This window comes from Folsomia candida, unplaced genomic scaffold, assembly GCF_002217175.1.
Source record: "Folsomia candida strain VU population unplaced genomic scaffold, ASM221717v1 Fcan01_Sc002, whole genome shotgun sequence".
In the NCBI taxonomy this organism is placed as follows: Eukaryota; Metazoa; Arthropoda; class Collembola; order Entomobryomorpha; family Isotomidae; genus Folsomia; species Folsomia candida.
This window is the reverse complement of record NW_019091194.1, coordinates 15,549,505-15,763,348: the sequence shown is the minus strand read 5'-3', so window position 1 is coordinate 15,763,348 and position 213,844 is coordinate 15,549,505. Positions and strand designations below refer to the sequence as shown.

General features: G+C 38.1%; 26 protein-coding genes across 56 annotated transcripts; 13 read left to right on the top strand and 13 right to left on the bottom strand.

Moving 5' to 3' along the window:
* Positions 1-2,644: 2,644 nt before the first annotated feature.
* LOC110843508 (tetratricopeptide repeat protein 25) lies at positions 2,645-5,902 on the bottom strand. Its single transcript, XM_035848397.1, has 16 exons — positions 5,724-5,902; positions 5,568-5,658; positions 5,156-5,208; positions 4,905-5,046; positions 4,751-4,825; positions 4,508-4,678; positions 4,287-4,432; positions 4,081-4,139; positions 3,961-4,013; positions 3,728-3,886; positions 3,624-3,672; positions 3,511-3,558; positions 3,380-3,448; positions 3,259-3,308; positions 3,068-3,184; positions 2,645-2,976 (listed from the first exon to the last, which is right to left on the bottom strand). The coding sequence occupies exons 1-16, from the start codon at positions 5,850-5,852 to the stop codon at positions 2,744-2,746; spliced, it is 1,644 nt and encodes a 547-aa protein (XP_035704290.1). The 5' UTR covers positions 5,853-5,902; the 3' UTR covers positions 2,645-2,743.
* A 402-nt stretch (positions 5,903-6,304) lies between these two features.
* Positions 6,305-7,554, bottom strand: LOC110844389 (phosphatidylinositol N-acetylglucosaminyltransferase subunit H). The gene is made up of 4 exons (XM_022090576.2): positions 7,045-7,554; positions 6,833-6,963; positions 6,673-6,750; positions 6,305-6,586 (listed from the first exon to the last, which is right to left on the bottom strand). Exons 1-4 carry the CDS (start codon positions 7,397-7,399, stop codon positions 6,518-6,520), a joined length of 633 nt encoding a protein of 210 aa, XP_021946268.1. The 5' UTR covers positions 7,400-7,554; the 3' UTR covers positions 6,305-6,517.
* A 136-nt stretch (positions 7,555-7,690) lies between these two features.
* Positions 7,691-9,700, bottom strand: LOC110843961 (EEF1A lysine methyltransferase 1). Of its 2 annotated transcripts, none has more exons than XM_022090031.2 (4): positions 9,207-9,700; positions 8,996-9,134; positions 8,466-8,681; positions 7,691-8,373 (listed from the first exon to the last, which is right to left on the bottom strand). In XM_022090031.2, the coding sequence occupies exons 1-4, from the start codon at positions 9,441-9,443 to the stop codon at positions 8,231-8,233; spliced, it is 735 nt and encodes a 244-aa protein (XP_021945723.1). In that variant the 5' UTR covers positions 9,444-9,700; the 3' UTR covers positions 7,691-8,230. The 2 variants fall into 2 exon arrangements, with proteins under 2 accessions (XP_021945723.1, XP_021945722.1); XM_022090030.2 differs by having other exon boundaries at positions 8,466-8,696; positions 9,207-9,606.
* A 28-nt stretch (positions 9,701-9,728) lies between these two features.
* Positions 9,729-10,704, top strand: LOC118434289. Its single transcript, XM_035847385.1, has 3 exons — positions 9,729-9,837; positions 9,958-10,138; positions 10,201-10,704. The coding sequence occupies exons 1-3, from the start codon at positions 9,813-9,815 to the stop codon at positions 10,295-10,297; spliced, it is 303 nt and encodes a 100-aa protein (XP_035703278.1). The 5' UTR covers positions 9,729-9,812; the 3' UTR covers positions 10,298-10,704.
* A 222-nt stretch (positions 10,705-10,926) lies between these two features.
* LOC110843506 (cilia- and flagella-associated protein 36) lies at positions 10,927-13,726 on the top strand. 2 transcript variants are annotated; one of them, XM_022089472.2, is made up of 7 exons: positions 10,927-11,254; positions 11,358-11,557; positions 11,652-11,851; positions 12,083-12,466; positions 12,670-12,994; positions 13,078-13,247; positions 13,329-13,726. In XM_022089472.2, the coding sequence occupies exons 1-7, from the start codon at positions 11,137-11,139 to the stop codon at positions 13,420-13,422; spliced, it is 1,491 nt and encodes a 496-aa protein (XP_021945164.1). In that variant the 5' UTR covers positions 10,927-11,136; the 3' UTR covers positions 13,423-13,726. The 2 variants fall into 2 exon arrangements, with proteins under 2 accessions (XP_021945164.1, XP_035703273.1); XM_035847380.1 differs by lacking the exon at positions 12,083-12,466 and having other exon boundaries at positions 10,938-11,254.
* On the bottom strand, positions 13,590-22,719 carry LOC110844440 (serine/threonine-protein phosphatase 4 regulatory subunit 3A). 7 transcript variants are annotated; one of them, XM_022090642.2, is made up of 22 exons: positions 22,329-22,712; positions 22,021-22,151; positions 21,866-21,954; positions 21,709-21,778; positions 21,564-21,631; positions 21,356-21,490; positions 21,155-21,281; positions 20,866-21,051; positions 20,640-20,802; positions 20,555-20,580; positions 20,302-20,387; positions 20,068-20,197; positions 17,994-18,013; positions 17,513-17,674; positions 17,290-17,413; positions 17,157-17,180; positions 16,997-17,041; positions 16,331-16,701; positions 15,911-16,244; positions 15,655-15,839; positions 15,452-15,499; positions 13,590-15,376 (listed from the first exon to the last, which is right to left on the bottom strand). In XM_022090642.2, the coding sequence occupies exons 2-22, from the start codon at positions 22,052-22,054 to the stop codon at positions 15,248-15,250; spliced, it is 2,556 nt and encodes an 851-aa protein (XP_021946334.1). In that variant the 5' UTR covers positions 22,055-22,151; positions 22,329-22,712; the 3' UTR covers positions 13,590-15,247. The 7 variants fall into 7 exon arrangements, with proteins under 7 accessions (XP_021946334.1, XP_021946336.1, XP_021946332.1 ...); XM_022090644.2 differs by having other exon boundaries at positions 21,564-21,619; XM_022090640.2 differs by having other exon boundaries at positions 13,802-15,376; positions 16,325-16,701; positions 22,329-22,714.
* An 851-nt stretch (positions 22,720-23,570) lies between these two features.
* On the bottom strand, positions 23,571-30,320 carry LOC110844442 (WD repeat-containing protein 20). The gene is made up of 14 exons (XM_022090647.2): positions 30,072-30,320; positions 29,471-29,731; positions 28,958-29,381; positions 28,851-28,875; positions 28,252-28,355; positions 28,079-28,132; positions 27,875-27,908; positions 27,694-27,813; positions 27,490-27,597; positions 27,360-27,408; positions 27,157-27,205; positions 26,961-27,079; positions 26,389-26,867; positions 23,571-26,303 (listed from the first exon to the last, which is right to left on the bottom strand). Exons 2-14 carry the CDS (start codon positions 29,536-29,538, stop codon positions 25,501-25,503), a joined length of 2,436 nt encoding a protein of 811 aa, XP_021946339.1. The 5' UTR covers positions 29,539-29,731; positions 30,072-30,320; the 3' UTR covers positions 23,571-25,500.
* Positions 30,321-30,430: 110 nt separating this feature from the next.
* LOC110844811 (digestive organ expansion factor homolog) lies at positions 30,431-34,342 on the top strand. 2 transcript variants are annotated; one of them, XM_022091104.2, is made up of 12 exons: positions 30,431-30,567; positions 30,702-31,370; positions 31,445-31,801; positions 31,880-32,011; positions 32,138-32,304; positions 32,379-32,583; positions 32,673-32,755; positions 32,847-32,919; positions 32,981-33,244; positions 33,335-33,544; positions 33,647-33,823; positions 33,919-34,342. In XM_022091104.2, the coding sequence occupies exons 2-12, from the start codon at positions 30,702-30,704 to the stop codon at positions 34,084-34,086; spliced, it is 2,505 nt and encodes an 834-aa protein (XP_021946796.2). In that variant the 5' UTR covers positions 30,431-30,567; the 3' UTR covers positions 34,087-34,342. The 2 variants fall into 2 exon arrangements, with proteins under 2 accessions (XP_021946796.2, XP_035703272.1); XM_035847379.1 differs by lacking the exon at positions 30,431-30,567 and having other exon boundaries at positions 31,004-31,208; positions 31,283-31,370.
* On the bottom strand, positions 34,072-35,730 carry LOC110844813 (3'(2'),5'-bisphosphate nucleotidase 1). Its single transcript, XM_022091107.2, has 5 exons — positions 35,295-35,730; positions 34,970-35,206; positions 34,856-34,904; positions 34,361-34,791; positions 34,072-34,238 (listed from the first exon to the last, which is right to left on the bottom strand). Exons 1-5 carry the CDS (start codon positions 35,433-35,435, stop codon positions 34,155-34,157), a joined length of 942 nt encoding a protein of 313 aa, XP_021946799.1. The 5' UTR covers positions 35,436-35,730; the 3' UTR covers positions 34,072-34,154.
* Positions 35,731-35,835: 105 nt separating this feature from the next.
* LOC110844809 (N-terminal kinase-like protein) lies at positions 35,836-39,935 on the top strand. The gene is made up of 15 exons (XM_022091103.2): positions 35,836-36,197; positions 36,315-36,455; positions 36,532-36,648; positions 36,725-36,954; positions 37,022-37,340; positions 37,442-37,735; positions 37,816-37,908; positions 37,982-38,117; positions 38,187-38,301; positions 38,411-38,453; positions 38,509-38,584; positions 38,672-38,937; positions 39,020-39,166; positions 39,239-39,355; positions 39,447-39,935. Exons 1-15 carry the CDS (start codon positions 36,084-36,086, stop codon positions 39,651-39,653), a joined length of 2,415 nt encoding a protein of 804 aa, XP_021946795.1. The 5' UTR covers positions 35,836-36,083; the 3' UTR covers positions 39,654-39,935.
* On the bottom strand, positions 39,782-42,036 carry LOC110844814 (probable glucosamine 6-phosphate N-acetyltransferase). 4 transcript variants are annotated; one of them, XM_035847382.1, is made up of 7 exons: positions 41,952-42,036; positions 41,814-41,873; positions 40,928-41,070; positions 40,607-40,829; positions 40,415-40,545; positions 40,272-40,333; positions 39,782-40,115 (listed from the first exon to the last, which is right to left on the bottom strand). In XM_035847382.1, exons 3-7 carry the CDS (start codon positions 40,937-40,939, stop codon positions 39,968-39,970), a joined length of 576 nt encoding a protein of 191 aa, XP_035703275.1. In that variant the 5' UTR covers positions 40,940-41,070; positions 41,814-41,873; positions 41,952-42,036; the 3' UTR covers positions 39,782-39,967. The 4 variants fall into 4 exon arrangements, with proteins under 4 accessions (XP_035703275.1, XP_035703277.1, XP_035703276.1 ...); XM_035847384.1 differs by having other exon boundaries at positions 40,928-40,982; positions 41,952-42,034; XM_035847383.1 differs by having other exon boundaries at positions 40,928-40,982; positions 41,814-42,003.
* Position 42,037: 1 nt separating this feature from the next.
* Positions 42,038-45,133, top strand: LOC110844812 (cardiolipin synthase (CMP-forming)). Of its 3 annotated transcripts, XM_035847381.1 has the most exons (9): positions 42,038-42,232; positions 42,383-42,508; positions 42,580-42,804; positions 42,931-43,283; positions 43,493-43,622; positions 44,081-44,166; positions 44,420-44,443; positions 44,672-44,814; positions 44,901-45,133. In XM_035847381.1, exons 3-9 carry the CDS (start codon positions 42,633-42,635, stop codon positions 45,001-45,003), a joined length of 1,011 nt encoding a protein of 336 aa, XP_035703274.1. In that variant the 5' UTR covers positions 42,038-42,232; positions 42,383-42,508; positions 42,580-42,632; the 3' UTR covers positions 45,004-45,133. The 3 variants fall into 3 exon arrangements, with proteins under 3 accessions (XP_035703274.1, XP_021946798.1, XP_021946797.1); XM_022091106.2 differs by having other exon boundaries at positions 42,383-42,491; positions 42,580-43,283; XM_022091105.2 differs by having other exon boundaries at positions 42,580-43,283.
* Positions 45,134-45,903: 770 nt separating this feature from the next.
* Positions 45,904-139,128, top strand: LOC110843505. The gene is made up of 13 exons (XM_035847605.1): positions 45,904-47,931; positions 50,769-51,481; positions 84,521-84,635; positions 86,353-86,607; positions 86,851-86,909; positions 112,927-113,065; positions 113,161-113,183; positions 118,597-118,686; positions 118,759-118,803; positions 132,440-132,568; positions 132,697-132,715; positions 132,839-132,901; positions 134,365-139,128. The coding sequence occupies exons 3-13, from the start codon at positions 84,521-84,523 to the stop codon at positions 134,478-134,480; spliced, it is 1,053 nt and encodes a 350-aa protein (XP_035703498.1). The 5' UTR covers positions 45,904-47,931; positions 50,769-51,481; the 3' UTR covers positions 134,481-139,128.
* On the bottom strand, positions 78,206-80,460 carry LOC110844916. The gene is made up of 4 exons (XM_035847604.1): positions 79,578-80,460; positions 79,266-79,495; positions 78,623-79,207; positions 78,206-78,531 (listed from the first exon to the last, which is right to left on the bottom strand). The coding sequence occupies exons 1-3, from the start codon at positions 80,272-80,274 to the stop codon at positions 78,632-78,634; spliced, it is 1,503 nt and encodes a 500-aa protein (XP_035703497.1). The 5' UTR covers positions 80,275-80,460; the 3' UTR covers positions 78,206-78,531; positions 78,623-78,631.
* Positions 139,129-139,839: 711 nt separating the features above from the next.
* On the bottom strand, positions 139,840-141,451 carry LOC110842768 (complex I intermediate-associated protein 30, mitochondrial). The gene is made up of 6 exons (XM_022088569.2): positions 141,163-141,451; positions 140,954-141,080; positions 140,729-140,848; positions 140,556-140,653; positions 140,284-140,469; positions 139,840-140,168 (listed from the first exon to the last, which is right to left on the bottom strand). Exons 1-6 carry the CDS (start codon positions 141,331-141,333, stop codon positions 139,947-139,949), a joined length of 924 nt encoding a protein of 307 aa, XP_021944261.1. The 5' UTR covers positions 141,334-141,451; the 3' UTR covers positions 139,840-139,946.
* Positions 141,450-145,250, top strand: LOC110842766 (splicing factor 3B subunit 2). Its single transcript, XM_022088566.2, has 11 exons — positions 141,450-141,583; positions 141,765-141,883; positions 141,950-142,641; positions 142,743-142,923; positions 143,057-143,263; positions 143,346-143,548; positions 143,630-143,812; positions 143,976-144,147; positions 144,224-144,480; positions 144,558-144,858; positions 144,941-145,250. Exons 2-11 carry the CDS (start codon positions 141,797-141,799, stop codon positions 145,013-145,015), a joined length of 2,358 nt encoding a protein of 785 aa, XP_021944258.1. The 5' UTR covers positions 141,450-141,583; positions 141,765-141,796; the 3' UTR covers positions 145,016-145,250.
* A 4-nt stretch (positions 145,251-145,254) lies between these two features.
* On the bottom strand, positions 145,255-147,850 carry LOC110842767 (eukaryotic initiation factor 4A-III). The gene is made up of 11 exons (XM_022088567.2): positions 147,694-147,850; positions 147,350-147,623; positions 147,078-147,280; positions 146,860-146,992; positions 146,628-146,761; positions 146,423-146,552; positions 146,212-146,309; positions 146,014-146,129; positions 145,816-145,923; positions 145,590-145,717; positions 145,255-145,508 (listed from the first exon to the last, which is right to left on the bottom strand). Exons 2-11 carry the CDS (start codon positions 147,507-147,509, stop codon positions 145,492-145,494), a joined length of 1,227 nt encoding a protein of 408 aa, XP_021944259.1. The 5' UTR covers positions 147,510-147,623; positions 147,694-147,850; the 3' UTR covers positions 145,255-145,491.
* Positions 147,851-147,907: 57 nt separating this feature from the next.
* Positions 147,908-156,039, top strand: LOC110842765 (putative uncharacterized protein DDB_G0277255). Of its 11 annotated transcripts, none has more exons than XM_035847598.1 (10): positions 147,908-147,978; positions 148,044-148,188; positions 148,484-148,590; positions 148,676-148,843; positions 148,904-149,996; positions 150,076-150,426; positions 151,504-152,029; positions 152,102-152,314; positions 152,409-154,541; positions 154,633-156,039. In XM_035847598.1, the coding sequence occupies exons 7-10, from the start codon at positions 151,708-151,710 to the stop codon at positions 154,662-154,664; spliced, it is 2,700 nt and encodes an 899-aa protein (XP_035703491.1). In that variant the 5' UTR covers positions 147,908-147,978; positions 148,044-148,188; positions 148,484-148,590; positions 148,676-148,843; positions 148,904-149,996; positions 150,076-150,426; positions 151,504-151,707; the 3' UTR covers positions 154,665-156,039. The 11 variants fall into 11 exon arrangements, with proteins under 11 accessions (XP_035703491.1, XP_021944257.2, XP_035703492.1 ...); XM_035847599.1 differs by having other exon boundaries at positions 147,934-148,188; positions 148,904-149,175; positions 149,779-149,996; XM_035847595.1 differs by adding an exon at positions 148,370-148,414 and having other exon boundaries at positions 147,934-148,188.
* A 775-nt stretch (positions 156,040-156,814) lies between these two features.
* On the top strand, positions 156,815-169,188 carry LOC110842761 (metastasis-associated protein MTA3). Its single transcript, XM_022088563.2, has 25 exons — positions 156,815-156,976; positions 157,739-158,268; positions 158,354-158,421; positions 159,485-159,578; positions 162,896-163,083; positions 163,165-163,288; positions 163,377-163,497; positions 163,843-163,901; positions 163,982-164,001; positions 164,071-164,193; positions 164,276-164,422; positions 164,585-164,637; positions 165,205-165,299; positions 165,380-165,442; positions 165,519-165,575; positions 165,652-165,723; positions 165,817-165,914; positions 165,987-166,053; positions 166,174-166,332; positions 166,417-166,508; positions 166,660-166,777; positions 166,839-166,955; positions 167,092-167,313; positions 167,403-167,442; positions 167,525-169,188. Exons 2-25 carry the CDS (start codon positions 158,160-158,162, stop codon positions 167,709-167,711), a joined length of 2,493 nt encoding a protein of 830 aa, XP_021944255.1. The 5' UTR covers positions 156,815-156,976; positions 157,739-158,159; the 3' UTR covers positions 167,712-169,188.
* On the bottom strand, positions 169,151-171,686 carry LOC110842762 (protein C15orf41). Its single transcript, XM_022088564.2, has 7 exons — positions 171,514-171,686; positions 171,315-171,425; positions 170,933-171,245; positions 170,118-170,167; positions 169,882-170,015; positions 169,693-169,798; positions 169,151-169,498 (listed from the first exon to the last, which is right to left on the bottom strand). Exons 1-7 carry the CDS (start codon positions 171,672-171,674, stop codon positions 169,312-169,314), a joined length of 1,062 nt encoding a protein of 353 aa, XP_021944256.2. The 5' UTR covers positions 171,675-171,686; the 3' UTR covers positions 169,151-169,311.
* A 54-nt stretch (positions 171,687-171,740) lies between these two features.
* Positions 171,741-174,328, top strand: LOC110843697. Its single transcript, XM_022089720.2, has 7 exons — positions 171,741-171,876; positions 171,986-172,122; positions 172,216-172,470; positions 172,574-172,765; positions 172,876-173,598; positions 173,848-173,934; positions 174,009-174,328. Exons 2-7 carry the CDS (start codon positions 172,059-172,061, stop codon positions 174,149-174,151), a joined length of 1,464 nt encoding a protein of 487 aa, XP_021945412.1. The 5' UTR covers positions 171,741-171,876; positions 171,986-172,058; the 3' UTR covers positions 174,152-174,328.
* Positions 174,198-177,108, bottom strand: LOC110843503 (cilia- and flagella-associated protein 91). Its single transcript, XM_035847593.1, has 9 exons — positions 176,951-177,108; positions 176,678-176,857; positions 176,417-176,569; positions 176,166-176,350; positions 175,935-176,081; positions 175,703-175,856; positions 175,551-175,618; positions 175,318-175,466; positions 174,198-175,248 (listed from the first exon to the last, which is right to left on the bottom strand). The coding sequence occupies exons 1-9, from the start codon at positions 177,030-177,032 to the stop codon at positions 174,459-174,461; spliced, it is 1,908 nt and encodes a 635-aa protein (XP_035703486.1). The 5' UTR covers positions 177,033-177,108; the 3' UTR covers positions 174,198-174,458.
* A 70-nt stretch (positions 177,109-177,178) lies between these two features.
* On the bottom strand, positions 177,179-178,399 carry LOC118434354 (cilia- and flagella-associated protein 91-like). Its single transcript, XM_035847653.1, has 6 exons — positions 178,266-178,399; positions 178,110-178,186; positions 177,914-178,038; positions 177,741-177,833; positions 177,437-177,675; positions 177,179-177,375 (listed from the first exon to the last, which is right to left on the bottom strand). The coding sequence occupies exons 1-6, from the start codon at positions 178,333-178,335 to the stop codon at positions 177,179-177,181; spliced, it is 801 nt and encodes a 266-aa protein (XP_035703546.1). The 5' UTR covers positions 178,336-178,399.
* A 1,495-nt stretch (positions 178,400-179,894) lies between these two features.
* LOC118434213 (neuropathy target esterase sws-like) lies at positions 179,895-182,612 on the top strand. The gene is made up of 12 exons (XM_035847116.1): positions 179,895-180,256; positions 180,333-180,482; positions 180,559-180,696; positions 180,794-180,894; positions 180,963-181,094; positions 181,171-181,190; positions 181,283-181,549; positions 181,612-181,704; positions 181,790-181,852; positions 181,928-182,061; positions 182,152-182,504; positions 182,589-182,612. Exons 1-11 carry the CDS (start codon positions 180,110-180,112, stop codon positions 182,182-182,184), a joined length of 1,278 nt encoding a protein of 425 aa, XP_035703009.1. The 5' UTR covers positions 179,895-180,109; the 3' UTR covers positions 182,185-182,504; positions 182,589-182,612.
* A 3,559-nt stretch (positions 182,613-186,171) lies between these two features.
* Positions 186,172-203,130, top strand: LOC110843502. 7 transcript variants are annotated; one of them, XR_004833971.1, is made up of 19 exons: positions 186,172-186,621; positions 186,716-186,894; positions 186,977-187,097; positions 187,174-187,410; positions 187,501-187,626; positions 187,706-187,788; positions 187,861-187,966; positions 188,042-188,098; positions 188,200-188,363; positions 188,484-188,546; positions 189,047-189,114; positions 189,190-189,303; positions 189,898-189,994; positions 190,760-190,943; positions 191,676-191,801; positions 194,878-195,780; positions 196,028-196,180; positions 196,887-197,294; positions 197,366-197,502. XR_004833971.1 is itself a non-coding variant. In XM_035847720.1 (19 exons), the coding sequence occupies exons 2-19, from the start codon at positions 186,721-186,723 to the stop codon at positions 201,504-201,506; spliced, it is 3,186 nt and encodes a 1,061-aa protein (XP_035703613.1). In that variant the 5' UTR covers positions 186,176-186,621; positions 186,716-186,720; the 3' UTR covers positions 201,507-203,130. The 7 variants fall into 7 exon arrangements, 6 of the variants coding, with proteins under 6 accessions (XP_035703615.1, XP_035703614.1, XP_035703613.1 ...); XM_035847720.1 differs by lacking the exons at positions 196,887-197,294; positions 197,366-197,502 and adding an exon at positions 201,031-203,130 and having other exon boundaries at positions 186,176-186,621; positions 194,878-195,293; positions 195,360-195,780; XM_035847719.1 differs by lacking the exons at positions 196,887-197,294; positions 197,366-197,502 and adding an exon at positions 201,031-203,130 and having other exon boundaries at positions 186,176-186,621; positions 194,878-195,293; positions 195,357-195,780.
* LOC118434378 lies at positions 197,795-200,733 on the top strand. The gene is made up of 6 exons (XM_035847723.1): positions 197,795-198,133; positions 198,917-199,804; positions 199,885-199,941; positions 200,009-200,155; positions 200,229-200,434; positions 200,536-200,733. The coding sequence occupies exons 1-6, from the start codon at positions 197,939-197,941 to the stop codon at positions 200,624-200,626; spliced, it is 1,584 nt and encodes a 527-aa protein (XP_035703616.1). The 5' UTR covers positions 197,795-197,938; the 3' UTR covers positions 200,627-200,733.
* Positions 203,131-213,844: the final 10,714 nt, after the last annotated feature.

The window sequence follows — 213,844 nt, the reverse complement described above, 5'->3', positions numbered from 1 at the left end:
AATTGGATTCCACGACTGGCTCGTAACGATCCATAATATTACTTAAGAAAAACATTGAATAATTAATTAAATGGTCTTGTTCCGTGAAATGGATCCACTCTTCTCTTCTTGATTAGCATTCTGATGGCCATAAATGTGTTTACTTTTATCTTTACTGCCTCCTTGTGTCCTCCTTGTGTCCAGATTGAGCAGTTAGAATAAGTGTTCCAATTCCCATGCGGAAGTGGATCAATTACAGATTCAATATAAACTTGCTCGTCTTCATTCATCCTGACAAAGTTCTATATTGTAAAGTTCTATGCGTATCGGCCAAGCTCACATACCTATGCACCTCGAACCCTTAATCGGTACACATTTTTGGGGATCATAGTAATCGAAAGTACTTCGAGTAGAGGTAGACGACTTCATGTTGAATAATGAAATAAGCGATCAAACCGGAATTAGTTCAATTTTGTTGATCCATTTATTTGTGCTTTCTGTAGAGTATTTATTCCTTGTATGCATCCTGAGCACATTTGTGTACACGAGAGTTCTATAAAATGTCAAATTATTTATTCATTCTTATTTATTTATGTATTACGGTTACACTTCATTTCGGTTGATTTTGGCGTAAGAAACAATAAAGCTAATATTCTGCATGCTCATTAATGAGTTAGCAAAAAAGTAGCCAATAACCAGTACAACGTAAATATTTTATGTCCTGGTTGATTGGAGCATTGAAATGGCCAAGTGGAACAAAAATCTAAATTTAGCGAACCAATATAAACAGTTCATTGCTTGAAATCAATATTTATTCACAAAATTAAAATCCCACACACAAGATCCCTCGAACCAAAGAAGAACGGTTCACTTCAGCTCGCTTGACTGATGGATTGTTTACATTTGGTTTGATCTCTATTTTGTTTGGACTAGGAAAATTAGAAACGTGAAACTGAAAAAGAAATCATCTTTTGACAAATAATATGTGGACACAAATTCTTGGAAGCAATACATTTTTCGTTAGAGTTGACTCAACCAGAACCAATTACAAAATGTGATGAAATGTGATGTGTCTTAATGCAATCCTAAAGGTCATGCTTTCCTTCCTCCTTCAGCGTCTAACGTTCCTGGTCATTTTACTACTCAATGTCATATATCCGTATATCCTGCATATGTAGGTATGTTATAATGCGTGATTCTTTGAAGGGTAACAGCAAGGGCTCTTTTACCGATGTGGAAGAGGGCTTGAGTTGCAGGAACAATAATTGTGTTTGTTTATTTACCTCGAGGGGTACATAAATAAAGAGAAATTCGCAAGATTGAAGTTGAGTTGACAATTTAAAGACGATTAAAGCTTTGACTTCAAGGTCCACTATATGTAACAGTGTGCTCCACATCCTTGACACATGTCGCCAACGATCTTGCGGAGAAAGCACAAGTTTAATTTACACATTAAACTATAAATGAAATCCAATTTTATTGGGACTGACAAGGGAACCTTAAGTACTGTCACCTCTCGATTTCCTTCCAAATAGCCTTAATCGACAGATAATTTAGTGAAACTTAAACTTTGTCATAGAACATGCGGTGCAAAATCGCGTTTTCGCGAAATATTTGGCGAGAGCTGCACCACAACCGGCATTTTCCCAATGCTTTTAACATAGCCACCAGCCTTTCGAATGATGAAATGAACTTCATATAATCTTATTAAATTATATTTGTACCTGTCCGCGTAATTTCAGCCCGATCACCAATATGCATAAAACAATGCAAAGATTCGCAAATTTTTTGCAAATTGCGAAAATCTGAAAACTTGCAAATTTGAATTTCTTCGTTTCTTTAAATTCAACAAACTTTAACAGTTTAACTGTTAGAAAATATATTTTTCTTATTGCAAAAAATTTGCAAAAATTTGCAAAAACTGAACTTCGCAATTTTTCATGAAAATAACTTAAATAACCAAGGCTAGCCTATTTTTACGTATTTTTCGAAATTATTTGCGGTATTTCTTTTGGTAAGTTGCAAAAACTTACAATGTGTGCAATTTTTTAATTCAATATTATTATGTAGAATTTGTTTGCAATGTTTGCATGTTTAATTGTTTAACAAATTATCTTTCCCTTTATTCGCTCATATCTGCATATATGACAATTTTTAAGTTTCTCTAAAATGCGAAATTTAAAAAATGTAAACTTTAATTGTTACAAATTTTTGCAAATTTTTTGCAATAAGAAAAATATATTTTATAACAGTTAAACTGATAAGTTTGTTGAATTTAAAGAAAGAAAGAAATTTAAATTTGCGAAAGTTTTCAGATTTTCGCAATTTGCAAAAAATTTGCCAATCTTTGCATTGTTTTATGCATATTTGTGATCGGGCTGAAATTACGCGGACAGGTACAAATATAATTTAATAAGATTATATGAAGTTCATTTCATCATTCGAAAGGCTGGTGGCTATGTTAAAACCATTGGGCAAATGGCAGGTTTTGGTTCAGCTCTCGCCAAATATTTGGCGAAAACGCGATTTTGCACCGCATGTTCTATGACAAAGATTTAGTTTCACTAAATTATCTGTCGATTAAAGCCATTCCGAAGGAAATCGAAAGGTGACAGTACTTAAGGTTCCCTTGTGAGATACACGGCGTCAACATGCTTTCATTTTTATTAGAATCTCATTGGGTGACATAAATACCTCCATAATTTCCTCCTGTAGTACAATACATAAAATTGGACAAATAAGGAATAACAAAAAGTGTTCGGATTTAGGTTTCGTGAAAAGAGTCCTCAGACTCTTGATGATCCAAATCGGCACTATCGTGGCTGCTGCTACGCTTGTTAGGTGCTGCAGAGTCTGGGTTCTGTTTATCCAGATAGACTTTGATGCATTGTTGTCCTTCACGAAGCAGAGTCACATTTCCCTTGTTTCCACATTTCAGAGCGTAGTCTTCAGCTTTTTCAAAGTGGTCAAGAGCTTTCTCAAATGAGCGAGTTTTGGCTGTGGGCAAAACGAGAGAAAATTGAGATGGCAGGAGTTAGATTATACGCATATGTAGATAGGAGATACATTGAGGCAAATTGGGACATACTGTCGCACTGCCCTAACAAAATACAAGCGTTCATCGCCCAAATGTCGTCGTTGATTTTAACCGCTTCTTCCAAGGACTGGTGTGCATATATTTTTGCAAGGTCCAACTTATTAGTTTCTAATAAGTAAAAAATAAAACAACAAAAAAATCGAGAAAGAACATGTGTTAAATCATATTATAAGATGTTTAACCATAATAGCATCGCCCAATCTCATGGTATAGATAAGCCCTTTCGACCGGCCTGTCCAAAGGGAAACATTGACTTGAACTTGACACGACATATTTAGTTATAAGTTAATAAATAATAAATACGTTTTAGCAATGGCAAGCCGGCTGTCCCAAACTTCGGCTGCTTCTGCATATGAGCCCTTCAGGGCAAAGCTACACAACAATATATCTGTACAAGATGAATTAAGTATACGTTAAAGAATCAACCAACTAACCTTCTCCCCAAGAAATCCAATGCTCGAGACTTAATTTCAGGCATTTTGCTACGTGAATAACACATATTTTAGGATTGAAAAATTTTTAATTTCCTGTCCTTTATAATTCTTACTGTTGAACGGCCACATTGAACTCCTCTTGAAATGTTGCCACTGCTGCGTCTGTAGAAACAAGTAGAACAGAATCGGAACAGCACTTTTAATATCCAGTACTTACCAAAGTTTTTGAGTTTCAAGAGTGCGAGTCCTTTGAAATGCAAAATTTGCGTGGTAAACTCTGGCTTTCGGGGGAGAAGTCGAAGACTTATTTCCTTGATTTGTCTCAAAGCTCGCTCGCATTCAAGTTGACAATCTTGAGCTCGGCCAATTTGTAAAGCTACGCATACATAATATTTCACGTGGACAAATGAAAGTGAACTCAAATACAAATAATAAAACGAAATATAACACCGTGCTCGATTTGCGTCAAATTTTTCAAAACAGCTCCTTGAGCAGCGTCCATTCTGTATTAAAAATAATAAATTAAACACAACACAGCATACATTTTTTTCAGAGTTGAGGATTGCATACTTGATTTTACGACAAGCTTCCATCCTTTCTAGCTCTTGTTTTTCGTATTGTATAACCATCTAAATAACATATAACACATAACATGGAGTATGTATGATTCTTGCTCAAACTAATACTAATATGTATGTAGTTGTAAAAAAACTGCATAAGCGTATCTAAGCACTTAAATGGACATCAAAGCAATGAGATAAAAACAAAATATTTACATCATTGTTGAAATTTAGGCCAACTTTACGAGAGTACATTGGATTTTGCATACGCCAAAATTGTTCTCTGATTTCAAGATATTTGAGGGCTTCTTTTGCCGAAGTTCTTAACGAATCTGAGCCACTCTGATGGTTTCCCTCAATATCTATTTTTGTGTGGGATTGAATTAGTGTGGAAAGGCCATACCAGCTACAACACCGTCAAATGCATTAATAAGTACCTGGCCGTTTCAAAAATTTGGTCAGATAATCCTTGTCTTGTTGCAAGACGCCAAGAACTTCTCGATCCACCCAGCGAGCTCTGGCCTTTGAGGTTACGTTCTTTTTAATACCCTTCTTTCTCAGCTCAATCTCACTCGCTCTGTCCAATACGCAGCAGTGCCCAGCGTTGCCTATGCACGCCATTCACGACCAACAGATTTTAAAGCGAGTTTAAACTTATTATTATTATTTTCGTGCTTGACCTTTCTCCGTGTTGTTAATTTCATCAATTTGGGGGAGAATCACTTCGAGATCTTCAATCTGTGTGGCTTGTCTCTCTGCGTTGTTGTGGGTTGTGCAAACTTTAGTGCTTGAGTCAAGTCTCAATGACGTAATTTTAATTAAAACTCTTTGTACCTCCAATGGCTCGCCGGATGGCTTCTTGACACTTGTTAATCCCAACTCGGAACTCCTCCTTGTCTCTACGAGCACGAAATCCCCGGTGGTACGAAATGGCTGCTTGCTCGAACTGTCCCAAATTGAACAACGCTTCGGCATACTAGAAAACAAATGATAACAACTAAATTATGACAAATATTTTTATTAAATGCGATAAAGACAAAACCTGCGCTACATTCTTCACTCTACTTATTATTGTGATAACATACCTGGTACAGGCCTTGAATATACGTGTCGTCCGACTCAAATGAAGCTTGAGCATCTTTAAAAAATGAAATGTATTACTGTATTAGTAGTGATCATCACCAAAATGTGAAAAGTCCTTTATGATCAGAAATTAGGGAACGTTCATAAAATACGTAACGCAGCGGAGGGGAAGGGAAGTGTCGGACTGTTGCGTTACAGGTCAACTAGCGCCACATATTAAAAATGGGGTGTAACCAGTTAACAGGGGGGAGGGAAGAGTAAAAAATCGCCAAGTTTGTGCTACGTATTTTATGAACATTCCCTTAGCGTTTGTGTTAGGATAAGGTATTTAATATCATATCATTATCGTCCCTCTGACACATTTTTTCGTCACACATCCACCTCAAAAAGAGGTATAAAATAAGGGACGCATACCTTTCAAAGCCGCCTGGGCGTCCCCCAGTTTCAAATGACATTGACTTCTCCAAACGAGAGCAGCTTTACTCGTTGATTGTAGTTCCAATGCCTAATGTTGTGACATTTAGCTTGGTACTATAGGTGAAAAGATTTAAAATATGGATATTGTTTTACCCGATCAAAACAGAAGAGTGCCTTTCTAAAATGTCCAGCTCGGTAGTGCATGCCACCCTCGTCCATAAAAGTGGTGAAAGTAGATTTTGGAATTGGACATTCTGAATACTTTAACTCTTGTTTCGCCATGATTTAATAAAAGGTATACGAAACAGGAAGGATGAAATTACAAAATCTGTGGATTGAATAAAAAATTTGCTCTGCTATTGCATATTGCACTAAAAAGATTTCCCCCAAATAGGTTTTCTAGATGCTTCTATAAGGCCATATTGTTCTTAGCAACGCCAAACAAATCAAGCCAATTGTTCCTAATTTAACGCAATTGAACGTGGACAAGTCGTCACTTGCTGTCATTGCCGTGTGCGCTATATCTTTGCACAATGAGCGATAATTTTATGTGGCGATGCTTAAAATTTCAAGATAAGAATTCGAATAATCTATTTCATATGCTATATCAAATAACAAAAGTAAAAAATGAGCAATTATTTTTTGGGCCGTATATAGTTACAAAATTAACTAATAATGGTCTTAATAGGGAAATGGAAAATATATACATGACGAAAGTACATTTTTCAAGTTAATAAAAAAACACTTATTAACCCAACACGTTTTATTATTTTAAATAGTTATATATATTTGACATTTTCATAAAGTACGAGTAGAACAAATGTCAATGATTCCTAGGTAGAGAGTATAAATATGCAGGCGAAAAACATTGATTACAGATGCATAATTAATTATATTGTCGATTAATAACACGCGAATAAGCAGTTTGGCAATAAAATAGAATCCCATCACGTATTTATAAGGCTATATGATTCACGGTACACCTTCTTCAGGTGGGTAAGTCTTGGCATGGTTTCCTACATAAAGCAATAAAACAGTACCTTAATACACCTTCATACATTTTCTACGATCTAAATATTACTGGAATGAAATACATACGTACATGGAACAAAGGAACGATAATTCCCCCAGACTTATCTGGTGAGTTAAGTATCAACGCTAAATATGTGACGACTCGTTGCTGAAATAATAGAAGTTAGTACGGATTAATAATTTGCAATCGAGTTATAGGCTAGCAGGCTAGTTATTTTACTTATGCATACCCTTCTTATCGTCTCATTGATCACAAACGCCTTAATCTTGGACTTTGGGAAAAATCTCGTGGACGTTGCTAATCCAAAAACATTAAACTGTTTGACTTGCACCCCGGTGGATAGGATAAATATGACGGATTCTAAGAGAAACATTACATATACATATAACTTAGCATCTATATTTTCAAACATTGAATAATGATAATATTAGTTTCTGTTACCCTTAATGACATATCGGTTGAGTGACAAGAGGGTTGCGAAAATGACCAGAACGGATAAAGTGAACATGACCCAAGGGTTTTCCGTAATAAAATGCATAATGTCCACTTGCGACATGGGAACGATGACGGCTGCAAATAGGGCGATGACGAAGCTGAGCACAAGTCCACATTTGGGCTTTGCAACGATAAACTCTTTCACAGATGGCGAAATTCGTTCTTGGAAGAGGAGTTGCGACATCACGGCGGAAGACAGTGGGGTTCGTATTGATGATAACCATGAATAAAGGCCTCGAAAATAAAGGAAACGCCAGAACACATTTGTGGAGACACCAGTAGTCGACAGAAAAACAGTCATCCTCTCGTGATCGTTGAGGTCTGCTTATTTTGGAATACGAAACCTCGTGTTCTTTCTTTATGCGAGTACGTCATTATCAAAGGATAATCATTTTTAGTGATTTAAAGAATAGTCAAACCGGAAAAATGTCTTGTGTCTGTTCCGTTCGCGGCTACGCGAGTATGCAACTATTGGAGTAGTTGCAACTATTGAGATATTGGGGTGTACAACGTGTACCACTTTCATAGTTTGTATAGTTTGTAATAATGAAACTTGCCATTTATCGAGTTATTAATATCATCAAACCAACCATTTAAGAAAAGCATAATGATAATGACTTTATTTGACAGTTAAACACTTAATATAATGACTGATTAATTAATTTAGTTTAATCATGAACTCATGAATACTCAGGATGCATAAAGCATAGCCACGCATTAAAACAAATACTTTATTTCGCCCATTTATCGAGATTTGAAAAGTGGCAGGATAGTAATAGTAGCACAGAAAGATTGTGGATACTAGACACCGTTCCTGTTTCTCAAAAAGGTGAAAGGCCATGATTTTTTAAGCTCACTTTTCACCTCCCACAGTGATTTTTCTCCTAGGTGTGGCTTTATTTTTTGATTGATATTTAGCAAGGACAAAAATCAGTGGGAGTTGAAAATAAGCTTTAAAAAGCATGTCCCTTGAGAAACAGGGTCCACCCACAGTCTTTCTGTGCTACTATCCTGTCAATTTTCAAATTTTTATCTCGAAAAAGTGCGAAATAGAGCATTCTTTAAGTTTGTGCCCACCATGTACATAAATACTTTATAAATAAAGTATAAACCGAAAAACAGTTAAATGGCTTTAACTTGCATTATTATTAAGTTGACAATCGTAATTTGTAAAACAAGCGAATGGATTCTTCAAACAAGTCTTCTTATGAATTGGAACGAATGCGCACGGTTTAAGACCCATTGTTTCAAAAGCTTTCGCTTCCATCACGTTTCCTATAAGACAGAAAAATATAGTATGCTCAGTTATATTTTTGTCTTCATAATTAAAGCGAAAAAATAAAAGTATTTAATTATTAGATATTTACCTGAGCATAGGATGATCTTCCCATTCGCAGCAACAATCTTTTTTACCGTGATTGCAACCTTCTCTAAACATTCCTCACTTAAAAATGGGGGATCCACTATGACGACTTTGTAGGCCTGTAGGCACTCCTCAGGAACATTTTCAGGGTCCTTGTAGTCATAAAAGATGAAGTAGGATCCGAAGGCGTCGAAACGTTTGTCAAATTCGAATAGGTCAACTGTCCTCCCAACAACTACACAATTAGTTTCAAATCTCATAGTCAAACACAAAAACACAAAAAGCGAAAACGAAATAAAAAGCTAAGATTAAAGTAAAAAGCAACAAACCAATTTATAAGTATGATAAGTACTACGGAACATATACTCATGCTAAATGTTACAGATGCTATTCATGCTCAAATGAAACCTAATTTTTACTACATATATACTACGCTATTATATTTTAATAAATGGTGCATTATTAAATTAAAAAGGTAAATTAGATGTCGAACAAATTAAAACAAATTCGTCTTAAAATTTATCAAAATCTCACCGTTCTCCGAAACCTGACACGCTCTGAATATTGAGGGACAGCTAACGCAGGCAACCCTTCCATTAGGACCAGCTTGAGCAAGGACCTCTTCCGCTAATTTTCTTGACGTTGTCTCTTCATACCAAAATTGACTCAATTGCTGTAAAATAAATATTTCCATTTTAAATTATGACATATTCTACATAATTTATTGATGACGTTAATTAAATACCCAATCTTCCGGAAAGAACTTGCCCAAATCTGTTTTGAAAAGGACTGAGTTGTCGTTTCCGTTTTTCTTCGCCTCCTCCAAGGCTTCTTGAATCACACGCTGATCATCATAAAAGTCATGAAGGGCTGCAAGAGCGTGAGCTGATAATTGTGGAACATCGTCGTCTTCGTCGTCCAACACGTCTGTGTTAGGTTTCTTTGGTGTAGAAAGTTGTTCATTTGCGTCCGTGGTGGACATTTGTATTACGGGGACAACCGATGGTGTTTGTCGCAGCCAAATACAATTTTTTGAGCACTATCCTTCGTGGTAAAAGGTAAAATGCAAACCAATTTAGAGATTCTTTGGATTGACTATGTATGCGGCGTTTAATATTACTCACTCCCGCAATCCAAAATCTCGAGGATCTTCTTACATGCTTTTCATGTACAAGCCAAGCATTGTCCAAGTCATGAGTTATTTTCCATGGCTTTCACCAGAATGAAAAGAATGATCGTAGCTTTTAAATACTTCTGAGATGAGAGTGGATGAAATATGAGCCTATTATAATCTTTCCTAATAAATGTTTTTAGACTGGATCACACTGTAATTGTAAAGTAGAAAGGAACAATGGAGAGTAAGACATCGCCACCAGGTTCGACAGCGACCTAGCTAAAATTATTATAATCTAACATAAGATGCAATGCCAATTCCTTCGTTAGATACAATTTGCTGCGTATATTATTAATTGGTTTGATTATCATGTGAGGTTTAGAACAACCGAAACCTTCGTCTGCAGAGAGAGAGGACGACAATGTCCAGAGAGTGGCGACCCCACCATCCGCAAATGCAGGTGGACTCAGCTGCACTCGGTGCTTCAAATCCGTCACCCCCATGACTGACACCTACCCCACGACCAAAACTCACGTTCTTGCTGTTATATTATTCTTCCTTGGGTATGCAAAAGTAAAAGTACACCTTTTCCTTACATAGTAAGAAACGTGTCTTTTCTTTTCAGACTGCCCTTCTTGGTCTGCTTGCCATACATGTTCGACCTGTTTGGAACAAAAATCAGACGGTGTCCCAACTGCGGATGTATCATTCCTAATCCTTAATTCTTGAATGTGCTCAAAGTAGAGTTAGAAAAAGCCATACAGTCATCGATCGATATTATCCACAAATCCACATGAATAAATTATAGCCTTCTTTTTTGGTTTTATCTACATTACTTAAATACATACATATGTATGTATGTACATGCCAAACCCATTTTGTGATGATAATGCGGTGTGTTTACGATATATCTGATATGGTTTGAAAACAAAGCTATTAAAATATTTGCGTATTTTTTTTAGGAAAAAAGCCATACTACTTGCATGCGTGGGTTTCTAATTGTATGCAATTTACCAATTTCACGTAGTAGTACAGAAATAATCAAAACAAAGAATTGGAAGTGAGACACTTCAACGGCAAACCGCAGGCACACACGCCCGTTTGTTTGGCATATCGGTTGCCGGGAGAAAGCACTTGGCCAAGCTCAGCACCTGTCCTCCGCCACTCCACTTTCACCACCACCAACACCAATAATTTGATGCCATTCATGGATATGTATGTTTTTACTGTGTTGAAACCAACCCACCCCACTGCTCAATTCCCTTCCCCTTAATTACAATAATACATCTCCTCCTTATATTGAAATACTTACTTATTGAACGAACTACCATCCACTACTGATGGAATGCTTGGCCAAATTTACAATAGCGTGTACCGAGGTAGATAGCTGCACCTCTCACTTTCTGCGTCTGGACACATAATCCTGATACGCCAAAAGACCAGCATTTCTCACTTGGTCAATTACTAATAAATTCCGAGTCATCAAGATTTCAGCGTCACTTTCACCATACATACACTTACTACGAATATATAGCTGATATTATTATTGGTTTTTGACATAATGTCGAACGTGGACGAGAGTGATGGAGATAATTGGATTTTCGACAGCTTGGTAAACTTCTTGCATGGAAATATTTGGAAAATGCCAGTACTTGGATTTGTGGAAGAGAAATCTGTGGGTGAGTTAAATTAATGTGCAATTTCTTTTGTACAAATAATAGATATAAATATATGCGTGTCAAAATAAGCATGCCTGTAAATTTATATTTATACATATTTCAGTGTTTGATCCGGATAGTTATGTCAACCTTTCGGATGAGAAGGAAGAAGAGTTTAGAAAAATCCATGAAGCCTACAAATCTCTTGTTGACTTTATGCTGTCCAGCTTTATGGATGATTTGCAGGTAACACCGGAACAAGTTGAGGAAGCATGTCAACAACGAGAGAAACAAAGCACTGTTGCAGATTCCCACATTACTAAGGTATCTTTGAATACTCGATTTTTAAGTTGGGACTTGAAGGAATATAATGTGAAACGAAATTTTGTAAAATGCACTTACTCATATATGTCTGAAGGTTGCTTTGGAACAACTGCAAGCGGCCGAGGACTTTAATATCTTCCGGAGAATTATGACCCGTAAGAACATTGACCTGCAACTGCAGTCACTGGAATTGCTCGTGTCCAAGTATGGCGTCCTTTCACCATCCCTCCGATCGGAAGGGTATGACCCAGGCGACACCACTGGAGAAGACGACTTTCTCCAAGTTGTGATCAGGTAGTTATGCTTCCATATATGTATTTATATGCTTAAAATAAACCAAGTAAACGCATATATACATTGCATAAATACATTATTCCATGCTCACGAAATCCTTTTCGTCCTGCGGGGAAGAACTATTAAACACAATCTACATATTGCAAATTTATCTGCACATAGATCAAGCATTCTTACAAGAAAATAAGTGAAATTAATTTTAATCTTATTCGTAAAAATGGTGGGATTCAGGTATTGTGGTGAATGTGGATTATTTGATGAACCCAACAACGACACTCACGCCAAAAGTACTTCCCTTCCTCCTGTCATAAGCTGCACCCTGCACAACCAACCTCTCACCTCCTCCTCCAGTGGAGTTAACGACAAAGAATACAGCTTTTCAAAACCTCTGCATGGTGATGATGACGTTGTTCAAATAGCGGCTGGAGACCAGAATCGACCAGAAAAGAGCACACAATCTCACACCCCACAGCCTCGACATGATATTTCTACATCCGTAAATTCACAAACTCCTACACAACTGGAGAAAGTGAACCAAGTAGAACCACTTCCCATTATGCACACCACACCCACCACCACCACCGCTACTTGCCAAAATGCAAAAAATGATTCCAGGTAAAATGATGATCGAAAATGCGATTTTTGTTGTAGATATTTCGTAGACACCAATAAACACTTAAATCAGTGATGCACGCTTGAGGATTAGACTTAAATATAAAATATAGGTTTTAGAGCAATAATAGAATCTTGGGAATGTTTTAGTATAGTTGTATTTGAAAATGTTTGAAATGAATGATAACTATTTTGTTTATGAAAAGTCAGCTAATTCAGCAAGATTTGGCGGATACTGGAGGTCCTGTGACAACTGCAGATATGGGAATAGAATCAATCCAGCCTGCAAGACTGCATCATGAATTCACGTCCTCAGTCCAGCCCACGCCATCACGACCATTGCCGGCTAAACAAGGACTCCAAGGGATTAACAAGGGTCGAAAGAAGGACACAAAAAAATCAGTCAAATTTGATGAGACCACGGTGGCCGAAATTGCTACGGTGGCTCCAGAGCAACATCGAATGTTGACGTCTGTACGGAAAGCCCTGGAGGATGTGGATTTAGAGAATGACCTGGAGACTGGAGCAATGGTAATGGATCTCCATTTAGATAATACGTATTTACTGTTCGTTACTACCTCAGCTGAAGTCTTGACATTGATCGTATTGATTAGAATCTCGACATGACTGGGTCAGAAGAGGACATTGAGAAGCGGAGAATATACCTTCGAGCACAAAGGGATAAATTGGTGGCGTTGAAAAAAAGAGAACGTGAACGCCAACTGGAAGAAGCAGCAGGACAGCAGTCACGACCAAAGTCAGCCAGAGCAGCACAAATGGCAATGTATATGCAGAACTTTACTTACATCATGATAATTATTGCGTGCTTGTGCTCTAAATATTTAAATTGTATGCCATTCAATAGGAGATCATCCCCTTCAGCGACGACGGGTGAGAAATCACTTGCTGCTAGGAGAGCATTAGCCGCAGTTCTAAAACAGGAACTGCTGGACAAATAATTTACGCAAATTTAATGAGTAACCACCGCTGTCTATGTACCATGCTTATCTATGCATACAAACTATTAATACTAGTAATACTATTGTTGCTTTTTTCGAGATATCAATTATTGCAGAGATAATCAAAATGCGGATCTGTTTTTAGATTTTTTTTTGCATTTGAGTAATTTTATTTTGGTTTTTTGGTTGTTGTAATAAATCTGTACCAATAAATAAACAATTTAAATTATAACTAGACTGTCATTCAATGGTAAAATAAACCTTTCGCATTGTTGTCACAATAACTTTTTGCTGGAAAATTGTTCCTCCACAACCATACACAATAGCAGTAGTACATTGAATTCAATCTATCCATTGGCTGTATATATATACAAGTGTATATATATTAGGACTTTTATCAATAGAGTCGTTTTATACTCGTACATATTCCCTCTTTATTATCGAAGTATCAGAGTGTTGTGTGTATCGTAATATAATGTCACAAATTCGAATGGGAAGATACCCAATAACGATTGGCATCGTGTATAAAGTTATGAAACATTTGTAAATTTAGACCTTCCAAGAAGGACATCGCTAATATACTTAGGATTTAGGATTAGTACAACAAAGTAGAAGAAAAAATGAGGCAAAACTAATTACCCGCACATTACATTACACAGAGTACAACAAACGTGACATGCATGCAACTAATTGTAACCCTCTCTCCTGATTGCTACCACTTTCGTATGACCTTTCGACTTGCATAAGATTTGCGTGGTCTGCGCTCATTTCATTTATGTTCGTACAACTACGGTAGCCCAATATTAAGTATTTATGTACAATATGCTGTTCTCATCCACCCTAGAGGATGAAGACATTAATTTATATAACATTCATCTCATTTTGACACATCCATCACCCTGATATAAATGCTACCGCTATATAATTAGAAGTTGAGATTTTATGAAAACTCGCTGCTACAATTGAGAATACATAATATACAATTGTTTTGCTATATTGTCAATATAAAACTGCTACTAGTTCAAGTTTTAGTACATTATTACATAGTTCTTTACATAAACATAATACCGTTTGGCGTCCACCCACTCACATATCCAGGGCACTTTTAAACAAAACTACACAGCCAAAGTCAACGTTCTCCGCAAACAAAAAGGTAATAAGTGACAACAAAAGATATTTATTATTTACACTTTTAAAAGTTGTGTGGTTACATTAACTTGTAATTTATTCTGAGAATCATGCTTTTGAAAAGTTATGAATATGCGCCAATAGCAAAAGTGTACTGAAAATAAGTCATGACTCGATTTTTTCCAGATATTTATCCGCTCCCTCAAAACCAACAAACAACTGCGTGCAAAACAAGATAGCAAGGTTAATATATATTATTTGGTCGAGACCGTGGTAATTTACTTGATAATTAAAATCTTGGAGAAGAGATACAATTTGGATACGCAAATAAATTAACGTGATGAATAAATTTTTCAAACTTTTCATGATTTAACAGAAACATATATGTAATACCGACATTCCGAATAATTCCGAATTTACACATATATACATATGTGCATATACGTTTAAAGCAGGTTCATTGAGTAGAGTCAATGAAATATTTCGAACGAATTAAGCACTAAATATACGGGAAAGCCCACTACTGATTTGTACGATTGCACCAACTTATTGACAGTAAAAAATATAACCTTCTCGCCACATTGATAACAAAATTTTGAAATTATATGCATTCACAACAACAAATAACGATACCTGCGATGTGTCTCCTCGAAGTAACTTAACTATTCTATAATTCTTTACATTACAAAAACATTCATTACGTTAGGCGAGGTCGTTTTGCTACAGGTTCCAGTTTTTCATGATCTTCTTCAGCAGGCGTTGGCGATTCATCGTGTTCTTCAGTTTCTTCTTCATCCGAGTCTCCTTCATAATCCACAAGACCGATCTGTAAAATATAATTAAATTCCTTAGTAGGAACATTTATAATTGAAAACCAAACACCTCTTTCAACAACACCAACCTGCGTGACAGACTCTTGCAGGGTTGCAAAGATTTGTTGAAATACAGACTAGAATAAATAATTAGCAATTCAGTTGATCATGTATAACATATAATAATCGGGAGAGGGAAAATACAAAATGACAGTACCATATTTTATGTAAAATGCTTTAGTTTCCAAAATACCAGTTAGGCTTTAAACAGGATAAATAAATAAAGTCTCACCTTTTTCGCAAGGCCTGGTTTCGTGTCACTACTCGTGGATGTCAGAGATGTGGAAAGGGGCATCGCGTTAGGCGAGGTGCTGTTGGGTGACGATACTGTTATTGGTGATGACCTTGGGCTGAGCGAATTTCCAATGTTCCTCATTCCAGATCCAAGAGAATCTACCTTCTTGTCTAAAAGTTTTCCTGTAATAAAAATTATACCATACACATTACTTCCAAAAGTTTCACAGGATATACATGAGGATGATTCTCACCGATTGATTCTAATTGAGAGTCTGCGTCAGCTTTGGTTCGTCCAAGTACTTCTGGCGAATTACTTGCAGGAACAACGCCGTCTCCATCTTCCATATCGTCATCGTCGTTGAACCACATTTCCTCCTCTTCTTCCAACTGGCGAGGATCTCTCCGATACCTGTTATTACGAAGAAGGGCAGGAACGCTGTCAATACCTCCAACTCTTTCTTTTGATCTATCTTGATTTTGCTCGTATCTTAATTTCAGAGCCCTAAATGTTTGAACATAATTTATTTGATCCAGTAGTTGGCTGTAATTTTCAACAATGTGAGAAACCAGCAACTTGATATCCTCCTATTACAAAATATATAACATTAGTTTATTCATCTCCTAGACCTGAAATGTATGTATGTTTCAGAATTATTATTTATTACCATTACCGCTCTGATAAACTCGAACATTTCGACAATGGCGGAATCTAAGAGGTTGTACCGGCCTTTATTTCTAATCAAAGCATCAATTACTGGCTTGAAGAGGTTTCCCTTGATGATATAGCGATTATACAAGTCATCCTTTAGAGACAAAACTTTTCGTAAAAGTCTGAGGGCTCCCAAAACCAAAAATGTGTGCTTTGAGCTCATCAAAACCAAAACTTTCCGGACCAAATCTTTGTTGATGATGTAGCTTTTAATGTGATAGCTATGATGTTCAACACAAAAGCTTAAAAGTTCTAACAACAACCACATGAGCTGGGCGTTTTGTATATCTTCTTTATCTGGTTTCTCCCCAATTGTGTTGGTCATCAACGGTTCTGCAAATATTGAAAGGGAAAACATAATTATTAGTAAAATATTGGCGGTTAGTATGCATGAAGTACACTTGATTCTAACATAATTTTTCTTTAAAAAAATTACGATTCTCAGATCTCATAACTATGGCCCATTGAACGCAACTACTATTTCATCCAAGTCAACTAAACAGCAACACGTTGCAATAGTTTCATACTTGTTTGAAACAGTCCCTTCTTGGCCGTGTGTGTTAGTCATCATCGAAAGACAAGCACATCTCCTTTCAAGAGGTCTAAATCTACATTTATTTTTACTTACCAATGAGTAAATTCATAGACTGCTTGTAAAATAAGTTCAAAAAGTCTGCAATAAAAAAATAATCGGTATTAAATTGGGTATTATATCAATTGTTACAAATTGAGTGCATATTGCACTTCCAACCAAAGCAAAAGTAGTAATACGAAGCATTCAATCTTACCGGCCTTTTCGGATTTATTTAGCGCTGGAAATAAACAGAAAGATAAAAAGTTAGATTTACGTTCTGCATTGATATAATTAAGGATTCACACATTTGTAATATAAAGCGCAGGACCATCTGCTCTTGTTCATACCTGCCATCATATTTTCAGGATCTATAAGCAATCTCAACACCCCGCTCAACTGTACTGCACCCCCTAATTCTGGGTCTTTGTCGTTGATTAATTCTTCAATGATGACATTAAGTAGTAGCTGATCCTATGTTATTGTAGGAATGAAACACAATATTATTACATACGGCGACAATACGTAGTTACTTTTTATTGCTACTTGCATTAATATTTAGCTATGACTTACATCATCAGCGTCCGCCGCTTGGTGCAAACAATATTCTCGAACGATGGTAGGGGAAAATTCTACCACTGCATTCAAGACGTCTATACAAGCAGCTTTCGCAGCAGAATTATGTAGCGGTAAGGCCAATTCTAATGCCGGAAGAACTCCTTGATTTGTGAGAGTCTATGTATTAAAGAAAACACAGAAATTAAATACTCATCCTCCAGTAAATGAAGTCATTTTTAATTAAAATAATAATAACGATCTTCAGCTCTCATAATCAATAGGCCCATTGAGGGCAACACATGTTTCAAAAAAAGTCTCTTGTATTGCAACCATTCACAACAGGGTCATTCCTCTTTGGATCGAGGTCTACTACATGCAAAAATGTCACAATACAGTCGTCCTTTTTTGAAACATTTCCCCCTAAGCTAGTGTATTTGTCATCATCAGAAAGAAGTTTTACAAAAATGAAATAAAATACAATGATTTTCAAACGAACCTTGTAGAATGATTCGCGAGCTTTGGTTGAAGTTGGTTGTAAATGTTTGAGCATAAAAATAAAATAGAAAAAATAATTATCATTTGAATTATCCACTATGATTTGATTGCTTTGTTGATATTCTTGTCTGCACTCTTGGATTTTTAGCACAAACGTGTCAGAGTAGAGTTGACATGCTCAAACACGTGTTTTTGCTCAACTGTTTTATTCATTCGAGTTTTAAGCAAGATTTATCCCAAATTATAATCAGTGTCAATTATTTAATTAATTGTTTTAACTTTAAAAAACGTCATGTCCCTACGAAAAAGAGGTTATCAGGAGAGTGAGACCAGATCAAACAGCGACGGGGACACTTATTATGACGTGAATTTGAGTGACGACGTTGATCAAGATGAGGAACCAGGAAAGACTAAAAAAGTGAGTTGTATGGTGTTATATTTTCTGGTTATTAATCTAATTATGAATTACCAACTTTAGGAACGGAGGGCATTTAATTCAGAGTACAATGACGCAATCAGAGTCTGGCTCGGTGAAAACTACAAGAATAAGAAGGGGATCGAGATAGAAAAATCTGACATTCTTGCAAACTATTTGGAGGAGGCTAAGAAACGAGGTTGGATATTAAAAAATGCTACAACTATTGGAAGACTTGTGGGTGAAGTATTTGGAAAACTTAAAACAAGGGAAGTAATGAGGAACAAGGTCAAGTCATATTATTATGTGGACCTCGCGCTCAAGAATGATGACGAAGAGGAAATCGAAGATGATGATGTTGTTGACCATAGTAAGTAGTTGTTTTACGCAAATTTTAGATTTAAAATTAGTATAGAAAGCAAAACATTGAAGTATGTGGATTTTTATATGTTTAGATACATGTCATGGAATAAATTTTATGGTCCAGCCTGGCACCAAAATATTTGTAAACGAGAACAACAGATTGTTGTACAAGACGTACACTGGAGCGCCCAGTAAGTATATCAATTGCATAAATCTGTGTGTTACATTTTTCATTTTTTTAATTATATTATAGAGAAAGCGTTTCGAATAACTTTGAATTTGACACGTGATCAAAAAAACAAAAAATGGGATGGAACGTTTGTTTATGGTGTGTCCAGTGAGCAGAATGTATTGTCAACAGCATACACGGTATTGTGTAACGTCATAAAGAAGTTAAAAAATCCTAAGTTGGAAATGAAGACAGGGTGTTCGTATAGGTGAGTTGATTAAAGAAAAAAAACATTAAGAATTTACTCATGAATGTTTTTTACTGTCCACTAATGTTGTTCATTATCAGATGGTGGATCAAAAAACTGAACAAGTTTTTCCGTTGGAGTGAAACTGTTCACACGGATCTTGTGGTCGACTCATACCAACTTGCAAAGTACCTCACTTGGTACTTGAGAGGATTAAAAGGATGGAAAGGCATCGGGACAACAAAACCTTTGGAATCCGACAAAATGTTTGACATGTTCAAACAAGAACTCATCGCATCGCTCGAGGCAGCGAAATTAAAATTCGCAAAAATAGATGACAGTTGTGCCCAAGATTTGCACGTGAGATAAATTCAATTGTATAATAAAATATTCATCATCTCAGAAACTTTTGGTTTTTAAAATTATTAAATTCAGATTTGTCCACACGGTCAGTGTATGAAGACGTTTACCATTCCGCATAAATATAGGCGTCATGTGAAAGAGTGTTCAGAGATAGGGAAACCGGGGTTTGAAGAGGATGCTGAAGAGGTTTATTTGTTTTAAATTTTAATTGGGTCCACATTCATTAATTTGTTTTTTCTTTAGTATGACGATGATGAAAATTTATTGGATGACGACGACACTCAAGAGTTACCAGAAGTCAAAGCTGAAGAGGAAAATATGGTTAAGTATTTACTTTAAATGCTTATTTTTGACATAGTTTAAATCATGATTTTGTATGCTAGCAGCCTTCAGATGACCTTTCTGTTGTACTACGTATTGTACGAGGACTCGATTTGGCTAGATTGGAAGTTGCTGGAGATGTGATAAGACGACGTATAGATGAACTTCGACGTAACGACATTATATAAACATTGTACCTTGAGGTTGTAAATTCTGGGCGAAGGCACACAGCTCTTTTAAGAACAGAATGAGATCTCTTCTTTTGTCATCAGGGGTGGATTCATCAGTGAGGCCCGTGAACAAGTCTTTCAGTACCTTTTCATCTTCCTGTTAAGCAATAAGAGGTTATGGATTATTAATAAAGCATTTTTATAATGCGGCTTTTGTTTGTTGGATAGTTTTCATTCAAATTGAAAGTGAGGCTGACGTACTTGTATTAAGGTAACTATTTCTACTTTGTTGAAAAATATAAATGATGACAAAGTTGAAAGCATATTTTCTTCAAATGCATTCGGGGCTGGAATAAAAAAAATATTATTAGAATACTTGGATCATGGAGAACTCTGGCATCATCACAAAGTGCGTTATCCTCCCACACTAATGTTATTTCACAGAGGACTTTTAATAGGTGCAACTCATATATAACTTTTGCAATAATACATTTCTAAGCATGTAACTACTAACCTGGTAGAACCGCATCGTGGATATATCTACAAAGAAATACCAGTTAGCCTAATATAAACATTTATGTTCAATATAAATAACTTACTGCACTCGGTAGGTTTGATGAATTTTGGAAACAAGCTCAGCATTTCCAATGGAAATAACTTGACGGAAGTTTGCAATTCTTTTGAGATATTCTCGATGTTTTTTAGGACACGGGTGATTAGGTTCGTATTCCAGACACCCAACGACATCGAATATTAACTCCTCTGTAAAGTTTTACATCAATTACAAATCCAAAACTTATTAAATTTTTGTATATGTGACCTTACCTGCGAAGAGAATTTCAAAAATGGCATTTTTATTGAGTAGAAATATATTTCTAAAAATATGGTATAGTTGTTGAAGAGCATTGGTGTCGTTATTTTGTTCCGCCAAACGAAAACTTTCAAGAACTTTTTTGAGAAATCCTTCTTGTTCCAACGCCAGTGACAGCTTTTCCCTCCTCAAAGGCACTGCTAAACGAAACAAAAAAATGAATATGTTAGATTGGAACATATCATCATTAGTATTGAATAGTTACACATGTTTTATTTATTTAAATAAAGTAAGCGGGCCAACCTAAACAACTGATAATAAGGTCGTGAAGTTCTTCGAGACGAGATATATCTGGAGTGGGTAGCTCGATTGGAGGAGCCGGATCTGACACATCTTCAAATCTTTCATCTTCCGATTCTTCTACAACGTCCTATATATCAAACCATCGACAAGTTAAATATCGCTTAGAATTATAACAGACAAGTTGTATCATTGTGTAAATACCTGAGTAATATCAACTGACGGATCCTTCCCTTGCACTTGACAGATTTTTTCCCAGATTTCGTCACACCCAGCTTTTTCTTGAAAACTTAATGCCAAGTCGAAATTGTCACCTTCAGACCACACAATTAATGTATCCTAAAGAAAACAAATATTAATTATCCCATGCTAGAATTTTAGTTTTAAAAAATTTCAATAATTAATTTAGTACTTGTTGTTTTTGATACGCTGTATCCGGTTGGATTTTGGATTCCAGAAGCAAGGAGCCTGAAAGAGCAGCTAGATTTGTGAATTACGCACCATACTATTAAGGTAAACCGTTCAACAGAATTCAATATCAAATCATGAATCCTCACCATCCGATTCGGCTCTGACTAGTAAGGACATTCCTTTGAGGCGATCAACATAGGAAGAGGACACATGCCCCTATTTAAAATAGTTATAGTTTAGATTTCGATTGGCTATTGTGAATTGCACATCATTAAATTTAATAAATATAAAAGCTAAACTCACAGTCCCTCTGTCGTCCCATTGTCTCTCCGCATTAAGGGCGTAAAGTTTGACTCGGCGTCGTGTATTATCTGTCACAACAGTGTCAGACACTTACATTGAAAATAGAATTAAGTTCTTTAATTGAACAAATAAGACAATAAAGAAGAATGCACTACCTGTTACACTACTGCTCAAAGTAGTATCCGTCATATCGGATTTTTCAGGTGGAATCACCTCCTCCTCACCCACTTCACTCACGTTCCCTGCCGTTACGTCGTCGTTGCTGGATTAGACTAGATTCAGGAACCTGTTGTAATACATATAATACGTTATCAGACGATTCATTTTCAATCATTTCAATTGTAACGTTACTATCAGTGAAGCCTTTAAATATAAATATTTAGGCCAATGTCAAATTGTCAAGATTTTTACAATGTTGATGCTAGACAATAACAACTCTATAAATAAAAGCCAAGCTACTCACATTAAAACCCAATGATATTGCCGCTCAATGATTCAGAATACGTTTCTCCTTCATCAACCGGAAGTGATCTAGTGTTGGTTGGTTAATTGTCTTGACACTCAATTTGACTTCATTCACTGTTATTTTATTTTGAGAATTGTGTTGTGAAGTGAACTTGTAAATCTTTTTCCAACACCGTTCTTTTCTCCCCTTTCTCTTCGCTTTCCCGACGCCCACGCTCACGATACACCCAGTTCAAGACACCGATTCGACTCGTTTTTAACGCTACAATTTATTAAATTTAAATGAGTGCTTTATAAATTAGTTTTTACTGGATGGAGGGCCTCGCATATCTCTCTGCTGTTTAAATTTACATCACCCACCACCACCACCATATAATTCATTCCAAGCCACAAACCAACCAACCAACCAAAATCTTTTGAACTGAGTGTGAGCGTAAAAATCCACTATCAACAGCCGTGGGCACTTCATCAATTTCTTTCCTGAACCAATTTTGCTTCATTTCAAAATATTTTGAACCTTGACAGACTGCATTGCATTTATCTTTTGATAAGCATACTATTTGCGGAAGACTAATTAAGAACATTGTTGTGGAAGTGTGACATGATATGTGGATACAAGCGGCTCGTTAACTGACGAGAATAGGCGGCAGGAGTTTTGTGCCTGCCACCTCGATGATATGACCACAGTTGTTCCGCACCATTTTCCTTTTTGTCCCAATGTCAATATTTTAAAATTCTACTTGCATTTCTTTAAAATAAACATAAAATAAAGCGGAATTGGATGACACATGTTTGATGAAATGGTATAAGAATTTTTATTTTATTCGAGATGATCATAGATATTGAAATTAAACTGGAGTTAATTAGGGGTCATTCAAGATATTTTGAAGTTTTTATAAAGTTTCGTAAATGTAGAATCGTCATAAATAGAAAATCTATTTTGGAACAGGAATTCATGTGTACAGAATAGATTTTAGGCTAGAATTTAATTTAGGATTGATTGATGTGCCTCAAACCTCAAATAATTTTGTAATGTTTGTTTAGAGTCCCAGATGGCTCGCAGTACCAGAATGAGGATTGGGGTTGGAATTAGACAGAATTTGATATTAGGAAAGTGAGACGGCCCAAATTAGCCAGCAACTCACAGAATCTCGACTCGCCTCGTCGTCTCACAACTTCGTGAATGAATGAATGGTTCCTGTCCTCCACGATTTCTATATGCCAATGAATGCACACATAGTTCAATATTTAATAACTCGATTATTATTATTGACTCTTCCATATAGACAAAAGACCTGTTGACAATATAATCGACATGTCTTTCACTCTTAAAAATAAATAAACAAACAACACATTACACGTGACAATAATAACAATAATATATTCATATATCATCCAATCCTAAACTGTCTCCCCAGAGCTATGTGTCCATTGACTGCTGCAGATAAGAAGTCATCGTGGGGACATTTGTCATCCAATGTAAACAAGTCCCTCCTACATACACGTATAGTCTTGCAATGCGAATGTCCTCACGATGGCGTCATCTTCTTCGGAAGTCTTTGGTATGTCAAAGTATAGTATCGGTAGGTAATAGTAGCAATGTCACATATGCGTTAGCTTTACATATTTAGTAGTTGTCATCTTGTTTAGATATTTGATTCGATAAACTTAATTCGTGCCGAGTTGGCCTACACTTAATTTATTATGGAGGAGGTGGAGCATCATCATGGGTCACAATAAAATAGTTTCATAAGTTATGTAACTTGAATATTAATATATAACGTCCAACTAGAGATAACCTGTGTTGCAGTCAGAAATGCATGCGATTTGTATATCTATTTATTTCGAGTGCAGTTTCATATGTATTAATGCGTAATTAAGTTTTAAATAGTATAATTTACGTGTCTGCATAAATATTCGCTATGTATTTAACTACACTTTAAGTTCTGTGGAAAGTATATGTGTAGGCAGTCGAGTCGACAAAAAATTCCAAAACTTCGCCAAGATAATAACAAATTTCTTTAGTTTTTGTTTCTTCAAGAAGTGTAACGATTCATTCGTGTATAAATGCCATAATATTTTATTTAAATGTGTGTAGAATTGGTGGTGATCTGGTTCTTTGGGCTTGCTGAAGTAAGGACTACCTACACTGTCACACACGTAGGTATTAAATATGCACATACACGCTCGTATCGAAAAAATGAGATAATGGTGTTTTTGCGACTTGAGAAAATGACGATTTTCAGTAGTTCCGTCTTGACACGTTCATACCGTTCTATTGCTTGTGTTAAAAGTTTCGCTTTTAGGAGGAATCAACCGGTTTCTAAAGTACAAAACTGTGTAAAGCTTCAAATTTCTAACCGAACATATATGTATATTTATGGACTTATTAGTATTATATTATATATAATCAAAATAGAGTTTGAGTTTATGCATTCTTCAATAAAACTGTAAAATTAAAATTATTTCATATCATTCATCAAGTCCCAGAAAAAATATTACAGATAAAAGTTACACAGTCCCGACTTCTAAATACATTCGTTTCGTTATTACTGTACTGTACAGTACCGTACTAACATCATCAAAATTCAGGTTTTTGTCACTTTACAGCTCGTTTTAGGGGCTAATATGGAAATCGAACTAACTACTATATAGTTAGCTTAAAATAAGTTAACGTGGTGGTTGATTGATGGGTATATGGACTGACAATATACATAGTGAAATATTTGTCGTCATTAATCCATAAAACGGTGGATAATAAAAATGTAAATATTTAAAAAACAAGCGAAATATCAGTAGTTGGGGAGCACGTTTTGTATTATATAACAATGATAAATAATAATAATAATATAAGGTCTTGTTACGTACGTTCTAGTAGGTAGTGCTGCACTGCAGCAAAATAAACACGAGTCATTCAAAGTATGTATGTAGTTAAGTGAAAAAGTTGAAGATAATGATTAATTGACACGATATCCCGTGTGTCTTTTTAAATGTCTTCTTCGTGGAACGACATAAAGTGCATAGAGTTGGCATGCTGGTCTGCTGCATATAAATGTGGAAAATTTCCACTGGAAATAATTAAACCTCTCTCTACAAAGTGACAGGTAGGTTATCGAATATGAACAAAGGACGACCAACCGCGTACAAATAAATTGGCCAATGAACAATTATTATAACTGACTAACTGCATCACCAGGTCGAGCCCACGTACATAATATCCCATCTTGACAAATTGTCACAATTGATTCTTCCCGAAATATTAACGTGGTGAGTCGTTCGTGCGATATCTTTTTACAAATTAAGGGCTCTAGGAGAGGACACTCGTCCAACCTTGGACAAGCCTGGGTTCCTATGAGTTTAATGGGATCGTCGACTTTATCAATATTCAGTCCTAGGGCAGCTAGTCCACTATTTGCACCACCAAGGTTGGCCTTTGAGCTACTACCAGCATTCTTGTCCGACTTTGAGTTTGACGAGGAACCTAAACTAAAGTTTCGCTTGTGTTCCTTATTCGTGTCCTTATCTTTACTCCTATCCTTGTCGCCACCCCCAAAACTGAGGGCTCCAAAACGTAGGGAAAGGAGTCCATGACCAGAGGAAGAATTATTACTACTGTTCTGCTGCTGTTGTTGCTGCTGTACATTTCCATTCGTTGTTGATGGAGTCACTGTCATGGTTGTTGTTGCTGCTGTTGCCGATGATGATGACGATGATAAGTTGACATTAGATGTTGAAACACTCGCATTATTTACACTGATATTATTTCCGACACCCACAGAATCATCTTTATCACTATGAGATTTGCATGTGGATGTTGTACAGTTATGATTTGGCATAATATTTTGATTACTACTATAGTTTTTAGAATTGGAATGAATAGCGCATGAGTTTGTATCACTGTTGTGTTTCCCAGGTGTTCGAGAAGCAGGACGAGACTTGCCAAAGGGTTGTTTTATAACATCTTCTGTTAAATCTAGATTATGTACAACAAATTTAAAATTCATTACCGGAAATTTATAGCATTATATAATAGATATAGAGAAGGAGAAAAAGCTTACCCCAGAGGCAAATCTGGGTATCCTGTCCCACAGAGCCCACCCGATAACATACTGGGACTCTGTTATTGGAAGATTCAGAGATACTCAGCCGCATGCTATCTGTTGTTCGGCTATGTCGTGAGTGTCTTGGAAAGTTAGGAGTGCACGTGTGCACAGAAGTGGAGTTTGTAGTAGATGATGTCGTCGTCGTTAGCGTGGATGACGAATTGTTATTTACATGATTCACCGTGACCAATGATTGTTTCCCACCACTTGCACTACTAATTTGTTGACAAGCTAAACAAGAGCTTTGAAGAGTTGTTGAATCCGTGTCCACAGAATCACAAGAAAACACACCAGAAGACTGACAATCGTTGCTTGAATGACATTTTCCAATATTTACACAGGAACATTCTTCACGAACCCCATTTTCTTCCGAATCGTCACAATCACCATACGTGGTAGTCACGGGGTCGAAAGCCACCACCGAAACCCAAGACCTTATTATAAAAAAAATAACACAACAAGTGTTAATTTATCTTCGAAATATGGATTATATAAAAGAATAAATTAGTAAGTAGTGAAATACTGACTTGTGTCCTTGTCCTCGAGCAACAACCCGGCGTTCTTTGAAACTCCACATTGTTACTAGATCGTCCTCTCCCCCAACACATATATACTTTCCATCAGGAGACCAACACACGCACAACAACTATAAAGAAACATTTGACAAATTACTAATTTGCACCCTATGAAAGTCATGCATAGGTTCAATGTGTGATAACTTACCCCACCAAAGTATGATCTTGTCAATCCAACCAATTCGCAATTTTCATACCTGAAAAATTTCAAGTTTACCATCATATCGCTGAAAGAGTGACAAGGAAGTCATTTTTGGTAAAACCATATATTATACTCAAGCTTTCTGGAAAATGCTTGACCCTTCATCATTATATTATTCTCAGTGACTTTTCACTTTATAGTAAACTAACCGGAATATTCTTAGGAATCCATCTTGAGATGCAGCTGCCATGTACTGACCTTTATGTGGAAATGAACAATGTCAAAACGTGAATGTACGTGATACACAATTTACTAGAGAATTATGATTATATTACTGACCACATGGAGAGAAGGCAAATTCATTTATAGCACCATCGCCGAGCGTCCACCGATTTAAAGGATTACGAGCAGTTTTGCTCTTGCAATTTGAAATTGTGAAACCTGGACCTGGAAAGAAATAATAAGAATTTCATATCTTAATTCAGGATTCCATTATTGGAATGGCTGCACTTGCTTGTACTTGAATATTGGTTGACGACTTACCTGTTTTATGCACTTGATAATGGGGTGCTGTAGTTCCAGAGGGGTGTTCCACGTTGTACAAATACATGTGACCACTCGCATGTGATACCATGAACAGTGTCGTGGAAGTAGGTACCCAACCTAATCGGAACAAAAATAAATTAGACAAAATCTATAAAATAAAACAATTGATTCAACTTACGAATGCTCGTGACTCTTGTCTTATCAATTACCCTCTGTAACAGGAAAATAAAATAGTTCATTACTAAATAATTACACCATTATTTCAACAACTATAAAACACTACGAGAAAAATAGCCAAAGGAAGTGGAATATTTGAGTGCACATAATGTGCATAGATTATGGTTGGGTAGACTAAATGAAGAGTGAGATTATTATGACTTACTTCCTCATTATATAGCTTGTTGACTTCTTTGGATATAGGATCAACCAATTGAATCTAATTAATAAATATATTATCAATGCAACGGTAATTTTATTCGTAAAGATGTACACATCCTTATTTTACAATGTCACTTTATGCAATTTGCCGTAACTTATTGTTTTTGCTTATCTTACCTGCCCTCCAGAAAACCCAATGAGCAGCATCAGACTATCGTGACTGGCGACAACGGAATTAAAATCATGACATGTTGGGTTCGTTCCTTTATAGATTCGCTTATCTATAATGTATTACAAAACGATGACGCACACATTAACAAATGTAAATAGGCGAAAATGGAGTAAAATACAATTCTACAGAAAGCGAGGAAGTTGCAATGATATTGGAATTGGTTGATATTCGTTGAAACGGTAGTAGCGCTCAAGTCTGACCTTTACCGAAACAACTCAATCCCCGTAAGTTTCGAAAAAAATGTTTTAGTTTGGATTCTATACATAAAGTGAGTGAGTTATGTACTGTGCGGGTGGAGCTTAAACCTTCGGCCTCCTGAAGTACCTTGTGCTGAGACTAGGGTTTCTCGTGAGTTTAGCTCCATCCGCACAGCACATAACTAACTCGCTTTAAGTATAGTATAGTAATTTGCAGTTTGAAGAAGTTAAACAATGGAGAATATGGACGTATTTAGGGAAAAAGATAAATTTTATCCAGGCAAGAACGTAGAAAATACATAATACTCAGCATTAATAAATGGTGAAAAACAATGACGTCAACTCACCAATGGGTTTAGACATATCAACAGCCTAGTAAAATACAAAAGGATATTCATTTTTACTCCGTGTAATAAACAGATGGGTTGTTGAATAGAAATCAACTAAAGACTACCTTGCGAATCCCCATGTAGGGGAAAATGAAGAGCTCCTTTCCGATATTTAAGCAAAATCTATGTGGCGTAGAATCTACGTCTGGATTGGAAGAATCTTCGTGACTTCCATTTGACGCACTCCCATTACTTCCCGTAAAGTACGTCTCTTCATTCCCATGATGAACCATGTTGCTGCTGGCATTGACGACGGGAGATTCTGGAGATGACCGATTTGATCCACCACCACCGCTTTCTCCAGGAACCGTTGTTTTATCGTGATTGGACCTAGATTGCTCAAACATGGACGAATGACTGACGAAGGAAATTCTAACCGGAGGGCTTGTTCCGGGTGCGGGCGTCGTGTTATTAGTGGGGGCAACGTAGGCCAGTGGCCTTGTTGATCGAGCGAATTCGACGGCGGAGGCGAGCCGGTAAGTTCCTTCCCTGATTACAATTATATATAGTTAAATTCAGTGTAATCACGGTATACTCATACATTATAATCTCAATAATTTTTGCTACATATAATTTACCTCGTTGAGAACTGGCTCTTGAGTTCTTCCCGGCCTCCACTCTCCCCACCACTCCCAAGGGATGCCATTAGTTCGCAGACCAGGAGATCTCCCCCCGCATTGTCTGCACCATATAAAACGACTTCCTCCTGTCATTCACATTGTACGGTCAGCTGGGTTTATTCAACATTACTCTTGAACATGTCGAGCTTGAAATTTGTTGCTGGATCAGTAAACCAAAAAGTGTCTTGTCGACTTTACAGTCGGTCCAGTGCCTAGATTCTGAAGCAAGAAGTAAACGAAAAGTTAATGAATATACATATGAACAACAGCACAACTTAATCATGTCACATGCTATTCGATTGTTTTGATAAAATAGGTACTAGTAACCTGAAAATAAATTGCTCTCAGCCATTAATTAATGTATAGTACAATCATTAACCATACGCCAAGTAATAACAAACACGAAATCATTTCTTGAATCTATTTTTAGTTGAAAATTTAGAGTTCGAGTTTTATACACTTCAACAAGTACAGCTACAACCAGATCAAATGATTTATACACAACGTACGTAAACTTTGTTTTTTTAATTAACAATTTCGGACTAGAAAAAAAACTTACGTGAACGTAATTTCCAAATCAATTTCAGTGGTTATCTTCTGCACTTGTACGCAGCGTGTCTTTCAAATTCTTCTCTCTCTTCATCCAAGAAGGATTTACGGTGTTTTATATTAGCAAATATTATTACTGGAGGAGTTTAGGCTGGCTGTCTGAGTCAGGTTTTTAGTTTTGATTATTATTTGTCAACTGAGGGAAGAGAAGAACCGAATTCGAATTTTGGCCAAGTGGATGGACGGGAGCTCGACGGATTGGGATTGGAGTGAGACACGGAGACTGCTTTCCCTGCTTTCCCCACACACACGCTGCTTGCTGGTCGTGCGAGGCAGGATTCGCCCCAACCAGCAGACCTCACAATGTGGGAAACCAAAAACACTCTGATAGATATTTACCTACACAACAGACTTTTCCACGTGCGTTATAAAACGCCACGCTTTCACCTCAAATTTCTGAAAGTAACTACTACCGGTTTGTGTTATACTACTTGAGCTGTGATCAGGTAAGTGGCAGGATAGTATGCAATCAATGTGCCAAGAATCGGTTTAGTTACAAAAAATCAGGCCTAGATAACTGGAGAATCGAAAACCCGTGAAATTTAGAAAGTCGCTTATTAATTTGTAATTCTTTGTTCAGATGGGACGTGGAGGCAATCGGGGACGAGGGGGTGGAGGAAGAGGAGGATTTCGTGGGGGTCGAGGTGGCAGAGGGCGAGGAGGAGGGAGGGGTCGTGGAGGGATGCCACGTATTGACAAACGAGACGCTCGACATCTGCAAATGTTTGGGGAACAACATCCGAGTCAGGAACTAGGCGATTTTGGACCATCCTCATCTGTCAAAAAGCCAAAGTTTTCTCCAAGGGGTAACAATAGGAGAGGAGGAACAGGGAATTCATTCAGCAGCGGCCAACGTGTTAGAGAAGAACCCGATGATAATGATGATGATGACGAAGATAGTGAGGAGGGTGAAACCGAGCAAACGCCGTACAACGAATTGTTGACACTATTTAAAAGTAGGAAGGGCTTGAAAAAGGATGTACAGATATTGAGTGACGAGGAGGAGGAGGACGACGACGAAGATGAACAAGAACAGGAAGACAGCGATGGAGATGATAAAGAAGAAGATGATGATGACCAAAGTGATGTAGGCGAGATAAGTGATACTGAAAACGACAAGAACTCAGTCCTTATTAACAAATCGACGTCTATTCCTGATAGTACTGATGTTGCTAACACTGAAGAAGATGCTGATGGAGAAACACTTGAGGAAACTGTGATAGAAGAGGCAGAAATCAATCCTGATGTGGTATTGTCTATATAATTGTGTTTTATCATCATTGCGGAGATATTGCTCCAGCTAAATTGAGAATTATTTTGCAGGAGAATGAAAATGGGATGGATTGCTGCGACCCGTTTCTCCTGCATTTTGAAAGGGAAATGCCAGAGTATTTACTTAATAGGTTAAAAGAAGAAAAGGCATCAAAGTTACAATTATCCATCAAAGGGTGGCCAGAACTTGAGAAATTTAATTACTTTGGTCTGGACTGCCATGAAATTAACGACCAAGTACAGAAGGATCGAGATCTTCATCGAACAACAATCGATCTGTCCTCCATAGGGACTTCTCAACCTATATTACTTCCGAACCCACCATCTCCTTCTTTATCAAAAAACTTTTCTTTAGAATCTTTTCAAATTAAATCCCAACTTTGCACAACATTTCCAATTGTAAATCAGGTACGATTCATATTCAGCATTACGTTTTAATTGTAAAATTAATTAACCCTACCACTAATTGTTTGTCTTTATTTGTAGAAAGTCATTGATTCTGAATCATGTCATGGCTCAATGTCAAACCTACAGAGAGAAATCTTGGAGCTCGCTTCACAGTATTTTGATGGATATTTTCCAATTCGTACAATTGAAAATGAAGAGGCAATACGAAATGTAAGTGATATTTATTATAACCTGCAATCTAAATACACTATAGTGTGTGTATGCATACATATGATATGTATAATGTACTTAAAAATTAATTATTCTTAAGTGTCATCGGTTTGTTGAATATTTTAGATTTACTGCTTACACGCTGCTAATCATATTTTGAAAACACGTACGAGAATTATTCATCATAATGCTAAATTAAGCACAAGAATGGATGTCCCTGATTCTTATCGAGACCAAGGATTTGTTCGACCCAAAGTTCTCATATTGGTCCCATTCAAGGATAGTGCTTTCAAGTAAGCACGTATTTTCATGTAATAATTTTCATTCAGTTATATGCATTTGATTTAAGTTCATTCATACCCTGTAGGATTGTGAAGACGCTAATTTCCATACTTCTACCAGAGGAGAAAGGAAATGTTGCTAATAAAAAGAGATTTAACGACGAGTACAGTGGATCCACACTGTTTCTCCCAAAAACTAATCCCAAACCTGATGATTATAATGCTATTTTTAGTGGAAATGTAGAAGATAATTTTAAAATCGGGTTCTCGCTAACAAAGAAGACGATAAAGGTAATTAGAACCTTGATTGCTATTATTGTTACAGAGTACAAAACAAATGGGACAGTTATATTACTTGCACATAATATGTTACACTTTAGCTATTCACTGGATTCTACTCTGCAGATATCATAATTGCATCTCCGTTAGGATTACGTTTAATTGTCGGCGCAGAAGGAGAAAAGTAATTAGTAGTTAATATTTACTTCAATATAATCCTCGTTTTTAAACTACTTTAGTGTCTTTTGTACATCTAAAATATGTATCACTTACAGAGATCGCGAATACGATTTTTTATCGTCTATTGAGCTTTTAATTATGGACCAGGCAGACATATTTCTTATGCAGGTGAATAATTTTTGGTACATTGTTGGTTGGTTGGTCACTAACATTAACTAATGAATTATAGAACTGGGACCACATGCTACACCTAATTAAGCATTTAAATCTTCAACCAGTCACAACTCATGGAACCGATTTTGCAAGGATTCGACCATGGGCATTGGATGGTTTAACTAAATATTTTCGACAAAGTCTAATGTTTAGTGCTATATTTTGTCCGGAGCATTCGTCACTCATGAGCAAGTACTGTCAAAGCTTTGCTGGTCAAATACGACTATTAAGACAATACACGCGAGGAAGCATCAACGACGTTACAGTTCAGGCACCTCAGGTATGCTTCATTAATTTTATTTATCACACTTTGGTCATCACTTAAAAAATCAGGACATTTTTCAAAACGATACACGATTGTATTTCTTAGGTGTTTCAGTATTTTGATGCATCCACACTGCCGAAAGCCGACGATGAACGTTTTGAGTTTTTCATAAAAACCGTTCTTCCAACCTTTAAAACCGACAAATTGATGAGCCACACCTTGATATTTGTGTCATCATACTTTGACTTTGTGCGTTTACGAAATCATTTTAAAAGAGAACAGACTAGTTTTGTTCAAATATGCGAATATACCAAGGTAATAAATAACGTTCATTTTTAGGATACGTAAAAAATTATATGCATAATGTCAAAATAATCACGTTAATTAAGAGATGACAATGTTGTTGGTCAATTGCAGGATAAAAAGGTTGCACGTGCTAGAGACTACTTCTATCATGGACAGGGACATTTCCTCGTTTATACAGAACGAGTACATTTCTTTCGGCGTTTCAGAATAAAAGGAATTGGACATATATTATTCTATCAGCTACCTCAGTACCCGCATTTCTACTCAGAATTATGCAACTCAATTCAGGTAAATAGTATTTTATTTGAATATCCTTTGTATCTTGGATGTAAATCAGCATGAATAATGCAATAACAATTATTACTATTTATTGTATAATTTAGGAAGATTTTCAAAACCGAAGGGTTCGCCAGCGGAAGAACAGCAGCATAAATGTAATATATTCCAAATATGACACACCTCGTCTTGCTGCCATCGTCGGTTCTGACCGAGCATCTTTGATGCTTTCATCAGAAAAGAATGTACACGCTTTTGTCAGTGGTGAACTTTAAATTTATTTAATCAAATTTTATTATTGGAATCGTTCTGTCTGCACCGGCAGAAGTAGATAATTTTTTACTTATTTTGGAATTTGCTTGATGTACCAATCGTGGTCTTCGCCTGGAGCTGTAGCCAATAACCCTCCTTGATTTGCGTGTTGTACCTATTTATTCGAAAAATAGATAATTTAGATATATATATATATGAAATGGAACTTTAAAGTTAACTAGAAAAAGTGATTAAAAAGATAGTTTTAATATTAATTAATTTGAACGTCCTACATACATCTTTTGAATACGAGTACGGCTGGCCGGCCATATCTGTAAGTTTTCCACCAATTGCAGCCAATACGGCTTCAGGCGCACAGGTGTCCCACTTTTGGCAACCTGCGCTTGCGAAAACGTACGCGTTGCACTTGCCTTCCATGAGTAGAATCGCTTTATTTCCAGCACCACCCACTCGGATAATGTCGTCCGGTTTCATGCTCTCTAATACAGCTTCAACCCGTGCATTGGAGTGGGACCTTGTCGTCGTTATAACCTTTTTATCTTTGGAAGGAGCTGCTAAAGTAAATCCTCCATAACCAATTCGAGGAATTCCCCATAAAGTTCTTCCAAATTTTTCACCAAGTTTCAGAAATGGCTGATGTATGACTCCAGCAATGGGGGAACCATTGTATGCTATTCCTACCAAAATTGTTACATGTTCTACCATCCCTACAATTTTAATATACGATATTACTCAATCATCCAAAATAAGTTTTTAATATCTTAATTATACCTCTGGTAAATTCACTAGTCCCGTCCAACGGGTCAATCCATATAACTACCTATATTGGCAAATTCACACAGCATTATTAGTTGGATTAAAATTTATGACGCAAGATTAAATTACCTCTGATTCTTGTATAGAACTCAAATCGGTGGGTACACTTTTTGAGAGAATTTCTCCTAGAGGTAAATCATTGGCTTGGATTGGGCTTCCCACAGGCGAAACAAGATCATCTAAATTTTCAGTTAGGTTGTCCCCCTCCTCCCCTATTATGCTAGCCAGGGGGAACTTTTTGTGAAGTTCTTGCGTAATATATACTTGGGCAGCTCGATCGGCTTTCGTTTGTAAATCATCAGTCCCCTTTCATACAACAAGACACCATTTATAATCAATTAGTTGGCGTCTTGGCGTTCAGTTTCCATCTATTAATTCAAAGAACATATTTTACCTTATCCACAATATCCAATTTTCCACTTTGTAAAACTTTCCTCACAATGTTCCCAGCAACATTGACGATTCCTGTAGAATCGTGGACCAATCTCAGGATTAGTGGGATGTCCCCCGAAGTGGAACCCATTGAGATGGACATGTAGTTGTTGTAGCTAACGCCTCTAAAGAGTTTCCGGAAGAGAGCAATTTTGAATGCAGTTCAAACCTGGTGATGAATCAAAGCTATCAATTGATATGATTTGATTGGGATTCCCAAGTTTTGTGGACTTGACTTGTCGCTTTTAGTAGTTATATGTGGTGGGTTGGGGTATTGTCTGCTTGTTCCAGTAGCAAAAAATTGATTGGAGCACATTAAATTAAAAGTATTAAAACCACGTTGACGCAATGTGCAAGTCCAATGCATAATATATGAGACTTTTTGTATGACACGACACGTGTGGATGGCTCAACTCAACAGCGGATGACGATACGGATTCGGATTCTTCAGACATTTGAGACTTTTTCTATAGAACACACAAAAACACGTAATGGTAAAGTCATATGGCATAGCTGACGACGACATCCACCTAATTTTTCCATTTGCAGCCCTGTCAAGTAATAATTTAGTTTGCGTGATTACGTCGTTGTTTCTAATTACGTGCTGTGTGAGTTGTACAGTAAGAACAATAACTGAATAATCGAAAAACAATAATGAGCTGACAAAAAGAAAGTTTGCCTTGTAATTGCAAAAAAAGAAAACATTCGAGGATTTTTTTAAATTATTATTTGACTGCTTGGATCAGCAATAATGTGGTCATTCTTTTCTCGTGATCCTGCCAAAGATTTTCCTTATGATATCGGTGAACCCATTCCTTATGACTCGGAACGATGTTACTGGAGTTTACATAAAGGAAAGAAAAAGGTGAGCATTTGTTGAAAGAGTTTAAATTAACTTAAGTGGTGTGTTGGGTGTGATAATCACTATGTTTTGTTCTTGACATACTATGTACTAATAAAACTACTGAATTGCTCTTGACAGGGGACATCTGAAGATGTGACAATTTTCATCTTGGACGTTAAAAACTCCTCCTCCGCTATTGTTGACGCAGCCAAAGCATCGGTCAAAAGACTGAAGACGTTGAGACATCCGAGTATACTAACATTCCTGGATAGTGTTGAGGTAATTGGGATCTCATTCTCGAGAATTAGGATACTTCGCTGTTGCATAACACATTATTGAACGCATTTTTTTGCAGTCGGATAAAGCAATCTATTTGGCCACAGAGTCTGTAGAACCTTTAGAAAAATATTTGGGACGAAGGGAGAGCCCTCAAAGTGATCTCTCTGTTGCTTGGGGTCTATTTCAAGTGACGGTAGGTGGGAATATACCCTATATATATATTGATTCACAGTCTTTTGTTTCATGTTTCATGCTTCTTTTTATTGTAGAGAGCTCTTAGTTTTTTAATAAACGACGGAAACCTGCGCCATAATAACATCCAAATCAGCTCTGTATTTGTGAACAGTGCAGGCGAATGGAAGTTGGGGGGTGTGGATTATGTGGGTGGAAATGAGGCCTCTCCAGTTGTGGGGAAGGTTCCCTCTTCTCTTCATCAACTTGATCCCCCTGAAATGAAAACTGGTGGCAAAGGAAGCAGCAAGTGGAGCTCAGACACCTGGTTAGAATTTGTTCGATGGCTTATTTTATTCATGTATATTTATTTAATATACTTACAAACTTGATAGGGGACTTGGTTGTCTCGTGTGGGAAGTTTTTAATCGACCTTGCAAGGACATTTCTCAACTACGAAACGCTGAAAATATTCCAAAGACACTTGGAAATATTTATAATGAGCTAACCAATGTGAACTCGGGGTCTAGACCAAATCCTGCCGATGTCATCGCCCGAGGAAGAAGACCTGGAGGATTTTTCAAAAATGATCTGGTAGATTCTCTACTCTTTTTGGAAGAAATCCAAATCAAGGAACAAAATGAAAAGACTAGATTCTTTAATGGATTGTCAACTGCGCTTGACAAATTTCCCGAAGATATATGCCGCCATAAAGTATGTGCATACGTTTAACAGACTAAGCTTGAAATTTACTGTAAATCCGATTTCAAGGTGCCACAATGAGGATATGTATTTATTAAAATTTGAAAATTCAGGTTCTACCACAACTTATCAATGCCTTTGAATTTGGCAATGCGGGATCGTCTGTCCTCCTCCCACTGTTTAAACTAGGAAAACTATTGGAAGAGCCCGAATATCAAACTAAAATTGTTCCGTGTGTCGTGAAATTATTTTCTTCGACGGATCGAATGACGCGAGTGAAACTGTTGCAGCAGTTGGATAATTTTGCAGATCATTTACAACCAGCCACTGTGAACGACAAGATATTTCCTAATGTGATAACTGGATTTATGGACACGAGCCCGGTTGTACGAGAGCATACAGTAAAAGTGGGTCCACATTTAGATAACTACATACATAGTTGTCAATCTATTTCATAAATTAATCAAAATATTTATATGGTTTGCAGGCAATGTTGTACTTGGCCCCAAAACTAAATTTCAATAATTTAAATGTGGAATTGCTCAAACATTTTGCTCGCTTACAAGTTAAAGACGACCAAGTCAGCATTATTATTTTCATAATTTATAAACATAAAAATATTACCTGTTTCAAATTAAATATATTTTTACTAGGGTGGAATACGAACTAACACTACAATATGTCTTGGAAAAATTGCATGCTATTTAAATCCTCAAACTAGAAGAAAAATTCTCATCCCTGCGTTTACTCGGGTATTTCAGGATTCGTTTCCCCAAGCAAAAATTGCTGGTAATTTTAAATGCCAAAATAACTTAAATAAGGTTGAACCTTGGCCTTAAATTAATAATAAAATTGCAGGGATTCTGGGCCTTGCAGCTACTCAACAATATTATCTAATGAGTGAAGTGGCAACAAAGGTTCTCCCTGCCCTTTGTTCCCTAACGTGTGATAGTGATAAAACTGTTCGAGACACGTAGGTCGCATTTCAGTAGTCATAATTTGAGCGTTTGGATATTTCAAATGGCCCTTAAAATTTCTTACCAGCAAAAGTTGATTCTATAGCTTGAAACTGATTATTTCAGGGCGTTTAAAACCATCAAGGGGTTTCTTTCAAAACTTGAAAAGGTAATTAAAATATTATTTAACACCGCAACATAAAATATACCAAGAAAATATTTAGGTTTCGGAAGATCCAACTTTACTTCAAAAGTTTGAAGCAGATGTTGATGCCAGTGTGCCATCAGTTGCAGATGCAGGTATTTGATACTTAAATGACTTTTATAGTCGAGCGCTTGTTTTGGGGGTGTTGTTTATTTAATTATGACGACCATATGATATTTTAGCATCATCATGGGCCGGTTGGGCTGTGTCAGCACTTACGTCCAAGTTCCATCGAAGTCAGTCCTCACAGTCAGTTACAAGTCAAAGTGGGCAAATTACGGGAGCTGGGAGGACGAAAGGAAGGTATACGTTTGGGAACCAGTCAAGCAGTAGCACATCAACTACTACGTCTAGTATTCCTTCCACGCCATCGATCGATCGAGACGTTATGCAACCATCTGCTGGTCAAGAATCCGCCACTGACTATGAAGACGACTGGGACAATGAGGTGGGTGCCACTATGATTTTGATTTTTTTTTATTATGTGATAAATCTTACATTTTTTGGATGAAACATCTATTTATTATCAGGATTGGGGGGCTATTGATGGAGATGGTACACAATCGAAACCCACGGTTAAAGCTTCAGATAGTTTAACTAGCTCATCAGCAACTTTAACTCCTAAAAATTCTGGTGGAGGTGCTGACGGGTGGGACACGTGGGCAATTGAAGAAACGGTGGGTTTAATTTCATCAATTAATGGTGATATTCTATAAATATTTGAAACACCTCGAATTTATTTTTTATAGGAGGAAAGAGATGGATGGGATGACTTTCCAATTGATAATAGTGACCCCATTTCTATTAATAAAGCAAGTTCTAATCATGATGATTTTTTTGGGAATGCTAGTGGAACAAATGCTCAGGTACAATAATTTTTTCTTTGGAATTACTGAATTAATAAACTTCACACATATCGAAAGCTGAAAATTGTGTTTGTAAACTTGTGGTGCGAAGAATACCGGAAATTCATCGGACTGGAGTAGCAGTGATAATGACAGAAGTGGAACAACTATTCCTGGATCCGACACCGGGAAGCTAGATGAAATGCGTAAACGACGCGAAGAAAGGAAACTACACCGACAAAATGAGCTGCAAGCTAAAAAGGCAACAAAAAGTGGGCCGTTGCGACTAGGGGCTAAAAAAATCGAATCGCTAGATTGAAACGTCCCCTCCAGTTACATAGTCTTTGCTGTTACAAGTCTGCACAACTGCTTCAAATTTATTGACCTTTATACATACTTCGTGCAACACTTGCAAATGCAAACATACCACTTCTCTACCACGTAATATATATATTCAATACTTTGTTCTTTACTCAAAAATAGTCCCAAAGTTGGGAAGGTACAAAGTTTTTTTTTAAATTATTGTAATACCATTACTTTTTTTACAATCATATGTAATAAATCCACCACACGGACCTTGCGCATGTCGCACAAACCTCAAGATACTAATTAGTTTTGGGAATGGATTGTTGTTCAGAATCGTATCGTCATAAAGTTGCCATTTCCATCTTCTTTGACAAAGCCAAAAGTTTCATAAAAAGGAATCATGTTATCCTTGCAATCCAATGATAGCTTGTAACATCCAACTTGCTTCGCCAATAAGGTTAGGGCAGCTAGCAGTCTAAAATATAGGAATTTTTTTTGTTAAAATTCCGATTTTTTCAGTTCAACATCATTTTTGCTAACAGTCTATTTTATTGTTCACTTCCCTAATTACGAAAATACTATGCATGAAAAATATCTACAACAACTACAAGTTTATTAATGTTAACCTTACAACTTTCCTAGCTGCCTTCCTCGATATTCATCACTGACCACCACATCTTCAACGCGTCCTCTCTGCAAAAGCACAGCCACTCTCATTCTACATGTATTTACATATACTTTACTAATCCCCTTAAAAATCAGCATTCTTCTCACCATCGCGCAATTATGAATGAATTTTTGTTCTAATAATAACGTGGCAGAACCAACAATTTTTCCACAGCTGGTGTCTTCTATCACAGTCACAAAATAAGTGTCAATACATTTGGACATTCTATCGAACGCTTCTGTAGAAAAAGAATGGAAAATCAAATCCATGTTGAATTAACTCCGTGTTTTCATGCATACCAATGAACTGCTCTTGTGATACATCACCAACGGCTGTGAGTTGGGACAGGATTTGAGGAAACCCTTTCGAAAAGTCTCGTCGATTTAAAGGTCGAAGAATGAGGGAGTCTCCAGGTTTACAGGGTTCAATTGGCGGGTCAAAGGAAACTTTTGACAATTTGGACAGGTCAATTTTCCGAAGGATGTCAGCTTTGTAAAGGTCGTCGCCGTCGTGAACAATTTCCTGTAGGAAGTGAAATCAAATGTATTTACAGTACCCGAAACTCTATAAACTTTTCTAATGTTTGTCGCTAGAAGTTGAAGTTAAAATATAATCTTTACCTTGCTATCCATTTCCCCCACAGAAATTGGAAATTCTTTTTTTGTACTGTTTCAACTGAAAAAGACGCAGCAACAATCTGTGATACTTTTTTTCCTTGTTGAAATTCCCCTTCGAGAACGTGAAGCCAACAATACAATGAGGTCTAGACAAAAGTGAATGTCTTAATGCCAAGGGCTAAGAATAAATAAAGCTCAATAGCAGGAAACAGACTTGATATGTATAATTAAACAGTATCACAATTTTCACCTCCGCATTGTTCTAATACTGCTTGCAACATATGTACCTAAATTTTCCCAGGTGTGTGAAACTGTTAACGTCATATGAAATCAAAGTTGAGCATATGTAGATTTCATCGATATCAGTGAGCTCTTGATTGATTGATTACTATGTAAAATGACCGGTTTGCGGCATATGCATCAGAGGCGACGCACCATGCATAGGTAGATGCATGGCACTTGCGTATAGTGTTATCAATGTCAATCAGGCCGTATGACGTTCAATTTAGTTCTTGTACGCTGTATGCATAAACAATTGACCGAATGAGTAAGCATGTACCAAGATTTCCATGATAAAGTGTTCAATCTATTTTTTTTTTACTTTTGTGCACAATTTTCTGAAACATTTTCAAACCCACTGGCCAAATGTGCGTGAATCAACTCAAATAAAAAGTAATAACAAGTACGTGACAATAAATAAACTATTAAATGATTCTAATCCTATGATCGAACTCTGCATGTATGAATAGATTTACATTGCTTGTGATAGCTGCTTCGTAGCAGGTATTGGTTAATCTGTCTCAGACTAATCAGCCTCATCAAGTTTCATGAGACCAACCTATGTTCTGAAATTGGTATAAGATAAAACGTGTATCTTACAGACTCTTACCGGTTAATGGCTCGACGTGGTGACAAAATACCAATTTGATGTCCACAACCTTAACAATCGCTACGAATTTGTCATTTTGGCTGAGTTAGCTGGTGGCAATGTGCACTGGAGGAGAGATAATTAAGAAAAAACACTCACAGTCGTCGTAACTGACGGAGAAAGCGGCGGGTGAAAGCATGAGGAGTTTGTGGTTTCCGGTTTACTGGAATTTGCCGTCCACGTTCTCGAGTCTCCAGTCACTCGGGGAAAGCGCCACGTTCAGTTATGCACTCGCTCAACCTCTTCGGCTTCTCACTCGCAAAAACTGATAATAATAACAAATTGTTATTAACAATCCAAAGATTAATTTAAGGAAGCATTTTGGAAAAGTTATTTAATTCATTTCACGCAGAATATCACGCACTTACTCAACTGAAATGGTAAGTATGAAGTATTTGCGATTTCAATTGAAAGAGCCAAGATTTTTGGATTTATTCATAAGTAAACAATGATTGTGCTTTATAATTATTTTTGACACGTGTTGCTCATATTTTTATGTTTTGGGTATAATCGAATATCTATATTTCCAGAGAAGGAACTTGCATAAGTAATTCACGGCCTTAATTAGCCTGACGTGGAGATAACGGCTTTCTCCTGGATTTGTTTACTATGCAATTTCAAACTTGTTGCATATTGGAGGTTTGAAATTTAAATTGGTATATTTTAGATACAAAATGTGAATAGTTTATAGATTGTGAATGCATTTTAATATTATATAATATTTTAGACGAACTGTGCCTTGTACGGACTGACTACTGGCGACTACCAATAATTTCAACGATGAACGATTCGTCGCGTTTGTTCCTCCTACAATTGCGGAGGATCATTATTGGTTCCGCTTCCACGGCTGGATCTTACAAAAGGATTTATTATCAAAGGATCTCGGCGTTAAATATACTGCTCCAGAAACAAAAATTATTCGACGTAAATTATTCTGGGGTGACACCAGCCGGCAAGTTTCTTAATAAACCTGGGTCCCTTTTAGCACCCGTCGCACTACATCAGCTTAGCAAGAGTTATAGACGAAGACTTTCTTCTTTGAATGGACTGTTGCATAAACAGAAACTCTTTCATGTAGGAGACCAACAGGACAAATCAACTCCAAAGTTTTACAAAGCCACCAGCGTCCTGTCCTCAGTTTCGGGGAATGAGACCAAGTCAACTACAAAATCCTGTGAGAATGACAAAGTTTCGCCGCAATCAGCTGCCCTTCGAGGAAGCACTGATGCTGGGACGATTGCTGATTCAACGTCAACGCCACCTGACTCCTCCACATCCTCGACCACAACTACTACAGAAAATATTTGGACCATACCGAACGTCTTATCATTTATGAGAATCGGTATGGCACCCGTGGTGGCGTATATGATTCTTAACAATCAATTTGGACCAGCTTTAGGAGTTTTCGCTGTGGCAGGTGTGTCTGATTTGGTAAGTTGCGGTTAGTCAAAAAAAGTTTTGTATGATTTTCTAATCAATCTTCGCAAATCTATGAATGAGTACTCGCCCTGAACACTTTCATCATCTACTCTGCTGGGCAAAGTAGATGATGTTGGTGGTGATTTACTAGACGCAGAAAAAATTATCTAACTAGAGGGATCTATTGTTATTAATTACTTTTTTGACAACGTTACTTCCAGTTAGATGGATGGATCGCTCGAGTAGTACCTGGTCAAGCTACCGTCATGGGCTCGTTTTTGGACCCCATGGCCGATAAAATATTGGTGGGCACACTCTTCTTGTCTTTGACTTACGTGGATTTGATTCCAGGTTTGAAGCAAATCATTTCTCTCTCGCCTCTCTGTTATTTAAAGAGAACATTTCTCTTTGTAACTGGGCACCACCATGTGAAATGGTATACGTGTCTTGATTGCCAAACGTACAAGAACTCTTGCCTTGCCTTTCGGTTGCTCTTCTCCTCAGTTAGTTCGGCCAGCATAGCACAGCCATGAAAGAAAGAACAAGTTCAGATCACGGTGCTGGGCTTTCACTCTAACTCTCACTCTTGCTCGTTTTCCTTTTCACAAACTTTTCAACTTATTGACCTAGTACATTGTTTTTCAACTTTTCATTTCCTCGTGTAGTGACATGCTTCCTAAATCAGGCAAAGATTAAACCTACACAAGATGCGTGTTTAATTTCATTAGGCTTCACTAACTAACTGGGATTTCAACTACCACCCTGATTAATATGATGTATAATGTGTATGTGTCATCTATGTTTTACAGTGCTGCTGACTGGTTTGATCATTGGGAGAGATGCCATCCTTATCGCGTTTGGCTTCTACATCCGGTATCAATCTTTGGATCCACCTGTACGTAAAAGTTACTTCTCCTCGTGTCATTATTTTTCCACTTATTCTCCTGGCACCCTCCTCGGTCTCACTCTTTCTCTCTGTTTCCCTTACTACTATCTTTATTTCTGGAATTCACTCAGCAAAAAATGTGATGGAAGCAATAAACGAAAGTAATGGACTGTTAAAGTACCTCCGATCTGGTGTTATTAAGGATAATGATGTTGTGATACAATTTCTTGAAACTTTATGGTCCTATCATCTTTTGTTACAGCGAACGCTCCAACGGTACTTTAATGTAAGTAATTTTCGCCATACGCACTAGGTTTTTTTTCTAAATGATTAATGTTCAAACTGGGAAGATAAAATAATGGTTAAATTGACTAATTAGTTCAAACATAATTCATAGCAAATAAACTCTGACTATTCCATAAGAAAATTAGAGACAAATTATATTTTCAAGCAGAAGTAATATTAAAATACACACTAGTTTACAAATAAAAATGTACATTTATCGTCTCATCAGGTTACTTATCCTACTGCTCAACTTGCTCCGACATTGATTTCGAAAATAAACACGGGCGTGCAACTTGGGCTGGTTGGTGCTACGATCGTGTCTGCCTCTGCAGTGCTTCCCTATGACGTCCATCCCTTCCTCGAATTTCTCTGGTTTGTACCATTTTGTTCCCACTTTACTTTATCCCTCTCCAGTTGTGTTCTTATGAGTACTAATGTGGGGACTTTCTCTAATTCAGGTACTTTACAGCCACCACTACCGTGGTTTCTGCTGTTGGTTATCTCTTTGCCAAAGATACGGTGAAATTATTAAGAAAGTCATATCCGAATAAACCAAAGTGATTATTTGTAGGCCAGGTGAAGAACATTGTATGTACTCGTATACGTAGTAATAAATAAGTATATTTCCGTATGATAATGTCATTAAGAGAGAACTTCCAATAATAAACGCACTTGAAATGACTCAATTAAACCATGTATCTAAATTATATTATTTTCGGCATAACTTGTTCATTATATAATGAAGTATTTCATTTCATCTTTCATGAATCAACTAGGTGAACGATGAAAATGATAACCCATTTGACTTTCACCGGGGACTTTTCACTACTACTCTAACATTAACCAGTACTAAAGATTAGTATACAAAACTTGTACAATAAGCGAGCACTTGAAATGTGTTCGAAGCAGTCGAATATAGGGAATAAGCTAGAAAGCGTATGAATGAGACAAGCGCTGTAAATACCACAATGTGTCTTATAAAATTACACGGTATACAAAGCTACACTAATGAATTACAGCAATTAGTACTCATACGAGTAATCAACTATGCTTCGTGTGTTATCATACATGTCATGCACAGGGCTATGTAAGGAAATCGATGCATCAGATTTTGCCATTTAACGACTTCCCTATATGAATAGTCATTTGGTCCATCACAGTTTTATAAAAAATATGACAATAATAAAACTTGAAACGAGAAAACAATTGGATTGTGCAAATTATGCTTGTAAAAGTTGATTCGACGGAACTTGATGAGAGAAGGTTTTCATTTCATCGTATCGTTCCCGTTCTCTGATTGCCACTGTTCGTATTTGCCAAAAAACCGAGTTTCGGCAGGATTTGGACAGAGTATCGCCGTGAAAGAAAGATTCTTCTTGTTGCTTGTTGCGAGAGAGAGAGAAGTTCTTTTCGCTCGTTTCCCCAGAGCGAGTGATTCTCAGTTAGTCGCTTCTGGTTCGCCAAGCGTTGCACAACTCGCGAGTCTCACTTCTCCAACTACCAAACAACCTCAAGCCATACAAAGACAGCAATCGTAGTGTCCTCACTTCATCAACAAATGCGAAATATACAAAGTCCACACACCTATCTGTCAAACGTTCTTAAAAGAATTCTACGAGGCTCGAAAGGATCTTACTTTTCAATCAGGTCGCTGGAGAAACAAGTGCAGAGTGAATACATTGCATCCAAAATAATAAGCACTCAAAATGTCAAACATCATTCGCCATATAGTTTTTTCTCTGTGATGAGAAAGAGAAATTAATACGAGAACGATCGACGAAGCATTATCAAGTAGCACACACACCAGCCAGCAGTATCATCAAACGAAATCTCGTTTAGCAATTCATCATCCAGTTATTTCTCGTGAGAATTGTTCATTAAAAGTTATAAAAGAGAGACAAAGATAAGCTTTGTACTTCTTTCCCCCGTGCTCACAAAGCTAGAAACTATACGTGTACTTATGTATGTGGAGCCAGTCCAGCAATAAGGCAAAGTGAGAAGTTGGCATAAAAGTGACAGTGAGACTTTGCTTTCAGATCGTGCGTAAAGTCTCATACCATTCGATCAGCGTTCTTACCAACGAGCAAAGGCAAGTTTGCCCAACTTTTCTTATAATCAAAAACTGATTCAAATCTGTTAAAAGGAAGTAAAAAAGTTTAGGCTTAACAGACGTGAAATAATTCAACTTGACTCAGCTAAAAGTCCAAGTCGGGCGAAGAAGGTTCGACCAAACCGAGTTTAAGCAACTCTGTGTGTCTGCTGGTGTGGTCATATTGAGAAAAAATCAACTTTTCCCTTGCTATCTCCGAAGACGGCTTCCTCTCTCGGTTCCGCCAAACTGTTTTTAACTATTTACTGATAACTGTCTAAAAATTAGGCTGCAAGGTGTATATTTTAGTAGCCATACGTGCTGCAGAATAGGGATGTCAAACGTAGTGTATAAAATGAACATTTAAAATACACATGTGCACATATGTATATTTGCAAGTAAGTTGCAAGCATACAGGAAGAACAATTATTGACATTGTTCGTTCATGCATTCGGTGAGGGGGTAGAGGAAGAGAAATATTTGTATCTACATACATAGCAAGTTGCAAAAAAGATTACTGTCAGGACTGGTTGAAATTGAAAAGCAAGCAAACCCATCACCAATCATCAGGGATACTTTCACCCTCGGTCGAACCCAACTTATTTACCACCATCCTCTCCTCAACTCAATTTCTCACGCCGAATGAGAAGATTTGCCCCACTTCACTTCCAATCTGGTCCGGATTTCTCTGGTTGTCTTAACTTGAAGGATTATTGAATTTCGGGTGAGAGGATAACGTGCCAATAGCGGAGAGAGGCGGAGGAGGCATTAATGGAGCATCGGTGAGTGAAGAAAGTAGTTCATTTTTGTCTCCGTATGACCACTTACTTACTTCCGGAAGAAGGACTTGTACGACGTAATTCCGAGTGTCCTCTGTTCAATTTCTCCTAATGAATGACACATGTGGACATGGGCATCGGCCTAACATACATGTATTTCCAGGTATTTTCCTTCCTCACTTCTCCTTGACGTTGCAGAAAGCAATGAACCACTAAGCAATCCGAGTTCGTTGGGCAGAATCTTTCATACTCCATTTAATTCTCCTAATTAAGGGGAAATTTCTGTGTAAACTTAGTTTACATAAGTAAACAGTGAAAACCCTGAGGGAAATTAGGAGACGGACTGATTTGATAGTTCTGCTGCCAAACAAGTAGTTTTGTGAACGTGTATTGTACGTACGTACCATTCACTCAGAAGGCCAAGTAGAAGAGTGTTTCAACCTGGATGCAGCACCAGAAATTGCAGAATTCATGACAGTTGAATCCAGAATAAATGAAGTGAGAGTGGAATGAACAATTACTTGACTAATGAACAAGTGAAATATTTCAATCAAGTTGAACGTACATACATACACCTCCCATCCTTTTGTGCACTAAAGCACTGAATCACTGACATCAAAGGTGAGACTGGTCGTTTATTAAGCAACATTTGTAGTTATTGGTTGTTGGTACTCCCACACTAATCGTTTGATGTTTCATGTACACCGCAAAACTAGTCCCCACGACTGCAACTGGCAAGACCAACATTACATTACATATGTAATGCACAACGCATTTCCCAAAACAGTTTCGGACTCACTACTCCAACTCTATTAACCAACCAACTAATGCCAAAAGTACCAAACTGACTGCTCACTTCACATTGTGTTATGCAATCAATCACCGACACCTTTTGTGACCCAGTTACGTATACAAATATGTCTCGCACATAAAATTTATTTGACATCCACAAACTTCTCGTATTGTGTCTAATTTCGAGACATTACGGTAAGAGTGATAAATTATGGGATAGAAGAGATTAAGAGGAAAGTCGTAATTGCAGTGTTAAGAACAATTAAATGTAGGTAGGTAGATACTCGCCTGCAGTGTACACACGTACTTACATAACTGAAGACCGTTTTGGAAATGGTTGTACAGAATGTGTGACTAGTGGATATAAAGTTATATGAAGTACATAAGTATCTACCTCCAGAAGGAGGCTGCTTATCGTCGCTTAATTTAGAGTGACCACGGACAGAAATTTACTCTTACTTCCACTCTACTCTACGTATGTACATATAGCGACACTATTTGGTTAGGTTTCACCTGTCTCACACGGCTAGTTCGTGGTATCACGTAATTCACATTGGGAGAAAGTTTCGAACGGCGAACCACATGCATGCAGTTTGTTCATATATATTTAGTATGTCTGATATGAATTACGTATATGCGCTCATGTGTATAATTAGAACTTGCAACACGTAGTGGATGTGAATACACATGAAAATATTAATTGACATGTACAGGACTCTTACGAAAACAAGCAGCTTTTTTCCGTTTTGCATGCCATTGACATGACTCTTTTTGTACTACCTACTGGCACAAAGTGGTAATCAAGTTATGTATTCCACAAAATTTAGCTAAAATAACCAATGATAAAACAATTAAGCGTACCAAATTGTAAAACACAATGATTTTACGGCCTTCATGAGATAAAGCAAATGTGGCTCAGCATCACATTTATTTGTGCACTTGGTATACTAAATCTTCAGAGAGAAAGGGAAATAATCATCGCTGCTTTCTTTTGTGTTCTTGATTAATATATCGCAATAAATCTCCTTAAGTAGGCCTTCCGAGCTATAATTTACATTTAACTGAGAAAGTTGTACACTGCTAATCAGCGAATTTCTCGTTTTTTCTGTTTTGCTTGGGGTTACTTCTGTGTGCATGTTTTCAAGAAAAAAATCAAACCAAGTAAGTCGGTCGAACCCAAATACTATTTCGAATTTTAGAATATACTGCAAAAACTGGCAAATACGGTGAAGGAGAACATTTAATAATTCCCCATTTAGTTTGGCATTAATTAATATCTAGTGCCCTGTGTGTAGCTGATTCAAAGGTAGAAATGAGAAATATACATGTAGATAGGCTGTTGAAAAACAGAGAATCTCAGTTTTCAACTTGACAAAATTTAACAATTTAACTTTAACATTCAAATCAAGATAATCGCTACAAAGATATTTGAGAAACCAGCAGAATAAATCTGACCCAATTTTACGCAAGTACTGTGACTGAGAACGGCGAAAAATTTGTCGAGTGTATTTCTCAGTAAGATCTCCTTCATCTATAATACGGTAAACTTCCAGTCGATTTCCCCAGTACAAAAGAAAAGAGCTCATCCTGTTAGGTCGCAGGTATAGCTTCCCCTCTCGACAGCCTGACGATCCAAAAAGTCATTTAATCCTTGGATCGGAATGAAATGCTGGATGAGAGACAAGATGAATCGTATTTTACGAGGAACAAGGTGGGTGGGAGATATTTAGCCAGCTCCAAGTAGACATTTTATATCATCTTTTCTCATGTTTTAACGAGTACATAAGAACACAAAACTGAACAATAGAAAGAAACGTATGGTTAGACGAGAAGGAATAATAAAGCTGCAGTGTGTTATTTACTTCCCATTTGTACGAGATATCTCCTCCTTATCCTCCGCTTCCAGTCCTATGAAGACTGATGGAGCAAACGTGTTTATGACCCACTGGAAAGGAATAAAGAAAGCAATCTCAAGCAAATTTTGTATGCTAGTGGAAAATTGCAGTAGTTGCAACAGTACAGCAGCCCGAGGAACCTGTTTGAATTTGGCACCTTGTAAAAAATTGATTTGCCATCTGGGGCCCATTTTCAGGAACGGAATTCGGATTTAAATGAACGTTTCCTCAATGCCAATGGATCCATAATGCATATTTCGTACATATAGCGTATATCTTCCTTTAGCTCTTAATAAGATTTACCTCCATAACATTGGATTTTTTGTATGCTCATTAGACCGGTTGTAATAATTTCTGTTTTTTAAATAAATAACGTAATAAACACGTTTCACAAAATTGCAATATCCAGCATACTGCGAGTCTAATCGAATGAATGTGGACAGATTTTCTCTATACGGCTATCCTCGATTGTTACTTTGTTACAAAAGTCTTTGAAGCATGCACGTACAGAACGATCACCAATTACTTTTCACGCATCACAATTTCTATAGGTCGTCGCCATCAACCCACCTTTTTTATTATATAAATACACGAGTGGAAAAATGTGGTTTCTCGATTTGGAGACTCGCTCTGTGAGAGAGATAACTTTAACCAACCGTAACTTTTCTACATTTTATTGGAGTGGTGGTGGGGAAAGCGAGTCAGAGGCACAATCAGCACTGGTGGATTCGAATTCAATCTTAATTGAACTCTTTGCCATTCTGATTTCAGATTTGATACAGCGAACGACGCAACGCAACAAGGAACCCGGACCCAATTGAACTTTCTCACATCGCTTACTCTGCAGAATTGCAAGCCAGGCCAAGCGAGATGCCATTGATGATTGAATTGAATTGAATTTAAGTGCAACTGGGACGACACCAACTATCATAAAAATTGGCTCTTTTGACCACAAATTCTGTGAACCAGCAACAACAGCAGCAGCAGCAGTGTCTCCTGTTGTTGTGATTTGGAGAAGAGCAAGTGAGGTCTTTTACGAGAATCCGATTTCAGGAAGAGTAGCTAACGCCATCATTTTACTTGTTCAGACTATACATCACCATTACTCTAAGCCAAGATAACGACTTTCCACTCCTCAATATACTTTGGGAACTTTTGTGGCTGTGTATGTATGTATTCAGACATTAGTTTTTCTAACACCAATGTCAAGTATCTAAACAAGTTCATTCAACGTTCTAGTTATACTCAAACTTTAGTGATTATTAAACACATTGCTGGATGAGAATATTGTAATTCTCAAAAATCTTTGAAATTAACTCGAACTGATAATCCGTGAAAAGACTAAAAGTTAATTTCCGCCGACGAAAGTTGCGAAACTCGTCGTGCATGATGAAATAATTTGGACTTGAGGAAAGCCTGGTGAACTTGGAGAGCTCAAAGTTTTACCAAATCTCACAACCAGCCGCAATCTTTCCAACTACAAGGTAAGCTTTCCACATGCCTCAGATTTCTTGCTATATTTGACTGAAAGTATCTTTTACGAAAACTTGCGAAAATTTGCAATAAATAAATACCTTAAATAGCGATGTTTTGCAAGAATTACTTCCTTTCGTTAAAAGTAAGATTAAAAGTCATTCAATAGGCACAATTTTCTTCCGTACTTTCACTACTTTTGATTTTCCGACGAGAAGAAAGTGAACAAACATCGTTTCTGTTTGCAAAGCTGCTCCATTAAAACCCGCACTTGATGTGTGTATAAGACCAACTTTCTCATCAAGCACGTATGTATGTTCAGTACATTCATATGTATGCACACACATACAGACGTCGGTGGTTCATGTTTCATTTATGCATGCAGACAGACTCCACGATGCTGGCACCTTCATAATACTTTTACTCATCATTCATCACATATTGAAACTGGTAATACCTTCATTCTTCATTAAAATTTAGCATGTTTACACTTGCAAAGGCTGATGTAGGTCGTCTTCGTCTCAGACCGTTCACGAACTTAAAAGTTGTTTGCAACCAGGCAGCTAATGTGATTTGGAAAGGAAGTGAGACATGGGAGAGAGTGAAACTCAAACAGAACAAGGTGTGAACTGGTGGAGTAACTTGAACGAATTAAAAGTGGCACTTTAATCCTCCGCTACTTTCTCCCTCCTCCTTGATTACTAACCTTTTCTAAGGAAGGGGCTGCTCCGTTAAAGTATGCACAAGAAAAATCATGCAAAGATGAGTTCCCGGACTGACTAATCAACAAATTGGGAAGTTTATATGTACATATGTATATATTTGTGTTATAGGACATCTAAATAAATTGGCATCGTCATTTCGTTTCATTTATATCATTTCTTCAGCGTATTTAACGATAATCTTGCAATGTAAATTTGTTTAGTTTGTGCCATATCAGAGATTCACATCACGTCAATAATAAAATAACCAATCGATTAAATTTTGCACCAAAAAAATGATCCCAGTTGCAACGGTCCCCAGTCGATGAGAATATCTTTTTATTGGTAGGCTTCATAATCCATCCACTTCTTTCGAAACTGTCAGTCGGTTTTTCCTCTCTACTCGGCCGCCTTCAGGCATACGTTCATCCGCGCTGATAGCCGCAATTACTCATAAATTACACATTTGATGGAACTGGCACCGTCTGACTGGGACAGGATGAGGTTATCATTCACTCCGCAAAAGTGCAAGGGTCAAAGTCTTTGCAGCAGGCAAGTCCATAACGGATGCGGATGGTGAGTAGGATGTAGCTCAATGAACATGCAAAGTGAGCGATGCCGCATATAACAAACCATCCCAACTATTTTAACCACAAAATGTCTCTTGTTCCTGACACGAGCACTTATTTGTACCATTCGTCTGTCCAGCAGAAATGCATCCACGTACTGCAAACGACTGTAATCTGATCTCCCACAAACTGTGAAGCTTTCTCTTTGCTGGGTTGTCACCTAATTTAGCATGCTAGTGATCCCAAAGTGTCATTAACAGCTCACTCCACCACCACCACTCATCACGATCTTTTGCTTTCACCTGCACACATCCTCCTTCTCCCATGTGCTCACCATCTCCCAATTAACGTGGGGAGTAAACTTTTCACATTAGTGTGTAAGTCAATGGGCACTGCACGTACATGCACGAGGCAAGGTTACCGAGTCTGCATTTTCATTAAATGCACCCACTATGATTTACATAAATGCATTTATAACATATACACTTTTTACGAGGAGTTGTCCCTCCGTTTGATGTATGTCAAAGTTGAAAATAATTTTGGTAGCATTAAGTAAATTTTACACATTATTTACATAGTTTTAGTTATAAACATCTAAATGTATAATCTGCACCAGTCTTTCAGTTGCACACATCTACGTTAATTTATTTATAAAAATTGATCAAGTGGGCAAAAAACGTAGCACTTCTGAAAACATGAAACTTGGAGTAAACTTCTTTTCGTAGATCCTTATAAAGTTTAGTTGAAGTACTTTCTCTCATATACAAATCGTAGACGAGGGTGTGGTTAATCTTGTGGTGTATAATTTTGAGTTAACCAATTTTAAGTCTACCACGGGCGAATTAATATAGCGTAAATTCAAAGCATTTCATGCTCCCATCATCAAGATACATATGTACATTTCTTGGTTTCTTCGTCGAGCTCGACTCCATTTCTAGCGCAACCAGTAGCATCACGTTGCTTGAAAGCTACGAAGTGTTTTCACCGGACTATACACGAGTAGCTTCAGAATACTTATTGTTAGACACTGCCACGAGTGGCCAAATTAAATAGAGATCCCTGGAAATTGTACATTTTGAATTGGTTTCGTCGTCCATATTTATTTACTCCTTGGAATGAGCCAAACCAGCACATACACACCTACACAACAGTACCAAGTAAATACATATCTGCCCATATTGCACGTGTTACACTGCCCGTCTTGTTGTGCCCACGTGATAAACGTTTGAAACCACAAAGACATGACGGATGTGGTGAGATTCAGGTTGCTCTCCAGTGATCGCTTCAGACTCGGAGTGAAAGTGGTATTCATTGGTGAGCAACCACATTTCTAGATGGGTAACTGCAGCCTATGATTGCCTAGAAGAAAATACATGGTTAATGGAAAGGAGAAAACCTAAAGTAAAGGATTGAGTGGAATCGACGAATTGAAAATCACGTAGGCTGGCAGAAGCAAGCATTAGGCTAAAATTAGGAAAATGTGGATAGCTTGGTTAGTGCAGTCGTACCGCAGCCGCGTCGGTGGCTTCAAACTCCTTGGCTGAAAACAAGTTTGAATTTCTTTTTGTTACAGGATCTGAGCTTAGTGTTAAATTATATATTTCATCTGTGTTTCGTGGTGGATCGACGAGTACTGGCAGCGATTCCCTTTATGATACCAATTGGAATTGACATGGCTGCTTCGATGGTGAATATATACGTAGCTTTTGGAGAGAAAAGGTTCCAGCTAGTTTTGCTGTTTGGGATGCATGGTGGTGTGGTTCTCTGACCCTTTTAACTAATCAATTTGTTAGGAATACTGCTTTCACTACTTTGCCCACTAATTTTCTCCAACAAAGAAAAGGGGCAACAACTTACTCTTCATTTCGAATTCCGAATTTTGTAGCAAGGGGGAGAGAAAGCAAATTTAAGGCATTCACTATTGGGAGTGGCATAGAGTGGTGCATATGTATGTACATATGGCAGGGATTGGTTATTCGAGAAAATAGTAGACGGGCTCGTTATCTAGAAATATAGTATTTTTAAGGGGCGGAGGATCTGCTTATTGTCGTCAATATGTACGTCGTATGGAAACAGCTCGTAGTCTGGAAAAGTGATACATATGCCAAGCAAAATTGCATATAGCTCGAGAATTTGCAAATCAAAGCAAACACGAGTGGAATTTTGTAGGTGAATTATTTCGAGAATAATAATTAACAACACTTAACAAGATTCCATCCAAGATGCTAAAAAACTATCATGAAGCTGGTCCGACTCGTTCCATCCAAATTCCTTTTCTGGTGAAAGTTTCCATTCCGAGAAGAACTCCTTTGTCATGCCATACTTCAACCGAAATGTGCCACAACAAATAAGAAACCCAAATGAAGTGGGGCATTCAGCAGTCAGTCACTGGTGTTGGGGATTTATTTGTTTTGTGAAAGTTACAAAGGCAAAGATTTCTGTTTCTGCATTTGCCAACCAGCATGGCTACGCTTTCTTCTGGCTCATGTCAGTCAGGAGGATGGGAATGGAAAGGAGGCAATGAGGCTGGGACCACCAGAAGTGGCATGTTTTCCGTGAAATTGGGGAGAAGTCGCAAATGGAGAAAGTCGGGATAACTGTGTCTGTCGAAAGAGGAAGGAAGTGAAAGTTGCGTTTTAGAGACCAAGGATAAATGACCAAGTGACTGATGAGTTGGATGGATGGAAATCCATGCAAAATAAAATCGGTCCTAGGATAAATTAGGGACATCACACTCAGAACCAGCAGCAGCAGCAGTGTACAAATAGTCCTCCTATGTATAACTGCTACTGCTTTCCCGTTACTGCAAATAGCGACTATTTCCTAAATGAGCTTCCATTATCTTGCACACCCACCCACCCATCCGCCAACCAACTAACTAGATCGTCTGCCTGGGCTCATCCAAGTCACCAAGAAAGAAATACACCAACCCACCAACTAGTTGTACAATGGAGGAACATCGTCCAGTGATGCTGCTCAAGATGAACTAATATATGACTCTACAAACTGCCACCAAGGATGAAAACTCTCACCCACAAATTGTAACTTTTTACAGTTTTTCATTGTACTGGATTTCAACAGAGTTTCTCTCTAGCCTAACAATGCTGGTACTTTGTTCAGTGTCGTACGTACATAGGAGATGTGAGGAGCTGCTGAAGTACAGCGTGCGAGATCCTGCACGAGATAATCCCACACTTGGCTTATCTTTGGCCGTTCATAATAGAATAATAGTTATTCGTCCTTCCAGAATTTCTAGTCAACTGTAGCCATTTTCTGCCATTTGAATTCTGCAAAAAAATCTTTGAGTTTGGCACAGATTCGAGGAACACACAACCGCGCGACTTTCTTTATAAGTTTTACATCCTTTACTGGGACGACAAGATTTCCTTGGGAAGAAAGAACAACTCGTCAGTATGTAATTGCATCCAATTTGTAATTTGCCTACCTCCATTCTTTCTTTTTTGTCTAGCTTTCCTCCCAACTGCCAGAGTCTTTTATCTCACACCCGTTTTGCTCAAAGTGTGAGGACGACTGACTCCTTTCTTTGATCTCAACGTGGTAGAATGTGCATACATATGTACATATCTATGCATACATGTATGTGTGTGCATATATTTAGTTTTAGCTTAGTGATATATGTGTGTATAAAGGTGGCTGGAGAAAATCAATGATTGTTTAACTAAAAGACATTTCCAGACTGATATGCCACATGGAGGTCAACCTGCACACTGTACCTCTAAACTTTGGTAATAAGCATACATATGTATGAATCAATTCATTTGTCTTGCAAATACTTAGCAGTCTAAAACATTTCTCTTCTTCTTGTCCCACAAATTTCCCTGGTTTGCCTGGTTAAATGAATCTAGAGACGGAGCTCTGCTCGAGCCCATGCATGCATACACGTCAAAGATAGCGAGTACCATATGCAAAAGGAGACCAAGTGAGAGGGAACATTGTGTGGAGAAAGTATGGGTTCTTCTTTCTCGGGATGACGTTGAGGAATACATGGGAAGGGGGGCGAGATGGAGGCATAGGTTAAAGGACGACCCACTTGCCGTCATGATAAAAGACGAAATAATCCAAGTGAAAGAACCCGATTGGGAGTGTGAAGGTGTGGGAACATAAATCAATCCACGAGTGAAACAGGACTCATTCGTCTCCTTCAAACCACACCAAACACCAGCCCAGTCGCCAATCGGGAGTGACAAAGCAAACCCCCAGCAGCACCACCACCCCGTCTCGTCTCTTTTCCTCTCTAAACTTTTCAACTTTCTCTCCAGCTCAACTTCTTTGTTGGAAACAAGCACATTTTGACACCCGCCATAGCTTAGCTCCCTTTGATTGCAAAAATCAAAAGTTGGAATACATTCGTAATGGATTTTGCATAAATAACAATGTCAATTTATCCAGGTCACGTTTTAATATTAATGTTAACGCAGACAGCTACATTTAATTTGAATAAAAGTTTAATTAAAGTTACTGCTGTGGGAGCAATAACCGAGGAATGCCAAGTAATTCCTGAGATACATAAAGTTAAGAACACCTGCTATTAATATTGGGAAAAGGAAATTAATGCTACACGCCAATAATTACGAATGGCTGGATTGACTTTACGTAAGATTTTGCCAGAGGCTTTCGTGCTATGCACGAGTCGTGATACTCAAAATCCCGAGACGATGCAATTCCTGATTTGAATGACGTCTCCAGCGGTTCTAAGCGTTGAATTATGTAAAAAAAGATTGTCCCACATCCATTACAGCGTTACTGCATAAATACATTGACTCGATGCAAATTTATCGTTCAGAGAGCCCATTCTTGAAAAAAACAATGTTTATTTTAAACAAATTCATTTAAACTTCGTCGCGTCATTCATGAAATGTTTTGTAATGTGAAAACGATGATTCTGTCCTCATGTCACATACGATCAGGCACGCACTGCTGACTTTATTCGGAAATTTATCTTCTGCGTGATGCATGTCATAACAGTGTAAGTGCGGTGTTATGTGATCTAATTCTTCTCAAGCCGGCATTAGGTTAGCATAGTGAGGAGAGTAAACCAAAGAAGAGTCAGTGGAACGAATGGGCTTCCCCTCCATTCTTTGGGAATTCAAAGTCAATGCATTGGAACTTATGTTTATTGCAACTCTTTCCGCAGTACAGATTGAATGTTATTTCCCAAAGGACGTCATTTGAGCAATGCCAACATCTCCTTTGGAGCATCCGCTTAAATAAAAATCTTCACTGAATCGCCATGATCCAACTTTATAGGCGAAATGTATTCGCAAGGGGTGAAAGTAGATGCGGAAAAGGACAAAAATATTCGAGTCACGGCAAATGACACATTTTTCTGGATTTCTTTTGCGAATCTTCATCGATGCTCCGTGTCTGATAGATCAAATTGCTAACGATCGTCTAGCTCCAGCGGTTTTAAGTTATGTTATTTTAGTGTTATTTGTTATAAGTTGGATGAATTAAATTATCCTCGATTTCCACAACTATTGAATAAAGAGGATCACTGAGCCAAGACAAATTTTTGGCCCAACCATGATGACGCTGCTTGCCGATGTCAGCAAGCATAAATGAGCCTTCTCTCTCTCCCTCTGCCTGTCTGTCTCAAATGCATTCAATAAGTTCTCATTTGGCCGATCTCACTCCTTTTTTAAGGGATAATTTATTATCCTTCATCCTCAGTGGAGGAGATTTAATGGTCACCCTGTGGTCATATCCATCGAATGATTGAATAGCTAAATAAAGACTGGATATCAGCACGGAAGATCTCGCATTGTACATTAGATCCATTCATTCAGCTTTTTTCTTACTTTGACGATCGACAAATGGCCACAAATGTGAATTAAGATATGCTACTTTTAATGCTAGAATCAAGCAAAATTGGTAGGATGACAAGTTCCAAGAAGTGGACATTGAATTTTACACTATTCATTTAGATAAATTCTTAACAAAGATTGCAATGTTTTCTCAAATTAAACGCTTCTCATACAGCTTGATCTAGTCCGAGCCAGGGTTTGCTCACATTTAGTTGATTTAGTTACGCGATTATTTTGTCTCAAATTCAAACTAAAATATTTCGCAAAGCTATATATATTTAGGCTTTCTCTGAAAATCGAGTTTGCGTACAGGTCTTGCTTATTCGATGCAATGACCTGAATGATCCATGAGGTAATAATTTACGGATTTATTAGACGATATTTTTATTACGAGGAATGTGTGAAAGGAGAAGGATAAAATCTATTCCAGGTCCAGCCAGTGAATATACGCATGCAAGTAAGTGTATCAATGGATTAGGGATCAATTGGGTGAATGTCAAAGAGCGCCGGACTTGGGCATAAATAACTCTGGCCGGGTTCTCAAAGTACTTGAATCCTTGGTGAATAGACGAAGAATGGAAGAATTGACCAGCCAGATTATTCTCACACACTTGTCGTTAGGACCTGATTTAGTTGGATTCAGAAATCAGCGAGATTCCCTTCGACCCTTTTCTTCTCTTTCCTCGAGTTTCGAGTAAATTGAGATGGTCAAGTCGCGGTAGGAATGTGCCAAAGTCATAAGTTCTTTCTCACGTATCACCGAATTTTACCATGATGGAAAAATCGATACAAAAAGTGCACTTGGTGTGTCTTTGAAGAGTGGGACGAAAGAAAGTCCTCCACTTTCCGATACGAACAATGTTCACCCATATTTATTTGGGAGAGGGTGACTTGAAAAGGTCCCCACTTGATGGAGTGGGTTGATCTTTTTATTCTTCCTATCTTTGGAATCTGTAGATCCACTTGGAGCCCAAAAGCGCTGAATTCTGGGGGATTTATTATATTCTCTGGAGATGAAGAGGCAATAGGCGAGACAAGGTGATGAAATGCTGAATGTTGGATGGCTGTGTTTACTCTTTCTCTCTCTCGACCAATTTCTCCTTCATACTTGGTCTGCCTAAAAGTTTTGCACGGGTGCTATTTTGATGATGGAGGAGAAGAATGGATTCTGAAATGAAGAAACTTTGCACCGGGACTCATTTACAAGATGAATATAAGATTCACTCCAAGTAATCAGGGCAAGAATCTTGTGCTGCACTCTGCACGCTCATTTTCTAGCACTCTTGGTCCAACCCCATGAGATAATAATAGCAATTCTAATTTCAGTGTCGAAATCAAGCGAATTTATTAACGTTTGCAAAATTTTCAAAAGTTTACCTGCATCTCGTAAACGGTTGAGTTTGCATTAGAAAATTTATCTAGCAAACTTTGTTCCATCTAAATATGCACTGAACCCACGTGCATATGCATATCAATACGACGCGATTGGTAATAATATTTCCCACTTCTTTCTTCGTTCAATAACTGGGTAAGATGCCATCACATTTTTGTACGTGATGACCAGAGAAGGGCAAAGTGCACATTTACGTATAAAAAAAATAAAGTATTGCCGCTGGGAACAGTAAACGGATGGATTATGACGGCCTATTTTTCAACGTGAAATGAGGTTGTTTAAATGAAAGTGTTATGTCGGTCCCCACTGTCACTTTTGGCGAGAAAGGATTGAGACTCCATTTGCTTGGTCCTGAAGCTGGTATGTAGTAGTACATAAGGCCAGCGAGTTAATGCACATGCAGCCTCTCGTCCCGAGTTTCCCGGCCGTTTAAGATGGCACTTGAGGATAGCTTTTTCGGATAGATTGGATATAAATACGTACCCCAGAAATGAGTCGCTTTTTAACCTCCCCTCGACAACAAGATCGATGGAGTGCAGCGGTAAGCTCGGGATAATCCACTTTCCCTTTATTAGCGATGAAATAAAAATAGGCTGTTTTGGAGAAAGCAGGAAACGGTGTGTTTGTATTGTGTACACGAGTGAGGAGGAGGAGAAAGTCGTGAGATTATTCCTTCACGACTGCAAGGATGAGCCTGGACGTAAACAATCCAGAGCTGGCCTTTATGAAACCAATTAACTTTTTTTGGGATACTAGGTAAACTAAATCTCGCCAGTTTTCCTACGTATTGTTTGTTCTGTTTGCTGCTTCTGCTGCTGCTGCCAACCCATTTGTGTCCATACGTGCTGATTTGTTTCATCCATTACTTGAGGAAGTGGAGCATTAAGTTTTGTTCGTAATAATGACTGGTGAGCGAGCACAGCAGCATTTGTTGCCATCAGTCATTGTTAGAGAGCGATTAAGAGAGTTGATGGAAGGATGAAGAGAAACTGACTTGACCATTCACGACACCATGTAAACACACCAAACGATGGGTGGCTAAACAGTAAATTATTTATGAAATCTCGACTGTGTGTGATAACCCAAAAGCCGCCACGCCCCTTCTCTTCACATTTCGTTCAAAACTGTTCATGTTTTCTTAGCATTTTCGCCATGGTTCAAAATCTTACAATTAGTTTTCCAAGTGGAGCGGATATCAAAACACGAGTTGTAGTTGAAGGAATGCTGGGTTTACTTTACGATTCACTTCCGCACCGCAAACGATGCCTAGAATACATACAATGTATGTAGTTGGGCTCACGATCAGTCAACACACGGCGTGTGCAGTACACCAGCCTTCGTGGAACATTTTCTACGCCTTGTTCTCGAATTCGAAACTACACACATATTGCAGAATGGAGGAGTGGGGTGACTTTCAGCATTATAATTTGAAATCATTGGTTTAGGTTTGACGATGAAAGTGAGCTGGTCGGGTGCGATACTGGTTGAGCATGGCATTGGATTGCCGAGTGTCAATGTTGCTTGATGTGGATACGGAAATTCATAGAAAAACACTACACGGAAGACCGTAGTAAAAGTTGTGTAAAGACTACTGATGGAGCCATTAGCACAACTTAGGCCTGCTTTCCCATTTCCATTCGCATGCGAGGAGAGTGAGCAACTGGAACATGTTGAATGGATACTTTCTCCTGCGGAATTTCATTCCGAGCATTCCACAAATGTGCATGAATTTTATACTCGAGTTGATGCATTACATATCAAATCGAGGCGAGGAGACGGCTTCAAAATGTGCAGAAGGCAATTTGATTTCGATTCTTCACCACGAGGAAGTTGAAGTTAAAACTATTTCTACGCGAGATCGTATTTATCCGGTTGACCAACAAATTAACTGATGATTGGCGTTTTTGCGCCGGTTTTTGAGTTGCTTGCTCTGATTTTGTCTGGGAATGTGACAGATAAAAGTATTTTAAAAATGGGCAGTAACATGTCTAAAGTCTCAAAACTGGGAAATAAATAAGGAATATTTGGTTGGCTGCCTTTTGGAAAACCGTTAAGAAGAAAAAGGGTATTTAAATGGCTAAGGAATGTGTTTTGGTGGTGGTTTCTCGTCTCGTCGTCGGTGCCCTAACCAACTCTCCATTAAAATTAGTTTGGTGTGTAGCTCTTGTGTGTGTGGCGTTGGGCTTTTGCTGAAAATCATCTAATATTCTATTCCATCCCAAGACTCGAAATCTACTTCACTCCAATTTAGTTCTTGATGAGTGTTTGCATTACGTCGACGAGGCTTGGCTTGCATCCTCCCTCCCCGAGATGCACAGGCATATGACTTCACCTCGAAAACTGTGCACATCTTTTGGAATGTAATTTCACATAATAGTATTGCGCCTCTAGTTTCAGACACATTTTCAGTGCTCCAAGTCTGGCTTCGGCAAAGAACGTGTTGGAATTTTAACAGGGTTTTAAGCGAACGGCTTCACTATATGTGTACTACTTAGATTTTCCATGTGAAGCAAATGTCTACAAGTAATAATGCGCACATGCACGTTACTGAGCGAGGAATTGAGGTTGTGTGTGTGGGATGGAAAATAGTCGTTCATTCATTCATGTGAGTGTATAATGGGTTTTTGGATTTATTCGGATTTTGGAGAAAGTCATGCCCGCGGCTGCATACCCATGGCAATCGGTCGCCAGGTCGGGAGCTGGAATCTGCAAGAATGTGATTCCTAGAAAAGGTTGGTGGATATTATAAATAATTTTTGAAACTCGTCCGATTCCTAGCTCGCTTATTAGCATGGATGCATCATCAATTACATTACATTTTGAATGCTCACTCGAACGCAGCTCGTCAAAATTATAGACATTGAAACGAATTGCACTCTTGCCTTATGCAAAATCCTAATTTTTCGTTGTTCTATGTACGTCAAAACATTTTTAACTGAATAGAATTAATTGAGTTTTTATTAACCAGACCCCCTTCTCCGGCAATAATAAACATAGAGTTACAACATAAAATAATAATGAATGTACCTATTTACACGTTGGAGCTTACCAAATGTCTGTGGGGAAAGTTGAGGAAAGTAAAAATTAATTGAGCGAGCGTAGAGCATTCCAGAAATGGGAGTCTCAAATTTTTAGTTAGCTACATACGTAATATTACGCCATTAACTTGCAATCGGCAGTTTTTTGTAGAAAAAAGTTTCAAAAGCAATAACAATCGACTAATGACAGAATTGTTCCGAAAATATGAAATGTCACTGTTCCAATTAAAAAGAATTAAATTATTTTGACATCTGAACAAAAGAAAGTTTTCAGGATGGAAAGAAAGGAAAGGAGGATGGAAATTGATTTCGCTTGTTTGTTCTAAAAAATGTGAAGCAAGGAAGTAAACAAGTTGTCTCTTTCTTCAGTCGGAGGAGACACTTCAATCATTGGGCACATCAACAGTTCCTTCTTCTTCATCTCCTTGTCGTTCCTCTCATACAATATTCAAAGACAATTTGAAGCAACATTTTTTGCAATATTTTTAGATGGATTAAATTGAAAAAAATGTGGGTCTTCAATTCCAAGATGAACACAACATCACGGTGACATCTGACTGGAATAATTCAATTTACAAATATTTCATTCATGTTATGATGGATTGTGAATTTTGGTGCAACTATTATTGACTGTCATAAGGGTACCTGTACTATGGACTAGTGTTTGGGACTATATTCAATGCCATCGGCGACTCACATATCAGTTTATTATGTATGCACATATGTATCCACATCCACTCCACAGTCCACACAATAACGACACATGTAGTCTATATGTATTATGTACAAATGTACATGTGTCAAAACTGTGTGAAGTTTCAAATAACAGGGTTTTCTGAATTAATCCACAAGTAAATTACATATTCACAATGAACGTCGGGTTTCTTGTGCCAAGTCACTTTTGTTGCTACAAATTGATTTTCTTTATGACGGATTGGGATTTTCTCAACTCTTGTCTCCTTTTCTTGTATGTTACGTTCGTAACCGCTTTCTTTTACATTCAGCAACACGCAAAACTCTCATCAGCACCCCTTGTTGCACAGTTTATCTGACAATACATATATTTCCCAGGACCTCACTGTCGTATGCAACGAGGAGCAGCAAGCAAACGTTGCAATATTCAAAGTTGAGTTGAAAAGAGCAGTCTCAAAAGCGCACTTTGGACACATGAGCAATTGAATTTGCCAGCGCTATTAATGAGAACAATCATTTCGTGGTATTCAAGAACCCATTCGGCGCTTACAATTGCACTAACCTCGCCATTTGAGTCTGCATAATAGAACATAAGTCACCCACAATTGGGACTTGAGAATTCTAAATAGAGTTGGGAGTCATCTGACATCATTACGCAATTTGTACATATGCACTTTGATTTAGACTAATGTTCAAATGCATCGTCAACATTGTTTTGACACTATTTTACTATGACTTTTATAGTGATTTAGGAGTGAGTAGTAAATTATGTATAAACATTATTTTGTTATAATGACCGCCACACGAATTTTGTGGCTGTTAAAATTTTTTACTACAGTATGCACATTTATTTGCGGATTATGTAATGCGAATAAAAATTGTAGCAATGAAATAATCATAGAAAGGTACGAGGCTAAGATTTTCCTCTCTACGTGCCGGTGTGCACTTGTGTAGCTTTTGAAGATGCTTGAAAACCAGTAAATCTGAACCTATGGCGTTCGTACATAATTAGGCGCAGCCTCAGAGTTCAACCACATATGGAAATTGATTGGGGAAAGGATTTTGGTGAAAGCCACAAAACCATGAGACTCATCGTGCAGTCCTTTATACAGATTTCGAGGTGAAGTGCGACTCTAAATTTATCGACAGCGAGGAAGAGTTTCTATTAAATTTGCGTCAGAAGCCATAGCGAAGGTTGGATCCCTTGAATATTTACTAAGCATCGTCAAGCTCATTATTTGAATAAATTGTATAAGAATATGGCTGTAGGTTGAGGAGGTGGTACATCTAATGAACAAGTTGAAACCCAAGGGTGGGTGGTTGAGGGACCGCCTGATAAATTCGAGTTGCTTACTTCAATCCGTTAATTTGATGCAGATGTAGACAACATTAAGTGGATTTTCTATTAGTGCGGTCTAATAACTTCTGCTCACTACGACGGAAGCTTGATCGCTAATCTCTGGCGGAATAAAGGAAACCGAACTAAATCCAAAGGTGTTTCTAGTTTTCGTGCAAATTTCCTTAGCTGCAGTTTGTGTACATAAGCACATCTACATAAATAAGTATGTACACATAAAGTGCATAGTAGAGTACCTGCTTAAATTACATAAAAATTCCACCTTTTCCCCAACTTGTAGATTTTGCAATGTGGACGAAATTTATTTTGGGCATCCTAATTTTTCTTTGAGACCTGTAATAATCTGTGTATTTAATTAAGTATAAATCCTTCCAGTCGGAGAAAAGTTTGTCCGTGCATAAAACTCTTATCGCGTTTCCTTTCATCCTTCAAGTCTAAAGATTCCTCAAAGTTTTGTATCCGGCCATTGATTTGCCTATAGAACAAAACAACCAACAAGGAGAGTAATTGGAGTACACATAACCTCCAAATGCCAAAGTTAGTCGACACACAAGTACACACAAGTAAGTAGCATGGTTGAAGGGAAAAAAGTTTGCTTGCTGGCTCCAAGCGGTTGGATTGGTCTGTGCACTTTATCATGAAATTTGTGGATAAAGAAATCAAGGAGGGCTAAGTAACGGATTGCATATCCATCCTTGTGTACACACACCGAGGAGCGGAGACAGATGACGGTGTGTAAGTATATGTATGCTCATTGAGGGGAAAGCAGTCGTGGAGAACAAGCGACCTGGCTTAATGCGTTTATCTTTCGGTGTGTGTGTCTCTGTGAGCACCCACCGATCGGATTTGATACTTTTCCTTCTTCTCCTTCTGCTTGTACTTTCCACCAGCTCGATTGGCCAAACTATCAAGAAAAGAGGCCAGACAATATCCCTCTTTGTGTAGTCGTGTCCAAAGTTAACTCGAGCCAAGTGGTAGTGGACTGACTGGAAAAGTTGCCTATGGTCCAGTTTAGGCAGTCTGAGAAGTCTTTAGTCTAATGCCACTTTTCGTTCAGAATGGAGAATCACGAGAGAAAAAAAGCGAGACAAAAAGTCCAGCCGTTTTGGAAATGAGTGAAAGTACACGGCCCAAGTGGACATAACCTTTCTTTCTGACCAGTAGAGCAATGAAAATGGCAAATGTTCATTTATCAGCCAAGGTGGATGGGTGGATAGTGTATCATCATATTGCTCCTCTGCGGATAGACACGCTTTGGGCTTATCCGAACCCTTTTTTCGCACAAGACATGAAAGTGGCAATTTATTATTAACTCTGATATATTTCGAGTACAAATGGATACTGTCCACATTATCACAAGTATTTATTTATTCATTATTGGCTAAGAGGCCGAAATCTCGTTGCATTCGTGGTTGACGACGAGGATCACTTGCTCAGCGTAATAATCCTGTTCTGGTGCTACATCGAGAAATGATTCGAATTTAGCTTCCACCACATCCACCCACCCACCTCGCCTTTCTTTTGAACTTTCCTTTGATGTGGTGATCCCGTAAATTGTAAGCAAGTTCAAGTTGTACATATGAAGATATTGTTGAGGGTACGTACGCGATGAGAAAGTAAAGAGAAAGTAATGGATATCCAGCAATCGGAATGGGTGAGACTGCCACAAAGTAACAACCGGGTTGATTTTCCAGTTCGAATGGGAAACTTGGAAAAGGCGGACTTGAGAATGGGACGTTTCAAGAAAACATTTCCTTTTCTCCATTGTCTGTCACATGTACGGTAATCATTGGGATGCTGCAGAAAACGTGTTGTCAAATGTAAAGTGCTGCTGCTGCCTTCATTCAATTTATGTATTTCGTATATACAACATATACTTACACAAAGCAAACATGTCATCAGTTTGGTTTGACAGGAAAATGTCAAAATTCTGAAATGCTGTGGTGCAAGGGGGCGTGCTCTTGAATGCCAAGTGGTCTTCCTACCACCACAACATTGTTTGTTGAGCAATGTTCATTTTCAATCATTGGGAATAAACTTTCCCTTGGGCATTTTAAGTTGCAGATGCGATGCTTATTTACGAAGATGTAAAATGGTTCAAAAAAGATAGGATTGAGAGTGATGGCAGCATTTCAATGTTCCATGAGGTCCTCTTTCCCATTGTTCTTTTTCCTCACTTTTTTTACACTTTGTTCAAGAATTTAGTTTTGGCCAAGGAACTGGAACAGGGGAGCGTGGAATAAATCCTCCATATGAAGCCAACTTCTGGCAAAAGTCGAAAAGAATAAGATACGAATCAGCGGAATCAGATATGCTGTGAAGAATAATACCAAGGTTTGCGCAAAAGTTGGTGGCAAGTATCCGCCACCAACCGCTTAGTACTTTGCAAAGTACAAAGTTGTATCGTCAGTCCTTCCTTCGTTTTCTACCCCCATATCATCGCATCATGTCGATAGATTAGTTTGGTTTATGCTGTCAACTCGAGTTGTTGATGTCTCTGTGTGCATGTTGCTTTAGGAAGAGTTTCTTCATAACTTAAACAGCAGTGGAGCTTTATCGGATGGATGATGTTGCCCGTATGTGGGCGACCAGCATAGAAGTTTGTATTTAGAAGATGTGGCAGTAGTAGAGTACCGAATTGCTACTCCTTTGACTTCTTGTCTCGTTGACTTGAAAAGTATTTCGAAAGTAGTTTAATAGCACTTGTGCAAGTCTCGACTTTGATAAAACTACGCTTGTAATTTCCCCCAAAAACGAGGTCATAATGCATTCTTTACTCTGCTTCTGAATTCATCGACCACGATGCAAGCAGAAGTAAAAGAACATCACATTTTTGGACTTTGTAATCTTCTGCAGTGCCCCCACCACCAACACCACTTGAAAATCTAACCAGCACGCTTCTACTACAAACCCTTTTTGAGATATCAATATATAGATACGTCGTAACCGAATATATGTTTGTGTAATATTATCTTCCCCTATATAATATCTTCTCGTGGTGTTGGCGATTCTGCAAAAAACTAAAACTACGAGTAAGGAATATGACAGGAATGCTATCATCTTTTATTTTTTGCACACATTGTCTCACAGTAGTTCAAAGTCGGACTTTCACTATGAGAGCGTTTTCCTAGGGCTTCTATCGAGCCACTTCTATCATTCTGGAGTAGTAGGATGGTATAAGTTCTTCTGGGAGCAGCATTTACTCCGATTTCCTTGGCTTTCATTTAGGGACAGCACACCCACCACAACTTGGCCTGGTTAAATTCCGGCAAAGTAGTTCGAAATGGAAAAGAGACATCAATTTTTTGATATAACTTCACTCCATGACCATAGCACTTCAGAGGCTCACAACTCACCAACAAGTACGACGACACAGTATCTGTCTCTCTGCCCCTACATCGTTCGTTTCCCTTTCACTTGTCCAATGCTCAGGACGAGGACGACGGAGAGGAGGAAGAAGAAGAATAAGAAACGTCTCACACACTGGTCCATCGGAACGACATGTAATGCGTTTGGCTGTTGTCTCCGCTTTTTCTTCATCTTCCTCCGTTGGACAGCCATTTCATTTTTTCTCTTGTTTGTCTTAACCCAAATCCGTGCACAATCGGTTCAATGCAGTTCCATCCACCCAGCGGAGAGACTTGTTTTACGCCATACATTTCCTGGTGATGCGGCCAGCCAGGAAGAGGACAGGAAGTCTTTCTTCTCCTTCTCTGCACTTGCACACACCAGCAGCAAACAGGGTGTTGCAGACTTGGACAGGCGGATGGACCAAGAGAAACATTATCCATTCAAGTCGAGATGATCTTCATGCAGTAAAAGTCGGGCCTCGCCTCGAAAAAGCAGTCACTGTGACATTACAACAATGCCAACTGGCTCAAGTAGAAAGCGACACGGCGAGCATGAGAAGGACAAAGTCAGTTCTGGGTCCAAAAAACCTTCTTGTCTTCTTATTTCTTGGCTCAATTATATTCCTTGCTCAGCCTCAATGTCATTTCTTCTATTTATTTAAATGAATTCGTTCGTCCAAAAATTGCGAATTGTTGGAAATTTTGTACCCTTCGTAGTTTTTTTTGTGGGGGATGCATAGTTATTCTCTCTGCATCTGTCCGAGACCCAAAGGGACAGATATTTCCCAGTTCATGCGAGTTCTTCGTCCAGGAAATATCATCCGTTTGTTTTATGTAGAGTCAGACATTCACTTTCAGTCTATGTAGTGCGAGGTTATGTAACAATGTGTGTGTGTATGTGAGCGTGTGTACATGTATGTCAGACGTTAGCAAAGTGATTCGTCTCGCTTAGTTGTTGTTGCCTTCGTTGAGATGGAAGTCTGATGTAGAAGGACCACGGTTGTGGGTTTAAGGATCACTTCCTACAAAAAAACTTTCACTTTTGAGCGGATGACGAAAATAGGTAATAATTTTTCCTTAAAATTGTGTTGTACCTCACTGTAAGCAAGCTGGTTTTTAGATGTCAGCGAAAACCCCTTGCATTTTAAGAGTTAAAATTTATGACGTAAATTGGAAAGAGAAAAAGTACTGTTATCGAAGAATTTTTAGGGGAAAGTGGTTCAATTTCAAACTACATTCATTCAGTTTGACTGTGCTTGCTTCCAGCAGGAGCAGCTTCGGAGAGAAGAGGGAAGGACGACCGATATCCGGTTTGTGATGTGATGTTATGTCGGCTATTGGGTTAATACATTTGGGCTCTGAAAGAGTGGGAGGGAGAGAGAAAGAGGAAGCTTTGAGCATATATCACATCCTGTGGTAGTTTCGCCAACAGAGTCGTAAATTAACCTTAATGTAATGCTTGAGAATGTTCCTTATGCAATATACATTTTTCTCAGCGCCTCCGCAACTTTCATTTTCAACAAAACTACTTTTACCAACATCCATTACTTGATTTTCCTGATTTTTGATAACTTTCCACACAATTTTGATGACTCGCCGATTCAATACAATTACAAAATATGTGTATGTACATAGTAAGGATTTATAAATACATGAGTACTACACGATGGAATTCTGTTACTCGTGCATTACCAAACATCCGAAAAGCATCCGAAATATTGGCATTTCAGAAATGGTCAATTACTGCTTGTCAAGAACAAATCACAAAAATTACTTATAATTATAAAGCGTTTGTTATGAGCGAAAAATACATCTTCCACGTGTTTCCACTAGTGGTCGCAGAGAAGTTTCATTGTGGGTCGAGCAGAATAGTAGCCATTCAACCCTCTCGTCCCTTTTATCGTCCCACACTCTTCTCTTTTACGAGAGAGAGGGAGAGACGCTTACCTTAAAAAGAGATGACAGCCCAACTAACTGAGAGAGAGAGAGAGTGAAAGTTGGCCAAAGCACCCACTTGACTCCAGTCCCAAAGGATACACAAACATAATCCATTTGGGGCAGAATATTGCTCCCTGTTTCACCCGTTAAAAGGCAACGGCTGCAGGGAACTCCGAGGTCTCCCTCACTTAAAGTTCCCATCAGATTAAAAACTAACCACGGTCATCTCAGGATACCTGCGCCGACCTAGAGGAATTTATTGCCTCTAACAAACGAGGTTTACGTCGGTGCAACGACTCATTATACTTTTGGCAAGACCTCGGCAGATAGATCAGTTCAAGCAGGACTGCACTGTCATTTTATTAACTTTTCGCACCACATATGTGCAGCACAGCCCTTGGAATAATGAAACTTAATCCGTACGTCTCACTGAATAGCACTTAAGCCAAGGCTAATGCTAATAATGCTTTAGTTTAAAATGAGCCACGTCTCGCCAAGTCGCCCATTTTTGCTCATTTATTACTCATTCACCAAAAGTGAAGAGCAATTATGCGTGAGCATAAAGAAAATGGGAGGATAACTGCTTAAAAATTCAACATGGTTGTTACGAGTCGTCCTGGCTGGATTAGACAATGGAATGGTTTAAGGTTTCATTCAGCTGCATTATTAGCGGAAAGAGAGTCAGGATCGTAATATTATTCCTCTTCTGGAAGAAAGGCGACTACATGGATACGTATGTACGTATCCATCCACACGTATTTGGTGGCAGAAAGACTTTGGTGGAACACAAGAAACTCGAGCTGTTTGTAAAGCAGCAGGGGGTCCGACCACCGCACCAACAAATCTACGTCGACTTTAGTAGCCAAAACAATTGCTACTGTTGCACAAAGCCCGAGACTGAGAAAAGAGTTAAGTGCCTGTTTAAGCTGGTGTGTTTGGTTGTAAGCGTTATGTGGACTGCTTCTCCATCTCTCGTTCTGAGAACATAAAGGAAATTCAACGACGTTCAGAATAATAACCTCACTTTGCTTACACTAATGCATTCCTCTTTACAATAATTCAACATGATGTAATTCGATTTGCAGTTTTTCCGTTGGCATCATCTCCTTCTCTCCTCCTAAATTAGTTTACAGGGAAATGAGGATGAAATAAGAACCATTCTTTCTTCCTTTTGTGGTTTTTGGCCCGTGTGCTCAACGGAACAACGAGTCTCGTTTATTTCCCTTTCTGATGAAAATTCCCATAAGAAATATGTGTGAGATATGTCTGCGGCCAGCGTTGGGAACAATTAATTACAAGGCATGACGAAATGTAGGAATTAAATTCCTTATTTGCACATTAACAGCTAAACAAGGAGGCCATGCCACACGTGTGCGTTCTCAGATAATGGTATATGTACATACGTATTTCAGCAAATGCGTAAAAATGCATTTATGTTTAGATTTGGAGTTTAGTAGATGGCTAGAACTATGCCGAGTAATAAAATTTGCTAGTCGAAATTACTACGATGCGTGACGCTGACTGCTTTTAAGTTTTTTTGTAGTAAGAAGATATGATTGCGTTTAATATAACGTGATTCTAGCTTCAGTCTAGATTTAACTGTCACTAGAATCGTATGAGTAGAATGGAGGGTGGGAAGCTACGGAGGGTGCATAGCTGGAATGTTGCCGAGAAAAACTTTGGAAAATTGTAGAATAATTGTGCGATTAATCCTGTGTTGTTTGACAAGTAAGACGAAGGCAGCGGAAGTTGTGATGATCGCTCAAGCTTTGCCACTTTCGTGAACATAAAATATTACGTAGAATTTGCTACCAAAAGTGGCCAAGTTGTCATTGGCCTGCCTGCCTGCCTCGCTGTATAAATAGTGAAGACCGCCTCGCAAAACCCACCCCCGCAACCCGATCTGATTTATACAATTCCCGACCCAGAAAATTACGCGTCGTTTTACGCATTTTGTACGAGCTGGAATCCAGTCTTTTATTTTATAGACATTATATACGTACGTTGAGGCATAGAAGCTCGATCATTTAAAAGAGGGGAAAAATGGAAAGATTTGGCTCTTGACTACTCGAGTGGAGATTGCGAGCATAATGAATGAGAATGTCAGACCAGAAGTCTTGCTCGGAATTCACGTACGGGGCAAAAAAGCTGAGGAGGAGCAGGAAAGGAAGACTTCACAAAACTGGGATGAATTTGGCAATAACGATTATTTTTACCACAAAAATGTTTAACTTGGGCTGAACACTTTCTGCTTCGTTAGAAAGAACAATGCAGCGAGCCTTGGGTTGTGCAATATATATATTTCGGCTCGAGAGACAGCGAGACGACATGATACCGGAAAGAATCCTTGAGCCAATAATAAAGTTAAACTCTCACCAAAATGTGAGCACTTCTCGTGAGCTTTTAGTTTCTTGAGACAGTTCTTTTCCCACTGGCAGGATTTTAATAAAAGCATCCAGAATTGTTCGACACTTTTATTGCTTTCATGTTTCAGAGCTGTGTGTGCGTGTGCGTTGGAGGTTTCTGCTGCCCGTTTCACTCTCTGAATGCAGGTCTGCAGAGAAATGTACTTTTTCTTATACAAAGTTCAATGTTAACTGAAAATATGAGCGAATTAAGAATTTATAGGGAAGTATTTTAGCATTATTACGTACAAGCCGCGAGTGCAGCAAGATGAACGTAATTCAATTTACCATCTCTGATAATAAAGTTCATAATCAAGACGGCGGCAAAGTTGGGGAATAATGGCTTTGTACTAATGCTAATGTGTACCAAAGGCTCATTAATTTTAATGTTGTGAGACGGACGGACGCATATGAAAGTAAAGACTTCTTCTTTCAAGGACGTTAAGAAGATGGAGATGAGTCGAGGGAAACAATGAAGTTCACGTAGAATGGGCAATCTTACATAACCGTCTCCACCATCCTGGGTGGTTCGTCTCGTGTTGCGGACAGTTACTTTCTCTGCAATGGAATCAGCAATATTTTGTACGGTTACTCATTTCATCCACAAAAGAAGAGCCGAACTTCAGAGTAAAGAAATGCTTCGCGTGTGGTAGTCCACCTTGGCAGCATTTACCTTTTACCTCTCCTTGCTTTCACCACTGCTAATGCTGACAACAACGTTTAAATCTAAAAGAAAGAGAAGCACATTCTGCAGCTATTTCACTCAGATCTTGCTGTCTGTCCAATCCACCATCCTACTGCCCCTATGTAGATATGTAAGTAGAAGCAGTGTTATGTGTTGGTGGCGATAACTCTTAGTTAAGAAGCCAAAAGTAGCTACTTCGCATTTTGTGCGTGCCAACAACATGCAGTGAAGTTCAACTACAGACTACAGGTTTTTTTCCTTGTGTAGCAAGTTGCAAAGTCAAGGGAAAGCAATTTACAATCACAACAGAACTAAACCCACTCAAAGCACAAGTACGCAAAGTCTGGAGTGTGGATGCAGCTTTATTCAGTTGGCAGAGCGGAAAGTGCATTTTGCAGCTATCCACAATTTAGTGAAACCGTAGTGTAGTCTTGGTTAATACTGTCGAGAAATAATATTTTTAGCTCTTAGCGTGAGATTCTCATCGTAATCTCTCCAAGATTCTGTTGAATTGACATATTGATGGATTTTCTGAGATAAAGTTGGTACTTGAGAGGCACACATTTGCTGCGGTTTCTTGGTCCAATCTCATTCTACACTAACCCCACGAAGGAAGTTAGTGAAATATCTAAAATAACAAAACACTTCCCTGCGCATTCTTCATCAAGGGTATCCACGTGCTTCACATGGCAGTACTAAGTCTGGGAGTACTATAAAAGGAGTAGTGTATGTACATATGTATTTTGACACATTTGTCATAACATATCGTCAACCATTTGATAACATGTTACGTCTTTTGTTCGACACCAAATGAAAAGTAGAAAACCAAATACCGTTTTGACGAGCAATTACTACAGAATTTTACCGTTGTAGTAGCACATCCTTCTGGTTGGCAGTCAGTTTCCGATGCTATTGAGACACCGCTTTATCTTTTTCCACGGCATTGGAAGTGCAAACAACTATCTAGCTTAACTATGTACGTCAGCGACACCACCAATTTCCTCTCTTCAACTGTTGTGTGTGATGAGTGAGAAGAAATTACTACACAACAACAGCTTTGTTACGACTTAGTTTCGGCTTGACATCCCACAAGCACAGGCATCATGCTACACACGCAGTGTTGCATCGAGGAGAAAGAGTGCACGAGATAAATCCATCTTCTTCTCCGTACACTTTCTCCATTATGCGAAAGCAAACAACCATACAGCAAAAATTTCAAGTTGAAGTTTCTCCACGAGTTTAGTGACTAGATATACATGTTCTGGCTTAGATCTCGTTCTTCCCACCCAACAAAGGCTGAGTGAGTGACAGCAGTTTTTGCTCTATTGTTGTCGACTCCTAGACATTGTTACTAAACGTGTATGGAAGGATAAGCCAGCAACTTGCAGGGAGGGAGAAGAATAACATTCTTGGTTTTTTAAATTCTTTTAGAAAACGTTGGACACATAGGGAAAGGGTTTACGCACTTTGATATTTGGGGTGTCACCTTACTCGGAGCCATTGTGTGAGATGAGAAATAAGGTGAAAGCAGCACCAAGTGAGGAGTAGGATGCACGTGTGTGTTTTCCAGTGGTGGACTGCGCGTCACACTTGGAAAAATAGGCGGACTTGCACTGGTTTGAACTGGTGGTCTTTTGAAAAGATGATTAATTTGTTTACGTCCAGAAGCAGAAAATTGCTTTTCCAGAGTTTCACCTTAATCTATTAAGAGAGAAGTTGGATGCACTGCTGAGCTAAAATTGTCTAGTCATTATTCACACGGTTTGGGAGGCAGGGAGGGAGGATGGGATTCACTTTTACGTTCAGAAAGTAGAAAGTCAGCCTCTGCTTCACCTTCGTGCGGAAAGGGCGGAAGTTATCTGCGGAATATTTCATTCTTGTTGAATCGGGTCTGAGAGCGGATGTGATAATACGAATGTTATATTTATGTGGTTGGCAAAAGTCTCCTCTTTTATTTAAACCAGACATTTTGGTGCAGCCTGACTGACACATCGTGTAGAAACATGTGGCTTCAGGGCCAATCAACTTTCTTTCTGATAAAAACAAGTTTTTCCATTCACTCCAACATTCAAGAATGATTAAAACTCAAATACCAGGTCGCAGGTGAGGGATTTTTCATTCTGATGTAGATTTATTAATGACTGACAAGTTGATGTTTCTGATGAATGAGTGGTGAGCACCTTTGGACCAGGAACAGAGGGAGAAATGGGACTTTCTCCCCTCAACTTTCTTGGCTGAGAAAGATGAAAAAGTGATTGCTTTCACCATTTCATTCATTTCACTCCGTCCTTCGCACATCTCAAAAGATGGGAATCATCGGGGACTTTCCAAATTTTATTGCATTCAGCAGCAGTCGTGTCACGTTCCTATGATTAAGAAAACGTTACTTGTGTCAAAGAAAAGAATGCTGTGTCGAGATTTAATTTTTTATGTAAGATAACTTGCGTCAGGGTTCCAAGGATGATGTAATTTTTGGTTTGCTGCATACTTGTTCATGTGATTTGTATTTAGGCCGAGCCGAGGCTGTGGGCTGGATAATTTTAAAAATAAACATTACTTAATACATGCAATAAAATTATTAATACTTTTGGTCTAATTTATTAATCGAATTCTTGCGAATTGTCGATTTACCTTACCTTTCGAGAGGGAATATGTTTTAACAATAATTGTTAAAATATATCCCATCTTTTAATTTAAATTTTCACCGATTTGCACATTTTAACTCAAAAATACGGCTTTTCAATTTGTCCCAAAACACGATGCTTAAGAAACCCTGATTTGTATTGTGAGAAGTGAAATATAGTTTGCACACGTGTTTTTAAACTTATAGCGTTCTATTCTACCCAGTCTCATTTATAGTTGATGGGATGAAAAGACGACGGTAAAATATTGCTGACATAGAACCATTTAATTTAGAAATGATTGGAATTCGTGTGATGATAATGTTAAAAATGGTGGCAATTTGTTAAAACTAAAGGATTTCAACAAATTGAGGACACGACGACGCAATGTAAATATGCATATGATGAGAAGATAGATAGATTTATTTCAAGTAGGATAATGGCGGATGGGTCTCAGGAAGAAAGGCTTGCTATACTCCGAGTCAGAGGTCACTAATAAAATTTGTTGTGGTCAACCTCAACCACCTAAATGCATTTACTTGTGTATGTACATAAATAATCCCTCAGGTCAACCAGTTCACCGATCTTGCCTACATATCTTCGAACTTTGACTTCTTATGGTCTTCTATACTACAATTCTCTACAAAATTTAAAGCCTAGCGTCCGATCAACTTGAATTCATATGTAGCCCTGGCTCGGGCTAAAACGCGTTATTGCTTTTACAAAGCCCCGAATATTAACTTTAGCCAATATTTGATTGCTGGAAACATGGGAAAAGATTAAAATTTAATTTCCATATACTTTGGTTTGTAAACTGGTAAGAAATAAGAAATAATTTATACAAGCAAGATGAAAATAAGTTTGAGAGTTATGAGGGAGCGAGAGAGAGAATTTCTCTGTTCCGATCTTCAAACCTAATAAAAACCTTAATGAAAAGTTCGCGAAACAAAACACAATAAAGATTGCGAAATTGATTATTTGTGAGCATGTGTGCCTTGAAGCTTGAACGATATGAGGAAAACATATATAAAATCACAACATCTCTTGATCTATGATCCGTCTTGTTTTTTTCTGGTATAATCATGGAAAATTCCGGACGTTACCTGCTGCTCCAGTTTCCGTTGAACCGACCACATCCACATGGGGCACATCCACGAAGGTATTGGCTTCCATCTTTCGAGCGAGTTCAATGAAACGAACCAAAAGGAATTTGACTCCAACACACAATAATCCTTATAGATATGTATACCATGGAAAATACATGTACATATGCATGAAATTGTACAACGACAAACGAGGCAGTGGTTCTTTATCTAGCCGATTTTTTCATCGTCATCCGGATAACCTCCATCCCACCACCAAAACCCATTGCTTGAGGCAATTTCCAGCATTACGAAATGAAAAGAAAGGTAGCGAAATAGTCTCGTTTGCGTAAATGCTTGAAGCCATTTTGCGCGATATACGATCCCTCTGCATGCATGCAATTTGAATTAACTCTTTAAAGAAAGCCCGTCGTTGTTAGTTTGCTATTATGGGAGTAGCACTGAATCCAAGCTTTAAATTAATCCTTGGAGCCAAGTTATAAAAAGGAATATCGTGAGCTTAAGCATCATAAATTCGCCATTATTACATTTTTTGCATGCCATGCTTAGTTTGCCGATTGCAGATTGTGAAAATTCGTGGTGAAAGCGAGCACAAGTTTCTTGATTTTTCACCGCAGCAGTAGTGAGAAAGTAGAATAATACGCACATATACACGTCCAACAATAACAGCTGCTCAAGGCTAATTGCAGTACGTCCTGAACACTTGGAACACGAGTGATGTATGCAAGTAATGGGGGGAAGCCACTGGTGGTGGGCCACAAATTAGGTGTACATACATACTATCCCCGTACTTCGGCTTTGCACCTCATTTGCATAAATCTGCTCGCACAAGTTCTTGTAGCCGTCGCCCGAGATGGGGACAAGTGAGACTCTATGACTTCCACGAATGTGTACATGAAATGTAAGATTTTTAACTACGGAATGCACGTATCAAATATGGTAAGCTATTTAGTAAAACGATGACGGATATATGGATATGTATCATATTAAATGCAGATAATTTACAAGAGAAGAGATAAACACATTCGTATTATAATTTAAAGAGAAGATGACATGATTGAAGGAAGAAATTGAATTTATTTCCCAAGTTTTCGATACTGCACTCGTGTCATCATCAGGGATTAAATATTTAGAAATCAAAACACGATATGTTCATATTATACTTTAATTAGTTACCTAAGACTTTTTCAGATCATGAGCACCACCATGGAAGCAAATTGCACGTGTCCAGCAAAATTTAATCATTAAACTTATTTAACTAAATGACATTACTGTCAACTATAATTGACCACCATCGCCTTCCCAGAGAGTGATGCGAAAGGAAGTAGCACTGTAAGAATGATAATTGGCCACGATTTGCAACTGTTTCGTATCTTCCTTCACCTACATATGTACATCATCAATTAATATTGGGTAATAGATTATTACTAATATTTTTGTAGTGAATAATGTTGGTGGTGAGCTAGTGACTTACATATTGAAATTAGCTATCGAAAAATTCTAAGTCCCCGTCCTCGCTTTCCAAATCATCAGATTCAGTATGATATTCTGAGTCTGATGAGTCATCTTCACGAATAGGAATAATTATGGGCGTCATCAAGTTCGTTGCAGGTGAATCTAAGAAATTGTCCATCAATCTATCCCTTTCCCACATTTTGTCTTCATATTTTATAGAATGATGGACGCAATTCCTCCACATTTCAGGTGTTATATTTGATACCGCTTTCTTCGACAATTCATATATTCCGTTCAAATTATTGCCTGGATTATGTTTAGCGATATAGCCCTTGACAATTGCCCAGATTAATTCAATCGGGTTAAACTCGCAGTGAGCAGGTGGAAGCCAGAGTATTTTTATATCCTTGTTGCTTTCTTCTGCAAGTTTCTCCACGATAAATTTGGGTTTCACGGGTTTTGATTTTGCCAGTTCGATTAGTGATGATTTGGTAAGTTTATGGAAACTTTCAACTCCTTCGGGCAGACGAATGTCATGTTGAACAACCCAATCAACAATTTTCTGCTTCAGCCAGGCCATGTTCGGCATTAGCGTTCCTTCAACCTATAGTAAAACAATCTTACTACGATTTTGAAATTACAACATTGAATTCAAAATGTACCCTTTTGCGGTGGTAGGGAGCCTGATCTAGAACTAAGACCGATTTTGGTGGCACGAGACTCAGGATCTTTTCAAACCACGTCAAATATCTGACATGGTCCATATTACCGTGATAATCTTTAACGTCCTTTTTTGAAATAAAAATATCGTCCCCATCCGTCAGAAACCCATCCTCGGATCCTATGTGGTTAATGATGACTCTGCCGTTTCCAGATTTTACCAGAAATCCTCCTGAATAAAAACGTTTAAATATGTTATAGTTAGATTCTGCTAACACGAGGTTTACTTTAGTACAATGAAATAAAGATCAGACCTGTCCAGTTATTCATGTCCTTCAAAATCATGCCACTCCAAAACTGGTCCATTTCTTGCCGTTCACGGTTTGTTAGCAGCATTTCCCAGCAATATTTTCTCGTATTATCGGGAGAAGCCCACGTCTCGTCGGAGAAATAAATTTTTCTATTTTCTGCTCTATATTGCCGAATTTTCCTAAGGTAGTTTTCTCTTTGGGCAACTATGTCCGTACGTTCAAGATAAACAGGTTTTTTATTTATTAGTCGATATTTGAAGCTACATTTTGTCACCAGCCACTTTCGAAACAATGATTCGCTAATTTTAGGAAAATATTCATTATTGCGACATGTTTGCCAGAGGGAGTTCGCACTTGGATATTCTTTACGTGAATAGAAGTCTTGAGTAACACGACGAATCATTGAGGTCGAAAACTCATCACATTGATAAAGTGGTTTCCTTGGTGTATTATCAGTTTGAATTTCTTTGTTATTCTCTTTATTACTCGCGTTCTTCATAATTGTGTGCACTGTTCGTTTTGAAACGTTACACAACCCTGCCACTTTTTTTGCTACATTTTCTAGCTTGAACTGGTTTAACACTTTCACATTGTATTTAAAGTAATTTTGTAAAGTTTGCACAAACTCGTGCACGTTTTTTACTACTCCAGATATATTTTTTGACGGTTTATTAACTCTTGTTACTCTCCTAATGCTCATGGTGACAGTATTACTATTTGCAATTAGGTATTTAAATTTTTACAATTTTATAATGTACAAATTATTTCGTTGTGCATGTTTACTAAAAACCACATGTTTACACCAGTTCCCGCACGCGTCATTCAAAATAGTGTGGGCGACGGCTACAAGAACTTGTGCGAGCAGATTTATGCAAATGAGGTGCAAAGCCGAAGTACGGGGATAGTATGTATATAACAGAGAAGAAATGGTTTAGAACAACAATGGTCGTCTGATAGTAGGACTGTTCATTAGACCATTCAGCCTGCTCGTGGTGGAGAAAGACATTAGCAATGTAAATTCTGCCCAGCTTTTAACTTACTTCTTTACGTCGGCTGCAGTCCTTACATTACGTGTATCAGAGCTGATTTTGCACAATTATGAGTACAGCCTGGGACCTAATGACATTTTTAAGTCTATCATTTTGTATCTTTGCAGTGTCCTGCATCATGTTGTGTTCGTTTTAAAGAACTCCTGCTACACCCTCGTTTCCTGCAATGCACGTACTCACTAAAAGTTTGCAATAATAAATCTTTGCCTCCCAAAACTTTAATCTAGACGTGCATTATAACTTATCCGTCATTTACCCATCCACCCATCTTGATGAGTTGATTAATGAATTTGCTCCCTAAAATCGAGTCCCCATTTGACATTAAGCAATTTTTAATGCTTTTTTGAATACTGTATATAGAGCTCCATATTCGCATAATTCAAATTCCATACGGGCATCACATTGTGTGTCAGGGGGAACTAAATACCTTAATATATTGACATTGATTGGCCTTTGCGAACGACAAGGAAAAGGCGTGTGCAAATTAAAATGGCAGAGTTGCCACTTTCTCCACATGATCCAACGTTCTAATTTTCACTTTTGACATTCTTCACCTGGGGCCAGCAGATTCTCGTTGGGCAGACTTATGAAAATGCGTGAGTCGAAATTGATTGATTCATTCAATGACCATATGATCAAAAATTATTTATAATACGACGACGATGTGTAGCTTTGGTGCCATTAGCAATTCCAGACACAAGACCTTTTCGTTCTCATTAAATGCATTTTGTGGACTAATAGTAAAAGCCTTTCCGACTACCGAGGCATTATTCACGAGTTGAAACTGTCTGTCTGCTACGGATTTCCTGCGTTATTAGTAATTTCAACGATTGTCAATTCTTTACAATTATCGCGGAAAATTGCAATATCAATAATTACAGATAATTATACTGTCCGTCAGTGAGCTACTCAGAAAAAAATTACATCCATTGCAAGGCTTTATTCAGAGCTGCGTAGTTTATTTGAGGGTAAAGTCGGGGCTGAAATATAAATTGTTTGAAATATCCTTAATCAATTTACATGTGTTCTAGTTACTTTTTTCATATAATGGGCAGTATGCCAATGTCAGTGTCTGGAGAACAGAAGGTTGAAATGAAATTACACGTTACATAATGTATTTAACTATTTAATCTGTTTTATACCCTGATGTATTGTGGTTACGATAATCCAAAGAACGTCATTTTGTATGCCGTCTATTTGTTGACAAATCTGGACATTGATAAATCCCGAGATGACATTTTTGGGGCTGTCCGGGGTTTAATGTACTGCTATATTATGCAATAAATATATGCAGACAATGCTGTCCGATGTTGATAGCACCTCACCTAACGAAAATATTTCCGTCATTTTTTATCTCGGAGACAATAAATAAAAAATGCTCATCGATTACATTACGTAATCTCGCAATTTAATCTACCACCCACGCACACAAGTTATGCACTCTTGTGTAACAACTTGCTCCAAATATTTTCAGGATGAGCAGTTGAACTGCATCACTCAATCGAATAATTAAATTTTGTTTTGACAGTGTGCAACCTCGTAAATAGTGTGGATAGAATTTTAATTGGTTCAGTGCGGTGAAGTAAGTTTCCATGAAATTTGAAACCCCTCGTGAGAAGGTTTTCATACGTAAATAGGATGTTGCAGGAGAGTAGTTTCCTCTTTCCCCAGATGGGAAGGATATAGAAAGAAATTGGTGAATGAATGCCCATTTATTTATTCCGGTGGATTTGAGATGAGAATGTGCATGTAAATGGAATTGAATGAGAATTGAAAATCCCCAAACTCTCTTTCGCGTCTCACCCAGAGGAGAAGAGGATGATAACCTCTCGCCGCTTGTGGGGAAAGCCTTGTTTCATACACATATCAAGCCTCACCCTCTGCAATACAAAAATTACATCTTCTTCCCGCACGTAAAAATGTAGATGAATATTTTCTCCTTCGTGTTGCCCAATACTGAGCTGACGGAGGAACCTTCTTTCGCTCGTATCCATGTACCACTTTCACCAAACCTCGAATGCACTATATACTTCTGAACATACGAGCATAAGAACATTGTCTGCCTAACATCTCAGGGTATCTCAGGGTATACAACTTTCCCTGGGTTAGATCAGCCTGGCCATACAGATCAACTCTTCTTGACTGACACGCATACCTACTTGTGAATTCGGGTTATGAAATTGAAATGAACATGCGGATTCGGGACGTAATTTTTTGAGTAAATTGGCATGTGTATTTGAAAATACGGGAGGGTGAGCCTTGGTGGAAAGAAACGAGGGAATTTTTTACTACCCATCACATCACCATAAACTCATGTCCCACTTAAGAATTCACACTGCTCCTCCATCGTACATTTTATATTCTGCTTGTTATATCACATAACTGCACATTAGCGCCGAAGGCTTTTCTGCAAGGTTGACTCGGATTTTCTTCTGACTGTGTCACGACGTCGGACCAGAAAATGCAGGTTGTGCACATTTCTCTCGCTCTCCCACGTTCACATGCTCGTCTTCTTTTGTTAAACCCAAGCTATATTTACAATTTCGAACCGTTCAATAGAAAATAAATTTATGTCAGGGTGTGGAATTTCTACGGAGGGATGGAATCTTTGCAGTCAATTCGTGTTAGCACGTACAGACCAATAAAGCGTGGTCCAATTTGCGTTAAAAGGGTAATTTCATTGGCTTGTAGGCAAATGTCGCAGCGATCGAGGCACGCAACAACTAAAGGGAACAAGAAAAGCAAACCAAAGCTGTATAGTGACCTATTTGGCTTATTATTTTCCCCCGGGTGCTACCCCAATCTTCTGACTTCGTACACCGTATGTAATACACACAGCTACCATTCATAATTCCACCTTGAAGCTAAAAATATGTATTAAGTAAAAACCGAGTTATAAAATATTTCCATCGCTCACCTTAAACAGAGATGAGTGAAATGCATGTGGGCAGATAAAAAGAATGTACTAACAAGTAAAGCGGTATGCATTTATATGCAGAACTTTCATATACCTTCTTGACGGTAAAATTTTGAGCCGACTTAAGCTGCTTGACTCTCAGTTGGTGGTTTATTCTTAAAATAAATCTATTCGTTGGGATGCGAAATCCAGAATTACATATTCATAAGGGGACAAAGTCGGAATTTTTCCACAATGGCAGAAAGAACGTTCCCAGTCCATTGAAGTGAATGAATAAATGGAGGGACCAAAGCGAGATGGAGGAAAAAGAAGTTGAAATATTTTTTGCTCTCGTGCACAATAGACAATGACAATACAATGATTCATGGAACTGGGGTTTACTCGACTTGACTACATTTGTATTTGTTACACAAGGAGAAAGTCAACTGACTGATTGCGTTGGGTGGGTGCATGGAGTTGTCACACATCACGTGTCATATTTGTAAAGATATTTCAGATCATTGACTCAACACAGCAATATAGAACTGTTTGAAGTTTTTTTTTATTTCATTTGGAACATCGAGTGTTAAATGTAATGCTGAGCAGTTCAGTATTTAATAAGTTGAATTGCCACTCACTATACACCGAGGACGCCTGCAGTGAGCCATGGAGCCACGTGGATGGCTTCAAGAATTCCAAAGATACGATCTCTCAAAGCAAATCTCAGTTCATTCTGTTTCTATATTTGATACAATTTCATTTATTACGCTCATCTCCGTCCTCGCCTTTCCTCAAACACATAAAGTATCACATACACACGCTGCATCCTTCGCCTGCTTCCTGTGTGGAGCGTTACGTGAGCGAACGGAGAAGAACACGGGAGAAGGAGAGCGTTGTGATAAATCACGGTGTCTTTTTTATCTTATGAGAAAATGCTACAGGTTCATTTATTTATTTTGTGTGAGCTGGCAGAGTCTCTATTGTGTTATTTCAATCCCTAGATGATCCTGCCAACTACCGCAACCGTGTGGAGCTTGTGTCTCATCTTTGGAACGGTTATTACCCACACAGAGAGCAATGAAGATCTCATCGTGGATAACAGCAACTCCACCAGTTGTAAGTCCTTCTGAAATTATTCTGCTTGCTTGTGATGGCAATATTACTTATGCATCGTCGTTGGATGTACTCGAATGCTGTTGCTATCGTCCGGCATTCAATTTTCCAATTTTTCCCCTCTGGGGACGCGTCATCGTCGGATCCCTTGGGTGTATGACGAACAGAATTGTAATTAAGCCGAGTTTTGTCCGATTGAAGCAAGATTTATTGCCCTTCAATTCTTTGATTTGTATTCTGACCAAATGTGGAATTAGGTACCATAAACAAGTTCAGTTCAGTTGTTTATGGTGCCTAAAGCAAAGTGTCGAACGGATTCAGGGGAAATTTAAGTTACCCAGTGAGCCAGTGAGAGTGTTTATGTAGCTGTAATGCGACCCCCGTTCATTCACTTGTACATCTTTGGGTCGCTCGCAATGAGAGAAAAACTTTCTCCGGAATTCATGTGTTCCACTAAAGATTTCCTACGAGAGATATAATTTCACATCGATCTTGTTGAACTGACACAATTTCCTTAACTTGCTCTGTGGCTTTTATTACCTCCGCGCGCAGTCCATCGGCTGAGAGCCAGACTGAAATTGAGTTTCGTTACTAACGTATTAAACTTGTATACTTTCACTCGGTCGCATGTTCACTGCTGAGAACGCTATGTGTTGAGTTGTGGTGGCACAAGCTACGACTTTTACCCCTTTTTCAGTCCTCACGAGAAAATTGCCATTGCTGAAAGTTGCGAAATGAATGCGTATTTATTTTATGACGCGTCTTGTATAATCTGCAATACCGACTGGATGCTTGGCTGAATGTTGTAAAAATCCAAAGTTTGCCAAGGTCTATGTTTACGTAGATTATAAGATTAGATATATTCCGTGTTTTGGTGTGGGTATAAATTTTTATAGGTTGCTCGTAACAAAGTTTTGGGTTTGAATGCAGGATTAATTTTAATTAGTAAAACTATTTGAATCATCGATGTGTCCTCTTAGGCGTGTAGCCAAGAATGTTTCGTAAGAGAGGACACGACAGGTTTGTCAGCAATTCAGGCTTTAAATGCATAAATATCTGTATTTATAACAAATTATTTAGTTTCGATGAATAAGTAATACAACTTTATATATATGCACTAGAGTTGTCTACTTACAATTGTTAGTTGATTTTCAAGAAACTTGTACAATGCAATGCCCACTATTTCAAAAACTATATGCAAGAAACCAAGTTTAATCGTAAAAATTTCAAACAAATTTAGGCATCTAACTTTGAGAATCGTAAGCATAAAATACGAGTGAAAGGAGAAAAGCCAGTTGCATATCTCAGAATATAATAATACTGCGATAAAAATCTGACCTAGATTTGGTTGATCGTTTAGAAATAGTATTCTGGATAAACTCTTGGCCATGTTAGATAGCAAGACTTCAGACTTTTTCTTAAGATATGAGGTTCGGAAACAGGAAGTTGAAGTTGTTTTGGAATTTACTGACAATAATTTTACGCTAGAAGAATTTACCATGTCGCAATTGCCTTGCAGAAAATATCATACAGCGGTTGCAAGTTTGTTTTCAGAGTGGAAAATTATCTATTAGCTGTCCTATTTTATTTAGGATGGACATGCGACACTAATTCAATATGTTTGTAGTGAATGAATATTGCTTTTGCAACTTTCTCTGGCCAATTTCTGCAATCTAGTTCAACTTGCACATTGTGACTGAATTTATTCTTTTTTTTGCAGTGGAGTCCCCAGAATCCATACACGACTCGTGGGTGAAGATCCCAACGGACTGGCGACCCTCGGAAGAAGGCACAACCTCTTCCGAACAGTATTTACCGTCCCATGCACAAGCCAGCTTTTACTCGAGTGGAAGCAGTGGCGGCTCGAGTTATAGGCGTGGAAGTTATGGGCACGGTCCGAAAAGTGGGGGCGGCAATGGTCCAGACGGACAGCCCGAACCCTACTTTGACCACGCCATGATGACCAACCTTTCGGGTATAGCAATTTATTTAATTGTCATTAAGAGACATTTTAACGAAGCTTACGGATGTAAGATTCGATGTTTATTTGGCACAAGCTTTTTCAAACATTTTTTCCTTCATCAAGTATAAGATTGAACCTTTAAGAAAAAATCATGTTTGTGATATATGTAAAGTCTAATAAAATCCCAGCGCATTCTCGTCTTGATCAATAATTCTGACTGGGGTGGCGCACTTATGTTTGTATCAATATTTTCAGAACATTTGGGATCACATGCCTACCTTCGATGCAGAGTGAAAAACCTCGGTGACAGAACGGTAATAATATTTTTTTTACTATAATTACCTAAATTCCATCCTGGGACAAGGGCTTTAGGGAAAATGATAAATACATTTGCATTTAATTACATAAGGGGCGAAATCTTCCGTCATGAATTTCTACTCTTTACATAAGTGCTACAACTTATGAATTTTTTACCTTTACTTCACCACCACTACTAAATAATGTATCTTACTAGATGAAAACATTCAACATCTAATGTAGAAAATTATTTCTAGCAGCTTTACTGTCTGAGATGCAAATAATCGTACATGGACCAATTGTATTGTCCAATTACAGTAATCTGGTCTCCCTTCTTCCAGGGGTTTGAGTTTTCAGGGTCCTTAAAGATGCAAAAAGTCGCGAAACTACATGGAGAATACAAGGGTCATACGAGATTACAGGTTTTGTGAAGAAAATAACTTTTAAAGCGGTCCAATTACATTTTGTAAATTTTGTATTTATTGTTACTATTTTCTAAAAATAAAGTAATTGGACACCGATAAAAAGTTAATTTCTTCACAAAACCTGTAATCTCGTATGACTGTATTCTCCATGTAGTTTCGCGACTTTCTGCATCTTTATCCCTGTAAACTCAAACCCCTGGAAGAACGGAGACCAGATTACTGTAATTGGACAATGTAATTCGCCCACGCATTCAAATAATTTATTCCACTGATATTAATTGAAATTTAATTATGGATAGTCCATTACTTGCATTTCTGTATCAGGCTTTTGTACCAAAAGAAATTGCGTCTTAAACTAAGACCTCTATGTATCTACATGTATTTACAGTTGACAACTATTACCTCGTTGTAGAAAGGTATGTGTAATATTGAATTTATAATTGCGAAGACGATTGACGAGACACATGAGAAAGTTTAATTCGAGTAAAATGAAATGAAAATACAAGGGCGCAGTAAAGCGTAATGATTGTATTCCATTGTTCCACGAATGCATTCTGGCGAGTGGAAAACAATGCAGGACAATGACGATGAAACTGGAAATCTTGAATTTAATTTTCTCTTCACTCAAGGTTGCATCTGACTCAAAGAACGTTAGTGACGTACATTTGGAACATTTGTTGCTAGTGCAGCAAAGCACTTGCAGATATCCAACTTCGACATTAATTCTGCCCAAGAAACTGTTGATTGTGAGCAAGTGTCTCAAAGCTGATCCCTTAATTCAGCCCAGGCTTACCACTGTCGACTTGCCGATCAGAGGCCACAATTAAATGCGAGGAGATGATGAGAGATATTTCTTATTCGCAGCCTTCGTTCAAATCACGGGTGGGTGATTTTATAAATCCTTGAGATAAGCAGATTTAGAACCCATTTTCTCAGTCATTAAGAAAATTTTAGGACAATGGTTCTCCAAATCCAGGGCAGGCAGAATAAGACCGAGTGGAATGTGAAATGAAGGAAATTACTGTAGTCAATCCTGTCATCTGCAGCATTAATTCTGCTAGGAAATTGAGGTGCTTATGAAAATTGTATTTTTCATCCATGACTGCTCCGTCTTCTTGTGCGTCGCTTCAAGCAAAAAATTATGCGATTCACTCAGCAGCATTCATCCACCAAGTCATACTCACGATTATACGAAGTGCAAGTGAGTGAGTGAGATGAACTACTTCTTGCATTACCAGGCTTCCCCTTGTTTCTCGCCATCTATATAAATGCGTACTCCAAATCTTGCCGGTGCATGCATAATAATCTTTTCACATGCTTCAAATGAATGTACAAACTGTCATATAAATTGCGAGGAGTGATACGATTCTCTCTCCTTTCCTCCCAGAAAGCTCGTCGTCCGTGCACTGAAAGAGAGCGAAGAGCAGAGGACGTCGTAAGGGAAACCAACAACCCTTCGTCCTACTCAAACTTTCACTCCACTTCTCTCAACACACACAGAGCCGTGGTGGTGGATATATGGTCGGAACTCTCTTTTGGTCCCACTTTGCAAAAGAGACTGCCCCTCAAGATTTATTCCCTTCTTTGAAAACTTTGCTGTTCATGCACAATAATTTAGTCCGTAATAAATGCGTATACGACACAAAAGCTCTCTGGTTGGTACGCTCCAAATATCCGGTCATTCTCCTGCCTAGCATAATACTCATCCTGTGGTATCTATCTAGTCCTTTGATGACAGTAATACGTACGTACGTATGTAGGGCAGTGCATATGAGGTGCTCGTAGAAAACAAATCGTGTGGGCAGAGAAATGCTTAAGTAGTCACCGTGTTCGTGGCTCCAAACTGAATTACAACTTTCTAATGGACCAAGGTGGAATTATCTTTATTATGGTTATTAAGCAGTGCCGTGGTTGTCGTTACGGACGATTTTTTTAGATCCACCCTTGCAAAATGGAATACAACGATGTAACACGACTTGTCTGCATTGTTCTTGTGATAACACACGAAAGAATAGATAAGCACAGTTGCGAATTGGAACAACCAGCGTCGCATCAATTTCCATTCTGAGTTTCTTGGTTTGGCGCACTATATTATTTGCCAAAGTGGAAAGTTGTCTTTCAAGTGAATTTCTCCAGAGACCCGGAAATGAGCAAATATGGAGGTTTGGAGGGGGAAGAATGCATATATTCAATCTAATGTCGCTGATATGCACTTGATTATCTCACTGCCTCCCATTACGTATAAAAACTTGGTGAAGTGGAGATAACCATCGTTTCTAAGTTATTACATCCATATTTCAATCTCAACTCCCGAGATTGAGTTGTTCGATTCTCTCATAAAGCCAACCCGTTCGGCATTATATACCCTCGGCGGTCATTCTTCATTCGCGTTGATATTATCGGATAAATTGCTCCACGTTGAAATCCATTGCCCTCCCAGCAGCCAATTTATTCCACCCTACTTTATTTGCTTCCTTATATCTTCCTTATGCAAACAGATATTTATACATGTCACTTTCTATTCAAGCATTCCTGTTTCGGACGGCGATGCTTGAACATTACGGACAAAAGTGAATATCTGCACGGTTCATTCAAAATTATGAGCAACATATGAGATACATATGCCTTGCACAATGCGAGGAATAATGTAAACTAAAATGCAGCATCAATTTAAATTTAAACCGTTTTAAGCAATGCATATTTTCTGTTGTCTCCACACACGCGTAGTAAACAATATTTGTATTGAGTTTCCTGCTATTCGTTTTATTTTAAGCCGTTCATATTTCTGGTACATAAAGTTATTCTTTATCAATGGCCCCAAGTACTTTACGACCTTTACCTAACAGCTCACTGTCAAGTAGGAAAATCAGTCTCGCTCCTACTTCGCACGTAGGCACTCGATCCATTTTGTTATGAAAATACCTCGTGGTTGGTAAAGCTGAACAGGATGTTTGCTTAAAAGCTTTGTAATTTTAAACTCACCAAAGTTGTTTTAGAGTTGTTCCCTACGTACGTACCACCACTGTTGATTCCGTGCTAAATGATTTGTGGAAATAACTCTGGGTCATGCGAATTTTGTGTTGCAAAGTAGCAATAATAATTCGTTCTCATTTTCAGTTGCATTCTCCAACTTTCATTACCATCAATTAAAACTTGTGTTTATTGAACGGGGTTGGATGTGGAAGTTGGTTTGACACGATCTCCTTATTTTACCATTGATTTATATATATATGCCAGTGAACAGACGCACACGAACTATTTATAACGTTCGACCAAACTGTAATATATCTAGAACGCATTCATGTAGTAGATGTAGGAGCAGCAAAGGAAATTGTTTTTAGCGAAAACTACACGACACGGACTTTTGTCAGCTGTAATAGAATGTCAATTAAAAGAAAGTGAGAGCGTGTATGAATAAGAGGAGAAACTGAGGCTGAGAAGAACGTGCTGCAAAGAAGTTGACGTTGTTGGGGCTGTAATTTCACCAGTTTTGTTTTCTTTGAACAAAATTTGTCACTATTAAGAAATGATTGAAAACTTGAGTAGATTTTTCCTAGTTCATCCATCATCGTCACCAAACTTTTCTGCTGGATCATAACTAGTGGTAAAATATTTCGCTTTCACCTGATTTTAAGAGTTGCCTAAGAATAATATAGTGTCACCTTCACTTTGTTGGCAAAAGAGATTGGTAAAAGAAAGCACGGGACGAAGATATAATTCTCCGTGTCCGAAGACGAAAGTGAAGTCAACAGAATCACGAGGGCATTTCGCAGCTTGGCAAAAATGGCAAAAAAATATCACGACACTCGTTTCTACTGAAGGAATCCTAAACTTGCGAGGAAGGATTTGTTACCGGAAATAAATTTTTATAGTAAACAAGCCAAGCTGGGAAACATAGTAGTCTTTGCAATGATGCGATAAATTTAGCGTCTTTTCTGTGCTTAACACTTTACTTTTTCTTTACTGTGTGATGCCAAGCCGAATTTGCTCACCACGACTCAACTTTTCCGCATCTGAAAGCCCCCCGTTTTCTCCATAATATCGCCCGTATTACATGGAATGAAACACTTGAATTCAAACTCGACTGCCAAGGAAGCAACTTTGTGACCAAACTAAACAATGCCAGCCAACGAGTGGTGCATGCATAAAATGTACGTATGTATGCACATACATACACGTGCATCTGCGAGGCAGGGACTCAAGAGACGTTTGCTATCCTTTCTTCTTTGCTCCTGGAGAAGAGATCTAAAATAAACGGGGCAAGGACGCTCATTGGAACAAGAATAAAATTCTGTTTGCCGTACGCATTGTATTATCTGCACTTATTCCCTCCTCACTCTGACGGGAAAGCTAATTCAGCTGTCACTGTTGATGTACTGCGTACTTACCAACTCAGTGATTCTGTTGAAACAAGAAGCAGTTTAAACTGGACCAACCAAAAGACAAACAATGGACACAACTGCTCATGGACATGGCTCATGGACGGAAAGAAGAAGGCAGCATTGCGTCTCCAGAAGAATTGGGTGTTGTCTTCTAATAACGGTTGCCCAAGGCGTTGCTTTCTCCACTCATCCGCCATGCCAAACATGTTTAGTTAAGCAACTATTGTAGGAGAAAGTGGGAGCATCGTATTTTTATGGATAGGACAATAACTCGCTGAACGTTGTGAAATAGTCTACCTCCAGCACTAAGCATATGCAGAATCTCCAGTGGACGAGGACTTTCTCGCACAAGGTGTGTGTGCCCATGTTGTTGGGGTGATTTGACTGCTGCCGTAGTGCTAAATTTCGTACCAGGCTACGCTTTCCCTTGACTTAAAATGTTAAAATTTGCTACGTTTTTATGATCAAACACCTGTCGTGAAGAGGGTTTAGGACCAGCGTGTCTCACCAACATCTGCTCAAGTTATACTTGAATCTTCATTTAGAGTCATTACTCCTTCTGCTATGGGTTCCTCCATCAAAATACACATTTTATGGCGCGCGTAGTAATGGCAATGAGGATGAGAAATGTAGAAAATGGTTTTGAGGATTTTGACTCCTCCAGATAAATCAGACGTGGTGCTTCCTAACCCTGCGTGCAACGGCATCCCTTGATGATGCATAGACAGAGGTAAATATGTGTGCACGTGTATGCAACTTCTTGGTAACGCAAGTTCAAACTGTATCGAAAATTCGAGACATATCTCACGCATACTTCAAACCAATAACAATTTCTGACAACCGACACCGAGAGGAATTCCTGTATTGATTTTCAGTTGAGCTGAAAATATTTCACCAACTTTCTCCTTGGTCTTTGAATTTTGACCTTGAACACCTCACGAGCTTACAGTGAGACTTATTGGTTGGGAGAGAGTCGTTGGACGCCGTGTAGTATTTCACCCTCTTGAGGAGCAAAATAATATACGGAACTTATGATTGTCGGCTTGGTTTGAGGCGTCCCTGTTTCGAGTGAAATCGAATTCCCAAAAGTCAAACTATTTCAGCAGGGTGGAGGTTTTTGGGGAAGGAGCATCTTCAACTTCAATGTGCCATCCTCACCCATCAACACCAACACCAAAGATCTTGCAGGGCTTCCCAAACCTTGTTTCCTTTTGCTCCCCTTTGAAAAGTGCAGTGGGCAGGAGTGAAGTTTGGGAGGTGGATATAAGTAGAAGTACAGAACAGCAATATTGCCTGAACAGTTCGAATTTCAGACTTCACTTGCTTTCAGTTCAATGTCATAATGTTAACACGAATTTTGTATGCTTCTCTTTCCACTTGCTTGAATTCCAAGTTACAATGGCATAAGAGTCGCTAGAGTGGAAGTGAAATGAATGCATGCACATTGCATAAGAAAATGCAATACAGGCCGTCAAGTGAAATACTTATGTACAGAGATGGATGGGTGCCGGTGGTGAGTGAGCATTCTCTCTGGAAATGCACTAATGGTTCTGCTTGCATATTTTCTCAGGAATTTTCTTTTCTTTCTTTTCTTAACAATTAGCCGCGAGAAAAAATGTCTGACTAAAAAGCGTCTGACATAAAGTATAGAAAAACGAAAAAATATTCAGCTTGATTTGTTACTGTTTGGAAACATCACCTCAAATGCAATTCAACATTGTTTGTATTATTATCTCCGTCTACTTACTTACTTATGTACAAATACATCTTTGAATTATGCAGCTACAAACTGGAGGGTGCATTCTACGAGTGCGTGTCCTCCTCTTCAACTGGTGAAAGCGAAATGTGCATGTGGTTCTATTTCCCTTCAACAACGCTTGAGTGCAATAACGTTGATTTGTACTGTAAAAACCACCACCCAGCATAAAGGAATCCCCAACCGAATAAAATTCACTTTTACACAACACTCAACCACTTGAAATCTCGCCTCCTCCGCATCACAACAACCCCGTAAATGGCTCCTGAATTCCTCCTTTCACTTTCAAAGTAGTCAAAGCCAACCCCCGTAAACCAAAGCTGAAATGATCCACATCCATCTCGATCTCACCGTCGCATTCACCGTCGTCGCACCCACTCCTAAGCCCACCACGTCTGCCTCCCAGAGAGCTGCTGCTGCCGGATCGAGGTGACTGGTTTGCTCACCAAATCCACCAAACCAATCGTATCAATTTAAGAAGGCATTAAATTGAAAAATGTTGAAAAGGTCTTATTCAGATCCGGAATTCCTTTTGGCCATGGCTCACTGGTCTCGCTCTGGGGCTCTCCTCCTCGCTGAATGCAGTGTTATCCCTTTGCCCAACCTACCCTTTATACCTACACGACTTTAGCATTAACCAAAATGCTGTGGAAAATAATCGATCAAGTTCAGATACACTTGTTAAGAGCCACTTCGACCATAAAGTTTGATCATTTTGATTCAATAAGTGGATTTATTCATATTTATTCGAACACTGTTACACACACTGAACAAACGAGGAAATTTTGTGATGTTAAATTTCACTTGTACTTAATGCTGCAAATATGTACAACACGATTCTTCTGGGTTATGTATATGTGTATATCGTGAAGATGGTCAAATCATTTCCTCCTTCTCCCTAGTGTTCAAGTGCGATGCTAAATAAGGGACTTTTTGTCACGAGGCCACCCATGCTTAGCACCCAACCAACTGACCAGTAATGCGACATAGCAAGTCAATCCGAGGGTCAAACGCATTGTTGTATTGAGCATTATCTTTGACACATGTACGTCAATACCCTCTCAAAGCAATGTCTAATCCGTATTTTCAATGCACATGTAGGTACACACATACGTACGTATGCATATCTGTGTCTGAGATGAGATTGGTTCAGCATCAATCGAGATCACCATGATGGGGTTTTTGCCTGCATTCATCTTTACACTTGCGTGTGACCAAGTGTAAGGAATTGTGTTCCGGAAGAGCATCATTTCCTTCGATAGTGTGTACAAAGTCGAGTCGTCTGATATGTCCACACCAATTGGCATTCGAATAAGAAATATCAAACTCCACACAAAAGCTAAATTCCATCGGAACAGGATTTCCACTTGAACATTTTTACTTCAAAAACCTTCCTTTCTTCTTGATGTGTGAGATGACTGCCTGTCGTCTGACGGACTCAATGGCAAAATGTTTGTCAGGGGAAGGAATTTGAAATTGGAGAAAGTGATGGAAATAAACAACCTGCTATGCATGTACATACGCGTCGGAATGCATTTTGCATCCCCTGTTCAGGATCTAAATTTCAATTATGCAAAGTGAATGAATTCCACTGTGTAGTGTGTCCACATTTTAACTTAATTTTAATCGCTAGGTCAAAATTATGTTTCCTTTGTTATATTCCCATATACACCCATGCTTATTTCAAACTAGCGTTTTCTTTAGCACACTTGTCACTGACAAGTTGTCAGTGACCACGTAATGACCACTTAACGGCAACTACCTTGCCCATTCAACTCGAATCATAATTATAGCCAAAATTTACTCATTAGTAGTCACTGTCGCGCAGTCATTTACAATTGTCAAATTGTCACTCCAAAATGTGTCATTTTTTGGCCCCGAATATGACTTTTGTGAAGTACCTTGTCATACTGAATATACTGAAATAAGGCAACACTGGCAATGTTGAAAAAGTGTTGTCATACAGAATTAATTTGAGTTTCGTATTCTTCTAGAAAATGAATATTTGAAAACAAGTCTCATTTTTGGAGCAATAACTTGCCACATATCGCACGTATCATATATCACATGAATTATTATTAATCGTTTCATAACATCACTTTGCATATGTATATCTAGTCCCATTCTCAGATTTGTGTCTACTCGCATGAAACGAGACTCTAAATTGAATAATTTATATCCTGATCAAGAGCCAAGGGTTGAAATAACAATAACCGTTTAAATGTTCCAATAGGAAACTTGAGAGAAACAAATTTAGCCTTTACGTAAATATATTTAGTTTATGTAAGACGTGCGTTCCATCAGTTTCATATTACCAAGTCAAAGACCTAGACTCAAAATGTCCATCATTTCATGAACCATTTTTACAAGTATAAAAGTTTGTCGACAATATAATAAGATTATGCCACGAAAGCCTAAAAAATTATATAAACTGAACAGCCATCCATGTGCAACAGAGTCTGAAGGAACGGCCGATTTGCGGATGGTGTGACAACCCCCAATGTCGTTTATGGACATAACAGCCTCGTAAACTGTCAACTGACAACCAATCCTGCTCTGCGTAGACAACTTTCACCCACAAACTTGGATCAGACTCATACATATCTTTATCATAAAAAGAAAGACACATGAATGGAAACTCAAGCCTTACATAACCCAACTTAATTTTTATGCGTTCCAAAACTCCGCCTCGAACGTGGCCATACCGGGGAAACCATTGGTATTTTTTGCCATTCACCAAGTCAAAGTCCCCGTTGTAAATATCTCCGCTAGTCAAAAAGTGACACCAAGTATTAAGAAACATCAAAATTATTATTTTACTTTGCTAACTTAGTTAATACATATATATGTACATATTATTATCCATTGATCAATGATAAATGGCCCTAAGGGTCAAATCCATCCTTCACCATCGCAAGATTTTTGGAATTCTCTACGCTTCGCCCAGATTTCCGCCAAGTTATCATTTTTATTGAGTACAAGGAAATGCTCCAGGATTAATGTGTCTTTCTGTATCACATTATTCTCATCTCCCCCCTCAAAATATCTTCGAAATAGACAAGCACTCCATTCCCCACATGAAAATAATATCATTATCATGTCACCCTTTCACAATTCTAAAATAAACCTTTCCGACTAACTCGACAGCTAAGCATGCAATGCATCGAAAGAAAGAGTGCACTGTTCAAATGCATATGAATTCAAGCCTCTACAGCAATCAGACTAAAAGTTTTTCTCTCTTCAATCCTATGTACATACGCACTCGCGTTAAGTAGCCATTTCTTCAGATTTTAGAAATCATAATGCTTTCCGCTTAGGTTGGAAAATCATTATTTACTTACAAACACCCCCTCGATGTGCACTTCTCAACACGGTATTCATTGCACTGCTTATTGCACTAAATTGCTCAAGGAGGAAGAAAAGAAAGGCGAGGATAAAGTCGGAGTGAGATGAGGCTAGGATTTTTGAATCGTTTGTGCGTGTCATGATGCCTTTAATACGAAAGTCCGATGCCAACTTTCCCCACTGACTGACTGGAATGTGCCGAGATTGACTGTGTAACTGACTTGTTGGATTTTACTTCAAGTGTTTACTTTCCTCCCTCCGCAACCACGCACTATTATCACAAGTGCGTCCTGCATAACAGCTTATTAGAGATAAAAGCGTGTGATTATTGCTATTTCTAAAGTTTGAGCTTAGCCAGCGAGAGATGAGGAGGGGAGTTTTACATGCAACCATGATTATGCTATAACCGTAAACATCTCGTATAATAAGTAATGCGACGCGTAATCTTCTTGTGACTCGTATTTTTATTTTAATAGGATGTTGTACAGAGCAGTGCAGCATTTTCCGTCACGAAGTATTGTCATCAGGTGTTAAATGAGGAGAAAGTACGTGAGTGAAGAGGTAATTGGGCGTCCTTCGTTGAGCACTCCAATTTTTAAACCCTCTCCTCGCGCACCATTTAGATTTAGTGGACAGAAAATAAAATATAATGAACAGGTTCCGCTCTTTGTTGGTGTAGAAATTGAGGTTCACGTGAGAGAGAAAGTATGGCATCATGCAGAGCCAAAAAGTATTTACAAGTCTTGCTCGTATTTCAAGACGGAGATTTGTTTGACTTGCAGGGAATTGCATTCGTTAGTTACATAAGTTGGGTTTTACCAATGGAAAAGTTTGTAATGCACATTTCTGGCTGTTTACTAAACGTGTGTGATTTAATCTCATTCAGTTGTTGTACCCAATTTATGAGTTGAGGATTTACTATCGACTGTTATGCATGCATGGATTCAGAACAAAACAAATCTGCTGGCAGTTTCACCCTAAGTAAATATGAGATTCGTCATCCAGACTTAAAATGGTTGCAGTTCATTTGTGCAGCTAACCTTTTAATGGTTGAAGTTTGAGCCATAAATATCCACGAGTAATGAATTATTGAATATTTTACATTCTCATTCGTTTTGGAAAGTTAGAGCACAATTATTACTTTTCTATTTTATGCGCAACCAATAATAATTGAAAACTGCTGGAAGAGATGTCAGCTGAAAAGTTTCATGACTTTGTACTAAATTGAGATATATAATGTAATCAGAATTTACTTTAGTCAGAAATTCGTGCGTGATCACAAAGGGCACATTTTTCTTCTTTGTTTCAATTTACTCAAGAGAAAGTCGGAGAGGATTCACACTTTTCTTGAGCCTTTGAGATGACTGACTCTAACCTTTTCCAATTGAAAGTGAACAGCCCCATTAAAACAAGGGCAGAGTTGGAGTTTACGACACCAAGTTCATTATGGCTCACATTTTATTCGACTGCCCTGGCTGCACAATCCGTCCTTCGTTTTATTCTTCCGCTTCAGTAGGGCTCTGGAAGCTCATTGCTTTAATAATTCGACCGTGTGTGCTAATTGAAAACTTTAACGTGCATTGTCTCTCATAAATTCAAATAGAAATACGAATTAATCGTATTTATTATAAACGCAGTTTCAAAAGGGAAATGCCATTCCAAATTTATTCATCAATAAATTGCAAGAACATATTTACGAGTAATGTACAATCATGCTTAGAAAGGAAACCATTCATACCCTTCAAGTCAGCAAAGTATTGCACACAAGAAACACGGAGTGCAAATATGTAATTAACCAAATCAACCTTGAAAGTTATCGACCTTTCGTATTACGTACTAATAATTTTATAAAGTGTTATTTTATTACGTAATAATTTTATAAAGTGCATACTCAATTGCTCAGAAATGCATTTATGGAGCATATTATAGTTAAATTATTAGCTGACCTGTGTTATAACCCTAAGTTAATTACAGAAATTCATGACTGCTTCAAAAGTCAATTGCAGGGCGTGAATCAAAATGGTTGAGAAAGGTTAGGGAAATTTGTGCATGCATGCAAATAAATACAAGCATATTGACTGACACACATGATGGTGGTGATATCGTCCTGTGATATCGTCCCACATTTAATTATTATTAATTTAGTGGTCTGAGATTCACACACTTGAAACGGAGCAATTAAAAGTTTGCATGTAATAACAACTTTCTTCTGAGGCGTCGAGTACTTGGTGGAAGAAGAGTGAAGAGTGAGGTCTAACTCGGTGCTTTGGTAGCAATGTTCCCACCCAGCTCAATTTCGCTAGAGTTGTTGCAATATTAAATTACCAAATTTTCAAGAGCAGAAGAAGGAAGTAGGACAGGAATTATTAGGATGGGCAAACGTTGTCGGAAATCCTTTTTGCATGCAAACAGTTGAGCAGCGGTGGGAGCAAGCGAAGGAGTTACAGTGTCGGACAGATGTCTACGTCCACATAGTTGCGTCAATTTCATTTTCAAATTGTCACTGAACTACTGAACCAATTTTCATCATTGATATATCAAATTCTCACAAATTTAACGTAATTTCATAGCACATTATTAGTTTTCCGCTAAAAAATTTATTTTAGGCCAGAGATGTATTTTAATTCAAAATGAAAACAATTGGATGGACAAAAGTCAACGTCCAGTCAGAGAAAACATACAAAAAAAAACTGTAATTTATAAGGAATGTTATAACAATTAATTTTTAATATTTGGTTGGGCCTCCGTTCGCTTTAAGGACGGATTCAAGGCGTCGAGTCATAGAGTTTACCAAATTCTTGGTCACATCTTCAGAAATGGTTTCCCAAACTTCAAGAATTCTGGATTTTAGGCCCGGAATTCCTGAAAAAGATTGTTTTCTTATTTCTCTTTCAATGTGGTCCCACAGATGCTAAATGGGATTCAAGTCTGGAGATTGGGGAGGCCATTCTAGCTTCGAAATTTTTTTTTCTTGAAGTATTCCATGGTGGACTTGGCAGAGTGTTTCGGATCGTTGTCTTGTTGGAAGACAAATCGTCGTCCAAGTCCAAGTTTTCGAACAGATTCCTGGATATTACGGTCAAGTATTCCCTGGTACTTGTATTGGTCCATAATTCCGTCAACAAATTCCATTTTTCCTGCCCCACTTGAAGCCATGCATCCCCACACCATTACCGACCCGCCGCCGTGCTTAACTGTGGGGTTGAGATTTTTTGGATTCAATGCTTCTTTTGGATATCTCCACACTCTACGACGCCCATCTGACCCAAAGACATTGAACTTTGACTCGTCAGTCCATAAAATACTGTCCCAGAATGTTTGTGGCTTGGAAATGTGGTCTCTGGCAAACTTCACTCGTTTGGTTGCATTCCTCGGTACAATAAGAGGCTTCCGGACTGCTCTGTGGGATTTCAAATTTCCCTTGTTCAGTGTTCTTTGGATGGTCCTAGGACTAACTTGTTTGTCGAACATCTCCTTGATCTCGGTAGATAGCTTTGGAGCACTAAGTGAGGGTGTAACGTTGACTTTGTTGAGCACGTGGCGTACTTCTCGGTGAGCCAAAATCGGTTTTCGACCACTTCTGACCTTGTTTTGGACTGAACCATTAGCTCTAAAGTTCTTAATGATTGTCTGGATGGTTGTCCTTGCTAATTTATACTTGGTCCCTATTTGTCTCTGCGACAGCCCCCCTTTTTGTCCACCCTTCCAGTCCTGAATGACAAGATCTCGAATAGCGATAGGAATTTCCTTGCGTGTCGACGCCATCATATTTTTCTGGAAGAAAATTATTTAAAAATTAATGCGGCATATGTTATTGATAGATTTATTAAGTTACCTGATTTTATAAATTGGAGAGATTTTTGTTGTTGACAATTAAAGTGAAGTGGACGTAGACTTTTGTCCGCTCAAATTTCATCCTCTCTCGCTCTGCACTATGATTCTCAGTTTTCCCAGAATTTTCAGAAATAACTCATATGTTTTATGAAATTACGTTAAATTTGTGAGAATTAGATATATCAATGATGAAAATTGGTTCAGTAGTTCAGTGACAATTTGAAAATGAAATTGACGCGACTATGTGGACGTAGAGATCTGTCCGACACTGTACGTACAAAAGCAGGCTTAAAATAATTTTATTTATTCCGCCACTAACTACTTCTACCACACCACTTGACTAATCCGATCTCCTCTCCTCCTCCTCCTCCTCCTCCTCCCTCCTCTACTTAGCGGTTAGCTTTAATTATTCCGTTACAAATGTTGTGCAGCAGTGTACATGTATTAATTCTCTGATGTCCTGCTTCTGGGAAGGATGAAAGGAAATCCAACGGAAGATCTACGTCCAACAACAACAGTCTCTCTATCTGTATGTACATACACCGTGCATGCATACGTAATGACAGAGTCACATCATATAAGTAGTTGCCCTCTTTAATTTGGCACAGACGATATACGTACAAAGCGAACCACAACACACGCCTCGTGATGAGATGATTCTTGGAATTTGCAGAAATGATTGCATAGTTTCGCCATTTCCTCCAAAATTGAGTTGTTGTACCCTAGTCATCAAAACATCCAGGTTTGTGGGTAGGGGAGATAAGAGACGACTAGCCTTCCACTGTGTGAACAAGTTATCTCTTGGCAAAGAGTCACGCATCCTAATTTGCATTTCAAATCATGAAAACAAATGATTTTCCCATTGTGGGTTGGTTTGCGAATTAGCTAATTACATCCGATTAAGACCACCATCAATGTATCATGTGGTTCAGTTCCAGCTGGTTTGTGAGCTATGAAAATCATCTCAAATTTTGCTATAGAATACTTGTTACTTCTTAATCAAACCACTCGGCGTTACGCAAATTTCCAGCTCAGAACCGTGATTGTGATGCCAAAAGGCATGAGTCACGACGGATCGGCGTGGACCACAACAAATTCGGTACTTCTAATGACTGTATAGTAATTTGTTCAATGGAAAGTTATTATTAATATTATTTAACATCTGTTTAAAACTTCCTGTCCGTGATGCGAAGCCGCTAATTTAGTGTTGACTGCCGGATTTTATTTTGAATTGTCGTCAATTCAATATTGACGACTGTCACAGTTGTCAATGAGTACTGAAATATTTTGTGTAACAAGATCATGATTTATGTGCCGTGTCGTTGATGATTCATTGGTAGAAAAGCGTCTGTCTGCAGCTCATCTATCTACACATGTATTTGCCGTCCGTGTAATGTTCCCCGGCTTAATTTTTTCACTCGTGAAATTGTTTCGAGTTATATTTCCGGTTGAACAATAGCCGTTCTTCTGTTGTCTAGTATCACACATGTTCTGATTTTTTGATGTTTCCGGCAATTAGTACACAGGAAAGTTTATTATTGCTTTGTTAGTTCGTTTGTTTGAAGTCAACTACAACTTTTTTTATGAAATTCCAAGGGTAAGATTGTGCAGGCTGCTGGTGTATTTATCTCTGAATTTATTTTTAAAAGAACCATGAGTATTACAAGATATGACATCATCCATTATCATAATGCTCGCCTCTTGATACCGAAATTTCCAAGGGTTCGTTCTTCCAGAAAGCTTAATCCACTTTACCTCGTTGCCCCACTACTACTACTTTCTCCTCTCCATTTTCTCCCCTAACTTCTTTGTTCCTTCCTGGTCCCGTTTTTGCTATATAAAGAAAATGGATGAGTTTTTGCAATGAATGTGAATGTCAAACATACACATAACACACGAGATAACAAAGAACTTGGGCAACATCAACGCTACTTGCACTGCAGGAGGAGACCTGTGATGTTGGAGAGTGAAGAGATTGGCAAGACTAAAGTAGAAAGATAAGTTGATCTTGTCTTGTGACTTTTAAAATGTTTTGTTGCTCAGAGGAGTGGAAACTTCTGTGAGCTAACCGCAAATAAATCGATAGACTGTTCCCGTACGGATAAGAATATGTATGTGGGACGTTGGATATGAGATGCGGATGCGGATGAGGAAATTGAAATTTCAAATAAAACTTGTGAAACTGATTCGAAACGGTGTATGCGTACACAGGGCAAAAAGTTATACGAGTGCTGTGGTTGAAGCAAACACTCGATATGTTTGTGGATGAATATTTGTAATACTTGGACGGGTTCAACTTTGACAAACGGAGGAAGTTCTCGTTCTCACACATTTTGACAATATAAGGGTCAGGGGACCACTGACCTTGCAGCGGATCGACACGTGTCATACGTCTCATGCGTGTACCTATATATATTTACTTTTATTTTGTTAGTGATTAAAGTAGCTTTGATTTTTACAGTCGAAATATTATTGTCCACATCGCTGTAAAGTAATTTGTCAGATGCCACTTCGTTAGTACGATGTTGCTGCTATGGGCTTTTAATGAATCTTTGCAAAATAGAAAATCTGTTCATAGCAAAAAAATAAATTGCCCGTCCAGCCATGAATGCGAATTCGCGAGTTAATTTATCAGGCCAAGAGATAAGTCTGCTGAGGAGGAGAGGGCTTGATTGCGTTTGGTGCATGCAATTCTGATTTCCGGAATTTACTCAATGTCTGACTGCATTGTCCCACTATCCAGTTGACATATTTATTTATGTCTCCCTTTTGTCAGGGTTTTGCTTTTTTAAGCAAGTCACCTCTCAACAGATAAATTTATGTATTCAGACTCCGTTCCTCCATCCATGCCTTCTGCTCTACCGTGGCTCTAGCCCACTTACGCCATCACATTACCCGGCCCAAAGTAGATCACTGAGAAACAAATGCAATTGCCTCCTTCTTCTTTTTGGTCCACGAACTTGAGGAGGAGGAAGATGGTATGTAGACGAAAGTGGATATGCGTGCGTAGTAGGAACAAGATTTCTCTCTTTCAATGGGGTTTTGGTGACAGGAACGTTGTTATGTGTTCGCTTACTTTTGGTTGACAGATCGCATGGGACATTTCGTTTCCGAGTGAAGATTGAGACAAGAAAGAAACCGTTAAAAGTCGAACTCGGCAAGGAAAATGTGTTGCTTGTTTACAAATCTTAGAGTCACTTAAGAAATCAAAGTCAGCTTGAATACATCAGGAAAGCACAAAGTGCTATGCAAAGTTTGTGCATGCCAGGCTATTATTTTGTGCGATGCTTTTTTAGCTGATGGTTGATAGAGTCGCAGCTTCCAGTTTTTTTCTGGAAGTGAAGAGTTGGGTACGATGAAATACAGAACAATTGTTTTGCTATTCGAGAATGACTGTCACAGGAACAGAATTCTGGAGTACTTCTTGGAATAATTGAGCATTAAGTTGGGAGAATGCAAATGGTTTTCTTAAATAAATCGTTATTTGTTATAAAACATTGGGTCTAATCGAATCTAACGATAAGCATACATCCATCTCGAGATAATACTGCATGGATTTATATACATACATACGCACTAATCGTAGGATTATGAACGACTCATAGTTAAAAGTATTAAAATTTCTAGCTCTTTCCTTATTTGAAAACTTCGGTTAAAAATCTCTGATCAGATAAGTTCAGACTTTATTAAGTTCGAGAAAGTCTTGCTATAAATAGTAAGATACATATCCCCCTGCACAAACAAGCATTTCCAAAACCAAATATTTTACCTTTTTCTAACAAATTTCAAAAAGCAGTATGGGTCACCCTGTTTGGTACCTCTGGTAAGAATATCAAGTACCTTGATATTAAAAGAAATCGCGAATGGACAGGCAGACACGACGGGTGCACGAGCCTCGACTAAAAATGTATTTTTTGAGATATTTCAGTCTAAATTCTATTCTTAATATAATTGTTTTCGTCCTATCCTCATGCAATAAACAGGAAATTGCTTTTTTAACTTTACTCTTATCGTGAACCTAGAAAATTCAAACCGGAAAAGTCGTGTATGTTGTGGAAATTGTTTAAATTTGACGGACTCTCTTTTTATATAAAGCTAGCGATTTTGTAGCTCGAGCACCATTTTAAAATCAAATCATAGTGATTGAGGGGGAAAATTTCAAGAATTGTGATCTTGAGATTGCTTCAGCCCGGAAGACCTTACCTGTGTTTAGTGATGTTTATTAATTGAGTGTTTGGCTTGATTCATAGTACAAATTGATTTCCCTCGTTAAGGCGTCGTCCGTAAATAATGTCACGTTCACCATATCGCGAAATTTTAAAGCCAGCATTTCATGATGAGAGAATCTTGACGAAGTCCAGGAATTATACTCCGAGCGGAAAAACGATATGAGAATTTTATGATGTATTACAAAGTATAGCTGGCAGGAATGTAGCAGGAATCGATAATCAGGGAACTGTGCATGCGAGTGAGTTTTACATATAGACTCATTTGCAAAAAGTCTTTAGTCGTCGACGGTAATGGCTTAGAATTTTTATTCTTGTCATTCTTTAATCTTGTCTCAAGTCTCATTTTTGGCAAGGATACCATGAGCATACCTTCACAAACCAACCACAAAACCACCGTTGACGTCGTCAGCTAAAGTTTCTTTCGTTCGTCCATCCTGTTGTAAGAACGGCACAAGTAAATATCTGTAAGTAGGTTGAGTTGGCTTGACTTGGGATTTTCTCCAAACCAACCGTTTCAAAAGACGGGAGAACATAAAGTAAGCCCACGCTAACCACACGAGTAAAGCTACAGTTGAAGAAAGTGAATAAATTCACCTAAAGAATTATGGTTTCCTCAGCTTCAGCGTTGAGCCGTAAAAGTGCTCTGAAGTTGTTGTGTTGGATGGATGGATGGATCGCAATGTGTGTATGAAACCTTCATGGTTTAGAATTCCTCAAGTCAGCTCTGTGAAATTCTGAACGTTCATTAAGTAACCATTATGTGGTTTAATGTTTATTATATTCAGGGGCTTACAGTGATCAACTTTGGTTGCTCCCTTTGTTGTGTGAATTCTAAGAAAATTACTTGGACGTGTATTCAAATAGAATGACTTAAGAAAATAAGTAATAAAACAACATGATTGTCGGTGGAGGTATTTCCAAGTGGATATGCATATCCATATGTGTACATATATATGTATTTGCATAATTGTATGTGTTCGTGAGTTGCGATACTGAGAATTTCATTCACGGGAACATTTTTGCTTATTATTAGCCAAGATTAGAATGGACTCTATCTTTAGTTAACTAATACGCTCATTAAAGTATACACCAAGTTTAGTTTTAATATTAAACTACATAATCTTTAAGGAATAATGTGAACTGCGGTTCAAAACTTTCAAAGCCAATGCGAACAATTGCACTGCTCAGCCAAAACCAGTTGCTCAATATTTTTACTATTATTATCATGGTTAAACATCGCTTTGACTGAATAATTTAATTAATTAATGAATAACGGGAAACAATGACAAATTGGTCTTGGACTAATAACATCCCCCACATTTAGTCTTCCTCGTTTTCTTCCCAAATTAGTTAACCTGGCCTTCTTCCAGCTCTATAACGAACTTTCCTTGTAATGGAAAAAGTTTTACAAGCAAATCACCAGGTTTCCTTCCTCCTCTTACTTTCTGAGAAGCAGAAGATGTACTGCGTTGTGCATTATTATTTTGCAAAAGGATTTCCTCCGAGAGCGTGCATACTTTTTCAAATGACAAAATTCCGCTGCAAAATTGTATATTTCCATCTGCAGTTCGAAAAATTAAATGGCCGTCTATCAAGCTGCGTTGAGGGGAAAAACATGAACAAACAAACGGTGGAGCTAATCCGCCCAATATCAAAAAAGGGACCAAAAAGCAGAGCGAGAGGGATAACGAAGTAAAAGAAAGTATGTAACAGTAAAGTAAAATTTGAAAACATGGGCAGCTAAGGAAACGCTGAGGAAGACGACGGATACAAAAAACAGAATTTGTCTTATACGTGGCTCATTAATATTCATTAAATATCACTCTTCCCCAGCTTAGCTTCTATTTTACATTTTGCAAGCACGTCTTGAAAGCTAACGAAGAAAGGATTCCTCAGTCTATTCATTTTAGGATAGTTTGATCTTCGCAAAAAAGCTCGGCCGTATATATGGACTCGTATATTTCGAGGGATGGAATACATATAAATGGATGGAAAGATTTTGAATCTTTTCATTCAATTGACTTATTTCATAACAAAGCACAACTTCATTTAAAAAGGGAAAAAATGTGACGGACGTTTTCTTTAGAATTTTATGGTCATGTGTTTGTCTCTATAAAATGCGAGGACTGGAATAATGCATGATATGCAAGTAAGCACAATGATAAATATCCTGCAGCAGGATATTCATCCTCTTGCAGATGATGATAATAGTCATAAAATGCGTTCCCTATCCGTGAAAGCTCGTTGGCTCTCTTTGTAAATAATTTTATAAAGGAGAAAAGATCATAAAGTAAAATTGCAATTCCTACACCCTACTTTTGCACTGGTTTTGCTAATATTATTCATTAATTTAATGCTATGTCGTGCTATTAAAAACAAAACTTTCCTCCTTCTCCAGCCCAGTTGTTCATATTTCTTTTGACATTGCTCTGCCAACACTGTTGGTGGGCTGGAGAGTGCATCTTCATAATGCTCATAATAATCACAAAAATTATCATAGTAAATGACCCGAAATGATGTGTTCAGTGTTATACGTATACTTTAAATCGTACTTTCTCATGCATATATCTTTATACAATGGAAAAATTGGGTCAAAAGTTTCAAGTTAACGGATATCGCACACACTGCATATGCACATACGCGGACACATAGCGAAGGAATTAGAGTGAAACTTGGGAGTATTTAACGTTGGTGGTGAAAGGCAGGAGAGCAAATCTTGGTGAGAGAAGTAAAATCATGTTGCATTTCTTAATTTGTCCATCACAAGCAATGATCATTATCATCATCGTGGTGGAAATGATTCCTCGAAATGCTCTCATGCATATTAAAATGTTTGCCTCCCAGGCTCGGCTCCCACATTTCGAGAATTTGCATTATATAAGCTGCTTTCACTCGCTGAGTTTGCGGGACTCGTACGGTGTGCCACTGTGCAAAATATTCCCCATCATTTAAAAATAATATTTCTGTTTTATTTTATTGTTATGCTCTCGTCTAGTGGGGAAACATCAAATTTGGAAAATTCGGTATCGAGAAAATTCATAATGAGTTTTGAAATACTAGGAATTCAAAAATGATTTGAACAATGGCGCATCGATTTACACACTTTTCGTTCTGACTAAAGGTCCAAATGTGAAAGTCATGCTTTTCTAATCCATCTGTAGAATGTACAAAAATTTAAATTGATTTTTAACTTGACCCAAAATATCTGTCATATATGCATGAATAGTTTGCAAATGCAAATTGCGAGCTTTATGGTATCTTTGGCGCCGCAAGCGACTCTGGACAGATTACTCATCGCAAGTTAAAAGCCGTGCCGAAACACTGTAGCACAAGGGTGTTTACACGTATGCAGATCATTACTTAACTTTTGACTCTGCTAACAAACTACGACAATTGCAATTAAGTCTTGTTGATTTATTTGGTCGTTGTGCTTGTGTTGAGTGGCCTGGGAGAGATTCAGAGATCCAGAGTGAGTCATTTACAACACCGAGGGAAGCAGGAGTGGTGGCGATCCACTTTAAAGAAAATGCTTCTCGAGCCTAGAATTTGGTACAACTCTACATCATTTGTAACGACAAAAAGATGTCTCAGCTCACCAACTAACTACCAGCACGCGAGAAGATATGTACCAAACAACTAACCGACCTGCATGTGTTTCCCGAAATAAACTAGCAATTTACATGTGAATTACACATCACAACCCATTCTCTCTCCGAATTATTTTCAGGTTGTACAACCTACAATGCTCTCAACTTTGCTCACATTTAAAATGTTAAGCTAAGGGAATGCATGGGATCTCCAACCTTCCAATCCTATGTATCTGTTCTTCACTACATGTACGTTCATGTACGTCTTTTCCAGAAAGAAAAAAAAAAACAATAATCGTTATACATATTTGCATGAAAATTTGGTGCTGTGATGGGTGCGTGGGTAGGTTCAAGTCTTCTACTTACCTGTGGTAGTCAAGCCGAGAAATGTATGCGTACCATCGTCTGATAAAACGAGAGGGAAGTACATATCTGCACATGAACATATATTTGGTCTGTATTTCTTAAAGAAATGTTTATTATATCATTTTGAAGAGAAGATCAAACCTTTACTTTGTGAGTATGTACCTTCTATAGATCAGACTCGTACAACATTTGAGCGAGAGTATTTTTTTATATTTTCATTGCCAGAGTATTACATACATATTACTGCAGTATCCTCGTTCGTGGGCTTGAAGAAAACTATATTTTGAGCACAACAAAATCATAAAACATGGATGTATAAATTCATAACGAAAGTTATCAAGATCTACACTGGATAAGAGTCTTCGCAAGTCTAATTTTGCCCCAATTTGTATAACTAACAACCCCTTGCAAATGAAATCCTAGTAAGTATTATTAAGCTTGCACACATCTCTCTGACTTGATGACAGCAAGTGGTAGACCATAACTAAAATTCTAGACAAGACCAAATTTTAAGAACATAAACGATTTACGTCAAACTCTTAAAGTGATCTTGTTTGATATGGTTTGAGGTTTTACCCCGTAGCGTGCATTGAGAGGATGATAGTAGTTTTGAGAGACTTTTGAGATGAGTTTATTATAAATATGTCTGGAAAAGTGGTACGAGAGATGAACAAATATGTATGCACATCAAGAAATACGTGCAGATGAGATGTCGCAACAACCTCCTTGATGAAGAAATTTGCGTCTTCCGCTATGATTACAAACCACGATGTCTCTGGAATTGAGATGTTTTCTATTTGTCTATTTCAAGGCCTCAAATGTGAGAAGGAGCAGAAATTCATTTTCTCGTATAATTATGGCATTTCAATCATGTCCTGTTGTACATATGCACCTGGTCATGTTGGTGGATTAGGTAACAAAATAAAATAATTAAAACTTCAGTTAGGATCGCATACTCATGGGACGAACCAAGTACGTTACGTAGGTGACGAAGGTCAATGCAAGGTAACTCAAGACGACATCGGTCACATGATCCTTCTTCATCTTCCCCTCATTGCCGTGTGTAAAGCAAACGAACTTTGCTCACTCCATTTCACTTTCTCCTGAGTGAACGCCGAGAGAGAGGACGAATTCAGGTCAGTGGGGTTTATGTATGTATGGAGAAGCTTGGTCCAATCCAGCCGTGGTGGTGGTTATCTCATGTTTTGATCTCTCGACTAAACAACATATCTACGTTGATATATGACCACATGTAATGAGGGATGATTTCATTCCATCTCCAGTCCAGGTCTACGTCGTCTTCCTCCTATGGCTTTGGAGTACGTATAAGAAATGACGTCTGCTGCCTGCCTCCCGTAATGGAAGTTTAAATGTTGTTACTTTTCTGTGAGGCTGGTTGGTTGAGTTTGAAAGAACGGTCGTCGTTCCTGGCAGCTCCAAACTAGACGACTGGTTGGTGACAAGGATGATTTTGGATAAGGCTCTCCTGGCAAATTATGTGAATAGCAATTCACTTCTCTGCTATATGGTTGTGTGACATCGGAAATATGCGGCTGTGTCGTGTGCCTGTAGCTTCTAGGACTGTGTGGCGTTTGCAAGTAAGCCGGTACGATGACCTCATCTCCACTGAGTACCCACCGCCGGACTTTGTTTATGGCCTTTTGAACTCTTTCCTTGATTTAAAGTGGTAGAAAAGAAAAGAGGGCGAGGACATTCGAGTTTTTATTTTTTGGACGTAGAGGTGGAGAAAGTAAAGTAGTTCAAGATAACGAGTTGCAGCAGCAGAAATGATGGATATGGTTTACACTGAATTTCCTTGGAGGATTGCCTCCTCCTCTGTCTGCGGGTTATCTCGAGTTATCCCATCAAAATTTGTACAACGAATGTGTTCCGTCGTGTATGAAATTTTTAAGAAGCTCAACTTACTAAGCCGAGATAATTTGATTTTGATGCCACGGCTTCTCCATCAGAATGAAAGTACAAGATAAACCGGAAAAAATCTCTAACTTTCTTCAGGCCCGTACAGAAATATAGAGAATTGCTTTATGCAACTTGGGATTTCTTAAAAATGCACTCGTTAAAATTAGTTTGCCCTGTTTGTACAATTGCGTGGGTAGCGTATTATCAACTTCATACCCACAAAGTTCATAAGAAGTACGTAGGTTCCTCTCATTTGAAACTGACTGAGTAGATCTTTTTGTTGCGGCGCAGGTGAGATTGCGTAGGCATCACTAAACGAGACATGGGTTTGGCATGTTTGTCTTTGTCAAAACAAAACTGCTGTTGCAAATAAAATCTGAGATGCCACAAAAGATTATGTCAAGAATTGGCTGAGAACAAAATGAACTGTCATGATCATGTCTGTGCACAAAGATCTCCTACGAAACTTATTAACCGCCCAAGTTGTTGGCTTCGACCAAGACGTAAAGCTGACAGGTTGAAACGGAGCGTAACCTTTTGCATACAAATCTTTAACTGATGCCGCTTTGTCGTGTCACTCGATCTGCTCGGTGTAAAAATAATCCAGATGTTCTTTCTGGCGTATTTCTGTTTTCGAATTTTGCATAAATTTTACCCAGAACTTGAAATGCGTCAACATTTTGAGATGAGAAGAGGGAAATTGTTGGTTGTTTATTAGCATTTAGATCCAGATATTGTATTCCCTTTGAATTCGTGGCTTTCAGATTAGTAAGTATGAATCTATACTTAAACACTTGGACCTCACAATACACAGCCATTTTTTGGACTACTGCTAATGATTTTAAGCCTTGCTCCACAAAATTTAAATGCCTCCCTCTCATAATTACAAACATGTGTAACCTGAATTGTACATCACGATGGAATGTACAAACGTTATGAGCTTTGCCCACTTCCAATCACTTCCAGCATTGAGCATCCCCAAAACTAAAAGCGAGGAACAACACGATTAAGTATGTACATATATGTACATAAATATACGCGGAATTTGAGATTTTGGTGGAACGGTTCGCATAATCCTATTAACCGTAGGATAGATTTTATGACTGGTTGGAGGATTTGTTATTTAAAGCTTGTCGAGAGATTATGCAGCACAATGTAGTCGTAGAAAGCACAACGCAGCGACATCATTTCACATATTTATGCATAAAGGTATCAGTATGTACTGCATTCTACGTGGCTATTAGGGATGCACGGACGGATGTAATAATGCAAAGAGTTTGCACTGAATCACTGATGTGACGATATTTTGAGCCAACTGCTTTTTATGACGACTAACCGTTGCAAGCTAACACAGAGCCAACTGCATTTTCAACATCCCTGCGACTGTTGTGTACTTTTTCGGTTGACAGATAACACAGTTTGAAATAGCGTCCATTAGGAAGGTATTTCCTCAATAATGAAGCATTGGGACACATCCATTTTCCTTACGAATTGGCCACAAAATGACTCGACAAAACTTGAAACCGATGATACAAAGTCTGGAATATTTTTCTTCGTGATTCAATCCGCATGGCGAAGCCCGGAGGAAGAATTGGAAAGTTGGCTTGGATAAGGATAATAATGGGAATTCGCTTATTCCATGCATGCACTTTCCAGTAAAATGTGCACTCACGCAGGTCGCAACAGAGGAGTGTCTCCGCTGAAGATAAAAGAACAGTTTAAAACTCCACCGTTTTATCCAGTACACTTTCACTTTCACTCCTCCGTGCATTTTAAGAGCATCTCCTGATTCATCAGATTGCTGTTATTGCCCGAGGGGCTTAGCTCCATCTCCGACTCTTCGCCTCCATGAGCACCATGTTTGGAATTTGCGGAAGGTGGTGGTGAGAAATTGATGGTGTGCGTGTATGCAGGGATATCGTTAGCATTAATATAATGGTATGCACGTTGACACTATTTTATTACCTGTGCAGACATTCTCCCCAAGCGACTTTCAACGCAGTTTTTGGAAGATATGCAAATATAGTTTTTGTCCTTTCTCCATTCTTCGACTTCCTTTAGCTTAAGGATAATCTTGTACGCATCTCAGTGATCTTCTGTACTTATGTAAATACATACATACGTAGAGAAAATAATGTATGGATTTCATTTTTGTTTGGCTAATGCAGTTTTGTAATTTGATGTATGTAGGTGTCCTGGATAAGAAGAAGAGATTGGCACATCCTAACCACAGGAAGAACGGTGTACACGACAGACGATCGCTTTCAAATTATCCACCATGATGGGTCTGACGAGTGGAGTTTGGTAATTAGGTACACCCAACGAAGAGGTACATACGTCGAAATTCATAAAAAATTTGACAAAATAATAAAGACATGAAATGTGCAAAATAAGCTTGACGTATTTTGTTTCTTTGTTTTCTAGATGCCGGAGAGTACGAATGCCAGGTAATTTGACTCATAATTAATTGTAACCTGTTTTCTAAATTATGCTCACCACAATTGCATATGCAAACGTGAGAATAAGTCAGATGCAAGTTTTGTATAACAATGCGGCGAGAAGTCAGGAGTCTTATTTTCATAACCACTTATCTATCAAGATGTGCCTCTTACGTATATGTGCATACTTAGTGTAGCAGTGGAAGTTCAAAGGTCAAATGATGCTTATGTCCAGTTCCGTTATAAGTGTGTTTATTGAAGATGCTCAAGTTATTCTGCATAGCCTGTACTTTACTCAATTCTATTAAACCTGAAAAATTGTGTACATTGCAGACCAAGTTTAATAATATCAAATAGGAGATAACTTGTAGAACATGCAGACGGAAAATTTCAGTTAACTAGGCCAGTCTGGAAAAGGCGAATTTTGGTTGGGGTTTGCTACAGGGAAATACAAGAGTGGGTCTCTTTCCGTCAAGTGTTTTGCCTGTGGTGGTGGCAGGGAGAAAGGTGAGAGTGCGGTGGCTGACTCTCCGACGAGTGAGCCAGAGTATGATTTGCATAGAAAACTCCTCTGTCAAAGCTCAACTCTTTCACGGTGTTTGGACGGAATTCAAGAGTATAATTTAATAATTTTTCCGTGAGAGGACTACTAATTAGCCACTTTGTTGGACTGGCGAGAAGATAAACGCGGTGCTGCCGCTTTCTCCAAATTTTACTTCCCGTGCTCATGTCTCACACTGAGCAGCAAACAAAAGTCAGGTCGTTAATTTTTATCTCAACTTTTCTTCCCTCAGAGATTAATGTGCTTTCAGTCATTTGGCCCCTCATATTTTCTCAACTGCATCTGCACTCCAATTACTTTTGAAATCCGCACACAAGTTCACGAGTTCATAAATAACCAGTTTAAGTGTCCACATAAGTGTCCCTGCTGCACTGGAAATGGTCGAAAAGCAGGGCAAAAATAATAAGTAAACCTTTTTTGTGTGCTTTCTCTCCTCCTCGCGTTCTCCATGTGGTAGTCTGAACATCTTTTATTGTAGAAATCTTATAGAAATCCCGTTGATTCAACGACAAGAAAAAAACAATGTTGGATTCTATAAACAAGGTAAAAGTTATGTGCTACGAGCTTGTTTCTTATTGAGTCAGTCAATTTATAACGGTTGACGAGGTAGGCAGAATAAAAGCAGATGCCATCCACGGAGCAGTTTGTACATATGTATGCAGTATTTACAACGACGAAAGGAGAGAGGATTCGGTCCAGGAAAGCTTCACTTTCACCCCATTTATCCAGCTCAAGCTCAAAGATAAGGGAGCACATTTTAACAAGTAAGGTTTTAGCTCAGCTCTCCTTCCCATTGAGTCGCACGAGCCTTTCAGAATTCACCCTCAACGGCAATTAATAATACATTTCATTCGTGTTGTTGGTTTGAGAGAAATTCCTACGCACCACTTTCCTTGGCTTTGGTATTTTGAAAACCTGCGTATTTTCAAGTAGAATTTATTAGAATTGCTCTGGTAATTTCCCCACCCGAAGAGAAAGAGCATCAATAGAGGAGCAGGAGAGGAACGTGTTTACGTACGTACAACGTATGTAAAAGTACAATACAATCTTGTTGACAAAATGTTGGCGTCCTTTCAGAGCGTGGTTTATTTGTTTTCCATATTGTTCTACCTCATCTGATTTTAATACGTCTGCCATATTTATTTATTGCAACTTTGATTTCACATTTCTGTTCCCGAAATGTGATCTCTAGTGAAATGGAGACAATAAACGAGAGCAAGCCGTTGTTTATGTACAATCGCAAAGTCACTTCATTATTATTGTTGAGCCATGGAATGAACAACAATTGATCTCATCCTTCCTTCCATTCATTATGTGTACCTCGGTTTGTTAGCTTATCCTTCATTAAATAGTTTATCAGGATAATGAAGCAGCTTTTGAAGCACAAGGGACTTCCATGTCCCATATTTTTCTCAATTTGTTACTTGCTGTATATTGTTGAAATGCGTTTGATCTTGTGGGAAGCCTGGAGATAATGAATTCAAAGAGTGTATTACTCCCATAAGAATGAATAGATCGTTTGTTGTGGAAAATTCGGATTATGGACGAATAATTTTAATCCCGTGTAAGCAAAAGCACCAACACAGAGCTGGGCTTATGAAGATGACAAACTCAATTTCCGAGTACATACTTACAGACGTATGTGCATAAGTTGGATACGTAGAATGTACCGAGAAAACCCTCACCCATGATTCAGTATAACAGCAGCAGGCATGTTCCTCTGTTGTCACAAGTCGCGAATTGTCATCATTTGAATTGGACTTCTTATGTAACGTGGTGAATACTGGAATACTAAGTAAAATTCTTTTTCAATATTGACCAACCACACACTCGATGGTGTTGAAGACTATTGGCGACCTGTATCTGTCCCCGTGACCATCACATTGGCCTCACATGTCTCCCCCTCCCCGATACTCCGATATTCGAGCCCATTAGTAGTCACGAGGTGCAGGCCGCAGTGTCCCTGGTGGCAGCCTCAGCCGACGTGAACATGGAGCAAGTGAGATATGGGTGACTGACTATTCCAAGAGGTTGAAATGAGGAAAGAAGTCAGGCAGCAGCAGTGGCATGTCAAAAATGGGAATGCAGAGCACTGCTCTCTTCCCAATTCAATTCACTCTTGCTCATCACTTGTCCCGTAAACGTCACCAAAGTAGACCACCACCACCACCGTCAAGAAGGAGGACGATGGGAGAGTGAAAGTTAAGAGGAGGGAGACGACTTTGGTCTCAAGTAGAAAGATTTTGTAGCGTTTCTGACTGGCGACAAGGATGAGGACCATCACTTCCATGCTCACTGCTCTGATACGTGAAAGGGATTTCGTCAAGAATAATTAATCATTAATCTGGAATCCCAACTTTGGAATCTCAAATCTCGTACCCTCTCGGGGATTTTTTACTCGCAGGAAATCAATATTTTTCTGTTAGTTTCAATCATTCCTTTCGGGCCCAAAATCTTGCCGTTTCTGAATAAGAAAATCCGTGGCGATGCAATTTCTTCCTCATTTCAGCCCAAAGCCGGAAAAACATTATAAGCGTCTGTATATGTATGTAGCTTAAAGCAGCAACACACACTTAATGATTCTACACTAGGACTACCCACTTGTCCTTGGAAGGAGAAGGGCGGTGCCTGAAGGAGTGAAGTGATGGACAATAAAGTCAGCGTATCATTTACAGTGACATGAAATCTCGCTGATAAATTAATGTTTTATACTTAACGTCGATTGATGCTTCAGATTGGACACCTTTTTAAATTTCATGGCATCAGGAGGATAATATATCCGTGTTATGGACAAGACGATCCAACCATTAAGCCGTTCTCCTATACGTATCTGTGCACACAGCCTTGTTCCACGTACGACAGGCGAGGAACGAGTGGGAGGGTTGAGAGGGTTGAATGTCAATATCCAGCACTTCATTGGAAAGCTCTTGACTACCAAATTGCAGATTTCGTTCTAGTTTCTGAACTCGGACGATATAGTGAGACGACAAGGACGACAGTGTCGTTTTAGCCCACGCTCGGATCAAACCAGGGTGAAGACTATTTCAGTGAGGTTGGATTGGGACCTGAATGAAATTACGGATTCAAGTCTGGTTCATATCATGCGGATGAATTGCGTTTATCTCAAGTATATGCAAATAAGAGTCAGGATCACGACTCACTTTGCTTGTTCACCTACCTGCACTTGTCTCAATGAGATCATGACAGTGATGATGATGAGGTTACAAAACGATGGGAGAGCAAAATTTATTCAATCCCTCGTACCACCCATGCTCGTTCATCTTATTAAGGGCCTCGTGTCTCCTCTCGCCCAAACGATGTGCAATTTGAGGGTCAGAAGTGGAACCTGGTGCAATTAAACGTATACGAGAATGACAATGAACGAGTTGGATACACACGCGCCCTCGTTATTCAAGTACCATCGAAATCCATCGGATCTACACTTTCAAGTCTAATCTATTTCAATATGCAAGTAATAGGCTGAAATTTTTAGGCACGATTATTTGTTTTAGTGTCAAGTTAATCTGATAAATTCTGCCACCTGGAGTACAATTTTATGGTTTGGTTGGATCATAAATAAGCGCAAAATATGCTCGCAAATTAAGAATCGCACCAAGACACAGGCATCGCTTTATTTACTACGTATTCATGCGACTATATTTATAACGATACGTTATCTCAGCCAGCATATAGCACCGAGACAAATTGCACTTTACTCTTAATCGACACCATTACGTGAGATTGAATAGCGGAGGGATTACTTCTTGAATAAAGGTTTAATCCGTGGGTGATGAGGAAATCTCCCGTTGCTGCAACCACGAGCCGCGACGTTGCTTCACCTACTTTCACCTAGAGAAATCTCTTCCCATTCAAACTTAGTCGTAAAAATAACGGGGGAGAACAGTTCGGAAATTATGTGACGAAATGATGAGCATAAATTATGAAGCACAAACGGCTTTCTCCTCAAGCAATAACGTTTACTTTCTGGTAATTGACCAATTAGTCACAAGTCAAGTAGGGAAACTGGGTTATCATCGCTTGGTAAGAAAACGACAGGCAGGCGAGCTTTATTGACGACCTCATTCAATTTCAATTTCTTGTTGAAGCTGTTGTTAGCAGATCACCTCCGACTTTAGAAACTTCTTCAACATTAAAATTTTAGTTTATTTGATGAATAATTATGCAGTACTCGAGCTCGAAGAACCACTCGATAAACGGCATTGACTTTTAGTTTTAATCATCTTCATGATCGTTATGCTACATCGTTCATGCTCCAGCACCGACTGAGAAGAGAATTTTTCTTGGCAAATTGAAATAAGTTGAAACTCAACTAATTTTAGATTAGACGGGCAGGAGATGCATTAAGCAGAATGAATTGTAAATTGTTGAATTTTGTTATGAAAGCTGCTATTGAGACTGCGCTAAGACATTTTTTCTCGCAAAATGCTGTATTTGTAATCACAAAGAGTTGTTTGTGTGCTTTATTGTTTTGGTTGGTTGGTGGTTGTAGGAACATTTCTCATTCAAGCTTAGACTCGGAATTGACGTGCTTAATGTAGCATTTGAGCTTTGAAGTTTCAAGTTACGCAACGGGATGTAGAATTATGACATGGAGAATGGCTGGAAAAAATGGTGGACTAAAGGCAAGCAATACATCTGTATGCATGCACAGTTTGAATGATCAGATATATGTACATGCATGCGTAATAAATACTTTGTGTACCTTATGTAAAGTATATATACCACTGATGACTGGAGTTGACTGGAGAGTTGCATGAATTATTATGCTATATTCAATATTAATCATTTCACTCTTTTGTAGATTGAGGTTAATGGCTCTTTCTTTGCCTTTTTTTGCAGGTTTCAAATCCTCACGGGGTAATAGCACACTTCTTCAACCTTAATGTCCTCGTCCCTCAAGCGTATATACTGGGTGCAAAAGAGTATCACGTAAGTACTTCTTGGACTAATTTGTTCGTTTAATCGTGCATTTTAACTCATGATGTCAATCATTTTTTTCAGGTGCAACAAGGAACTGTTATCAGCTTAGTCTGCATTATTGAAAATGTAAGTTTCTTGAAAAAGTTGTTTTCTCTATGTACATTTTATAAATAATCTGATCATCTCTTTTCAACCTCGTCGTGGTCGAGTTCGGAATATGAAATTAAATCTATAATGTGATGCTGCGTAATTCACCATTTTCCGAAATGCCGGCTGTAAACTTTTTGGTCGGTGAAACTTTGAAATGTTCTTATTTGCTGAAACACCGTGGACCCAATCACCCGTGACATCGCTGAACTGTAATTTTACGTAATAGAATTTCATAAAATTACAAGGTCAGAGCAAAAACATTTGTAGACAAAAGAAAATCCATTGATGTGCGACAGGAACATATTTTTTTCATTCAGTAAACATCAAAGTTTTAAGCTGACATAGCAAATAGGCGAGCAGGGCGAGAAATAAAGTGACGCGTCGTCTGAAACTCTTATAATGTGCGACCAAAAACTTGGTCTCTCGTTCCTATTTATTGTCCTCCATGGCGAGGCCTTCCTATACGAAATTGAATTGAACACTCAGCGGATATTGTATTCGAATCTTGGAGGAGCTCGCCGTCTCAGAGCCACGCAGGAAATAATAATATTTCATACACTGCCATACACAGCATATATGTAGTCCGGCAGAGATTTTGATTCACTCCCACCAGCCAACAATCTTGAGTGGAATTGGAATGCTGCGTGCAAAAATAATGGAGGATGAGGAGAAGAGGCCGGACGATGATACATACGATGAGAGAGAAGGAGGAAATTCCAGTTTGTGATATTTGTGAAAGCTTGCTCAACTAACAATGGAGGTCTCCCAACGTATGCTCACAGATTTGGACCAAACTAGTGTCAATCGATCACAAATATAATTAGTATGAAATTTGCAAATGGAACTATCTGCCAATACGCAGGTTTGCCGGAGATATTTGCATTCAAAGCAGAAAAAATGCGCAGGAAATTTGGAAATTGAAAAATATGCCGGCCTTTTGGTGCGTTTTCTCCTATTTTTATGCAAATATCTCCGCCAAACCTGCGCATTGGCAGATAGTTCCATTTGCAAATTTCATACTAATTATATTTGTGATCGATTGACACTAGTTTTATCCAAATCTGTGAGCATACGTTGGGAGACCTCCATTGTAAGAGAGAAATGAACAAGAGACGGAGATGGAGAAAGTACACACAAATATACGACACGGACCGACACACGAGGACAGTTTCATTTTGGGAAAGAAAAGTTGGAGAAATCGACACAGTTTTTGGGGTCCAGCCATTTCTTCTCTCCTCCGCTTCCTCCTTCACTTAAATATACCCATTTTGCACCAGATGCGTAGTACATACTGTGTAACGTCTAATGTGTGGTACGGTACACTTTATGGGAGGAACGCTGCATCGGTCGGTGGATATGTATGAAAACTCGAATGAATGTAATCCCCAAAACAGCTCTATTGCCGGAAGTGCTGACCGATTTATATCACAATCACGATGAGCTAAATCTTTTGCAGTGGTTAGAAAACCCATGGCGCGGATGTAAATCCCGTCCATTCTTCAAGCTCTCATCCTCCTCAATATGGCTAAAACGCTGCGATGCACTGCTTGCGGTTGTTGCCAAAATAAATGAAGGTAGATGGATGGATAGTCGCTGGGTTGGTGGGAGTGGTCCGCTGCCGATGAGTGTTAAAGAACTGATTGAGTTTGTTGAGCTCAAAAGGAAATCCGATGGTTGGATGGATGGATGGACTGTGGGATTAACTTTTGTGACAAAATGGCCCAAAGCATTAGTCGCTGAGCCGGTAAATGTTTGTTAGGCAGCTTCCAACAATGTATCAATCTGGATGAAGTGAAATCCCAGTCACACGTTGGCTGGCTTAGCTAAATGAATATCTACGGTGATACCGGAGGTTGCAGGGAACGAATAATAGATATCTTATAGGCTAACAGGTTAGCTATACATAGTTGGGTTGGTTTGGATTACATTTAGGACCTGTTTGTTGTATGCAGTAACTCATTCTCATTTTTCAAGGCAAATTAGAAATACTAATTAAAATTATTGCAAAATTATTCCCATCAATGTTGCCCTTTCACTCTGGTGATGCGTATTTGTATTAGTTACGCTGTAAAAGTTGTGTAGAGTGATTGTATGAGTTAGGGATGGCCGGAATTATTAATCTATGATAATTTATTGAGAAGCCAACAACATAAATCACCCGTTTTACCACTTTTATAGTAGTGAAGTGTAGACAAAAATAAAAAGTAAAATATACAGTTTCCAATAAAAAAAACATGACCAATGTAATGACGGATCGCATTTCCAAATCCGGCACATTTTGGTTTCTGTCCCCTCGCCTGCGCTTTGCTCTTATCAATGGGCGTAATCTGAGGAAAGAGTCGGGCAGAGGCACGGCGGAGATTGAGACTGATGGGAAGAGGAAGGAGTAAAGAGATAAATTCCCAGCATCAGGAGATACGGATGATTTGTCCAGATTTGTCATTGATTGTCTTCCGCGTGTATGTGATAGCATGGTTTGTAATGAAATGTATTGCGGATAGATCGCCGTGTGGGCAACAGGGACAACTTTCTCCACAGCCGTGTCTCTCTCTCTGTCTGATGTCCGAACTGAGATATCCAATTTCTTCCCACATGCGGTGTTTAGTTGCAATCACAACATCACAACGAGTCACATGAATGATACAATCGTTCCCTTGAATCTTGCTCCGATACGAAGTGAAATTGAACAAGACGGAATTTGTCCGACCCATTTTTTACCAAGTCACCGACAAAAAGAAGAAAAATAAGGAAGGTGAGCCAGCACAGCTCGAAAGAAGAAGAAGAATAAGAGAACTTTCTCTCCTTTCTTTGCTCCCAGATTGTTCTTATTCGCTTGTCCTTTTCAAGACTTTTCCTTTCTTGCTCTCATTTTCTCAGCCAGTCCAGTCAAACAGAGGCCAGGGAAGAAGTGATCCATCCCCAGTTCTACTTACAACATGGGATCACTACCAGTCGCAGTCGTCGTCGTTGTCACAGGGAGCAGAAGAGAGGTGAAGTCGACAGGATCAAAAAAGTTTGCAACTTTCCACCTCCACATAGATTCATGCAGCGGCGGCATTGGCGGCGGCGGAAGGAGGGAGAAGAGAAAACTGCTCGCAAACATCCCGAAGCAGTTTTTTTTACCTAGTCGCGAGCTCGGTATATAATAATATTGCATTAGAGCGAGAAGAAATAAAGCTGTGTCCGCAACTATGTATCAAATCAAGTGCCTGCCTACTCGGCGAGTAATGGAAAAGAATAGGCCCAGTTTATTAGAAGGCACAAGACCAAGACGTACAAAGTGGTACAAAGCTCAGTCAACATCCTGTGAAAGGTTCAATAAAATTACACAAAATCGTTTCTCTGATTAGGCCTTGCAAACTTCCTTTCCTCACCAACCCAGCTGCAATAATAATAATGCTCCCGCCAATCCATTGCGCAAAACTTGAGCCCCTTTCGCCAAAGGAAAAGAAGAAGAATAAGAGGGCGATGACGAGATTCAGGTGTAGCGATTGGTACAAAGATAAGAAAGAATGGGAGGGTGGTTTGGGCGAAATGTGCACAAGTATAAAGTTTATTTTCGGAAATATATTCCGACTTGGTTCGATGATGACATTTCGGTCGTTAGCCTGGACTAGGCAAACTTGAGCTGTTAAAAAAGTTTGCGCCCATCCATTAAAAATTTTATTGCTCGTTCAATGAAATAACATTCCATTTCTTTGCGTAGTTCATTCAGTAGTCTGTATAGGAGAAAGTGTGTATTTATAAGACGTGGGAGTTCGTCGACCACCAACACCATGGCAGAACTCACTCTATAACAATCACGATTATGAGTTTGTAATATTTTGAATATAAAACGAACCAACAAGTTTATTCAAAACTGAAATTCGAGAATCCAGAACTCTACCAGTCGTGGCATATATTAATTCTAACTGGAAGAATAAAGGAGTTTGCATTTGATTCACTTTCTCTTAATTTTCTGATCTTATTAGTCGTTGCATAAAGTTCAGACACCTCTGAAAAGTGTTTTTACATACATACGCACAATGCTTTGATATTCATTATTATTGGCATGTCTCGAACCAGTTGGCAGGTACCTTACATATATTTTGTGAGTTAACGAAGATGAAATTTTTTCTAATTAGTTTTGCTACACGTATTATTTTAACCCAATTCACTGGCAGCAATTTATACGAAATCTTATTGTTTCTGGTGACTGATTACAATCAGTCTTTTAAGGATTGATTTGATCAGTGAGGAAAAATTAGGCTGCTTTCAACGTTCGATAAATTTCTCCAATTAGTGTGCCCCAAAAGGACCTCAGTTACTCCCATGTTTCTTAAATTCTGCCTTAATTGAGTCTCGAGGAGAAGCCATTAACAGTTCTAAATTATTTTTAGCCTCTAGTGCGGAGACGAATGATTATTATTGCGTATATATAAATAAGCAATGTCGATTCAGAAGTTGAGCAAAGTCAGCGAAATACTTTTTGGGAGGAGCGTGCAGCCTATTTTTGTGGTGCAACGGAGAAGTGAAAGTCAGGCAGACCAAGGAAAACTATAAGAATGTAAATGAATATCATTTGACGTAAGTGATGAGTTAAGTGCGGTAATTTGAAGAGAAGGGATGGAGGTCTGCGTGGGTGGGTGGTTCGGGCGGCATGAGGTAAACATCACCATCCAAAAAGGGCAAATATATAGATGTTGCAGACAGATAACGCATCTCCAGTTTGCTTTCTCCTCCTGAGCAAACCATCCCAATGACAAGAAGAAGGGATCTAAATGGGAGGCAGTAATGTACGGGAGGCGCCAGTCCTCAGTGTGCGTGTCGTGTGATTTTCTTGGAAAGTTTGTCTTTTAAAACAAACTTCCTTCCGTTCACCAAGGTCCAATCCATCCGCCCACGAGTTGCCTCTGCTCCTTATCGTTCCGCTGCTCTTTCTACACCAACCACCGACGACCTCATCTCGTCATTTACTTCGAAGCAGGAGAGTCGACCGACCTACCCAAGAAAAGAACCACTGACAACTGAAAGAACACCGCATGCAAGAAATGTGCTGCATTCCTCCTTTCTGCTGCATTTCAGATGAACTCACTTACTCCGTCCGTGCTCGGTTTCTTACTTTCATTTGACTTATTGACAATGCTTGGCACTTGATCTTACAAGAACTTGACTTACCAGAATAGGACTAATAAGAAGGACCCCAGTATCAAGGGTGCATTGCAAGTAGTCATTCGTCTAGGTACATGGATGCACTTGTCTTTTCTTCTGCTAGACATTTTTATTTAAATTCATTCGACCTTCTGCGATCTATCACACAAGAAATGCACAACCTGTCCGGCTCCGTCTCAAAAGCAATGCAATATCAGCAACAATTTAACATTGCTCTGGAATGCGTCATGCCGTATCTTCCTAACAAGGCAAACCCCACACTACTCGGAATTCTCCCCACACACGATGGATATGTACAAACATATGTAGCTGGTTGGATTGAATTGTTACATATATTATTTACAGCGTACGTATGGAAGACGGCATCAGGGCAACTGTTAGTGCAGATAAGCAGCTCATTTGTCTTTTGTATTGCCCACAAACGAAAATGGCTTTACAACTTGTATGTTGTCCCCAAAAGCATTTATTGAACAAGACTGACCGGGCGAGGAGGGGACAAGGAACGGTGGACAATTGACAGGGCGGGTTTGTCGAGGGGGAGAAAGAATGGACAAATAAATGGATTGGATTTAAAAGATCTGAATCTGGATGCTTGAACACTGGACCGACTTTATTTCCACTTTTCTTTACTCGACTTCACTTCCACCTCATTTCCCACTTTCAGTCTTAGGGACTCACTTTCCCTCTTTTCTTAATGGAAAGGAAATAGGATCATTTCTACTAGAATAGAGGAAGCAACTATCGTGGAGGATTTTGTCTCGTTTCGTCTTAAAACAAACTTTCCAACCGTATAAAAGTCTTGATTAGTGGTGTTCACTATATTTTACATGTTGGTAGTTAAATGAGATATCTTCCAATATGTGGCATGAAAATGTCCTCCTCATCGCAGCAAATAATATCCGAGTACTTATTGAGTGAGTTGCTTGCCATTGGGGAAAGTTGAGAGCGATGAGAGTCGATCATTTCCTAATAAATGATTCATCGCCGCAGCACACATTACGTGATCTTGTTGTGTAACTTCTTCAATCCGATCCAGGGAATTAGTGAGTGAACAACATCGGCACGAAAAAGGAGACAAGAGACAACAAAAACTCGAAAAAGGAAAGGTTACGTGTGCTATGTATACAGATACGTAGACTTCTGCAGCCAAGTTCTACGGAAATTGAGGAGAAAGCAATGAAAGTCTTCAATGTATAGCGGTTGAAAATAAGACAACAATTGTTACTAAATAAAAGTTTATTGGCTGGCACATACATTGGCTAAATAGTTGGGCTGCTGGTGCCGTTGGGCGATTCCCTTGGAGTTCGACTCAACTTTTCTTGCGCACACAACCCTCCGGTTTCGACATGAGGTCACTGCGAACAAGATAGATTGTAGGTGCACATGTATTCTCAACATCTGTTTCGATCTCAAATTCTATGTAGCAGTCTTCAATTTCAATTTCTGCTGGTGGTCAATTTTGGAAATCTCACCACTGCCGGTGGTGGTTGAGTCAGTTCTACGAGGTAAGTCGCTAGTCCTCGCAGATGGTGTCAAGATTGAAGATTTAGTATTTGAGCACTATTGAGCAGAAGACTTGCCTTGCACATCATACGTGTGTGATTTAATGTCTGTGCACCACACATCATGGAGCCCTTGACTTTCTCCAATGTGTGCTCATTTTGTTCATTCAATTTAGCGACATTTTGGGTTTGACTGGTTGGTCAAATGAAGCATGGTTGACGGTTTGTCTGGTGGTATAATATTGGTAGTTCAGGTTTAGTAAATCTGCCCATCTCAGATGTCTCGGGCCCAATTCCGAATTTTTTCTAAAGGAATTTCATCCAACCCAGACAATGGGGAATTGACATTCTCATCTCTTTTGACTTTCACTTCCGTCCAAGTTTCTGACCAAGGAACAATAATGCTGTTCATTGTTGCGAAAAAATGACAAACTGAAACTGGGTTGATGTGTTTCCACTGCCTCAGGATTTCTATATGAAGACCTAATTCTACGTCCTATATTTTTACGTCTTTCAAATAAATGAAAGGAGAAATAAGAGGCCCATTGAATTTGATAAACCATATAACCTTATATCATTTCAAATTTCGGAAATTATTATTTTTTGCAGTTTCTAACTTGTATTTAGTTACATACTTATATCTTCTTTAAAGGGACGAAAAAACAAGGGAAGTAGATACAAACTGTCGAATTTACTTACAAATATATCCAGCCCTCATACTTATGACTCTCTCAATGGTGCAAAGCAGGTTTTGACCAGTCTTTGAACAAAGCCATGTCCTAGGGCGGACGGCTTTTACCATTATAAAGCAAAGCATGTGACATTTCTGTAGCCCTGGACAAAGTAAAAATACTTTTCCTATAGAATGTAAAATGGTTCAAAATTTTTAAGCTTCAATCTCTCCCAAAACTGTGTCGTCGTCGTTGCTGAAATTATATTTTGAGCAGATAGCTTCCTGTCTTGAGATAAAGTTGAGAAATTCTTGGTAGAAAGTGACTTGATAATCTTATTGGGTTTCGCCATTTCTCAAATTTTCGTTCTCAGTAATGTTATTTACTATCTTCCATATCCATAATCCTTAACCTTGGGTTTTATCGCTGTAATCCTGAGCTGGTTGTAAGGTAATCGACCTGAGAAATATATGGAAATTGCCCAGCTTCAACCCAATGTTTACATATGTAGGTATGTAATATGTGCGTATATATATAAAGCTAATGCTTGTTATAATGTCTATGCTTTAAATTATGTTTATTCGAATAAACTTGATCAGTTACTGGTCGGGATGTACCTTTCCCAAAAATTTACGGCTTTTAAATAGGGTTTAACCATCCTCCTCTCATCCTCAGATGAAAATCTGGAGTTTACTGAACAGTGTATCTCAGGTCCAGATTCCCGATAGTTAACCGATTCAAACGCTTCACGATTGCACCAATGTACTCAAAAGAGCAGTAATTTAATAATTCAGACACTTTACAATGTAACATGGACAATAAATAACTGAAAAAGCATTAGTTTTTCGTTTCCTTTGGCGTCCTTAACCAATATTTTCGAGAAAAACAGGCTACAATTATCTGGAAAACCTTTTATCTGTATAATTTATCACTTTAGAACACTGGCCAAAACATGATTGGTTAAGCTCGACTTACTCGAGTTTCACGTTGAATGGGCTTTCCCATTTTGCTCCAAAATTGAAATTTTGCTGAAAAAATCCGCAGTTACAATAATATTTCAATATTATGTCACATATAGCATGCAGTTATATGTATGCATTTGACAAAAATTTCGTATCGAGTTTTTTTTGTTAAAAATAATTGGCAGTTGTAAAACGAATTTGACCCATTCAATATATTCCAATCCAAAAATAAATGATATCATAACTGATTGTAGTTTCGTGTTCCAGTTTTCACTCCAAATGACAGCTAAACTTCAGGAACATTGTTACAAAAATAATTATTAGCATAAGTTTACGATTGTGGCGATTTGGGTTAAAAGTTTGTAAATTTCAATCAACTCACAAGTGGTTCAAAGGGAAAGTTTCTTTTGAAAGTAATTCTATTATTCTTAAAGCCTAATCGTAAAGGGTCAATCTAATAAAAGCAAACTGCTCCACTTTCCTAAGTAATGTCTATTCGTGCATGATAGACGGATGTGTACACGAAGGCAAAAGTGTGGAATATGTACCACTCACTTTGCCATGGAGGCCTACTTTCTCCTCCGAAGGGAGATGCAGACGACTTGACGACCCTACTTTCACAGAATTTCTTTGATAACACCAGTAAGTCAATAGAAGAGAAGGGCGTATAAGCCAACAATTTGGGCGATTTATTCCGTGGAAGGCCAATGCAGACGGTTTCTTTGCGTGCAGTGCAGAGAAAAAAAGTTTCCCCAGACTTTGGAGAAGGACATCAAAATATAAGCAGTAGGATGGCCAAGAAACACAAAAAATAGAATATAAAATAGCGGATGCATCTGAATATTTATTTTTCCAATGAAGCTGCTCTAATGTTGTCAGAGGGCTAGGAAAATATATGCCGTGGACTGTGCACTTTGCCTGGGTAAAAACTGACTATCGCCAACTGTTGTCACGTACGGATGAGGAGAACGGTAAGTCAGAGGAATGCAGATGAACGTAACGTAATATCTGCAGAATGCAACTTCTAAAAAACTGCTGAATTTAAAATCTCTCCCAAACGAAGCAAACGGAGGAGCTGGGAAAAAACCGAACGAGTCAAGGACACAAAGAATTTTTTTACACATTCCCCCAGTACCACGGGGTAACTTTTACATGCACACAGCATGCACTTGGAATGGTTATACAAGTTGGCTAAAATTTTGTAATATGTTTTATCGAGTTTGACTTAGGTCATAAATATTAACAATAAAACCTACTCAGCATTTTCGTATAAATATATATGCATGCATGTAGATGGGTCTGATGTGACAATTCACACTCCAATTCTGACCGTACTTATTTCAAAAAATTCACAGAAATTCGGATGTAATGTGCATATGGCGAAAGGTTAAAAGGCACTAAATAAATATGCGAAGGTCACGTGTTCAATATGGTTTTAGAGTTGTTGAGGATATTACGCTGGAGAAATCTCAAACGATGAATGGTTTTACGTTTTAGTTGAATGTCTCCTCTTATCCTTATGAATTTAGTAATAAGTAAAACTACTCAGAAGATTTTCCTAATTGTCACCTGCTGTACTTTCATCATAACGATATAAAGGTTAATTGAAGCGATACTTTCTCAGCAAGAGGCAGGCACCCCCGCTTACACTGGATTTTAAATTAACTGGAGGAAAAGCGAGATAGATAAGCAAAAAATGTCTCAAAAGAAAAACTCACCTCACGAACTGGACCTTGAGCAAATGACATTTGAAAGTTTCAAAGTGGGCACAATAATTTTGTTATGCAGAACGGCGAGATGTATAGTGACGAAAACAGGAACAAGGGAACTTAACTTAAGTATTCTTTAGAAGTCGACATGTTTTCAACTCTTTTGTTCACAAATAGCCAGTGTCAGTCAACAAATGGTTGTTCCATTGGGAATTTTCCTATACACAATCCTATTCTGCTGCCATTTTCAGTTGTGCATTTCTACATTTTTGCACGTGACCACGTCAACTTTACAAGGAACCCATGATGAATTGGACTGATATTGAAAGCTTTGGAAGCATTATGACGAGTGCATCTGGAATTTTAGAATTCTAAAGTGTTTGTCAAGTTGCCCCAGGCTATTTTTCGACTCATTTATTCGTTGAGTGTCAATTATCGTTGTGTCAAGTCTTCATTCCACTGTTGGACTTAAATCTAAATATTTCTTAAAAGACATATTTGGAATATTTGTCCATTGGCCAGCATATCGATTGGTACAAATTTTCCTCTTTCTCTTATGACCTAATCGTAGACACATTGGGGGAGATGATTGGGAAGTCGTTTGTCACCTTGATTAGAGTTTTTAAGTCCACCGATCCTCAACATCATCATTAGAAAACAGGAACTCAGGGTGAGACGACGAATAAGTTGGTGTGTCGTCAGATCAGGAACTTCGGATTTGTCGAAGGTCCCGTGATAAATGTGAGTAACGTCGTTTGCTGTCACTCACAATCACATCATTGTGAGCAGTATATAATCCAGGGGTAAATAAATCGATTAGGATGATGGCAAATATTTTGTTTCACGGATGGAATAGCCAGGAAGGACAAACTACTCTGAAGGTTCTTTGTTTTTGATTGCAGAAGGAGAGATAAAGTGGTGCTCATATTAGCCAAAAAAGTTGACATTTTCATGCATGCGGTTTCCTGTTCCACCTTATTCGCTCTGCAAATAATGGGATCGTGCTTTCTCTTTAATCATACTTTGATCTATGAACTCTATGACTTTCTCTCAGTTGACTTGGCTCTTGATTTTTCTGTGGAGACATCCGTCCTGGAAAAATTTGGCTTTGAAGAGTGTCAAGCTATGGTGGTTTGTTATATAAATTATCGTCGTATACGCCCACAGCATTAGAGCCAAGAAATCCATCCATCAATCCGTCGCGTGAGAGAGGAGGAGGAAACGACGACGGCTGAATAATCTTGATCGCTCTCCTCGTCCTCTCCTCAGGGTCGTCTATTTGGCGTCGGAGCGTCAACTCCAACGAATGGCGTCTTTGTTTTCATAAAAGTTTTTTTAGGTCGATATTGGCAGCGTCTAGTCCAACAATCGTGTATGGAAACACAAATTCACATACGTACCTCCGTGCATTGTTGTCATTGTGCTATGTGTGGTGCACTAGGGCATCCAAAATTGTGCAAAGATTACGGCGTTTGAATTATTTATTCGTAATCCAGTGTTAACATTCCATGGCATCATTCATTGAAGTTGATAAATATGAGGCGAAAGTACCGAAATTTGAGGAACGCATATTAAGTGAATGATAAAGAGATGCTTTACGTCTGTGAAATTGTAAGTATCGTTTGTTCACAAGGACATTTATAGCTATAACTTACGCTCCAATATTTACTTCCAAACTGAATAACTTATATCGTATTATTCAAATTAGTTGCGTACGTGGGTATTACTATATTAATAGATGTGATAACTACTTAACTGTAGTATATATTTATAAGTACAGCTTAATGCATATTGGTGTACGCATCTTATTTAGCAAATATGGAGTAAAGTGATCTCCCGTACTTACGATGGTAACGACGCAGAAAGCTGCAAGTTTGTTGGACTTGAATGAGTTTAGTCATAAAAGGGCAAAGTTAGAAGGAATACTCCAACTTAAAGATTGTGACGACCAAGCCATCGACCAGAACGATTGTTACACATACATTGAATTTGTCTTTGTTAGTTGCCAACCGTTTTATGATTTCGACTGGACACGCCATCGAAAGTAAGAGTAAGTTGAATGAGCAAGTATCTCAAGGTCTACATAACTTTGAGCGTATAATAATTCATTGTAGCAGTGAAGTCATAAATGTTGGTGAGCTTATATATCTGCTTGTATAAATGTCCTGAAGACTGAGAATGCATATACTTTGCATGGGAAATACGTCGTGTGCATACGTATTTGCATTTCTTTGGCTTCGAGTGGTTACATTTTTATTTTGGTCCATTATCTCATTCGAATCTTCTATCCCTTCGCATTCATCAGTGGGATTGGGAGGAGAGGGAGTAAGGCCATCCAAAACTCATAAAGAATATCAAGAAGTCTGAAGATTTTTCCCTGGTGCCCGACGCAATCAATTTTCATTGAGCTGCTTCTGCGGAATCACTGTTGCTCTCTCTCTCTTCTCCAGAAATAATAAGTTGGCCCATCGCAGGACGGGTTTCTTCTTTATCAGATGGATACACATAATTCGATACCTCAACCCCAACAACTTCAGCCAACTTTGGTCCATTGTCTGGGTATATGGAGAAAGTTTTTTTTATTCTGTCTCCTCTGCGTTTGTTGCGTGTTTACAAAGAAATGGGACGGAATGTTGTCTGATTTTGTTGGTCGTCTCCATTCCGCAGATCCAATTCGTATTTATGTACTTTTACAATTTGCTTGCTTATGTACGATGGGTGGATGATGAGATGGGAACTTGAAAATCTTGGAGCATGTATCATTACATTATGCAGCATTATATAACATATGATATCCATGAACTGATGGGTCTGTTTGGTCTGGTGACAATATGTTGCAGATTACACTCAGGAGACGAATTTATGTTGTTTATATCATTCCCGTTCGTCGACTTTCTCACAAACATAGCAGCAAAGCAAATTCTGTAATAAAATTACTCCCACTCTGTATTCAAACCTTGTACTTATGGCTTGTTTTTTTGCGAGTAAATATGCAGACATCTCAATGCTGCACAAAGGATTTGACATTCGTATTATAAAATCTCCTCATTGGTCATACCCGAGCACTGGAGGGGATCCATGTGAAGAACGTGTGAATGAAAAATGTGAGAGTCCATACAAGTTTGATTTACTGCAAACGAGATTATGCATGTTTTTTTGTTTATATGTAAGATGGGTTTTTTTGATAAGATTATAAGTTTATCAAAATGGATACCAAACATTGAATTGGGTGTAAAATAGAGATGTCAATTTGTGTGCAAAGTATGTACTAAACTATACTTGTTATTCCAAGAAGATGTTTCTCCTTCGCAAAGCTGCACATAAATTACTGTATAGCCACCACAAAAAGCAGCCATATTCTGGACTATTTAATAATAATTTGGAGGTATGGCATAGATGTGCAGCATCACAAATACGACACTTTATTACACTTGAGCATCTAGTCACTAAATAACAAGTGTACAAGTAAACAAGGTGAAAGTACATATGTTTCAGATTGAGACACACAGACGTAAGTCGACATGTTACGTAGCCACGAGTCACGACGGGTGGGAAAGAGATGGTCAAATAAAATGATTTATAAATATTAATAAATAAACGTTGTGATTTATTTGCAGAGTCCACGCTTAGTGTCTCAGTACCTGTACTGGTATCATAATAATCAAATGATCAACCTCATTGGGTCAGGAATAAGTGTTCATACAGAAAATGGGGTGCATATTCACTCCAGACTAACAGTGCCGCAGGTAAGATAGATCTATTTTACAACAGAATTTACCCCCTAATGACGGTATAAGAAATGTGTACGCCATTTATTAAAAAATATCGTGCGTCAGGGCGAATGAAGAATAATTGGGTTTAATTCCAATTTCAGGCTGGTCCTCAACACGCTGGTAAGCTCACCACTCACTACATTCAACTTGCTATTAAGTATTTGCAATCAGTAATATTTTATAACGAGTGGACTCTGATAATTTCATAAATTAAAAAAAACTGTACATTTCCCTTTCGCTCAGGTACCTACACATGCAATGCAACAAATACGGAGTCAGCGACAGTTCAAGTATACGTTTCCGATGGTAAGATTATGCTTTTTTCAGTTTGAGACAAATTGCCGGAGGAATACGGACAATATATTCCTGTCATTGCTTACTTTCACCAGCCTCACATCTCAAATACGCAAAGCATACGCAAATCCGCACCGCACTGTCATCTCAGCACTTTCCTCAATTTGTTCTCTCACCTCTTCATCCATCGTACACGTACCTGCATGTGCCCAAAAGCACTACTCGTCTTCCATGGCATCCTATTTGAGCAGCGAGCCTTGTGGACATTATGGACCTTTTTATAAGGAAGATTGAGTACACGCTTTTATTTGGCGATGGATCGCGTAGTAGTTGTGACGGTTTTGGCGACAGTAACCTAGTCTCCGTGTCGTTGCCCTGTGGTTTACTGTACAACACACTCTCACGAATTCACAAATGATTGCTTCTCTATAAATAATTTCTCGGTTGACATTTCACTATTTTTCCTCCAGTTTACTCCGGCAGGATTCTCCACAACCAGAATCATATCAACTATGTTGAAAATATTTGACATGAATGAAGTTCTCAGAATTTGGTAGAAAAATCAGGAAATTTATTATCATCCAGCCTCACTGAGTTTCTTTTGTTAAATCGCTAGGCATTATAAATCTTACAAGTCACCCCTACATGTCCGAGAATGTGAAATGTCCCTAATGAACTGACAGTATAAACTACAGGCATTATGGCAATAAAGCTGTTATTTTAGTCTGTGGGCTAAGCATTAATAAATAATCTAAATTAATTTGTTTTCCATATTCTTAATGTAACAGGAGAAAGTTTGCGGGTTCCGCAGCATAAATAATTTGTAAATATCGGCCAAAAATTTGTAGCCACATAATATTTGTCACTTGTCACTCCAGGTGCAATGCATCATAATCATATCATTCATTACGTAATTTGAAACGAGAACAGTGGATCATGTGTATATAAGTATAATTTAATCATAGTGAGAGCATGCTTTTGAAAATTTTTTCTCTAGACCCACAACTCCACAAGGTTTTACAAATTGACACATTGAAAAAATGGGGCGAGAGTGAAAAAGAGTAAAACTAATCGAAAAAGATCATTGATTGATAGACAAACGTTCCTGTATGTCCCCTTTGCAGCCAAATGAATGTGTACACGCTCACATGAAATGAACCACACATGCCTCCCAAGTAATTTAATATTGCTGCCCACCATAGAATAGGGAATGTTTATTTTAATGAGATGAAAAATCATGCCGAATTTTTATTTGATTATTTACTACACATTATTTTTGCTACGTATTGATTGGGAATTTCGCAAGATAATTATGCCCTCAAAATCGATTGAAACAGTGCGGAATTGAATGTATAATGTAGCGAAAATTCACGTTTTTTCACAGCGCTCCGACCTGTCAACACCCAACATTCTCTTGCTAATAGATATTCAACATGCGTAAAAGTGTATTTTTCATGTTTTTTTATTCGTTGCAGGAGATAAAACTGCTGCCATTCAACGAGCGACTGGATCACATTTCGTTCCAGCGAGCTGGACAATCTTCCTCGTTCTCCTCATGATTCTCTTGAGGGTTGAAGGAGGCTGCAGATAAAATATGATCTTCTCTCTCTCTCCGCACCAAGAATGATTATCCACCCATCTCTCACGCTCCCGATGATCACTAATCATTTCCTTCCGGATTTACCAGCCAAACTCGTTTCTGCCATCATCATCCTGCACCATTCTACGCTCCCACTACGTACGTACGTCCTGCAATAATACGTGTGAACAGAAACAATCTCAAGTTCCGATGATCGGGTGCGAAGTTTTGGGCTAAATTCCTCTTCTACCATTATAGACTTGTATTTATTGCTGCTCCTGCAAATATAAAGTAGTCAGTGTTTCCACACATATTTACCGATGAAAGTTCCCTTGCAAATTTTTTATGAAACAACTCTTATACCAGTTTGTATTATATAATGAGACGAAGGTTTAAACAGTGACACATTTATTGCCAACGAGGAGATGTTGATGCGTGTGCGTCGTGGAAATGGATTTACGAGTTCTTATGAATGATTGTCAACTGATGAATTTTTCGTTAAATCGTATTTTAAGTACTATGTACGTTTTATTCCAAATAATTACAGAGCATTTATTCTCTTACATGTTAAATGGTGAATTTATATTAATGTTAATCAATTAAAGTGGTGCGAAGTGGTCGTTGTAATCTAAAATGTAAATAAGATGACTCCCCACGTTGTAAAGTTTAAATGGGGTACTTTTACCTTCTAACTGTGATATTTCTTATACTTACTCGAATACGGGGGATATGACAAATCTGACACAATGTTGTACGTGACATGTATACAACATATGTATATATATACATAATTACCTTCTAATTACGAATATTTAACCTTGTACATAATTCTAGTCATGAGATTAACTACTTGATTAATACATTTATTAACTAATCGGAAATGATGTAGGCGTGCCGAAGTCGTCTTTGAATAATTGTGGGGTTGAAAGTCTGCTAGCTCATAAGCAAATAATCATATTGCGTGTCTGCGCAATACAAATGCATAGCGTTTGCACCCAGCACAAGTGAAATTCAAAAAAAGTAATGGCATTTAAAATACCATTTGTGTTTGGGGCCCCAGTTGTCTTGCTTTTTGGTTTATGTTAATCCGAACTCTAGAAATAGCAGACTTTTCACTCATGTTTCCTCACCTATAATTATGAATTTTTTCAAGTCCGCAGTACTAATTACTGCTGTCGTCCAAATAATCTTTGTTCATTATCGACAAGTCAAAAAATTGTGCCAAGACAGGTTTCACACCCAGAAACTTTCTCCAAAACCAAAACCTTACAATTTGCACCACTACAGGATATGCAACAAATCATAAATAGGCACATGAATACATACAAATAGTAAATAACCACTAAACGGGGACAGAGTAACAAGTGTGTTAACAAATCACCCATTAACTTAAACGGTGTAAAGTCATGAACAGTTCCTTGAGTTGCAAAGTAATTTTGCAGCGATATGTGGTAAAAGGTTGCCTCCCATGTTGATAAACAGGTCATAAACGGGCAAACTAGATCAACGACTTGTAATTAGTCCACCATGATCACAACGGGCAAGAGTAGACGACGGGCCAGAGAGAAAGAAGTAATGAATGGTTGCCGTTATTATCCTATTTGCTAACAAATTGTAATAACACCTCCCGCTAGATCAGTTTGCTAAGAACAAACAAACACATTGAAATAAAGGACTACAAATGTCGCATGTAATGCCAAACCTGAAATAATTTCAGACAACTCCGAATCTACCAAAACAAACATGTGCACATACACGAGGAGCCAATGCATATCGCCACCAGCCATCCTTGTACTGCTGCTGGCTTCCATTAGGCGGAGGTGAAATACAGTAATGCCGAAATTAACTCCATAAAAGCGAAGCTTCCTGTTGTGAAGAAATGTTGATAACATTTATCTCCAACTCCAAAAGCGCAATATTCATTACTCGACTATTCTCGCCATATCTTGACTCTGTGGAAAGTGTTCCTTTTTCCCTCTTTCTAGCTTTGCATACATATTACACGGTCGGTGACGGAAGAACTTGAAAGTATCATTGCGTTTCTCTTTCTTTTCTCTCGTAGAGGCATTTTCTGGCCAATTCGCAGGAATAATGCATCTGATACGAGTGTGGCAGCGGTCATGTTCCTAAAAATAAAGAGCAATGGTCTAACGAACAAGTTGTGCTGGCGAGAGTCAGAATGGGCACGTATTTATTTGGTGTAGGTAAAAATGGCGTGCTTTGGTCACGGTGGAACATAAAGCATGCATGGCGTGCTAAGAAATCAAGAGAGAGAGAGAGAGAGAAAAGAACATTAGAAAGCTAATTCAGATTTTGAGATTGAGTCCCTTTCAACTTGAACCTTCCACGACTAACACTTAAAGAAAGTACTCAAGTTCCTAAACTAAGCATTACTGCTACAAGCAAGTCAAGTTTGATTTCACCCTTTCTTGAGCTTAGTTGTACAAAAAGTGTTATTTTGCTTGAGTTAAAATGCACAGAGACGTGTTATGTATGTATTCGGTGGTAAAACATTTCATAAATCATTGAACTCAAAAGAAGGACCAATAAGCAAAGCACATGCATGGGAAAGTTTGTACATATTCTAACAAAATGAAAATGCTTTCCAACGTCTTCTTGAGACAAAATGGGTTCTTTCTTGTGCTGCACTTTCACTCCATAAGACTTGCTTCTCATTACAAAACCAGATTTCATCCTGGGAGATGAGGGCAGTAGGACGCAAACTATTATTTGCGTTGCAGCAGTCAAGCCAAAAAAGTTGGGAGACAAGTTTGATTTTTGATTTGGGTTCCGGTCTTCTTCTGCTTCGTAAATGCAGTGGTCTAAACTAAGGAAGGGAAAGAAGAAGCCTGCAAAAAATATGCGAATGATGCGACTTCCTTCTGGCTGAACTATATCTACATATCTACAAATAGATACGCATACATTCACCCCGGCGTCCAACGTAGCTGTCTGATTTTCCAGTGTAAAAGTGAAAGTAAATACGATCTGGGCGGACAAGGACGACCATTGGTGCATGTTTATGAAGTAAGAAAGAGGCGCAGAGTGTATAGTTTTGCATTTGGAGAAAGTAAACAAACAGTAAAACCAACATCACAAAACATGATTTGGATTGAGCTGGAGTTTGGTTTTAGTGGAGGAGAAAGTTTCAAGTGGCACAAAAACGGGAGAAAACTCTTTACGTCCAAGTGCGACCAAGAGTACGTAGCAGCAGACCATCATCAGTCAGAATATTGCACGGCGGCAGTGGTCGTGCGGTCCTTTCTACTTCTTCTTATATTTGGTTGGATACTTTTATGTACCTCTCTCGCCCCCACTTGTTTTCACCACCACTTGCTCCAGTTTTACATAAAAGCTTGATAACTCTGAGCAATGTCGTGCATGAATTTAAATGGAACCAAGCATCACGTCAGATGGAGAGGGCAAAAAAATGAAACTGCCATGAATTTGATTGTGTGAGTTGACTTCTTTTACTTCCTTTTGCTTTCCTTTGTTTCTTCTGGTGTGGAAAGAATGTTGACCTAAATGGGACTACTATTGCAGTGTTGTTTAGATTGGACATGAGTTTATCCTAACAACGGTGGCATAATATTATTGTGCGATAAGAACAAAAATCATTTGGGTACGATGTGGGATATGCATATAAATATATGTATACGATCATTCGCGTTAGGGAATGCTTTCTCTGTTGTTTTTTTAATAAAAAATAAGATTAAGAAAAATTTTGGCTCTATTTGTGCTGTGTATTATGTGCTTGGCGTAAAAACTGGGAGTACGTACTTAAGTGTATACAAGAATTGTGTCAATTTGATATGTGAATGGACTTATCAACTCCCAAAATGACATTAAGCACTGTTACATAGTTGGTGGTAATGCTATCACACCAATTTATTTCTAGGTTAAAAGCAGTAAAAACAGTCCGAATTCCGAGGGACGTACTTAATGTACGTCGTTCAAATAAACAAATACGTATTTTATTTGGAACAACTTATCTTCTGCTTTCCCCAGAACATTTACGAATGCTTTACTCCATGCACAACAGCACATGCCTATAATAATAGTAATACTAATAATGCTTAACGTTATTTGAACCACAATTTGTTCTAATATATTTTACTTATTAAGTAAGGCAATAAATAATTATGTAAAGTGATTGCGAATGAGTAAATATTCTTCTTCAGTCTCGTAACGAATGATAAATATTAGGCATGCATTTTTATGTGTATGATAAAAATAGTTTACAATTTCCAAAGCTGTTTAAGAGAAAATATGAAAAAATATGTGCTTAATAGATGAAATCTTTACCTGTGTAAATAATGTATGAATAGCTAAGCATATGCGCATTTGAATAACCGAATGTGTTTAATAATGAGTGTGAGACGAACGCATGAAAGTTGTCAGGATTTTTAATTACATTTGGTCAATGAATTACTGTCAATTGAATCTCTTGAACTCATAAACCTTGTATACAAAAAGTGTATTAGCTAATATTATCTGATAGTGTGAGTACGTGTGTAATATTGAAATTCTCAACATGTATAGACCATTAAACGTGCGTATAGGAAATAAATGGAAAATTCCATTGTTGTCAAATGTATATGAAATAAAATATATGTAATTATTTAAGTTTACTCATAATAAAGTCCGATATCCTACTTCACACCTACATGACGTACATATGACACATCGACACAATGTGTCAAATCATGGTCCGTTTTGTGTTAAAAATGTGATAAGTCACAAATTATTATTCAATATGCATATTTCAATAGTTAGTGGGAGCATGTAGTCTTACTATATATCGTACTTACGTATGATTAGTGGGGCGCATCAAATTACTATTACTCTAACTCTTATATAAACACCAATTTGTTTGAATGGACAAATGGGTTTACGAAGGAGGTAGAGAAGGAGAATCGATCAATATGAAGTACCTTTAGCAGACGATAATCTGATTTACTGCACCACCAATCTTCTTGATCAGACTGGTTTGACAATCTGAATAATTCAGTAGGATTACTTCACTCACCTACTGATCTCCCATACTTAAACTGTTTCTTTCACTGCCTCCATCGTCAAGCACCGTCACAGGTGAATGGATAACAAGGATTTAGCTAAATCCTAATATAAATACGAATAAGGTCCCTACCAAACATTCATCTCAATCAGTGGGACTCACATAAATTTTAATGACGATAAAACCTGGCTAGTAGCATTAAGAAATAGAGGCAGGTCATTAAATTGATGTAGAGATAAATGTGCGCTAGGTGCCCTCTAAGGCGATAGGTGATTTGTCTCATGATCCGGACAATAACGTAGAATGAGTGTTATTAGATAGACACTCATTTCTCGTATGAATAACAATTTGAGTTGCCAATAATTGTCACATATTTCTTTATTGCGCGGAGAAATAAATCTGCGCGAGATCGTAAGGATTAATCGACTCATGATATACTTATGTACAGGTAAAATAGTATGCTATACATTTGCTATATATTTGGGAACTCTATACATCTCATAAGCAAATTCTTCTGCAAAACTTTCATCACATTCTAATCCTACATAATCAATTTCTAAAGAAAACGGACCGTCAACTTTTGCAGCAGCAATCCCAAAGGAAGATATTTGAGTAAGCGGTACCCGTTCTTGAAAGTCTTGTGTTCTGCCTTTACTTGCCATCACAAACTTACTAAAGGGGATCTGATTTATAGAAAAAAATAACAATCAGTTTTACACCATCGTCAGTTAAATTAACTTGAAGCCTAATAAAGGGTACTCTGCTTATAACTTGCAAATTTCATTGAGAATATCTCACCTTAACAAATTGCCAATAAGGGCCACCTCGTGTAAAAAGAACATAATGATACACATCGTTCCACGTGATATCGTAAAATCCAGCAACGGAAAGATTAATCACAAAGGATCTGCCATCGCCTCTTACTCTCATCACCAAATGAGTATAATTGGACCAGTCCATATGTGCCCGACGCTTGAAGGATTTCTAAAGTAATCCAGTAATATGGTAAAATTCACTTAAAACATAGTTTATGCCTTCGATCGAAGGAAAGCTTTCTCCGCTTTGCTTACCACAATGTCATTCGATTTCATTATACAGTACCCAGCATATTTCACTCTTCCGTCTTTCGGAGGTCTAGTATTAACAAAACCCTGAAAAAGCCCCTTTCCTAAGGAGGAAGGAAGGAAGTAAATCAAGGAACCGTCCTGTATTACATTAAAATATCTCGAAAAATTAATTATACCGGTTGGACTCATGACTAGCTCACATTTGCTAAACCCTTCGTTATGGTCGCTATCTGAGAAGGCCTGAAATTGCGACAGTGTGTTCTTATTATTAAATGTCCACACTGGATCTCTATCCCCTAAAATATATGAAAAAATCCACATAATATATTATAAATCTGCAGTCAATAGTTAGTTAGGTGACTATATTAAACCGTGCAACATAGGTAATAATAAATCCATACCGTGTATCACCCACAAATGGCTGTCATCACCCGTGACATGGTCTTTAACTTCTTTTGTCCATTTGAAGACCTCATCTCGTAAATCCCTGAATCCGTCCTTCAGCCCCCAAAGTTTTTTGAGTTGTTCCTAATTATAATTGATTGTTAAGTGAAACTTTACTTTCAAAAAACGTTATTTCCTTATGTCATCAATTAATTATTTGTGCAACCTTTTCATATTCCTTCGCAAATTTTTTCTGGTCTCGGTATTCTCCTCGAGGGCTTGACTCCCAAAACCGATTAGAAACGCTGGTGGACTGAATACCTCGTTCATTAGAGGGAAACAGTGAACGACGACACTGTCGACATGTATCGTGGAACAACTTGGTATTTTTCCACATATTTCAAAGTTTCACTTTCGTCACAATCCGAGATTTTGACAACTGGAAAAATAAGTTTACATTTTGTCCTTCGATCATCAGCACAAACGGAACGAATCAACAAAACATCGAATGGGCTGAATTAGTGGGGAAGGAGAAACTCCCGCAGACTTGACTCGTGCCCATCCACAGCCAAACTTTAAATCTACCGACAACAGCAATTCTCCGAAAGGACGTCTCCCGAATTCAAGTTAATTTAATTTGTAATTTGGTAAGATTTCAACATTTGATTTATTGTGGTGATTGTTACGTCTGTTTTGGTAGAACTGGTGTTAGAATAATTGTGAAATTATATTATGTGTGTGTTTTAAGTTGATTTTATGTGTTGCACTGTATACATTTTTGCTATTGTCACATAAAATATTGATCCAATAATCCAATTGCCTTTTTAGGTAAACGAGAAAAAAGCTACTTTGTTAGGTAAATGGACACACCAGGAGAAGATTCTGGCTTTGGGTATGAAGATCCACTTAACCTACTGGAAGAGGGATCGCATGGTATTAGTGTAAATGTAAGTTTATGAATGCAATTTTGAATTCCAAGCAACACTTACCAATTATTCTTTTATATCTGTTAGCTCCAACAAAATCCTGATGAATCGGATGAAGGAATTGAACTGAATGCTGGGTTTGGGATGAACCAGGAAGAGGATCCCTTAATGGCTGATAACTTTGCTGATAACCTGAATTTTGTTCAAGAAGGAATAATTCCTCCACATATCCAATTGCAAATGGCTCACGAGCAATTTAATCTTCAACATCAACCGGATCAGTTTGAAGAGTTGCTTCAACAAGGAAATTTCGGATTAGGAGGTAACCTTGTACTTCCAAACATGAACCAACAACAAGTACATTTACAACAAGACCCTCCTGGCGATGACAACAATAATGACAGGCCGGATGATGTAAACAATAATACAACGGATCCAAATCTACGTCAACAACAACAGTTAATTCTAGAGCAGCGACTTCAGCAACAGCAACAAATAGCACAATTAGAACAGTTTGAGAATGATAATGGGGAGCAGGAAGAAGTCGTTAACGATGACAACAATGAGGTCAAGTTTGACGTTGGCGGACTAGTTGATGATAACGACGAGGTGGAAATTATAACAAATGGAACTACTCACGGGAAGAAGGATAAGCGAAAAAAGAAGAAGAAAAAAAAGAAGAATCGGGTTTTCCCAACCGATATTGTCAAGGAAGAAACAAATGTAGAAAATAATAAGCAAAACGAGAATATAAAACCGGACCCAGATGTCGAAATAGAGTAAGTTTGGATTTTTGGAACACCATCGTCAGCTAAATATATTATTTAAAAGCGCATATACATATATATTGCACTAATTGATTATTATGTATGTTTTTCAGATATGTGGCGGAAAGATTAGAGTTGAGCGTATTTGATCCCATGTACCGAGCATTTGCTAATGTATTTGAAAACTTCCGGATAAGTGACTTTCGAAAATTGCCAGATGGGGAGAAATCAGAAGACCCAAATTTGAACCTCAAGAAGGTCCCTAAAATTGACCTAGAAGAGGACGATGCTGACGTATGATATTGTTCCTATTTCACCATTGTGTAGTAGTAGTATATTTTTAGTCGTTGTTGATGATAAGAAGCTCAAGCAAGTTACAATTATAGCTATTGATTAACTAACACAATATCTATTTTGCATTGTACAGAAAAAGGACGACGACAAACCCAAGCTATCAAAAAGGAAGCTCAAAAAGTTGACTCGTTTGTCAGTGGCAGAGTTGAAACAGGTTGTTTCAAGACCGGATGTCGTAGAAATGCACGATGTCACGGCTAAGGATCCTAAACTGCTAGTTCACTTGAAAGCTTACAGAAATACGGTCCCAGTGCCAAGGCATTGGTGTTATAAACGAAAGGTTTGTGGAACTTATTATAAATAACAATAACATTTGTGTTTGTATTGTCAGGAACCTAAGGGCGTAAGTTTATTCATTTCAGTATTTACAAGGAAAGCGAGGAATAGAGAAACCACCATTTGATCTCCCGTTATTTATTAAAAAGACTGGCATTATGGAAATGAGAGCCGCATTAGCTGAGAAGGAAGATCAAAAGTCTCTCAAAGCTAAAATGAGAGAAAGAGTGCGTCCTAAAATGGGAAAAATTGACATTGATTATCAGAAATTGCATGACGCGTTCTTCAAGTAAAGATTAAATTCAATGGATTTCAAATCTGCATTCTACTATGTTTAACTAAAAACTAAAATTATGTTTTAATTTTTTAGATGGCAAACAAAGCCAAAAATGACTATTCATGGTGATTTGTATTATGAGGGAAAAGAGTTTGAAACAAGAATGAAGGACAAAAAGCCAGGAGACCTTTCGGATGACTTGAGGACTTCGCTTGGAATGCCGATTGGTCCTAATGCAAATAGGGTCCCTCCCCCATGGTTAATAGCTATGCAGAGGTATGTAAACTTGATACAAAATATTTCAAAATATATTGCAATAGACGACTTTTCGGATAATAATATTATAACGTGAAATATGTTTGTTACTATTTAATACCAATGATATAAAATTTATTGTGGACGTTATTAGACACTTTAACTTATTACTATTTTCAAATAGATACGGCCCTCCACCTTCTTATCCTCATTTGAAAATTCCTGGACTAAATGCACCAATCCCTGACAGTTGTAGTTTTGGATATCATGCAGGTGGGTGGGGAAAACCTCCAGTTGATGAATTTGGTCGTCCACTGTATGGAGACGTTTTTGGAATTATGACTGGAGACGCTTCGGTATGTTGTTCATACATGACTCTTGCTAGGTTAAGCATTAGATTAGATTAAGTTCAATTTATAAATTTCTAATCAGGGTGCTGCTGAAGAGGAGTACGTTGATAAAACCCTTTGGGGCGAATTAGAATCGGAAGAAGAAGAAGAGTCAAGTGAAGAGGAAGAAGAAGACGAAAAGGACGAAGATGATGAGAAAGAAGCACCTGACGAAAGTGGATTGCAGACACCAGCTGAAGGGCTTCAGACGCCTTCAGGATTCTCTAGTGTCCCTGCAGGCCTCGAGACACCAGAGTCTATTGAACTGAGAAAACGCAGAATAGAACAGGACATGGAAGGGTACCTATACAATATATTATGTTTTATAACTAGTAGCTAAACAAACAACTAAAGCTGACGACACACTTATTTTATAGTGGAGATACTCCAGCAGCCTTATATACAGTACTTCCAGAAAAGCGAGTGGATAGGATTGCGGGAGCTATGATGCCTTCAACCCACGTTTACGATGTTATAGGCGCGGCAAAGGAAAAAGCTAAGCCATTCGGCGTTAAAGATTCCAGCGCAGTGGAATTGGCATTGGACCCATCTGAGTTGGATTTGGTAGATACTGCGGCAATGGAAGCACGTTATGAGCAAACCCTTAAAGAGAAGCAATCGTATGGCCATGGCGAAGACTTATCCGATATGGTGGCCGAGCATACTGCAAAACAGAAGGTAAATACAATACAGATATTCCAAGGTTTTATTTCACTAGCTTGTGATTTTTATTTTTATTAATAAATCTTTCATTTTTTAGAATAAGCGAAAACGTCAAATGCAGCAACAAGATGTTAAGAAAGGAGCAAAGAAGCAAAAAGAATTTAAATTTTGAAACCAAAATAAAGTTACAAAATTCGGCGGGGTATTTAAATATCGTTTCGAATTTGCATGTACATATACCGTTCATGAGTTAAGTTGTTAATGTACATATATTGTCTTAAAATTAAACGTGTTGATTTCATAACTTTTTATAACGTATCACAACTTCATAAAAACTATGTTTGTCATTTTATTATCATCATTTGTAATTCATTATGAGTATAATAAATGTTGACTTCAATACGGAATAAATTTGCTGATAATTATTTAGCCTTTATTGTTGTTAATTAAATATAATACATTAAATCGTAGCAAAGAAAGATTGAAAAACAAGTATCTAAACAAGTATCGTACTATTTATTAATTACTGTGTACAGTCGCGAAAAATTATCAATAACAACTATTTATAAACAAGCCACACGACGAATTACTATTGTGAAAATAATTAGACCTTGGGATTCTTGGCCATGGTGAAAAATTGAAGATGCATTAGATCAGATCGGCAACTGCAATTAAATAATTTGAGCACATTTATTTAGCAACAATTATTACGAGAGGAACTAAAAAATTGCTGAAATTTTGCATACCGTTCATGGGCATTTCATCAATCTGTGTGGAATAGTACTGCTCAATATCTCGGAGAATACGAATATCATCCTCTTTGACGAAGTTGATGGCAACACCTTTACGACCAAAACGACCGGATCGACCAATTCTGAAAAAATATAACAATTGCAGATTCAGGTTCAGACTTTATTTATCACAAAAATATACATCTATTGTCACATTTAATATTTTTCCACGTGAATTTACCTGTGAATATATAATTCTCGATTGTTGGGCAGGTCATAATTTATGACCAATGAAACTTGTTGTACGTCAATTCCTCTCGCCCACACATCAGTTGTAATTAGTACTCGACTGAAAATATGGAACACAAGTAAATTAGTTTTAAAAGTTTCTTAAATGTTGAATATAACAAGTTCTGAATATGATTAGATTTAAACTTACGTTGCCTGATTTCTGAATTCCTTCATAATAGCATCACGCTCCTTTTGAGGCATTTCTCCGTGCATTGAAGAAACAGTGAAATTGCTTTCACGCATTTTCTCTGCCAACCAATCTACCTATTATGCCAAGCAATAACATTTTTTTGTCATATATATTGTTCTGCTAATCTAGGAAACAATGAAAGAATGGAAAAATTACCTTGCGTTTGGTGTTACAGAAGATAACCGCTTGTGTGATGGTGAGTGTATCGTACAAGTCACACAAGGTGTCGAACTTCCATTCCTCGCGTTCCACAGCTATAAATATAAATACCAGTCAGTAAATTGATTAAATGAGTTATGAATGGAGAGAGTGATTCAGAGACGTGCGAAAAGTAACAACATAACATATTTCTGCATCTTGCACTCACCCACAAAGAACTGTTTAATTCCTTCCAATGTCAACTCGTCGCGTTTGACAAGGATTCGGATCGGATCAGACATGAATTTGCTCGTCATTTCTAAGATTTCATGCGGCAAAGTAGCAGAGACCAGTACAACCTAGTGGGGTTGAGATTTTAGTCATCTCTAAATTACAGATTGTGTATATTTTTATTTGTTTATTCCAATTCGTACCTGAGTTGAAGGTGGAAGATATCTGTACACATCGTAGATTTGTTCTTTGAACCCTTTATTTAGCATTTCGTCGGCTTCGTCCAACACAAGCATTTTAATAGCCCTTGTTCTCAGACATTTTCGTCTAATCATATCTATTGCAATAATTAATTATTGCTTCAGTTATACATATCATTCCACTATTTAACATGCTAAACGTGTTGTATTGATGACAGTTTAAACTATATCATACCAAAAACTCTTCCCGGAGTTCCCGATACTACATGTTGTCCATAATCCAATTTTCGGATATCTTCTCCAAGATTTGTGCCCCCAATGCACGCATGGCACTGTATGTTCATGTAATCGCCCAATGCCAGAATAACCTGAATAAATATCAGCCATAATATAAACAAGGATGCAATTGTTATATTTTGTTATCAAGAACACAGTAAAGCTACGTCACCTAACCTTTTGAATTTGAACAGCCAATTCACGTGTTGGAGATAAGACCAAACACTGAGTTTCCCTCTGTGTGGTGTCAATAGATTGCAAAATTCCTATAGAGAAAGTTGCAGTTTTGCCGGTTCCAGACTGAGCCTGAGCGATCACGTCTCGACCTTTAACAATCGGCTTTATTGCACGCTGTTGGATGGCTGAAGGTTTGTCGAATCCTGTAAATGCAGTAAATAGTTACATGAGCACAATAGTAGGTAGTTAATAAATTAATTTGTCCGCCTTACCATATGCAAAAATGCCTCTAAGCAAATCTTCCTTGAGTCCCATTGAATCAAATGTTTTGATGACTTCAACATTATCACTCGTTTCAAATTCAACATTGGCTAAATCCTCGTCCTCATCCAGCACTCGGCGTTTTGACGTAGAAGCAGACGCAGCAGCCATGATGGTATATTTTCGTACAATAACCTTCAATTCGGCGACAATACCACCAACTTACAACTCGACTTCAAAAATTTTGAATCAAAATACTTCCAAAACTGGTTTTTTCACTCTTGGCTGAAAAAGAAGAAATATGCGTGGATTAAAGATATAAATTCCAATTTACAAAGTACCATCGGCTTCTTACCTCGGAGGAGAATTCAAAATGTATAATTTCCGGAAACTATTATTAGTGGAAAATTAAATTTTTAGTGGAAATTAAACAAATTTGGAATTACGAATTTGTGTGCGGTGTGGAGTTGTGAGGATGAGGTTAAAAGAGTGCGCTGCGAGGAACGCTCCAGCCAAACCAACTGCCGGCGGGGCAAACTGCTCACCTCACTCGTCTCACAATCTCAAATTTTTCAGCCAGCGAATGATTGACAAACGCACCACGACCACGAGCCACGAGGACGCTGAAGCAGAATTAAATGTATCCCTAATTTTACTAAATATTAAATTAGTAATTAATTATTAATCCCCAAATTATGAATTAAGGATAATTGGACTTTAGTTTCCTCGTTTGCTAAATGGGTATATTCATTTCATTTGGTAAGGTTTATGTAACTGGCTAAGTAAGTGGCTAAATAAATAACAATAAACGGCAACCAACCGGCGGAAGCAGAAATTCTGCTGCAGAATGGTAAATTACTGCATTATTCCTTTTATTAATTCATGTTTATTGCTGAGCATTTTTGAGTTCGTAACTTAATTTTGACCAATTGATCTAGTCTTGCGAATTTTAAGGAAATTTTTTTCGTGATTTTTTTCGAATCAGTAAGGCTCAATCAAATTATTGTTTACCATTTGGTCTGCTTGCTCAGGTTGAAATCCCTATGAAGCATTATTCATTGGTGTCCTCCCTGAGTGTAATTTTGCTAATAAAATAGGCCAGATTTGTGAATTCAATTTAATTGTCAATCTACTCTTAATTTTAGCTCTGCTGTGCTGCAGAAGGAATGGAGGCTTGGAAAGCGTGCTGCGGAAATCGGAACAAGTTTTATACCCACACTTTTGAGCTTACATCCATGGTAATCTGGTCCTGGTAAGCTTACCTTTACCCTCCCTTACGTAAGTTTGTGATGGTTTGTTATGTTAGTGAACTAACCAGATGTTCCTTTTTGTCCAAGGAACAAGTCAAGCAAATCGTCTTCGCATCTGCCGTCGTCGTGGCCGTGGCACGACCCAAACAAACGCGAGCCCTCATGGATCGTTGCATTCATTCTCCACCGAATCCGGTACCACTAAGGAGGCATGGTCGAAAAATTCCATCCCCTCTAACATAAGCTCTGGATATAGTGAGTGAGCGATGATGTTTTGGTTTGTGTCCATTCTGTGTCTAATGAAATGAAGCTTAGTTTTAGGATACAACTGGAATGGAAGCTCCAAGCAATGACCCTAAGCATCCTTCTATGAATTCAGCTTACGCATTTGTACATATGCATTTGTGGAAAGGGTCGTCTCTTCTTCCGTTCCATCCATTCACCGAAAATATTGACGTGTTGAGTGGTGTAGCAGTTTGCTTTCGAGTCCCTCACGTCGTAATACCATACAACAGTTAAACCAGGGACAGAAACCTGAATCTGATTCCGATATCATCATCATCATGGAAGGCAGAATTACTATGCAAGTTCGTTGGCTTGACTTAAAAAGCTTTCGCTTCTGCACCCTTCACTTGCTATTGACGGACTCGGAATAATATCAAACAATACCGAAAACCTGCCAAATCTCAGTCAGTCAGATATAATCATGATGCTTTGAAAGATATATTATATAGAGTAGAAGAATCCATCAAGATTTAGGTGTTATTTTTAAAAGCGTTGTGTGCATATCTGTCATTTTTAAAATCCTGTTCGTCGTCCATCGTTGTGGGATACAAGGGGATGCCGAGGATAATTCACTAAATGTTTTTTGTTGTTCTTGAAGATAAAGTACGCTAATGAGAATGTGGTGGTGGTGGTTCGCTGTGCTTTATCACCGCTTTCTACATATACTAATAGTTGTATATGACCATATATAACAAGTGATGCACGGCACACTCTCGGTCGGTGGCGTGGCTTGCTCCACGGTTTAGTCATTATGATGATGATGATGTCGCTGCATATGTAGGAAGGAGGGCACGGGTTTGCTCGGCAGTCAGCCACACGGCCACTATCTATCCGTACCTTACTCGTCTATTTATGTATATATTATGTTTTTATCACCAACCTCACTTATATTAATCTTTTGATAGCATTTTACGCCGGTGTGGTGTTGTGAATCCTCGTCCTTTTTGAGAAGAACGGATGGAATGAATATCGTCGTCTTCATCGTCATCTTAAAGACCTTTTACAATTGGATGAGAGAGGAGAGAACTAAACGAACGAACTCGCTTGACATGCCTCCTCCTTTTACCATCTCCATTATTATGGGAAGAAATAACGCATCTTACATGTAATGGTATAATGCAATGTATGTAATAATGTGCCTTGAGCATGCATAACTACCAGTTTTATTATTGCTTCTTATTCTTCTTCTTCTTGTATTTCAGAAGAGAGGAGAGACGCCTGTGCATGGGTATGCATGGTAAAACAAAAAGACCTTCGGCTTCTTGAACAACTGAGGAATCGTGCCTAAGAAGTAAGAACTGTTGCCCGTGGCCTGCTGCTGCTTCTGTTGGAAAATAGCTATTACACAGCTGCTCTGTTTTGTTCATCCACCAACAACTTTACCACCACCACACAACCACATTATTCATTCCTAAATGCTCGAGGAAGATTTGAGATCAACTCCTGCTCTTGCTTTGCTCCTTCAATAAGCTAAAGAAGAAGAAGAAGAATGAAAGATAATAAAAAAAATCCCACTCTTATGCCCTGATCTGGCCTTTCGCAGAGTGACTGAGGTACGGAGATGAAATTGGAAGTAAACTGATCTGCACTGAAAACTGCGTTAGCTAAGCTCTTCCGAGTAATAGTAGAAGTAGTAGGGAACATCAAACTCTTTGAATTGAATGGTGATTTCATTGGTATCTTCTGCCACTAATAACAACCGTGGTGGAAAATAATATGTTGCTCGCTGTTGCGATATTATTATGCGATACTATGTACGTATGTACAGCATATACTGCATGCATACAACATATATACTGGACTGGTGTTACTCGGTATATAAAGTTGTTTATTCATTTCCCGAGGAGTTACCGTGCACGGTGCTCACACTACTGTTTCTAATACTACTGGTTTAAAACAGTCTCTTGTAGACTTTTAGGAGCAGTTGTGTGTAGGGCTACCCTACCAGCATTATTATTGCCAAGAATTTTACAATATGGAAACTAATATTTAAGTGGCCATTGTTTTGTAACTTTTTAATACGAGTGAAAGTAGTGATTATTTGCGTTACGACTTGAGTTTTAAGAACCAGAAAGTATGCTTGTACCATTTGAACGAATGTTTGTGAATGCGATTTGTTTGACATAATTTATTTGAATGTGAATAATACTCTCATCATTGGGACAAACACGAATATACAGTGAATGGTTATAGTTCGCTGGCTCGCGCAGTTTCAAGTATGTATATAGCGTAGTATTCGTCGTCGACTCTGACTGTCATGGACGAGGTCATTATAAATGTGGAGGAAAAATTGTTAAAATTATTATCTCATCGGCTTGTGTGAAAGTGATAAAATGAGCATCGGGCTTGTTATTGTTCCCCTCCACTTGTATGTATCTCTACGTATATACTGAATCGGATCGTCACTTTTCAATCAATCTCAGACCAGCAATGCAAACGACGCTAGCAAATTTTTACCTAATTTAGAAAATTTCTTCTGTTCGATAATGGTGATTGAAAGGATGTTGTGAGGCAAGGACCATTAAATTTTTAACAATTTCGAGAGTTTTGACTAATAAGCTGAATAACTAACTACTATGCATAATAAAATAAGTCACCGACTAACAAATGCATTTTTTGTTTAATTTCAGGTGATCTATCAATCATCTAAAGCAACAAGAATTTGTTGTCAAATATTCTTCACACTGGAGCAGAAAACTAGAAGTCTACTCTGCAATCTGTACACAACAGGCCGACTATTTCTTTTATCCTTCTCAATGTTAGTGGTGTGACTGACTAAATAACTTCAAACACGGTTTATCGCTGTTTATGCAAAACAAAACGACGAAATCGAAATGTCTACAGGCATCGTTCATCAACCCGACACTCCAGTTTCTTCTGGCAGCCCTGCCAGCGTCGGAATTGAAACCGAAACTTCTAAATTGGATTGTTTTGGCAAGAACGATGAATTGGTTGAGGATAGCTGTTCGACCCCACCTATGAATGAGAATGAAGATTGTCACAGCGGTAGTTCCTCGTCTTCACCTGCAATGATGACTCCAACTCTTAGTTTTACCCCTCCAACCAATGGAATACTGACACCTCCGAATGATGCAGACATTTCAATTGATTCAGGGAAATCCGACAAAGGCTCTGGAAGACTCAAATTTTATAAGGGTCAGTAACAATAATTAATTATTTCAGATATTTTTAGGCCTAGATATTTATGAATTTAATTCTGCAATTTAGATGGAGTATTGTGCTTGGAACTATCTCACCACGACGAAGGTGAAAAGCGAAAATGGGTACAGATTCGAAGCAAGACAATTTTTCCAACTGTAGTCCATACAAAGAAAGAAGTCACCATTCCACGACATGTTTCCCCAAGTCCATCATTCCATAGTCCCTTATCTGTGACAAACAGTTTACAGCAAAGATTAGAAAGTTCGGCTTCGCATAGCAGTAAGAAAGAATTATAAACCAAGCACAATTTTACATGAGTGAAATGCACACGGTGTAATGTTAATTATGTTGTCTAATTTTATGTTTTTTTTAGCAGCTTCAGATGATGGATCCTCAATGTTATCATCACCTCGAATCAGGGAGAGTAGTTGGAGAAAACCGGTGCCTCACAAAGGAGTTTCCTTATGCCTTGAATTTTTATTGAAATCCGCCCCATGTGTCAAACAATTCCGAAAACATTATTATTCCAAGATATTCCAATCACCACAAAACTATCGAAAGCCTTGCAATTATAATAACTATGATAAGAAGAGTATTAACTACCTACAAAAGACGCCCGGCCTCAAATGCTCGTGTGATATTTTTCATAGTCTTAATGACAAGTGTGAGGCAGTTGTTGAAGACACTCTTGTTGAGAATAGTAGTACTTTAGTTGGAAAAGGTGGTGGTGGTGACCAAGAAAACATTGAGAAGAAGAGAAGAACAAAGTCGCCAAGTTTGGAATTTTTAGTGAAAAGGCTTCATCATGAAAATGAAAAACAATTCAAATTATTAGCCAGCATAAAAAATGTTCACCGAGCTATGGATCATCATCAGCAAAATGACAGGAGGGCAACCAGTGACCACCACCATTATTCTTCATTGCCAAAAAAACGTTCCTTCAAGGAAACTGATATGAAGGACTCGTCACCTCTCCGTCCTGCCAAACTTTCTCCAAAATCTAAGAGTGTGAAAACTATTTTAAACATTCCTGGTTTTAATAATGAGTTCTCCAAATGTTCCACTACCATCTCTCCTGAAAATGAAATTGATCGAGGCTCTTCTAGCTCTTATTTTGCTGAGCCATCCTCTTCATCATCATTGGTTTCTAATAACTTTGATGGGAGACAAATAAAACCTGATGCTTCTACCAGGAAAAAATCAGGCACTAATCGAGTACCACACAATCACTACGAATCAGTAGCCGGGGTAGTAAATTATACCTCGGTCGCTAAACCACCTCGGAAAAGTCCAACGACTTCTCCATCTACTAAACACCTCTCGCTAAACAGCTCGAGCTCTATTCAAAGTGCAATGTATTTATCCTCTTTGCCTCCTGAGCAGCAACAAATTTTTCAACAACAAACAATGTCCAAAGCCATTTCGTACACAATCAACTCCTTGTTAAGTCCGCACAATAATCAGGAGTCGTCATTGTCATCGTTGAGAAATTTATCCGGAAAACTGACAGGTACTCCACAAGGAAAGGATAAAACAAAAGCTGGAAAACGGGAACTTAACAAGAGCAGCAATGTACTTTCAATGCAACATGCTTCAAATTATTTTGGTATAAAAGGGGACCATGACCAAAACTCATTTCTTCGTCATCTTTTGGACACTTCAGATCCCATTCCAAATCCTACCCTTCAAGAATCCTGCAAATCAGAAGTAGTTCCAGCACCCAATCCTAATAATTCCAACAGCGGCAGCAGCACCAACAACAACAACAATAACATCAACAAGGGCAAACAACAATCTCAATCAGCGTCTGATGTCAGAAAAACGTCCAGTAAATCTAAAGAAAAATTGCAACAACAACCCTCTGCCACCATTGTGGCTGGGGGTGGGGGAGGGAATGTCCATCCAACTTCATCACAACAGCAGTTTCAACATCAACTTGCAGGATTCTTTCCTCCTGCTGCTGCGTTTATGCAACCGTCGTTGTTTGGGGCTGGATTTCCTTTACATTTGCAAGGATACGAGTCCCTTTTCGGCGGACATCATCCATCCGTTGGTGCTCTTGCCGCAGCAGCCGCTGCTGCTGAGCTTCAGTATCAATCGCTTCTCCCTCCAAGTATTCTTCAACAGATGAACCCCTCAATGGCTGCTGTAATGGCTGCGTCCTATCTTGGTGCATCTCCAAGTGGTGGTGGTTTACCTCCAACCTCGTCATCGTCGTCGTCAGGCTCGATGGCACCCTCTTCAAGATCTCCACCGAATTCTCGACGTTCCGAAAATTACAACAACAATAGTAATCGTAATAATAATAATGGTAGCAAAAGTATACCTTTAAACTTGAGCCAAAGGGGAATATCGCCTGGAGGAACTACTCCAAGCGGCGCTTCCTCGATACCAGTTCCATTCCATGCTCCCAGCCGTGATAATCCACATTCTCGCATTGGATCTGCTTCAAGAAATTCTTCCTCCAGAGGAAGATTAACTAAGGCCCTTGATGTTATAGATGATGGTAAGTGATGATAGTGAGGACGTGGTGATCACTTTTCTAAATATTGCATATCTAGAAAACATGTATCATATTTTTTTGTGTGTGTTTGCAGAAGTGCCCCTCAATTTGAGCAAGAGAACGTAAACTATCGGTAGAAAAGCCGTTCTGGTGGTGTGGATTGGTCCGAGATACCACCACCAGAAGATCTCCAAGATGCGTGCCACACTGTATAAAAAACTGAAGCTTATTTAACTACTACAATTGACGTCAAACCAACAACTATTGGTTATTATTAATTGAAACAGCAACTTACATCTTACTATTTGTGAACTGATTGTGAGCTTTAATTATTCTACCTTATAGTAGATATTCGCAAACATTTACATGTAGATAATATATAGATTATATATACAATCCTCCAACCAAGACTTGTATTTGCGCTTCCCCAAAATGGGATGGGAGTTTAAAAGTAAAAGTTTTATTATTAGTTTTTATTTATAACGTGGACCGGTACACAGTACGTAAATGTTGGAATTTTTCAATTTATTGTCATTATTTAAACGTTTTTGTGTTCTTTTTCTTAATGCAAATCCTGATAACTCGAGGGAACTGATTAATAATTTTTAGTTTCTCTACATAGTCATTTTAAATACGAAAATTTATCATTAATATTGATATATTAATCGTCTGTGCCAATTAAAAAATGGGAACAACCAATGCAATTTATAGTTCCACAGAAGAATGAATACTGTCACATGCTTATGACAAACTAACAACATTATATAACAAAGTTCAAAATGAAAAGTTTGATTGAACAAGTCATCAAAACTAATCAAAAGTGCAATGTTATCTCACCCTCTGAACTTTTTGGTACTGCAAAAATAGTGTTTATTAAAAAATAATCTTAAATCTACAATATAATTTTCATAATTGTAGGCCTATCAAATCAAACTGTTTTAAAACTCTTATTAAACAAGAAACGATGGACTGCAACCGTGCTATTTCAAATGAATTTGCCTTCACATTGAACAAAACTACTTTCAAACGCCTCGAAAAAATTTCAATTTCTACTAATGCTATGATGTGTGACATATTGTGTGTATATGGGTGGACGTTATGAATGATTTGATCATAAATTTAATCAGAATCTCACTTTGCCTGTGGATGTTTATATGTGAGCACTGTCCATCCAACAACCACCCTTAATTCGTCCTGTTCTTTCTGCCCATTGCAAAACATTTAATGAAATGTACATCGTTTCCGACCTTTATACAAGCTATTTTTCCACACCTCTTCTAATGTTTAGTGTAGCTTTACGTGTTCTTGAATTTTAAGACCTGACATGAAACCATTGTTATAATCACCCACGTGTCTGGAAATTCTACCGTTTTCTGAAACGTGTCCGTGTGAATAGACTTTATGTATCTCATAATGTAACTGCAATTTTGTTATTCATGAACTATTTTATCATATGCAATCAAAGCAAACTAAAAATAAAAAAGATTATATACAAAAAATATTTAAACAGTAAACTATTCTCGTCACAACCTGTATTCCATAATCCATACATGCATACCATGCTACTACAGATACTATGCGATGGATCGACAACAACGCCTGCAATTGTGAAAAAGGGGGACAGAAAAAGAAGCCAAATCTATCGTTGGTGGTGGTGAGAACTTCTCTCTCTATTGCATAACAGGCGTTAATATGGAACCGTCCACTAATTAGTCCTCTTCGGTTGCTGGGCCGTAGCCCCTCTGCTTACGATTAGTATTTGTTTCTCGGAATGACGGGGGAGAAAAGCAAAGAAAGCGTCCGGCAAATCCATACGCCAAGCAAAACCCGGTGAAGGATGTCGCTGAAAGTACTAATTAAAAGAGGTTGACTACAATCTCTCCTGTGAAACATTCCTTCGTGCATTTTTACTAATTCATATTTATATTTACTGCATATTTAGCATTTCTGACTAAAAAATGAAATGAAGTCATCTAATCTAATAATGTGTAGCATATACCACAGATAGCTCTTAAGATTATTGATACCCGACTTTAATTTACTTGCCCGTCGTATTTCTTTCATCATGACTCCAAGTTAAAAGTTGCAATTAACGGATTTAACCCTTTTTGACTTGCATAAGATGGTGGTGCTACGGCTTTATTAGATGGGCTGGGGCGACGATGAGAGCATAGAACAAAAGACAGAGATGAGGGGAAGGGGAAATTGCTCAAGAGAGGGCAGAAAGTGCCATGGAATAACACATCCTTACAGATCGCTCGTATATGAGAAAGTGCTATGCAGAAAGTGAAGCTTTGTAGTTGAATTTTTTGCTCCACACAAAATTTCCTCCGGATCAGAGAAGTTCCTACTCTCTGCTTGTCACCAACTAATAATTAGCATCAGCCCGTCTTATCCACAATTCTCCTCATTATCAACCATCACATCACATACTTCAGGTACGTCAATTATCCTCCCAAATCAAAATCAACTGCAATTTGTGCACTTGGTGGAGGACGCAGAAATTGCAACTGTTTGTTGTTTATTTATTTTTGTCACCCACTATCACCTTATATAAGCAGGTCTGGTGATAAATAGTCTATTCTATTTGTGGCATTAACGACTACCCAGAATCGCAATGCAACAATTGTTTAATTATTATTTTGCAAGCTGGGATTCAAACTTTTCGATATTTATAACAGGTTACGGTTAGTTGTCTAAAGTGTATCGGCTTTGATTATCCCCGGGTTTTTTGTTGAAATAAAAATAAGTAAAGTGAAACCGGCGAGTAAATGAATTTTTTAAGGGTTATATTTCGGTAAGAAAGTGTAAAATCTGTTATCTGAAGGGTTGTCGACTGTGAGATTTGATTTGACATCTAATCTGATGTGAACTTGACAGTAAATGATGCTGCACAGTTGACACTCTTGACAGTGCCGAGTGGGAACTAATCTATTTACGCATTTTAGAAAATTATAATAGTTAATAACTAAGAAAAATATTTAGAGTAGCCAAATGACCTTTATCCATTAACAGGAAAAAATCTTAACATTTAAAAACAATAAGGTTTTTAGCTATTTAATTAATTTCCGTCTCTTAAACTATCAACATGGTGCATTCGTTGATTATGATATGGAAGTTTAATTTTCTTGTCAAATGTATACAACTAACTTTGGTGAACACTTAATGGCATTTTATAATTGGGTTTGATATATTTTCAGGGTCGCAGAAGGCAAATAGACGCGAAACTACATATTTCGATTGAAAACACTGAATGAAATGCTGTGCAACATGAACCCATGATGACGATATAATTTTTCATGTGACCCTGTGCTTCTTATCTAATTCAAGAATATCAAGATAAAGACATATTGGATGGGAATGTTCAGTTAAAAGTGGAGTTTGAATTCTTTTGATGTGTAGAATTTTAAGATTTAAATGCAATTCGTTGTGAGTTTAAAGTGGTCAGTGTGAAAGTGCAAAAGAAAGATCAAAAGCTGAAAGAATACGAGTAGTTTAAACTGCAGTAAGTTGCAGTTTCGACTGACTTGTTTGTTAGTTTTTTGCGCAAGGACGTAAATAAACTGCATCAAGCTGGATCGATATAATTTGGACACCATCATCTTGCCCACAACTGGGACAATGGACTATAAAAAAGTCCACAACAGCTTCAAAAAGGAATTCAGGATTGTTGGAGAGGAAGAATCTCCACAATCCTTGATGACCAGCAACAATATGTACAGAATCGGAGGTATATTTTAATTACATCCCCATTACCATATACACACGGCTCAACTGATTTATGTTTTTCATAACGATATGTAATAATGTTTCAGATTACGTATTTTTTGAGGCAGCTCCCACTCTACCATATCAAATTCGGAGAATAGAAGAGCTTAATAAGGTAGTAATTTAAACGAGAGTACTAACTAACCACTAGTAATCAATCCGGTGTGAATTAATTGTAAAGTTAGTTGTATTCAATTGTATTTCTATTTTAATTGTTGGTAAGAAAGGCTGACAATTCATCCATGAATCCTAATATTTGTCAAACGAAGGGCTCTAATCATTATTGGTTTCATATTTAGCAAAAAAAAGTCTGGATCAACCAGCATAATAAATTAATTAAATGAACTTATAAGGTATAAAATCTCATCAGACGAGAGCACCGTATTTCTGGTATTCCTGCAGATTTACAGGCATCATATCGATTTCTGTTGCGAGAGAAAGCTCTGCCGCAAATAATGGGACAGAGGGAAAGTGGATTTGTTGAGCAATGCAATAGTCCCCACCAAACTAATGACACTCATTGCTGCATACACACACGACGACCGGAGAATGAACATACTCCATTCTGTACTTTCGGGGTTGAGAAGAAGAGCTAACGAGAAAGAAGGGCGAGATCGCCAGATCAGAAGAGAGCGAGAGAGCGTCCTCCTCAGAAATTGTCTTTTTCTTGGTTAATATACACACGGAGAATGAAAATGAAGAAAAGTGAAAGCTAAAATCGACCGACCGACCAAATTGGGTGGAGTTCGGTGCTGTCTTGTTCTTATTTATTTTTATACTTCTCTCCGAATCCAATTTCCATGTCTCGCTGTCTCTGTACCCGCGACAATCTAAGAAAACTTTCTTATTCGTATCATGATATTGTACTTCTTGGTAGTATCATCTACATGTTTTGGACACGAAAAACGCGAATGTAACAACGAAAAATATGAATAAGAACATATAGAAAAAGTATTATGTAAATGTACTGGGTTGAGTTTTGAGTATGGTGGGGTGCTTATTATTAATACATACTGTAAAATATAAAACCATTAAATGAATGATTGCAGATATCTAAAATTGAATGTAAAATGCATTTGTAGAGATATCCTACATCTAATAAATTACTATGCAATAGTGTCGTCAAACAAATATGAAGAAAGCAATTGACTATTTGATGTATTAACCTTAACTTTCAGACCCCAAATGGTAACGTGGAAGCCAAAACAATGTGTTTCTTCAGAAGGAAAGATCTACCACAATCCTTGACGATGCTGGCCGATCGTCATTACAGTAAGATTTTTACACAACTTTAATGTTAACTATGATGAATGGCTCGTTAGTCAAACACAAGTAAATCATTTGCAAATTTGACCCTTAAGGTGTTCTAAATTAAATCTCTTAAGAAGCAGGGTAATATGAGATGGGCATTTTTATAATAGGGGGCCCGTACAACGTGACTATTGTAAGACATTCGTGTATTTCCTTCAGGGTATGAATGCTATTGATGAGGGTCATATTGGTTGAGGTCATCTTTGCGTATGGATTAAATTTTTTGGATGGCTACCCAGACCCAGACCGAGTTCAAAAATAGAAAGAAATTAAAGATTAAACCAGGATTGAAATTAATTTCTTACTCAACATTGGTTATGATAATATTGGTGACCCACACTTGTTTTACAAATTACTCTTAAAAAATCAAATTTTGCATGAAATTGATGCACTCGCACACTTTCAGTATGGGGTTTGTTGGAGATAAACAAATGCAAGTTTATGCAAGGATAGAATTTGAGTGCGGACGAGGATGTATAAAACAATATATAAGCGTGCATATTATGTCAGTCAACTCTCTTTCCATCATCATGATTATTGAGGGGTGAAAGCCCTTTATAAGATCGTTATTGATGTCCGTCTGTCTGTCCGTTGGTCCAATAACTTTTGAACGAAAAGGCATAGAAACTTTAAATTTTTAACATAAACTCCTAACCTCAAGGTGCAGGACGAGTTCGAAGATGGGCACTGTAGGTCAGTCACACCCTTCAAGGTCAAAAACGGTCACCAAATGTTAAATTTGATACATATTTAAATTTAACAGGAAATTTAAGCCCGAATTCAATGGTGATCTCCACTTTGACCGCAAAGGTCACCAAATTTTAAATTATATATAGATGTCAGTGACATCATGTCACAATTGTCAAAAACACTTCATAAGTGTCAATTTTAACAAATTTTTAACGCTGAACGTGAGTATGATACCCATTTTGACCTGCAACACCTCAGTAACCGTTTGAACGAGGCCAAAGGTCACAAATTTCGAAAAGACGTCCGCCTGACGTGTTTTCGAAGTTTACATACAACAGTAACCGGTTTTCGACAGGAAAAAATAATATAATATTCATTTTGACCTATGACACACTGCTTTCACCCCTTGGTTACATGCGTTGTAACGGTTTATTATAAAGAGAAGCTGGAGTAGCAGGAATGGAACAATTGTTGAATGGCAAGACGAGACCCCCAAAGCTCTGAGTCTTCTTTTTGCTGTGCTATGCGTGGCATGAGTTACAGATAAAAAACGCTCGCTCACACACCATTTATATTACACCTATTTCTGTAACCACCACCTCTCTTACGAAATACGACTGAATTCTACCTGCCCGTGGTTTTGAAGTAGTAACAATAATGCATGCACCAATTCATAAGTCGTGTTTTAACATCTCTTGGGTTTGCGAGGATACTAGCAGCTAGAATGTCACGTAAAGCTTAGTTCATGGCTTTGTTGGGCAACCCTTTTTTGCTCCATTCTTTATTTCTAACATTTAAATATGACTTGCCCCTATTATACGTGTGGTACGATATGAAACACGTAACATTTATAATAACAATCACTTTCAGATGCGAAGAAGTAACTGTAATCGATGATTTCATTCGTCGTATTATATTCGCAGTGTAGATTTCATTTCTTTGTTCGTTTCGACTTTTGATAAAAGTTTGAATTTTGAGATTTTATTACAAAGCTCAGGACATATTTACACTGTTTTTTAGGTAGTGACCACTTGATTATATAGGAGAATCCTAGTTCCTAGTAGGAACTGAATTGATGCATTTATTAGATTAATGTGTTAAGAAAGATAGCAGTGTTAAATATGACAAAATTCTTTATTCGCGTCGGATAGATGTTAAATTTTGCTAAATATGCTTTCAAACTGAATATCCCATCGATACAATGGAGAGCATTCTGTGCTTCTCCCGTTGTCGCCTCGTTATCTGTATATCGCACAGGAAACGCTACGAGGTCCGCAATTACATTCATAGTTTTGCTTTGTGTGCGTGGCAGACTCATCTCATCCTCAGTGAGATGAAGTCTTTGGCCGTTGTGCGACTAACTTCCTTCCACCACGAAATCTAGATCCTCTCGCCTGGATTGATGACGGGGGAGAGCAGAAGGTGGTTTTGGGTGCTAATTCCGTAAAATGGGGAAGGGCATTCATTTCATTCCTCTTTGACTATTCTGTACACGCAGCTTATTCTTTTCCCGATACCCCGATTTTTTCCATGAATTATGTTTGACCAATCTATCCCTATTGAAATACATGCATATGAAATTATCCGAAATTAATGTTTGAGTAAAAGAATATCCCAGATATTCTATATCTCAAGAAGCTTCTATATACGTGTTGCTCCGTGTATGCACATATATGTACCTCATGAAAATAGTATACCCACGGATATGTCTAAGATGAATTTGACGTGTCACATTCTGCTCGTCCAACAAATTAACTTAAATAATTGAGTATCATTTTGTATTACCGATGTATGTATGCCACCAGAAACCGAATCATGTCCTTGTAATTCGTAAATGTTCGCTCGAAAAACTTTTTGATTCTTGGGACACTTGACGGTGTCAAAAAGCTGTGAAATGGTGGAGTTTTTATTCTGATTGGATACTCTGCACCCATGGGCCAGTAATATGAGACCATAAGTAGAGGCTTGTTTGCTTATGAGAGTGAACGTGGAGTGAAAGCATGGGGATGAAGTGAAAGTTGGAGAGAGCAGAAGCAGAGGCGACAACGAAAGGGACGCTAAACAACATGTGCATTTGTGTGATACTTGATTGTGAATTACTGAGAGAGCAAGAGAGCGAGCCATTGCAAAAGGATATTGATCGTGTCCTGGAAAGTCAAAAGTGGAAAGACTCAAAAATTGAGACGACGACCGCAGTATTACGAGTACTGATGAGTAGTGTATTATGTATGAACATCCGTCCCATTTCAACGTTACCCACCTTCTCTAATCAAATGCTGAGTCTACGATCTGCATAAATATATATGATTCATACATGATCCTAATTAGCCAACATTTTAGAGAATACTCAGTATACAATGTACGATTACAATATACAATTCAGTATAATGATGCTTGTCCAGTGGGCCTAGACTTGTTAAAACTTTAGTTTCTCATCTTCTTCTAAATGTCTTGATAACGAATGGCAGATAGCATTCGAAATATTGACAAAATGAAACAAACTTTCTCTTCGATTTTTTCCACTAAACTCCGTGAATCCAATCCAATCCAACTCCGTGTAATCCATCCAATTATTATTTAATTTGCAGGTGCCTTAGAAGAAGACGAGTGGAAAGATCGAGATGGCCTTTCCACAAAACAGAAACACTTGTTAAAACATCGTGAACTTTTCCTCTCACGACAAATTGAAACTCTTCCTGCTACACAAATCCGTGGAAAATGTTCAGTCACACTTTTAAACGAGACGGAAAGCTTGCTGTCCTACCTCAACAAAGATGTAAGTGAAATGAACGCAAATCAATAGGTCGATATAACTTAATTCCAGTTCGATTAATGTCGTGATTGTGTACTGATATAGGATACGTTCTTTTATTCGTTGGTATACGATCCTCAACAAAAAACTTTACTGGCTGATCGGGGCGAAATTCGTGTAGGTCAGAGGTACCAAGCTGAAAGTGTAAAGCCCAGGCTAAAAGAAGGAGGTATATATTTTCGTGCAACAGCATCCTACTTATTTTGGGTCGACTTGACATGCATCTGCACTGTCATATTTATTTTTGCTTATTTCAGAATCTGATGAACGGGAATTGACAGAAATGGAAACAATGATTTGGACTCCTGAGCATGGATTAACGGATAAACAAATAGATCAATTTTTAGTCATATCCAGATCAGTAGGGACTTTTGCAAGGTATTTAACGAAGCTTTATTTAAAGTTATCATTAAGGTAGTGTGAATTTTTTAACCTTAGCGCATATGCACACAATATAAACTCAGCATTGCGTGCAATAATTAGCCACTCATTAAAAAAGTTACTAAACTATAGCAGTAACTTTTTAAATCTTAAGAAATTTGTAAAACCGGAAAATAGGATATGGTACTGGAAACTGATTCTCCCTTGTAATCATTCAAATCATACATAATGATTTATTAATATAGTGCGGTGACGTTGGTCCCCTGTTCATGGCGTACATGCAAAACTTTGAATATTATATCACAATGTTTTCTAACCTTGTTTTGTGCAATTTTCTTAAAGGTCTTTGGACTCTAGCAGCTCTATTAAACAACCCAGTTTGCATATGAGTGCTGCTGCAGGTAAATATAATTTTTTTAAATCACATTTTACTTAAACAAAGTTAAATAGTAATCATATATATATATATATATTATTTCAGCCTCTAGAGATGTTACACTGGTAAATATTTTGTTAATTATTATTAATTACGGTAATCCATCGAGCTTTGAGCATTGTTTGATATTTTAGTTCCATGCGATGGACACCTTACACAAATACTCGTATGACGTTTCTTCTGCCGTTTCCGCCCTTGTACCTTCTAGTGGGCCTGTTTTATGCAGAGATGAAATGGAAGAATGGTCCGCGTCTGAGGTTCATAAATTTTAAATTACACCAGAACACAGTAATAATAATGCAGGAAATAAGACTATAAGCTACGCTATTTTTATTACAGGCCAACCTATTTGAAGAAGCTTTAGAAAAATATGGCAAAGACTTCACTGACATTCGCTCCGACTTCCTTCCCTGGAAAACACTAAAAAATATAGTAGAGTACTACTATATGTGGAAAACAACTGATCGTTATGTACAGCAAAAGAGAGTAAGTGAAAGTTCATGTAAATATGTAAATGAATGCTCAACTTGAGCCTTATTATGATAAAACCAGTAGTTACGCACGAAAAGAAATAGGCTTTAGTATAATTCATCAAAGTACATGCATAATCAATGACTAGACTGATACATATCAATTTTTTATTTTCAGGTAAAAGCTGCAGAGGCCGAATCTAAATTGAAACAAATTTTTATACCAAATTAGTAAGTTCTTTGTTATTATTACCCAATCTTTTTCACCTACATCCAAGATTCCTAAACTTTTTAGCTCGTTTCCGTGGAGTGAATGTATTAGGATTATGTAATGATTATAAAAAACTATAATAATTATAGTTTTTTCTAATCTAAATAATCCTAATAATTATTATTAGGATTATTTTCTCCGGAACTCGAATTATCTACCTGGTTGTGCTCTTTATAAAAACATGCATATAAATACGTGTACAAATATATAAAAGTATCGGGGACAAAAATGGTCATCAATATCACATAATATGCAATCGAGTTAAAAATTAAAAGCAGTCCCCAGAAAATGTATCAAAAATAATTTTTTTAATAATTTCTCACTCACCCAACAACGGGTGACAACGCCAAAAAATGCGTGCCTGTCCCCAACTCGAAAATTTTTAATAATTTTTAAAAGATGGCCCATCCTTGGACAACCTCATTACATAATCCTAATACATTCACTCCACGGAAACGAGCTAAAAAGTTTAGGAATCTTGACCTACATCTAAACAAAAATCAAACTCAATTATCTGTCTTATATAGTAATAAACCAAATCCGGCTGCTCTCTCGTCAAAAGGTATGATGAATGGGAATGGTGAACAATTAATTCCTGGAAAACCATGCGAGTCGTGCTCATGTAAGTTGTTTGAATGTATTATTACATATTTAAATTCCCCTGAGCCAGAAAAATTGATGCATTCTTATTGTAAATCTCAGCTGCAATGTCAATCCAATGGTTTGCTTGGACTGGTCCTACTGGAGCCCAGGCTAGACTTTGCAGTATGTCGCTCATTACTAATTAATCTATTATGTACTGTGTGTATATTCTACTAATTAAATTAATTCGATACTATAGACCCATGTTGGAACTACTGGAGAAAATACGGAGGGTTCAAAATAGCTAATAAGTCTTGTAAGTATAGGATGAATATCATTATGTGGATGACAACATTAACATTAATTGGATGATGAATTTTATATTTGAATAGTGACGGACGGAGAGATAGAAATGACAAAGAAACCTAAAGTTGACCCTCCATCTGACGATGGCGAAGCCCCAGGTATTGTGCGCTTCTACTTTTGTTCTGATGTAAAATAAAGTGTTTGTGTTATCCATAATTATAATGATTATAAAATGTTTCTATTAATTTTAGTTGATCTTGGATCCATTGCTTCATCAATTCCAGTTGAGCGATCACTTGGTCTCTTACAAACTAGGGTCCACAGATGTGCGGTTGCTGGATGCGGAAAGGTATATCAAATAATTTAATATAAATTTGTTCTATTCATTTAGTATGGATGTGTAAATTGTGTTGTTTTTTAGGACTTCAAAATGAAAAATCAATTAGCAAGGCATTACGCTGCCTCACATGGATTTTCAATGAGATCAGGTAACACATCGAAAGTACCTGGTTATACGTAAAACAGGGATAGATTAGATTCTAGATATTTTTTGAGCCAAAGAAAGTTCACCATAGCCTCTAAATCCAAGTCTTGTTCTTATTCTTCAGGCTCACCACGTCCTGTGATGAAGACAAGAACTGCCTTTTATCTTCATACAACGCCAATGACTAGAGTCTCCCGAAGAATTTGTAGCGACATACTAAAGACACGACATGCCACCAGATCACCTTTTTGGCCTATAAATGTTATGTTAGTAAAGCAAGAATGTAAGATCATGTCATCAAATTATTTCAAAGTTTAAAATAATTATTCTCAAGTTATCAATATTAATACTAATTTTGATATTCTAGGCCAGCTAAGAGTCAATGGAAAGACATCAGAGGAACTAAAACCATTAGTTAATGGTAGAACGCGAAAATCCGCGGGTGCTTCAGTAACAGAGGTATGCAAATTGTTAAAACTAATCCATACCAAGGTATGTTTATTTGGGGGACTAGTTTGAAATTTCTTTATTCGAAGATGAATACTAATCTAACAGTTAAACATACTTTGAGTCCAAATACTTGAAAAAGTACTAATATTAACTTAAACAGGTTTCATACAAACTTGGACAAAGTGACCGAAGCAATCCAGAGTGGTTACTGTTGACCGAGAAGGGCAAAATTCCTCAGCCTGAAAAAATTGCATACCCAAAACCACCAAAGGCGCCAGGTACACATTTTTTTGAAAAACTACCATATGGATGTGATTTATAATTATTGTTATTATTCAGATGGGACTCTGATATACGAGCGAGTTCCTGACAAACAGATATGTGTGAGTGTGAATAGTATTTCTCCATCAAGTCACCTAAAACGACGAGGGTACGAAGAACTTAATGGAATCGATGGTAAGTAATCAATGAAATACCTAATATTGTATTATAATCTAATTGACATTAGAACGGTTGCATTCAATGTAGCAAATAATGATATCAGCATTATCATATTAGTAAAAATAAAAATAAATTAATAAATAAAAAACAGGTCCACCCACCAAACGACTAGCTTGGGATCCAACCGCAAATCCAACAGCTCCACGAAGTAATAGCCGCGGGGGATCTCCTTCACCATTGTCATCTCAACATTTACCTGCAACTGCCGCTATGAATTATCGTACTGTTATGAATCACTTGAATGGTAACAAAGCTAAAATGACGGCTGTAACAAGAATTGGTTCCAGGAAGCAAATTATTTCATGGATGGATGGTATGATCGCATCATAAATGTTGATATAGATAATTTTATTAGGTATTATATTCATTCAGATCGAATATATGTTTCTCTTGAATTTACAGCTCCAGACGATTTGTACTTTGTCAGTAATTCTGAAACTAAGTAAGCATTTAGTGCTTTTAAATTTCGAAACCTCAAGTAATTCAGTAAATTTTTATACTGTTGTATTCTACTATTATTCTAGAAAGGTAAGAAGACTATTGTCCACCTCAGAACTACGAAGATTGGCCAGATCTCCAACTAAGAAATCGTCAAACAAAGCGTTATCTGATTCGGCGTCATCTGTAACCGTTATGCCTGCTGCTGCAGCAGCATTAGCTGCATCGGCGCTCGTGATTCCTCCTCCATCTAGGTCACCAATGTCGACGTAGGGGTGGCTGTTTTCTTGAAAATTTATAACTTATAAACCTACTACTATTCCTAGTACACAACACTCTGGCAATTTATTGTAACGTTACACTAGTACATCATTAATCCGTGGATATTGTTAATTTTATTAGGTTTCATAAACTCGTCGATAAAGTTCTGCACAAACACTTTTATAGTAGTTGTTAGGTTGCTGAATATTACAATGCTCGAGGCTCTGTGTTGTCCATGGCCGGAACGTACGACGTACCAGGCACTAAATGTGATTACAAAAAACTCTAGGCTAATTGTAATACAGTTTTGGTAATACTTAATAAGTAGGTTTGATATTTATGCTTGATTTATAGGTGTATGGTGGTATATTGTACTTTTAAGACTTGGAGTTGGTATTTTTATCTTTTTTAGCATGGACTGTTGTGCATTGACTGCACGCATTTGTTACACAACAATTGGCTAGTTGAATAGTCATCAATACACTGTAAATTTTAATGTTAACTGGAATTGAGCAATATATACATATATGTTTAAGGATAGGTTAGGGTTGGTAGTTAGTTACCCAAAAACTGGAATGAAAGATCAAAGATATGATGTTATAGTGGATATAGTTCGCCCCTCAAAAGTATTAGATAGTTTTTGCTGACAAAGGGAATGAATTGCTGCTTTTTGTCCCTATTTGACATGTAGAAACTTGCAGTAAAGTTGAGACACGCATTATGTTTTGAATTGAAAGGACGTTTTTAGTATTTAGTAAATATACTTATTATGATGTGTTTCAAAGGCTGATGACGGTAACAATTCGTTAAGTTATGCGGATGATATGAATTCGGAGATTGAGAAAACCAAAAATACTATACAGCTCAATTTTTATTTTCTTAACTACACCAAAGACTATTATTGGCAAAAAAATATTTGAAGACTCGTCTTGAAGAGTAATAAAAATACATCATACTCTTATTTATCAAGTTTTCAGTTATGACTAATTATTTATAAGCCGACAGAATCCTCCCTCACAAAATATCTTTCAATTTTATAACAGATTGTTCCAGGTTCTGGTAATTTCTACACATGTTAAATAAGAATAATAGTGTTAAATAGCAAGCAATTCAATGTTTCTCAGTATTGCGTACAAAGGTCCGACTGCATTAAGAATGAAATGATACTGCAGTGAATACGAACCAACAACCATTAGTTAGGAATTATTATAGCAAGAATAATTTACTATATTATGAAATATGCTCTATGAAAGCTATCACACGCTCTAGATCCGAAGACATGTGTCGTTTGATTGATTGAATGAATGAAATATTTATGTTGTATTTATGAATGTACAATCTTGTACAGAATAATTAACTTGCTCATGTTCAGTGCATATATCTTACTCCAAGATTTTGTAAAATATCAGTAAAAACTGCGGTGAATGTTCTGAATGATTATAGAATTGGTGTACATTTAAAATAAACGAGCCGTTTTATTCAAACTTAACCAACATGAACTTCTTTGTTTTAATTCAAAAATAGGTTACTAGGTTACTAGCTATAAGAGCTTAATTTTTTTTAAGATTTTAAATGCGATTATAAAAACATTATTTACTACACATTGATTGAACTAGCTTTTAGATTTACTATTTGAGTTTGGCGACGACGACGACTCCAAGCGAAATGATACCACAAGTGAGGGATTCATTTTGGTAATGGTTGCAGGTAAATGGTCACTGATAAAGATGCCCTTTGGTGTTCTTGATTCCAAAGTTTCTACATGGCCAAGCCAGTAAATAACCAAACCAGGTCCAAATCTAACTCAACAATGAAAATGTAAATTAATAGTACAGTATTACTGTTCATTCAAGATTAATATGCAGTAAAAAGTCTGAAAGGTTATTTGGCGGATGATTGGTTTCCATTGATTGAGTTTGTTTATATTTTCCAAATTTATATAATATTGAGCAAAGGAAATGTATGAAATATAAAAATCATGGTAATTGGTTACCTATTAAAATAACATGTAAGCTGTTCATTAAGATACGTTTGATGCGTCACTTCGTCACCAAACGTTGCCTTGCTTTCTATCCAGTTGACTACTCGACCTTCAATTCCTAGTACAAAACGAACAAATTATTAAATTACTGTAATATTCGACACATTTCTAAATCCTATTGGTAAGAAGAAAATGTAGTACCGATGGGAATGTCCAATTTGAAGTCAGGAGTCTTATCGTATCCCAGTAGTCTCAATTGCTTCTCGTCAAGGTATGAAATTTTCTTTTCGTCAAGTTGCTTCATGAGTATCATTTCATATTCAGAGCCAACTGTCCTATATTCATTTAAATAAAATTTCCAATTAATACACATGGTATAGTTTACCAAAATTAGCACACACATAGACTGTAGATTGTTCCATATGCATATTAATTACCTCTTGATAATGTCAGGACAAGGTCCGTAGTGATTATCGTGTACTAAGCACTGCAATTTAAGGGGTTAGGGACGAAATATGGAGAGGACGGAATATTACCTCTGAAAAATGGCTGAAAAATATGTGGACGACAGAAATATGGATAGAAATATAATGTGGATGAAAAAAATGTGGAAAATGTAATTCTTTAGATAAATTAAAAATATAGCTTTGACTGGGGTAACAATTTTACATGGAGCTATCATTGGATTTCTGAGAGCTACCGACTTCAACTCGGACCCAAAATTTCCGATTTCCGTCCTGAAATTCGGTGTAAATTTACGTCGGGTTTGGGTCTCAAATTGTAATGAGAACTTCTAACCAATGTTCTTTAACATACATGACACAGTGTAATATAATACCAGGGCACGTTCAAAAACTCCATGGGGGTGTAACCTGAACATTATATGCATATTTACAGTCAGGGGGACTCAATAAATACGTCGAATATTTTTACCGACGAAACCCCCTGTTGGAGGAGTTAGCCCCCAGGGGTGTGTATAGTAAATTTGAATAGTTTGTACTGTGCATAGGGACAAATTAAATTAGAATTAGAAGGGTGAGTACAAGAATAGCACATAATCCTCATAACCCATAATTTCCATATTGAAGGCATCCACGTTTTGCCCTTTCCATATTTATGGCCATCCACATTTCTCCACCCACATTTCTTCCCATCCACATTCATTTTATACACATTTTGTCCGGATCCCCAATTTAAGAACTACTATAAAAATCCAACTAGCAATTCAATGTTTGTCTGTTTTTATGCTTACCAAATAGACTTCATATGCGACATGTTGATCTTCAATCAGATTAGAATTTCTTAACAATCTGGTAATTTCAGTTCGCATGTTTCCAAAATTGTAAAATATTTTCTTCTTATGAAAATCTCCCATTGCATCAGCTACTTGCTCAGCCTCGCCTGCACTGCCGACTTCATTCTGTTGCTTATCATACTGAGCTTGTAGTTGGCGTAGATAACCTTCTAAAATGAATCTAGCAGTGAGTACAGGAGTGATCCCAATCTCGTCTGATAATCGCAATATAATTCCCGATTCCTCCCTCGCAGCCACGGCTTGCTGAAACCTAATTTAGACCATTTATGAAAACACTGCTATTTTAAATAATAATCAAGTGATTTGTTTTATTCATTACCGTTTGTAATACAAATCGATATTTTCCGGGGTGTTGTGTTTCGAATGTGTCGCCTTCATCCTACGCTGCACATAGTTGGACAATAGACTTCCCAACGTCATAAATGGAACTCTGAAAAATACCATATTTTAAATATTTTGCCTATATTTTTTTGTTTAAGCGCAAAGTGAAAGTTACTGTTTTGTGTGCTGGGTCTTACGTTGGATATTTCCCTTCCAGCACCTCTTGACAATCTCTTATATTGTTGTTTTGAATAGTTTTTATAATATCGTTGTACAAATTAATTGACATCATATTTAAGTTGTTGATTCTGCAAAGTGAAGACACAAACGTGCACGGCAGCTGTTCACAAACGAACATTGAGTGAGTGAGTAGTGTGGGACTGTTGAGAAGCCGGGTCCAAGAAGGAGGGAAATATTTCGTATGGCTGACTGGCAACCAACCGCCTGCCTCATCATTCATCAATCTCAAATGTCACATGTGCAATTCACATCAAATTCTCTCAAAATTTTGGGAGTTAATTAATTTTAGGTTCAAAATTAAGGAATTATTTTTTGTAAAGGTAGGTCAAACAATATGTGGGTACATAACAACTACCTACCAATTAGATGATAGCTTCAGCTACAAATTGTTCGAACGAATATAACTAATATAACTATTTGATATTATAGCAACTACTTACTATACGCAATAAGGACGATTGACAACTGGTGAACTGCCTGCAGAGAGAAAAGATTGTTGAAAATGGGGAAGCATCGCAATTCCTCGCCAAAAAGTCGGTCTTCTAAAAAGCAACCGAGATTAAATGGTAAGTACATGCTTCCTAACAATGGCAAAGTCAGTCGTCATAATTAATCACACGCAATTTTCAACTGTTAATATTAGAAATTATCATTCATAGATGACTGTGCAGGGGGAAGTCGCCAGAACCCTTCTCCTATCCTGACCTCGACCCCACAAGCAACTGCAACGAACAATGGTTCAACCCCAGAACCGCGCGTTGATCTCGATACATACTACAAGATGAGGGGGTTGTCATTGTCGCGAGCTCTCCGCCTCAATAGAAGCTATGTGGGACATGAAGGCCCGGTTACAGCGAAGGCCTGCAGAGGACTCGTTTACTTGGACTTGTATGTTCCTCCAGAAGGATACACAGGTAGGACAGGACTATTTGATTTGCCACACTCACTTAAACATATTATAGTTACACTGCCACTTAAATAAGTACCACTTATTGCATTCCATCAATTTGATTGCAGAGGCTGACGTGCCCAACATCGAGGATCTGCCGTATAGTCAACCCCTAGAGGATGACAACGTGTCTCCAGCTATTCGAATAGCTGCCATGTACAAAATGAAAGAAAAACCTGTTGTTAGAGATAAAGATTATGATTCCGATGAGGAATTTCAGAAATTGTATAACAGAATCACCCACCGTTCGCCCGATAAAGGTATAAGGTCATGAATAGTGTAGAAATATTAGTGTATTATGATGCTTTTGATAGTTTATTAGTTAAACCTATTATATTATGATGTATTAATACTCGATGCTGGATTTTAGAAAATTCGCCTCAAGTTGTGAAGCAAGAATCAATGAAACTGGACACAGCTACCGATTCCGAATTAAAGATGGAAGAGATGTCCCTTAGTTTCAATACGTCTACTTCTTCATTCCCAGATTGGGGAGATCTCAATGACTCTGCACTAGTTCGATGTACTGAGGCCGCTGAAGAGGCAGAACAAAACCTGCAAGAGCAGAACAAGAAAAATAAGGAAACCGACAATGATTTCAGCATCATCAATATTGTCACTGAAAACAATACTGGTATTAGGAATCAAACAATCAATGACATCACCATCGGATCAATTCCTTTGAATCCCACAGTCTCAAACATTTGTGTTGATACTCCAAAAAGTGCTAAAGGTATTTCTCGACGGGATGCTCGAAGAGGCCAAGTTATGAAAAGTTCAAGACGTTCATCTTCGAGTACTTCATCTTCTTTGAACACTGTTGAAAAGATGACTGTTCCAGTTGGGTCAGAATCAAAATCAATTAGTCAGTCATCTTCCTACCGAAAACAGGGCAATCATCATGTATCTCGAACATTGCTCTGGAATGATAATGATGTAGCACCAGCACCACCGGCACAAGTAACAAACAAAATTGGGGATTTTGAATCTGACGATGACGACGAAATCTTTAGTCAAATACCAATACCTGATGATATTGTTGAAAATGTGGTCAACTACACGACGAATGGTGCTAATTACAAACCTGATATGCGTATGTAAAGATAACAATATTTATTTCACTCTACAATCTATTTAACTAATTTTGCAATGTACCTAGTATTTATTGTTTTCGTTATCACCACGCCACTATATCTTAAACAAGCCATATGTAATGTTCTTTGCTGTACTGACTAATTTATATTTTAGCTTGGCTTCGACTGCGCAATACTCTGTTACCTTTGCCATTAATATGTGTCGGCAAATTCAGTAAATGTAAATATCAGTTATATGTATCTAATAGGCGAATTATGTGATCAAAGTACGTTAATAATTGCGGACGACGACAGTTTACTAAGTAACACGGACGTTGTTGCTCAAAGTGACGAAGGTTGGTTTAGTTTGTTAATTGCTTACTGTATTTGCTATTGTAATAGTTTTTAATTGGCTTTATTTAAATTTTAGAAATGACATCGCCCACTAAAACTATGAGAAAAAAACAAGAAGACTCAGTGGAAAATGTACAAATACATGGAATCATGGAATCTCGGTCTCGATCTCTCTCGAAAAAATCAGTCAAAACATCATTCAATACACGGTATCGATAAGTGGTAGAAAAGCTCAACGTAATACTTTTTATAAAATTGTTATTACTATATATATATTCATATTTATATATCGGATTAGGGTAGATGGCCCAATAATTTTGCTAAAATTTATATTAATTGTTATATACCTACACTTGTTAGACCTATTGTGCTAATATAAAAATTAAATACTTGTGACTCGATAATAGTACTTTATCTCATTGGCAATACTGAATGTTGTCTTAATTTTTTGTACTAGAAATAAAATAAATTGAAAATCTTTATTAAACCATATTCGAGTCAATGATAATGGTCTTGTTTCGTGTAATTAATCGTCATCAGAGTCCGCGTCATTTGGTATTTCGATATCTTCATTTTCCTTGGGATCTGGAACAACAGTTCTTCTCGCTTCCAGAATGATCTCGTCAATAGCCCCCCGAAGTCCTGCATATAGTGTTTCTACATGAGCGCCTGGTTCCAAGTCTAATTCTATTTGGAGTGCTTTGGCTGCCATTTTCTCCCTGACTTCATCCGCTACAACGATCGTTGGATCTTCAAACAAGTGTTGAATTTGGTCATCTAGCTCTGGCACTTCAATCGATTCGTCCTCCATCTGTGTGGGTTCTCCAGTTCCCAGTTCTATCTGGGCATCGGGTGGCAGTTCTGGTGGAACAAATTCTGGAATTTCGACGTCATCAGGGTCATTCTCCTCTTCTTCCTCCTCTGCTGCAAGTCTGGCTTCTTCCTCTTTTGCAAGTCGCACGGCCTCTGCTTCAGCCAACCGAAGCGCAACGACAGCAGCCTCGGCCTCGTCCTCAGCTTTAATAACTCCGTCCACCGCCTGCTTGATGAGGTCGTCTACTGCTGATGCACTTCCATCCGTAGCTGCCCACCCGACAAGGCTGTGTTCTTGGACGATGGGAGGGAGTGGCCCAGTTACAATCTGCTTGAGAAGTTCATGGGCTCCAAATACAGCATCTAAAACTTGTGAGGCTGCTTTCTTGTAACGTGTCTGAGCAGCATTCAGTTTTTCTTGGTGACCAAGTCTGCTTAGTTCTGGAACGATGTAGCCTGACACTATTTCTGCAGCGAGCTCTTCCTTCTCAAATTCTCCAATCCTATAAAATAATTGGACATATATCTACTTCTGTGCGTTAATAATTAGGACATGCAATAAAAATACTTACTCTGTAGGCATAGAATAAGCAACTTCGTTCAAAGTCGATGCCATTTGACGCACATAATTTCTGGAGGCTTCGTCCGCCGCACGATCACTGCTTTCAATGTAGATATCTTCCAAGTATATATCCACGGTTGCTTGATGGATTCCAACGATCTAGATGAAGATGAATAATTGTGAGATGGTTATACTGTTACTCAAGGATATGCGACAACGTGAAAATCTCACGCAAACTTATACCTGTCTAAACATTTCATCATTCGTTCTCCGATTTTCTTCTTCCACGAATCGTCTCCCTGCCTCCATCGCTGAAAGAAGAAATGTTTAAAGTTTACTTTGAAACATTATCCAATAATATTTGTTGGCATTTCTAAATTAATGTACATACGTACCCTCTTTACGACGCCTCTCCCTCTCGGCCATGAGGATGAGAGCATGAACCTTGCGTTCGTCAATCAGACGAATCATTTCCTTGTCCAAAAATTCGAGCATTTTGTTGAGCGTCTCCCCTTCCAAGTGACCCAAAACTTCTTTCACTTCAGTGTCCTATGCGTAAATGCATATAAAATGTATTGATAAAACTTGACCATGACGAACATATTTGCATATCTACGAATAATACACCTTTGTTGTCTCCGCGTCGGTCTGTTTCTTCATGGACATCAACTTTTGCATTTGTCCTTCCTCAAGGCGCAAACAATTGGGGTCCATGTCAAACATTAGTTTCATTCCCAAAAGTTCGTTCATATTTTCGCTGATTTCTTTGCGAATCTAGCTCAAAGTAAAAAAAAAAGAGTAAGCATTTGTAGCAATTAAATTGTACACTTTACTTTAATGCAATGAAACTAAATGCACCATTTTCTGGACCACTCGGCCTCGAGCAATTTTCTGCAAAGTAATGCAGTGGGGTTTCCTCCGCCCTTCTTCGTTTTCTCCTTCCAGCGAAATTAGTGGAGCGGAAAGGCGTCCATCCAATTCGGGCATTAAAGGCCCAGGCTCGGGCCGTTCGAAGGGACTTACTTTTTTGGGAAGCTGCCAATCTACATAAATAATAATCAAACCTAGAATACATGAAATCTTGATTGTAAAATAGATGAAAATTTAACCTTTAAAAGTTGCATATATTTTCTCCAACTTTCTTTCCAGCCTTTTTTCTGTTTCACTAAGTTCGCAGTTCTTGATTCTCTGTTTGAAATTATTCATGTCAAACAACATTTCTCCTTGAACAAAGGATTTTGACTCGGTCAACTCTTGGAACGCTGCACTCAAAATCGAAATAAATTTAATCACGTGATGATGATGCGATGAGCTTGAGATAATTAATAACATAACTGCTCGGCTAAAATCAACTAAAAACATTTACATACCTTCAATGTCCCTATGCAAAACAAACTGGAAATGAGGAGCTGGGTTAAGGACGTCCATGTGTGGGCCATCCCGAACCAAGGGGGCGTATAGGTTAGAGTCAAATTCGGTGTAGTCTTTAATTATATTTCTCTTTGGTGATGGTTTAGCCTCGAAATATTTCTTTTCCAGCATCCTCATATCTGATTCAAACAAAATATACATGCAAAGTATTTGCAATGATTACCAAACAAATTTCGAGTGACATAATATTTTGTTATTTGGTGATTACACACCTCGAAAGTATTGATGCTTCACGTTTTCCAAGTGTTTAGAGTTTCTACTTTTCAGAATCCCTTGCAGTCTTTCGAGCCTCATGGTCTGCTCCGTCCCAACTTTTGCGCTATACTCGACCAGTAATTTCGTTGTAATGTCCTGTTTTAATTGGAGGATTTTCTCTAGTTCCTGGTGTGCGGAAACAAATTTTTGTCGTTTCAAGCTAATTTTATAACCCTTGGACTATTTTAATCAAATACTATCTCAAATTGGTTAACCTTCTCACGATCCGCCCACTGCTGAGCTTCCAACTCTTCCATCAACTTTATCCGTGTTTCGAACCCTTTCTTGTCTTCTGCAATTCTGTCCGTGTGTTCCAGAATTCTTCGTGAGAGTGCTCTTTCGATGACCACAATATCATCAAGAGTAAATGGCAGTCCCTTCCCTGATAAAAAGTCATTTAGAAAATGCATATTTAAGAGAAAAATAAGAGAGTGTCATCCTACCCCAGGTCAGCTTCGCCAAGGCCAGCACTTTCGGGTAGGCCCCCGGATATGGGAGTTTGTAAGGGGGCGAATACGGGTCAGTTTGGGTCTCGGTCTCTCTTAGATCCGTCTGCATTCCACGGCTAATAAATCCACTTCGTTGGGTTCTTTGAGTCTGCAAAATCTTCTTCTTCTCCTCCGGAGGCAGCTTGTTAAAATCAAAGGGCTCCCGATGCATTTGATAAGACGGAGGACCATATCTTTTTAAGGTCAGAGTTCATGACATTGTTTTTTGGAATTTTATGTCACACTGCCAGAATAATACCTGAGTCCATATTTGGCACGGTCGGCACCAGTCACGTCGTCACATTGTCGAGGCAGAGGTAACGAACCAGTGTCCATTGGCATGATTGGGACCCTTAATTTCAACAATAATTGCGTCACGTAAATAAAAACGCCAAGCACACTAAACATAATCAGAAAGACTGAGAAAGTCACCCTTGGATGTCATACTGCGGCATGTACCCCTCGAGATTGCTTGGCTGTGGAATTGTGAGACATGGTTGAATCCTACGGTCTGTTTTCAGTTCACTAAAGAACGATTCGTACACTGGTTTCAATTTCTACGAAGAAATTCTACATTAGTGGTTTATGATAGTTTTTCATTTTTTAGGTAAATTTATAGCTATCTTACTACTCGTGCCCCAGACTTGATCCCAGACGCTGCATCCTTCATAAAATCCTCTCGGCTCGGCATGATATAATTGGGATCTATAAATTAGTGACCTTAGGATGATACATCCTTAGTGCATGTATGGATATGTGTATGTGGCATGTGTAAAGATCTCACCATAAAGGAAGTCATGAGGTCTTGAAGGGAACACGAGGTTCCGATTAGGAGGAGTTTGGTAATTAGACATGATGGTATCGTTGCGAAACAAGATTTAACTAAACTTTGCAGAATTCGGTCACCGAATCCAATCACCAAATGATATCGTCTTATGCTATTGGCCATGCGATTTTCGACGAAATTGAGCTAAGCATTTACATAACGAAGCACCATAGCTACAAATCCCTTAAAATTGTATATATGCAGTGAGTCTGTTTGGTCGATGGAACTTTCTCCAACCAGAAAAGATAAGAATAAATACAGCATACGAGTCAGAAAGCACATGCATATGACTGCAAATCTCAAAAGAATCTCGTCTTGGTTTGAAAGATTGGTTGCAACGTTTAAATAATGTTTCGAGAATTATTTCGAGAATTATTTATTGGACCAGACTCAAGTGTCACAGCGCAATATTTTGGAACAAGAATTAATACATTTTTTCTTGACAAATTATTTGCCACAATTTGTATTGGAACATCGTGGACCCTGTTCTTAAAGTTGTGGAGAACAAAACGTAAATTTTTGGGGTCAGAAGATCCACGATATTTGTACATGCGGAACAGACGACTACATATGACGGATACACTGCATGCACGTAAGATTGACATGTTTGCACTTTCTCAACTTCCCCAATATAAATTAAATGAAATATTTAGAAATGCTAAATATTATTACTCATGAGGCATTACTAGTGCTAAATTCATTTATATTGATACTTTTGCAATTTGCAAGTGCTGTCAGATCCAGAAATTGACATAAACCATTTGAACAACGACTTCTTCAGATATGGATTTGCACCCTACGCTTACGTCGCTCGTGATGACTATAGATTGGGGGACGCGGAGTGGACTTATCGCGACGTGTGTAAATTATAGTCCATCATTAATCATTGCCCATAATAATGTGCTGTAAGGATTTCTTAAATTGTCTGCACTAATCTTAGATTGAAGCTCCAAGTGTGATGACTTCAAGTGGTCAAACTAGTGAAGTCACTATTACGGAATCTGCTGAATTTGAATACTTTAAGAAATCCATATGGTGAGAAAATGTATAAATAATTAGCAAACCTAATGATTTATTAATGTAATTTAATTGGCAGCATATGTGGGAGATTTCCAATGTCCCATCTTAAAAGAATGTTTAAAGAAAGCGAAATTCTGGAAATGGAACCTGACCAAGTTTTGTTTGAGATTGGAGATCCAGGTAAATTGCTCGACCTTATCAAGGTTGTACATATGTTTCACTAATTTTCAATTTGTGATAACTTGCCCCACAGATGACTTTATGTTCATAGTAATCCATGGTTCAGTTCAAGTGTTAATATTGGATGATAAGAAAAACACTAAAAAATTGAGAGTGGCTCAGGTATTCTCCTAAAATTATAAAACTAAATAATGAAACTGAAATCGTAAAAGTAAAATTGCGCAGCGTGGGGACCGAGTTCATTCCTTGTTTTCTTTTGTTGATGTCCTAACTGTAAGTATTTCAAAATATTTAAAACACATGCATACGTACACATACATACAAGCTATGTACTTATTGTTTATTATGGTTTATCTGTTCAAGGGAAATTCCAAACCACTCAAAACTGTTGAGGCATTTGCAATTACGAAAAGCCGTGTTGTAAAATTTCCTGTGCCAATTTTTCGAGTATAAACTCCCACGTTTACCTTGTTATTACGGTTTAATTCTAGCATTCTTTTGACCAAAGTGTTTCCTCTCAGGAATATTTGCAGCTACACAAAGAGAGAATTCCAGATGTAATTTGTAGGCTGATTAGAAAGATCTATGAAATAAACTATTTGATGCTGCATCGGGTGCTAGGTTTGGCGTTGATCGCAATCGCCGACCCTCCGACGCCACTTTTGCTCCAAAGCCAACAGAGTTCACTTCTATCGATGCATCATGATGATTATCCCATCCCGGCCCCTACCGAAGATATTCCTGACCAGGTTTGTTGTTGTCAATTAATATTCATGCAAGATCAGGTAATGATGATCAATTAATGGTTGCACAAAAAACATGCAGATACGAGAAGATGCCATCAAATCATTTGCCACATATCTTGGGATTCCTGGAAATTCAAACGTATTGGACAATTGCCTCTTATTTATATTTGATCCAGACCAGAGGCCGAGGGAGGAAATCCTTACTGGACATCCTGTCATCGACAATGAAGTTTGATAACAATATCTAACATAGTAATTATTTATTTGAGACTAACTGTAAATATTTCACGTATTGACAATTTCAGAACATCAAGTTTAAGTATATATTCAAGGGTCAGGTAGAACTCTACAGAATCAACTCCAATCTTCAGGATGACAATGACGCTGATACTGAAGCCATTTTAACACATGAAACCTTATACATCCTCTTTCCTGGCGAGGGGGTATGAGAGAGAGAGAATATACCTGATTCCTGTACCACTCTAGTTTTTGTAACTTCAAATTAATTGTGTAATTTAAATTTTCTTGTAATAATAACAGGTCGGAGGTCTTTCCACATTTGCAGAAGTGGACAATTTCCTATTTATGCGTATAATTCGTCGAACAATTATTGTTGCAACTACACAGAAAATTAATCAGAGGTGTGTGTAAAAACATACATTCAACGTATTTTAATTGTGTGTTTAGGTATTAATGATTTTCTGTTCAGACTGTTCCAACAATATCCATGCGCAATTCTTCCGATGGCTAATCAAATTATAAAACGCCTGTCACCAACAATTCGTAAAATGGACTTTGGCCTAGAATGGGCAATGGCTGAGGGAGGGAAAGCTTTGTTTGTGTATGAAAGCAGTAATTAAAAAATGTTTTGGATGTACCAATGTCTATTTATGTATGTGTTTGGGTGATTTTTGTAGGACTGGGAGCGAAGTTCGAGGTAATGCATAATGAGAGAGAACAGTATTCCTCGGACTCTGATAGTCTAATCCTAATTTGAAATTGCTCAATGTTCTCGTCTACTATACGTAGACACATTTGTGGTCCTTGAGGGCAGATTAAGATCATACATGATTGATCCAAAAGGAAAACTGACCTACTACGGCGAATACGAAAGAAATGACTGGATAGGACTTGTGGAAGCATTGGTTAGATATCCAGTTCGCAGCAAGACCGTCATAGCCGTTAGAGACACTGAAATTTGCAAAATTCCCATTGATTTCATCACCTTTCTGAAAACTACATTCGATGCTGCGGCATTCAGTCTTCTTGGATATATCGGTCACCGAGTTGGGAAATGTAAGAATTGGGTGATAACTAAATAAAGGGAGCTTGTTCTAATAAAAATTTGGTTTTCACAGATCGATTTTACACTCAGTCGTTGAAATTATCTCCTGAAATGCAATTAGTTGCAGGGACCTCGCGACGATGTGCATCATTGAGTCTGATCCCGGGTGAATATTAACTCAGCCCTTGAGTTTTTAAAGTATTATTTTCAGTCATTGAAGGCAGTTATTAATATTTACGCTTTCATCCCAGCGATTGAAGATATGCCCTACATCCCATTTGCAAAGGAGATAAAAATGCACCATGACATATTCGGTTAGAGAAATCCTTGTTGTTATTTTCTGTTGTTATAAAATTAACTATGCATTTCATAATCATGAACTGACGCAGGTCCATCAGTGGTTTTGTCATGGATCACAGTCCAAGAAGAGTTTAATCTGGAATTTTTGGATTACGATCATGAATATATGGTGGAAACTTGGGTACTGTCAATGTTGGCTCGACATGATCTCGTAATCTTTGTGGTAATTCATCCTATCGAATTATTGGCTCCAATTGAATAGGGTTTTGGGATTTTTGTATGTTTATTCCTCGTTTGATATTATACATTCCAGTGTTCCAACGAAAGCTTGCAATGGACAGAGTAAGCAATGGCTCATGTGCATGTTAAATATTTATTTGACTATGTATTAATAACACTCAGCTTATTTTATTTTAAAATGTCGACTCGTTCTTACGTTTTGCAGTTTGTGTATTAGACATTCTGAAATAATTATTACACTTGGAGTTCAAGATCGACCGATTGATGCTACCAAAGTATTTATCATTTAATTTAGCTTGACGTACGTACAAATGAGTTTATTATTTTGTGTCCAGCTTGAAAAAATGATGATCAGTAAGCATATTTCACATCGGAAAAGAAAGGAGTTAGTAATTTTGCACAAGTTGGAAAGAGATGAAAGACACAGTGAGCTCTCCTACATAATTACGTACATAAACTTTGGGACGAGTTAAAATTTAGTGATTAATATTCTGTATAAAATCTGAATAGATCGATATCAGCTCCCTCGGGACACAATAGCTTGGTTGGAACAACGACCCTGGATTAATTGTCATCATCACATTAGGATTCCTGCCGAAGCGTGGGATTTCACTGGTTTAGTGTCGAATTCCCAAATAGTAATCAATCAAGTTACGGTTAGACTATATCCTTTGGGTCTATGCACTTACTTGTGCGGCATTCTTTGTCTATGCAGGATTTACATTACAAGTCTTTGCATCGCAAAACAATCAAACATTCCGACATGTCGAGGTTTTGTAGATGGCTTATTGGAAAGTCCGTGGGTATGGTTTTCACCGGCGGTGGGGCTCGTATGGCTGTACAGGCTGGTAATTTTCTCAACTTTTAAATACTTCTTGATACATAATGGATTGCACCACGACGAGTTTTAGACCGTATATTTTTATGCAGGAGTCCTGAAAGCAATAGTTGATCATGATGTCATGGTTGACATGGTTGGTGGCGTTGGGACTGGGTACATCATATGCGCATTGTATGCCATTTACGAAGATATAGATATAGTGTTAAGATATGCGGAAGAAATGTTTAGGGTACAACACCTTGCACATATTCGAGCACTGATAATAAGGCACTTGTACTTATCATTTTACACTATGAATTATTTTCAGGGAATCCGAGAGGCATCCAAGACGGCATTCGATCTCACAATCCCATACATTTCTCCAGTACAAGGGCGAGCATTACTTTCTCTGGTTATGAAATTCTTTGCAAGGACGAGGATGGAGGACACGTGGTACATAAATTGCTCACTCGATCTGTTATCAGTGAAATGTATAATTTCACTGACAACTATATTATGAGCAATATTCAAAAACATGAAGTTTTCATGCTAGGTTAGATTAACATTAAACTTTATGCATGCATAGGATTCCCAATTTCTGTTTGACGTGTGACATCAGTAAACAAGATTATCGTGTTCACCGAGATGGTACGATGCATAATATATTATGAATGGTGTATAAGAATTAATAAGTAGTTAAGAGTAAATTTTAATGTAATAAATACGAAAAGGTCCATTTTGGATCTACGTGCGAGCTTCACTGGCTAATTTCATGGGAGGACCACCAATTAACGATCCAAAGGATGGAGGCTACATTGTTGACGGGACTTTTGCCAACCCAATTCCTGGTGCAACTGAAAAATAGATTCCAGGTCACCGTAACAAATTTATTTACTGATTCCACTCTTCTGATTGTTCATAGAGGACATTATGCGGAAATTCGGAGCGGAATATGTGCTAGTCATTAACACAACGGACGGAAAAACTTTCGACACTCGAAAATTCGACCCCACGAAAGACATTTGGACAAATGCTTGGCGATTATTTTTGTTGCTGGCGTCACGCCTCAATTTCAAGACCCCAGATTTTGTTAGAATTAACGAAATGATCAATCGTACACAGAAAATGATGTACTCGGAAGCAGTGGAAGCAAATACTGATGGACTATATGTGGCTTTTATTAAACCTAATTCAGAAATGTACCCTGCGCAATTGTATCGAGATTATAATAGGCTCTTAGTAAGTAACTGGACATCTACATATATTATGAGCAACGGAAGTGAAAGCAGGTGAAAGTAGAAATTTCATGTGTAACTATATACAACTCTTGAGTTTGGTCGTTACAAATTCCCTTCACTTCTGTCGGCGAACTTTCAAAATCACATCAATTCTCGCCAGGCATACAAAACATCAGACAAAATTATTGTGGAGATTTAAGAATTAACTTGTTTATCGGTATAGCACTTGGGACACCAATACACTCAAATAATTCTGGCCGAGTGTCCAGTGAAGGGTGTTCCCTTTCATGAGTTCTGGTCGAATATGCGTTTGGTTTCAGCCAAGACGGAGCAAAAACAAGGTCGAGGAATTCGGTACCAAATAAATGAAGATTTTTGGGAAAGCATAGATGCACGCATTTTTGAGAGAGACGGTAATTAATATTTTACAAAAATACGTATAAGTGAATGATACTAAATATGAGTGGGTTCGTGTTATTTCTCAAAAACTTTTAGAAAAATTGGAGAAAGACAAACATACAGAATTGGCCACAAAGTTTGGTCCTCACTTCGTCAAAGGCAACCAACCAGACCCCGAAATGGTCAAGAAAGTTGAGCGCCAAAACAAATACTCGAAAGCATTCAAGCACTTTGTCTTTAACAAGATGGATGTTGATGGTCACGAATTCAGTCTCAATGACACCGGAGAAGAAGAATACGATGAAAATGAGTGCGACGAAAGTTAATAAAATATTATTGTTTAACATAATCTTTAAACAAAGTAGGTGAAACTAGAGTTGGAAAAAATAATATGGAACATTTTCTGGAGAAACACTTTGTGTCAAGTAAATTGCTTCTCTTTGTGAAACTGATATTTTGTTTATGCTTCACGTCACCGTCACGATCTCCTCCAAATCCGATTTTTTGATTGGTTAAAATTTTTAATTGTCATAGTGATAATTTCGCTCAGCCAATCAAAAAATCGGATTTGGAGGAGGGCGTGACGATAACGTGAAGCATAAACGCACCTTGAGACAACTAAAATTCCGTCATAGATATAAGCAGACAACGAGTATCAGAAAAATGAATGCATCAAGGAAAAAAAATAGCTACTGTCATCGGTTAAAATACATGTGGCTTTAGTGGATTATTAAAGTTTGAGTTAGGGAACAGTCTGGGCATCCTAGTGAGCGAGTTGACTTTTTCTCCTCGCCACTTACCAGTAATGTAAATGATTTTTGTCACTAAGACTTCTAATTTGCAGCTAATACAAAATGGATTGATTTCGTTTTGGTGGCAATAAATTCCCAAGTTTGTGCTTTACAATTGCCATGTTGCATAAATTCCATAATAAATCTCGGTGAAAAGTATTGGACTGAAACATGATATGAGTCCATGTTTCAGTTCAATACTTTTCTCTGAGATTTATTATGGAATTTATGCAACATGGCAATTGTAAAGCACAAACTTGGGAATTTATTGCCACCAAAACGAAATCAATCCATTTTGTATTAGCTGCAAATTAGAAGTTTTAGTCGAAATTTTTCTCCTTTTCTGGTTCGCGATGCCCCGTTTGGAGAGTGGGAACGGTCACTCTCTAAACCCAAAGCAACTTTTTACATGCAACTGCCTGCATTGTTTACATGAAAATCAGCTGCTCTGTTCGCCCCGCCCCCCCTCATTAGCAAAAAATCTCTCGGCACACAAGGAGACGCAACCGTCGTCTCTGTCTTTTAGTTATGAGATTTTTTCAACGTATATGCATTCTTAATAACTTTCACCACAACAGGCTAAAATCTCCCGTATGTCCGAGAAGACTGGAAGCGTGGTTTTCTAGAAAGAAATCATTATCGCTGTCTCCATATGGCTTTTATTAACATTATGGCGTCACTCACTTTCTCCTGCTACTTAATATGTGCACTTGACACGGATGCCGAATTTCGGAGTTGGGCTGTCCTTCTACCCGTTCAGCCAGCACGGCATGGTGGCAAAATTGCCAACGGAGCTGTATCGATTTTCTCCCTGGACCACTCTATTCAATATGAATGCAGGAAAACCCTAAAACCACGGCTGATGGTGAATTAGCATTACTTCCAGCCAAGGCTTTCTCCGTTTTTTCTTCATTCACTGCACGGTGAAAGTTCAAAAAGAGATTGTCCATCAACGGCTGTGTATCCAATGGAAGATCGATGTAGACATAAGAGCCAGCCAGAAAAACAACGTTGAAAGGTTACGCAAAGTTGGCATGCCTTATCGCATGATAAAAACGCGCATGTTGCACAGACAAAAAACTCTCCGGATGTGAAATACTACATTTTCTCTTTTCTAAGCAATGGCTGGCACATTTCTTGAAATTTGTCTGGGTTTTTGCCACAAGTTTGATATAACTAAATAATTAAATATATGTACAATATAACAGTTTCGTGAAATTGTGGCAAGTACGAGAAGAATGGTACTTGTGAATTATTAAGTTTACTTTCAAGTTGTCTTCCAGTCGACTAAAGCGGTGAGTTATACTTATTCAGATGGATATTTTCACGTTTATGCGAGAGTGTACATAGATATTTAAGTACTGGATATTTCTAAATGGCTGGGATTAGGAATTATGATGCCTACCTGCAAAATGAACGAAACCAAGTTGGAGGTGAACGAGAACTACGAGGAGGCTGACCTCAGCGACGTCGAGGACGACGTTTTTGTCCGGAGTGGAGGGAGGAACGGATACCGAGTGGAATATGACATTGCCAAGAAACCTCTCATGACACCGAGAAAGAAAGTGGTAATAAGCAATTCCGCTAACTCCACTTTCCTGTATACGAGTCATGCATTCTTATAATTTTACAATTTGTGTGATGTTCCAGTATGGTTTCGACAATATGAAAAACGGTGGTTTACATACCGAAGTTCGTTCAGCGCCACAATCCCTCAGAGTAATTTGTATGCCCATGTGCTACATTTTGATCTCCACTTTTGCGTTCTTAGGTAAACGAAAAGCCAATAATTATTCTCCAAGTATAATTTAATTGTCAAATATACAAGAATTATATGCGCAACACAGGGCTGATTACTGTAATAACATTCCTCACGAATTATGTCTCTTGGCCCCTGAGCATTGTGAACATTTGGAAGAAAGGTCATGGAAGTAGCGGCTCCCAGCAGTTTGTGCCCTGTGATAACTTTGAAGTGACGGATGTTTGGGTGCAGCAGTTTCCAAAATTACTTACAGAATCAGCTTTTCGCCTCGTCGACGTCAATGGCGATGGAGTCGATGATATAATATTTGGATATGCAACAGGTATGTACAAAAGTTGGGCGAGAAAGAAAACATAGGGGCTTATTGATGTTCGATGGATTCAATTAGTGCATAATGTGTTTTGTTGTGCAGGGGCGGATGGATATGGCATCCCCGATTTTGTCTGTGATATTTACTTCAATGGTCAGATGCCATGTTTTGGGGGTGTATTATCCTTAGACGGCGTTGACGGGAAAGAGTTGTGGAGACACTGGACAGGTAAAAATAGGGTATTTTTAGTACCTGCATGTACCTGTTGCGTGTATTTATATTGCACTTCTGGCTTATCAACTTTCAGCACATGAAGTTTTTGCGTTAAATTGCAACGAAGATATAAATCTTGATCGAATACCTGACTGCCTTGTGGGAGGGAGAGCTGGGGTATGGAAATATTTGTACTTCGACGTTTACGTAAATATCAAGTGGCAGGGAAGTCATGATGATTTGTTTCAGGTTTTCTGTGCAATAAGTGGAAGCGACGGAACTCTATTGTGGTCGTTTGATGCAAAAAATGCCCTCATGAACATTTATACGTCTCAGTTTATTCGCGATTTAAATGGTAAGTACTTATAACACATACTTATACCTCGTTAACGGTTGCATAAATGCACTCATATAAATTTCAATTATTAAGGCGATGGGGTTCAAGAAGTATTAGCAGTGCAGGGGGGCGACCCATTGGCGGAGCCTGGTAAGTCATGATGAAAGTAGTTTGCATAATCTACGTATGAATAATGTGTTAGTTTTCTAATGAGGATTTATAAGGTTATCATTCATTTTTTTTGCTCGTAGGAAGTACAAACCGATTGTCTGGGAGGATAATGATCGTTAGTGGTAAAACTGGCGAAGTTTTACAGGCGGTAGGAACACCAGACCAAAAAGAAAGTTATTATTCCCCACAAATTTTAACTTATCCGGATGGCACGGATTACGTTTTATTTGGAACGGGCGGCGAGGTGTGCTACCTTTATTTACTCTCGTTTATCCGTCCTCGTTTATTTTGCAAATGCGATACGCATATGCATTGCATTACATATATTTCGAAATTAATATTTTTTTTACTTGAAACGACGAAGACTCATGGAGGAGGACTTTACCTTCTCTCCCTGGCAGAACTGTACAAGGGGTCAACAGAAAATGTAAGTTTTTGTAGTATTATCAACACTCTTTCCTGATTACAACCCTTTCTGACTTATACAATTTCTTCAGATTGGCTCAAAACGTATAATTACTAATCGTCAGATATTAGTTGTTAATTAGTTGCCAGCCCATAATGTCACCCTTTCATTCCTTCAATAGAACCCACTCGTTATTAATTGCATGCATTTACTTGCCTTTGTGGTATGGCATCTACCCAAAGCAGGATTTTTAGAATAAGTAAGCCTTTGATCCTTCAGAGACAACCTTCCAGTTAATTACTCTGTGGTGTTGGCAATCGCAATTTGCGATTGCCAACACTCGCAATCAGTAAAGCACTTAATTAGAAACCATTCTACAATTTACCATGAGCTGGCTGACATTTCGCACACACTATGAAATTATGACGGAGAAAAATTAGCGAGCTATTCACTCTCCAGCTTGTGCTAATAATTAGTTTTAGCGTTGTCGTAACCCTAATTAAAAGTGGTTTGTTTAACAGGCAAAACTGCTCTACCAAGATGACCAAAAAGGAATTATGGTTCCTCCAGTAATTGCAGATATAAATGGGTAATTAATAATATATATAACACATATATTTAGGTTTAGGTATATGTATATATACACTTATATTTGCATAAATAGGGACTCAGTCGCAGATATCATTATGGCGATGTTCAACTCCAGCGTGATAGCGTTTGATGGGAACTCATTCAATCAGATTTGGAATTATTCATTCCCATCCTCTGAAACTTACACGTGAGTAAATTTACGTATGTACATGTGTCCATTAGCAGAGTTTTGTACCAGGCGTCTCGTTCTTATGTATTTATTTATGTAGTTATGCAATGCTCACTCTTTTAACGTTCCGTAAAATGAGGAAGAATGAATTAGGTACTGCTTATAAATGACAAGATTAGCCGAACGAGATTAGATTATTCCTCAGAGCATTTGACAGCATGCACCAGGAACCAAGAAGAACCTCCCTCTCTCAAGGATGACGTTCACGCGTTAGGTTAATTTAGTGGATGAGAAATAAGAGAATGCTTTAAACTACTCTCGTAGATTAAACTACTCTTCTCCGCACTTGTACTTTGCTTGGGAGGAAAGAAATCTCTTCAATATTTAAACAAATTGTGATGAAGTAGGCGAACATGGACAGAGAGAAAAGCAGAACGCCCGAAGAGAAAGTAAAAAACTTTCCCGTCTTTCTCGCTAGCATCGCTTCATTTTTTTTAAAGAACGACCTTATACATTGCAAAATGCATGTGTTTGTTATATGTACTTGAAAATAAATGAGGACGGATGTATAATGTGCATACGTACATATCAATGTAATTTGTATTTATGCAGCACTTTGACACCTGGATACTTTAATGATGACACTGTCCTCGACTTTCTTGTCAAATACCAGTTTGGTCCAGGCTTCCCAGTCTATTATTATGCAAAAGTAAGTTAACAAAATTTCCTAAATTTGATGGTGTATAGTACATGTGAAAAATGCACTTGGAGAATTGCCATATTTGCATTTCAATTGAAAAGAATTTTTGAGGATGATGTTCATTATGCTTCTTTATACATATTCAGTGTAAGAGTACAGTTAACGTCATTACTGTCTGTCTCATTATTTAAATACCCCAGTATAGACTCAAATGAATCCATCCAGTAACATAAATGTATATATGTTACCGTATTTGCTCTTTGATAAAAATAAGTACACGACCCCAACTTCGATCCTCCTGACGCACACGACGGTGACGACCACGATGTTGAAATCCAAACCACAACCAACTAACTAGCCATACTTCCATCTTTTTGATTTGCTTACTTATTCGGTTTCTATATTTAAATCCACGTTCGTTGTTTAACTTTATTACTTGTACATTATTATTTTTGAAAATGGGGTCCCAAGAAATGATAAATTATTTAGATGGATGTACTCATTGGTACACTTGATTGGGGATGAAATCCAAGTTATCCAATTGCATTTTTCTGAAATGTTGGAGCTAATTTGAAACGGGAAACTGTGCAATTGGATCATTTTCTACTAAACCAACGTCGTATCGAGTTTTAAAATATTTCTTCCTTGATGTCCCTTGATATTTGTTTCTTTTTCTCCTCCTGGAAGACTCGTTATGAACTTTACTCATGCACATACATAGTCTGTTTCTTCCCTTGGTTGTATTTATGATAATCATGTTGCACTTTTTTCTAGACGACGGTCTTGGACGGGATCACAGGTTCTCCGATTTTAGAAAAGCCGATAATTGACACAATTGGTTCGCAAGCGAGCACCCCGCTCATTCGATGTGAAGGATTTGGTAACGACATTTTCCTTTATTGGAGCTCAAATTGCAAAGGATTTGAAAGCAATTCGTCCCAGTTCGCCTTTGTTAAAGGTAAGCCTTGGTAAAATCTCTGCTTACTTGCGCTCATTATACATAAATACATACGTCCCCCCGGTTAGAGCAAGTTTTTGATTTAACAAACTTTCTCAATTTTGTGATTTGCAAAAGTCGAGTACAGTTGAGTACACCATTTCCACAAAGAAACGGTGGCGATACCTCAACTTTTCTATCTTATTCTCCTCTTTTACCAATGTCACAAACTTCTCTTATTGCGTCTAATTAAGGACATTCAATCATTGGCGAAACCTGAGACAAACGTGTGGTTAGATTGGATAATCTAATTTTCATGGGTCATTTTCACCGAAACCCCATTTTGACTCGTGTGTTGTCACTAATTGGACTTTGTAAATAGATAATATAGAATTCTGCTCATGGATTATTATGCTAAAAATACAATTCTTCTCATTGTCATCACATAAATTATAATTGCATCAAAGAGCGTTTTTGAAGTGGTGTTTGAAATGGTGGTATGCATAGAAAAATAACATTTCACACTGCAACCCCATCTCATTAAATTCCCAAAGATAAAAGGAGAAAAACATCCTTCGTTATTTCTCACAACTCGACTTTTTTTTACTGTTTTGTTGAAAACATCGTTAAGGTTTGGCATGAAAGAAGAAATAAACTCATTGTGCACACATATTGCGTTGCAACATATTTCTAATCATGAGAAGTTGTTATTGAAATGAATGTTTTGGTTGTATACATACGTATTTTTTGCAGGGACAACTGTTCACGAGCAGAGCAGGGCAGACTTCTGTAAACTTCGATTCAATTCGAAACTAATCAACCAACTTCGAGCCTTCAACCATGGCACCGGTCTTCCTGGTTCTGTCATTTACGACTCGGGTATGTTTGCTTTCGAATTAAAATTTCCTTTGTCAACTGGCTTGCTTTCTCTCGTTTTATCACCACATCTTCCAAGACACGTCTGTTTCATTCATTTCTGGGTTTTCGCGAAGTCTTACATTACGACTAGTTTGCTCTGGAACACAAATCTCAAGACTTTTGTTACCAATGAGCACTACCAAAGTTTGGTGATAGGATTTGACGACGCCTACTGTTTATAAACATTATTTACAGAAGGTATGTGTACAACCTGATGAGATCAGACGTGGTCCCTTAAGTTTAAAAGATTATGGTTCGGGATTTTGATTTTGTTCGCTATTACGTAATGCTCTACAAACAAGCCATCATACTATTTTCGTGCAAAATTGCAAGTTGCCAATTTTGACAACTTTCGCCGAAATTTTAAGGTAGTTTATCCATATATTATTACACTGGTTTTTAAGGCTTCGTCTTTTTTCCCATGAGACAAAATACATAAGATTCTCTACACGTAATCTGAAAAATTTTGCTAGAACGAGAACGAATAAATAAATGAAGGTGCAGGCAGTCTGCAGAACTGCATTTCCCACGATGATGGATGGTGAAAGCAGAATAAATCTCAAAAACATGAAGGAGACAAGACACAGAATCCCAGAGAGTATAACACTAATTAAGTCCCTTGTTGCGAATGTAGTGAAATGAGCTGAATATTCAATTGTGTCTGCTTGGCATCCCTGGAGTTGATGAATGTATTTGCACGGGCGGATGAAAATGTATGTATCACTACTGATGGGGTAACAAAATATATGGAGCTATTTGGCAGCTACATACCTACATAACTATACTGATGGTTAGTTTAGTTAGTGGGTTTTGGTTAGTTAGTGAAGGTGGGCGTACGCCAAAATTCAATCAAACTGATTTCATACCACGATCAGGAGGAGCAGTGAGATAATGAGAAATCGTCTATTTTGCACACTCTTCCTCTCTGTCGACTCCATTATCCCTGCGATGATAGCAATACTACAATATCATCATCCTCCTCCCCCATCGCTCCTGTTAATGAAATGTTCATTGATTGAATTGCACACGAATAAGTGACATGTTTTGGAGAGGAGTGAAAAGGTTGAATAAAGCGGCGTTCGGCCTTGTTTTGTTGAGCGGAATAATATGCAATATGTGTGCACACGTATCAACAAATGGAAATAATAATACTTTCTCCTTAATGTCAGCAATTGTCTGTTGCGTTTTGGCTAAAGTAAAATAAACCAGGGACATGGGCGTCATGTCGCTGTCAGTTTTCCGTCATTTACTAGGAGAGACCTCTCTTTCTTATTGGCTTGGCACTACTGCGTCTATTACCGGGTTTTCGTCAGACGCGTAATATCATTTCCATTGGTAATAAGCTGCGGAAGGACCATGAATTTTGTTAATCATGGTGCAAGCCGAGTTTGGTTGTTTATTCAACTATGCACTATGTAGCAAGTCTCATCCGTTCAGTGGGTGGCATTGTTTTGCATGGAAGCCTTAAATCTGGGTGGAATGAAGGATTTTCTCTATCACGATGAGGTATCCGTTTGAAAAATAGTTCCCATCATGGCGTGTTGCACTCACTCATATAATATTTCAAGGTCCATTAACCCACAATATTGAATTTGCAGCTGGTGGTGTCTGGTGTACGTTTAGTGTCGTGAAAGGTCTGGTTTGTAGCTTGGATTATTCGCCCAATTCCTCTTCTTCTCCTTGCAGTCTTTTAGGACAAGACAGAGACGACCAAAATGGAGGCTCGCCTCTGACTTCAATTTCATCCAATTTCGAATGGAAGAGAAAGTAGAATGCTTTGTGTGACTTTGTCCCTTATTGAATGAAGACTACAATGATAGATTGCGACAGGATGACATGTTGATGGAATTCTTGTCCAGGTTTGCAGCTGAAGCAGCAGCACTCGGAAATATTTGCAGGTTGGCCGGGTGGTCATCTAGTCTTCTTTCTTCCCCTTTGCTTGCGTCTACATTGTCGAATCTACATCGAGAGAATTCGTCTGGAGGATAGCAGTTCCATTCTCATTGTTTTCGGACCATTGGCTATGCGAAGCTAGGAACTTAAATTCATATCAGCGAGGAGAATATATGCATAGCAGTGGTGAACTTGAAGGTATATCTACTTCTGCATCTGTCCATGCTCGTATACATGCCATTCGAAAGACGAGCACTCCAAATTGTTGCTTGCTTCACCCAGAATTCACAAGAATTCGTAAATTTCATTATGAGGACAGCCACTTTGTTCATGGCAATGGGTATGTATTTGGATGGAAGAACCGTATGTATTCTGGAGCACACTACTTTTGGTCGATGTTAGTTTTGCACTGAAAATAAAAGTAATTGCATAGAACGACACGGCCCAATTATTAATTTTCGAAATTGAAGTTGTGTACATATTTACACTCATTACTCATATTTTTAATGAGGGACGTGTTGTAACATACATATTTGTACTTGTAGTACTTAATTCATTCCCTGATGATCGGTGGCTCCCACGAGTCGTGGGTATAATGTACTTTATGCCATAATTTCGACATGCCATATCTAAATACAGGTACTTTTGAACATCCGACAGAGGCAGCCGCCCATAATTAAGCGAACTTCAAAGCATTCAACTCTCCCATATTCCATATCTGAGTTTGTAATTAAAGATGGTTATTATTAACGTGACTTGTAGTACGTGTAGTACAGATAATGAGGGAAAAAGTCGTCATATTTTATTTTCATCCAGCCTATTTTTACGTAGTTTTGTTGACGAACATTACTCAATTTTCAGTTTTTTAGGGAGAGCACAAAATCTTTTGTGAACTTTCTCCACTTTCTCTAAGATTTGACGACAATTTCTCGATTCCTTCTGCCATTAAGTTATGCGAGGTCAAGGTAGAGTCAGCATTAGCTGAAAATTTATGCACTTGACAAAGTCATTTTATCACAGCTAGTGAAAGTCGCACCAAATTCTATCAAATATAAAATGATTGAATCGATGATCACATTTGCAAAGCTATTCTATGACTATTTTTATCTGCATTGCTAACTTGTTGCCTTTGCCAAACTTGTAGAATTACGAACTGCTCTGGAGTACAACAACACAGTCGACACTTCAGCAGATGGGCAAAATTACTTGCGAATGCATCCCGAAATGTGGCAATATCTAGATCAACGCTATTCTAATGTGAAACCGCAATCAGTGGATACGTCAGATATAATTCCAAGATATCCAGCATCCGCACTAATGCCGCCAGGTATGGACACCAGGGGCGGAGGAAACCTGGGGGGCCAGTCATCTCTTGGGCAATATGTGCCCAGCTATCCTGGAGGATCCGCTGTTTATGAGTTGCCATCTCAGCCTGAGCTCAGTGAAAGCATCAAGTATCCGACGTACCACAGTGTGCATAAACATGGCAAGTACCCCATCCCTCAGTCCGTCCTAGGCTCAGAAGTGGCAGGAGGTGGGGGCATGAGTAATGGGAACGGGGTACGAGATCTCAATATTAACGTCGATCGTAGAACTCAGCATCTCTCTTCTCCTTCCCTCCAGCAGGCAGAAGAGCGGAGAGGAGAAAGCAACGGAAATGTCAACATGTGGCCGAGCTATTACAACAAACTCGCTCCTGGGATGGACGAAGGGGAAAAATATCCGGCCGTTTTTCCGTATTCAAAAAGCACACTGGGTCATCTCAGATATTTGCCACAAAGCAGCGATGGTGAAAGTGCCGCTGAGATGAATCGGGAGCGAAATGAAGACATGGCAAATGTTCTTGGGGCTGGAGGTGAAGATCAAGCGATGCTCAATCAATATCTTCAACATCCTCAAAGTAGGTGGAAAAGGGACGAGGCACGAGAGGATCGTGTCAGGACAGCAAGTGCACGCCAGAAATTTGATGAGCTGCGGAAACGCGTGCTTAGCAAAAGACACATTGGGCCTCATGACATGGATGGGATTCAACGCTTGATTTCAACAGGTAGTTCCATGTCGTTATTATTATAGTCATTTCGACAAGATGGAATTTATAAATGTCATCCCAGCATATGCGTATGTACGCTGGGATGAACCTCCAAATCAGGCTTAATCGACCGTTCAAAGTTAGTCGTCCGTAAATACATTTGAGCTCTTTGTGTACTAATGAGCATGTGTGATAACGAGGTTATGCGGATGCGATGCTGAAAACCCGATAAATATTGAGAGGCATATTTCATAAAACATTTCAGGAACTCTGGCACAACCGGTTAACGGTGAAGGTATCGATCTCATATTTGCGACGTACTGGTTCTTCCCAGCAAAACCTCAAGCTATTCTCCCAAAGGACCAGGAATGCATCCAGGAAAAGCTCTCTAAAGAGACCGAGCGCTTTGATGAAAGAAGTAAGTCATAATTTTCATCGCCCTAATAATTAGCATACAAGGTTAACTAGAAATTAAGTAACGCTGTCGTCATCCTTGCGATAATAATTATCCGCAATAACACATTATGCAAAATGGTATATCGTGCTTTGTTTTTCTATATGTGCATATTTATTTGAGTTATTCAGTTGAGTTGCAAGACAAGACAAAAGTTTATGGCTTGAATAATATGCAATTAATCGGTCAGACTCGGAGATTGATATTGAATTAAGTATAATAATTTACTCATTCATTGGCTATCTCTTGATGCCGACTGAGCGGGACTTTCACCTTGCACAAAAGTCAAACTGTGAATATTCTTTGTCTTTGAAGTTTTAAGGCATAATACGTGAGCTAATTATTCACCAACCTTGATTGAATAACTTACAAGTTACTAGATTCTGGACTTGTTCAATCAAGTCCTAACTCCTAAATATGCACATGTTCAGTGTTGCACTGCATTCCTTAGCAACGTGGAGGTTTGAGGAACTACACAAAACCAAGATTCCTAAACTTTTTAGTTTGTTTCCGTGGAGTGAATGTGTTAAGATTATGTAATTACATAATTACATAATCTTAATACATTCACTCCACGGAAACAAACTAAAAAGTTTAGGAATCTTGACACAAAACCATGAATAAGTGAAGGTAAAATCTTGAGTTAAGCTTGTATAATAAATTGGATTAGTTTCTCTAGTGTAGCCGCTTAAAAATTCGTCCTTGAACATTGAACTCATGTCCATAGCTCAGACACACTCTCAAACACAAAGCTAAAGTTAGCTCTTGCAGTCATTAGTGCATTAATAAGCAAATCGGTTACGCAAGACGATGAAATTGTATGGAGCTACCTACGCCCAAAGTCGAGACTTGACAAGCAGAAATACCACACGTCCCACGTTGACAAAACCGATTGTTAACTTTGCTGGCCACTTATTCCCTGAATATCACACCAAATGCAATCCCAGAGTAAAGCACCGACCACTCTGGAACTTTCCAGTCACACAGCACGACATGGACTTTGCATGCACATGTTATAGACAGGTCAGAGGAGGTCCTCGGAAATACTGCATGTACTGGGAAGATGAGTTTATACTGGGTGAGTAGAAAATGTACATTGGCGAATTACCCTATTTTCACCAATTGTTATGCATACGTTCCATTCCTCAGACCTGCCACACGGCTATAATCATGATGTTCAGGTAGAAGGGCCCTTTCAGGGCAAAATTGTGTGGAATAAAGTGGATCCCTATTCTTGGTTCCAGCCAAATGAATGTGAGCAGAATGATCCTCGTCGTCGAATTATTGGGACAAATAGAACCAAACGATCAAGGGTAACAGGTGCGACTGGCGGACGTAATGGTCCACGCACACATACCGAAATGAAACACGGGCACAGGAAGAATGAATTTATGCATAAAGCACAATTTCGGGACGGAGTCATTGTGACAAATTCTCAAACAACTGGAAACAGCACGTCCAATTCAGCATCTGAAGAAATAATATTTCATATGAAACCAGAGCCAGGATTTTCCTCGGGTGTTGGCTTTGAGGAACTGTTATCGCCGAATAGTGGCAACCGCAAGCCAGCCCCCCAATCTACCGGCGCATTTCCAACCATGAAAAATAAGAAAAATAAACCCCTCAAATTAAAGCAAACTGCTCCGCCCGTGATGACTCATATTCTCAAGCATCCAGCTCCTGCAATTCAGCCAGCTTCAAAAAAAGCCAACAGTACTAAAGATGATGCTGAAAATAATGCATCAAACCCCCCAAAAGGAAAACACGCCTTATTACCCACCACAAAAGAGGTACCCAAAGACCATTCTGCAGAACCAACTGACAAGCAGCCATCAAATAAAAAACACAAAAAAGTTCCGACTTCAAAGGTCACCAAATCTGCTGAGGTCAAGAGTCATGATTCCTCTTCAGGGTCAGGTTCGTCATCTGGATCAAGTTCATCGTCCGACTCGTCAGATCTGAAAGGGGTCGATTCGAAGATTGTATGTCAAATTGACCCAGTCACATTGACCCGCTCATATTGACCCAGCGACAGATTGACCCAACACCATGTTGATTTTATTTACATTTTTGTGATCCCAGATAGTTGCTCTATCATATCCAATTCCAAACTCAACTTTTTTGAAATTTTCAATATTTTTGAAGATTTTCTGACCAATGTATTGAAAAAATTCGAAATTTAAAAAAAGTTGAGATTACTATGGGATATGATAGAGCAACTATCTGAGATCACAAAAATGTAAATAATCCAAATCTGACCAAAACTCGATTTTGGGTGATGATTTTAGTGGGACAACTCTGGGGGTTTGACGTCTTTGAGGGGGTGTGGCGGGCGTAAACGGGCTCATGGAGTAAAACCCTCCTTCACTTTTGTACACTGATATAATAGTACTACAACATATCCAAAGGACAACAAAATCTGGACATGACAACCTGTGGCACTCTACTCCTGAGTTTGACAAAAAGGGTAAACTGCGTATCACACGCTACGGGCGTAAATATTTGTGTATGCAGTAAATAGTACATGTACATATAGCATGGGATCAATATATATATGACTTTGGTGAATCTATCGCTGGGTCAATCTGACGTTGGGTCAATTTGTCGCTGGGTCAATATGGCGATGGTTAAATTTGTCGCTGGGTCAATTTGTCGTTGGTCAATGTGACTGGGTCAATTTGACGCCTCACCGATTCGAAGGGGGAAGGCACCCAGTCCATTGACGGACACACTACAGTTGTGAATGCGACAACCCTAATTTTCACTGCTGACGAAGAGCGTGCAAGTAGAGCAGGATCAGCTTCCTCAAATCAAACTTTACCCCCATTGACAAAGTCGGCCCCAGAGTTAAGACAACCATCTGATACTAAACACGTGGCCCCACTAGACACCAAATCGGAAGAAAACATTCCACTTTCGAGAAGTAAGGAGCTGCCAAGCCCAGACGCTCCTGCAACAATAGACAAAAAAGTTCCAAAAAATTTACCAAAGACAAATCCGCCGCACACGAAATCAAATAAGTTGTCCAAAGTTGCACCACAATCCAAGAAGGAGGCATCGTTTCCATCTGCTACAGTTCTTCCTGCTCCTACAAAACCAGTAGTAAAAGAGGAACCGAATGTAAAATTGACCAACAAAAACAATGATTATTACGAAGAAGAAGCACCCACTACAGACGTTAGCAAATCAGCTTATCGACCCACTGATGACAAGCGTCCTCCAATCAATCAAGAAACTGTGAAGGACAACAATTTTTGGGGCTTTACGTCTACACGACATATCGCACAAAAGCCAGAGATTCGAGTGCCGCGCGTCTACTCTTTGGACCTCGCGAGCAATCCGAAAGCCAAGGAGACTCTCATTGAAGAAAGTGAAGATGTCGTGACGACTGTGGTACCAGAAGCGTCGTTGCACTCGCACACAATTCCTGACCCGTACAACACTGTCCCATTGCCGGACGCTATGTCGAAGGACGTGGTAAAAAACATGATAGATGAGAAAGAAAAGGGGGATGAAGGGGAGGAGTCTTTGGTGAAGATGCCAATCAAAGCTACGCCATACACTAAGGAACCACCTCATGGACTGAGGGTATCATCTCAAATATTTAACTAAAGGGTTTGGGTGTTTCGTGCTTGTATCTTTTGTACATATGTCACATGCAATTTCAGACCTTATTTCCTCCCAATCTGGCGAAAGCAGTTGCAAAGAATCAGTCTCAAGTTCAGGTAGATAATAATCCCCAGGTTTAGTTCATAAATTTGTAAGGGTAAAAATCAAATTTCTGTTTTTCAGCAACTGAAAGTTGACTCTGTGGTAAATAAGGCTGCCCGTGTTGAGTATGAGATTTATCAGGATGACTACCGCAACCCAAAGTACCGATTCTTTAAGAAATACAAAGAGAAAGTTACTGCAGAAGATGTGAAGGAAAAGGAAAATTGGGTGGGTTGTGTGTTGGGTTGGCTTTTATAATAACTGAATTTCCTGAAATATCTAAAATCATGATAACAATTAGGTTCCGTGGGCCAATTGTTTCGACAATAAAAAGCAGGAAAAGAAATTCCACATAGACAAGAAACTGGGAGCGTTGGAAGAGGTGCAAGAGTTCAGAAAGGCCAAGAAACAGGAACAGATTGACCAATACGGAAAGGGTCCCATTTTTAATAGGATCGTGTCATGTCTTTGTGGTGAAGATAACGAAGCTGGGTATCAAGTGCCAGGGTACAAATTACTCAATTTATTTCTTCTCAAAATCCAAGCAAATCCAAAACTTATTACATGTGCAAAACATATTTATTATTAACACAACGGCTTATTTTTAGTTACAAACCTCCAGAATTGGAGGAGGACGAAGATGACCTTCAGCATTTCATGGAGGCGCCACATTATAAAGAAAAGCGCAGAAGTTACTGACTGACATGTATTTTTATATTCTTATGTTGCCCGTTATTGATTAAGTTACAAACAAAATTATCAGTTGTAATATCAAACGAACAATAAACAATCTCAGTCAAATTCTGCATGAAAGTTCTTATACAATAACCTTCGTGTAATAATTAAGGACACAGACTGAACGTGCATACTAAATGGGAATGGGGCGAAGGGAGAACTCACTTTTTCGACTAGTGACATTCGAGCGTTGTCTGTTCTGTTCTTTTCTTTTCAATACAATTTAATGAATAGAACGGAAACTGCTCTTAATCATCTCACGTTGCACACACACATATTGCCCTCCTGTGCATGTAGAAACGGAATCTGCTCATTAGTGAGTTACAGCACGAACTGAAAACATCCACGTTTGTTTGTGTGCTTTACAGGCAAATACTACGGGATGGATCATGACCAGTACGAGGATACTATCACGAACGAATGTCTCCAACAACAAGACGATCAGCATCAGCAACAGCCACCGTCTTCTTCTTCGTCTGATGGAGTGGATGAAAATGATGAGGGTTCATCAAGTCAAACAGCCGAAGGACAAAGAACGAGCGGTTCTGGTACTTATGAAAGTCAATCCTCATACAATCCATTTGATGTCCAAATGGGGCAGATGACAGTGTACCGGGTTCACATCACTTGTTCGTGCTCCGAATTTAATAACAAAAAATCCAGTGATGAAAAAGGTTCTCATAAAAACGAAAAGAAATGCGCTAGTATTTTACCAATGAAGGATCAACCCTGGTCGGGATATATGGGATCCCATGCGGACTCGCACCTCTTGAAAAAAGTCAACATTATGCCCACCTCACAAACAACATCTTCCCCAATAACGCCCACAAAGTCAGTTCCTTAACTCAGCGAGCAAGGTAAAGCCCACCAAGCGCTGCATACGTACATACGTCTCTAAAATTACGACCCCGTTTTTATGAGAGGCCTCTCCATGTACATCCAAGCTCGTTCAATCCAAGTCCAAGGCTATCCGTTCAGCCAAGACCTCCTTCAATCCTCCTTCCAAAAACCAAACATGAGCTCATCTTTACTAGCGAAGCATTAGATCGGCATTGAGGGCCACCCGAAATGAACCATCTCTTCAATTGAAACACGGAAAAGTCAGTCGATGGAGTAAAATTCTTAATCAAATATCCTGAGGAATATATAGATGAAAGAAAGAGGGAAATCGGGAGAGAGAGAGAAAGAAAAATGGGGAGAAAGTTGGATTGGTCGTTCTACTCGAAAAGAAAATCGAAGCATGTGAAAGATAAATGGTAATAAAACCTTGTGCTCCAGCACAGGTTTTTTTTACTACACGTTTTCGTTGTGAATGATAAGCAAGGAGAAATAGGACATCCACCTTTCTTCCTCCTTTCTCTTTCCACCCCTGCATTCACTCATTTGATATTAGTCCTCCCCATCATGATGTGCAGCTCTATGGAGCAAGAATCCACCATTAAGGCTTCCTCAGGCTGTGTTGCAAGAAAGTCGCAAAAATACTCCTCACAATCTTTTACTCTCATCTGTAAACCAGCCAAGGCTTCTGTTCCAGGTACACAGCTAGCACGGCCAAACTGCTGAAAATCGGCCAACTGAAGGAAGGGAAGTAAAGCGAGGAAGGGTAATGGGCATTTCATTGGATATTATGTGCCGGTCTCATATTGTGAGTGAAAGCAAAAAGGAAAATCGTTTCTTTATTTCGCCAACATTCATTCTTTCACGGCTGGAAATATTATATAGCTTTTGTTGATATGATGAGGTTAACTGTTTCTGTAACTGGACACATCTCCGTGTCCAAAAGAATGAAGGTGAAAAGCAGTACCGTCGATGATCTCAGGACTCACGGACTCTTGAATCGTATTGATTCAAGACCCGTGTCGTATTTCATATAACTGAATATGAGCACCACATGCGACAGAACGGTATCAAATCAAAATGACACTTTCAATTAACGACTTGACTTTCCGTAAAATAATACTACATAAAATAATGACATCTCTCTATTTTATAGCCACGTGTGAAGGTCTATTTAGGATTAGTAAGCGTCATAGTATTAAAGATTTAGTATTACTAGTGTACGTAATGCAACGTTTTACACAACATCATCTGTATAATAATTAGTTATGCTATGCTGTTAGCGTTGGAAATTTGTCTGACAATTCTTGCTTTGCTTTCATTTATGTGGGCGTTAATCGTTCATGGATATGTGAGTTTGAGTTTATAACAAGTTTTATGTACGACGTAGTGGATTCTACTATTGCGCACCTCTTTATTATCACCTCACCTGCATTTTGTATATACCTGGCAAAATAATCCCGATAATTCCATATTCCTATTTTTATTTCGTCCAATACATACATTTACAAACCTTAATTACTACTCGTGTATAGGAATTTGTGTGATTGACTTGAATTCATCAAAGTTATATGTGAGTACAAATGTTATATAAATGAATAAAAATTGGAAAACCATGTCTTTATAAGTAATCATCAGTTTTATTGATTTTTTTCGAATGAATTCCTTATAAATATAAGTAATATTCAACTCCGATGTTCAAAAGAAATATGAAAAGGGTTATCGAAAGAAACTGGTGAACACATAATTGAGAAATATGTACGTCAGACTTTAACTTTGGTCATGGTTTGCTATAACCTTATATTTAACTAATACTTAAGAAGCCACTTGGGTTGACTTTTTGGGATGGGAGTTTTGGAAGGAAGTCATGATGGTAATTGGATACGAATTTTTAATGAGAACTCCATTTCGGTGAAAGTCTAAACCAAATAAAAAATGAGTTTTCCCATTGACTCTGAGCTGTGGGGAAAGGTAAACAAGAAATTTGAGCTGTTGTTACCTCCTCTCGCTTCCAGAGAAGATGTGTCCTCCTGCCTGTCGTTCCAGCAGTCATTTAATGGAGATGATGATGCTGATGTCTCATATCGTCCTCTCATTTTCTTCTCTCGAGGCACCACAAGCATTATATGGATACACACAAGCAGTGGGCAAAGCCTTTCGCAAACATCACACTTTTTCTTAATCCAAAACTTTACTGATAAAGAGAAAGTTACACAAACCCGTGAGATGTGAGGGCTGTGGAAATGGACGCGAAGCAATTCTTGACCCAGTAATTCCGTTGTCATGAACTGGGCGAGAGAATGAGCTCAATTTTCGACACTGTCGATTACGGAAGATGATAAAAGGAAGATTAGAGGCGGATATTGTGTCTTATTATGGACCATCTAATTCTCATTTATAACTGATTCCAGCCGCATCATCATCCCTGCCATAAAAGTTGCCCGTTTCCTTATTTTCCCTGTAAATTACGACGAGTCTGCCGAGTCTGGGTGGAAGCTTTCCCTTTCTCCACTTTTCCTCCAGAAAAACAGCACAAGGCAGACCAGCACCACTTTCTTATTTTCTCAACAGCCTCCATCTTATCACTTGGGCGATGATCATCCTCCTGAATATGAAAGCAAACAGAGCAAGAAGAAGAACATATTCACACACACACGATCATCCCACCAACATCATGATCATCCTCCTCCCTCCCCCGACAAGCGACAATAATATGTATGCACAATATCTAGATTATTCTAGATTCCGTGTTTGTATACCATGTTTGCATTCCCCCAGCATTTGCCACTTTGTGGATTAAACAGCATTTCTCTGATCTCTTACTTGATCATTTAACGTCAACATCCCGTATTTTATGTAGTTTTTCTCATTTTTGGAGTCTACTAGAAAACAAAGGTTTGCAAGACACACTTACACCGAGGGTTTCCACACTTTTTCCTTCACTTCAATAGCTTTCATTGCGACTCAATGACTGAGTAAGCAAGTCTACTTGCATCGAGCGAATGTGTGCATATTATAATTTTATGAACGGATTGTTGGCGATGGCAGACATTTACATAACATACGTAAGCTCCTTCATGATGATGGAAAGGAAGTCACGAATTCCCACTGCGAAAAAGGCTGTCGCTCATGAATGCTGAACACGAAAACAAATATTTACATTAAAAATCGAAAACTGGTCCATGCATGCCAACATCATGCCTCTCAACCAGCCGATGACAGCTCCGTGTAGTATTGATAGTGCAGAGGGCAGTTCTTTTGGGGGACAATCATGCGATACATGTACGAACATCCAAATACGACTTTACTCCTAAACCTGTCATTTCAGGGAAAGTGCCCACATGGCGATAATATCGAAATAAAATTGACGTGAAGTGCGTGAAAAATATGTATCTTGAAGGATGATTCTCTTTCGTAGGATGAAATCTGTGTCCTTTTTTAAGTCTCCAAAAGTGTGCGTCAATTTAGGGTTGGGTACTTTTAAGTATGTGGCGTAGAAAGCTCGCTCGAACCTAAAAGGTGTGCCAAGCAGTTTATAATGTGTTAAGAAAGAAAGCTGCCTCGGCACCACCCAATGGATGAAAATTGAGAGGGTAACTCCACATATTGCTGAATAAATGTTTCAAAACCAACACAATACGTATTCTTGTATTGCGAAAGAGAATGAAAATAAGTAAGTGGGAAAGGCAGTTGGAGAATGCACGTAATATTGAAATGCTGAAGGAAATGTGGACCAACTTGCGAGATGGTTGCATGAGCGTCAATGCCTCCAAAACCCTTCGTCATTCCCAAACCATGTCAAATGAAGATCGTAAAGATCCGAGAAACGAGAAATGATGACAGGGCATCATCTTCATAATGTGGCTTCCCGGCGTTATCGTTGCACCCGGCTGTCACTTTGATTACTTAAAGTGCCTCAGTCCATTTTTTTCTCTCCCAAATTCAGGACAGAATTTCTACTTTTGTTGTACATGCGTTTACTTGATGCTGGTTCAAGTTTCAGTTCCAGATGCTTAGCTTGCCAAAATCTCTGTCATTTTCTAGCAATTATGGGCCAATAAAGAACTGCAGGGGTTCACCCATAATGTGAACGACTTCAGAATGCCCTTCGTGGATCCAAAAAAATACCTACCCCCAAGAATTATAGATTTTTACTACTTAAATTGGTATTTTTTCTCTCACCTTGAATTTAATTAGGTTTCTTCCCAAACTGAAATATCCAAATACCCAACGTCTCAATTTCAACAATCAATTCGAATTTCAAATTGTGATGTGTTTCACTGAAGAAATGTGTTTCGTAATCCTAATTTGTTTTATTTACTTGCCTGGATTGTTGTGTTGGTAGATTGAGGGTCGTAAATATTTCATAGTTGATTGCTTTGCAGCAGAATTAAATACTTGTGTACATATTTCCTACATTCCCTGCACACAACATGTTCCACCCAACAACCAAGTCAGTCATTAAAGGAAGTTACGACGTGGAAACGTGCATCAAACTACTCTCTCATCATCAATGTAAGTACTCTTTCGCTAAAAAAACTCACTAGCAAAGTAGTAATTGGGTTCTGCGTCATACAAATTGTGAGTTGATCTAATTTCTCCTGGTTTTTATTATCTGAACAATGTGCATTCATGGAAGTCACTAAAAGTGAATAAGACATGCATCAAAAGGAATAAGGTCATGTTATTGATTGTTTTTACGTATCCATACAAGTTATTGTGGATTGTGGTACCTCTTTGCGTGATGAAAGCGTTCGACACAAGTTTTCATGGAAAAATGTGCATACGCTCTCCCACCTACTTTCATTATTAGGTAGGTTGCGAGATTACGTTAACGTGAGAAATTTCTCCCGTAAACGTTAAATTTTGCTTCCCGCCAGTTTTCGGCGGCGCCCATTTAAGGTTTACGTGAGTTTTCTTTACGTTCACGTTATTTTGGACGTTAAATCAGCCCATTTAGCGTTCGTTTAACGTAACCACCCACGATTTACGTAAAGTTTTTTCACCATGCAAATTTAAGAAAAATGAACAACAGGCATGTATTTTTTGTGTCAATTATTGATGAATGCATTAAATATATGTTTATACTAAATTGAAGTGATATATAATTAATTGCGAAGCATTAAAACAAGAAGTAAACTGATAATTTCTCATGTAAGTCTTAAAAAATGACGAGGCTTTAAGTTAAACTAAATAAATCTTCTGTTGCTTTTGTAGCGGTTTGCAAACTAAGAAATTAATTAGTAATTATTGATTATCTAATTTATTATACTACTATTTATTAAAACAACGTCAAGCTTGGATGGAGGAAAGGAAGTATGGAAAGAATACGAAGTGAATGATATTACACAATGAAGAGCTGCAATAACAAAAGCATCATTTGAATTAATTAGAAACCAGTAAATTTATTGTTTATACAATACAAGAATAAAGCCTTAGTATATGGCATCTAGATTTTCTTATACACACAATTTCATGGAAAATATAAATAATGCTCAAGATCTGGCATTGCTTCACAAAAGTTATCCGAAGTTTGGCTGCCGTGATGAAAAATCCGTGACTGCAATGAGTAGCAGGAAAAAGTTACATCAAGTCGACGTATCTGTGAATGAAATAATTAACTGATTTAGTGAATTGACTTGCTCTAGATTGATAAAATATGGTCCTCTTACCTGCTGGGATATGCAATCCTTAGAGTAATACACAAAGGGTCTCCGCAGACAAGCAATCGTGCCCCGAAGTTTAAGGGTGCATTGAATTTTCAAACTTATTTTGCAAAATCGAAAGTTAAAGAAAAAGAACTGGTCACCATTTAGTTCAATTTAAAAATTTTAATTCTTTTAATTGATTAATTTTAATTATTTGAAGGAAGAATGTCCTCTATTTCGAAGTCGGTCAATTCAGAGAGTAAATTTATTATTTGTTTTGAAAACACTGGCATTTTAAGCTAGTTTATATTCAGACAAATTAATTAATTACAATAGGCAAAATATTGCATGAAGAATGTAAACAAACCATTGAAATTAAATTCAAATTCAGCGCACAAGTTTACGTTCACGTTAATTCGCACACGTAAAATTCGTGCATCCCGTAAACGTAAACGTTAACGCCAAATTTTACGTTTGCGTTTACGTGATGTGACCTTATGAACCAGCGAAATTAACCCGCAAACTCGCAACCTACCTATTATATATGAAGAGTCACTACAAACCTGTTCTGCAAGATAAGTCCAGCAACAACTGCTTCGTGCTACACAATAAATTCTAACCAATCGTCGTATGACCATAAACGACATTTTTAATTGAAGATTTTGTGTGTGGACATATCTACATACGTATATGTTTGTATATTTATGAATAAATATATACACTTCATGAAATAGTTGGTAAAAAATACGATTTTACACCTAGTCTGCAGACTAGGGTACTTAGCTAGACGATGACCTCCCTTTATGAGTCAGTGTTGGACATAAGAACAATAGGTGTACATATGTATATAAGCTTATTTTTCTGATTGATTGCCCATCATGACATACATCAGATGAGAAGCATGTGGAGAGTTCACCTTACATAAAGCATTTCCATTTTCCGTCCTTCATTGAATGAAGCTTTCACAGCGAAATAGTGTGAATGTATAAATATATTTATTATGCAGACTATGATAAAGTTCAATTCAGTTCTCAACACAGCGTTAGTGGCAATAAAAGGGACGTGTGAGGAAGACCTAAAAAAATGCATATGGAGTGCGAGAGTTGTGCGAGTGTCAATTGAGAAAATCGTTAGCTGACAAAAGGTATAAATCTCTGGTGACTTGCAAATAAATCATTGGAGTTGACAAGACACACGCGTTTTCAACATGTCTCTCAATGCTCAAAGATAGAAATAGGCTCCAAAGGTATTCGAGATTCGGAAGGAACTTTCAAATGCTGAGGAAGGTCAGATGACTGGTGAAATTCCCGAGTATGGTCAGCGTACATTTTTGACCGTGGGTACTGGAAAGTTTTACTGATAAGGATTTCATGGTGGAACATTTAATGGATGGACATGGAATCATTTCCAAATTTGACATTCGTAATGGAAAAGTTCGTTTTGAGAAGAAGTTTCTTGAATCTGACGCCTACAAAAAAGCGTTCCTGGCTAAAAACCTGTAATAACCGAGTTAGGTACCAAACCATCGTCCGATCCAACCCAGAGTTTCTTTTTCTGCAAAATGATTTCTACGCTGGGATGTGACCTTATGAACCAGAAACTATACTTGTATTTATAGTTGTTGTATTGTACATTGTGCATGCGAAAGGTCGGTTAACTCTCCTTCCTTGACAAAATTGTAATATTTATTGCTCAGTCACATTTTTGACGTCTTGAGGGACCTTTGTGGAGACATGAAATTCCGTAAAAATTGCTTCTGTACAAAAAAGCTTTCCAGATGTAACAAAAATGTAAAATAATAATCCACATGTTTGCAGGTTAATTGTATAGGAGGTTGGCAAATATATTGAAGTTGCTTTTTCTAAAATACATATGACCCACATATCATATTTTATTTTCAAAAGACATGTATTAAGTACAAAGTGTGGAGAAGTATGAAATACGAAGGGTTGCTTAAGGTTTACGTTACAGAGTTCCAAACTTTATACAAAGAGTTAATTGGTCAAAAATAAATAGTTTTCCGACACAAATGTAATTTTTTTTACAGATGCATTCAATTTGTTTGTCGGGGTTTTAGTCGATCATCATGAATTTAAAGTCTTGTGCATATGTATGCAACTTACTGACGCAAATGTTTTTTTTTTGTATATGCGTGTACACATATCTCTGAACTGAGGATAATGCCAACATGTCACTTTTCAACATTGAGAGAGGCGTCTTGACATCCGGAGAGACATGCTTGTAAGTTAGAATTTCACAAACATAGCCACGTAGATAGATGCAAGATGCTCTACACGACAGAGTATCAAAGTACAGGAATTCTTTTTGTGTGAAAATATCTGTAGCTTCCGTGATCTGGTTCCTACAAGCTGCAGACAAATTTGACGCAAAAAAGTGTATATTTGGGATTGCAAGTTGCAAATGTGCACCGGTTGATTTAGGAGGATGGTTATACCTACAACATTGGATGCTCAATCCTTACTAGACTCAAGCATAATGCTGTAAAAATTCCTCCAATTGGCAAAAACGAGTCCCTCAAGGATGCGAGGATAAAATCATTTGTTTAATCTCAACCAATCACACGGGGCTTGTGGGTAGATAATATTTGTTAAAATATTGAAATAAATTACACTAAATCATGTTGAATATAGTAAATTCAGGTTTCATGCACAGTTTCGGAATGACGAAAAGCTACATAATCCTGGCAGAACACCCATTTCTATTATGAATGCGTCAAAACTTCTGGGTTCTGTACTTGCTAAAACTACCCCAATCAGTGATTGGCTTGAATGGAAACCGCAAAACGGAAACAGGTTTTTCGTAGTAGAGAAAGCGAGTGGGAAGCTTCTCAAAGCAGATGTGGTGACTGCGGATCCATTTTTCTTCCTCCATATCATCAATTGTTACGAGCTGAATGATCACATCATCACGGGTCTGACCGCCTTTCCCAACGCAAACTCTCTCATTCAACATATGAACCTGGAAAGTTGCGTCGTCTGTCTCTGGACAATATGAGTCAAGATTCCCCCTGTGGGGAGCGATATGTTATTCCTTTCCTGGACCTCGAGGAATGCGTCGAAGGAGCAAATGTCGTTACGATAAATACGAACATCACGGCTGTGCGACGGGGTAAACAGCAAGTTTTGCGTCCAGACGTTGTGATGGAACGCGGGCTGGAACTGCCCACCATCAATAAAAAAATTCTTGCCAAAAAGAGCAGCTCACGGCGCGGGCTTTGCTACACGATGTTGTTTTCAGAATGGCATCTCCAAAGTGCACGCGTTCTCCAAGACCTCCAATGACTGGAGGGAGTCTGAGCACTACATTTCGGGAGAACCTCTCTTTGTGCATAATCCTTGTGGGGAGTTGGAAGATGATGGAGTGCTTATTAGCGCTGTGGTGGACAACGGGGAAAAACTGGACTGGAAAAACTGTTTATTGTTCCATGGACGTTGAAACGATGAAAGAGCTCGGGAGAGTGTACTTTAAGGAAGAAATTCCAACCGCACTTCACCATCTTTTCATTCCTGATGAAAAGGAAGGAAGCAGCAACAATGGAGGAGTAGGAGGAAGCTCTTCTAATGGGAATACTAAGAAGAAGCGAAAGCATGGGTGAAAGAAAAAAAAGAACTGCTTATTGCTTACTCACATGCTTTCACCTGAGAGATTCGTCTTTGATCTTTAGGGTAATTGCTCAGTGGTTGTTAGTTATATTTAGCTATATAAAAGATTTTTTGGTGGATTTCTCCATAATAAAATTACATTCCGTCCAAGAATTTATGTCAGTTTCATTAGCCAACAACTTGTCTATCCCACACACAAATATTTTCTACGTCTCAGGAAAGTTTGATTTCACCAGCCACATGTGTATGCGACATGTCCGAACATTCGAGATCTGACGAAACATAGTAACGTGAGTACGTGGAAGTAATAAGCCAGGCAAGCACAATAAGGTGATTAAGGTGGTTGCAGTATGTGTGCCTGCGTAAGAATATAACTGTTACGTACATACAGACATTTAAGTAGGTGGGCATGTATGCATATGTTGTACGTAGGGCGTATATAGCATCGAAAGGTCTTCAGTAGTAATAGACGAAGACCCGAAACTTTAATTTTTTCCCGTTTCCTGGTGTATTTAATTACATTTGCTTCTTTTCAGTATTTCTTGATTAGTGCCACAGACGAGCAGAGTCGGTCACAATGAAGCACTTTTCTGCTTTCTCCTCTTGTTTCCAACCTTATGCTACACAGACGATATTGCAAATTGTAGTTTGGGTGGGAGGTTGACTTTTGTTTTTCTCTGTTGCGACTATTAAATGTCCGGTCAGAGTACATAACTCTCATGGGAAAGGTCTGGTGGTTTCCATGTCCAATTTGTCCAAGCATGGTCGTGGGCTTAAACTGCGCTGAATTACTTTATTGCTTACGCGGAATTGACGATAATCAGAACCACTTTTGGCATTGGTGCTTTGTTTAGCTATCATTTATTTAATTGCTGCGAAACCCCTGTCACGAACTAATACTATTGCCTGCACGTATTTGTTTATTTATTTCGAATCCGTCGTTTTGAAGGCTAGATTTTGCGGAATTATATCAACATGCAATAGATTTTGCGGAATTATATCAACATGCAATATCTACATGAGAAGTTCTGGGAAGGATAAATGTTTATGTACTTGGCCCTGTGACCTCGTAGATTCGCTGCATATTTAGACACGTACATATTTGAATTCCTTTGTAACAATGTCGTTCCTTATCCAAATACGTGGGATTAGATTAGATTTACGTGTGATTAGAATTTTAGGACTACTAGGGTTGCATAGGGAAGTTTTGATCACTTGCACCAAGCTAGTTTTTGATTTGGGCAAGAATTTGTTTTTAAAAATTAGTATTCAAATGGCTTATCTATTCTAGATCATATCACAAAAATTTTCATGGGTTCTTTGAAAAATGCAAAAGTAGTAGGAGGCGAGAAGCTGGTGTTCAAAAAATATATTTCGAAAGTGCATCCAGAGTAAAAACTAGCTTACTGAATCCAGAAAGATCCAAATGTCGTGGAACTTGACCAGCCAAAGTGAATTTTGTACAATGGTCGGTCGGACCCTGATTCACCCTCGACGCCTCTGCGCCTTGCAGAACTTTCTTCGATGCAGCTTCGTGACCGATGCCAAATTTTTATCGCCACGCACACCCAATCTTCTGGTTTTTTTTCTATGTATTTTCTTCTTTGTATTTTCTATACTAACTGAGATTTGTAAATGGATAATCATAACAAGTACAAAGTTACGTCGTGTATCATGTTATGTCCATAGTTGCATAGTTATAGGTATTGGATTTTCCAGAACATTTGTATTGCATGTGTTAATGCAACATGCAAGAATATCTTTCCAGATAAATCATTCAGATTTAAGCATATATAGAGCTATATATGAGGATTAGGACAATAGAAATTGATACAAGGCATTGAAGAAGTTGCAAGTCAAGAAACTGACATTTTGCTCAATCTGAGCACCCACACACTTTACAACTTTGACGGCTATGCCTTCCTGCTTACTTACATATTATACAATCATACTAAAATCATGCTAAAAAGTGAAACGAACGGAAGAGAACACAAGATCTCTTTTCATAAGATTATTGGGGAAATATGCACATCTACAAGAAACTCGGGCTGACAGACAGATGATGTAAATGTTTCCAAAGTGTTAAAAAGTTTACAGGATAGATCATAAACAGAAGTCGCAATAAAATCTATTTTTGTTCCAAGTTATAGTCATCAGCAAGTGATGGCTTTCAACGAGTATGGTTCGTTCATCCGCACACAAATCTCGAGTTTTGGCCATATACCTACTTGGTGAAATAATTGTCGATTGATTCGAGCATGAGGAGCACCTTTTCTAAGTGGGTGCTGGCTTGCTGTACTACGATACATGAATCACACATTATATCATTTCCTGTTCGTCATAAGGTCATGATGTCCAGGGTTTTTCGTGCATATTTTGTGTGTGGCCATGGCCATCACTGTACTCGTGCATTCCTGCATCGTACGGAACAAAACCAGAACATAAGATTATGACTAATGCACAAGGACGTGATAAGAACCTCGTAGGCACCAACGTGAACCCGTGGGTTGTTGGTCCTGAATGGTGGCATGGTGGGTGTTGATTTTGTGAGTGACTTTCAATGCTTTGATCTTTTTACGTTTTAAGCGTCAGGACGTATATGAACTTTGGCCAATGACAATTTCAGCTGAACTATCTCAGAGCTAAATCTTTAAATATTCAACTCTAGCAAAGTCTTACGAATCCTATACGTACATAAGCATGCACATACTTAGGATTAGTCATAGTGCATTTATGCAATTGTATTAGATATGTACATAATAGGTTGAGATTGCTCTCGATTATTTCAAAGGCTTAAAAGAAAGCCAGGCCCATTAAGCTAATTAATGTCGTTTACCAAATCTGGCTGGATCCCGAAGGAAGACGCGCAGCTAATGCATTTTGTGGTGAAAACCGTCCATCCAACGGAGAGTCTAGTCACAAGATTAGTCCGACAAAGTGGTAGAGTTGCTTAAAAGCATTTTGCAATAGTTGGAATATATATCACTCCAACCCGGCTAACCACACCACTGATTGATGAATGCAGACGTTGAGTGAAATGAGGTTCAAACTAAAGTGGGGGATGAACAATCGGA

Excerpts from the sequence above, each read along its gene's own strand:
- LOC110842765 (XM_035847598.1), top strand. The coding sequence starts at position 151,708 with ATGTCTACAGGCATCGTTCATCAACCCGACACTCCAGTTTCTTCTGGC. Across the intron at positions 152,030-152,101 it reads AAGACTCAAATTTTATAAGG|ATGGAGTATTGTGCTTGGAA; the intron begins GTCAGTAACAAT and ends TCTGCAATTTAG. Across the intron at positions 154,542-154,632 it reads CCTTGATGTTATAGATGATG|AAGTGCCCCTCAATTTGAGC; the intron begins GTAAGTGATGAT and ends GTGTGTTTGCAG.
- LOC110843505 (XM_035847605.1), top strand. The coding sequence starts at position 84,521 with ATGATCCTGCCAACTACCGCAACCGTGTGGAGCTTGTGTCTCATCTTT. Across the intron at positions 113,066-113,160 it reads TAGGTACACCCAACGAAGAG|ATGCCGGAGAGTACGAATGC; the intron begins GTACATACGTCG and ends TTTGTTTTCTAG. Across the intron at positions 118,687-118,758 it reads TGGGTGCAAAAGAGTATCAC|GTGCAACAAGGAACTGTTAT; the intron begins GTAAGTACTTCT and ends CATTTTTTTCAG.
- LOC110844389 (XM_022090576.2), bottom strand. The coding sequence starts at position 7,399 with ATGACTGTTTTTCTGTCGACTACTGGTGTCTCCACAAATGTGTTCTGG. Across the intron at positions 6,964-7,044 it reads CAACCGATATGTCATTAAGG|AATCCGTCATATTTATCCTA; the intron begins GTAACAGAAACT and ends TGTTTCTCTTAG. Across the intron at positions 6,587-6,672 it reads TTATCGTTCCTTTGTTCCAT|GAAACCATGCCAAGACTTAC; the intron begins GTACGTATGTAT and ends TGCTTTATGTAG.
- LOC110842766 (XM_022088566.2), top strand. The coding sequence starts at position 141,797 with ATGGACACACCAGGAGAAGATTCTGGCTTTGGGTATGAAGATCCACTT. Across the intron at positions 143,264-143,345 it reads ATTGGTGTTATAAACGAAAG|TATTTACAAGGAAAGCGAGG; the intron begins GTTTGTGGAACT and ends TATTCATTTCAG. Across the intron at positions 143,813-143,975 it reads TGGTTAATAGCTATGCAGAG|ATACGGCCCTCCACCTTCTT; the intron begins GTATGTAAACTT and ends ATTTTCAAATAG.
- LOC110844440 (XM_022090640.2), bottom strand. The coding sequence starts at position 22,054 with ATGACGGATACTACTTTGAGCAGTAGTGTAACAG. Across the intron at positions 21,491-21,563 it reads CAGCGTATCAAAAACAACAA|GATACATTAATTGTGTGGTC; the intron begins GTACTAAATTAA and ends TGTTTTCTTTAG. Across the intron at positions 21,282-21,355 it reads CGTCAGTTGATATTACTCAG|GACGTTGTAGAAGAATCGGA; the intron begins GTATTTACACAA and ends TTTGATATATAG.
- LOC118434378 (XM_035847723.1), top strand. The coding sequence starts at position 197,939 with ATGATGCTGAAAATAATGCATCAAACCCCCCAAAAGGAAAACACGCCT. Across the intron at positions 199,805-199,884 it reads AACCACCTCATGGACTGAGG|ACCTTATTTCCTCCCAATCT; the intron begins GTATCATCTCAA and ends ATGCAATTTCAG. Across the intron at positions 200,435-200,535 it reads GCTGGGTATCAAGTGCCAGG|TTACAAACCTCCAGAATTGG; the intron begins GTACAAATTACT and ends GCTTATTTTTAG.
- LOC118434354 (XM_035847653.1), bottom strand. The coding sequence starts at position 178,335 with ATGTCTAATTACCAAACTCCTCCTAATCGGAACCTCGTGTTCCCTTCA. Across the intron at positions 178,039-178,109 it reads TCAAGTCTGGGGCACGAGTA|AAATTGAAACCAGTGTACGA; the intron begins GTAAGATAGCTA and ends ATTTCTTCGTAG. Across the intron at positions 177,676-177,740 it reads CGTGCCAAATATGGACTCAG|ATATGGTCCTCCGTCTTATC; the intron begins GTATTATTCTGG and ends GACCTTAAAAAG.
- LOC110843697 (XM_022089720.2), top strand. The coding sequence starts at position 172,059 with ATGGGGAAGCATCGCAATTCCTCGCCAAAAAGTCGGTCTTCTAAAAAG. Across the intron at positions 172,123-172,215 it reads AAAGCAACCGAGATTAAATG|ATGACTGTGCAGGGGGAAGT; the intron begins GTAAGTACATGC and ends TATCATTCATAG. Across the intron at positions 172,471-172,573 it reads TCCTCCAGAAGGATACACAG|AGGCTGACGTGCCCAACATC; the intron begins GTAGGACAGGAC and ends ATTTGATTGCAG.
- LOC110842761 (XM_022088563.2), top strand. The coding sequence starts at position 158,160 with ATGGACTATAAAAAAGTCCACAACAGCTTCAAAAAGGAATTCAGGATT. Across the intron at positions 158,422-159,484 it reads GAATAGAAGAGCTTAATAAG|ACCCCAAATGGTAACGTGGA; the intron begins GTAGTAATTTAA and ends CTTAACTTTCAG. Across the intron at positions 163,289-163,376 it reads GCCCAGGCTAAAAGAAGGAG|AATCTGATGAACGGGAATTG; the intron begins GTATATATTTTC and ends TGCTTATTTCAG.
- LOC110844442 (XM_022090647.2), bottom strand. The coding sequence starts at position 29,538 with ATGGCATCCCTTGGGAGTGGTGGGGAGAGTGGAGGCCGGGAAGAACTC. Across the intron at positions 28,356-28,850 it reads TGATATGTCTAAACCCATTG|ATAAGCGAATCTATAAAGGA; the intron begins GTGAGTTGACGT and ends AATACATTATAG. Across the intron at positions 27,598-27,693 it reads TTATCAAGTGCATAAAACAG|GTCCAGGTTTCACAATTTCA; the intron begins GTAAGTCGTCAA and ends ATTTCTTTCCAG.
- LOC110842768 (XM_022088569.2), bottom strand. The coding sequence starts at position 141,333 with ATGTGGAAAAATACCAAGTTGTTCCACGATACATGTCGACAGTGTCGT. Across the intron at positions 141,081-141,162 it reads TTGCGAAGGAATATGAAAAG|GAACAACTCAAAAAACTTTG; the intron begins GTTGCACAAATA and ends AATTATAATTAG. Across the intron at positions 140,470-140,555 it reads TGAAATCGAATGACATTGTG|AAATCCTTCAAGCGTCGGGC; the intron begins GTAAGCAAAGCG and ends GGATTACTTTAG.
- LOC118434289 (XM_035847385.1), top strand. The coding sequence starts at position 9,813 with ATGGAGAGTAAGACATCGCCACCAG. Across the intron at positions 9,838-9,957 it reads GAGTAAGACATCGCCACCAG|AACAACCGAAACCTTCGTCT; the intron begins GTTCGACAGCGA and ends TGTGAGGTTTAG. Across the intron at positions 10,139-10,200 it reads GTTATATTATTCTTCCTTGG|ACTGCCCTTCTTGGTCTGCT; the intron begins GTATGCAAAAGT and ends TTTTCTTTTCAG.
- LOC110844811 (XM_022091104.2), top strand. The coding sequence starts at position 30,702 with ATGGGACGTGGAGGCAATCGGGGACGAGGGGGTGGAGGAAGAGGAGGA. Across the intron at positions 32,584-32,672 it reads TAACAAAGAAGACGATAAAG|CTATTCACTGGATTCTACTC; the intron begins GTAATTAGAACC and ends GTTACACTTTAG. Across the intron at positions 33,824-33,918 it reads AATTATGCAACTCAATTCAG|GAAGATTTTCAAAACCGAAG; the intron begins GTAAATAGTATT and ends TGTATAATTTAG.
- LOC110842767 (XM_022088567.2), bottom strand. The coding sequence starts at position 147,509 with ATGGCTGCTGCGTCTGCTTCTACGTCAAAACGCCGAGTGCTGGATGAG. Across the intron at positions 147,281-147,349 it reads TAGAGGCATTTTTGCATATG|GATTCGACAAACCTTCAGCC; the intron begins GTAAGGCGGACA and ends CTGCATTTACAG. Across the intron at positions 146,762-146,859 it reads AACTCCGGGAAGAGTTTTTG|ATATGATTAGACGAAAATGT; the intron begins GTATGATATAGT and ends TTATTGCAATAG.
- LOC110843503 (XM_035847593.1), bottom strand. The coding sequence starts at position 177,032 with ATGAGGCTCGAAAGACTGCAAGGGATTCTGAAAAGTAGAAACTCTAAA. Across the intron at positions 176,858-176,950 it reads GAAGCATCAATACTTTCGAG|ATATGAGGATGCTGGAAAAG; the intron begins GTGTGTAATCAC and ends TGTTTGAATCAG. Across the intron at positions 176,082-176,165 it reads GCCGAGTGGTCCAGAAAATG|ATTCGCAAAGAAATCAGCGA; the intron begins GTGCATTTAGTT and ends ACTTTGAGCTAG.
- LOC110844916 (XM_035847604.1), bottom strand. The coding sequence starts at position 80,274 with ATGAGCATTAGGAGAGTAACAAGAGTTAATAAACCGTCAAAAAATATA. Across the intron at positions 79,496-79,577 it reads GGACATGAATAACTGGACAG|GAGGATTTCTGGTAAAATCT; the intron begins GTCTGATCTTTA and ends GTTTTTATTCAG. Across the intron at positions 79,208-79,265 it reads CTCCCTACCACCGCAAAAGG|GTTGAAGGAACGCTAATGCC; the intron begins GTACATTTTGAA and ends GTTTTACTATAG.
- LOC110844809 (XM_022091103.2), top strand. The coding sequence starts at position 36,084 with ATGTGGTCATTCTTTTCTCGTGATCCTGCCAAAGATTTTCCTTATGAT. Across the intron at positions 37,341-37,441 it reads AAGATATATGCCGCCATAAA|GTTCTACCACAACTTATCAA; the intron begins GTATGTGCATAC and ends TTGAAAATTCAG. Across the intron at positions 38,938-39,019 it reads AAGACGACTGGGACAATGAG|GATTGGGGGGCTATTGATGG; the intron begins GTGGGTGCCACT and ends ATTTATTATCAG.
- LOC110843502 (XM_035847718.1), top strand. The coding sequence starts at position 186,721 with ATGATGCCTACCTGCAAAATGAACGAAACCAAGTTGGAGGTGAACGAG. Across the intron at positions 187,411-187,500 it reads AATATTTGGATATGCAACAG|GGGCGGATGGATATGGCATC; the intron begins GTATGTACAAAA and ends TTTGTTGTGCAG. Across the intron at positions 191,802-194,877 it reads TTCTGTCATTTACGACTCGG|AATTACGAACTGCTCTGGAG; the intron begins GTATGTTTGCTT and ends CCAAACTTGTAG.
- LOC110842762 (XM_022088564.2), bottom strand. The coding sequence starts at position 171,674 with ATGTTCGTTTGTGAACAGCTGCCGTGCACGTTTGTGTCTTCACTTTGC. Across the intron at positions 171,246-171,314 it reads ATCGATTTGTATTACAAACG|GTTTCAGCAAGCCGTGGCTG; the intron begins GTAATGAATAAA and ends GGTCTAAATTAG. Across the intron at positions 170,016-170,117 it reads TGTCCTGACATTATCAAGAG|GACAGTTGGCTCTGAATATG; the intron begins GTAATTAATATG and ends AAATGAATATAG.
- LOC110843506 (XM_022089472.2), top strand. The coding sequence starts at position 11,137 with ATGTCGAACGTGGACGAGAGTGATGGAGATAATTGGATTTTCGACAGC. Across the intron at positions 11,558-11,651 it reads CAGATTCCCACATTACTAAG|GTTGCTTTGGAACAACTGCA; the intron begins GTATCTTTGAAT and ends ATATGTCTGAAG. Across the intron at positions 12,995-13,077 it reads ACCTGGAGACTGGAGCAATG|AATCTCGACATGACTGGGTC; the intron begins GTAATGGATCTC and ends CGTATTGATTAG.
- LOC110844813 (XM_022091107.2), bottom strand. The coding sequence starts at position 35,435 with ATGTCCATCTCAATGGGTTCCACTTCGGGGGACATCCCACTAATCCTG. Across the intron at positions 34,905-34,969 it reads GTTCTATACAAGAATCAGAG|GTAGTTATATGGATTGACCC; the intron begins GTAATTTAATCT and ends TTGCCAATATAG. Across the intron at positions 34,792-34,855 it reads GACTAGTGAATTTACCAGAG|GGATGGTAGAACATGTAACA; the intron begins GTATAATTAAGA and ends TTAAAATTGTAG.
- LOC110844814 (XM_035847382.1), bottom strand. Across the intron at positions 40,546-40,606 it reads ATCACAAGAGCAGTTCATTG|AAGCGTTCGATAGAATGTCC; the intron begins GTATGCATGAAA and ends CTTTTTCTACAG. Across the intron at positions 40,116-40,271 it reads GGAAGGCAGCTAGGAAAGTT|ACTGCTAGCTGCCCTAACCT; the intron begins GTAAGGTTAACA and ends CCTATATTTTAG.
- LOC110843508 (XM_035848397.1), bottom strand. The coding sequence starts at position 5,852 with ATGGCGAAACAAGAGTTAAAGTATTCAGAATGTCCAATTCCAAAATCT. Across the intron at positions 4,826-4,904 it reads CATCCGGCGAGCCATTGGAG|AGAGACAAGCCACACAGATT; the intron begins GTACAAAGAGTT and ends ACAACAACGCAG. Across the intron at positions 3,887-3,960 it reads TTTGACGCAAATCGAGCACG|CTTTACAAATTGGCCGAGCT; the intron begins GTGTTATATTTC and ends ATGTATGCGTAG.
- LOC118434213 (XM_035847116.1), top strand. The coding sequence starts at position 180,110 with ATGCTGCATCGGGTGCTAGGTTTGGCGTTGATCGCAATCGCCGACCCT. Across the intron at positions 180,697-180,793 it reads TCCTCTTTCCTGGCGAGGGG|GTCGGAGGTCTTTCCACATT; the intron begins GTATGAGAGAGA and ends TAATAATAACAG. Across the intron at positions 181,550-181,611 it reads CGGTCACCGAGTTGGGAAAT|ATCGATTTTACACTCAGTCG; the intron begins GTAAGAATTGGG and ends TGGTTTTCACAG.
- LOC110843961 (XM_022090030.2), bottom strand. The coding sequence starts at position 9,443 with ATGTCCACCACGGACGCAAATGAACAACTTTCTACACCAAAGAAACCT. Across the intron at positions 8,697-8,995 it reads GTGTCAGGTTTCGGAGAACG|TTGTTGGGAGGACAGTTGAC; the intron begins GTGAGATTTTGA and ends CTAATTGTGTAG. Across the intron at positions 8,374-8,465 it reads GAAGATCATCCTATGCTCAG|GAAACGTGATGGAAGCGAAA; the intron begins GTAAATATCTAA and ends TCTGTCTTATAG.
- LOC110844812 (XM_022091106.2), top strand. The coding sequence starts at position 42,633 with ATGAACGATTCGTCGCGTTTGTTCCTCCTACAATTGCGGAGGATCATT. Across the intron at positions 44,167-44,419 it reads ATCAATCTTTGGATCCACCT|CGAACGCTCCAACGGTACTT; the intron begins GTACGTAAAAGT and ends CTTTTGTTACAG. Across the intron at positions 44,815-44,900 it reads CCCTTCCTCGAATTTCTCTG|GTACTTTACAGCCACCACTA; the intron begins GTTTGTACCATT and ends TCTCTAATTCAG.